Here is a 264,104-nt window from a genome sequence, read left to right on the forward strand (position 1 = left end):
AGTAAGCATTTCAAATAGCTCTTTTGAGAGGAGAGGTCTAAAATGAATGCTTTTCAAATTAAAGAATTGCTGTATATTTTATCAGTAATACACATATTACTAGACTTCAGCCACACTTTTATAGCACCAATATTCTATCTACAACAGGAAAGGTCACGATCTTCCAAAGTTAGGTGGGGAGATATTGCCATATGGCTTATCAGCAAAAGAAAAGGGAAGATGGTCCTGCAGCAATTTTTATTGGTCATGCTGTTGGAAGATGTATTCATTGCACTTAGTGATCAAGCTCAAGAAATGTTGTCTTATGATAGCAATTGGTTCAAGATACATCTTCAGCTTTTTTACAAAGAGGAGTTTTGCATTGTTACAAATGACAAGAAAATCAATTTTCCTTCTTTCCAAGCTGTAACACGCAAGGGGTTTTTGCTCTCTGTTTGGTTGCAGGTAGCAGAAGGAGGTTTTTTAGTTTCTTCATGATGTATGAAGCCAGAAAGTATTGTCTCTGGTATTGGCACAGAGATCATCACATGCATATCATCTTTGAAGTCTCTTCCTCTGATAATGCTGCCTTTAACTTCCTTTGTAGGGTAACGTTCTGAGGTTTCTAGTATGGGACTCTCATTTATATTGATTATCAAAATCCCCAAATTTGAACCTTTTAATCAATCTAGTACTTCCTTCAAATAATAATCTCTCTGCGTGGCCACATTCCCCTTCTCTAACTTACTAAAATCCTGGAATATGACACACAAAGTTACTGCATCTTTCTTTGTGTGCTTTGTAGACCCCTGTATGGCAGTCCACCTCCAGTATGAAAGCCAAACAAACAGGAGTTATACACAGGGCCTTTCCGTGGGATGCAGTCCTGCAGGAACAGGCTGCTCCATTGTGGGTCCCCCACAGGATCACAAGTCCTACCAGCAAACCTGCTCCATCGTGGGCTCCTCTCTCCATGGGGCCACAGGTCCTGCCAGGAGCCTGCTCCCCCATGGGCTTCCCATGGGGTCACGACCTCCTTTGAGCACAGCCACTTTCTCTGGCATGAAGTCCTCCAATGGCTGCTCCCTCATGGACCTCCGTGGACTGCAGTGGCACAGCTGCCTCACCATGGTCTGCACCCCAGGCTGCAGGGGAATCTCTGCTCTGGCACCTGCAGCACTTCCTTCTGCTCCTTCTGTACTGCAGAGTTGTTTCTCTCACGTATTCTCACTCCTGACTCAGGAGTGATGCATTTACTTCTGCACAATACCTTGGGGGTTTTTGGGTATTTTTTACTTCTTAAATATATTATCACAGAGGTGTTACTACCATCTCTGATTACCTTGGCCTTGGCCAGTGGTGGGTCTGTCCTGGAGCCAGCTGACATTGGCTCTGTCAGACATGGAGGAAGCTTATAGCAGCTTCTCACAGAAACCACCCCTGTATTTGCTTGCCATGCAAATACAACGCACTGGGTTATTTTGTTGCTCTTTTTCTTTTAAAATCTGCTGCTGACCTCCTGGCCTTTAAAGACCACTACTCTTTTTAGTTTCTTTGGAGTCACGTGAGCAGTATTCCTTTCACACATGTATGTCTGGTTCAGAGCTGCTGTGTTTACTCTGGTGATGTGGCCTTCCCAGATGCTAATGAGTCCAACCTGTCTGCTGAGGTGTATGGTACCAGCCGCTACTGCAAATGCTTATGCTTATCCCCAGAAAAGTGTACTGTGTACATTTGACTGATGCCAACAGTAAAAGGAAAAAGTCTAGGAAGTGCCTTTCTGTAGAGATGAAGTGTACATAAAAGAGCAAGTACAGAAGGTCAGTAACAAAGCAGATTGGGTGCTAGCCTAGAACACAATCACCTGCTGCTGCCACCAACCTTGGGCAGTTGCCACTACTGATTTGTGAGAACGTGGAAAAGGAACTCGCTACTCCCATTTCCCATAAAGGCAAATTCCTGTCTTGTGCACAGATGTGTGGTGTACCACATGCCCCATTTTTCTAAAGCCATTCTCTGTCTGGTAGTTGGATTGGATAAGTCTGATCCAAGAGTCAGCGGAAATTTGACTCTGGAAAAGTTTTCTACATCAGAACTTTCTGCTCTCAGAGTAGATGCAAATCTGTTTGCTAGTCCTTTGTACATATGCCTTTCTATGCATGAAGTGATCCACTGGTGAGCTGTGAGCCATAATCACTTAAGCTGTATGTGCTAGATTGGGAAAGAATTCAACCAACTGGGCAACCAATGAATGTCTTCTGTCCCCTCTATGTAGCCACACTACACAACTGGCCTGTAAATAAAATTACTCTGACATTGAATTCTATTTGTCACTGGGCTGACAGAAGCCTGCAGAGCCTGTTTGTTTTCTCAGGAGTTTTCTCACACAGGCTGTGGTGCATGAAATAACTCTCAGTTGCACTCAAATGGATGATGGTTGCTGTTGCTGGGGGTGCACAGTCACGGCTTGGCTGACTGAACATGTTGGTCCTTCCCCACAAATGTAAGAACATGATATCTTCCATATTCTGGCATTAATATCTACAAGGTATTAGGGAGTGGTTTTCAGCTCCGGAGCATTTCCTTCATTATGGCATTTATTCAAGCATATATCTGACACCCCCCTTGAGGGCTGGAAGTGTTATCTATCACAAAATAGCTATTCAGTGGCTTATGGGAAATCAGTGGTTAATTTCAGTAACATTAGTAGTGCTTAAATCTCGGTGTTATACTTCAGGAATTATCGCTTCTGGCATATTTTTGTGTAGAGTGTGGAAAAAGAATAATTTTGAATGTGCTGTGTTTCTTTCCCATAGCTCAGGTCTACGGCACTATTTGAGTAGCTTGCTAGAGATATCTTCTTCTTTCACCCACTCTCAAAATGAGGAAAATTCATTCTGTGAAAAATTGGACAAAATAAATTTGGGGAATTAGACCTCTGATATTCTTGATTTGTTGGAGAAGAACAAATTATGATTTTTCTGTTTAACAGTGATTAAAAAAAAATCGTAATTTAGTAATAACAACATCCTGGGAGAGATTGTCTAGGTAGAAAATGTTTCACCATGTGAAATGTTTCAAGTAGTGTTTGTGTGATATTATGAAAGGTTGCTTGGATTTAGTGCAATATAGGCTTGTCTGCATTCTTTTTTCTGAAAGTTTTGTAGTCTAGTGGTTAGTCTTTTCCATTACTTTAGGTAAAAACCTTTAATTTGATCATAGTCACAGAATCACAAAATTGATTAGGTTGGAAAAGACCTCTGAGATCATGGAGTCCAATCTGTGATCCAACATCACCTTGTCAACTAGACCATGGCACTAAGTGCCACATCCAGTCTCTTCTTAAATACCTTCAGGGATGGTGAATCCACCACCTCCCCGGGCAACCCATTCCAATGTCTGATCACTCTCTCTGTAAAGAATTTCTTCCTAATGTCTGATCTAAACCTACCTGGCACATACCCTCTTGTCCTACTGCTGGTTACCTGGGAGAAGAGACCAAATCCTGCCTCTCTACAACCTCCTTTTAGGTAGCTATAGAGAGTGATGAGGTCTCCCCTGAGTCTCCTTTTCTCCAAGGTAAACAACCTCAGCTCCCTCAGCTGCTCCTCATAGGGCTTGTGCTCTAGTCCCTTCACGAGCCTCAATATTCTCAAATGTACTCAAATGTTCTCCAACTATAATGAATGCCTCTGTGTTTATTGTGTCAATGCTACATTGGGACAATGATAGGTACGTGATATAACCATGGAAATCACCAGGGTTTATTAAAGAAAAGTCATCTGCTTGTCTTGTATAGCTATTCACATTCATTTTATTAGAGGTATTCTCATTGTATTTCCTGACCTTAGCTAATATGTTTTGAGAGACTATTCTCATTTGTTGTGAAAAGACAGGAAATTCAGTGATGCTGCTTTATTTACAGCTGGAGTACTGTGATGGTATCACTGTCTCATGGGTAATTTGAACCTTGCCTTTATTCATTTGAACCAAGAACAGAAAATTCAGAAGTCAGAAGGAAGGGTCAGTTCCTTTTCTGTCTGTGGTTTATTCTTAGTTTGAAAATTAGATGTCCCTGAGACAGGCAACAGTAAGAACTCTTATTGTAATTATTTCTAAATGAAAATATCAGGGCACTCTACTGAATAGAATAAATCCATCATTATTTATCTTTTTTTCATAAAACACATGGGTTTGCATAATTGCTTTTTAAAAAACATAGGTTTTGTGACAACTGTAACTGTGTACTTGATTTTAGTAATTTTTAAATTAATTGTTCAATTACTTGTTGCTTAGAGATTTAAGTCTGTTTGTAATTTTCACCTTTTAATACAGGTTTTTTTTCTTACTGACAAGGGTGCTTTAAACTGATACTGAATACTGGCTCTGAGTGGATAGATGTATTTAATGTTTTCCTCGTTTTTACCATCCTGCAGGATAAACTATTGGTATGCCTAAAATGCTTTGCATTTTCCAAATGTTCTTATGACTCTTATATGTCAGCCTCTTAATATTTAAACTCTGAGTATGAGATACATGAATTAGCTTCTTAAAAAGTATGTACAGAAGAGGAGAGTAGGACAGAACCCACTGACACCTAATATCCTTTTCATTTTAAAAACATAGTTACTATAGGTTGACTTTGCCTTTCTCTGTAAGTCTCCCATGGGAGTCTTCTGTGCACCAAGAAATTATACTTGTTTCTTGAACTAGAAATTCTAGGCTAATTGTCAGGCCTTATCTCTCATCATGAACTCGCATTCTTATGACAAAACCAGAAATAGAACCTAAAAATAGTTCCCAAAATTCTGTTGGTATCTTAAAATTCCTTAGACAGCTGCGTGGATAAACATATCCCTTAGTAGCTAAGTCACTCAAATGAAGGTTGCTGCCTCTGTCACTCATCTCTCCCAAGATGTAAGATTACAGAAAAAAGATGCCATTTGCAGCTCAATACAATTAACAAGGACTTGAAAAAGAATATTGATGTTATCACACATGTACCTGCAGATTGCCTCAGCCAGAGAAGTCTGTCTCACCTTTGAACAAGAGCTGGCATCATGAAAGTTGACATGGAAAAAGGGTTCATTTTAATGATTCAGGTGCCTTTGATGTTAGGAGAATTGACAGCAACAGAGCATGGGGCAAATTTTGTTTTGTGTGCTTTGAATGAACCCAAACAGGACTACAGATCAGGCCATGCCAAGAGAGGGCCACATAGCTGTGGCAGAAGAGCATGAAAAGGAAGATCCCTCTTTATGTGCTATTTTCGGTGAGGACCCTGACATCTGAAGCTGACTTCACATAGTTGCTTGTAGAACCCTTTCTTACTGACTGTAGAAAATTAGGAGAGGTCATGCAAATGAAATTGCATTAAGAGTAGAGTTTTGTGCTGAGGCTTAGATTCAGCATCTGAAAAGTAATTCATAGTAACAGCTTCAAGTTTCCTTCTGTGACTAGCCAAGACAATGATGTGCATCAATACCAACTACTGCTATCATAAACAAGGATACTGCTGTTTCTTTCTGATCATACATGATATCCTAATAACGGTTACCATGGTCTAGCTAAAAAGGGATCATCCAGCAGTCGATAACAGAAATTAGGTGGCAATACTGTTCAGGTCTCAAGACATCAACCTTTCTTCATATGACTTTATGCCTGTCCTGTGTTATTTACGCATGAACTGAACTCAACCTTTGTAATCAGACCAACACCTCCTTCAGTGTACAGGATGAATGGGATGTTTTTCAAGTGAGATTACTTTCCTTTTTATCTTTAATCTTTCATATGAGGCCCTATTTCTTTTTGATGCAGATGCTCTGGGTGCTGTGCTGAATATAGATTGGTGTTCATAACACTAGAAGAAATCAATGCAACTATAAAAAAAACAAACAGTGGCCTATGAAAAAGGCTGGTATGTTATTTCCATATAAAGATAGATTGCAAAAAATTGCAAAGGATCCACTGATGACTGGATGTTGAGCTTAAAAAACTTGGACTTGACTATTTTTCTTTCCTTTCAAGTTTAGAGCAGCTAGAATAGCACACTTATTTACAGTGGATCCTAAATATCAAACTAGGAATCCTGGTAATAGTACCAAGTTAGCACTCAAATCTGAAAAGCTTGATGTAAATGGGTTTGCTTATATATATACATGTATACCCATATATATACGGATGCAGTCAAGAGAAAATACAGATCTCCCAGTATTCAGTCTACTGTATTAATTACAAAACCATTCTGTCATCATCATTTGTTATGCATCTGTTAGTTCCCACAAAAAAATTTATGTAGGTGCCCTACAAATCTACTTTCTTTCTTTTAGGAGTCGTAGTCAGTTTTATTATAAGTTTATAATTTTTAGAGCAAAAATGTGGGGAAAAGATCTATTTTCCTACCGTGAGGATTGACTGTTTTATAAAGGCTTGTGCACAGTGGGTTACACTAGAAAGTTATATCATGTCACAGTCTCTGGCCCATATTGTCTTTTGCAATTGGAAGCACTTAAAAAGAACTATTTGCTGTACTAAAAGTAGGCTTACTTCACTTCAGCTGACAGACTGACTGAAGTGTAGTATGCCTCTGTTCTAGCCCTTAACCAATCTGTACCAGTGCTTAGTCAAATCTAAGGTTTGCATTTTTACTTTAAGGTTTGCATTCCACTGCTGCATTAATAGTATTATGCTGTTTTTAAGTTTCTTGGCATTTTGAGAGTTAATGGTGTTACTTTTTTTTTAATGTTTAAATGTTTTATTTCCTTCAGTTCTTCTGAAAATTTATATTATCACTGGTAAACTATGTCATATTTTATAAGCCTGCTTTATTGTATGTGGATTCTAAGTAGTGACTTATGCTAAGTTGTTTCATGATTCCTTTTGACAGCTAAGCTTTTTGAGAGCTTTTGCAAAGTCAGTACTGTGCATTGTATTTCAAAAACCATGTCAACTACTATGTAAAAAAATGTCATCTTGACCTGACAATTTTTAATCTAATAATTAGCATCAGCCAGCTGAAATCTTGATTTATTCAAAAAAAAAATCAATAACATGCTTTGGGGTTGATCATTCTACACTATCCTAGTTGTAAAGAAGGAGTTGAAAACAGGTAGAGAAGTTACCACTGAGTGCAAACAAGGTGTTGCTTCACATTGGTTTTGATCATATTATAATATGGAGCCTGAGATAGCTGTCACATATGTAGAATTTAAAATAAACTGCATTCTATATTTAGTCATCAGTCAACAGTTTAAATCAACAGATTTTGAGAGTTCAGAATCAGATTTTTATCATAAGTCTATTGATAGAAAATGTCTTGGGATTTAATGACCCTCCCTTTATGTCCTTCATTTAAGCCTGTTTAGGTTGTCTCGTGTTATATCAAATGCTGGTGCTTGATACAAGTTCTTCAAATCACCTGATGAATAACTTCAGTAACATATAATTGTACCAAAAATGCATACTGAAAAAAGCTGTTTAAATCCAAGTATGTGTGTGTTGATTAGAGTGATGTTGTGTAAACACTGTATCATTGATGAAAGAAACTGAAATGCATCAGAATGCATTCTGGTGTCAGCTTGTTGGCAGTCTGAAACACATTAGTTTTTTCATTGTTTATAGACTAAAAAAAAAATTTTGTTAGTGGACTGTTCCCGTGTTTTATCACAGATTTTAGGGCCAAAGCTCATGACAGACATGTTAAGAAAGAATACAATTGTTAGTGGCTAACTTCTGAGACTAAAATGAAACATTATTTTATTATAGCAACTTCAAATGGAACTAAATGTAGAAGTTCTTTTGCATTTATTTTGGAAAAAGTATGTACTGTGATGGAAATTCTTAGGCTGAGAATTTTGCCATTGAAATCACAATAGAAACCCTTCTTTCACTATCAAAAGAGGGGATTTGAACTCTGGGTTACAGAAAAGACCCTAAAACAAGATCTTATGGTAAAAACATTACAGCTAAGAGGGCAGTATACAGGTTTCAGTATTTGTGTTCCCTCTGCAGTTTCAGCAGATACTTTTTCTGATGTACACTTCTAAATGTCCAGAAGTTGTTGCTTTCTATACTAATGATGGGTGTATTTAATTTCAATAATGTTTGTATCTTATCCATCCTTTTACTAGACTTAAATAAGGAAACCATTATCTGAGGACATTTCTAAATTTCCGTGAATAAACATATTACAGCCTTAGTTGCTGTCTGTATTGTGTTTGTTCATTGTCTTTTCAATAAGGTGTCTGCTTCTTCTAATGCCCCTCATGAATTTTTACCAAATTAATACAATTTCTGTAGTTAACAAGGTGCAATTAAACTTGCAGAAACAGGAAAAAATAACATGTGATTTTTAATTTTATACACATTGTTTTATTTTAATATATATTATATATAGTTTATCAATCAGTACCAAAAGAAAACATATGGAGTTGCAAGTTTATAATAGAATTTGCATTTAAAAAAGTTACAGAATTGGTTTATGCTTTGACATAGGACATCATTTTAAAACTGCATTTTTCTCTTCAGAGCATGTCAGCTACAATATTTGGAAACTGTCAGAATTTTTGGAACTACAGTATAATGTACTCATGGCATATTGCTCTTTTGCTCATCTTTTTCCAGCAGATAAAGATATTTCCTTCTGTGACCATACCCTGTACAGGCTTCCATCTTGTATTTCCCAGACTCCTCCACGTTGAGATGTGAAGAAACCATAATTTTTTCTGTGCTGTTTTCTCAACCTTAATTCATTCCTTTGTTTCTTGATGCAGTAGACTTACTGATTATGCCAAGGCTTCTTATTTCTAATGTTACTTAAAAAAAATAAATCTCTATTGTTAATTCAATAAAACATCTTAGTCCTTTAAATTTTTTTTAATAATTTACATCTTATGTGTTGCTGATATGGTATAAAATACCTCATTAAACTTTCCATTTTCTGAAGGAGTGTTTCAGCTTGCGATGCTATCTTTTTTCCTTGACTTTTTGTTTTTATCCAGTAGTAAACAGGCCTTTGTGATCTTAAGAATTTGACTCAGTGCTGTTAAATAGTAGCAGGCAATTCTTATTACTTTCTCTCTTAAGTAGGTTTCTTAGTTTTGCAAAGTATTATTTTCAGACATCGTGTTCCCATAATAGATTGAGACCTTTTAATCCCCAAGGATGTTGAAATTAATGTTGTCACTGTTGTTCATCTCTTTCATATTATATAATTACTACTTGAACCAGCTACTCTGCATTACTTAGGACTTAACAGAGAATAATCCCTCATCTTGTGTGCTCTGGAATTAGCTGTTCAAGAGCATTTGTTTAAGAAATCACTTCTCTAAGCCTTGTTCCATTTAGCAGAACATGAGATACATTGTAAATATATCTGCAACATACTATATTTTTGTAAGTACATATTCTTATATATAAGTTGTGAAACATTAAAATGCCACTTATCTGATTTTATTTAGAGAGGTGATGTACCTGTGTCACTGTATACTAATGAAACACAACTTGCAGTGATGTATCTGACTTAATAGGAAAGATATGAACCCCACCATAGGCAGCTGAGGCAAAACAGCCAAACACCATGTTTCACTTGTAAAATACCTCACTGGAAGAACATAAAATGTCTTATTTGTGCAAAAGGTCATTTTTCCCCTGCAATAACTGTAGTATCAGAGAAGCATTCCTGACCCTCAGATTAGCTCAGTTGGTTGGAGCATGGTGTTAATAACACCAAGGTCCTGAGTTCGATCCCTGTATGGGCCATTCGTGTAAGAGTTGGACTCGATGATCTTTGTCCAAGATCAGAACTCAGAAGATTCCAACTCAGAATATTCTCTGAAATCCGTGAATTTGCCTTTCCCTGCGAACACCGCCCGGCCACGTGTGTCCTGCCTGCCGCGATCAGCACCTTGGACAGCGCCGTACCCTTCCCGGCCGTCCCGAGTTGCGGGAAGAGGGGGAGGCTCCAGAGGATATTCATGGCCTCTGAACACAGCTTGTAAAGGACTGGCCGTGTTTAGTTGGTGCATCTGCCGAGAAAAAGAATGGAGGGGGACTGGTGTCTGAGTGCCGGTGTACATACGCAGCGTATACACGGGTACCACACTGAGGGAGGGATATCGTGAGGCCCAGCGGCTCCCGAGGCGATGACCGCCCGGTCTGAGTGATGCTGCGCCGAGACATACGGGCTGGGAGAGCCAAAGGAAGGATGTGAGTCAGAGCCGAGTGGGGACGCTAGGCAGAGCAAGGATAGAGGAGGAGGTTGGGATACTGCACTGCTTCCCATTCCTGTCCAAAATAGATGCCAAGTGTGTAAACTTCTACTTGCACATTGGCCTGTTCACTTTTACTAATCAAACACTCTGTTGTTCTAATTCCTGAATTTTGAGTAAGATGACAAGACTAACGTTTTAGCTCCAATTGAAGTTAATACCACACATTAGTATTGATCTCGGGAGATCCAGAATTTCACTTTAAGTAATAACATAAGAAAAGTATGTATTTATAGAGATTAGAAGCAAGTAAAGACTATAATTATGTTTTTGTATATTCATATTTAAATATACATTATATATGCAGTAAGCAGAAAATGAATAAATTCTCAATTCGTACCACAAAAATACTCCCACTTTCAAATGAGCTTTTACAACAGCAGAAGTCAAATATATCAGATGCCTAATTCTGCTGATAATCAATCCAATTTCCAGAATGAGATTAAGCATCATTATAGACTTTTTCTGTAACTACCTTTCCCATGGGATAGCAACACAGAACAGCCATGCAAAGTTAACATCCAATTAGAAAGAATAATACATTTTGCACTTCTAACAGAAGCTAGCTGGGAATTTTCCAGTCTGTTTCCGTGGCTACTCTCCCATCTTGGGAACTCCTAAGAAACTGTGGTTTCTACCCAAGTTCCAAGGTGCTCTGGGTGTTTAGGAAGCAATTAGAAGAGTGGAAAACTGCTTATGATTTTTGGGGAAGTAACATTTGCTTTATCTGTTGGTTAATATATATGAATTTTTGGCCTGATAAGGGATAAAAGTCCTTTTCTTTCATTCAAAAATTTAATTTTTTTTTTCATGGAAGGATAAGTTTCCTTGGCTGTAAGTTTCAGGCTGCATGAATCTGTCTGCAGATTTCTGCTCCGTGCCATGTTGTTTTCAATAAATGTGTGGGACTGGAAGCTGCATCTGAGCCTGGTGTCACAAACATCCTTGTTGTAAGAGCTTGAGAAAAATATCATCACTCGGTGTTCTGCACTGTGAAAATATGTTAATACAAAGTTACTTGACTAAAATACTTAAATGCAGGGTTTTTTACAAAATAATTAATTTTCTAAAAAAATGGTACGACTAATATAGTTTACTCAAGTATTTATTATTAAGTATTTATTCAAGAAAGGTTTAAGAGGAAAAACTACTACTAATTAAAATGAAAATAAAGTAGAATGGAAAAATGTCTCCAACGTGAACTTACTAGTTAAAAGTAAATGTTCTGTGGAAGAAAAGTCAGTCTGGCTAATGGAATAGTAAAAGAGAAAAAGAAGTTAAAGGACTGAAGATTCAAAAATAAATCCTGACAAAATACGTACAACTTGGAAAGCCAAATCTGTGTCTAAAGTAATAGGAAAAGGGTTTATTTTCAACTGTCAGACCCGACAAGCTACCCAGGAGCTTTTAGAAGAGATATTCAACTTTATAGCACAAGCCTGTTTGTATAATCATGTACTGAGGATTTATTTAGCCAGGGAGATTCTCTATAGAGTGAAAAAGCTGGGAAGGAGCACGTTTTCCCGGCCAAAACTCTAGATGTGGCGGGGGGCTTTCCCCGGCACTGCTGCCTCACGGAGCACAGAGAAGTCGCTCCCACACCCGTGAGGTCGGAAAGTGGCGACTTCGCCGGGTTAAAACGCTAAGGGTGAAAAGTTGCGTATGGGGAAATTAAGATGGGGAAGTAACTTCTGTGTGGCGCACGAGTAAGGCAGTGGGCTGAAAGGGTTAAATATCCGTCATTAAAAATTACAGTTGACATTTTCTTCTCGGTTGAAGCGGAGCTGCCGCTGGGCCCAGCGAGAGCGGGGGGTGGTTTTCACTCGCGGCTGACGAGGGGCTGGGGCTCATCCAGCCCCAGCGCTGCCGAGAGCCCGGCGGCGGGGCGGCGGCGGAAAGGCGAGGAACAGGGATGTTCCCCGGCCGGGCAGTGAAAACAAAAAAACCCTAAACTTGTGTGAGGGGGACAAGACACAGCCGCGCTTAAAGAGAAAATAAAGTAAAATAAAATAAAAGGTAAATTAGAAAAAACCCCGCGTCATGGCAGGCGAAGGTGAAGCGCGTTACCTCCTGCCCAGTGCCCGCCACCACCGGCGGTCGGTCCCCGCCGCGCCCCCTCAGCCCCGCGGGCCCGCCCGGCCGCTGACGGCGCCGCCCTCGGCGCAGGCGCAGCCGGGGCGCGGGGGGGGCCCGAGCGGCGCCGCGCCCTCGCTCCGCGTCCCGGGCGGTGTCTCGGCGCAGCCATGTCTGGCGGCGCGGGGCGGCGAGGCGCTCTCGGGCGGCGGCGCCCTCTGTGAGGCGGCGGCGGACGCGCGGCGGCGGCGGGCATCCATGTCGGCGGGCAGGGATTAGCGCGGCGGACACCGAGCCGAGCGGAGGGGGCGGCCGGCCCGTCGCCCCCTTTCCGCGGGGTCTCCGGCTGGGGAGAGCCGTACCCGGCCGGCGGGGGCGGGTGGACATGGCTGACCGGAGCGCGCCGAGCTGCCACCTGCGGCTGGAGTGGGTCTACGGCTACCGGGGTCACCAGTGCCGCAACAACCTCTATTACACGGCGGCCAAGGAGATCGTCTACTTCGTGGCGGGGGTCGGCGTGGTCTACAGCCCCCGGGAGCATCGGCAGAAATTCTACCTGGGGCACCAGGACGACATCATCAGGTACCGCCGGGCCACCTCCCGCCGCGGGCCCCGACCCCCTCTGGCTGTCCCGACCCCACAGTCCGGCTGTCCCAACCCCCTCCGGCTGTCCCGACCCCACAGTCCTGCTCGTTCCCTGCCCTCTCCTCCCGGTGCCCCGGAGCGGGGCGCGGGTGTCCCCACGCCGCCTCCTGCCCCCGGTGCCGTCCTGGGCAGCGCCGGCGATCCTGCGTCCCGTCAGCGCCGCGGGGACCCGGCGAGAGGACCGGGATACATCAAGGACAGTCAGCGCTCCCTCACCGCCACCCCCGCCCGGGCATCGCCGTGGGTAAAAGCAGCCTGGGAATGGCTTTTGGCTGTCGGATTTCACGGGTCGGGTCGTGTTCCCCCCGCTGCCGCCGGTGTGCGGTGCCGAAACTTGCGCGGGCGCCTGTGCCCGGCGCGGCAGCCCGAGGGTCGCGGCTCGGTCCCGGCCGCCCCTGAATGTCAAAGGGCCGGCGGGAGGAGAGGCGGTAATCGCGTGTATGCCCCGGGCACTCGGGATGCGGAGGAGGTTAATCTGCAGCAAGGTGGACCTTTGGCTGGTGTTAAAAAGGCGACGATTACATGGGGAATTAGTGGCCTGCCTATAACTCACGCAACTTTTAGGGTGATCTTAAAAGAACAGCCTTTCTCGCGAAGTTGAGGCTTCTTCTGCAGCTCAGTAGTTCCCTAGGCAGGGAATGTTATCAGGTGCTGAGTTCATAAAAAAAATTTAAAAACTGATGTTGTGGAAGAGATGTGCTGGTGTCATTTCTTAAATGTGTTTCCACTCCAAGGATGCTTTTGTAAGCCTAGTGGTGCTGTGAGATCAATGAGAGTATTTGATGAGTATGAAGGGCAGATGTGAGGCTGAGTCATCAATCTTTTCCCTTCCAGTAGGTGTCATTGCAGATGGATTTTGAATTCTGATTTCTTTGGCTCTTCATGTTGGGGCAAGAGCTAGCAGCCGATAGTTTTGTAGGTCTTTTGGAGGTTTTACAGCACAAAATTTGTTTTTATGATGCTTGCTGCTCCAAACCATACCCTCTGTGTGTGTTACTCACATGAGTAACAGGTATTGCCTGCAGAGAGCATAATAGATGTTATGTCTTTCGTTTAAGCTTTTAGACACACTAGAAAAGTTGGTCATTATGGCCACTTTTTTCCTTTGTTTAAATCTTCTTGAAGAAATTTAAGTAGATTTGAAGTATGGCTGGGAATGAAGGGTGTGACTTGTGTAGTATATTTCTCCTTGGTGCTAAATATGTGAAGAAAAAAGTAGTCAGACAATGTACCATTATAGACCCTTGTACTAGGGGTGTCGAATCAGGAGTTTGAATCACTGTTATTTACATCATTTAATGCTTTAACATTCTCAGTTTAATCCAGGAAAAACTGTTTTCTTAGGAACTGCTAGCCATCTACGATGTCAGGTGCTGCGGGAAATCCAGATCTGCAACTTCCTATTGTGCTAAGGAAGCAGTGGCTAACTACTTGTTCTAAGGTCGCCATAGTGTAATGTTACACATTTAATACTTTGTATTCATGAGTGCTTCTGAATGACACTGTTTGTTTCAGTAGCACTTCTTATAGCATAAGAATTATATGGTTGAACTAGGACTGTGGTAACAGTTCCTTGCTCAGTGTCTCTCAGTTTTGGTACAATGTGCTACATTTGGCCAAAATGTGACAGAACTCATTATTTAGAATAGTACTTTAAAATAAAGAAAAAAATATCTACTGACAGCCAGCTAATCAGAGGGAAAGAGTGTACCTGGTTTGTGTGGGAATGTACTTTGAATTGTGTGATACCATGACCCAGCATACTGGAGTTTCTCCTGCTCTGAATTGTACCGATGTTGAGAGAATATAATTCTAAGTATGTTAAAGCATTACAGGTTTATGCAGTTAGAATTTTACATGCTTCTTAAGTGCAAAAGCTATATAGAAATACTAGTATGCCTTAAAAAGAATGCTTGATTTAAAAGCAGCATGGCTATTTCTAATAGTAAGATTAGAACTTGCAGTGATCGGTCTTTCACGTGCTACTTTTTCTAGAAGCAACATGGTACCATTTAAATGTCATCTCACACTTTTCATGACTAAACTTGGTTACCTAAACATACTAGTTCCCAAAATTTAAAGGAGTCATAGTGTTAGGTCAAGTATTAAGAAATAAAAATTAAAATACCAAAAAGCAGGTGCAAAAATGGGATTATGTAATACAGTAAACAGTGTTACTTGATTTTCTCTCTGAAGATAACAAACTCAACTGTTGATTGCAAAAGAATTCATATGTTTGGTATTTTTATAGGCTCGGCAAGTACTGTCCAAGTGCTGGGACATTTGTGATTTTTTTAGTGAAAGCAATGGGAGGATTGAGTGTCTTTTTACAAGTATGGGATCTCACTTGTGAAGCTCTGGTGTCTGAAAATCTTACATGTTTAAAGAATCAAACTTTCATGAGCCCAGCTCCATAGCTACAAGGACTAAGCAGTAAATATTGCACACTACATGGTGATATTATTAGTACTCTTCATTATGAGAACTTTTATACCATTAGCATGCTTTGGATGATATTGTAATTGTGAACATCAATCAAGAAGAGAGGAACTGCAATTTTTTCAGTCAGAGACTGTTTCTTTGTCTTTAGTAATAGCAAACAGTATTAGAGTAATGGACTGCTATAGGATATTTTCCATTGTAAAAATTCTTTCTTGCACCAGCAGTTAGTGTTCTACTGTGAAGTTTTGCCTCCTTTTATTAAACAAAAGCCTGTAAACCTCCTGTAAGATTTTTTATATGATTAGATGTTTTAACAAAATTTATTTTCAGTATAATAATCTCAATTTTAATTGCAGTGTGCGCACCACGAATCCCTCAGCCTCAGTTAACTATGTAGTGAAAGCAAGAGAGCTCTCTTTCAGTGTTTTGTCCCTCAGTTCTATCAAACACTCTTTTGAAATAGAAGAGAATAATTAGGATCACTTAGGACCTCTATCAGTCTGGTTTTGTTGTTGTTTTTGTTTGTTTTAATTGGACAATCTCAGCTATAAATCCATCTTTAAAAGGACTTCTCTTGCTTTCTGGTGAGCTTTTGCTTTTTATGTTTTGGTTTTTATCTCTTCTGGGAATTACTTTCCAGAAATCAACTCACTATTCTGGAGGATAGAGAGTATCTATCTTATTTGTCTCTTATTTCTTATGCATCTGCATATTTTTATTGTTGAGGTCCAGGTTCCATGTGAACACTTATGGAACATGCCATTTACATACAGAAATGCTTTGGAAATTTGCATCTTTTGGGAGTGCTGATATCTGAGTTTCTTGCGTTTTCAGGAGTAAATAAGGAAAAAAAATCTTGCACGTGAAACCTCAGCTGACTTGCTTTGGCAGTGCTATCTGTTGCCAGCAGCATACCCTGGACATCCACTGTGTTTGCAGAATATAAGATCCCCTGTCCAGCCTTGACTGTGTATGTGTAGGAGATACAAATTTTGAATGAACATGCAAATTATTCCTACAGAGCTACTGATTTAAACTTGTGTTCTCTAGGATTTCATGGGTCACCAAACTAGTTTGTGAGGTGTAGAATGGTTTGCTTTATGATAGACAAGGAAGAAACTGTGTGTTGGTGTGTTCAGGTTAGATCTTGCCGTTGTTCTCTCCATAATTTTATTGATTTAGAGGAGCATAGGTTATTTAATGTAGGCTGGCCATCCTGTGTCAGAGAGACCTCAGGGGGATCATATTTAATCCTGATCTGTAGGAAGATTTCAGAAGATGCCCCCTCAGAGTATTAACTTGTCATACGGGAAACTGATGCTCATGTTGAGGCTCCTTATTTGTCTGGGCTAAGTCCTGTTTATGTATTTTACTTTTTTGATGTAAGATGAGAAAATTGGAAACCCTGAACTCATCCACCTTTTTAAATGGCTGTCTATTGCCAAAAGCCTTTGATGTCACCTGGTCTATTCTCTATGTTGACGTGCTCGAAGGACACTTTTAGAATAAATTTTTTACGTTTTTATTTATTAGCTGTGACCTTAAGAGTATTGGAATTTTACTGGGACTTAACTTTTCATCTGGCATCGATGATGCCATTGAAAAGTAGAAGCTCAATCTGAGGTTAAACCAGTGCATCTTTTTGAGATCTTTAGCAGACTTGACAAAAATGCATATTTTGCTTTATGTGATGTCTGTTTTGAGCTGAAACTTTGCATTTATTTGTAATTATCCTTTTGTACCATTATCTCTTTGCTGGTGCAAAACAGCCGCACAACTGTGCTGGTCACAGAAAGAAGAGGAATTACATTTCTCTGTCAAAAGGAGACAAATGAGGAAGGGTTATTATCTCTGTCCTACTTTTTAATATCCATCATGTGACTAAGTGGGCAAATAATAGTGCTGTTGTATATTATTCCTAGAACTTTATAATCAGTAGAGTGTGACTACTTTAGTAAAATGTTTGTGGTACATTTAGGGTTTGTAGCTGGCACGTTTTATACTAGTAAAAATGCTTGAATTTCTGCTGATAATGGCACCTATAGCTCTGCTGTTGAGGAGCCATAGGCTGTGTCTAATAAGTTAATTTTCCTTCTTGTCTAAAATCTATATACTTTCCTTCTCTGGGACTAAGTTGGGGGAAAGAAATCGTGTATCTTCTGCCCTAGGACTCGTGCAGAGTTGTGTTTTTAGGGCAAACATAACTTGAGGAATTATTTGGAAAACACTGAAATTCTTTACTATTAGTAGTTATAGTACCAGAAACTACCAGGTACCCTGCTACAAAGACAGAGGAGAAAGAAATCTTTCTACTTTGAGTTCGATTAAAACATATGGTTCTTTTCCCCCTTTATACTTCTCTGTATCCAAGACTGTAGAGAAAGAAATTGCATGTTTACAGGGAGCAGAAGTATATGCAAGACTGGTGACAAGAATGGCAAAGCATTTATCTGTATTCTCACAGAGATAGTATTTGGCTGTTTCCAGAAAAATAGTTCACTTGTGTAAATCACAGCTTAAGACAATTTTTCTTATTTTTTTTGCTGTCAACTCTGTAGGAATCATGTTGAACTTTGTTTCCCAAGAAACAAAAAGAAGAAGCCCAATCTCTGGCCACTGAATTGTGGTCTTTCTAGACGCTTTATTTAAGACTGTCATTTTTTTTGTATTTCAAAATTCAGCTCAATCTACAAGAGATTGCCCTGCCTAAGATTCTATGATCTTGCTCCTTTATTCCAAGGCAAAAAATCTATATCTTTTTAGTGTCAACATTTCTTAGGCTCTAGTGAAAATCAAAATCACGTCTGCTCCCTGGTGTTAGTTCTATTCACCAACTCAGATTTATCTACTTATTGTTGCACTCTCAATGTTAGTCTAACCATCAACATCTAAGAAATTCTTGTACTCTGTCAGCTGCTTTCTAAGACTGCTCCTGGATAATGCTCTCAGGGAGGCAGGTCCAGGCTTCCTCTATGTGGCTGTCAGCTGTGGTTTGCAAACAGAAATTCTAGCAGTACAGCAATTAGTCACATCCTAGTTTTGAATGGCAACAGATCTTTTCCTCACCCTCTCTTTTTGTTAACTATGCATTGTTATGACTTTGGATGACTAGCTGCTGGACTTTTTTAATAAAGATGCTGTGTATTGCTACCACCTCATTCTATGAGAGAGGCTTTGTGCCTCTCTTTGGTCCCTTTTCATTAGATTCTAGTAAAGAAAAAAAACTTATGAAAGAAGAGATTATCTTTTCTCGGAAAAAGAACCAAACAGGTTTCACAAGAATGTAGAAGGAAATTGTTTTGTTTCCATCTTTTGTATTCTCCCAGTAGTCTGACACCCTAGTTCTCAAAAACCTCAACAAACAGTTGAAGTAATTGTAAGTTAGGGTATCTGCTGTCAGATTTATTTTCTTGTTCTTATCTAGAATAAATGCTGTGTGTCTCTGCCCTAACTCCAGATGACAGTCAAGCACAAATGTTAAACAGTAGGTTCTAAGTATAGCTACAAAATTTTATCAGATGGAATTCTATTAATTGGTTTGGCAGCAGTTCTATGAATTTTCACAAGGAATTTCATGATTAGTTGTGTATTTCGGATTTCAGGGAATGTAACTGAATGAATAGCACAGTTGCCACATAAGGAGAACTTTTTTAATTATTCATTCCATGTGCAGCCTCTTCTGTCTTTTGAATTACTTAGGTGACAGAGGAAAAACAAGCTTCAGCATGGAAGGAATTGTTTGTCTGTCCTTGAATTTTATGCAGTCTAGATCTTTCTTTCTAGAAACAAAATCTGTTGTTTATTCATTTGCAGAAAGGTAATCTCCCAAATTATTTCAATAATCATAGCCATCGATGAAGGCCGTCCCCCTTTGGATCCTTTAATAACTGTGCTGGAGGAAAACAAGAGTAAAATTAATTTTAATGTTATGCTTCAAATGTGAAATGGGTCATGCATAGAAACACATGAAAATGTTGCTTGTATAATGCTTAGGAAACCTACAGCATGGATACATTCTGGATTACTAGGGACAGTGTTAGGAAACCAGTCTTTGTTCTGAAGGCCCAAAGAAAGTCTGTGGTAGGAACAGTTCCCCTCTGTAAGTACTGGTGAGGCTGTACCGTGTCCAGTTCTGGGCTCCTCATTACATGAGAGATGTGGAGCTACAAGACAGTCCATTGAAGGGCCAGTTCGAGATCCTGTCGATGGTCAAGAAACTGGACCATCTCTCCCAAGGAAAGGCTGAGAGAACTGGGACCATTTAGCCCAGAGAAGAGAAGGCTCAGAGGTCATCTGATCAATCTATATAAACAGCTGAAGGGAAAGTGTAAAGAAGATGGAATCAGGCTCTTTTCAGTGGTGCCCAGTGACAAGTCAAGTGACTTCCCAAGCAAAAATAAAAATTGTAGGCCCAAGCTGAACAGTAAGAGCTTCCAGAATTGGAAATTCTGTTCCAAAGCTTCAGTGTTTTGACTACAAACATTAATTTATGATCTTCCCACATGCAAATTCAAATAAAAATAATTTAATGTAAGTCTAGTTAAGGAAATAATTTTTCAAATTATTTTTTCTTGACGAGAATTAGACATCGAGAAAAGATCGTGGGTTTTTGATATGCAATGGAGTGTTTACCGCAAAACCAAATACTCTTAAATAGTTCATTTTTCTGTGATGAAAAACAGGCTTTGGAGTGTTTGCTGGTGGGTTCCTGCTCAAATGTGACACCCGGGGTTCATTCTCCATTTGCACTTGATGGGGGAACTGCCTTCTTCAAAGACTGAAAGCAACATAATGTTGAAACCATGTAATGTGTACCATTCCAAGAGATTTATTACAGCAACTCAAATCACTTGAATGGGTTAATTCACCAAACTATTGTACTTCCTTAATAAGGCATTAAGGCATTTTTCTTTTCTGAATATGATATTTGGAGGGACTGATTCCTTTTTTTCCTTGGAAAGTTTAGATTTCCAACTGAAAAATCATGTCTTTCCCTTAGCTTATTCTTGGGCTTATATGGTGCAATGTTTCATTTGTTTATACTAAAGATAAATCAATTGACTCTCACTTCATCACCTCCAGATGATCTCTAAGGACATAGTTTATATTCCTCCATTGAAGAAGTCATGACTTAATAGGACCTAAATTATGTCATAATTAAGCTAAGCAGTCCTCCTATAAGCCTCTAGCTTAAGTATCTTTTGTCTGTCTATCAGTCAAAATGGCATTTTTTACAGCAGAAGCACTTGGTAGGACAAGGGGTGAGATAATTCCCCCGATGACCATTTTATGCCATGCTTCACAAGGACAAAGTCCCAGTTAAGTGCTGACCAGCTTTTCATGTTAAGTGGTCTCAAGCTGTCATATCTGTAAAAGTCTGGAGGGAAGATTCATGTTCATATCTTAAAGAGATGAGAGGGAGAGAGGAAAGAGCGTGATCTGCCTTTTCCTTGAGGAAAACCAAGTTTTCTGGGTGGTTCTAGAGCTTTACTGGAACATGTTCTACCAGGCTGAAATATGTTTTTTGAGGGATTTTTTATTGAATCTTCATTACAATTTTTTTTTTACCAAGAGCTTTGTGCATCATCTTTTAAAAAAATATTTTGCTTGGATTTGGTTTGATAAAATGAAAATATTTTAGGAATACAGAATAAGATATTTCTTTGATTCAGTTTGAAGTGGGGCTAGAGTAAACCTGTTGCTTAATACACCTGCATACCATTAAAAACGGTATTTTTCCTAATTAAAACGACATGAATAGTAATATCAAAAATATCCAACCAGAACTGAACATCTAAACCATACTAGAAGTTGATTAAAGTAGATAACAGAGCAAGAAGCTACAGGCTTAGGAGCTTGCCTTCATGCATCGTGCTTTTCATAGCCAGCAGTCACATCACCTTCTGAACTGATTCTGTCAGCACTCACAGGCAGGGTCAGGTCAGGTCAATACTTAAATGGGAAAACATCCTGGTGCTGTAGAAAATGCTTTTCTTGATCTGGTAGTTGGGTCTTTTTCTCATAACTGTTGCAAAAAAGTGAGGCTTTGGGACAATGTCTGAGGAAAAACAGGAAATGTAACCAAAGGCTTAAGAGTATTTAATTTTTAAAAATTTTGAAGTAATTTCTGCAGAAATTTTGAGGTCTGCTCTAATCTTTCATCTTTTCCAATTTACAACCAAAGCAGTTATGTTTCTGTTTACCTATGTTTTCAGTGTTTTAATTTGTTAGTCATCCTCTTGATATAGGTAGGAAAGTAGATTATGTTCCTGACTGAATTTTAACAGCATTATGAGGTTAGCTTATTGTGTTAACAATGTTATTATGATAGTGATAGGCTATCTTAGCCTAGAAACTTGGCATGTTTCAATAATATAATTCTTTTGAAGGGTTTGTATGAAGTCAAATGTTTGGGGTTTTAAATGCAAAATTTGAAGTTTCAGTTAAGACATAAATTAAACTTCAGGTTTAGAAGTTAATTATTGAGAGTTCATTTTTTTCCCTCTGTAATTGTTTTAGATTGTAAACCATAGTGTACATGTTCTGTATGACATATCAAAAAATTAGTTTAGACTTTACTGTAATTGTTAACACAAGCAATGTCGGCTTTTTAAGAGATACATACTTGAAGCAGAACCTGAAATAATTATGAAGAGATGTTTTTAGTTTTATGTCATCTACATTTTGAGGTTTTTAAAGCTTAAGCTGACACTGACATTAAGCTAAAAAAGCTGGAGAATTTAGTTTTACTTTATATAATACCTCAAGGGTTTTTTTTACTTCAAGATGTAGTTTAACCAGTTTTTCAAAATGTTATTATACCACTTACAGAGTTGTGTTTCTGATTTGGGACAGCACTTTTATCTATCATTTAATTTAAGTGAAAAGTAATTTATTATTCATAAAAATGGCAAGGCTGTCTAATCTGGACTGATAAAGATTAGTCATGTGCTCATATTAAAATTTAGATTTTTTACAAACTTAAATTATTATGCTGTTATAGTGTTATGAAGGAAATTGGTTTATTCACAATATATTTATTTTACTTGGAATGGTTTATTGATTTTGGCATGTTCACATGGTAATCAGAACTCCTGAGCACTTGAAATAGCTTTCAAAGAAAAGTTATAATTTTCCTTGAACTTAAGTGTTAGAAAGTGAAAGTTCTCATAGCCATCTTAATAATTTGGTTGAATGTTTAACCGAGATGCCACTGAATGTTCTTTTCAAAAACATGTATTCAAGATTTTCTGCCCAGGGAGATGCTGATGTGTCATCTGTAGTATGAATTTCCCCTGGTGCAATAGTGAAGCACCTTACAGAATGTTATAGATATGTATAAACTACCTGCATTAGGGCACAGATTGCTCTGATTACTCCATGGGCTACAAAAGACTTTAATTTCTACAAGAAATAACCAGTATCATTATTTGCATTGCTGTTGTAGCTACTGCAATAGTCATGGACTTTAAAAATGCAGTGCTTGATTTGCACAAAAAAGGTCAGAATCAGCCAAGATTACCTTAAGTCTTGGTAGCAAAAGATATGATTGAATTCTTAAGTCAGGCTTATGATACCTATCAATTTTATATTGTAAAAGATAGAAACCACAAAGAATTCCAGTGTGTGCACCATCTGATAACACCACTACTGTACTGCATTTAAAACAAGATGTCTCTGTGAGACCACTGCTGTTTAAAAAGCAGGTTTTTTTGTTATTTTACCTAGCTGCTAGAGGATACATATATTCTTAAAACTCCAGAGAAATACTGTATCTCTTCTTCGAAATAACTGTCCTCAGCCTAGTTGCAAAAGACTCCCCTTTAACTAGGATTCCTCATCACTGCTGAGAGGCTTCCTGGTAGACTCCTTTTCTTTTGAATAGGATCTGTAAGATGGTGCCTGATGCTTATTCTTTTATGAAAGCCCTGGGTATTCAGATATTACTTCAGAAGATACAGTGAATGATCCTTCCAACCATTTTTCATAGGGTTCTAATTTCATTTCACTGCTTGATCCTCCAAGCTTTTTCAGGGGAGTTCCTTTATAGTACCTATTGCTTTGGGCTGCAGACAGGGTGGATCTAGACCAGTATCTGTATGCCCAGGTCAGTCTGATTCTTTTGCTTTAAAAACACACATCTTCTCATGTTAGCCATGTTAGCCAAAAAAAAAACCCCAAAACCCCAATCAATCAAACAGAAAAACCCCAAATGTGCAAAAAACCCCTCAAACCAAGCCTTCCATCCTAACAGCAATGTCCAGCCTGTAATTGCTGAAATATTCATGAGATCATATTTGATAAATATTTTTGGAGACTCCTTTTTTGGAGGTCTTGGTATTGTTTGTCTGTGGATTAGCACTGTTTTGCATCAGAATGATGTTCCTATGCTGAAAAGCAGTAGATTTCTAAAATAGGAGTAATAATTCCTCTTGAGCTGTGAACTGAAATGCCTCTTTTTCTGAGCCAAGGTAAGCACATTTGTTCACAGGATTTTTTTCCTCTTTATACTGTCCAAATATAAACAGAATTACTAGGTTTTAAGACAGGTTTATGGAAATAAAAGAATGTTAAACATATGCTTTAGATTAGTTCCAAGAGATACTTCTGTGTTTGATTCAGCTGACAGACTGCTGAGATGCATATCCAGTCTCAGAACCAGGACCCTGTCTTCAGAAAATTCTCACCTATGCATCCTTCTAGAACAATCTGTGCCTAATTGGGGCATAGCTTGTAGGATTTGTGGCTGGCACAGGAAAAAACCTGAGCAGATCTTGGCATTCTGTTCAGATTTGAACTTTCCCCTTCCCAAGGACTGCTGCAACTTGGATTGGATGTTTCTCTGGGGTTTGAATTCAAGAAACAAGAGAAATGTGTCCAAAGAGTGAGTGCCATAACTTTGGAGAGAATAATGTCAGTTTGAACAAAGTGATCAGCTTTAGAGGTACCCGAAGGTGGTACTTCTACTGATGGTTTAGCCAAATCTGTGACAGATTACATTTAGGAAAATTTTTCATTTGCCTCTTACATTCTGTTGACTATAGGATCAGTTACATCTTAATTTTCCTCTGGCTTCATATAAGGTATATTGATAAGATACTTGACATAAAGTTACATGTAAATAAAATGCTTGATTAAGGTGAAGAATTTAACTAAAAAGAACAGAAACAACACTGAGGCAAAGGACCAGACCTAGTAATAAAGAAAATGTGTCCAAGCTGAAAATCCTGTTTATAAATTGGTCATAGTTATGGTAAAATCATTGTGTTCTCACATCTAGCTCACACTTTTCACTCCTGATTACTTATTGTATTTTTTACTTTACCAGAATTGGAGAGTGAAATCTGTAGATACGACATAGTTTTATAATAATGCTCTAAAAGACTGGATGAAAAAGTATTGTTTTACTGCTTTGATTCTTTCTATTTATGTGGTATATTTCTTGTGACTAAATCTAGTTGCATATAATCTAGTTGCATATAATGTTAAAAATAAAATTTTCCGAATGATAGGATAACGTATTTTATGAACAAAGCTCCTGAAAATGTCAGACTGTGTTATAGGTGCATACAAACATTATACATACATACCATTGGGGAAAAAAACCCAAAACACACTTAAGGGTAGAAATAACTTAAAAGAATCTATGCATTTTAGTATTTTGAGGTGAGTGGTAGTAAGATGTCTCCATTTTATCAAGACAGTCTACATGCAGAATGAGTGGATTAATTCTATGTTTTGGTTAACTGACAACTGTATAAACCTTCTCTTGACTTTTAGAACTGTGTTAATCCCTGTTCCCTGTTTATAATCTCTCTACAAGAGCAAGCAAGGTGAATGATGCTTTATCTTAGATCAAGACAAGGCATCAGACGGCATTTGGAAATTGCCTGAAGATTTACTGTGGCAAGTGTGACATTTTAAGTGAAATAGCCTTCCAGAGTACTTAAAGAAATAGTAGGAATATTTGAGAACTGATAAATGTTTTGGGTTTTTTTTAGATCAAGGTCACACATTAGATGATATTTGTGTTTTTAGTTACAGGTTCCTCTTCTACTAACTGTTTTTTCAATTGCTGTTTCTTCTGCCATAGAAATTAATACCATGAAAATGAATAGCCTTTGAAACATTATTCAGTAATAAATTAATTTATGAATAATTGTGGTTTTATCTTTTGCAGGTTACAGCATATGCTTATCATAATGAGTATTCCATTCCATTCCATTCCCTTACTGGGATTATTCAACTGAATCAGTATTCTGGAGATAAATATAATTTTTGAGCAGAAGAGTTGTATTTTCTTGAAAGTGTTGCACATGAATGCTCTTCATCCATCTTCTCTATTTAAGTAGGTTTTAATAATTAAGTTTGTGAGCCCACAGAGTCAACAGCTTTCATTGCCTACCAAATACACATTGACTTCTGAGTCCTTTTAGTATTGCATTTTCATATGCTTCTTTCCTGTTTTGTTTATGGGTCTGGTACATATGGGGGTTTTACTTGTTTTAGCAGATGGTCTTTTGTGTAAATACTTTTGTAGCCTCAATCCCATTTTTAGTTTTTTTTCTAAACAAGGGTTCAGATGATGTCCCAGCTTTAAGTGGTATCCTGGCTCTTCTCACCTTTCTGAGTAGGAAGTTAGATGGTGGGATGGTAAATTACAAAGTGTTATAGAGTCCTTGGCTTTCTTTTTCTGTAGGAAAACACCTCTGTCTAAGTCCTGTAGAACATCTGTAGGCCTGAACTTCTCAAGAACTTGCAAAGAAATCTAGTGCATCTGCAGTCTCCAGGGTTGGCGAGATAGTGTTCTCTTCTGCTCTAGACCTTCTTTGGTTGACAATGAAATGCAGTCCATTGAAGTACAGAATGTGCTTATCTCAGCTTTTTTCACTCACAGCTCTGCTACTGCCTTCTTCCCACTATTCCTTATTTTAAGCCAACTGCTAATTTTATCAGGATAACCTTTCTGTATAAAAGAACCTTTCAAAAATTGTCACTGATTACTCTGTGACTTCACTCTTGAATATTCAGATGATAAGTTCTTGCACAGAGAAGTTTTTCATTAATATATCCCATAGGAGAGAAGACTGAATAGCTGTTTAATATACTTGGTCAGAAATATGAAAGAAAATTTTACATTCTGTGATTTTTTTTTTTCCCCCTATATAATACTAGAAGATCTAGTATAAATTTCAAAAATAGTAGATGGAAAATTAGTAGTGAAAAACTGTTGTAAATCTCCAGTGGAGATGCAATGACTGAGTGAAGAGTTGTTTGAAGGGTTTTAGTGATAATGAAGAAATTTTGTACCTCAAGCAAATTTAATTCATTAACTTCTGAGGTCAGAAGCATCCAAAATAACCTTTTTCTCAAAAGAAATTTTTGAAATGGTCTTGGCTAAGTAATTTTAACTGTGGGAAGAATTTTTGTCATTCAGTTTCCCTTTCTAGCCTGAATTTTGTTACAAAATTTATTTGAAATTAATTCTGTTCTGATTTTATAGCCATAATTGTCTCAATTTTCCCGCAATTAAGTGGCTACAGCATGATAATCTTTACTGAAGTAGTTTCTTAGCTTGTAAACTGTTCAGAATGGGAAATCAGTGTTTCCACCTTGATTTTAGACTGCCTTGGTTTGTCAGTCTGTGATAGGTTTGTAGGTTTGTATGCTTTTCACCATATGTATTCCAGAGTGAAGGACTGCTTTCTAACTTTGTGACTGACAAATCCTAACCAAATGGTTTAATACTGCTTGCTGATTTGTTAAGGGATCTCTTTCAGGTCATCAGATCTAGTGACCCAAAGGAGCTGAATAGCTGGACTGCCTCCCTCCTAAGTTACTGACAACTTCTCTTCACAGAGAAGTTGCCTCTTCACAGATCTTGTGCTTCTGGGGTTTTTTTCCTTTTTTTTTGGCCTCCTTTTTTTTATCTTGTTGCTAGTACTAGGGGAGTTATGTTTGTCAGTTTAATTATTTAAACCTTTATAAGATATAAACTTAAGTCCATGCATTGTCTTATAAGGAAAGAAGGAAGCTGGATATTTTTTGAGATGAGATTCCATTCCTTGGTAACTTACCTTCAGGCTTTAGTATGTCACATTATTGTACCACCAGTTATTATAATCAGAATTGTTTCTTTCATATGAATAGTTAATAAAGGATAACAGGACATTATTTGTCTCCAAACCATTCTGGAGTGTATGATATTTCTAATTTTTATTTGAGAAGATTTTTTAACTAAGAACATGCAAGTAATTTTGCTGTCTTCTTTTTCAAGGGGCATATTAGAAAAGAAATTTTTTCCTCAGACTGTAAAAACCTGGTGATTAAAGTGTCAAGATCATGTAGAATTTGTAAAAAACCACCAACCCCACTCAGTTAAACCACGAGGTCTCCTGTTGGCACTGGCAAAATCATTCATATTTAAAAAGAAGAGGAATATCTTTATTTTTAATCATTTTTTTATGAATGGTTACTCTTACTAGAACACTGAAGCCAATCCCTTCCTGAGCAGTGGAGGACATGACTAAGGTAAAATGAGCATCTGTATAAAGGAGTGTACAGTTCCCATAATCTCTTTCCTCAGTTCTCATATTGGATGAGTTGGGAACTTCACATCGGTGTTGCTGTACTCACTGTTTCACTCTTTGAAGCTCATCTGGGCTTCCCTCTCTCCCTCCACCTTGGGTTTAGGAGCAGATAGGAGCCCAAAGCAATCTTTAGGATTCTCTAGATTGTTTATAAATGTTTCTCATTAACAAAAAAAATTCAGATCCAAGAGGGGAAAATATGGAATGGTAATGAGATAAACTGCAGCTGGGATGTACAATTTCAATTCACCCTCCCTGTCTCCAGTGCAGACTCTCTTACTTTGAAGTTGGATGCTTTTGCAATTTAAGGAATCTTCAGAAAGCTATATTTAACATTATTGGTGCTGTTACAATAGCTGTATGGAAGACCCAGTAGTGATGCTCTATGATGAATACTGCTTTGTTTTGTCTATGGGAAGTAAGTGTGCTCTGACTTGATCTGTTTAAACTTTGATGAGAGATGTTTACTGATTACAGCTCTTTCTGCTCTAGAAACTTAAATAGTATGACAGAAATGGTTTGTAGTTTCCCCTGTTACTCTTTCTGGGGCAATGTGAATAAATGACAGCAAACAAAAAATATTCTCAACTGAATGTAAAATTCTGTAAACATACAATGAAAATGTTTTGCTGTATTGACACATAGAAACAATTTGGCAATTGAAATTAACTAATAATTAATAGATATCTGAGATGCTGTTATTTTACTGCAGCATTCTTCTGTGCATTTTTACTGGTGCCCTACTTTTATGAAGCTCAGGAGTAGTCACATGAATGTATTCTTGGATTTTCATCCAATATTGTTGCTAAGGAAACATCATCTTTAATACTGTATCCTTGTCTGCAGCTTGTCTGTATTAATCAATGCCTGTTAACGCTCAACACAAACCAAATTTAAAAAAAAAGCTTAATTTCTTTTATTATAAAGTAGTTTATTATTGACTATTCTCCTTCAGGATCCCCTGCCACTACAGACCTCAGACAAATTGTAGGGTCTTGTCCATGGCTCTGGTCTCATCCCAAACAGACACAGCATGGACAGTTTTTATATTTTTTTTTTTCCACAGGCTGCCATTAATATTTAATATAATAATCTATCATAGGTATTGTACAGTGCACAAATCTGGTCAAAATGGTAGGAAATTCGTACATATTGCTCTAAAAGGGAGAAAGAACCTTTTCTGTATGAATTAAAAAGAGGGACTTGAATGCACCAAAGTGAGAAACATATCCCTTTTCAGTATACTGTTTAAACTCTAGCTGTATTTTCAGCCCAATTTGAATATCTATCTAGGAAAAGACCCGTCATTCAGTCATATCAGTGGAAATCTCAGTTCATTACAAGTCCAGCTATTTGGCTTTGTTGCAATAGTGACAGGCAGGTTTTTTGAATTTTCTGCTTCTGAATTCTTTCAAGAAGTACCAAATTTTATAGCCAATTTCAAAATTAATTTGACTTAGCAGTTTATTAGCCTAATACCTGCTTTGTTTCATGATAATGTTTGCTTTTTGGACATGTCATTTGGACATGTTTGGACATATCTGCCTCTTCGGAGACACTACATTAGATCTAACATCTGTTATTGAGAAGCCTAGGTCAGAAAGGCCAGAGCCAAACAAGAAGTCCTGAAGAACTTGTATCATTAGGGATATCTGTTTCCTTTTTCGGACAAGCAGCAATATCTCGTTCATCAGCTTAGTCATCCCTCAAGGAAGAGGAAAGAAATCAGGCACCAGTTTACAGTCTAGCTGTGTGGGCTAGATGCAAGCACAGTTTCAGCAGTGTAACTTGGATAGGTCACACCAGCTTTCATTACCAGGGCAGTAAAGGGAACACAAGTCCTCTCCTCCTGAGTGCATAGCTTCTCATGCCACTAAGTAATCTCCTCCTTCTCCTTAGGAGAAAAAAATGTAAGAAAATAGTCGTGAGAGAGTCAGTGTACTAAAGTCCACAGATCTCACAGTAACAGATTGGAAAGTTGCCTTAGGAGCTGAGCCGCACTGATGCTTTTCTACCTGACCTCAGGAACTGACTGGATGGATGGTAAGCAGTACTTCAGATACCATCCCAATAGTTGTATGCTGTTAACACCTCAGTAGGGGTGTGTTGAAGATCTTACGAGAGACAACTCCAACTCATTATCTAATCCTGTTAACTGCATCGTGCCCATGAGTTAGTGTAGTCTTTGTATAGCAGATGTTTATGGTTATCCATTTCTGGGCACCCATTCTAGTTATATTTTTTCTTTCAGCACTATGAAGCTATTTACAGTGCATTGTTCAGGACTGTTTTAATAATGAAAATTCCCAAATATGTGAGTTTTATTGATGCTTTTCCTCTAGAGGTTATACGAAGATGCTGTATTTTTGCATTATTTGCTATACTTATAAGGATTGCTTAATCACTCACAGTACAATGAAAGAACTGAAAAAAGTCACCACATTGCTTAGAAGTGGAGTGTAATCCTTGAGTTTTGATCAGGACCCAAAATTTTAAGTCTGCATCATGTCCCGTGGGATTAATAATAGCCAAGACTTGAGTATTAAGGAAAAGCATTGTCTTATCATTCATGACTCATATGAAAATCATATAAATAAGTGTGGCAGTTACTTTCTTACTGTTGATAATAGAAATCACAGTCCCTTGACTCTTTCCATGCTTCTCTTTTCCATCTGTTCTGATAGCCTGTGAGATAAAATACTTGCAAGTAGTACTTTAACCTATCCTTCACTCCTTGGTCTGTAGGAAATGATGAGGAAAGGTATTTTCAGGTAAGTATTTCTTCAGCCTCTGCAAACAACTCTTCTTCTCCATGTTGGCATTTTTTAAAAAAAAGCTTGCTGTTTTAAAGTATTTATTGTATATTTATTTTCTTCTACTGTCTAGAAAAGTTATTAGCAATTTATAATAGAGACTGAAGTGGTAGAGGAAGGACATTGGTAATTCTAAAGTGTTGTCTGTTAGGATTAAAATACAGGCTTTGGATCTTAATTTGTGCTGCATTATCCCATATCAAGGCAGAATTTGAGCTCAATTGTCTAAGCCTGTATTTTGCATCATGATGTAGAAAGAACTAATACTATGATATTGCTATTAGTTATTATTTTCCATTTATTACATAGAAAGAGAGGAAGCATTCTCTATATTCACTTAATATTCTTCAAATGAAATTAGTTGGCACACTTGGGCTAGGACAATGTTTTCCTGGCCCTTGGCAGTGCCTTTACTGTTGTCCCTTCCATCTCTGATTCATTGCATTTCTTGCTTCTGGTCTTTAGTTAAAAACATGATAAGCTAATTTTTGGTTGCTGTGAAGTGTTTTCTAAGGTGTGGTGTGGGGTTGCTTTTGGATGCATGTGTGCTCAAGATGGTGCCTGAGTGTTTTTCAAAGTTGCAACTGTGGAGTGCTTTTCACTTGTCTAAAAATGCACAGTGCACTAATAGCACAGCTAAGTACAGGATTGAAGAGGTCATGAATCAGACATGAGACTGCTGTGTTTTTTCTTTTTTCCTCTTAGCTTCTATCTCTCTTTCTTTTTTTCCTTTCCTTTTTTTTTCTTGCTTATTCTTTCCACTTTGTTTCTCAAATTTCTTTATTGTCCATGTGGTCTAATATCTTTCTTTCTGTGGTGCAATTGTAAAAATTAGATCATTTTGGATGAAGCATTTTGTGTCCCTCCAGATGCTTTTCCTTTTTCCCCATGAGTACACCATCTGCCTGTGCGTTCTCTGGGAGATGTGCAGGTGTTGGTCAGGACTAGGTGGCAGAACTGAAGTGAAATGTGATAAATTTTGCCTACCAACTCCTTTCTGCTTTATTTTTTAATTGCAAAGTTGCTCTGCCAAATAAAGAAGAAGGGAAAAACTAGAGAAACAACTCTGGAATTGGAGTGAAGCAAAGGGGGGAAATGTTGGTTGCTTGATCCTGGTCCTGAACATAATGTGGAGTAGCAGAGGGCAGAAATTCCCATTAAAGAATTGAAAGGTTCAGAGGCTTTTTACCTTTTTAACTTTGAAATTAAAAGTTCTTCTTAGAGTTGTGCATGTGGAATTTGTCAAGTAATATCAACCAACTGAATTGCTATATTAAAACAGAAAAAATATAGAAGTGTATATATATGGTAATATGACTTCATAAAATATTAAGCATCTTCTAATGTGGTTTTTTTCTGGCTCTTTTTATATATAGAAAATGTATGCAACTTTTGAGTTAGATATTTATTTTTCTGGTAATTTCCTGGTTAGCTTTAACCTTGCTATTTCTTCTATGCTTATAAACTCCCCTTGTCTCCACCCTTTGAACTTCCCTTATTGAAATCTGTGTTCAGGTGTAAGATCATCTTACCTTTGCAAATGGCTCAACCTTTCTCCTTTCCAAGTGATTTTGAGAAGATAAATGCATTTACTATATGTTGTTAGTGGTTCTGTCCAGCAGTCTCTGAAGATCGTTCATTACCCTGTGAGTCATTAGGCTAAGAAATTTTTTAGGCAAATTAAACAGCCAACTTAGGAAATTCTGTTTTCCTGATTTACATGTGGTATTTCTACATCATTTTGGACTGCTGCACTTAGTCTGTGTAGAATGTCATCAAGTAGCTTGTTTGGGTTTCTATTAGAATATATTCTTACCTTTCTGTATTATGAAAGCTGACTCTTCAGACCTCCTGTCCTCCCTTGCAGCTTGCTTGCACAAACAAAATGAAGAACTATCTTGCTGACTAGCGTGCTTTCTAGCTTGGTCCCAGATTTGGCAAAATAGTTCTGATGATCCTCAAGTGGACTTTGAAAATACAAAACTTCTTATAGCTTTGAAATACAAGCTGTAAGAAAATTCTCTGCAATGTTAGAAATGCGGAAAGTAACTTAGTTATTCAAAACCAACTATTCCCAATTGTTCTACATTAAAATTAAGGCATTTAGGATAATCTTCATTGCTCCTCAGTGTAGTCATCTGAAGTGTAGTTGTTGCATCCAGTCTAAGCTAGTCATGCTTTGGCCTTGCTGTACAGTCAGTGGAGAGACAGCTTCAGAAGGCTATTCAGTCCTCTAATAAAAAGGCCATCAAATACTATGTGGAATGAAATACTTTTGGAGATGCATTGATCCACACTCCATTGGTGATAGATATGTAGATAGTTAAACACTGGCTTCTGTTGCCCATTGCTTCTGTTTTTAAATGTTAAGAAAGAGAAAGAAAGGGAAAGGAAGCGTGTATGAAAATCTGACCTAATATAATAAATACTTTTGAAACAAAGGATTAATGGCTACTTTGTAATTAGTTTGAATTTAGAAGACCTGAAGGTTTAAATTGAAGAAAGGTGGTGGTATGTACTGTATTAAGGGAATTTTACAGCCGCTGTGGAATCTGTGATAATAAATGACTTGTTAATATTTACCATCAATGAGAAAATATTGTAAAATAATTTTTAAGGGAAAATATTAGTGCAACTAACTAGGTAAATATAAATGCATGTTCCATGTAAAAATGTTTTGTATCTTTTTTTGGCAGCCTTGCTTTGCACCCTGAACGTGTGTTGGTGGCAACAGGTCAAGTTGGAAAAGAACCGTACATCTGCGTGTGGGATTCATACACTGTGCAAACTGTGTCTGTTCTGAAAGACGTTCACACACACGGTATAGCTTGCTTGGCTTTTGATTTAGATGGTCAGGTATGTGATTAATATTCTTTTTTCAAACACTTGAATAAATATTTTACCTGTTAGAAATCCTGTCATGTGGCTTTTCTTAAAAAAAGAAAGTATGTTGTCTCAAGTTTTATATGCTTATTCTCAAGTTGAGGAAAATAAAATTACATTACTAATGAATGACAAATATTCACATTCGGCAAGAAAAGTATAACTTCAGAAGAGTTTTAAATGAATATAAGGTGGTAGGGAGGTTCTTGTGGTCTGTGGGCCACAGCTCAGGGTTAGACCAAATGGTTGAAGATAGTGGACCCCCTATGCAGGGGCACATCATGTGCACAGAGTGGTAGCAGTACCATTGTGTTACTCATCTTGGACTCTAAATATCTTTAGGCAGTATCCCTTTCTCTGCATGCACTGATGGCTCTCCACATTTTGGTTGGTTGTTCAGACTCATTTGTCCTGGATCTAAGAGTGAAGAAAAATGTTTTATTGGATTATAATTTTGTTACTTTAGAGCATTCTCTGAGTAGTGAATTGGTTCTCAGAGCTGCTACCTATAATGGAGATTGTTTTTACCAGACCCTTGCTCCTGTGAGTAAAGAGGCTTTCTTGATTGATGTGTTAGAAATGGAAAATACACAATAGGTAGCAGCTGAAAAGGTATTAACTGTGAAAATCCTTTCTGCGGTTGTGCTTTCCTGGTCTACGAAACATTTTCCCTCCCACTCAGCCTTGCAATGGAATACTCAGATTTAGCTGTATTCTCAGTTCCTTTTGCTTGCTAAAAAGGTCAGTATCTTTTAGCAAGTGGGGAATGTATTGTAGAGACCACTTTCTATCCTTATTAAGAGAATATCAAATGGAGCTCTATTGAACACAAACAGAAGAAAGCCTACTGATAGTTTGTTTCTGTTAAAACATGCTGTAATTGTTGTAGGGAATTTTAAAGTTTGTTGGAATGATCTACAGATTTTATCATTTAGGTTTCTCACTGTTTAGAAAGTCAGCTCCCAGAGTCAGCTTCTTCTTAGAACATCATTTCTACTTCACTGCGATATCTTTTCTCTTGTCTGTGTAAACTCGTGTCACTTCCTCACGTAAATGGCCATAATAATTTAAGGTCAAGATGTATTAAATTAGGATTGAAGTCCCCTAATTTTTTTTGAATGCAGTTAGACATCCCCTGTGTGTATTGGAGGGTTTTGAAGGTAGATCTGTGATTTGTTCTAGGAGTACCCTGTACTGATTCTTGTGTCTACAGCCATAAATGGTCAGAATTTAGGCTGTCTGCTTTTCTCAGCATTTCTATATGATCACCTTTTTTGTTGCATTTGTTATAATTTTACTGTCTTGAAGGAAAGCTGGATACAGATTTTTCAAGACCTGCATCTCCAGAATTGTCTCCCTATGTGTGCTGGTTTAAAGATAAACCAGCAGAGGAAATGAATCCAACTCAAAAGAGAGATTATAAGTCAGAATAACAATTTAATAAAATAATACAATAAATACGATTATACAGACAAACAATTGGTTTTAACCCACAAAACCCAAATGTATAACCCAGCACCCTGGGGCATGAACAGAGTGGTGTTTGTTGAGCCCCCTGAGTCCAAAGTACAAGGAGAGGGAAAAAGCCCGTTGGTGAGAGTGCTGTTGCAGTCTGGTCTGGAGTGGTGGTTGCAGTCTGGTTGAAAAGTGGTGGTTGCAGTCCAGTCGAGAGTGGTGGTCTCAGTCTGGTTGAGAGTGGTGCTCACAGTCCTTCTCTGGATCCCACAAGTGGTTAAAAAAAGTCCCAAGACTCCAAGATTATATATCCTCTGTTTCAGGCAGGAATGCCCAGTACCTTCCTCAGGGTGGGAGTTCCACAATGGGTGTGAGGATAGGAGCATCCTCCTATCTCACAGGCCTCTTAACACCCAGCTTATAGCCTGAGGAGTCAGGGGTGCTCTGGGCAGATGGTATAAATGATCTGTTGATAACAGTTTCTGGGAAATGACCTGGAAGGCTATAGAATACAAGTTTTGGGTTACACCCATACAGTGATGAACTGGTCCCAGCTGTTCTAACTAGGACACTATGAAAATACTATACACCACAAATCCAGTTCAGAAAGATCTGCAAAACACTTGTTTATATCTTGCCCATCCTTTAAAATCCAAATTTGTCAATCTTTAACCAGGTTGTTTTAGAGGTTTAATGTTTGATGTTAAATATACTTACTTGGCATTATTTGGGTAAGAGTTAGGGTTTAGGGTAAGGGGTTAGTATTAGGGTGATGCAGCAATATACTAAAGTCACAACAAAAGCGATTGCAATATGGATCACAAGAAAAATATGGTTCCTATTACTGATCTCTGTAGGATTATTGTCATGATGCTGGACATTTCCACTGGGAAGGAAGGTATGGATTGAAGTGAGGTCAAGCCTTCTTCAAAGTTTATTTTATTAGTTGTTCAGGTTTTATCTTTCATATCGGGCTGTGCCACACACATGTTCTCCTTCTCACCGACACTGGTCTGGCACAGGAGGACATTATTTATTCTTTATTGTTCTTTGTTAGTCAGGGGAACCTGATGATTCACTGGTGCAGCTGCGTTATCTAAACCCAAGGTTACCCTTCAGTCTCCCTGGTGTTGAGAGTTCATCTCACCTTATGATACTTTATTCTCCAAGCTTGCTGGTGTTTTTTTGCTCTTCTCTGAGGTCTACTTGAGAGTGGGTGTGCTCATTACAAGCAAGATTTTCTAGTTCTTAGGAGAACCAAGAACATTGTTTAATCTCCCTTTTTGAGGGGTCGGTGCCTGGAAAGGCTTCACCCACATTTTTATGATGGGTATGCAGTAATTGTAAAACTAGTCTGCATTTATACACTCATTCTGTAGTAGGACTGGAATTGAACTATTTGGAAGTGTAGCTGGAATTGAAACTGATACTCCTTCCAACAATGTTTTCAAAAATGGAATAGAAAGGTTAGGCTTTGCAGTATTAATAAATAAGAAGCATGGATAGAAGTTGTATTTAACATTTTTATTTTTCTTTTCATAATCTTGGATTTTTTCAGACAGTAAAGAAATTGGGAATAGCTTCCTGTCTTTGGGGTTTGCTTTTGCTTTTACAAACTCACTTTGATAATCTACATAGAAATTGAAAATAAATTTGTCTATAATGTGTGTAGATATTAACTGCTGAACAGTGAAAAAACTTTGTCTTAAAGATTTGCAAAGCTTTTATTTATCAACATTGAGGTATCACAATTCATGCATAAAATGAACAAAAATACTCAATTTTCTTTAAAAACCAAACTCAAAATCACTCAGCTTCTTTTTATTCAATCCTGTTAGTCTTTCTTTTGAGAATTTCTATAGGAAAAATAAAATTTTAACTGGTTAACAGATATGATAAAAGTTTTGGCTAATATAGTCAATGATTTGTATCAAGAAATCTGTTCAAGGTGTCTTCACAGTGAAGTCAAGACAGGCTGCAGAGCATAGGAAGATCTCAAACTTTTATTTTGCTATATTTTTTTGAAAAACTTTTTGTCCTTCCTGGTTTTACAGTTTAACTGGTTTCAAACTCTTTCTGAGTATTAAAGACTTCATAAAGACAAATTGTATATTTGGGGTCTTGTTGGGTTCTGTTTTGAGAAAAGATTCAGAAATAGTTAATCATACATGTCTTGAAGAATCAAGCAAAAGACTTTTAAGACTTTTAATTGTTTATAATATTTTGTTTGTTTCCAAGAAGATTGAAGAAAATATTTTTTCTTTGTATCTCTCAAAATTGTAATGTAAATCATTAAATTCTTCAAGTTGTATGCAATTAAACACACATAGTTTCATTAACTTCAGTGATTATTCATTTTTTACAAATGTCTCCTGACTGTTCCTTGCCATGTGTGCTATATATAATTATGTATATTAAACATTATAAATCATAAATACATTGTTATCTAAGAAGATTTTCATGATCATGATGTAACTGAAAAGATGCATCTATGGAAGCTTTTGCACAAGATGTAGCTTATGTTTTCTTCTATATCAAAATGTAGGTATTGCTTCTAACTTAAATATGTTAGGAAGTTTTTATCATTCATTCAAAATCATGATTCTATCTTTCATTAATATATTGAGTTATTTTTTTACTTTGGACATTTTCTAGCGTTTGGTCTCAGTTGGTTTGGATTCAAAAAACACAGTTTGTGTATGGGACTGGAGAAAAGGAAAATTGTTGTCAATGGCTCCTGGTCATACAGACAGAGTAAGTATAACTAAAGGATCTGAGTGTCAGTGTAATGTTAGTTTGTTAAACTATGTCCGTGTATAATTACTAGAGCTATGTCTGAACAAAAAACATTTTGTATTTTAGAAATTGAATTTGCATAAAGTTTGGATATGTATTAAGAGATATGAAGATATTTAAGATATATGCATTTGTTTCTAAAATAAAATGCATAACTCAGCACTTATTTGTGTCTAGTTTGTTGAGACTGTAAGCATGTAGGAGAAGTGCAGATTTAATACACTTCCTAGACCCATATGGGAAATCAAAATGCAAATAGTTGCTTAAATTTTTCTAGTCTGTAAATGAACCTTAATGTTGTTTTATCATGTGTTTTAATTATTCTAGGGAAAAAACCCCAGAACTCACATGAGCTATACATTGCAATTTCAGTATTCAATGAGAGGATGAAAAAGTAATTCCAATAGATCCATTTAAAGCATTTCAGACTCTCTGTTAATTTGCTACAAGTTTTTACTGTTTACTGTCCCATGCTAGAAAAGCCATCTTTGCTGACATCCTTGGGTTTTTTTATGCAGATATTTGATATTTCTTGGGATTTATACCAGCCAAACAAGCTCGTCAGCTGTGGCGTAAAACACATCAAGGTAATGAAATAAATGTTAATTCATAAAATATTTAAGATCCAGTAATATATACTCTATAAAATATATAAAAATAGGATCTAAAAGGAATATATGATGATAATATGGAAAGTTCTCTGTAAGAATAAGTTTACTTTTTAGGAACAGCAATCATGGATCGCACCTGACTACACTAGACATTTTATGAGATTTATATAGTTGAAAACAGACCCTCTCTGCTCAAAAGAGTTTGTGCCCTGACAGAAGGAAAGCAGTAGGAATGAAACAGTTGTTAGTAGCACTGTATGTCATGATTGTAATATAACTTAAAATTTAGATTGTCTAAAACATGCTGTTTGAAATCCCTAGTAGCGTAAGACAGGATGCACATGTTTAAGGTGAGTCCAGGTACTCAAGTTTCTGATTCTTGAACAGTGAATGAGTTGTTGCACCACAGAGGGGAAATGAGTTGAAAAACCTTTTCTTACCATTTGAGAGAGTATGGAGAGTAAGTGGAAGAGAAAGGAAAATGCTTGATCTTTCTTTTAATTCTTTTCCCAGCTGTTACTCATACCTTTATCATTTGGAGCACTCTGTACCTGTTACAGGATTCATAATTTGGACAGTTCATGTCTTTTTCAAGCGTCCTTTGTTTGATCCATGTACCAACTACTGTGCAGCAAAAGCTTCTTTTTCAACTTTAACTCTGCAAGCAGGTTTATCAATGATTCACTGCCATGAAATATGGCTCCTAAAAAATGTCCCTGCGCTCTCCCAGGCAGTGTCTTCTGTTTTACCACATAACAGCAGTAGATGGCAGCTTGAAAGTTCTGTATTGCTCTTATGTGTAGGTTCCCACGGTGGGGAAAATGTGTTGCTTTTTACACAATGAACTTTTAGATTAATATTTATTAGTGGTTTATGGGAAAAAGTCTTCAATGTGTTGGCTAAATTGCATAAGTCTGATTTGACAGAGTGTTTAGCATGCCAGTTACATATTTCCATTAGCTTGGTTAATAATGACCTTTTTTTTTACTTCATGATCTAAGAGGACTTTTATGCCAATAGTGAGCTAATATTTGCCAGCAGTGATTTAGTATATTTAAGATGGCCTGTGATGTCAAAACATATCTATTTAGATAAGCAAAAGTTTATTTGAACAACTTTTAAAGTTCTTTGAAGGCTTTTTAAATAGCAATAACATTTTAAGAATAATTGGTGTATCCTGTATCCTTTGAGAAAACATTAAGCAAAAATCTGAATTCTAGAGATTTATAGACATTTGGATCAGGCAAGAGATTTTTGTTGATGAATATTTTTCTTAAACCATGCATTCTTCTTGTTCTTTCAGATATCAATAATTACTTTCATGTTTTCAGTACTATTATATTTTTCTCACATGATATTTTATACAAATTATGATACTACTTAAATTATGTAGATAATTCCAAGTGAACTGATGCATCACCTACTTCCACATTGGAGCTAAGTGTTTGATTTATGGAGCGATTGTGTGGTTACTCCTGAAACTACAACATAATCTATGTCCTGTAGTCTCTACTTTGGTTAAAAAAATGCTGGTGTCATGGTTTAACCCCAGCCAGCAGACAAGCCCCACACAGCTGCTTGCTCACTGCCCCACCAGGGGGATCAGAGAGAGAATTGAAAGGGTAAAAGCCAGAAAACTCATGGGTTGCGATAAAGATGGTTTGGTAGGGAAAGCAAAAGCCACACACACAAGCAAAGCAAAACAAGGAATTAATTTACAGTTTCCCACAGGCAGGCAGGTGTTCAGCCATCTCCAGGAGAGTTGGGCCCCATCACATGTAACAGTTACTTGGGAAGACAAACGCCATCACTCCAAACGTCCCCCCTTCCTCCTTCTTCCTCCTGGCTTTATATACTGAGCATGATGTCATATGGTCTGGAATATCCCTTTGGTCAGTTGGGGTCACCTGTCCTGGCTGTCTCTTCTCCCTACCTCCCATGCACCCCCAGCCTCCTCACCAGCGTGGCAGTATGAAAAGCAGAAAAGGCCTTGGCTCTGTGTAAGTCCTGCTCAGCAATAACAAAAACATCTCTTTATTTTTAATCCTGTGTTCAGCACAAATCCAAAACATGTCCCCATACTAGCCACTGTGAAGAAAATTAGCCACCTCAGCCAAACCCAACACAACTAGTTAAGATGCAGAGATCTGTCTAATCCGCACATGGTTATTTCTGAATTACAATATTGCTGGTACAAAAATTTGTTCATGTATGAGCATATCAGTTCAATATTGAGCAATATCAGTTCATTGTAACTGCTTACATTATCTTGTATTAATTGAAGTCTCTGCTCAGAATTTTGAACTGATTATTAATAACGGAGTGACTTGCTGTGAAATACAATTTCATAAACATCTATACAGAAAACATGCTGAGACAACGTAAGAGTAACTTGTCAGCAGCGATGAAATAAATGCTTTCATGTACTGTACTGTATTACTTCAGCAGCTTCTTGATTTTTTTATGCGCACATTTCCATGTCTGGACAGGAGAGTTTGAAATGAATATGCAAGTGTTTCTCTTTTGCAGAGATCTCAGAAACTACAGTGTGTATCATGATATTTAGTTGGCAATTACTGTGCTCTGACAAGAGACTTTGCATGTCTTTAGTTTAGTAGTCATTAGTACATGTTGGGTCACCTAGGAGGAAATTCACCCTCGTGTGATTGCTGTAATCACATGCTAATGGTTTATTAGAAGGTTCTTAAAAATCTCCCCCTTAGATGGCTACTTTGTGTGATCAGGCGTTCTGATGAGAAATGATAAGTCAATAATTAAACCAGCTGTTTTCAAACAGAACAAATAGCAGCTTTATCAGAAATCTACATGCTTAGATGACATCTTTAAATGTCTAAAGTAACATAAAGTACAAATGCAGCATTTGCAATGCGGAAGACTTACGTCAAAGAAAGATAAGACAATTCCATTATGAAACGCTTTTAAAAAATGACTTAAAATACAACTAATTCACAAATTACTATTTGAGAGAATTTTAGTTTGATTTAGTACCCCAAAATTCCTTCCCAACTAGCCTGCTATGCTGATTTTATGGAAAGATAGAGTTGGTTAATAGCATAAAAAGTTGTTAAACAACTGGAGAACTGAAGCATGGAAAAGGCTATAAATGATGATGTCTTTTGCATGCAAGGTACTTCTCTTTCAGATGTACATATTAAATTATAGGATATTAGCAAAATACCTGTCTTTCTAAATCACTTTATGTTACAGTTCTGGAGTTTGTGTGGCAATTCATTGACACCAAAACGTGGTGTTTTTGGCAAAACCGGTGATCTCCAGACTATATTGTGCCTCGCCTGTGCAAGGGATGAAGTGACGTATTCTGGTGCATTGAATGGAGATATCTATGTATGGAAAGGAATCAACCTTGTACGGACAATACAGGGAGCACATGCTGTAAGTATATCTCTTTAAATTAATATAAAATGTTAAGTAGATTTCTGCAGAGCTGGGAAGGGCAATGCAAGGTCATCTTGTCTGTGTTCCTAAACAATTTCAACGATAGAGACTCAGTATGTCTTATTCAAACAGTTTTTAGAGCAGTATACAGCTTTGAAAAGTGGAGACATCTCAATGAAAGTTTTATAACATTTTTCAAAAGTGCTTGGTAATGTTTTAATTGAAATGTTTAGTGCAACTATAAAGTGATTATAATTTGACTATATAAGTTTTAATTATCTTTTCCATATTATTTCAAAGTATATAGTTTTGACATTAAAATAGGCAGCAAAAAAACCCCACTTGGTGCATTGCAATCTGATTTGTAGATGCCAAACTATGAGAGTCCTCATTTCCTCTCCTGGTAGTAATTTGATAATATAATGCAAAATTTGACTTAAACTTTGTCTAAGTATCACCTTAAAAAAAAGCCAACCAATTTGTTTTACCCTGTGAGGCACGAAACTGCTAAGGTCCCTTTATAAAGCTATATGATTTGCTGGTTGAATGTTAATTTTTGTTTTGGAAAGCATTGTACTTTCTAACTAATATTTGAAGTTCCCTTTTTAGCAGTCTAAAATAGTGTGAAAATACAAGCATATGAGCTCCAATATTACGGCTTCAAACTTCTAGGTAAAAATCAATAACAGTTAATTATTCTTGCTTCTAAGCATGTTTTTGTTTTAACTGGCAATGTTGGACTGGGTGGCATGATGTATGTAACTGAAGTATAAGATTCACTTTTTATGATTTAATCAGGTAGAAAGGGGGGGACTAAGGGATTAATGATATGTGTGTGTTGGAGAGATTGCAGTCAGTTGTAGTGAGGAGGCTCTTGGTTTACCAAATGTTTAGGAACATCATTCAGGATGGTTGCAGCTTTTTGAATGAGCTAATAATTTAAAAGCAACTGCACTGCTTATTCAGAAAGTTGTACAATGACAGTGTACCTGATTATGAATAAAAATAAAGTTATGAAGAACATATGTGTGCAAAACATCTCAGACTGTCTTTTGTATTTGAGACTTCTTTATATACATATGTATGTATATATATATATATATATATACACACAGATATACACACACACAAACATACTGTCCTGTATGCATCTATAGAAATATTAAATATATTCAAGAAAGCATAAATTATGAATCAGGAAGCATGAAGGGACATGTTGGTCTTCAAATATTCCTTGATTCTTACTCTATAACTTCAATTCTTGTTTCAGTTTTCATATTTACTGTTCGGTAGTGTTCTATTCTATATTTTCCTAAGATGATGTGGACATAGCATGTGCAGACCTGGATTCCCAGAGGAAAAAGTGCACTTTGTTTCTTATCCAAAACTGATGCCAAAATATTCTCTCACCCTGTTTGGTGCTGTAGGAGACAGCTGTCCTGCGTATTAACATATTTGTTATTTGGAGGACTTAGAATTGCAGCAGTTTATTTCTCAGAATAATGCAGTACTTTTCAGCTGTTTTAGTGTGAAATGGCATAACTGGTAAATGTAGGATGATGAGAGCTTGTTGCTTCACTACCTTATGTGCTTTGTCAGTTCTTTGATGACCACAAGATCAAACTTGAAGTGCTGTGCACCTTATCTTCTTTAGCGTCAGTGGATGGAGCTCAGGTGACCTTGGAGTAGGTCTCATCTAGCCTTCTATTTTTGGCTCTGTCCTGTAGGCTCAATGGAATTGTACTTTGCAGTACTGAAAATTAAGTAGGGACACCAGTCCATGTCTTTGAAATTCATTTTTACAAGAGATTGTAGTCAGTACAAATCTCACCAATTTCCACAGGGGAAAAAACCCCAAAAAACCAAGAATAAAATGTTACCTTAAAAGATAATATTGACAGATTATTATAATCACAACGTGCAACAACTTGGAATGAGAGTACCTCTTCAGCCATACTAAATTATTATCATGATATTTTATGGTTCTTTTGTACCTAATTTTATCAATTATGTCCTTCTTGTCTGTCCTTTTGAAAGAAAATGCAAGTGTAAATAACAGCATTTGTGATGCACATATATTGCTAAAGGGACAGTGTGCACATAGTAGGGAACTGATATAAATTTCTGTTCAGTATGCTAGTGTTGGAATTGTTGTCCTTGAATGCCTGTTTATCATCCTGTATCATTACTCCTCAACAGGCTTGAAGTAAACTGTAAGCTTTTTGAAGGAAGACATGTCTCAGTAATTACTTAAATACCATGCATTCCTCTCTTGCAGCATGAACAGTAAATATCTGAAATGCTGGAAAGCATTTTCTAAAGCATGTTAGTTATGTGGAGATATAGTCCATCTCCACAATTATTAAATTATTATTAAGGAAGTTGTCTGCATTAATAAAGAAAACATGTTCTTTTCATAGGTTGGCTATCTTTGTTACAATTATCCAAGCTAAAAAGACATTTTTTATTTTAAGAATAATTCCATGTGAAAAATAAAACATTCTCTCCCCGTGTAAGCAACCAAGGAAACAGATAGCAACTTTAGCACTAACAAGCAAAATAAGAATTCTTGATTGAGTTTATCTGTCTTCTGTCACAGCAATACTGAAAACTGTAGAGACAGGAAAGTAGAATTTCCTGCAGTTTCCTATCTGATTTTGAGTAGAAACAAAAAGTTGAAAGCAAATAGGTTGGCATGACTGGAGAATTAGTTGGAAAAGGATCGAAGAGTTCACTTAATATAGAAGTAGGAATGAAAAGTAGGAAAATATGGAAATGAGCAGGGCTTAGGAGTAAAGGCACACAGTTCATATGTAGGGAACAATGGATAGCAATGGGAAACTCCAACTCTAGATTTGCTGATGCCTCCTAAATAATAATACTAATAAGGAAAGTTTTAAAAGGGAGAAAGAAAACAGCAACATGAAAGCCTGTGTAAATTCACTGGTAATGGTAATACTCCAGGAGGTTATTTGTAGGCAATGCATCTGACTCTGGAAAGCTAACATATACCTTGACTAATTAAAAAAAAAAATCTTTTACTAGATGTCTCATTTTTGTACTAGTGCAAAGAACAGACTATAGAATCTTCTACTTATTTTATCATCTTACATGTTCTAAATTCAAGGTAGTCCATGCATATAGATGTTACTCGGATATTAAAACAAAATTGTATGCTTATTTAACAACGCTGTATGTTTTAAAGATTCTTGTGTGATATGACCCTGCCTTGAATAGTAAATGTACATAAGATGCTTTTTCAACAGATGAATAATTAATTTTGAGATAGTCTTTCAGAGGTACACATTAAAGTTGTGCGGATTGATGTCAGAAACTGAGGTTAAATAACAAGCTTGAGGTTAAATAACAGGCAGTCTGTTAAAACTATTGCACGCCTATGTCGGTTGGCTGGATACTAATTAAATATAGATGGAAACAATATAATGAACTTAAATGAATGGCTTTAAGCTGGTATCATGTACCAACACATGCAGTATTTTCTCCTACTGCTTAGAGTAATCGTTGGTTGAAACATAACTGTCCACTTACGTCAGCCAATGAGAGGTGTGTAGGCAACTGTTTTAAATTGTTAGAGTACTATGCGCATTTGTAGACTGTTTTATGGGTGATTTGTTAGATAGGAGGATTAAAAGGTAGTGTCTCTCCACTGTAAACTTACTGACATGTGTCTTAAATGTTTGCAATCCATTTCCTTACTATGCAGTATATACTGGGAGAGACAGTGTCTCAGAGTAAGTGCCCAACGTATGTGTTGCTGTACATGCTTTACAAACATCCAAGTCCTATATTGTATCTGGGAGTAAAAAGGAGGCATTGGAGTTCTTTTTGAATCGGTATAATGTCTCTGTTCTCCATGTTGCTCGGTAGTAGTCAGTTTTTTCTGAAGTTTCCTTATGATTTTTCAAGCTTGGTCCTAATTATAGCTGACTGCAGTCATGTGTTTTAGGAATTGTGTAGTCACAGTTAGTGTGGTGGATTTTATATAAACAATTACATTTAGATAAATTAGCACTTGATTTTTGTCCATGGGGGTCAAAATAGGTTCAGCAGCAATAGAAAACCAGAAACTATCTAAGTATCGGAAACTTCTTGGATTCAAGCGGTGGCAAAATATTCATGCAGTAGAGACCATCTTTGTCAAGTTCTTCTTTCAGCTATAATTTCTGGTAGATCTGGGCATTTATTTCTTTATTTGCTCTCAGTCCACTCATTTCTTTTTTTTTTTGAATTTGAGAGAGAACACAGATGTGATACCAGCTGGTTATGTTGGAAAAAACAGGAAATATTCAGCATTCTGAGAAAACTGCTGATCAGTTTGAGATGTTATTTCCAGAATTTCAAAGTTCATTAGGAAGTGTAATGAAAATTTATAAAAGAAAATGCAGTCTGTATATCAAGCTTCATAACTTTTCAGATGGAAGAGTTTGATCTACACCTTTTATTTTGATTCAGAAGCACACTTGGTCTTTGTGGCTCATGTTCAATTGGATTTAAAGAAGTCAGTGCAATTGTTTGCCTCTCATTACTGCTAGAAGGCTTTTGACCATCAAGAATCACATTATGTTAATAAAAATTTCAGGCTAAAGGATTAAGAGAAGCATGAAGACTCCAAAGTTGATTTGCATTATAATCTTGACAGTTTCTGAAAGCAAGGATTTAGGGGAGGAATTGACAGGCCAAGCTACCCCAGTAAGGAATCTGTCTTTTCCCCATGAAGTGTGAGCCTAACAATTACATGAAGAATAGCAAAGCTCAGCTTTTTCCATTAAATACTTACAGTCCCCATTAATAAGGGACCTTTTTTATAGTTTTCATCTAGTTCTCTTATTCCAGTGGCACAGAGACTGAAATGAGAGCGTCCTATTGCATTTCAAGAGATTGAGCAAGCACAACATCTGCCAAATCTCCTTGACAACCAGTATGTCCTTTTCAAGATAAGGATATTCTGTGAAATGGAAAACAGATTAATGCTGGATCCACTTGATCTTATCTTCAGAACACTCAGCCAGCTTCCCACATCACCAAATGTCTGATTATTTTTTTAATACTGACTAATTAAATAATGGATTTTGGAAAGAGTTAATTAGAGAAAAGAAAATAATTCTATTATCAAGGTTGCATTCCAAAAAGAGCCTTTAAAAGATTTAAACTTGGGCAGAATTCAGTATATGGTACAAAATGAGCCAAAATTTCTCTGGCCTTTTATTTGTTCCATGACACTAAAATCATAAAGGTTGGAAAAGACCTCCCAAGATCATCAAGTCCAACTGTTAACCCAGCACCACTGTGTTCACCCTATCCACAAGTGCCACATCCACATGTTTTTTGAACACTTCCAGGGATGGTCACTCCAGCACTTTCCTGGGCAGCCTGTTCCAATGCCTGGCAACCTTTTCAGTGAAGAAATTTTTACCAGTATCCAGTTGAAACCTCCCCTGGTGCAACTGGAGGCCATTTCTTCTCATGCTGTCATCCCCCACTTTGCTACAATCTCCTTTCAGGTAGTTGTAGAGAGTGATAAGGTCTCCCATGAGCCTTATTTTCTCCAGGCTAAACACCCCCATTTCTCTCAGCTTCTCCTCATAAGACTTGTTCTCACAATATTAAAGGTTGATGCAGTAAAACAGATAGACATACATGGAGAGAAACAAATACAGTTTGTATTGTATTTTTGAAAATCTCTAGACTCCTAAAGAAACAGAAAGAGGATTTTCAGGATGTTGGAGATAATAGGAGTTAACCTTCTAATCTGCTTATGACTTAAAAATTCCACTACATTTCTGTTTAGACACATACTGCTCCTGAAAATGTCGCCTGTCATAAAGTCTCTTTCCTGAGGATGGACATGACATGTTAAAAAAATTGAGTTCTGTCACCATAGTCTTTCAGTTTTGATTGTCATTTGACCTTCTAGTAATGATAGGCTTTTTTTTGTGAAGGCCAAGAGATTTCTTTTTCCTCAACTTGAAAAATTATATCCTTGTTACCTGATGTTAGAGAAGCAAACGTAGTCCATATTTTGTTACGACTAGTCCATTATGATGTTTTTCTTAGTTGTAATTTAAGAAGAAAAAACATGCTGATAGGAGAGAATAGTAACGAGTACCTTGGAATTCTCATAAGTCACAACACTGTACCTGATTTGTTCTTTGAGTGTACAGCTTTGTTTTCTCCCAAAAGCCAATCTCTCCTTTGCAAATTGCTTTCATCTTTAGGGTTAATGTGTATCATGACTGTAAAATCCAGACCCCTAACCAAACTATTGGAAATTTACATTTACTTCTTTACTAAACTGAAATTTCAGAACAATATTATAGAAGATATATGTATATTATTGGCTGTTCTACCTTCTTTTGGACAGGACTTAGAGACAGATTTTCTCTTTCACTGTTTCTAATGCTCTCTTGTTTATTTTTGTCATAGCTGAATATTAAATACTTTCAATAAATATAGAGCAATTTTTTTAACTTCTCATAGGCTTATCAGTTAAAGTTGCCCTTTCAGTAGCTTTGCTTACTGAAATGTGTGAGCTACTTCTGAATTTGAGATTAGTAATTAAAAAAACCCCAACAGTGGGTGTGTAAGGTACGTATCATGGTAAATCACATATAGTGTCTATGTGACTACAATATCTTTATTTTAATATTGCATATGTCATCCTTGCCTCTTTGTTATCCTGAAGAAAACATGGATCAAGTGAGTTGAAGAAAACGGGCTAGGTTTTGTTTCCTATTGTTCACCTTTAAAATAACAGCTTATTATGCTTTTTCCAATGGCGTAGAGTAATCACTGTTTTTCTTATGTTTTGTTCCTAAACCTAAGTTTAAAATCAGTCTTTGTTGGCTTAACATATAAAAAAATCCCAGGTGTTTTTTGTCTTGTTTTATAGAAGCTGAGTAATAGCAATAAAGGCCCTAAACCAAGCCTAGCAGAGATCACAGGATATCTTCATGCTGACATTTATTAGAGTTGGACCAGGTCCTAAGGCAAGAGGATATGAAACTGAGCTCTTTCTAGGAATAAAAAGCAGCATCACTATGATGATGATTATTAGCATGAAAGCATTATTGCAATAATTGTCTTACTGTTTGTCACTGAATATGAATTCTGCTTGTTGTGAGTTTGTTTCCGTTTCTGACTCTCTCATATTTAAACCTTTTATTAGTTGCATACTGGTTTCTCTAATCTATGTATATTGTTAAAAATAACTTTCTTCTCTCTTTAGGCAGGAATTTTCAGCATGAATGCATGTGAAGAGGGTTTTGCCACTGGTGGCAGGGATGGCTGTGTTCGCTTGTGGGACTTAAATTTTAAACCAATTACTGTGATTGATCTCAGGGAAACAGACCAGGGATATAAAGGTAAACAGAAGTTTATCACTTTCAATATACCAATAAGGTAGGAAATTTGTCAGTGTTTTGAACAAAAAAAGACTTGAAAAACCAAAAAGACTGTTTCATGTATGTTGCTGTAAACTATTTGCTAGAAATGGAATAAATCATGCCCACTAATGTGAAGGTCACATAGTCCTTCAAAGTTACTGTAAAACATATGATGAAGATTCAACTTTTTATGCACATTGTCTCTAGACCACAGCAGCTTTTAACAAGGAACAGTAATGCTTAAAGAGAACTTGGAAGAGACAGTAGGATCTACAATGTAAACCAACAGAGTCCAAAACTTGTGTTTGCTAGTTATTCAAATTTTTATTAAAACTATTTGGAAGTTATTTACAGTTTTGCGGTACTTAGAACACTGCTTACATAGAACACTGCTTACGTATGCCTACGACTTCAGTTACAGTTTGTCATGCTAAATTTTTACATAGAGTGTTCTAGATATTGTTGCTGTAATGATTTAGGAAAAGAATGCAAACATATGCTGAAGCACTAATGTCATTTACAATATTGCTTTTGTTGGCATTTGGTTTTCTTTGCCCTCAGTCACTTTGTTATTTTCTAATATCTTGCCAAGAATTTGAAAATGTGGTAGAATGTCTGATGGCAATCAGATACTCAGGGTCAATACATAACATGTTAAGTCTTTGTATGCTGTAATTGATTTGTATTCCCACCAAGACTGTGAAATACTGCAACAAGATTCAGTACATTCCATTTTAAATACACCCTGTAGTAGAGAGGCTCTGTTTTAAATTTGAATTTACTCAGCTGCTGTTTCTCAGCTCTGTTGCATGTAAATGAAAGCTGTATTTCATTCCCCATTTCTTTCTTTCAAACTTGATATCCACTCTAGATTGTCTTGTTTACTTTTGATGTAACAGGATCTTGCCATGAACTCTTTTCCCTTGTCAAATGCCCATGACAGAGCTAATAGATTTTTTTGAACACTTGTCTTTAATAAAATCTGTTTCTTGAATTTTTCCCCTTTGCTTTTTTTTCCTTCTTGTATACTTTTGAGGATTGCCATAACGACCTGTCCTTTTACTTGTTTTCTTAATTGCATTTTTTGCTGCTTCTATACCTTACCATTTGGTAATTTTTCTTGTGAACATAAACTCAAGATCTGTATCCTTGTGAATGGCTTGCAGCAATTAGTTGACTCTACACATGTTCTCCAGGTAGTCACATTGTATTTCAAAATGTCTCCCTCCACCACAGGAAGTTCCAAATTACTGAAACAAGTATCTTAATCATCCTTTATCAAAGATGTTGGTTGTTTCTTTATTTTTTAATCACTGTAGAGAGAATAGCCATATAATGTCTAAATTATAGGACTGAATGATAAGGTGGTTATATTCACCAGTACAGTCGACAGATCAAATCTGTAAAGCAAAACAGATGCTGTAGGGGGTCAGAGTAGAACAATATATATGCATTTTGAGGGGTGTTTGAGGGCTGTTAACTCTAGTCTGGTTCAGCAGACTGAAAATTGCATTGCACTCCTGGAGCACATTGTTCTGTTTCATGTGGAGGGAGTCTTATTTGTGCATTGGAAGACTATCTTGTAATGCAAAGCATGTTAAGTAGGCACCATCAGGATCTTTGCTTTGAGAGAACGTTTGCTTTGTCAGAATTAACACATCCATGCAGATGCACCACACTGGCCTACTAACCCACCATTCCCTGTTTGTGAGTCATTCAGTTTCTTTCCAATGTAAATTTAATAACATAAGGCTTTTCTTTTCCCTCTACATAGTTAGAAATATTTTTCCAAAGAACATCAATCTGGACCATTACAATATTCCTTTCTCTTATTTGATATATATAATTGTGTCTCACATATTAATCTAGAGTAGCTTTTCAAAGATATTCTTGAGTGAGTGCTTAGGCAAAGTTAATTAAGTCAGGCATTGCTACCATCTGGTTATGAGCATTTCAAATTGGCAAAATTGAGTTGCATTATCAGAAGGTAATAAATGCAGCCTGTTTTAAAAGGTGCCTATTACTAAAATCAGGCACCTAAGACTGGGTTCTCAGTGTAAACTGTCTTAACTTCCATTTTGTTATTCTTGACCTTATCTACAAACAACAACTGTGAGTGCTTACATTCACTATAAGCCTAAGTGCTAATTTAGTTGTTAGAAATGCTGTTAAATTCCATCATAAACCCTTTTAATCTCTCTATATGTTGTTTCAATTTGATTTAGTATTATTTTTTTGTTTAGTGGGCACAAATACTTTCATATACTATTAAGATGTTACAAAGAATTGGGCTCTTTGACTTTCTAACATATAATGCTTGTTCCACTGATGCTTTTGTCACTTAAATAATGTAGGTTCATCTAGCTAGTACTAAGGTCCATGGTTTGATCAGAAACTGTAATTTATAGTCTCTGCTAATTTTGTTGAAACTTAGAGACATTAAAGGCATAATTTCATCTGCAAATGTCAGTACTATATTTTTCCTTTATTGAAATAAGGCTCACATTTTATTTTAGAAATTTCTTAATACTAAACTTGAAAAGTTTATGTTCCAAGTGCAAGTATGTGTTATATGGAATAGATAAAAGGAGTAAATGGAGGAGTAAGAGAAGGTGCGTGGATACTTCTTGACATTTTCTTACTTTTATGTTTTGGTGTGTGCTACTTTACCTTTGCTTCATGATATCTGAGGATGTGTCTCTCAATAACAATCTCTTCTACAGGTCTGTCTGTAAGAAGTGTTTGCTGGAGAGGAGACCATATACTTGTCGGGACACAAGATAGTGAAATTTTTGAGATTGTGGTGCATGAGCGTAATAAGCCTTTCCTGATAATGCAGGGGCACTGTGAGGGAGAGCTGTGGGCTTTGGCTGTCCATCCTACAAAACCCCTGGCAATGACTGGAAGTGATGATCGATCAGTCAGGTTAACTCGTTTGTTTGTTTAACTGCATGCAGTTTTATGCGAACCAATAATTTTGTAGATAACCTAATTGAAATGTGTGCATTTTAAAGGTATTAAAATGTGGCATTGAAGTGCTCCTACAGTTTAGGGATGCATGAAATTAGTGCTCACCAGTAATAAAATATAGTGGAGGTATATATTTCCCCCCAAAAACCATGTACAAAATTTGAAAAAATTTCATTTAGACTAATATTAAGCACTCAGAGAAACAAGTATCCTGTAAATGTTCCCTTTCCAGGAGCTACGTTAAGCATTCATAGGTTACAATGAAAAAATTGTAATAAAAACTTATATATTTTACTCTTACCATATTCACTTCTCCACATGCTGCAAATTAACTTTTAGTTTGGGAATTTCATCAAACTTAATGCATGCATTGTAAAGAATATAAATGCTCAGAAAACCCACTAAATTAATCCCTTTTACAAGTTCATATTTTTTTTTTGTCAAAACCACCTTTACTTTCTTAAAAGTATCTTAAGTGTAACATGGTTAAGAAAATCAGTAGTTCAGTTATTAATATTGAAATAATACTCTAAAATTCCAGTTATATTTTGTAAATGATAGATGTTGTAATGTATCTTGTAGTAAAAACTTACAAATTATAATATTATTAGTTATAAGGAGTTATTAGTAATGACTTGTTAGTAGAAAAAGTTATTTATACTGATCAAAGTCTTTATAATTGTTATTTAATGTTCTTGGCTAAAATGATTAGCAAAACAGTAGAATTTTCACAGGAGTGGTCTGAAAGTATATATTGTCATGTTATCATTTTTATGTTCAAAAAATCAAACAAAATTAATCTATCCCCGCATTTTCTCATTAGATATTTTCTCACCTTTTAAAATATAAAACTATTCCTTGCTCTATACAAAATTCACACTTTTGTCCAAGATTTTTCTTGTGGAAAATTATTTTAAAATAGGACACTGCCATGTCTGACATTCTTCAGAAATTGTGGACTTCATCTTACCTATAACAAAGCTGCAAACCCCTTTTTACATTTGAAATAATTACTTTATTTTAGAATTTGGAGTTTAATAGACCATGCTCTGATTGCCCGGTGCAACATGGAGGAACCCATTCGCTGTGCCGCAGTCAGTACTGACGGAATCCATCTCGCTCTTGGGATGAAGGATGGCTCTTTCACTGTGCTGCGAGTCAGGTATGCTACCAAATTAAAAGCAGATACATTATTAACTCCTTCAAGCAGATTATCTAATTGTTTTTATAGATTGTATGTATACTGACACTGTAGTGACCATACATGTGGTCACTTAAATTTTTGTTTTAAATTTTAATGGTCGGATTTTTTAAATGTGCTACATATGTTCATGTTGTTCTATAACAACCCATTTGAAAAAGTATATTGGTCTATTTACAGAGAGTGGCAGTGTTCTAGGAAATGTTTTACTTTAGGTTTTAGCTTCATTAATTATTCTTGAATTACTAAGAAATTTTCATTCATAAATTGTTCCCCTGTGTTGGAATTTCACTGTCAGCACATCATGCATATAAAACCAGTGCTGACTTGTTGCTGAAATCCCACAGTTTTAAAAGGAAAATGAGATCTCTGTCTCATGTCAGTGAAGTTTTCTTCCCTGGGTGAATAAAAATCTGGTAACCTCCCTGATGAGGTTTTCTTGTGGACCCAGTTTGAACAGTTCCTTTTGTTTGCTCTCCCTCAGCCCAGTGTAACACCTTCTTGTGTCACTGTTCCCTTCTCTTTTTTTTGGCCATGAAGCCCTAAACAACTCTAAAAACAGCAGTTTTGTGTTTACACATGGGATAGTTAAGTTCACTTCATACTTTAACAATCTTGTCCATTTTTTAAGACTGGGAACTTGACACTGTGATAAGGCTCTTCTATGCTTATGACATGCTTTCTTTCATACTACAGAGATATGACTGAGGTTGTTCATATCAAAGACAGGAAAGAAGCTATTCATGAACTCAAATATTCTCCAGATGGGAATTTCCTAGCTGTTGGTTCCAATGACAGCTCTGTGGATATATATGGTGTTGTTCAACGATACAAGAAAGTTGGGGAATGTATTGGATCTTTAAGTTTCATTACGCATATGGATTGGTCTTCAGACAGTAAATACTTACAGACCAATGATGGCAATGGAAAGAGACTTTTTTACAGAATGCCAAGTAAGATTCTGAGTTGTCTTTATGATATTTGTTACTTACTATAGAAATAACGTATAGTAGTTTTGTAAAAAAAACCAAATGTAAATCCTAGTTCAAAGCATGTGGTTATAGTGAAAATTTTTTGTAAGTTTGTATAAATATTTTCTATATTTGAATAAGTACGGCATTTTTATGGCAAAGTTACTTAAGTATTTATATCCTTATATGTTTACTGTCCTTTATAATGCATCTTTTCATGCCAGATATGTTGGCTTATAATTTGTTTTATTTCTTAAAAGTAAATTTTTGCTCTCACTTTTTTAGAAGGAGAAAAATGCAACATTGAAATTCAATTTTGCAATAGCTTAATAGCTTTGTACTTGTGGAGCTTGGTTATTAAATGAATTACCACTTAATTGTGCTGTAGGTTTTTTTAAATATGTGAAAAAATCAGTATGTTGCAGCTCAGGAGAGTAATTTGATTTTCCTGAACTATGTTTGCAGCAGAACTGAGGAATTTCACTTAAAAGAGCTTTTACACTGAGAAACTTTTTGATAGCCCCATTATTGTAAGTGTTTTCAAGATAACACTCTTGAAATCTTGACTGAACAATCCTTTATTGTTGAAATAATTTCCATCAAGACAGTTCCCTCTGTAGAGGACATATGCACATATTACAATATCTCAAAGCTTCAAATTTAAGTAATCCTGATTAGAATATGCCAAGGGCAGTATTTATCACAAGGCTTGACTTCTTTCTTCTGTCTATTATATACACTCTTTACATAATGATATTTTCCCCACTCATCATATTTTTAGTAATTATGTATTATCATCACCACTTTTTACCTTTTCCCTTCATTGTTGTGCAATATTTATGCTTTACACTGTACATTAGTCACAGATCCATGCAGCTTTTTGTGACTCTCTTTGCTGAAGCATCTAATTAATTTTGATTCTGTGTAATGAACGTGACAGAAGATACATAAGAGAAGATAGTAAGAACTTAGACAGTAACAAATATACACACAGAAGGAGCAATTTGAAGTTATATAGGCAGCTTTCAACCTGGAGTTTTTTATATGTTAGAATGTGGAATTTTAAAACTTGGTTTATGAAAAAAGTTGAGCAAAGTCAGTGGAGATAGAGGAATGTCCTAATATTTCAAAATAGTATTCAAATTGCATAACACTTGAAATTCCACTATAAGTGAGTAAAGGAACTTTCAGTTTCCTGGTACTGAAAGATCTGTAGGACCATGTTATTGATATAACCAGTTTTAGTAGTCATTATTTATGTGGATTAGTAATTGAAAGAGATTACAAAGTAAACCTTGTCAAAGGTTGCAGTTATTTTATCAGAGCTGAAGGATCTTCAAACAGGGCACTTGAGTTCCTTTCCAGCTTTTGGAGAGGTATATAGTAGTTAAAATTTTTCTTGAGTGTGGGAGGTTTGTTGTTGGTTTTTGGTTTTGTTTTTTTGGTTGGTTGATTTGATTTTTTGTTTTGTTTTGCTGTTTTGTTTTTTTTTTTAAGTCTTCATTTCTGATTTGATTGCCATTTTGCTTTCTTTTCTCTAGGGCTGTTCTTTATTTACTCTGTTGAGTCCAGTACACTTGATTTCTCCCTTACTAGGGCGATCCTTCTGTTGAAAACTTATGTTCTTACAGTGCTTGCAGCAGCTCTCCCCTGCATCTCATCCCATCCTATTTGCTTCCACTAGGCAGAATCCTAACTACAATAAGAAAACAGGAAAAAAACACGGCCTAGTTGTCTTCAATTTTGTTACCACTAAAGACTGAGAAGTGAATTTTGTTGTGCCGCTCAGGTTTCACAGTTGTGTGTTCAGTCCAGCTCACAGCTTTCACATTTGCTTGCGTCGTTCCTGTGTTGCTCCTGCACTCTGCTTCTGGCCCTTCCAGAAGACACACTGTTTATTAAATGAGCCTTTGGTCTGACTCTGTTCTTCAGCTCTTATGTGAAACTTTGTGGGATTGGATCACTGTCATTATGAATAAGCTGGTGGGGAAATTGATGTAACAAGGATCCAAGCAGAAAATTGGTGTTTTCAGTAACTTACAATGGCCAAATCTAAATGAGTTCTTCATTTTTTTCTCAAAATAATCCAGGTTTCTAGAATCATTCAGCAACAGAATTTTTCTGAACTTTATCTTAAAATGACTACATGTGTTTTTTGGTAAACATTTAAAAAATAACACAGCCTCAAGAGATACCAAGACATTATAAGAGCTGTAAAGTACCAAAGCCATGATCTTCTGTTAGGTAGTCTTGAGAAGCCTTACTATTGATACTTTTGGTCATAATAGGGAATATTAGATCAGGACAGTGTCAGAAGTCCATTTTTATTGTGTCTCACTTGGATTTGATTTCTAAAAGATTTTTAAAATATTACATTCTTTAAAATTGCGTAAGTGAAAATTTAAAAATGACTCTATTTTTGTTCTTAGGTGGAAAAGAAGTAACAAACAAGGAGGAATTAAAAGGCATTCAGTGGGCATCATGGACCTGTGTTTCTGGCCTAGAAGTTAATGGAATCTGGCCCAAATATTCAGATATAAATGATATAAATTCCGTGGATGCAAATTTTATTGGGCAAGTTATGGTTACAGCTGATGATTATGGAATAGTAAAACTCTTTCGATACCCATGTCTAAGAAAAGGTAGTACCTTTAAGTTCAATTATAAAAGTATTTTTGAATTTTTGTTATTCAAGAAAAATTAATTAGAAGACTGGGGTTTTGAAAATTATATAAATGGCTAATATTTATTCATGGAAGTTTAGTTAGAGCTCAGAGGTAGAGAACAACAATAATTAGCTGGTGTATTGAGAACTGTAATGTTAACAGTATTTTATTTGCATTTTGAATGAGCTTTACTTTTATTTTGTAAAATAGTTCTCTTTTTTTTTGTTAGAATTCTGTGAGGTGACTCAGTATCTACCCTTTTATGAGATATATATCTTTATGTATTTCACCTTGTCATCAAGTAGTTTTCTTCCTTTCTCTGAGTGTGTGATAGAGATTTGGGCTAGGAACTACAAAAAAATAACTTTGTAAATTATTAGAGGTAATAAATAAGTGACCAGTGTATTGGTCCTGTAATCAGGGTATGCTACTGTATGTTATTTGAAATTTTAAAGCTTTTCCAGTAGTTTTCTCTAATTTTTTCTAACAAGAAAGGACAAATCTTGTTAAATTTTTTAAACTGAGGCCTAAGGTGAGAGATGTTATTTTCAAGTTTACTCTTCAGGACTGAGTGAACAGAGGAGATATGTGTATCCTTTTGGACAAGAAAGGCTGCATTGTTTCAGAACTGTGTGAAAAACTCCATTTTAGACACCATTCATTGGATTACCTCATGTACCAATAAAAACCTTTTCACTTTAAACATAATCTGGAAATGAAATGGTTTTGAATATCACCTTTTACAAAAAGAGTGGAAAAAAATATGGGGGAATATCAGTCTTTAAAAACAAACAAACAAACAAACCAACAAGCAACACCCAAACCATTTCTTTAAGTACATATTGCTTGAAGACATATCCTAAGACCCATCCGAGCAGTTGTAGCCAGCATTAAATGTGAATGGTGTCTCGAATGGAGTTCTTCAAACAACTCTGAAACAAGCCTTTCTTGTCTAAAAAGATATCTGTATAATGGAGTGCTGTTAGGAACTTCGTTTTAGTAACTGACCCAATCATTGTATTGTAATTATGTAGTAGTTGGTGAAAATGTTAACTTGATGTAGCTATACTACTACTACTACCAGTTCTACTGCTGCTAAACGTGGGAGCATAGGAATTGCTACAAGTGCTTAGCACTCAGATTGCACAGTGAGAACCAGTGCTACAAGCACATACATGGGGGTGTTTTCACAGACTTAAAAATACATGATTTAAATAACTGTATATTTTCAATGTAGAAATAATAGTTGTCAAATTCTTGTTTTGTAAAAAATAAAATAAAATTAATACGATAAAATTAAAAAAATATTTCGATCTCGTACAGGACGATCATATCTCTTTTCTTCTTGAATTTGACTTGCTTAAGATATTTTATTTTGAAACCCAAATTTAAAAATTTATCTTAAAGACAGATAAAAATTTTTGAATACTGCAAAAAGTTGCTGCTATTAATTAAAGTATTACTACTAATTAGAATATATTTATTAAGCTATTACTTGTTATAAGGGTTCCTTAATGTGATTTCCTGAGGTGCTTCTGAAACATTTATTCCACAAATATTGAAAGAGATTTTTTTATTCTTGTTCTAGGTGCAAAGTTTAAAAAATATCTCGGTCATTCTGCTCACGTGACAAATGTCAGATGGTCCCATGATCACCAGTGGGTTGTTTCCATTGGGGGAGCTGATCACTCTGTCTTTCAGTGGAAGTTTGTACCTGACCGAAAGTTGAAGGATTCTCTTCATATAGCACCCCAAGGTAAGCAACTTATTTGAAAAACCACCAACAAAAGGGTGGAAGGAGGGGAGGTTAAAAGAGAAGTAAAATTCTTTGGTGCACTATCAAAATAAATATTCAGAATTGTCAGTCTGCACAAAGTTGTTGTTCTTTAAACTTTGCCGCTGCCTGAAATACCTGATAGAGTTGCCAATACCCTATATGTTCAGGTTAGCAAGAATGTGAAAAATCCCTTCACTGCTGTATTTCCTGTGCAAAGGAAAATTTTAAAAGTTCAGATCGTAGATACAAATTTTTGAATTCTATACATCGCATACTTTACCAAATTGACAACAATTGGATGCCCAGATATCACTGGAAAAATAGACTTTTATACTCATTTGATTAAAATTTTGAAGTATTTAAATGATGATTTAAGCATTATAGCTAATTATTTAATTTTAGTATTTTTTTAAAGCAGCATATAGATATTTAATATTTGGGAAAAAATGAAGATCATGTTTCCACCAGTGACTAACACAATAATTATTCTCATGACTGAGTTTCGTAAAATCAAACAATTAACTGACTGCCTCCCCTGAAATTTCCTAAAGGAATTTAGAGAGAAGGGAAATAAGTATATAGAGTTACAATGAAATAGGCTGTTTCACCATTTAGTTGCTAAGATCAGATGAATATATAACAGTGTGGACTCAGCAAATAGGTAAATGAATACCAATTCTGTGCTGAACTTGTCAGTGACAAATGCAGAAAGAAACAATAGTTCTCTTAATCTCCTAGACAAAGCCTTCAGAAAGCCTTTAATTGCTTTTATTCTTCATGGTATGAACTCTTTTTCAACTAATTATTTCCTGTGACCTGAATTTCTCTATTAGCTGCTGCTTCTCAAGATAAAATTTCTACATTTTAGTGGATTCCCTGTTCCTGGATATATAGCCTTACTTCTGCCTATCTGACAGGATGTGCAACATACATCTGCTTTGTCACATGATTGATAATTGTCCTGTTAGTGGTTTTCCTAACTCTGTAATCTTCTACCTTTTTTGGTAGCAATATTGGTTTTCTCTAAATCACTGGTAAAAATAATAAGTATTACAGCTCCAAAGATTACTCTTTATTGCATTATTCTATAAACAGTCCTTACTGAGTGGTGATTCTCTTGGCAATTACATTTTGAGACCTGTAAAATCCATTTGTGTTCTAGACTGTCTTTATGTCTGGTTTCTTAATCAAAAATATACAACATTCAATCAAAGGTTGAAGAAAGTTCAAAATAGATTATCATTTGTCAGGCAGGACATTCTTCTCAGTTTCTGGAATGGAACTCTGCTACAAGATGTAGTCTGGCTTTCCCTACATGTAAAATTTTAAATTACTATCCTTTTTCTCAGCAGTCACCAAAAATTTTGCCACTTTCTTCCCCTATGTAATTTTCTTCCCCACTTATCTATCCAAAGAATTTCTAGTCACCTCAGTCGCTCACTTAACCATAAGTTTCTCTTTGGAGCCCCTCTCTTGATAGTTTTCTGCAAGTCTTAGGTTCTGGTTTGTACTCATTACTTCATTCTCTTCTGCTTTCCTTTTTTCCTAACATTAATGTTGATGAAATAATTTTAATGAAAACTAACTTACTCCTATACCCCCCAAAATTATCATATTTAGGAGTTGACTCATTTCTAATGTAGCAGCAGAGTTGGTCCTGTCAGTCTGCCAATTATTAGCAGTTATTGTTATAATTAATATATGCATTGATTATCAAAGCAGAAGCATTAAGGTTTGTACTTTAGGTTGCTTAATTTTCTGTTTCTGTTTTCTTGGTGGCAGAGAGTCTGGTTGACTCCAATAGTGATGAATCAGACTCAGATCAGTCTGATGTTCCAGAGCTGGACTCTGAAATTGAGCAAGAGACCCAGATCACCTATCGTCGCCAGGTAAAGGTTTGGGCTTCAGTGGCAGCTGGAATACTTCCCAGGGTTTAAGTTGGTCTTTTATGAAACCTGTTGAAATCTGAAAACTGGGAAGACTGAGAGCTGCATGGGAACTGACCAAAAGCTCTAGAATTGTTATTACCGGATGCATTCAAAATATTAATTAATGAATAAATAATATTAAGATTATAATGAAGATTAATATTAACAGAGAGAAAAATTATTATATGTATTCCTAGCATTCTCTACTGGAGTTTTGGTTGCAATTTAAAAACAAGTTACACTGTACAATCGCTGGCTACAGGTATTGGAGGGGTTTTTCCAGTGATGTCAGGATAACATTTTTGTGGGTGATAGCTGTGCCTGAAATCTCAGAAATATGCTGATTTTTAAGTATGCTCATTCTTAAAGGTTTACAAAGAAGATCTACCTCAACTTAAAGAGCAATGCAAAGAAAAAAGAAAAAGTGCAGCTTCTAAGAGACGTGAGCGAGCTCCAGGGAACAGTATAAGACTACATTTTGTTCATGGGTATGCAAACAAGGATTCTTTAAAATATACAAGCAGACTGTGTTTTGTAGATTAGTATTTATAATTTAATAATTCGATGAAAAACTTTCAGGTCAGTTGCATTGTGATTTACTATTTTTGTTTATTTCTGTAAAAATAAATTTGCACTAAATAAATAGAAAGCTTTGATGCCAACTTACTAATTCTGCACATAAATTCTGAAGAGAATTTGCACTGAAACTTTAGCTGATACTTACTATTTGAATACAGGTGACTAAATAAAGTATTCAGTAGTTTCACCCATACTTTTCAGTATCTGCAAAGTAGTAGTTCTCTTTGTTGTATTATTTTGGTAGCTACAATAGAAACTTGGTGTAGTTGAAGATGACTGGGTGCCATATTAAGTGGTGTTTCTAGCAGTATTTTATTAAAAAAGATATATAAACTGTACCTAGTCTGAAACAACTTACATATTCCTCTGTTAGTTTAGGAACTAAATTTAGTTTTAATAGGTCCTGTAATTTTGTTAAAATTCAGTTTCAGTCTTTTTGGTGCTAATTTGAGTAGCAGAACGACTTTCAGATGCATCCTTGAAATCTTATGATTTTGTCTTTAGGATTGGTAGTCTCCTGTAACTCCATAAGTGAAGAATGTTTGTCAGAACAAAGATGTGCTGTTTTAAAGCAAACTGGCGTTAGATGTTACTGCATTAGAATAATGATCAGAAATCTAAATTCACTTGATACAAAACAAAACTAAAGCCTTTATTCAATTAAGACATTGTAAATCAGGTAATACTGAGTTTTCCTTTCAAAAGATACCTCTTTGCAGGAATACAGCTTCTTTTCAGACGTAACTAAATGCATAGATAAGTTACTGATACTGTCTGTCTTTATAATGGCACTTAAAGAATTGTCAAAGGGCTCCACATGGAATGATTATTAAATTAATAGGTAATCATTCAACTCAGCAACTTAGTCTGTAGAAGACATGTAATCTGACTAATAGCTTTGGAAATAATGACAACTGGAAAGCTTGGTGCAGAGTTGGCTTGTGGGGGTTTTTTGGTTGGTTTTTTTTTTTTTTAATTTCTGTTTTTGATGCTCCAGAATTCTCAGTTGAAGATTTTTATATCCATATAGAAAATGCATTAACGTGGGTAACTGCTGCATATAGTCTTTAAAATTTGGTCTAAGAATAAAACCAAATGATCCTGAAGAAGATGTAGCACAAGCAAGGGTCCTGGATCTTTGGTATTATTGTTATTTCCTTCACAACAGAAGTGAAGCTTGACCAGAATATCCAGGAATGACCAGAAGTAGAATGTCCTGTTGAGTTCTGTCTGGTTACCCAAAGGGCATCAAGAAAACTAATGAAGAATCCATGCTGAACAACAGATTTTTCTCAATGTCCAGGCTGTTAACTTTAAAGTGACCCACATCCAAGTGAGTAATAGGCATATTCTCTGATTCAGGAAGTCTGCTTTTCTTCATCTTTCTATAGCTGCAATGGAAATGACTTGGATGTTCCTTGAAAGTGTAAGATTAGTGGTGCTTTTTTGAATTAGGGTTAATAGTAAGCTCTTTTTCCTTTCTTTGTTTTTGAGCTTGTTGGTTTTGTGTTTTGAATTTGACAACTGCCTTGAAAGATGAAATTTTAAAAATCTCTCATATCCTGTAAGAAATCTTTTAAACCTCTGGTTACTTTCTGCTTTAGAAGGGCATAAAAACAATAATACTGATCATATGCACCAGCCACTGATTACTATGGATGAGTGCATCTTTCTGTAGATGAGAGAGATCTGAGGCAGTCATGATCTTTAAGTGCATTTTTCTGTAGGAGATATGATGCAGTCATGATCAGAAACATATTATTAAATTGGTGTACTAGTTTGGCCTCTTTTTGACTATTCCTGTATTTTAATTTTGCCATGTCTTTGGCAGTGGTGGTGGTTCAGAAACATGAAAAGGATACATATTTTAAAATATTCAGAGGAACCTTTTTCTATGGCTCAATGCTTATTATGCTTTCTTTTTGCTGTCAGGAAATAAGGATGCAAATGTAATACTTATGCCCTGTATTCTTTCAAAGCTATGCTGTTGATTTCACAAGAATGATTTTTTTCTTTAGAATTTTTTTAAATATTCATAGAATCATAGAATTATTTTTTAATATTCAAAGATCTAGTTTGAGTTTCAACATATTCATTGAACTACCCTTATCTTAAGATGGTAATGGTTTCAAGATGACATGGAAATGCTTTTAAATGAGTCTTGCATGGATTCCTACAAGTACCTACAAGTATTATCTGAAGGGAATAGGCTATGAGTGGGTTTTGTTGCAAAAACACCATTGCCATGCAGAATAAGTTTATTTAAAAATAAAAATCACCACCTTTGTACTAAAGACTCTATTCTCAACCATGTTCATTTTGACATTTGGTTCTTCTAGAGATTTTTAGTGGAGGGTTGGACTACATTTGGAAATGTCTCATACATACTTTGAAGAGTAACATAAAACTTTTGAAAACTCTTACAGCATCAGACAAACTATGAACTTTGACTCTTTTCCCAGAGAGGACGTTACTTGTGAAGTTGCCCCTTAGCTGGCTTTAACTGTGGGTAGGACCCAGCTTTAGGTTACAGAATTCACAGTTGTGTGCCTAAAAGTAGAGGGTTTTATGTGTATATCTAAATTTCCATCACCATCACTGGAGATGCAGTCAGTAGTCAGTGGAGCATAGGGAGTGATTTGTAAATTACTTCAGTGGTTTGTTTTCTGTGTGTGAATACATTGATTCTTTTCATGCTTTTTCTGAGATTAGGTAATAATCTTGGTTCTAAATTGGTTTAATAATATGGAGATGTAAGTAGTTTGGAACTGTGTAAAAGATTCTTAGGGAATGATGTTCTACATTGAAATATGCTTCTTTTCATCTCTGCTTGACCTTAGCCCAATCACTTTCCTTCATAAAAAGTACCTGTGTAGTCAGGGAGTCAGTAAACTGTTGTGTGGGAAAGACCAAATATGTTTATTTGGGTTACAAAGAGTCTTTGTTGGCACTGCTTGATATCTGGCAAAATATGTTGTATTTTAATTGTAAACAACTGATTGTACATATTTTTAATAACTAGATCAAATTAGCTAAAATCAAAACTTCTGATCACAAAAAGTTATAGATATGACTAATAAGAACTATTTTCCTGCATCCTATATACATTTTGGATATTTTGAGTAGCCCTTTGACACATGGCATTAATTTACTCAGTTTCACTAGGTTTAATTTAGGGTATATAGGCAATTGTTATGATGAACTAGGAAAATTCTGAATTTCTGGGTTACACATAGGAGGATCTGAAACCCTTTTGCTGTCTCAATGCTTTTTACTTTTATGGGTGACTGATAAGCTTGTAAGAAATTGCTCAATGTCCAGGATTTCGAAAGCAATATTTCTTTCAGCATACTTATTTTCGTAGCTGCTTTTTAAAAAGTATTCTCCTTTAGGGTGCATATTTGCCTTTTTTCTTTTTTATTACTCTGTACTTGCAAAGGAAATCCAGTATGTTTAGCAGAGCACAGTGCAGAGTGAAGCACAGGAAAATTACGTCTAAGCAACAATAGGTTCAGATATCTTCTTTGGCACTGTGCCTGCCTTTATAATCCCTGCCCCTCATTGAATGTTGTCATGTCTTTAAAATGGTGATGTTACATACTGTGATAGGTTATTTTTCTTTCTTCATAGTTACTCTAGGTCATTGTATATTCTGTCCCTTTAAAAACTAGTGGCTGGACATCAAAGAAAGGTGCAGGCAGGCAGCACTTTGGGTCGGGCAGAAATCAGCTTGAAAACATCTGCACATGTTGCTGCTGGGGGATGTTGTTAGTGAAAGATGTGGGTGGAAGGAGACCAAAGCATGACTGAAGAGTATGCACCTGTATTGTGAGTCTAACTTATTGGTCACTTTGAGAAGAGCAGGGAGGAAACATATAGCTGAGCCTCAGATAAAATGGAAAGAGATTTTTCTAGAGACCTTGAAGGGACCGTAACTCAGGAGACACTGAAAAATTGCTGGACTAGGACAAAACCTGAAGTTAAGAACCTGCACATGAATACCAATCTAAACAATAAGTTGGAGAGAGACTTATTTAAAAGCTTTTATTGCTGTGCTATCACAGTTTTTGCTGGTTTAAGATGTTCACTTGTCTTGTTTGCGATCAATGAGACCCAGCTTTGGACTTCACAGTGTGGCAGACAATACAAAGCTGGGAGGAGAGGCTGGGAGGCCCAGTGTCTGTGCTGTCATCTGAAGGGACCTGGGCAGGCTAGAGAATGGGGAAGGGAGGAATTTCATGATCTTCAGAAAGCTCATGAGATGCAACATTCTGCTTCTGGGGAGGAAGGACCTGGACCCTCTGCTGGCCTCTTTAAAAACTTTTTGAGGTGTTTTTAGCAATTTTTGTCTAATCACATATGGTGACATTGTGTGTAATGTAGGTGAGCCAACAAAAATCCAGTGTATTCAAATCTGCTCCAGATATGTGCTATGTTGTTTTCCAGTAATGCATAGATCTAACATTTGTCAACATGTATCCATGTTTTTTGAAATAGTATTCATTAAACGAAAGTTGGTCAGCTGCCTTAAAGATTCATTACTTCACTGGTGCATATGACTGCACTGTGTACATAAGGAAAAATGTATATAATTTCATGAACTATCTACCTATACTGCATAATTTCTGCATCATTTAAAACTTTTAAGTCTCGTATGTAGTAATTGTCTTAATGCTATACCATAATTGTCTTAATGCTATACCATTCATTTTGTGTATGATACTTACTGGTATGTGTACAGATGCACCTCTGTCTTATGTGATAATTTAAAGACATGCACTGTTGCAAAAGGGGCCTGCTTTTGTTGAGAAGTATAACATGGACATTAGAGAATTCTGTTAATATGCAGTTGCTGAGGATGAATGTGTAGCCATTTTGTTTGCCAAGAATGACTTGCTGATCATCTTCAAAGCTTTTTTTTCAATTGGTTCAGTTAGAAGTTGGATGCAAAAATACTTAGGTAGAGCTTTTGATCCCTAAATGAAGATCCTAGCCTTTTTGAAAAATGTAACTTTTGTTTTTTATGGGATCTTGAATCTTAATCACACCTAGGAAGAAATATGTGTACTGAGATATAGTGCCTACAGACCTCGGTTGGGAATTGGCCTATTCATGCCAGTTGCTGTATTGTAGTTGCCAGTTGCAGGAAGAAGACAGGTTTTCCTTCAAAGAAAGAAATTGTTCTAGAAGAAAATTTATGCATTTGTTTTCTGTTATCAAGTGTCCAGAAACTCTCAGTTGTCTGCATTCTTGTGGAATCTTTTTCTGCCTGAGTTTTGAGCAGTAAGAGATAGCCAAAACTAATACTTTGGACATTTTCTATTTCATTTAATTGTATGTTGCATGCCCAACTTCTCCATGTGGTCTGAAAAAATTACTAGCTATTACTTTCACTTCCAAACTAGCTGTGGAGAGTAACTATTAAACGCCACTTTTAAACTAATGCTAGTAGTACTGTTGTCTGAATAGGAAATTAAATTGTTAAATTGGTATTCCTTTTGGAAAATATGTTATAATCTTGCCAAAACAGTAATTGGTAAGTAATCTGAGTTTTACATGTGCAAAATTCATTTTGAATAATTTTATCTCAGGTTCTTTATATATGTTTATGACCTTGGTGAACAAACTTTTTTCTCTAATTAGTTACAGAGGTTACGACTGTCGAAGCAATTTGTTTTACACTCAGACGGGTGAAATCGTGTACCATGTGGCGGCGGTGGGAGTGGTGTACAACCGCCAGCAGAACACACAGCGCTTTTATCTGGGTCACGATGATGACATTCTTTGCCTTGCTATTCATCCCTTAAAGGACTATGTGGCAACGGGCCAGGTAGGATGCATATTTATCTTCCATAACAATGTGAAGTTTTTACTATTGAGTTTAGAAAGGCCTGTCTTGGAAGAAGAATGTCCAGTCTATACTTACTCAGGTGAAGGACTGCTTTTCTGTTGCAGATGGAATCGTGGTAAAAAACTGACACAATAAGTGTTTTTTACAGTTCCTTATAATCTCATAAGAGTTTTACTTCATCGTTTTTTAAACTTCTTTTAAATTCAGAAGAGATTAATATTTTTTTATTCAGCATTATGTTGCCGTTTCATGATAAGGTGGAGGAAATGTGCAATTAAGAAATATTTTTTTATTATCTTGTTTTTTGTTATTACATTCATGTATTATTACCTAATATGAAGTTAGCAGTTGTTACTACAGTCTGGCATTTCATTTTCATGTTATATGTTTTGTTATCACCTATAGACAAACTATTTATTGTTTGTGCATACAACACAGGTATGTATGTTGCTAAAATTCATTTTATAATACTAATAATAGTTCATTTTATAATACTAATTGTAATTCATTTTATTTTTTGCCTGACAGTAATTTTAGGTAAATTCTTTTCACTCATGTTTTCTGACAAGTCTTCCCATAAATATTTATACACTGGGAATTTGAAGGTTTGATCTGATGTTGCAGGGGGGGTTATTTATGGTTATGATTTTTATCATTGTTGTTGTTGTTATTATTATAAAGTAAATTGTGAAATATGAACTGAGTTTTTTAGGAGAAATAAACTTTTGCTTATAATGCCCTTGATTTCTGTAAAAATGTTTGAGATTAACATAACTCTGTAGGTCAGTTAAGAAATTAAAACCTTAAATATAAGAATTGATTTTACCTAATTTTGGAGTAGTAAAGGCTATGAATAAAAATGTTCCTGGATTTACAATATTTTAAAATACTTTATGCTATGAACAGAACGATACGCTCTATTATATACTGTTTTACATAGAGATATTATATACTGTTGTGTACTATGTTACCTGAAGATATTAGCTAATGCAGTAATCAAATTTCCCATGCCACACTGGTTCAGATTTTCCTGATAGTGGATATTCTGAAAAGCTTTGCAAATATCACATACTAAGTTTGTGACAAAACCAGAAATAGATCCTAGTTTTGTTGAGCCCTGCCCCGGTCTTAAACACAAGAGACTGTTGCTCTGATTTTAGAACCCTTTTCTTGGTGCACTGAGGTGCAAAACCTTTGGAATAGTAATTATTCTTGTAAATACTGAGTAAAGATACTTTTGTACATAGTTGAAAAGAATAAGCTGAATTCAATTTCTTACTAAGTTCTAATTACCTACATTAGTGCCATTTTAGTGGCACCATTAGAATCTGACCTGTAGATACTTGTAATGACACCAGTAAGCAACAGAAGTCACCTTGATTTCTCAAACATAGAGTAGCAATAAAAATAACCTTTTATTTTTAGACAGGTAATGATTGATGAAGAATTGATGGAATAAATATGCCACAGTGCAATCAATGAAGGGGTTGTTTTTTGTTTGGTTGGTTTTTTTTTCCCAAGAAGGCTTTAGTTAGTTGTGATTAATGTTCCTAAGCCAGCTGGGAAGTGGTATTTGTGAAGCAGCAAAAGGAACAATGTACTGCTAACCAGACAGCAGGAATACTAGGAAAAGTTTATCACTAATATTTTTCAAATACTTTTTGGAGTATTTTTCATTATTGCACTTTTTAAACAATTGTGTGAAGTAACTGAGAAATGAAAAAAAAGTTTATGAATATGTATACTTTCAGGTTGGTCGAGATTCCTCAATACACATTTGGGATACAGAAACAATAAAACCACTCTCAGTATTAAAGGGCTATCACCAGTACGGTGTTTGTGCTGTTGATTTTTCAGGTAATAAGTATTTATTTATTTATTTATTTATTTACACCTTTCCTTTTCTGTGTGAAAATACAAGCTAATCAGTTCTACTAAGAAATTTGGGATTCCTTTATGCTGAAGATTATGTATTAAAAATATTCTGCAGTGTTAAATGTCAAATGAGAGAACCTGTCTTAAAATGATTATTCATTTAAAAAAACTCCTTTGGAGTCTTGCACATAGGAAATACAAGAACAGATTCTGTGCTGTTTAACAGCTGAGCTGAGCACTTTGGAATTTTATTTGGTTGTATGATGCAGGTGCAAAGGCCTTGAGTGTTGTATCTGCTTTACAACCATGTAACCAAATTTTTGAGCACATTGATCAGGTGTGCAATTCTTTTTCTTTTTTAATGAAATCCTGAAAACCATTTGGGTAGCACACTTACACATTCAGAAAGTCCAGTTATGGATTCTTCTGGTCAGAAACCCAGTCTCTCTCTCCACCTTATCCTAACATAAGAGACTATTAGTTAAACCCTTTGAGATTTTTACACCCCATACATTGAATTCCTGTACCAAAATTTAATTTCCTCTGGTCCACTGGCTTCTATTTATTCTTTAATAATTTGGATTTGCTGGATAGGATCTCTAGACTCACAGTGAAGATGTGTGATCACAAAGATGTATACTTTGTGGTCTTTGATGCTTCTTACTTTTGATTCTCCATTTTTCAAGATGTGAGTCTCGTTTCCCAAATTTTGGCATGGATGCATAGCAATTTTGAAGATGGATATATGTCAGAAAGTCATTGATCATGAGTGAACACAAATAGCTTGTTTATTGGAGGTTAATGTGGAATATGTCAGAGCTTCTCCAAGAGTTTACAGGAGTACTAAATTTAAGGGCATTTCATAAATTTCATGGTATTGCTTGAGTGCTTTCCTGTTTAGTAAATAGATGACAAGACATGCCTCTAAACACATCATGTGATTATTTACCTGTTTGTATGTTCTTACAATATTTGTGAAACTATAATATTTTTAATATGGTTTCCTATGATTGCAACATAGTTATCTATCTACTCTCTTAATAATAAATTTGTTATTCTAGCGGATGGGAAACGATTGGCTTCTGTTGGAATAGATGACAATCACACTATTGTACTCTGGGATTGGAAGAAAGGAGAAAAGCTTTCTGCAGTAAGGTACGAATTTAGCTATGTTTTAAAATTTGTACCTAGATTTATTTTCAAATGACAGTAAGCAAAATATATTGATTAAAGAACAAAAGTCCTCCAATAAATTAGCAGTTTCTATCACTTGAGTGATACAGACAATAACATTTATCAAAACCTTAAAACCTTCTTTGGAAGAAATAAATGAAACTCTGATAGCCAACAAGAATTATTGTGGTGACAGCTCCACTGGTGAAGAAAGAAGATATAGAAGACGAAGTTTATTTGCGTTTCTTTAATTTGACGTGTTCTGAAATAATTTCTTTAAAACTCACTCTATGTACTTCTGTTTGCCTTCTCAAAAATGGTGATGAACGTTCTGTTCAGATCCTTTTCATCAGAGGTCACATCTTGGGATAGTAATCTGAAGTTGTTTTGCAGTTCTTTTTTCTTCAGGGTTCTTTCCTTTTCCTTTCTGAGCAGCCTGATCTAACTTTGAAGTCAAGTCTGCTTGGAGCAGGAAAATAGACTAAATAACTTCCAAAGGTTAAACATTTTGGAAGTTTCTTTGTGTCTGCGAAGATTATTTAATATCTGTTTATTAAATAGAGTTTTAATCTACAAGATAGAATCTTATTTCTAATTTTGAGTAGTGTTTTTGAAACCTCCAACTTTGCTTTTTTTAAGGATCTATTGCTTTAAATAGAGCAGTAATGTGAGAGAGTTTTCCCGCATTCTGTCTGGATTCAGTTTGTGTACTCTAAACGTTGTTCTATGTAGATTTAAAAGAGATTTATTACTCTCTGCAGATACAATTTAAAAAGTGTCAACTTCCTTTTTATCCATTAAGGTCATTATTGCTCTTCAATGACGTTTACTATCATTTTATTTTTAAACATGCGTTGAATTTCTTACCCACTGAGGAATGAAAATCCTGAATACATGATGTAGATAAAGAAGAGTACTCCCTTCCCAATTATTTTTCAGAAGCCCAGTTAACTTGGCTTATCTGGAGACTCATTTGTCAGCCTTTCACCTGATATTTTCACTTTCAGGTTTGGGTGGTTTTGTTTTATTTTTTTAAATTTCTCCTACCCACACAAAGGAATTGATTGGAATTTTTGAGAGCAGCATCTGTACTTTGAAGATGACTGAGTTTGGAAAGAAACTGTTTCTTGCTTTCTGCACTAGTTCATTCCATGGTTTGAAACAACAGAAAATAAAATATTTTTGCCACTTTTGAATGAGGAGCAAAAATTAAGGATTGGAGGTTCTTTTGCATTTTAAAGAAAGAAAAAACCACTAGCAAGCATTTCTTTCCATAAATAACAAACATAGTTGAAAGCTGTTTTTCAAACTATAGGACTGAAGCAAGACATTCATTTTATAGAAGCTTAGTAAGAAATCTAAAACAAGAGGTTTTAATGTTTTTAGAAACAGCTGAAATTTCCATTTAAGAAATGTAATAGCACCATATGTTTTATTCTAACAAAAACATAAAACATAAACATAAAAAAATCTATTAAAAGATGTTTTCAAAAAAAAGAGACATTGAAACAAGGTTTACAACTTTACTCCTTTAAGTTTCATTATCAGCTGTCAGATCTAAATGCCATATACCTAAACTTAATGCAAATATATTTTCTTTTGCAAAGAAAATGCATCCTAGTGCATCTCTGAAGTAACATAATTGCTCACCTGCTTTGGAGACTGAAAGGTAATGAAAATAGAATGGAACTCAGTATGTTGGTTCTTTGGCTTTCTTCCTTCTCATAGTAAACGATTATTAATGATTTGAAAGTAAATGTTAACAGTATAGAACAGGCATACATTAAGACAAAAACCCACAAACCAAAGCCTTTTTAAAAATATTAATAGTTATATTTTTATTTAAATTATTTTACTTTGCATTTCAGGGGAAGCAAAGATAAGATTTTTGTTGTTAAGATTAATCCTTACATGTCTGATAAATTGATTACAGTCGGAATTAAACACATGAAATTCTGGCGTAGAGCAGGTAAGGACACTTTTCAGAATTACAGCATTTTCTGTCACTTAAAGTATAACTATTGCATCTCCTTACTGCATGTTTCATGTATTAAAGGCAACTCTTTTCTCTGTCTATGTCAGTTTGCTTTGCCCTAGCAGTAATAATGTTAATTGGCATTATGGCAGTAGTGGGAATTCGTTTTAAGATCAATTTGCAGTGGAGCTAGAGGTACATAAGTAGAAAAGACCCTGGATTTTCGACTGTCTGATTTTATATCTAGTAATAATATAGCATATCTGAAAAGGTTACAGAGCTACTCTAGAATCATAGAACAGTTTTTGGTAGAAGGACCTTTACAGCACATCCTCTATGAAGAGGCACAAGTATAAATAAATTTAAGGTTATAAAAAATTCACATACAAAATTCAGACAAAGTACTTGAAGATGATACATCTGCCAGTTGAGAGCTGTTTGTCTAGACACTTCTGTTGAACTTGACAATTAAAACCCAAGGTAAAGCAGCTGGCTATTTCTGCTTGAGAAATTTTCAACAGTGAAAAATCCATTCCCTGATATTGTTCGAACTTTATTGTTTCAAATCTCAAATTGTATCTAAAGACACATGTGCTACAGAAGACTAGCTTTTCTACTAAGCATGTTCTAATTATTCATGCAGAATTTATGCACATCAACTCACAGAAGTCCTGACAAAGATTAATCATGGAGAGAAAAGCCTCTGACAAAAAAAATTACACTGGTTTTCCCAATTCTGGCTCCAACAAAAATTAATCAAGATTGCCTGAGAGCAAGCTGTTGATGTCTATATAAATTATTGATTTTGACAATTGAGCTTGCTATCTATAGAAAGAACAAAGTGTCTCAGAATATTTCCTGAATGAGTTATTATAAATTCTTTAGAAAGAAATCATAACTATGCTAAAAGCTTGGAGATGGTGATTTTGAATAAAGAAAGGAAATTGTTGAAAATGGTAGTTTTGTCTCTGGCATTGCTCAGTCAGCAGAAATCAAATTCCCCTGATGCAGCAGCCCATCTGTGCAAAACTCCAGTGGAACACTGGCAAGGCAGTCACCGTGAAATGCACTTAGCAGTGTCAGTGTGAGGAGCAGAGTATTGGTGTACCTTAACAAATGCCAGGTTTCTGGAATCTGCAGTAGAGCAGGTGCACTTGATGTGAGAAGTGGTACTGAAATATGTGCTTTGGAATAAGTCGTCATCAGTGCTAAGGCAGAGAGGTTCTGAGAGTTTGCCTCTCAACATGAAGTGTCAGATCCTGAGGGACTTCTGTGTTACACCACAAGAAATTTCTCTGAGGATTGTAATGATATAAATCTGACTTTCTAGCCAGAAGTTCCTATGTGTTGTACTTGTCAAATTATTTTAGATATGAAAAAAATATAAAATTTATATATCTGTAACATTTCTATTATCCAGAGGACAATATAAGTAAACCTCTAAAATAAAATGAGAAATCCTCTCACTGAAAACATATAATGAAAAGGGTGGGATGTAAAGGTTTATTTTTTTTTTTTCTTTCTGGTTAATTCATTCCAAATTTCTATGAACGGTGTGTGGGAGATGTTAGGGTTTTTGTTCAGATGCAAGTTTACAAATGCACTGTGTCTCCATATGTCTGTGTGGGTATATGTGTGTAATACATTCAAATTCAGATTCAAGTAGTAAGTTAAAAGTAAGGGGTTTTTTTTATGAAAGTTGCCAAATAATATAAAAATTTTATTTTGTGAGAACTCTTCTCAGGCTCAATTTTTTGGGCAGCATGTGTGGACCAGAAGAAAAGGACCTGTTGCTCTGGGCAAGGTTGTATAGTTTCTGGAAAACAATTCTAAGCAAATATCTGATGACTTGTTTTTGGTCTTAACCAGGCGGAGGACTAATTGGGAGAAAGGGCTGCATAGGTGCTTTGGGAAGAACTGATACAATGATGTGTGCAGTGTATGGCTGGACTGAAGAGATGGCGTTCTCTGGAACTTCCACGGGGGATGTGTGTATTTGGAGAGATGTGTTTCTCATAAAAACTGTCAAAGCACATGATGGTCCTGTGTTCAGCATGCACGCATTGGAAAAAGTAAATAAACTGCTCGTTGTTTTTTTATGTCTGGACAAAGAAGTCTATGATAAAGCTAGACCTCTCCCAAACTTATCCATGTTCTTATTTCCATTACAGAAAAGCCTTGTGAGGTTCAGATTCAAAATAGTGTTTTATGCATGTCTCTTACTTCTGTTATGTAAAAGTTGTTTCTCAAATCCTTGTGGTCCAGTGACATCTTATTCAGAAATTTTCATAACCCCTTACTAAAAAAATAACAATAACTGATTTAAGATCTGTAAGTTTAATGGAATATGTGAGCTTGTGAGAAAGGAAGATCATACTTCTACTATTTTGTGCTGTAATTACTGTCTACTCATAGAAGCATTCAATCTGTAAATCATTAAGTACTTCTCCTGATTCTCAACTTCTTTTTAACTCAGCAAAACCTTTAAGCATGTGCTTAAATGTGAATGAGTGTTCCAGTTAGATTACTTGTATGTTTGAACTTATGTATATGTTTGTGTTTTGTTAGGTTAGACCAAGGCACTCCACCTCCTAATATTTGAATGTCAGTATAGTAGTGTTGAACAACACATGTGTTATTCATACTCAGAACTAAATGCTCTAAAGGAAAGTACTAATGATTTCAATATTATGTATACCTGTTGCTTCATTAAATACTTGTAAATAATTTTTAAAGACAGAATGGCACAAATATGTGTGTATTTGAAACATTTAAGCACTAATCAAATTTCTGTGAGTGGTACTAAGTTTGGTTTGGAGTAATGAGGTGAAATACCAAAGGGACATGCAGGCTAAATATCAGGAATAACACTTTATAGTATGTTGATTAAATTTATTTTCTAGAATGGTAGAAGCATACAGCCTCTGTACATTGACTGTACAGAACTGTGCTGCTTTCATCAGGAGGAGAAATCAATCATTTTGTTGCTCCTGTTCTTTTCATCTGCCCTGTGTATTACAGTGTTGTATATAGTCCATTTTCAGTATTTGCAGAAATCTCTGAAAAATTAAGGAAAGATAGTAATGGATTATAATTTTTGATTATTTATTTCTTTTTTTTCTCCCCCCCCAGGGATTTGTCACTGGAGGAAAGGATGGGGTAGTAGCTCTCTGGGATGATACTTTTGAACGTTGTCTCAAAACCTATGCCATCAAAAGGGCTGCTTTGGCCCCTGGGTCTAAAGGTAACAGACTTTTATTCTATTTAAAATACTTCCTTTAGGAAACTTTGTGGAATTGCTTTCCTCAGTAGGAAGAAATTCACATATGACATAGTGAATACTAAAATGGTTTTTTTGAGCGTTACTGATTGTAAATATGTTGTTTTTCTCTTGGGATGGAATCACGTGTTGTAGCGTCTGTTTGCACATTTGATGGGTGCAGATCATAATATTTGCCTTATTATCAGCCTAAATTAATTAAGCTTTGAGTTTCTTATTACCCAGGGAATTTTTTTTTAATTAAAGTTGCAACCAAAAAAGCCTATTGTATTTCTTATGATTCTGAGTATGAAATCTCTTATCCAATCTTTTTTGTTTCGGAGAAGGGAAGGAATTTAGAATTGTGGTTTTTTGAGGTATTGGTACTTAATTTTCTGTAAATGCAAATGTCTTTTGAAATAATTAATGAACATTTTCATTTCTATTTTTCCTATTTCTATGATTCATTCTTGATCTTAGTGCTAATTTACTGTTTCCCCTATTTGTCATTTCGGATAGCCATTTCTCTTCCATCCCCTTAATACAAATTATGTTTGCTGAGTTTAATGTATATGACTTGATTTTCAAACATCATGAATATAAATACTTATTAATGAAAACATTGTACTCCAGAGTATCTTATTCTCATAGCCATTTTACAAAAAGCTAGATTTGAGGTTACCATAAATGCTAGCAATTTAGTAGTGTAGTTGACACATGCCCATTTTTTCACTAAGATTGCCAGTCAGGCTGATTAAACTTCTTGATGTATTGCTCAATACTCCCAAAGGAGTCCAAACATGTAAGCTGTTCCATGCAGGAATATGTTTTTATTGGTTACTACTGAGTATCTTTTTCTACAGTGAGAATGTAATGTGTATATGTGTGAGAAACCCTCCTTAAGGCATACTTGAGAGTCTCAGGTCTTCCAACATTTTTATGTTCTAGGTCTCCTCTTAGAAGATAATCCTTCTATACGTGCCATATCATTAGGACATGGTCATATTTTAGTGGGCACAAAGAATGGTGAAATATTGGAGGTGGATAAAAGTGGACCAATAACTCTGCTGGTTCAGGTATATATTAAATATCAGTCAAATATTTCATACCACAAACATAATTTTATTTTTCAAGTAAAAACCTATGAAATAACAAAGACTTTAATTACTAATGAAGTTAATGAGTTACCATCACTTCTTGTTAGGCTAGACCATTATGACTTTTCAATGAGCAAAATAGAGATAGGATTTCATTTACTATTTTGTTCAATGAGTTCATCCTTTCAAACAGATAGAGATCAAATTTCTGTTTAAAAAAAAAAGAAGTGTGTGAAACAGTGGATCTTCCACTGAATTCTTTATTAACTTTTTCAGAGTCCTAATTACTGCTATTATTTTTAAAGGTTGTCTCCTTGAGGTTGTTATTAGATTTATTTGTAATTATGTAAAAAATGTTTCAGTCTTCTTTGCCCTACCAAACAGCTGCATTTCTTAATCCTGTCTACGAAGCAGGTTTTTACATTGTATCAATCTATGATTTTCTTTCCAAGTTAAAGAAACTCTGCATTATCTCCATTCTGAGTGGCCAGTGCAATAGATAAAGAACTAGTTTTGTTTAAAGAAAATATTAGAATCTAAGGTAAAGAAAAAAATCTAATTCATAGAATAATTTGTTGGAAGGGACCTTTAAAGGTCATCTTGTCCAAACCCCCTGCAGTAATCAAGGACATCTTCAAATAGATCAGATTGTTAGGAGCCCCATCCAATCTGACTTTGGATGCTTCCAGGCGTGAGGCATCTGTCACCTCTCTAGGCAACCTCTCCCAGTCTTTCACCACCGTCATCATAAAAAATTTCTTCCTTATATCTAGTCAGAATATATCCTCTTAGTTTTAAACCGTTACCCCTTGGCCTGTTGCTACAGGCCCTACAAAAAGTGACCTCATCTTTTCATAAGCCCCCTTTAAGTACTGAGAGGGTTCAATAAGATTTCCTAAGAGCCCTCTCTTCTCCAGGCTGAACAACCCCTACTCTCTCAGCCTTTCTTCATAGGAGAGGTGCTTGAGGCCTCTGACCATTTCTGTGGCCCTCCTCTGGATGCAGACCAGCAGGTCCCTGTCTTTCTCATGCTGAAGACTCCAGAGCCAGACGCAGTACTGGAGTCTCACCAGAGTGGAGTAGAGAGGCAGAATCACCTCCCCCGACCTGCTGGTCACATTTCTTTTGTTGCAGCCCAGATCACAGCCTTTCTGGGCTGCAAGTGCACATTGCTGGCTCTTGTCCAACTTCTTGTCCACCAAATACCCAAGTCCTTCTCCTCAGTCCATTCTCTGCCCAGCCTGTATTTGTGCTTGGGATTGTCTTGAGCCATGTGTAGGACCTTGCCATGGCCTTGTTGAGCTTCATTGCATGGGTCTACCTGTTACACCTGTCAAGGTCCTTCTGGATTGCATCTCTTCTCCAGCATGTTGATCACTTCACATCACACATCAACTAGCTGAGGATGCACTCAGTTCTACTGTCCATGTCATTGATATAGGTGTGTGTGAGGATTATTTCTCAGGAACAGTTTTCTGCAGTACTAATTACTATAATTTTCTCAGGTGTTGTGTATTTCTATTAAGATATTCATTATCTTCTAAAGATATGCATGTTCTCTCTCTCTCTTTTTTAAAAACTTCCTTAAATGTATTATTTCATATTTCAATTTAAAATAAAAAGTAATCTGATTGTGTTTTTTCAGGGTCACATGGAGGGGGAAGTTTGGGGTCTAGCTACTCATCCTCATTTACCTATTTGTGCCACTGTAAGTGATGACAAAACCTTAAGAATATGGGATTTATCTCCTAGCCATTGTATGTTAGCTGTTCGCAAATTGAAAAAGGGTAAGATGCTTAGTATAAAAAAATATTTAACTGATTCAGTTGACATTTACAAACTTTATGAATCTTTCAAAAGCAGGACTGAATAAATTCCTTTCTTTGCTCAAAGTATTTTATTAATGCTATCTTCAGGAGTTATGTGAAGCTAATGAATCTGTACAGGAAAAATTCTGTGTAGTACTGTTCTGGAGATTATTTGCAATTGTAACATATTTAAGTCGAGCCAATTATATAAATGCTACATTGCTTATAGTATTGCAAAGTGAAGGACTTCAAATCTAGAAATTTTTGGAATAAATCTTAGATGTAATGTTGAAATTCTCTTCTTTGTGGATGTTAGAAGAATCATGAATGTCAAGGAAGAGAACAATCATAAAATTTTTACTCATTGTTTACTATATAACTAAATTCTATTTTGACAGATGGAAAGTCTGTTGTTAGTGACTTCATATAAGGTGACTTTTTTTAGGATTAGACCAGACTGGCTTTAACAATCTTGTAATGATATATATGGTTTGCTAGACAAAGGAATACAATAGGTTTTATCTGTTTGGCATTCAGCAATGCAGTTTGATTCTAACATAGTAGGAAGCTTAGTTGAAGATTATTTAGATGATAAAGTAAATGTAAGAAGAGACATGAGCTAGCACAAGCAGAGATTAAACAAGAAAGTTTCTAGTAGGCAAACTCTGCATAAGTCTTAAAGCTCATATTTCTTAATATTTTTAAGAGTACTTTTGGCAAAAAAAGAATAAGTCTGTGATGACTTTATTTGCTGAGAAGACACATTTTGAGATGCTTTGTCAATATTAAAAAGTTCCTGTGTACTATATAGAAAGAGATGGATACTTCTGCAGACTACAGTAATGAAATAAAATTGAATTGGCTGCAGAATTGAAATAATATTTGATAATTAAAAAATGTAAGATCAATTCAAGAAAAATTTCTGCATAGCTCAGGAATAACTAAGGAGCAGAAAGCTCAGGATGTTGTAACTAATTGCAGGATGACAATTACGTGTCCCAAGACATTGGAATATTCATGTAATTTACAAGCCACAACTCAGGATATTTTTGGTATACATTTCTCATCTGTGTTCAGCTGAATGAAATTAAACTAAAAGTTGAGGATGGAGAAGAGCTACAGGATAATGAATGAGGAGCTTTGTGGTGGAGCCTTCTAAATGAAGTACTGCTATCTACAAGTTAATCAGAGAAACAAATAGTAAGGGAAAATATTTATGGTAATGGAAAATTCTGGCATGAAAACAAGTCTACGTAAGCTGACTATATATAAATTTAGACTGGAAATTAAACTGCTTTTCAAATGACACTTGACATGTTTATTGGAAGGATTTTATGACTTAGTGACTTAGCATTTGCGATAGCAAATGAGTGGATTCTGGGAGTCCAGAAGACCTTTTCCGGCTGTGCTCTCCTTACCAAAGCAAATGGTAACAACCAACCAGTGCCAGATACTAAGAAAAAGAGCAAACTAAAAATATGCAGACAGTAATGTTTAATCTGTATTACTAATGTAGAACATATGTCAAGTAATATGCAAATAAATGTAATTTAGTTTTCTGGACTGTGTACCTGTTGGTTTGCCAATAGCCTCTGTGTGCTAGTGCAGTTTGGAAATTGTCTTGGCAGCATCAGGAAAACATCCTTGGAAGTTTTGTACTATAAGAATAGTTTTCCTAATGGAAAAATAGATCTAAAAGAATAATGCACTGTAAATTGAACCTGAATGCCATTTCTGTATTCCTTGTAGGAGGCAGATGTTGCTGCTTTTCTCCTGATGGAAAAGCATTAGCCGTTGGTCTCAATGATGGAAGTTTTTTGATAGTTAATGCAGATACCCTGGAGGATCTAGTCTCTTTCCAGCACAGAAAAGATGTTATTTCAGAGATCAGATTTTCTCCGGGTAAGTGCGATTTTTTTAAAATGAAGATTTTTATATTGAGGTTGTTCAAGTGAGCTTTATCACCTTTAAAAGTAGTAGGGATTTGTAGTACCTTTTAACATGTAATAAATAGGTCAGCAAAACTAATACTATCATTTTGAAAAACACTGGTGATGAAGTCCTCTGTTGCTCATTTAAGGATGAGATTGTTGGAATAAGTTTGCTCATAGTAACCTCCTGAATGCGGCAGTCAGTTTTAAATTATGACCATCCAGCAGCCTCCCTAGGTCCCAAGGGTTCCACTTTATGAGCTGCATCAGTTCCTGTTAGCTAATGAGAATGTTGGCAACTGACATATCAGAAAGTTTCAGTGACTTCTGTTTTCTTATTTTATTCCCTACGATGCTTAGCACTCCCATTGAGTGAGGGTTTTTTTCCAACAGAATAGCTCTTATTTAAGAACTCAAATGCATGGCTTACTTCAGTTAAAATACTTATCTCTAGGAGAAATTTGTTCCAAATTACTGATACCAATTCTCATGTACCACTGTGTTCTGGTTCCCTAAGCTTTGCCACTCTCTGAATGCAATAAATGTTAAAAATTGCATCAAATGGTTTTTATTATTTGAAAATGTAATGATATAATAGTTGTATATTTCATCCTAATTTTGATTACGTGATATGAACATCAGTGTGTTGAGAAATATGTATAAATTAGCAAACCAATTTCAAAGAATTCTGGGTTGCATATAGCTAAATTTTAGAATGTACTTGTGTTTAATTTACAGAGCAATACAATTTTTGAAAATGTTTTGTGTTTATACTGATGTTGTTTTAGGGGCTGGAAAGTACTTAGCTGTGGCATCCTGTGACAACTTTGTAGATATTTACAATGTAATGAGTAGTAAACGAGTAGGAATCTGCAAGGGAGCCTCCAGCTATATCACGCACATGGACTGGGACATAAGAGGTAAGTAGCATTCATTGTAAAAATGTACTGTGAGACTGATTACATTATAGACTACATACAGTACATCTACAATATGAATTTGTGATATCACTGACAGATTTGTTTCTTCAGTTTATGAATATGTTCACAGCACCTGAGTAAATATTAAAACCGTGATTTTTACTACTACTTATATATTTAGGAGTTGCACAATTTGAAGTAAATTAGTTTGTTTCTATAGTTTAGTTTGTTTGGATTTCTTTTTAAATCTTTCCTGTTTACTGTTTGACTTCACAAGGGCATCTAGTAATAGAACAAGGAGGAATGGCCTTAAGCTGAAGGAGGATAGGTTTAGATTAGATATCAGGAAGAAATTCCTTACTGTAAGTGGTGAGACACTGGAATTGTCTGCCCAGAGACCTTGCAGATGCCCTATCTCTGAAGGTGGTCAAGGCCAGGCTGGATTGGGCTCTGAGCAACCTGGTGTAGTGGTGGGGGGGATGGAACTAGATGATCTCTAGGGTCCCTTCCAACCCAAAACATTCTATGATTCTATGGTTTTACTTCTTTAATAATATACTGCATAATATGGTTGTGTCTGTAGGTCAGGAATATATATCCTTTTTATTAAATATAGCAGAAAGACTGGTTTTCCAGTCTTCCTGGGTATTAATAGCTGATTAATTTAAATGCTAGATTTAGTCCTGTTGCATTCAAAACCAAGGCTGCGCAATTGTGAATCTATTAGTTCCTGTTCTTATTTCTCTATATAGTGACTTTTGAAACAGTCTGATTTAATTTGAAAGAGTGTTAAGAATTAACTTTCTCAGAGAATTTTGAAAGGAGGAAGAGGACATTGGTGAAAATTTCCCTCAGAAATGAAGTAGTATTAAGGCAAGCAGGAATCACCTGCTTGGAAGCAGACATTGGCCAGGCAGCATATGTGCTTTGCCATCCCAAGGGCACATGCATCATCAACCAGTTATCATAGACAAGCTTTATCATAGACATTTTGTCTACCATCTGATGGGACAACCATAAAAAGGAGAGAAAAGTGATGCATGATTACATTTTTCAAAGAGAGGAAAAAGGGTTGTGAATTTAAGGGATCAAAAGACCTAGATCTCTTCAGAAGACCATACTTCCAGATCCATTATTTATGTATGCAACTTTTTCTAAAATAATTTATGTAGTGCTGTTAGCAGCAAAGATCTCAAAATAACCATTTTTTTTTATTCTTCTGTAAAATGGAATCTTCTATTTAATGTTAACATACAATATGTAATATGTTTTATAGGGAAACTCTTGCAGGTCAACACTGGTGCTAAAGAACAGTTGTTTTTTGAAGCCCCTCGTGGGAAAAAACAGACAATTCCTACTTTGGAGGTAAGGAACTGTACTGGCTTTCTAACTTGTTTGTAAATTAGAGTTATGAAACAGCCATAAGAGAGTATGATACATACATAAGAGGGAATGATGTATCAAAATATAATTTTTAACTGATCTGTTGAAAAAGCTTCTGTTTCAGCATTTGCTCACCTTTATTCATTGTTTTAGCCTGTTCAATTAGATAATGTAACCAGACCAATAAAATACATAGGGGATATCACATTCGTCTCTTCTGTTAAGTAACAGACATTTGGCTGACTTAGTCATGAAAATCTCACTAGACTTCTGTGTGCCTTTTCTGGTACCTAAACACCTTTGAAAATTGCAGATTAGTTTGCCCTAATCTTGCTGTGGAAAACATCATGTCTCTCTTTACATAACAATGCAATATAGTACACATACTACATATAGGCAAGGGTAGTATATTGTAGCTGTAATGTTTTGTTTTCTCAGAGATAGAACCTTGTCATAGGGCAGAGAGCAAAAATGGATAATTTTCAAATAATATTTTCCATGAGATTGAAAGACAGTATTAGAATATATAATTTTTTTTCTTTAGCCTGGAAGGGGAGGTAAGGCAAAAATTTTTAAAATATTTCTTTAGGTTTTGGAACTTAAAGTTAATAGAGGTAAAATTACAGATCTCAAATAAAATGCTGAATAATAAGAAAATAAGTGATTAATATGTTAAAACATCATATCTTTCAGACATGATGTATCTTTCAGTGCAAGGACTTTTACTTGAAATCAGATATGGAAGAAAAATGCCTGGGAAGATGCATACTCTATCTGAAATGGGTTGTTTTTGCAGGTAGAAAAGATTGGCTGGGCATCATGGACAAGCGTTTTGGGCTCTTGCTGTGAAGGAATTTGGCCAATAATTGGTGAAGTCACAGACGTAACTGCTTCATGCCTCACTAGTGATAGTAAAGTATTAGCCACAGGAGATGATTTTGGGTTTGTGAAACTGTTCCGATACCCTGCTAAAGTAAGTAATTTTCAGCTGTTTATGGTGAACATTAATTAATAAATCTGCCCTTTCAAAACAGTGAAATCACTCAGAACAAAATAGTGCTTTTATATTCTTCTCCCTATGATCAAAGAAAGGCATTCAGTACTACATCGCAGTTTGCAGTGCATTAAACTTGCAGGTGGTAAGAATAACCATTCCAGGTGAGACTGTAGAGCCATCTCATGCAGTGTCTTGCTGCTGACAGTGGCAAATGCACAGGAGAAGTGTAGTAATGGGAATGCTTTGGAAAACAATGAACATCTCTTGCTCACATTTCACTCATGAATTTAAGGACCTTCATTCTGTTCAACCTCAGTAATTTTTTTCTAAGATGAAGAGCTTTAATATTATTTAACCATGCATCATAGAAAAACCGTTACGGAAGCACATTATATTTTTACTACTCTTCCAGAACCTTTCTAGTTTTCCTGTTTATTTATTAGTAAATATGTCTTCAATTTTGAAATGTTGCCATGATAAGGATGGTAACAATGCACAAATACTGACTCAAAATATTCGATGTGAATTTTGTTCTGAATCAGTTAGATTATTGTCTCTCTTAGGAAAAGTGATCCAGTATTAATTGCTGGAATCTGTTTATAAACTAATTCTTGCATGCTTGCTATGGAGATATGGTTAACAATTTCATGAAGTTGCTATAGGAGAGGGACTTGGCAAATCATATGATACAATCATATGAAATGAGAAACAGCTGAAGCATGAACTGTAAAGAAGTTAAGACATGTCATTGTGCACTGGCAACTCATTTCAGTTTTGTCGAGCAAACTGGTTAAATTTGATCCTTGCCTTTCTTTTTCCCTTCTAAGGGAAAGTTTGGAAAATTTAAGAGGTATGTTGCTCACAGTACCCACGTAACAAATGTCCGTTGGACCTACGACGACAGTTTGTTGGTCACTGTTGGAGGAGCAGACACCTCTTTAATGCTGTGGACTTATGAAATGGAAGGACATCGGGATAGCAGGCAGTGTGACAGTGAAGAGTCTGATCTAGATTCTGAAGAAGATGGAGGTGGGTAATAATTTATAGAACTAGCTGGATTATGCTATTTCAAGAAGACTTTATTTTATTAATGGAAAACTGCTAATTTGGAAATAATCATTTTATAGATTGTTTTGATTGTAAGTAGTGAAGAGTCTTCAAAAATGTTAAATAAAATTTCTTTTTGGGGAAAGGACTGTTAAACTGCTGACAAGAAAATGATCGTGAAATGTTTGACTTACTGCTACTTTGAGTTAGAGTATATAAATAGACTCTTTAAAAGAAAAAATTTGTGTCAATGTCTATAAAAATAGAATCATCACAGTTTAGACTTAAGGCACCAATTCTAAAGGAATTATATTGGAATCTGTGTAATGTAAGATCATAGTTATCTTGATGTTATAGCATCTTTTTCCATAACATGGAAGCGTAGTAGACTGAGGTGGACTCATGTTGATAAATGGAACAATCTATTGCGAGATCATAAAATCAATAGTTATAAAATATTAATTACATTTTGTAGTATCAATTTCTGCTGGTTTTGCCATACTTAGTGTTCTACCTTTCATGTTATACTTCCAAGGGTTCATGAGCCTCCAAACTTGTTTTCTCTTCTCCCAAGCGCAGTTTTTCCTCTGTGTCAATTCCTCAGTCTTCAAGCACTTTTAAACTATCACTGCTACTTTTTAAATAGTTCTATGTAATAAATTATCTTCAGTTTTCATTAAAATCTGCTAAATGACCAAAGAAACACTTTAAATATCAGAGACATAGTAAACATTAATTGGAGAAGAGTTTTTATTCACTGTCTTTCTTCTTAAAATTATTGAAGAATACGTCCACAAAGTAATTTAATTGCCTACAGGAGGACTTGTCAGCTTTAACTTTCTAAGTCAAAAATTGCAATTTTCAGAGGTTTTGTTCAGCTTCTGTCTGTGACCTGTTAGCACATCTTAGCCCTATAACCTTCCTTAGGCTCTGGTACTTTACACAGAACCCTCTTAAGCTAAGTGTTCGAAAGTACTCTAGATGAGAGAGGTCTGTGAAGCTTTACAAGAAAAGACACTGACATCTTTATCCACAAAAGTTTCTCTTGGTCATGTCCTAATAATTTCAGTTAAGAGTTAAGAACTATTCACAGTGTTGGCACTAGAAGTCTCTATCTTAAAAAAATAAATAATGGTGGGTGAGTAACAACCCTGTCACTATTTAGCTTTTTTGCCATGTTTACCATAGTAAACATCACCTTGATATGCCTGACTATCCCTAAGCATTGTGTAGGAACCCTGTGCAGACCTATAGATTCCATCGTAATGGATAGATCCTGGAACTGAGAACAACCAGGTGCCAAATCTTACAGATCTTAAGAGCAGGTGTCAGGTAGTGAGGTCCTTTGTTAGTGATCCTAGTTAAGGCCAACCAAGCAGAAATGGGATAGCTTTGAACTCTTTAATTATTTTTTCGACGAAGATATTGTAGGGAATTTTTTTCTTAGAATGCCTTTTATTAACAATGTTCATGATTCCCAGCTGCTTTCTTTCTGTTGTGTATTTATGTTACTAATAATAGATGCTATAATTGTTTTTGTAATCCAGTACATTGTTGAAATCTGCACAAATTATGATTTAATTTTTTTTTTCTGGTACCTTAGTTTGGTTTGATACTGTTCACTCTGGTTTTGTTAGGTTATGACAGTGATGTAACAAGGGAAAATGAAATTAATTACACCATCAAAGCCTTATCAACAAACATTAGACCAATGTTTGGAATTAAGCCTCATCTGCAACAAAAGGAGCCAACCTTAGATGAAAGGTAATTACTAAATTACAATTCTAGCCAAGAAATCAATCTGAAAAGATAATAATAGTAAAACAAAATTATAGTGAAGTATATAATTCTTAACTTAAAAGGATATGTATAAAAAGAGTCTGAACATTTCTTTGGAGGAAAGAAAAAGAAAATTCTTACTGAAGGACTAGGCTGTATATATTTTTCAGAGAACACAAAAGACTACAAATGGTGTATGTATATTTTTATGTTTGGGGAGTTTCTTGAGATAATTGATTTATTTGCTGGTGTTTAAGAATATGTTCTTTTTGAAACTTAAATACTAAGTGGTATCTAGTGATGGCATCATAGGCATTAGCTTGTACAATCTTTTTCATGAAACACAGCTCTCTTTCTTGGTTCGGCCAACAAAATACTCTGACAAATTCAGCTCTAATTGCTTGTTGCACTGCCTCTATCTTCACATAACTTGTACCTTCTGTCTACAGTGGTTCTGCATTTTCTGTTAATGAGTCTTGGAAAATGAAGTTGCTTGCTTTGCAGTGTCAGTTGTATTGCTTGGTTCACTATTATATGCTTTAGAAGTGAATGGGTGAGGAGCAGAGTAGAATAAGACCAGAAGGTAAAATAGATGTGAAATAGAAAAACAATTTATAACCACTAGAACATTAGCTGTTGTAGAATCTGCAACCGAGCACAGGACTCTGAAAGTTGTTGTTTGTTGTCAGTAAAATAGATGTGGACAGTATTTGTGAGGGAGAAGGAAAGAGGGATTCCTAACATGGCAATTGAGGAATGCTAATATTAAAGAGAGGGAAGTAAGGAAAACAACACAGTATAATTAGATGTAATGATATAGTGAAATAGCAGATTGGAAATTTCCTGCAGGAATGTGAGGAGTTCTGTTATGATGCTCATGCCTCTTTCCACAGTGAAGCTGGACACATCCATGATACACTTGTTGAGAAATGCAATTTGAGGTTGTGGGAGTTTTTTGTGTTTATTTTGTTTTTAAGTTGTGTTGCTGAAGGAGGGAGTGGGATGCCTGTGTATAATGCCATGGTTCCCTGTCTTGCATTTATAATGAGAAATGGTCTTTCTCTTTTTTAATTAGATTATTTGATGTGGAAATCAAAAAGAAATAATGTGCATGGTATGAAAGCTATGATTAAAGACTTTTTTTTTAAAATGAAATTGTAAACCTCTTGTGTTTCTTTCAAGAATTGTTTCTGGAAGCTGAGTGAGTTGTGGTTTTCAGTTTCAAATAAAATATTAAAAGAGAATTAATTCTGTAGTAAGGTAATTAAGTTCTGATTCAGAATGCATAAAAGTTAATGAAAGAATTCCATTGATTGCATTATTAAAAGTCTGGGACCCTAAAACTTCAGAGAAAAGTTTTTTGTAAAGAGTAAAACCAGGTTATGGTTACTGTATTTAATTTCTGTTCTGCTAAAGTAATATTGTATAAGACTGGTAAATGTTTTAGTCTACTGTCATAGATATTAATTTTTATTTTATTTTTATTACTCTTTCCTTTTGCTTCCTATGAAGGCAGGGGGTAGTAAGGTAAGTTTACTTACACAAAGTCCAGGATTAAATGCATTTTAATAACAAACTACTTAGGAAAGTAATTGCACTTTGAAATAGAAGTGAAGGATTTATCTCTTTACTATTAAATAGTATCTCATTAATGGGTAGAAAAGAGATAAGGATAAAAAAATCCATCCAGTTCTCAGTCGGAGTTGACATGAGTGAACACTATATAGAGTATTTGGGAGGAGGTGTTCAAACCTCATCCTCCTTTCCTCAGTACTTTGGAGTGACTAAGGAACAGCTTGACTTCAGTAGCCGGAATCAGAGCTTGCCTAACTGCTTGTGGACTTTTGTAAGACTGTATTACAGTGTTGTTGTAGAGGTCCAGCATGGAATAGAGAGTGCAGTGAGCATGTTGCAGAGATGCCTGAAGTGACTGTTTGAGCAGTATCACCATGGCTGCAGTGTTGTGTTGGAGTTAATAATGCTTCAGGAACGAGAGGAAGATTATTGCCTTGGCTGCAGCATTTTACCAATGCACTATACTACTTGAGGATCAGAGCTGCTGGGTGTTCATAGTGTTCATATGGGAGTCTCTAGCTTAGGTGCCTGCATTAGGTTATGAGCTTTTGCACATACTCTATTTAGAATATATGCAAACTCAAAAACATGTTCTTACATTTGTAGCACAAATCCTTAGGCTGTAGGCCACGTTTCAGGCTTGTAGACTGAAGTGTCAGGCCACTTGGACCTACACTGACTAAGAAAGGAGAAGCCCTCTAATACCTACCTGGACTCTGTTTCAATGAAGTCACATACCTGTGGTGCCAGATGATACAATTGTGTTAAATTCTGTGTATCCTTCTTAAAGACAACTTGACATAATCAGGAAAGCTGCTGCCTTCATCTAAATTTTAGAACATACCACTAGCAACCTCTATCAAATTAATTCTGGTTTTAGGCTTTTGAAAAAAAAAGTGCATCTGTAAAGTCTTTGTTTCTGTATAAGTTTTCAGAACATGTTAACTTATACAGAGTTTTGCTTTGACCTTGACTGAATGCCAGGTGCCCACAAAAGCTGCTCTATCACTTGCTTCCTCAGTTGGACTGGTGAGAGAAAATATAACCAAAGGCTTGTGGGTAGAAAAAAGGACAAGGACAGATCACTCACCGATTACTGTCACAGGCAAAACAGATTCAACTTGGGGAAATTATTTGAATTTGTTACCAGTCTAATCAGTAAAAAACCTAAACCTTAAAACACCTTACCCCCACTCCTCCCATCTTCCAGGGCTTAACTTTACTTCTGAGTTCTCTACCTCCTCCTCCCACAGCAGCACAGGGGGACAGGGAATGGGGGTTGCAGTCAGTTCACCCATTGTCACTGCTACTCCTTCCTCCTCAGGGGAAGGACTCCTCACACTCTTCCCCTGCTCCAGTGTGAGGTCCCTCCCATGGAAGATAGTCCTCCATGAACTTCTCCAATGTGCATCCTTCTCATGGGCTGCAGTGGATCCAGCATGAGTCCCTTGCATGGGATGCAGTCCTTCAGGAACTGACTGCAATAGCATGACCCCCACAGGGTCACAAGTCCTGCCAGCAAACCAGCTCCAGTGTGTGGGCTCCTCTCTCCATGGGGACACAGGTCCTGCCAGGAGCCTCCTCCAGCACAGTCTTCCTATGGGGTCACAACCTCCTTCGGGCATCCCCCTGCTCCAATGTGTTGTCCTCCATGGCTGTCCGTCCACTGTGGATCTCCATGGACTGCAGGGGGACCACCTGCCTCACTGTGGTCTTCACAGTGAGCTTCAGGGGCCTGGAACACCTGCTCCCCCCTCTTTCTTCACTGAACCTGGTGTTTGCAGCATTGTTTCTCTCTCATATTCCCACTGCTCTTCTCCAGTTGCTGTTGCTAGCAGCTTCTCATAATGTCACCCCAGCAGCCCCTCCTGCTACCCAAACCCTGCTGTGCAAACACAGTACAGCTGTTCAGAGTGTACACTGTACATCCATGGCATTCCATGTTATGTGTAAGATTGTTAATGTTGACTGTCAAACATCAGAAGAGATATGATTCTTGTAGTAACACTTTATTAGAATCCTTGTAATCTCAGGATCACAGGTGCACACTAGTGAACAATGTGCTTCTGAGAATGTCTTTCAACTAATTTAGACTTTGTGTATGGAGGAGATTTCTGTTCAGAAACTATCTGAACCTCTTTTACTAGAGTGTAGGAAGTGTTTAATTCTCTATGGGAGAAGATGGAGTTAAATACTACAAGATAATTGAGCTCCAAAGCTATGTATAAAGACTTTAAACACCAAACCAAAAATGTGGTTACTACTTAAGATTGTGCCTGACAGCTGATATGTAGTTCATAAACCCTAGCTTAATAGTGAAGTTTCCTCTATATAAAAGGAGTATGACTTTTAGTATGCAGAGTATTAAATGAGATAAAAATAGAACACTAGAAGAAGAAGTACCTTACCTGAAATCTCATATGCTTCCTAGTTCTGACTCACAAAAGCACATCTGCAAGGCCAGGAGCTGTAGTCTGACCCTGTGGCCTGTATTTAGAGTCAGGTATTGCTCAAAAATTGATTAATTAAAATTATTTTGATCATAATATTTATGAGAAAGGTTGAGTTGACCTTGGGTTTTTTTAAGCAGTAGGATGACATAGGAAATTACACTTTTATGCCATTTAGTCTATCAAAAATTCAAATACATATCAACACGTGTGTCAAAACAGCGGTTTTTTGCTAAAGTGCTGCAGAAACCAATGAAGGAATCCCTAGAGTCAGAAAGGGACAGCAGGCTGAAGAGGCTGCAAAATGCTGTAGTCTGGTGGGTAGGTAACTTCTCTGTGAAAGAGCATGCGATTCTGCTTTTACTGCAGCATAATTATTTTCTTCCAGTGACCCTTAATTCAAAATCTGAATGCAGTTCCCTGAACATGAATCTGAACTAAGGATTACTTTTGATCTTCAACAAATAAAGTTTCCTGTTCTCAGCTTTATGGTTTTGCTCATAAATTACTTTTATCTTTGAAATAGCAGAAGTTAAAAAAAAATTCTTTTTACCTTCACAACAACACAGTTTTACTAAAGGCAGTGGACATTTCTATGTCTTCATCATTTTTATGGCTAACACATTAACTGGAGATGTGAGTTGCATCAGCTTCTACTTCCATGTCGCACTGCCTTTATTTTCTGTCAGGACAAACGTGATTTTCCCGAGTTTTTCTGGGAATTTTCTTTTTCTTGTTTAAGCAATTCAATAGTCAAAAGAAAATAAGGGAGGGAGTTATTTTTTTTAAACCTAGAGATGCTAGTGCTGTAAAAGTTGATATGCTGAATAGAAATACGTTAAAGCTTTAAATTTCAGGCAACTTTTAAAAAAGACCTTATGGATTTGAATTCAAGATTTCATTCAGATTCAACTGGTTTAAGGTTCACTTGCAGTGTTGTCAAAGGCCACCTCTACTAATATATACCATTCTCTAGTAGTGAAATTACCATACTATGTCACTGAAATGGGAATACTTATTTCAACTTCAGTTGAAAACACAACATGCCACTGGCTGCGAGGCAGCACTTAGGTCTGTAATTTGAATTATTTATAATTTCTGAATAATTATGTTTATAGGTAATATTTTTTTCTGTGAAAAGATGTCTACTGTGTCTCTAGCTTGTTTGCATAATAGTGCTATGCATACTCAGCAATGCAAAATAAATTTGAAAACCATTTTGATCCTTTAGTAAGGATCTTTTTCTACGATTTTTTTTGCCAGATAAATTACTTTTTTTGCTAGATAAATTAGAAAAAAATCCATCATGATTGATTTTGAAAACAAAACACTTTTGGCTCAGCTGCTTCCTGAACTGCAAATCACTGGAGGTTGGGAGATGACTCTGGAGAATATCACTCCATTCTTATTCTGTTCTTATGTTCCCTGAAGTTTGCTATTTGTCACTTTTAAAGGAGAAATACTGTTAATAATGTCACTTACATAAGAATGGCTGTACCAAGAGATCTCAAAACTAAACAACCAGGATTCCAGTAATTTTTCGCCATAAATTTTAAAGATTTGCAGGCAGCTAAAACCATTACTCATTCCATGTGCTGAGATCTCTTGCATGAAAAGATCCCAGTGGCTTATATCTTTCAAAAATTCTTTGGATGTTTTGCATCCACTCCCAGGTAAATTCCAAACCAGGCATTGTGGCAAAACTGATTTTATTTATATATTTCCTTATTTTTTGTCTTGAGGATTTTTTTGAGTGTTTATAAGGACTTATGGACAGATGTAAAAATGGGAAGGAAACAAAACATTATTTACAAACTAGTCCTTTACAGATTCAGAAGTGAAGAATTTTTACCCAATACAGACAGCAAATAAAACTAAATTGTTTTTCCAAAGGAGTGAGAGAGGGAGGAAGCTACTGAAATGAGATTTCCTTTATCTGAACCTCATAATTATCACCTTGTAGTTGCCACTGAAGGAGAAATTCAGAGATTTTAAACAAACATTTTTCATATGTTTTAGATAAATGAACAGAATGCAATTACGTTTTTCTGTTTGCTAATCTAGTGACTTGTGATATCAATGTAAATAGCATGAATTCCAGAGCTCTTTTTTAAAAAATCATCTTCTCCTTTTACTTTGTCAACTTGTGTGATCTGGGAGAGGAATCAAAATGAAAAATTATAGCAAGAGATTTTGTGATAGCAGCTTCTTCTTTTTCTCTCTCTTCCCTGTATGCAGAATAAATTAGATTACAGGAAAGTTTAAAGTTAACTTATTTAAAAAACAACAGTTTAGAAAACAGGCCTTTTTGAAACCAACCTTTATGCCTATTGAAATGTGTGTTAGTACAGGGCATTACCCTTGAGACTGAAACCCCTGAAATTTCAGATTTCATTCTTTCCAAGCACAAATGTAATTATTGTTAGTTTCTTGTATAAAAAGCTGTAGACTGAAACATCATCATGGAAAGGAATAGTCTTCCTTTACCAGTTTGAGGTAATTATTTCTTTCTCCCAAAGATGAGCTAAAACTCATGTCTTTGAGGAAATGGAAAAGCCAATTAGCAAAGTATCAAGTTTTACCAAATAATCTCCTTTTTTGAATGCAAAGAGAAAAATCTATTAATTTTGCAACTAAAAAGGAAATGTCTAGAGGAATGATTGCATGGCCCACTGATGGAGGTTGGAAGATTTGCATTTGATTTATGATCTGTGTAGACTAGTTTTATCAACAGAACCTAAGAAGTTATCTGAACAGAATGCATTTATTGAAGAAAGGGGTAACTGGAACACAGGCATATTGCTAGATGGGTTGAATACAGCTTCACAGAAGTCTTCTGTAGTTCAGTGATGAAGACTGAACAAAAGCCTTTTATGAAATCTGCCTTGTACCAGTTAGGTATCCAGCCATATCTCCATATGCATAAACATTTACTAGCTAGGAATTTGACGTGTCGTATGTGGTCCGTATGGTAGAATTGGATATTAAAGAATTGAAACTGCCAAATCAAAGCTAAAAAGTTTCCTCTGACTATATGAAAATTTGTTTCAGTGGACTCAGGAAAATTCTAAAAGAAAACTGAACTCCGTTCTTGGAGAATTTCTCATTTCCCCTGCATAGAGCTTACTGTGAAAATTATCTGAAGGTATTTGAATTCTGTAGTCATTGAAGAATTGCATGTTATTGACTGTAAAACATGTTTAAGCTACATTTGGATTTTATTGTGAGAAAAGGCTTAGCTGTTTCCTATATGAGGAAACAGTGCATCAGTCTTGCATTGCAGGATAAAGTTAGAACTAATCAGAAGAGATTGAGTAAAACACATTAATTTCAATGGGTGAAGAAATCCATTTGTAAATTGGCGAGTTGTTAAAATTGTGTTCTTAATTTTCAGGTAAGTTTTTCCTAAATTATTCCCTAAATTATTTTTGCTTCACTTATAAGTGAAAAAACTAACTCGTGTTCTCCTTGCCGCAATGGAGTTACGTGTTTGTTCTAACCACATCAGTGGAAGTGCACCCGCTAATCAAACGAAGGGAAAGTGCCCGTGCATACTACAGACATTAGGAAATAATCTATACATGCCCATATATTCTGGTGGTTAATAATGATTTTCAGCTAGCTGAGGTATAGGAGTGTACATCATACCTAACTGAGGAAACCCATGCAGTGCAAAGTTTCTTCAGTTAACATAAGCTGGATCAAATAGTCATGAAAAAACAGTATATATTGGCAGAGCTCAATAGCCCACACATTTTGACTAGCTGAGGTAGTTGTAGTTTAGTATAACTGAATGTATTTTTATGAGTGAACTTGAATGTCTGTCTCTAATAGTGAGTTGACTGTTCTATCAGCTAATTTTGTGCATTAAATTCAAGTGTTGTGTTTGCCAACTCTTTAAACACTTGATATACCTCAGAGGTTTTTGGGTCTGCTTCTGATTTCTTTCTGTGTTTACAGTAGGAATTATTCCTAAGAATTTTATTCTCATATGAACACATGTTCATAATTCCCATTGAAGTGAATGGGAGTTTTCTATACAATTAATAGATTTACACAGTCTATGAAGTGAGTAATCCCCTTGTTGTAAAAAAAGTAAACAAACCAGGAAGTCAATAGTAATTATTTATATGAATAATTCACTGACACCTAACTTTTAGCCAAACTTGTATAAGTAATCCTTTTCTCTTTCCCATCTGCTGCTGAAAAGAGGTTCCAGGTAATGCTTTTATTTTGCTATCTAGTCCATCATATACTATCATCTCCCATTTTCCTTAAATAGCCATCTGTCATGTTGGGTGCTATACCATGCACCTATCACTTTAGAATGTTACTGTATTACAAATTATAAATTACATGTATTCATTGTAGTTGTTTCATAAAATAGGCCAGACTTTTTTAAATCTACCAATATAAAATTAATTCCATAAACTATTAAACTGCCCTATGTTTTACAAGTAGTGTTTTTCAATAATATTTATTAAAATATAGAGATTAGCACTCTTTCCCTTTCCAGTTCCCTAATGCCCAGCTGTTCTGCACTTGATGGGACAGACTCACCTGACATGTCAAGGTGTATATATTATTAAATTATATAAGTATTAGATTACCTATATCTGCATTAATAGATACAAACTGGCATTTACTACTCACAGGGCACTTGAAAATATTTGAGTAATTATTACCAAGAAGCAGTATTTATAAACTACCACATTTCATTATCTTCTAATGGAAATCAGACCTCTATAAATTTTTACAAGTGACTTTGAAGATCTTGCCAAGAGTAAATTGAAAGAAGTCATCCTTACTTTTAAAATTCATTCTATACTTCATACTTATTCTGTTAATAACTTTAGAAACTCAGTATCAATAATGAAAATAGGGAGTGAAATACAACATCATACAAGACAACATGGGTAGCAGTATCAGTAATGCTGCAGGTATGTCTAAAAGTGTGAAAAAGGGGTTTCTTTGTTTCACACACTACTTAGAAATGATTGTATGCAATTGTTATGGTTTCATAACAAGAAATATTAAAATATATATACCAACTCTATTTTCATTTTGAAAATAAAGCACTAATATTTCCCTTATGATAGATGGCTGGAACTCTCCTTCCACATGCTCAAACTGAACCCATCTATATGTGCATTTACCCCAAAATCTTATTCATGCTCTCCTTCCCATCTTTTGCACACAGTTTTTGAGCATGCAACCAGTTATGCATACAGGCATATGACCACTGTGTGTTGTATATGCCATCAGTCACTTTCCTGCACATTAAATAGCAAGTGAAAAATATCTTCAGCTTTCACACCTTCAAAAATGCACTTGGAAAATGTATTCTTCTGTCCTTCAACATTCTTGCTTTTAAATGCACAAGTTGTCACCTAGAAACTTAACTGGGAAAAAACTTATGTGCTTGTAATTTGCATTCTGGTTCCACTGCTCTGGATCAGTATAGAGTTAGCCTTGCATGGATAGGTACTTCAATAAATTGTTTAGGTGACCTGTTAGATAATAAAGCTGAGTAAAAGTTGCCAAGTTTTATTGACCAGTGTACATTCCCTTTATTCTGTTGTGTGGTAATGTACAGATGTTTAATGTACTCTAATGATTGGCTAAGGTTTATATCAACCTATATTTGTATCCATGCAGCCTTTGAGTATAGACAGTCTTCTCAAGCAGTTGTTTAATGTGAGACTGTTTTACCTCTTCTCCCATTCTATCATGAGGGATTAGCAGACAGCAAGTGTTATAAAAATGCCATATTCTAGAACGAAGCAACAGAGAAATGTTGAGTTCCAGTAACATGTTGATGCTTCACAGCTGAGTAAGGTGGCACTGTGATTTTCTTTTTACTCCTTAATATGTCTTTGATAACTGGATTTCTTTTCCTCCAGAAGTCTTTTTGGGTTCTGCAACATGCCAATAGAAGCAGCATGCACAACAAACAGCATGGACAGTCTCACATTTCTGCAGTACCCCGTACTATACCTGCTGTTTGATTTTATTGCTGCTACATGGGATGAGAGAAGAGGTAATCTGACAGTGGAAAGCTGAGTCTTGGGAAAACTAATGGTTAGAACAACAGAATCACTGGTATACAATCTTCCAATTTTTGGCACTTCAGCATTGTTCCCAATTCCCATGTTTAAAAAGAGAAAGCTACATGTTGCGTTTACTTAATTTAAAAAAAAAAAAGGTTTCAAAGTCAACATTATGTAAATGGTTTTTAAGAAAACATTTTTGTATAAGTGCTTTTTAGTGAACTTGCATTTTTAAGTGGGATCCTAGTTACCTAATAAACGAGCAGCAATTACAGAGGTGCCAAAGGAATTCAGAAATTTTAATTAGAATTCGAAGTAAACTTGTAGGTAGGAAAAAAATTTGGTTAGCATCTGTTAATATCATTAACTTTTTACACAAATCAGGTATTAGATATATTTCAATAACTATAATTCTTAGCCATAAAATAACAGGTTATGTAGAGTCATGGGTATTTGCAATTCATTTAACTTGTTAATCCTGCTCATTCTTCAGAGACTTTTGATTTCATAGGCAGAGAACTGGTTATTGTTTTGTCATTTAACTTCACAGATTGTAAGTACTAAAAAACTTAAAAGTTCCCTTTTAAGCAGTATTTATATTCATATGCAAAAAAACCCCAAACCACTTAAAAATCCAAACAAAACTTTATTTGTAATATTTTGGGATATCAGTGTGACCATTTAAAAAAAATATTGGGGAAAAAAATTCTTTTTAGGAGAGAAGAGGGAATCTTAATGCAAATTTACCTCAGGTGTTTAATGAAGCTGTCTGATTTATTCCTCCCTCTCCTTGCCCCACCCCAGCAAATTTTAAGAGGAACTGCACTGTGTGTTTCTCTTTGTCTCTTCATTTAATTGAATGAATATGGGCAGGTTTTTATTCTCTGTGTCACCGAAATGCTTTCAGAAAGCCCATTCCATGTACTGAATCTGTGCCTTTCAATTTCTGTTCATGCATTTCAGTAGTTTTACTTGATTGGATTTGATTCAGTTTGGGCAGCACACAGCGATGACAAGACTTCTACAGCACTGGGAGATACCTGTTGCCTCCTGATGAGTGTATTTGTAACTGAAATTTCTCATCTGCTGTGAAAGTGGGGAACAAACACAGCCAAACATGTTTTCCTCTTTTAGATAACCTCTCTCCATATATATTTAATATGGTAAACGCTGGGGAGTTTTTTAGAAATTTAGAAAATTCTAAATAAAAGTGTATTTTCTTTATGTTTTAAAATGAAAAATTGAGAATTTTACCTAGCAGAGCTATTCTTGTAGTATGACAAACTAGATGAGAGGATCCTAGGAGTCAATGATGGGATAGGACAGAAGAGAAGACATGGAAAATAGCTTGGCAGGCTAGGAATTTCACATCAAGTATAAAAGCTGTTTGAGAGACAGTTGTGATTCAAGAGTGGTCATGAAATCAGATGTTGAGATTGGTGACAGAAATGAGATAGATTCCATGGTTTCTATGCTGGTCAATGTGCTTGTATAGACAATGAAGACACCCAAGACTGTGATTGGTTTGCTTTTCCTCCTCTTTTCCAAAAGTTAGGAGATTACTTTTTCACCTTCACATACTGAAAGTCTGTGAGCTAGGTCCAGACTATAATTGAAAAAGAAATTCAAATGTCTTACTTTTCTGTCGCAAGGTAAATGTGAATCCCTTCTATTTGGAAACCTTGGAGAGGAAAAAAAGAACTGAAGACCTTTGAGAATGAAGTCTGAGGGTACATTCCCACCACACAAATTTCAAGCAGGACTGAAAGACTGTATTTAAATGCTGCTTTCTTTTAACTTGTCTCTGAACAAGTAGACCTTTAGTGCATGTCCATATTGGACTCCTTTTCTGACCTGTCTTGCTATATATGGTGAAGGTCCCCAGATTTTGCCTTTACTGCCAGTTTATTAGAAGCCTGTTTTTAATAAAAAGAATTTTGGGAGTAGCAAAAACCAAGTGTTAGACTACCATTCTTCGTGAAGTTGTAGAAGTCCTTCTCCATACTTAAGTTAGTGATCTCTGTTCTAACTTGCACTTATTTATGAAGAAATAGGAAATATGATCTTTCTTCTTCTTTCACGCCTTGAATTTTCTTTTTACCTTTAAATTATTATTTCATACTTTACTCTGATAAGAATTTAATGCAGCCCACATTCCCTCCCTGTGAAAAGACTCAGTGTTAACTAACTATGCAGTGTAAAGTAGCAATATTTCTTGGTATATCTGGACTTGATTTTCTATTGTAAAGGTTTCACATTTCATAAAATCTAGACGTATGATGCTGAATTTGAGTGATCCAGGCATATGACAGACTGCTTTACCAGAGAGAAATTTTTCATCATCTGTTTTTCTTTTGTCATTTTTTTTCCCATAAGTACTTTACAGGTTTCTAAGAGTAAAGGGAGTAACTGGAACATCTCAGAACACAGTTTGTCGTTGCAGTATAATTTGCATTATAATGTGTACAAATATTTTGTTACGTGATGTGACATCAATCTATAAATATACTGAAATTAGACAGGATGAAGAAATAAAGCTAAGAAAATGTTATTTTATTTGAATAACTAGTTCAAAATATACAGTGTAAAAACAAATCATATTTTATTGTTCTTAGAAAACACAGTCATTATTTTGAATCAAATTCATCACTCAAGAGCAGGAGCAGAGGTGAAATTAAAAGTGCTTTGTACTAAGAAGGAATATGAAAAACAAGCTAACCTGTTGCTTTATGTATGATGTTAGTTTGTTACACTGCCTACTGGATTAAATAATCTGGATGTCATTGAATCTATACATAGAATTTATTTTTAAATTAATTGTTCCTCTTAACAATCAAGCTTACAGGTTTCTTATCACTGCCACAAATGCTGTATCTACAGAATCAATAACCAATACTCCTGCAAATTACTAGGAATAGTTGCATAATTAATAAATAAAGCTCATTTGTTTGTATGTTTCTTTGTATATGAACAGTTGAACATAATGTGAAAGATATGTTGCAGATACTTGTTAAATATAACCAGCTGAGATTTCCTTATTAAATCTGGACTATTCAGAACAGTGGAACATAAATTATGGCTCTTACTCCTGCATTTGCATGGTCATGGTTTACTGCCAAGTAAGCATTGATCGATATCTCATATCTGCTGATATAAGAGTGAATGGGCAGGTGCACCTGGAGTTTTTTGCAAATTATTACAAAAATAGGAAAAGTTAGGGTCTACTGAAGACATGTGGGAACAGGAATGAGTATCCCAAGTATTTAGATTAATCGGGTAATTAATCATTTTTACTTTATTCAGTAAAAATTACTGCAGAGAAGATGGAAGTACCTTAAGAACATAGCTTGAAAAAGCTAAGAATATTTTATAAGTGTTCAATCATTTTAAAACAAGCCTTTGCATTAACCCCATGGACTGTTGAAGAATTGTTAGAGAACCTGGCATGTTAAAGGATTTTGGGTTTTGTTTTTCTTCTTTGAAAGAGATATTCCTTTTAAAGATGAATACAAATATGAGTTAAGTAGGATAGGGTATAAGTTTTCCCTATGCATTAGCAGGTTGGAAGGTACTGTGTTAGTATGGAATGGGTGACGGACAGCCTTCTCTTATTCACAGTTCTTTATTTCAGACCACCAGTTAGTAGGGCATTGCCACAGCCGGAGAAACTTCAGACAAATAACGTGGGGAAAAAAAAGAGACCTATAGAGGTAAGAAAAACATTGATCTCCTCTTTCTCTCCTTTTAGGATTTTGTTTGCCAGAACATCTGTCTGTGGATACATTAAATGATTGTTTTATGTTAAATACATCAAAGATGGGAATAGTAACTAGTGGGTAAATAGCAGAAAAAGTGGGAGAGCTTGTATTTCTTTTTCTTGCAAATTAAATGGAGTGCAACTTAATTCTTAGTAATCATAAAATCTTTGAAATGTCTGTAGAAATCAATATGTCCTGTGTAGATGACTGGATTGTTAAAAGGTGTATTATCACTAATAAAACTAAACATTTTTTAATCCAAACTTTTTAAAATTTACTCTAAAACTTCATTTAAAATTCATCATTGATAAAAGTTTTAAAAATAATTCTAAAAATTCTATTAATGATACCTTTAGCTTGGGAACCTGTTTTTTCATTACATGGCAATTGCAAATAAATATACTCACTTTTGATTACTCTGAAGTGGAAATTTCATCTAACCTTGGAAAATGCAGTTCTTTATACCTTGGAAAATGCAGTTCTTTATACCAACTCAAATATTGTCAATGTTATAAAATGTTTGGTGTAGCATAATAAGCAGCCTTTTGACATCAGTGTTCTAGAAGTTTTAGGCTGTAATTCAACTTTCTCAATTGCCAGCTGGAATTACATTGTGGACCAGTGTTTGTCATTCCTTGTTTCTTAGTGTCTTCCGCATTAAAAGAGTTATGCTCTTCACTGCTATTTGTTTATTTATGAGCATGTGTATGAGTATGTCTTTCTGTGTACATATACATATGTGTGCATATACACACATAAATAGTCTGCAGCATCCACCAGACAGATATGAAAGGGTGAGATGACTGTGTATGGCAGGAATGAGCAGCAATGTAAACGGACAGGGAAGGCACAATCTCAATTTCTGTTGGTTTGAGACATCGTTAAACTCCTTTTCATTTACTACATAAGGACATAATTAAAAATTAAATCTTACAAAAGATCGTAAAGTTCATAATTGCTTTAAGGTTTTGAGTATCTAATAGATATGGATATCTTTTTTAGGACCTAATTTTGGAGCTGGTGTTTGGGTATCGAGGCAAGGACTGCAGAAACAATGTGCACTATTTGAATGATGGTGCTGATGTGATATATCATACTGCATCTATTGGCATCTTGTACAATGTGGCAACAGGTAGGAGAAAATTCTGAGGGAAAATATTTCTTCACATACATGAAGTTACAATTTATGAAGTAACTAATATGCTTTAAATAACTATGTGGAAGAATTATTATTTGTTGCTGAAAAATTCAGTCTGTAGAGATGATTCATAATATCTGCATAAGCAAATTAAATATATTGAAATGTTCCTGGTGACTAAACTTTGAAGGAAGTAAAGATTTTATTATTTTGATGTTCGTTTTTTGACATTTGCATGTTAAAATGACTACAGAAACTAAAAGAGCTTAACAACAGGGTCCCTGTAGTTTAATTTTTTTGTCTAAAATAAGTATTTTTATTTGCTTTACTTTTCAGTCAGCTGTATCACATACGTTCATTCCCAATAACCAATTTAGTTTAGATAACAGTCCTTTTTTAAGTAACAAAATGCCATTTGTTTCTGTGATATTTGAGCAACTTGATGTAGAAAACTTGAAGGAGTAGTTTGGAATTATTGAGTGCTGTCTGTTAAAGTAGAGATAAAAAATTAGGAGTTTCTGTTTTCTGGTTTTAAGCTCCAGAATGCAACATCACCATAATCCTCTTTTCTAAGAAATATTATAAAATTTTCAAATAGTGACCGTGTCTATGTGTGTGAAAGTGTTTTAATTAAAGTTGACCTCTTTTTTTTTTTCTTTTTAGGCTCTCAGTCTTTTTACCAGGAACACAATGATGATATTTTGTGCCTCACTGTTAATCAGCACCCCAAGTTTACCAACATAGTGGCAACTGGCCAAGTAGGTATGTTTGTATTTTTGTAAAAAGAATGAACATAAGAGCATGCAATTAGGGCTTTGTAAGTTCATGATAAATCACAAAAATATTTGATTATGCTATCTCCGTTTGTATGAGTGTTACTCAGTTACCTGTCCTCTTTACATGTTTTTTTTTGAATGTAATTTAATAAAGCTGACAAAAAATATTGAGGCATGAAAGAAGATTAAATTTATCTTTTGTCTGGAGTATTATCAAAGCTATTTTTTCTAAAATCTTAAGCCCCATGAAATTAGTGTGTTTTTATTGAATGATCAACTTGTGTTAGGCCTTCCAAGGTGTCATAGCCCGTCCAAGGAAGCTGAATCAAGCTAAACTTTATTTCTACATGGATTAAAGCCAGAATTCTTCAATTACATCACACTATGTAGGTTTTATCTCATCAAGCAGATTTATAATACATATTTGGTGGTTTAATACTACATATTTTTAATATTCCTGGCAGAACCAAAACCCTAATGGTGTTTCCCTACAGATAAATTTAAACATAGAGGGAAAATGTATATATGTTTAATAGTGCCATTAAAACTGACCAGGTTAAAAAAAAAGAAAAGAAAAAGCAAAAACCACGTTGTACATCTGCATAGCTGATAGAAACTGCTATTTCTAAATTTTGCAGAATAGGGAGCTTTGTAGTCCTACAATCTGGTTGCAGTTGTTTGTCAGCAGATTCAAATCCGCATTGTTTTCTTCAGTGCATAGAATACAGAAAACCCTCTTATTGCATCTTAATCAAAATAGCTTATTTTTTATGTAGGTGTATTTTAGATGTTTCATCTAAATACAGTCAGTTTTTCACAGTTTATTACCTGCTTTCCTGTGTCTTTTGGATTTTTCATTAAAATTGACTCATTGATAATAGTAACTGCTTAGCTAAAATAGCATCATGTCTTGGTGAGTTTCTTGCCTTACATAATTTTAAACAAATTGTTAATAGACATTATTTTAATGGAAAAAATTATCAGCAGATTTTTGCCTATGGTTTGATTGCAAAGAACATTTGCAGGAATTACAGGCCTTTTATTGTCCTTAGGAATTTGATTTTTCAGCATATTTCTTAATCTGGCTCTGCTTGCCGTTCCATACCGGAAGAATATGAAATTTCTTTTTCTTCAGTGTTCATCTTACCCAAGAAAAACACAGGATTTAATGCCTTTTTTTGATTTCATAATCATTGCTACATCAACTAGCAGTAGAACAGTTTTAACTGTTTTGTAATATGGATTAAGGCATACAAATCAGGGGGAGATGACACTTAAAAATTAGACTACAAAATATATAGTTTTAAGAAGGGAATTAAATCAGAAAAATGAGCAGGAAGCAAAATATCTTCAAACAACACTTAGCAATATTAAGGAGTACATACTCCTTAAAGAACATGCTTAACTGCTGCCACTTTTCCTACTGATACGATTGGCACAAACATAGCAATCTTCAAAAGATTTACTGAAACATTATCTCAAGTATTTTTAAACTGTAATGCTAGGCAGAGTCTTGGTAATACTTCGCAGTACCTGAACCTTTAAAATCTTGATTTCTTAATGCTCTGTAGATTATTGGGTGTATTTGCAATTTATCAAGGTCAGACCCAAACTCTACTTCTTAGCAGAAAAGCAATCAGCATTTTTTTCCACTTAATTTGTTAAAATATCGATAACATGTTAAAAACCTTTTTCATTTACTTTGACAGAGACCTAACATACACCAAAAGTAGATTTTTGTGTTGTAACTCAAAATGGAAATCAAAATATATTCATTCTATCATTTGTTTCTGATGTGGCTTCCTTTTATCAGTGATTATTCATCTTTAACACTGAAAGCAGTATTGGTGCTGCTGCAATGCAAAGAGATAACATCAAGGTGTGTGTTAAGAAATTACACGAAATGTGGTGTATATTTTCTTTAGCACTTACCTTATTTCTGATCTAATTATCTTTCTGCTGCTTTTCCATTACAGGAGACTCAGCAGATATGTCAGGTAAGGGAAATAAAATTTTAACATCTTCAGGTCTAGTTAGCCTATCTAGTAGTACCCATCTGCAGCTTTATAGAATCATAAGTGATGTGAATTCATTTTTAGTTTATTAAAACCTGTATCAGTCATATTACTGTCAGCACTGAATATTAACCACAACAACTCAGCAAACTGTAAATTTAGAAACAATAAAAAATGTTAGAACACACTTAAAAACTACTTTTGTAGTTGCATATTCCCTTCTTGCTGCTTAGTGATTAGTGAGTTCTGATACATACTGCTACTGTAGCATTCCTGTGTATGCTTGCAGATTTTGCAGACATGTTGGGGCTGACAATTAATGTTTGCTTTAGACATTCAATTAAGTATAATTTTAATATGCATTTTTAAAGTAAATTCCATTGAGGAGGCCTAGGTGACTGAGTGAAAAAACCAATCACCTTTCACATTTGTGTACAATTGTCATGCAGTTACTACCACTGATCCAAAATGTTGTTATGATGCCAGCTTAATTTTTTCCTGTATCATTTTGGGTCTTTGACAGTTTGACAGTCTTGACTGAGCTATTTTTTATTAACATGTTGTTTTTTCAACTGCAATCTTAAAAATTCATCACCATCGTGTGTGAATGAGTTCATTGTTGAGCAACCATAATCATCTTGTGAAGAATCTTCAGAGATGCATAAATGTGTGTTCACGTGTGCTAGAAACTATAATAATCTTCATGTGGACCTAAAGCTTGTTCTGTGAAGAACATATGTACAATGACATCTTTAATGTGTGTTGACTTCTTTTAAATATGCCAAATTGTGCTTGCTCTAAGGATGGGAGGAAGAATATAGGTACCTTTTCCCACACTTTTAAACTGTATAAAAAAAAATCAGTGATTATATGGCTATTTATATGAAAGAACATCTTTAGTCCTGCATATACTGCCTGGACACTTTCTCTCTTTCACTTACCTTCTTTCTACTGCAACTTCAGTTTGAGCTTGTATATATAACTAAATTCTGTTGTCATTGCTTGAAACAAGCACTCTTACTTTTTTCTTCTTTGTGGAACCATTAGTCTGGAATCCAAGCTGCTGCCTGCCTTCATTTAAAAGTTGAATAGTTTCACTTAAAATTTATCCATGGCTATTGGGCAACTTTCTTACCAAAAACTTTTGCTTTTCTAGTTCCAATTTTCAGTTGTCTATAGTGACGCAGGGGTTCTTGAAGCAGTAATGTTTGTAATAGGAAACTCAATTTGCCATTCCAGCCTGATAACTTGGTGTAGATTTGCTCCACCTTACTGAAGATATTTTTTGTCCTTCCAGCCCATGGTAACTTTATCGAACTGCTCCCAGAAGTAGCTGACATCTTAGAAAATCTCTCCTATGAGAGTGTTGAGTACTCCAAAGCAGGATGCAGTGTCAGGACAGAGACATTCAGAAGAAGTCCATCAAGTAGGAGGACCCCAGAGTCCATGTCCACTCTCCTGCAAATCTTGCTCTGAAAGATTTTGTCAGTTCTTATTCAGGAAATCTAGGTGAAATTTTCTGCCTGCCACCCAAAAGGAAAATTTTGGCCAAGGTTATAGGGTATGTGCAGAGGTCAGGGACAATACAGAGTTTTACCAAGGGGAGTGCTGAAAAGAAAAAAACCGTTCAGAGCCATAATAAAGCTTTCTCTTCCCTCAGCTTCCCATAAGGACAGCAAGGAGTTTGCTGAAAATTTTGGGACATACCAGTTGTTGTCAACCCCTGCCCTTTCTGTTTTAATGGCATGTCCATACTATGCTGTAGTACCTTTCAAGAGGTAAAGGTAAAATATTGCTGCCATGAGGGGAAATTCCAATGAGAAAGAAAAGAAATTAGGAAGATTTTTCTAAAGACTGGTTTGGAAGAGGCATGGGATTATGTTCAAGAACTGAGTTTCATGGGGCTACAATTTTGCCTAGGTCCCTGTGCTTACTGTTTCCCATCATGTGCGTGCCTTCCAGGGCCTACATTTAGCTCATTAAAAAAACAAAGGTTGAAGCTGAAATAGAACATAGTTTATGTGAATCTGTGTTTATGACAGGAACCTATGACCTCCAGACCCTGCAGTCAAATTTACTAGAGATCAGAAGTAAAGAATTTTGATAATCTTACTGTCCTGGAAATGCCCTAGATACTGTTCAGAGTTTGCAAATTATGTGTGGATTGCAAGGTCTTTTGAGAAGGCATTACATTTGGGAAAAAACTAGCTGTCATTATGGTAGAAATAGTCACATACATTAGTTGCATGGAAAGACAGTTTTTACTGCAAAGAGCTTACAGTCCAAACAATGCAAACTAAATACCCTAATTCTTGTACATCAGTAAGCAGGATGATGATTCAGCTGACACTCTCCTTTGAGGGCATGCATTTCAGACAGATGGCCATTTTGTAGAAAGAAGATTTTGGCCTTGCACTAATTCCTCTGTAGCTATCAGTTGTCCAAAAGACCCACATAGAAATTACGTTCTTGATAAGTTGCTTGATATTTATGAAGTTTTTTGAGTTAGCATGCTGATCTAAGTTTTACTAGGAGAAAAACAGAAGACAACTGGCTGTCAGAGCTTCTTCTGTGCTTCGCAAGTCCCATAACAGGTTAAGCAAAGTTTTCATCTCTGGTAATATAATGAGGCCAACTTGTTTGTTCTATCTAGTGATCCTGTTTACCGTAAATTGGTTTCCAAAGGAGGCCAAAATCTCCTTTCTTTTCTTTCTTTTTTTTCCTTGCCTGATCACAACAATCGTATTTGTCTTACTAAAAAATATTAACTGTTTAACTTATAAGCAAGTTATAAGACATTTCCAAAATGTATACCAATGATATGTATTTGTATTTGTGTAGCCACAGCTCCTTCTATCCATGTGTGGGATGCAATGAACAAACAGACCCTGTCAGTGCTGCGGTGCTACCATTCAAAGGGCGTTTGCTCAGTCAGTTTCAGTGCCACTGGCAAACTGCTACTGTCCGTAGGGCTGGATCCTGAACATACCATTACCATTTGGAAGTGGCAGGAAGGTAGGAAAACGATTTTTTTTTAGAGTATGTTTATTTTGTCAGAGGTATGTTGGCTTGAGTCAAGAGTAATTGTAACATTAAAATATCAGAAGATCAAAAATTATTACATATAAATGCTGTGCACTATGCTCTGTTCAACAAGAGCTAAATAAATGTATTTACCTATTCTAGTAACTGCTAAATGTATATCCTTTGAAATTACTGTGTAAAGGTCAAGATAGTTCACTGATTTCCAGCCCAAATAATTAAAGAAAAATGTAGTTTTCATTCTTTTTTATTATCATTATTATTTCACTCTTCTCTGTTCTTATTCTTCTCTAAAGTCTGATTCCTGACTAGGTTGTTATAAAATTATTCCCCAAAATTGCAAATTGCAGAAATGTGGTGCCAGTGCAGCTCCTCTATGCAGCTCCTCTACTCCTCTGTAGTTGGTGTCTTAAGCTATACTACATGTTTTCAGATCGGCTTTGATCTGTGTTCAGGATTCAGGCTAAAGCGATTTGGTGAGCTGCTTTCTCATCTTCTTTCTGTCTGACAAAGCCATGCCCAGATTATGAATTTGATTCTCTGGTCTTAGGGGTTTACTTCTTCTCTCTTTGAGGATTTCTGTTGATCGACTAGTAACTCTCAGAAGTTTAAAGATCAGCTATCAAGTTAATAGAAAATGATCTTTCACAACTTGTCTAGTGACATCTAATGATGCTTTAGAGATGGACACAATGTCAGGTGTATGTTTATACAATCTTAGGTAAGATGAAGCATTCACTGCCTTTTCAGTCAGAACATGCCTGTGCTCATTCTTAAGAGTTGATACAGATTTAAAATGGCAGCTAAGGATCCTGGTTGAGGAATCTTCATATGGGTTAAAATGATTTTACCATTTTTTAATTGGAAATGTGTATTTTTCTCAGCTAGTTCAAAATGTTCATTTTCTTTCTGTCAGGTGCCAAAATTGCCAGCCGAGCTGGACATAACCAGCGTATATTTGTAGCAGAATTCAGACCAGATTCAGATACCCAGTTTGTTTCTGTGGGAGTGAAACATGTGAGGTTCTGGACACTGGCTGGAAGAGCTCTTCTCAGTAAAAAAGGGCTGCTGAGCTCCATAGAAGATGCCCGCATGCAGACGATGCTATCTGTAGCTTTTGGAGCGGTATGTACTTCAACAAACTACTTGAAAATGCATACAAACAAAAATGTTTTTATCCTTCTGCCTTTATTCAGTTTAGTGAGACTTTTCTAACCTGCTAATGAGTATGTCAGTTGTTTTATTAAACTCAGTTTAGCATTTCTAATACTTGCCTGCTAATTAGGACTAATACCAGCTTTCTTTAGAACAGAAAAGAAAAGAAGATTATGGATTTGTATTTTTTCAAGAGAAACAAATATAGGTATAGGTGCTTTGGACTGGTAATACACTGCTTGGTATTTAATCCAGGTAAAACAAAACTGAGTCTAGACTGCAGGAACCAAACAGTAGTAATGAGGCTAATTTTATGCCCACCCGGAGGTGATTCTGTTATAATCTGTATGTGTTGCTGCTCATGGGTGATCAGAGAGCTGTGTTGCCCTGGGGCATTCGTTAACGTCTGTGACTGTTAGACACTGTTAGACAACCACAGTAGGGTTTTGTTTTGCTTTGGGCTGTTCTTGACATGTGCAGGCCTTGTTGCTAAGTTCCATGGCACTGCTGTTTCAGGAGTTGCTCTGTATGAGCAGCACTCATCTCTTCAGCTGGGTAGAAAGCCACAGATTTCTTTTGGGAAGTGGTGCTTCACATTCCTTGCGTGCATTACTGTCCTGTTTGGTGATCTGCCTGTTTGGTCCAGACTGAATTTACGCCATCAGTTGTGCTTTTTGAAACTGTAACTGGCCTGTGGTTTCATTTTTTCATAATGCTGTCTCTTTTCCAGAGGGGTGTCTGTCTGATTTAAAAGAGAGTCTTACAAAGAAACAAGATATTTTTCAAATAATAACTGTTACTGGTGCACAGCTCAGGCTGTAAAGGGTTTGGAAAACCTCTGTAAACTTTCTTATCAAGAGGCAGATTCTCAGGGTGAGAATCAGGCTGTATGCTAAATGGCCTGGGGTTTGGTATGATGTTGTTTGAGGATGCAGAATTTGCAGGGGTTTTGTGAAATGCTGTGCAAACTGAATAAAGCCAAACCCAGTGTGTTCTCTGTATTTCATGTAGGGAGCAGTTCTGGGAGTGCTCTTGGTTGGGTCTCAGAAGGAGCTAGTTCACATGTCCCTAAGTAGAAGCTGGAAATGACCTAAAAGATATGCTGTGAGGACAGAGTATCTGCTCTCAAGTTCATTTCCAATCCTCTTTTACTTTATTAGATACACACACACACACACTCTCCTTTAAAAAAAGGATGTAAAACATCAACCCACTTCAGTTAAGGAAAGTGCTCATGCCACATCTGTACATGCATAATGATACTCTGTAATACTACATATGATGCTAAATTTGAGGATTGTTCATGTAAGTTACTAAAACAGTTTTGCTCAATAACGGGTTCCTCTTGGTTTTAAGTGTATCCTAATAAATTGCAATTCAAATTATTTTTGTTACCTTTCAAGAACAGGAAGCAGAAGTAAAGAAGAACAGGCAGATTTTAGTTTTAACTTAAACTCTTCTTCTTAAACTAATGGATACTGTAATCCAGTGAGTATGTTCACCTAACCACAAAAATTACTGCAAGTGTAATGTACATAGCAAGGGGATGAAAATTACCTGTTTGTGTGAAATGTCAATACTTACTGTGATTTTCTACTGTTTTACTATACGTTGCACACTTGATAGGCTGAAAGTACAGATAACCACACAGCTGAAGCTCTAAGTCATTGCATTTCTTCTTGCAGTGCAGAGCCTGTTAGCTACAAGAAAGCATGTTTCAGACTTCAAGAAGGAATGTAGTACCTCACTGTTTTGTCTCTAGAGGTTCTTATTGCTCCTTCTACAGCAGCAAATAAAAGCAATTTAGCCTAAATGCAAATGGTGATGATCTTTATTTCTGAATGTTTTTCTTCCTGCCTTACTCAGAATCAGATGATGAGTTTATTTTTCCCCTTTTCAGAATAACTTGACATTTACAGGTACTATCAGTGGAGATGTTTGTGTTTGGAAAGATCATGTGTTGATACGAATTGTGGCCAAAGCTCACAACGGACCTGTTTTCACAATGTACACCACATTAAGAGATGGTTTGATTGTTACAGGAGGCAAAGAAAGGCCGTGAGTCTTCCTTCCTCTTTTTTTTTCTGCATGCACATGTCCTCTTTGAAAATGGTTTGGATTCATCCCATCTAACAGTAGGCAGCTGAGACATCAGAGCTAGAAGAGTAGTCTCTTTCGGATCCCTGACCAGGTATTAGGAAAAAGAGTAACCACCACGTCCAAAGTGCAGGTAACCCCACATGAGCTCCAGCTACCTATTTTTTCCCACTGATTATAAGAGAAAGCTTAGGGTTGCTAGGATCCTGTAAAACTCCAGCCCCTGACAAGGGTGCCATGCTTAATTACCTAAAGCCAAGGGGCATGAATCAGAATCTAAATGCTGTACAAGAAGTTCTTCATCATTTTAACTGCTAGATAACAGTCATTTTTCTGAAGCATATGTGAAGCTTCTTCAGGCCTTTATGCTGCCTTTACACTATTTTGTTTAAAAATAATAGGCAAGTGTAAAATAAATTATGTGAATGGATTACTAGTAATATTGCATTATCAATTATACTGCATTGCATCAGTCAGGTGATGTTTTTCCTAGTACAAATACACAATTATCAAAGAGATAATACAGTTCTACTTCCTTAAGCTGAAAAAGACTGAACTATTATAAGCAAAAGCAGCCTTGAAATCACCTTATATTACTAAATGGTTCAACAGTATTTATCAGAGGATTATTTATGAGAGAAGGCAAAACATTTAGTTTGAAATTTAGAACCATCAAATGGTTAGAATTGAAAGGGACCTTAAATATTCTCTAACTCCAACCCCCATTTAATTTTAAGCACTAAGAAGTTAACTAGTCCTTGAAGGTCACTTTTTTTTCTGAAGAGGTACTGAGGTTGTTAACTCCAATAATTTACACAATTCTGATTAAATAAATGAGTGATAAATTTTATAGCATGAACAACTTCTTTCAAAGGAAAGACATGCTTAGTTATGATGGCAGAGGCAAACTGTCTTCTCTCAAATCTAAGATACAACAAGATCATTTTTTTTCTGGGACTGTAAACAAATTATCTCCTCAAGCATTTTAATTCTTTTTAGTGCCTTGCTAATGATAAAAGAAAAAAATGCTTCAGCTATAATATGGTCCATCTGCTGAAATGATAGTGCCCCACTTTGCAGGATACAGGCCACTTACTTTCTTTTCAGACACAGGTGAAATCTTAATTATTCCTTTGTTTTAAATACTTTCTTCTAGTATTTGTAAATATTGCTGTAAATTTATTTAGAGGATGATCTCTCTACTACTTAGCTTCAGAGACTCCTAATTTTTAGTATTTGACCTGAAAGAAATAGTAATGAAAACCAGTAAGAATCAACAGTTCATCTCTTGTGGGAAAATGAAGTATTGACAGAATGCAAGAAGATTCTCATTTAGGAAGATTGCATACTCACTTCTGCCTAGGCTTTCTTAGTTGCAGTTTACCCGCCTGTTTTGGTAAAATCCTTTTGCTGAGTATGATGACCAATCATATGTCAGAACAGTGCTAGTGAGAAGCAAAGAATATTCTATTGTAAGGAATATGAATTTATAATTCATTAGAGTTCTTTTAATAATAGTAGTACAAACTCAGTATTTCTAATTAAACTTTCTGAAATTCTTTTTCAAGGTTCATTCAGTAATCAAAGTTGTAACACAGGCAGCCAATATTGTAGAACATTGTATTTTGTGTCTGTTAGGGGAGATTTTTTTCTCTGTGAAGACACATAAGACATGTTCCAGCTCAACTGGAAATGTCAGATTTATAACTGATTCAGTAAACATTATCTCCTTTTCAGAAACTTTTTTATTTGAATGTGTTCTTTACTGAAATACCAGGTTTTTTGCAAGTGGGTGGGAAATACTTGGTGTTTTCATAATTAATACTTATTAGTTGGGTGTCTTGTGCAATTAATGTGTGTTTTTTCTGCTGTATCTTTGTCTTTTATTTCACAGCAGTGAAAATAGTGAAATTTTCACAAAAGTAAAACTGTTTTGTCATTTATTTCATGGAAGTAAAATACATATCTTTCCTGCTTTCCTCAATTATATATTGATAATGTCTGCCTGTCTTATTATTGGGATGGCAGTTTGTTCACACACTTAACTGTTCTTATAACTACACAAATTCCCTCAGGGCTGCTCATTCAGACTAAGCTTAGCAGCACCCATCTTTCAACTTGTTCTGCAAAGTAGTACAGTAAGAACATGGAATCAGTATGTCTTGCTTAGCTAGGAGGCTCAACATATTAACATCAGCAGTTCAGTAAAAAACAAATTAAAAATGCCTCATTTGCAATATATTACATTAAATAACGTAGTTCTTTCATATATTAATTGGTTTTTTTGTGCCATCCATTATACTTATGATTGTTCCTGATGTCTTCACAGTTCAAAGGAAGGCGGAGCAGTTAAGCTATGGGATCAAGAGCTAAAAAGATGTCGTGCCTTCAGACTAGAGACAGGACAAATGACAGACTGTGTTCGCTCTGTTTGTAGGGGCAAGGTAAAGAAAACCTCCTGTCTGTAAAATAAAGCTTATAATTTGTAGGTTGTTCTGTAAATATCAGATAAATGACTTCTGCTTTCTTTTATAATTAATATTTGAAATTAAAGGTTAAGTTAGAAGGTGTCTACAATGGATATTGCAGCAGAAGAACTTCATGAGATCTCAGTCTTACTTAGGATAATATTCATATATATTTTTTTAAAGACTAATTAATTATTTCTTTTCTATTTTCACACTTCGGATGTCAAATATCAAGTATCATTACAAGCAATAACTCAACTAGCATTATGATTTCTATACAGCTTTGTACTTCAATAGATCAGAGGAGTTTAAAAAATAAAATAACTTTGATTATTTAACAACTCAATTTAAGCAAACTTTCTTGACAGAACTATAGCTCTAGATTATATCTTTATTACTGTTCATCACGAGTGGTTAATATATTACATCGGAGATAATTCCTTCACTATTGTTCAAGGGGAAAATTCTCGTTGGGACAAGAAATGCTGAAATAATTGAAGTTGGAGAGAAAAATGCTGCATGTAACATTCTAATTAATGGTCATATGGATGGACCAATCTGGGGCCTAGCCACGCATCCATCCAGAGATTTTTTCCTTTCTGCTGCAGAAGATGGCACAGTAAGACTCTGGGATATTGTTGAAAAGGTAGGTAGTTGTTTAGTAGTGTTGCAGACTTGAAACTTGGTTTTTAATGTATTCTGAGAATAATCCATCTGATACTGTTATCATGTTAACAAACTATTAGTGTACGGTGCTTTTAAAATATGGACAAATCATAACAGTTACTATTTTGGGATTTGTATTTCTTCACAGAAGATGCTAAACAAAGTCAGCTTAGGGCATGCAGCTCGTACTGTTTGTTACAGCCCAGAAGGTGATATGGTAGCTATCGGCATGAAGAATGGAGAATTTATTATCTTGCTTGTGACCTCTCTAAAAATTTGGGGGAAAAAAAGAGACAGAAGATCAGCAATTCAAGATATCAGGTCAGAAAATATAATCCCTTTGCCTGTTGCAGTATGCTAGAAATCTCTAATATTTTGAGTTTTAAAAGTACTGTTTTGTGTTCTGAGGAGCATTGCAATGATATTTCAGAGAGCTGGAATCAATGAGAGAATTGTGGAGTTTTTGTGATTACTCTGATACCAGGAATAAAAAGGAAGGAGGAGGTACATGAAGATAAGAGAGAGCTATCGGTCAAAAAGACTGATGGAATGGGCACCAGTGATGGGTGGTGTTCCTCAGTGGCTGGCATTGGGGCTGTTGTTGTTTTACATCTCTGTTGGCAGTGTGGACAGTAGTGTTGAGTGCACCCTCAGCAGTTTTGCCAATGACGCCGAGCTGGCACGCTCGAGGTAAGAGATGATGTGCAGGAGGTAAAATGAGATCAGAAATTTAGAGATGAAGACTGGATTGTGAGAGATAATGCCTGTCTGTCAGTTTGCTCTTCGTTGTGTCTGTTAGAAAAGATTTAGAAGTCAAATTTGCCTATTTCTTGAGTGGAGGACAAGAAGTTTCTTCTCTGGGATAAACTGGTCACGATCAGCTGAGGAAAGCTTTTGGAGAGCTAAGTGAGATGACAGAGAAATATGAGCAAACAGGGACCTTGCAGGAGTTAGGGGGTGGTTGGAATCAGAAAGCTGTCCGATGGTACGTTTCAGAGAGAACAGAAATAAACTGCCCTAGTAACACAGAAGGGGCTGTGAGGAATTTTTTCAGCTCAGGAAGCTACTGAAGACTAGAAAGGAAAACCGGAGGAAAAAACCCACTGTGTGAAGACAGAAGGTCTGATTTCACATCTTTTCAGTACATTTCATTTAGAAGCTCTGGCTTTTCTTCATTTACACCATTTAATTTTTCTAGCTTGTAACCTTGTAAGTTTAGTATCTGAGAGTCAAAGTCATCAGGGGCATGTCACAAGTTGTTGGACCATTGAGATGGTCATGACATCAGGTAATGAACAGAAGTATTCAAGAGATGTTCCCAGTTCACTTATATGTGTCATCTGTACCAAAATTATTGCCACTTTTGACTGGATATGTGTTCCCTGAAAATTTCATTTAAAAAGTTATTGTGCTTAACAGACTAAATACTCTGCCTCTCTCTAGTTCTGGATAGCAGATGCTTGAAATGCAAATGTGTGCTCCTCAAATGTTAGAATCTGCTGTAAGTGCCAACCTGTGTTTATCTCTTCAGGTTTAGCCCAGATTCTCGATACTTAGCAGTCGGTTCCAGTGAGAATGCAGTGGATTTTTATGATCTGACTTTGGGTCCCACACTAAATCGAATCAGCTATTGCAAAGATATCCCAAGTTTTGTGATCCAGATGGACTTCTCTGCCGATAGCTCTTATCTCCAGGTATCAATCATTAATTGTTCAAGATACTGAATTAAAAACATGCAACAGATGTTCTGCAGGTGTTCTCCTTTGACTACTTCTAAATTTTGTAACTAAATGTTGGTAATATGTTGCTGTCACTAGACTGTTACTTTGTTGTAGTGATAAGTGGATGCCTTAAATTTTGAACAGTATTCCTGGAGATTAAATATAAGAAGTAAGCATAGAAATGAGAAACAGGATTCAAAATCACTGTGCCTCCCTGCTTTATTATCTCTGATGCTGATGGACCATCTTAAAAGAGGAAAGAGTACAGTCTGTCATTATGCAGGCCCAAGCAGGGCCCTGGACTCTGACCATTACACTCTGCCCAGGGTAATGCCAACAATGGCATTACAAATCATTTTAGTGGTAATCTTTGTGGAGCGTCACCAAAATCATGGTGTTGCAACTCCCAACCATAGGAGGGCTCAAGAAAGTTCTTAAAATCAAAATAAATTCTGTATAGTTTGCTTTCTATATTTTACTCACATCTGAGAGGAAAAGTAAGCTTCTCTCATCATCAAATCAACATTTACAGGCTGAGAGGAATGCTTTTGCATCAGTTTTAAAGATAGGAATTTATTTTGCCTTATTTGAGTGTACACACACACTAGCACACAATATATAGAGAGAATTAATATGTGCAGAATGTGAGATGTTTCAATTGTTTTTTATTAATTAGAGATTTAAATGTTAAGATATCTTATGCTTTCTCACTGTTGCTTTTTGCGTGTATGGATTTTTGAGAATTTTCAATTCATTGACCAAGTTTCCTTAATAGCTAAGTTACTTTATGGAGTAAGAGATAACTGTCAAGAAAATGCTTTTCAAAGCCCTTTAGATTTATACTTTCATCTTTTGAAACAAGTTAATCTATTCTAAATTCTCTGTGATCATCTCAAAGGTCTCTACGGGGTCTTACAAAAGGCAAGTGTATGAAGTGCCTTCAGGAAAACAGCTTGTGGACCAAGCTGTGATTGACAGAATAACATGGGCTACTTGGACAAGGTAAATGATTCACGTATTTACACCTGTTAAAACACTTGTAACTCCCAGGAGAAACACCTACTGTTTAAAAGCGTATTTCATCCCTTCATTCAGTCACATATTTTCTTTTAACACACCCATCTGCTCTGGCAACAGATCAGCAGTACAGCAAAAGGCAGTGCACAGCAGATTCCCTCATCAGACATGAGCTGTGTGACAGTGAGGACGTCCGATAAACACTGATCTCTGACAAAGTGCCTTTCTACTCTCTGGCTATCTCTAGCTCCTTTGGTGCAACTCTTGCAACCTCAGGAGTTTTTTCATTGCACTGTGCAAATTATCTGGAATACTGCACTATTTGCTTCAAAATAGTGATGAGAGTACATTTCAAAACCAGAGACAGTACATATCAAAATCAGAGACAATACACAGCTGAGGTAATTCAAGTTTATTTATAGTATGAGACTAATTGTAACTGTATAACAAAGTTGCTATTAACATTTGCAAATAAAAAAGCATGCAAAAGTACTTTTAAATGCATTAAAATTATTATATTTCTTTCAAGATATTACATGAAGAATGATACCATGTTTTTTTTTTAATTAAAATTTAAATAATTTGTTTTCTATTTATGCAAATCTGATTTTTTTGTGCCTCATTTCAGTCTCCTTTGCCTGCTTTCAGTAATTATCCTCTAATTATCACCCTCAGACAAAAATTGAGAATAAATACCTGAAAGTTTTCCACATATGAACCACTTTAAACAATAATAATCCTGACTTTGCTGCAAGACATAACTAAAACTGTAAGCATTTAAAGGGCTCTGAAAGACTCATTTTCTAGATTTCTGTTTTTTCTTCGGGTAATAAGTTTTTGTCACCTCTTTGATATGAAAACAAGAAACTGGTATTTTCTGACCCAATTCAGTGTGTCTGATGTAAATCATGCCTTTTTGAATGCTCTGAATTGAGGGGAAAGAATCACAGAAAAATTCCCAAATCATTCACCTATTAACAAATGCTTGTTTCTGTGCTTTCTTGGAAGTATGCATATACATGGTAAGCAGAGCTGAATAAAAGCCTTTTTATAAGGCTTTGCAAAGGCAATTTTCTGGAATCTTAAAATAATTAAATCTTCAGTGGACTCAGAGAAAATTTCAATTGATATAAAAGAGTTACAGAATCAACAGAGCATAAGCTGAAACTTATTCTATTTCTATTGTCCTTTCTTTATTCCTTTGTTCTTTTTTTTTTTTTGTAAATGCCTCACTGGACAATATTAGTACTATTGATTTCACTTCTGCTTCTTAGTGTTGCCATGGGCTACAACATTTTGGGAATTATATCACTGAATCAGTTTCAGAAGCAATTATAGAATGATACAAAAATTAATTACAGAATAAAACTTATAGAAGTCATGTATGTGTGAGAATAAAATGTCAAAATTTCATTTTTATGGAACTGGTTACAATATGCGAGCAGCTTTCTATTTTGTTACTCTATTGTTTTTGCTGTGGTTTTCAAGAGAATCTCTTTGCTGTTCTATTTCAGTGTTCTAGGGGATGAAGTAATTGGAATCTGGTCCAGGCATGCTGAAAAAGCTGATGTAAACTGTGCTTGTGTCTCTCACTCGGGAATCAATCTTGTAACAGGCGATGATTTTGGCATGGTCAAACTGTTTGACTTTCCATGTCCCGAAAAATTTGTAAGAATTTTTTTTTTTGCACGTTTACAGCAATAAGTACTGTTGATATTATGGTCTTGTCTTGTTTCTGTAGAAGACATATGATTGAAATATTTTCTTCTCTAAATTTGTAGCTTTTTAATATAACTTTAGCTCCATAGTCTTGTAAGCATGTTTCACCTCAGAGTTTTCCTACCATTTTGAGCAAGAGCTCTTGCTATAACCTCTTCTATATGCTGATATTGTCTGCTAGCCTGCATTAGCATAGTGCCTTCATACTGAAAATCTCAAAGCCTTTAGTAGTTTCCTCATCTTTGATCCTTTTCACAGGTGAGGAAGACAGCTGGTGATTTTAGTCCCATCTGTGTATCTCCATGGATGAAGGGTTTACGTATTTTTTACTAACACTGTCAGTTTGTTTCACTGTTTTTATAATTTTAATTTTTAGTGTTCTTTTAATTTGCTTTCACTGTTAATTTTCAGGGTTTGAGACTGCACAGTGTAAACTGCTCACACAATTACAATTAATTTTTTTTTTTCAGTGTTAGGAATTTTACACAAAATGTACAAGTTAATCATGTGACAAGATATATTTCATGGTATTGTGTCAACTTGATCATTGTTCCCAGTTTGCAAGCGCTCTCTCATTTGGTGACATCTCACTCTGCACTGCAGCTCAGTGGTAGTTCTCCTTCAGGAGATCTTTCACATTCGATAACCTATATAACTTCTGAATGATATAAATATGTGATTCAATAGAGAGGTAGATTTAAAACATGCATGCCTTGTTTGATTCAAGAGGGCACAGAATATTTAGACTGTCTCATTCTGTTGTTGTTTGGGGTTTTTTTCAGGCAAAACACAAACGATTTTTAGGTCACTCAGCCCACTTAACTAATATTCGATTTACAAGTGGAGATAGATACGTGGTCAGTGCCGGAGGGGACGACTGCAGGTATGTATCCTTTCCATTGCTGTCCAAAAGTACACAGCAGTAGAGATGGACAGTCCATAACAATGTAAAGTTCGAGTTCAGCCTTCAACTTTTTATCCATGTGCTTGCTTTCCTGTTGGTGCATGAAGAGAAGGATATATAAATAACCCAAATGTTAATGAGAACAGTTAAGATTTAATAAGTTAAAACATTAACATCTGTATTCAGAGCATCATACTTTTAACTGAAATTTTTCTTTTGGCTGTGTTAGCTGTTTCTTTTAACAACATTGTAGTCTGCTGTATTTCATATTTAATATCTGCTTGAAAACACAGCTTATTTGTTTGGAAATGTGTGCATATGCCTCATTGAGAGAGACATGGAGACCTGCAAGAGGACACTGCATGAAGTACCAGGCATGAAATACCCAGGATTGCGATGTGACGTTCTACTGTGCCCTGCATGTGTAAGAAATGGTGCTGCCCCAAGACACAGAGCACTCTGTCTCTGAAAGACAGGTACCTAGAGTCTGCCAGAAGGATGGACTGTCACAGATATGCTGAGGCTGCTAGATTTGCTTCAGTATCAGATAATCTGGGTTGGTATTCCACTCACTGCCAGATGTTGAAAATGGAATATGTGGATAAACGGAAAAAGTGAATTGTTAATCAATGTACAGTATCACAGCAAGTTCCTGGGGTTTTAATCAAGCGATGCTATTTCTGACCTAGTGCTGTACATTGATCTATTTTCAGCATGAATGTTTTTCATTTAAGTTTTGAGGTCTAAATAGCATAGATAAAAAGAGTATTCCGTATTTTATTACTGAAAGAGACAGTATATTAACTCTCAAATGAATAGTATTTTAATAAATGTTTAATTATTATAATGGAAATTATATTTCTATGGCTGGTCAAAAGGAAACATCATCTGGTGAAGCAGAAAATAACAGAGCTGATTCCTTAGGACTGAAATATTTCTGTATTTAGAGGCCTGGGTCACAGTCATGTCTGGTGAAAGCCATTGGATATGCATGATCTTCATGGCTAATTTAGTGTTTTTGTTGCACTTAAACATTAAATTAGTTCTGTGAGCAAAAATAGATTTGCTCACTTTGCGAGTGCCTTTCCCACTACCCAAAAGTCTAACTCCAATTTTTGCCTTGTGAATAAAAGTATTCTCAGTGGAAGAGAGATTATTGCTGTATTACTTGACTGGGCTGTTAGCCTCCATGCTGGAAATGAGGACTAGGGTGAGGATTTTGTAGTCTTCTTAATCAATAAAGCTTTGGATGTCACCAGTGGCAAAAATAGAATTTCATAGCAATATGAATTCATTTTATTTTCTCAGCATCATAAGGGAGATTCAGAGAGAATATAAACTTTCCAAGCATTATATTTTGTACATTTGATCTTTTTAACAGAGTTAGGACTATCTGGGAGAGGTCTCTACTCAGATTTCTCTTTTGATTGTAAAAAATGTCCAATCATATGCTTCTTTAAATGGACCTGCTGTCATCTCTAGCATTTATTCTATCCTGTAACATAACTGAGACTCTGAGTTGGAAAAACATTTCAGTGATAAAAAAAAACCTGAACAAAGCTATGTTTTGGGTACAAGTGAGGAAGATTTCATCAGCTGTTTGTCTAAATCATGTCACAAAGATGCATTACAGACAGTTAATTTTCATGCAACATAGCAGGGAACAAAGTCACTAATTATCAGCACTGCTCTCATCATGGCATTCTGCTGTGAACATAAAGCTCTCTTTCTCTGTGTAAGCCAGCATTGCTTTGGCAGTGGCACTTGTTTAGGTCTGTCAGTAGGCTTTGGTATTATTCATCTCTTGCATTTTTTTGTGCCAGATACAAGTAAAAAAGAAACAAACCTCATCTCTTCTTCTGAGTATCTTGTGTGCATGGTGGTTACAGAGGGAATGGGAGGGCTTGCAGGTAGAAAAGGAGAAAAGTTACTGAGCCAAACCTCTGTGCTCTCCTACGTTCAAAAAGACTTGTTATGTTCTATACAAAGTTAGTTACCCAACTGTCTTAGGTAATATATTTTATATATCAAACTATAACAAATATTTATTTTAAAGAAGTTTATGAACTAAACAGTTATCAGGTTTCTCAGCATGATGGTTCTTAGCAAAGTCTTGCCAGTCATGCAGCTGCTATTCTACAGGAGCAAACACTGTGTGGATTTGGTCATGAGTGTACAGGGAGATCTTGCTGGTAACATTTTTTACTTTAGGGGAATTACATATGAGAATTGAGATTAGACCTAATCTATCTCATAACCTTGTTTCCTACCTGCCTGTTTTATATGAAAATTAGTCTCTGGCATTTAAATCTTATCTATACCAGAGAAATAGGTTGCAGTGTGCTATTCTATGGCTGTGATTCTATCCCTTATTAAACCTGTCTCTGCAGGAGTTCTTGACTTGAAGTAAGATTTATCCTGCCTCTATTTTAAAGTTGCCTTGGATCATGATGGATGACTGTTAAGAGCTCCCTCATAGTCTGTCCTACTCAGACTGCCAGATCGAAGTCCGTATTTTTCTGTCTCTGAGTTTTCCCCTCAAAATCCTACACTTAATGAGCTCTTCCACAGGCCTTCACCCAAAAAAGGAGGTATGTGGATCAAGAAGGTTTGTTTCTCAGATCCCTGTCACTGGTCCTCTTCTCCTCCCTCCCCCTACCCTCTTCATTAATGCCGTGCCTCTCCACTGACAATTTGTCCATTGGTGCTTTTGCCCTGAAGAATCCCCAAGGCCGCACCAGAGGTGAAAGACAAGCAAGAACTGGGCGGGCGAATTGCAGCAGGGCTGCCCCGGGAGCTGCAAGGCTGATGGGCTGAGCCTCCAGATCTTGTGCTTCTCCACTCTCTTCCAAACCTCATTGCTACTGTAAAGGGCTGGGATGGGAGCTGGAAGCTGAGGAGCTCTTAAAAAACTAAACTACCAGCATTGTTCCTCCTATTGCAGCCCATATTGGTAGCTAGTATTTTCCCTGGCAAAACCGCTCAGTGGTTTGCCAGGTAAAATGGGATCAGCCAGCTGGGAACGATCACAAATAGTGAGGAGAGGAGTGAGCAGAGCCTCAGTTGCAGTTTTCTTCCTGAGGACAATTTGGAGCATATTCTGTAGGTGCTGAAGAGAAGAGCTGGCTGTAAGCATGATCAAAGTTGGCAGCTTTGTGGGGTTTTTTTTGGTCTTCTTGTCTGTGATGGTGCTTTGCTACTGTGCCTCATTTGCTGTTTACATTAAATGCTACTGTAGTAACTTGCTCGTTGTTGCCACCTATGCTTGAAGCGTGTGTATGTGGGAACAGACTGTGTTCCAACAGGCAGTGGGAGCTCAAGGCTGACTGCTCCACATAAAAGGCAGAGGATGACAGAACCCTGAAGGATAGGTTAGGGAAGAAGCTGGAATGTGGAGGGAGTAGTGACAAACTTTAATTTGGAAGCATCAGAGAGAACTGTGGGCAGGAGGGCTCTGCCTGAAGCTGAAGAAAACCTCTTCTGTGGTTATACAACATCAGGCAAGGGGAGGTGAAAGTTCTTTTATAATTTAATCACTCATAGTGGATAATTTTGTCCTGTAGCTTGTTTTTTTGGTTAGTGGCAAACATACATCTTTGGGATCTTTAGTCATCAATATTGTTAGTAATAAAAGAAATTAACTAGAAAACTGATTCAATAAAAATAAAATGGCGTTTCACTTAAAAAAATAAATGTGCCCTTGAAAGCTGTAAGTGTGCTTAAAAAAAAAGAGAAAGAGGAAAATCCAGCTCCTACGAGCAAGCAAAATTAAACACGTTTAGAACTGAAAGTTGCCACAGTGCAGGAACTGAGGAATGTAGTTGAAAATTAGGTCAGAGAGAGCAAATTAGCCAAATATGTCAAATCATTTAGACTTGAAATCCTAATTTATTTTTTTTTATTCTCAAGGAGGCAGTTGTCATATATGACTTTCTGATTTTGCTAGGGAAAGCAAGAGATGGTGTAAAACTAAAATAAGGAAAGGATTTCAGAAAATTAAGCCTATTTTATCACTTGTTGACAGCTGAAGGAAAGCACATATTCAGAGGAACGTCTGACTTTGCTCTATATCAGTGTTTCAGTGTTAGCAAGATTCATTGCAGCATAACTGAACTTCATGCAAGTCCAGGTTAGTGCTGACCTACCATCAGGAAGCAGGCACATTGCAGATGGGTTGTCTCCTCAGTCTAGAAACTAGACTGAAATAAAGGACTTCAATACCAAGAGCAGGACTTTGAGAGCATTCAGGAGTGGCTTAGTTTAAAACCATGACCCACTTTCAGCTGCTGCCTAAACCACTCCAACCCCACTGTTTGCCAAGACACACAGTGCCCTTCAATAAGCCCTGAGCTCCTGCCTGTGCAGCATCTCACCTGCTCTCTGGGTTGCACCAACAGTGCTCGAGTCTCCACATGCACATGGGGGTGACTCCAAAGCCGGGCACTGGAGTCCCATGTTGGACTTGCTGTGCCTGGTGCAGTGGTGTGACAAGCAAAGGATCTCGGATTCAAATGCAGTGCTTTAAATGGAGTGCAAGGTGACATGTTCCCTATCTCATTGTCATGTGACAAGCCTTAATCCTTTAAGATTTTTCTGTTTTAAATTCTGTTAGCATAAGCTATAGACAGATGTTGTCTTGTCAGTGTTTTGGACACAGTGGAGCATCCTGTAGACTCTACAGAAAGGGAAGTAAGATTGCAAGTCACAAAGTAAATTGCCACATCAGTGATGTAAATATCCCCTCGTATTGCATTTGTATGGGTTTTTGTTCTCACTGGTTTTTTATGCTTCCTTGCAATCTGCTCTGTTGTCCTAAATTTTTAGCACCATTTGATTTTTGCTCATGTGGATAGATCCATGTGCTTGCCAAAGCCTGCTGTCATTCTTTATACCAATCACTGTGGTGTGGTTAGACCAAGCCCATTTCTTTCACTATCCTCAACTTCGCTCTTTAATTAACTTTGACTTCAGATTTGAACTCTGCATATCTCATTTTAGGGAAAAAAAATAGTTTTAGGTGTATAATATAAATAAAAGCCACAACAGGTTTCCTTGCCAAAATTATTTGTAACTAAGAAGTACTAGGTGGGTTTTGTCCAGTCTACTTGACGCTAGAACAGGTAAATGCTTGCCATCCCTTTCTCAGTTTACTAACAGCAAACCAGTCATAACCTTGATACCTTCACCTATTTTGTTTTGGGTTTGTTTTTTTTTTGTTTGTTTGTTTTTGTTTGTTTGTTTGTTTGTTATTGACTGTGAAACCAGCAATCCAACCCATTCAGTACTTCTTTGGAAAGAAAGAGGAAAAAAAGGAAATCATGGAACATATGTTCTCTTCCCCATCCCCAGTGGGTGTGCTTAAAAGTATAAGCACAGTCACAATAGGCAATTCTTATAATTTCCATGATACTTATAATTTCTACTTCTTTTTGGAATTATGGAACATAAGGTGGAGGAAACAGTAACAGGAAACCAGAAATTGTTTGAGATGGAGAAAAGGCAAATGAAAGGAAAGCAGAGGAAGGAGCACTCATAAACAGGGAAAGGCAAGACCAAAGAATTGATATGGCTGGTGGTGGGTGGCAAACATCTTGTTTCAAATGGAAAGTATTCAGTGGCTCCTTGGAAGAGCAAGGACTGGAGAGCAGCAGACAGCTCAGGAAAGGCTGCAGGCAACTTTGGTTGCTCTGTTTTTGGGATGATGCAGCCACTCGCATTCATTGCTCTCTCCACTCCCATTCCTGTGGGACACCTGTTGAGTGCTGAGGTTCAGCAGCTAATGCAGATCACCCACAGTGGCAGTGGATGCATGTTGGAACAAAGAAAGTACTTATAAAGATAAAAGTGCTCTGTATTGAGAGCTCAGGCAAAAGAGTTTAAGGATGTATTTTAAAATGCTACTCATCTTTCCACCTAAACCAAACACTGATTGTTTTAATAGGCCTCTTCTGAAATATGTTCTTTAAACAAAAATTATTAAACCAAAGAAATATTATACAGAAAACTCTTCATAATCAAGCTGTATCGATTACTGCTTCTCTTATTTCTTTCCCACTGAAACTTTATTCACCAGTTCTTGGTTCTGTTCCCAGGCATTCACAACATTTAAGAGGACAGACATCAAAGTCATGGGCTCTATTATATTTAACTCAGGATGTGACAGAGAGAGGTAACTGCAGAGGGCAATTCAGATCATATATGAGCTCAATTTTCCTTTGGTGATTCCTTGCCATGGGCCTCCATATACAAAGTCAGGTGAATGTAATGTAGTCCTACAAATATATCTGAGCAGAAATAAGTCAGTAGAGTTCTTCTGGACCTTTACCCGTAGCAACTCTTTGTAAGAAGCACAAAAGCTGTGCGTGAATAGCTGGACTGAGTTTGGGATGTGAGAGGCAGAATATTCTATACTTGGTATTTTTGGATTTCTCTTCCATAAGCCAAAATATGAGTTTCCTGAGTTTCTGTTGCTGTTCATGAGATAACTCCAAGACCCTACAAAGTGATTTTGCCCTTAGGAACACATATCTATCTTGCTCAGTTTGGGCACAGATGTCATGTTAGAGCTTATTGAAAAACAACAAACAAAAAACCCCACAAAAACAAAAACAAACAAAACAAACAAAAAAACCACAAAAAAACCTCAAACAAAACAAAACCAACAAACTTCAAATGTCTTTTGTGTTTAAAGATGTCCCCCCAGTTATTGTCATGGTTGTTCCAGTGATGTAAAGATGTGTGTGATTCACATCATTCTACATTTGTAAAAGAATGGGGGAAAAGACGAGGGCTTAAGGAAAAAAAAGTAGATTATTGAAACAGGCATTGCATTGGCGGGTTCTGAAGAAGGGCTATAGTAGGGGGGTATTTTAGTTTCAGTCTTCTGCAGGATTATAAGCCTTTAAAGAAAACAAAAAAAACCCTTTTCATGTAAAATTCTCCAATTATTCATCCATTAGCTTTGGCTATTACTACTCTTCTTTCTTCTCACAGAAGCCCTTATCCCAACCCCCCCCAGCTGCCAAATAGATATTTTTCCCAATGGAGTGGCTGAGAGAGGTCGGCTTTTACCACAGCTTTGCTTTTACTCGGGTGCTTTGCAATACAAAGCCAATACCAAGCATTATGTTGCTGAAAATTAATTCTCTATTAACTTAGTTGCAAATTCTTGCAACTGGGGAGGAGGGGGGGAATCTTTCCATGCAGTGGAGCTGGAAGTGGTACTGCTGTAATGCCACGATTTTTTCAACCACCAGTTGCACCCAGGACATGCTCTCCAGTGTATTCTTTGGGAATCCAGTGAATACCCTTTCTAAGGAAACACCAAGCATGAACACAGGCACAAATTGCATGAAATAAAAATGGTTTCCTGTACTTTTGTGAAATGTTGGTGCTGTTGGGTAGTACTTTACACATTTCTGGTCTGTTTTTCCTTTACTTGCTACTGCGTACCATGGTGTTGTGGTTTCGGGTGCGAAATAGCTCGTTTGTTTGTTTGTTTTAAGATGTATCCAGTAATTATAAGCTTTGTTTCTCCTTTTTAGTTCAGTTACGGGTATACAGCATAGTATATTAAGCAATGGAAAAGCTGCATTACTGATTTGTGAAGAAAGTAAAGGCATTTTTAATGTAAAATTTCACATTAGAATATGCTCAAGACCACAATGGTAACTTGAAATAATGTAAAAAACTAAATGCATTAGAGCAGTTCCCTTAAAAAAAAAACCAAGAACAAAAACCAACATAACACTTTCAGCTTTGTGGCTTGATTTTCATTCACTATTTTTTAGCAGAGAAAAAGCAGCAGCTCCTTTTCTCACACTGAACACTGTGCAGTAGGTTATAACCCAGCACAGATGAAGTGCAGCCATGGAGGTGGTTCTGGTCTTCTGCTGCCCTTACAAATTATTGTCTCCTCATCTCACACAGAAAACAGCTTCATGGTGGCAGCTATTTCTGCAAGGGACAGCTAATGAAGGCATTGGGAAATGCTGTAAAAAAATGATGTTCTTTGCAGTCTTTCATCTGGAAATCCATTCCAGTGCTCCCTGCAACACCAGACCACATCCTCTCCTCCTCCACTCCCCTGTCAGGTCACCCTAAGAAAGTATTTTACTGTAGGTCTTTAAGCTTAAAATCCAGTTGTCTGTTCAGATTTGTTGTTTCATTATGGAGTGTGTCAGATAATCCCTCTTGCTTTAACAAAAAAAAAAAAAAAAAAAAAAAGTATTTTAAACTAGTCCAAAGGTCTGGTCATGTATTACTGTGATAAGGATCATGGGTTTAACTGTACTCCATTTTGGTTTCCACCATGAACATCTAATTCCTGTAACAATGTTGTATGTTTATTTAAAGTATATATATATATACACATATATATAAATTAAATGTCAGATTTTTGCATTAATTAAGATTTTTTTAAATTTGAATATGAACTTTGAGTACTTTATTTAAAAAAAAATATTTAAAAAATACTTTCCTGGAGTGTTAAGTTTCAGAATTCAAGACTATATTTGTCAAATTTAAGTTTAAAATATGTAGCTAACATTGTTTTCTGATACTGAATGTAAATATTTGTAAAAAGAAATTCTTTTGTATATTTTTGTGCAAATGTAGTTCCCCAAAAGATAAAAAAGATTTAATAAAAAAGTGCATTTATGTTACTGCTCAACATTTTTCATCATTTTAATACCACTTAAACATATATGGGCATGTGTGTGGATTATTTTTTTGCCATAAGGCACAGGAACTTTCTTGAAGGAGAGAATTACAGAATGTGCCCGGTAGGAATAAAGGATTCTTCAGAAGGAGGTTCAGAGAGGTATCTTATTTCTTCCTGGTATAAATGGAGACATCTGAGAGCATTTATTTTCAAGTGAAGTGGCATTTCAGAGGCTTTTTAAATGGAGCACAGCATCAATAATTCTCTAACTGTTCTGACTTATGAAGTGTTTTGTTTCCCTTGTTTTAGTTTTCTCCCTGTTTTAGAGAGTGGAAGGGCTATGATGTCTGTTGTGCTGAAAAACACCTAAAAGCCAAAGCATTTGCTCTTTTTCCCTGTGCTGGGGTGGAGAGCTCAGTGCTGGTGCTGGAACAGCAGAGCAGTTGTGTGCACTGTACCAAACACTTGCTGGACAAAAAGTAGTTCTGGTGTGATCTGAATTCAGGAACAAGCTTTCTGAGCCCTTCTGCTGACATACTTTCTTCTTCAACACACCTGATCTTAAACAAGGAACATTACCCAAACAGAACACAAAATGTGCTTTGAAGGTTTTTAATGGAATTTAAAGTAAACTTTTCTTACACAGATGTTTTCTTGTTACAGTAAAAAAAATGTAAAATTGCTCAAACTTACAAACTTGGAAAATTAGAGACATTTCAAGTATGCAATCAACCTTGTTTTATGAAAACAATGTATATTCAAAGTCCAAAATGCATTAATCTTTTCTAGCATCCTGTACCCTGGTGGTTAATCTTCCTTTCCATTACTGTCCAGAGGAGGCAAAGGTCAGTCCCAGGTTGTATCATATTCATTCACTGAGGGAGAAGACAAAAACAATTCCCATAAGTAACAATTCTACCACCCTGTAAAGATGATTTGAGAACTGACCTATGCCCTACTCCTGGAGTGGTTAAAACCTTTGCAGATGAGTAGTTGGAGTGAAAGGCTCATGTGACTTGAAGATCTTTAAGACAGGCCCATAGCTGCAGCTTTGGGAAGTTTGCTACTAATTTATGAAATCATGGACAGATGACAGGAAGGAGCAGCTCTGCCAGAAACACTCAAAGAAACAGCTGAACTTAGTGTGGAAAAGACAGCTTGGACACAAGATAAAACAATGGTAAATGAAGAGCTGATATTGGATTTTCAGCTTTATTCAAATAAAACTCAGGAAACAAACCATGTCCAGGTCAGGATTCCAGTGACTCTGCCCTATTTTAGCTGCAGGGCACTTGTTTAGTGCACTTTAGGATTGCAACACATTAGTTAATGTTTGTATTACTAAAACCAAACAGTACAGAGATGTCTTATAAAGAAAGATGCCTATTCTTCATACAGTTCATCACACACACATTACTTCTGTAAGTAAAACTACATTAGAGACGTCAAAACATACTTTTTATTTTTCATGTTAGGTTTAAAGTGTCTCTCACCTGGTTTGAGTTCGAGTCCATTTCAAGGCATGGCGTGGAGGTACAGCAACAGTGGGATGGTAGAAAGTGCAGTCTGGTCTTGTACACTGGGTATTAAACCTACAATGCTAAAAAGGAAAGCATTTCAGAAGGGGCTACTCGAGGCTGGCTGCCTGAACTCCTGAGCCAGCTGAGCTACCCTGGCTACAGGTGAGTTTGTATCGCTGTGTGACACATCTGACCAACACCTGAACCCACAGCTACAGCCACCAGAGCAATCAGCTCAACCCAAGCACAAGAAAACCCATTCTAAAAAGTATCAGTTATTAACTGGATGCTCCAAAACTGCCACTGCACTGACAGGTGGAGGTTCCTTTGCTTTCAAGGGTTTACAGAGTTCAGTTTGAATTGATCTGTGTGTTCAAGTTGGGAGCATGACATAGCATTATGTGAGGAGCAGGAAAAAACAGAAGATCTGGCTGATAATAACTGGGCACAGAGTCCTGGGGACCCCAGGCATGTTAGCATTGCTAGGGCTTGAAAAAGCACTAAACTTCCGAGTGTAAGAAAATGCAGGGACATAATTCTATAAAAGTACCAGAGTAATAGACTCTTGTACTGTATCAATCACACTGATACACTTCAGGGTACTGGGCAATCTTTAAAGTTGTTGTATATTGCAGCACATCTGAAGGAAGAGTCAAAAGTCTTGACTGTCCTTCCACACAGGCTAAAGGATGTCCCCCTCCTCAGCCTCCAGCATCCTGGCTGGGCACATTTTGACAAGAGCTATGGCCTGTTTGAAGCTCCCCAGCAGCATCTGTTAGAAAGGTTACTTAAAAATATAATTTTCCAAAGTCACTGTTTTTGCATATTCTGCTTCTGAGCTAAAGTTAAAATGTCAAAAGTAAAAGCAAAAAGTGTGAAATCCTAATGACATTTCTTGTCCCAAAGTAGCACATTTCAAGTCTTTTTCTAGAAAGAAAAGGAAGAGACAGGACATAAATCTTACTTTTGGGTGGTAAAATGGACATTCCATTTTCTTACAAGCAGGAAAAAACTTGCACAGTGGACTACTGGAGGATATGGGCAGTGCGGGCAGGGGTGCTAATAGTAGAAACAAAAAGAACAGGAAGTGAGCCTGGATCAGAATAAATTGCCTTTTAAAGACAGCTCCACACAACCTTAAATATATCAATATTTCTGCGAGAAATTATGTTCTATAATACACCAAAGTTCTGCAAGAAATATGGACGGTGTATCACGGTGCAGGGAGTGGATCTCACCCTGGAGCAAACAAGACTATCAAGTAATCATTTAACTCAGTTCTTCCCCATTTCAGGACAGAAGGTACCATGGTCAAGGCAAAACTTCCAACAAATTCTGGTAGGCAGAGAATCTCAGATGTTAAATTTAGACAGCAGCAAGCCTGTTAGAGGTTCAGCTGACTGGACTGAAAAGCACAGGCACTGCACTTCCCAGGAATACAGAGGAGCTGCTGGAAATGATACAGGAGACAAGCACATTGTACTTGGCAAAGTAACAAAACTGCATTGTACCGTGACTATGGGCTAAATTATTTCCAAAAGATCATGTGGTAAAGGCCCTGCACCTTGGCACTGTTCAAAGGCTCAGCAATACCAACCCATAATCCAAACACAGCTATTGCCTTCACCGGGTAACCTCACCCCTGAAAGTCACCTCATTATTACACCAACTTAACTCCTACACTGGCATTCAAGAAAAAAATGTTCAAAGACAGAAGCCTCTGTTTTCAGCTTGTCACAAGCCTGTGGCACAACATGTGTCCAATTTAAGAAACAAATTTGGGTAAAACTGCAGTGCTGGCTAATCCCTTCAGAGAAATGGACAACTTGTGCAAGTCACCACTTTGGCCTTGCACAGACTTCATATGGACTCTTCCATAAGAGTGTTGAGGGATTTTCTGAAAACAAGTTTGGCAGTAACACTGGATTATTATTCTTCATCTAGCACTAAGAGGTGAAAGAAAATTAGGTCAAATTAAGCAAAAAATTATTTTTTCACCCATGTCAGTTTCTGATACCAAAAATACTGTTTTGCCTTCAGCATTTTCATTTGAAGCTCAGAAAACAAGACATGCTCACCTGGTTTAGGAGATGGATGGGGGGTTCGTCGACTGGCGTGAGTGTAAGGACAGTCTGGCTTAGTGCACTTTGCATCGTATTTACAGTTTGGATGGATGAACAAGCATTTATCAGCAAATTTGCAGTTAGGAAAAACTCTGGAGAGAAAAGAAATTGAGTCAAAAGCTCATATTTGGAGCAAAATCCCCAAACATCTGTTGCACATGAAAGCCAGAACACCAGAGAAAGGCAGAACTCCAACAGGGCTCGGGCACATGTTAGTCCTTTGCTTTGTCCTCCCAAAGCAGGGCATGAGGGTGTCGTGTATGAGCTGTACAACAACAGATCTGAACTGTTTCCCTGTGGACACTCTTTACATGCAATAAACAACTGAACTACCTCAGTCTCATTAGAGTTTGGTCCCAAGCTACTTGTTACAAGCTAAGACGCATTATTAGTGTGCAGCACAGAGCAGCACTGTGAAATCAGACTTCCCAGGGAGGGTGGCAAAATTTCCTGAGTAATATGGTTCATTCCCTGAAGAGAAAGTGTTATTTTGAATTTAGTTACACCAGATTTTCAAAAGAAAATTCAAATGTCTGCATAAATGAAGTTACCCAACCAGGTAACAGTTATCCCAAAAGAGACATTGTTTTTCTAGACTGTTGCTGCTTGTGGAAGGGAAGTCAAAGGCACAGGGCACATTCATGAGTTCACCTTTGCTTTCAAATTTAAAGAAACCAATCACAGCATTACTATGTAATGGTACCTCAGCATTCAAAAGCACTGTGACAGCTGGCAGAGCCTGTTATTTTACAACACTAATTCCTGCATCTTGAAGCAGCCTCTACACTAAACTAAAGCTTTCTTCTGCAGGAGCACAGCTGCCATCCCTGTGTTCTGGCACGTGGGAGATGGGTGGAAAACAGAAGCAATTACAGTGTGACAATCGAGTTCTGATCCCACGGGGACAGACTTGCACTGCCTTGGAATATTTACTAACACAGAACAGAAATTTGCAGCACCAGAATAAAAATCAAAATAGCAAGTCAAGTGGATGACCTTTGTACTACTCACTTGCAAGGTAGTGTGGGGTGATGGTACACACATTCATCTCCATTTTTACAGGCAGGCCAGTACTTGCAGCGCTCGAGCACCTTCTCCTGTTTCTGTAGCATATTTAACTCTTCCATGTCCACTGGGATGGCAAGGAAAAAAAAAAAGAAACAAGCTGGGACCTTTATGATTCTATATGCAATTTGGTGTAAGCAATAATCGAAATTCATGGTACTTCCTATTCTCTCTCTCTTAATCAAAAAAGTCATGACAGTAAAAGTTTATGTACACTCATCTGAAGAAAATTTCTAAAACCTTGAAGTGAAAGGAGTCATAATATTGGACTGACAGCTGCCTTTTGGTGATAAAAGATCAAATTTGCACTGTTTACAAGCAAAATATTCTTCACAAATCCAAATTGACTCAGACAAGACAAAGACTCTTCAACTGAACCTGAGTTATGACTGTTCTGCTGAGCCACGAGTTCATTATAGTTACGCTTCCCTTCTCCAAGATAATTTTGCTCTAGAAAATTATTTCAAGAGATAAAAGTTAAAAATCAATTTTTACACGAATCGGATTTATTAGTATGGGGGCACATTGTGAAAATAGAACCACTTTCATTTGTTCAGAAACTTCAGTTACACCCAGACTCCAATCCAAAAAGTATGTTAAGAAATTCCAAGCTGAAACATTTCTTACCTTCACTACTCTTACTGGAACCTGAGATTTTGACTTTCTCCTATTTAACACTACTTGTAAAACCTCATTCTGCAAATTCAGGCAATTGTGTGTAGAATGTTGCTTTTGTCTTATTTTCCCAAATCTGCCTTAATCTTTGGCTTTTCAAAGCTTTCCAGGACTGCTGGACTTCCCTATCTTTTTATTGACAGAAATTGCTCCAGCTTCATTCTATCCTCAGCCTCATTTATGCTTTCTCCTTGCCAAGCAATGCCATCCTGTTGTACAACCACACTGGGTTCTACAGATCACTTCCACGTGGATCTGGTTCCAGGTGAACTTCAGTCACCTCCGTGCTACTGACATAGGAATCCTTAACAGAGATAGGACTGTATCAGCAACAGTCTCCTCTACCAAACAGCTTCAGTCAGGAGTAGGAAAGAGAGTACATGTGTAAAAGCATCAATCTGCAAGGAAATACTCCAATGTCCATTTCGTTGTACAGTAAAAATGGGCCAATGGATATGCAGCATTCCTTTCTTCTTTAAGACTGCCTGATATGTGTAGTACTTCTGCAGCCAGGGGGGGACTGAAGGGACATGGACTTAAAAGATCTTTTGCTGCAATTGCATTACACATTTACAGCTGGATCCATGAAATTTAAGGGTTCTCAGTACAACATCAAACACTATTCTTTATTTAGTTCAGAAAATTTGGACACATTGCTACTCTGGAAAATAAAAATCTTCATTTTCGTAAGAAAGCCAAGTAAAAAACATGAATCCAAGCATGGCCTTTAGGCAAGTATTCAACAGGCCTATGACAAAACAGTAGCCTCTGTGATTTTCATCACCATGTCAGCATTCCAAACAATTCAAAGGTATGGTTCAGCAAGCAATTTCCCATGTTATTCAAAAGAAATGCATAAAGAGAATATAGAAGCCTTCAAGTAAAGTCATGCACTGTAAGTTCTACTTTTAAAGATTATTTTAAAGATTATATCCACTGGACTTTACCAATACCTTCCACTTAACAGGCTCCTTTTGATGTCACAAATCTAGAGAGAAACCTTAATACCATCTGACATATTGCTGAAAGTTCAAGGCATGTCAAAACGTTCACTGTTACATCTCCTGTCCATCAGCATGGAGACAAACCATGAGTCAGCCAGAAGTGCAGATGTCTGGCAATGAAGACCAACTCTTATTTGCAAAAGAAATAAGCCAAATTTTACCAATACTGAGATGTGTGTATATGTACAACCCACGTGTTGTATTGCTCTCATGTACCAAGATAAAGGCTTCTAAGGAGATGCTCCCACTGAACCGCCACATTTCATTTGCATAAAGAATGTTCTAATTTGAAGAATAAACACCATTGCTTTGGTTTCTTAAGAATGATGTATCAGAAAGTTGTAGCCATGATCAAAGCACCACATCAGTGTCAGATCCTGTCGGTAAAGATAATTACCATCAGAGTCCTCCAGCTGCCTGGTTACAGTTTGTGTTTGCTGTGCTCGAAGGCCTTTTAATCCTTTGCCAGCACATATGTCTTGGGTAACTGGCTTTAATCCTTCCATTAGACACATATCTTCCTCTTCCTGATCAGAAAGGTATCCTGGTGGACTGGGCACACCATCCAGTGTCACAATGAACTTGGGACTAGCAGGCTTCTCTGGCTGCACAAGCTGGTCTCTATCAAACAAAGAAATGTAGTAAATTTAGATTTTCTGACTCAAGAGGTTTGAGTCAATGTGAGCTGTACTAGTAACTAACAGTAGTACGAACTTATCTATGGGGAGTCAAGCAGTAACAGACCTTCTTTTAATACTACTGATAATGCACTCCAGTTAGCATTTTGCCTTCTGATCTCCCTGAGGCTCTAATAAGAACTACAGCTCTCAGGTACACTTCAGTTTGTTGCATTCTGCTCAACAGATGGATCCAAAAGCTCATTTACAAGCACAGTTAAATAAAGGAGATTAATCTTGTGGAATTTACAATTTTGAGACAAAAAAAAAAGTGAGAGTAAGTATAAGTACCATTCTTGGAATCACAAACCCTTTAACACAGAAAACAGGTATCTCCTCAAAATTACTGACCAATACATTAGGAAACAGTGGGTGTAAAAGTTTTTAAAACTAGGAGGAGAGAATGAAATACTGACACTATGAATTTTGACACTCAATCTGACTGAAAGGTGAGTCTAGCCTACTGTCCTGGATCTGACAGCAGTCAGTGTAGATAGGAGGGAGTATAAAAACAGGGGACACACACATTTTCTCCAGCCTTTCACTATGCCATCCATTTCACCTGAGGGATTTCTTCAATAACATGTGATTCTAACTATTTGGAGAACTGTGGAGTTCTCATCTTTGACAAACAGTGATGGGATAAACTTTGCTTCTCTATGAAATGAGGCTAAAAGCAACTACAGTGTAGAATGTCCTTAAGAAGACAGAAAACCAACACATTAAAAACATCATTAGCTAGAATTCTGAAATTCAAGCAGTTAGAAACTGACCTATTCACATGCAAAAATTTACCACTCTCCTCTAGCACCAAGTTTTCAACTGTGACATTATCAGGTTTTTTGGGTTTGCTGGCTCACTGTTGGTTTTATTTTTAATTAACACATGCTGTTTAAAGCCACTCATGGAAAGGAAACAGCAACAGTTTCTCAAACACAGCAGCCCACTTTGATGAAGTACATCATGTTGTTCTGAGTGATTTTAACTCTTAACAGGTAAGACTATTTGTAATCAGGAACTTCGTTTGAAGCTGACATGAACTTTAAACTTCTCTTGGTCAAACTCACCAGTAAGGAGCTTTAAAGCATCATCCAGGATTCACCAAAATCAATACTGTGTTAAAAGATGTTTCCTTAAGAAATGTTATCGCAGGGTCAAACTAAAGACAATTTAAGCAAAATAATTACTTGACTAAGATTTCAGTAATCAGAACAGCTATGACAAAAGAGCAGGACTTTTCAGTTCCTTCCTCTTTTTTCTTGAAAACCAAGGACATGCTCAAGCTACAGTTGACCTTGGGATTATTTTCAATTTAGAAGGACTTCTGGGAGGTTTTTTGCCCCTGCTTTTTTATCTCTGCTATTCAATGTCAGTCCATTTTCCATGATTTCATGGCTCCTGACTGGACTGGCAAAGCACAAGTACAGCAAATGACTCCATCTAAACCATGAACAAGCACTTTGACTATTAACAGTCCTAAATGAAGTAACTTTTTACCGTGTCTGTATTAGACGTCCTGAGTGAGCTCGTACTGCCTCTGGGCCCTTCTTTCCCAATTGCTGGTTCTGTGTCACTATTTCCTCAGATAACTTGGGCTTCTTCAGGATAAATGACCTGGTATCTGTGTGGACCATAGATTCTGCATCACAGTAATCTGAATTGGGAGAAAAATTACATAGAAGAGAAAAAAGTAAGGTTGTAGTTTTACTCTTACCTTATAGCATATTTTTAATATCAATTTACACAGCCAATAAACTAATTTTGGGGTTTTTTTACATTTCTTCATAGTAGTTTCCAGAAAACATTTTCACTTCCTTGCTAATTCCATAGAGGAGGATCAACAAAAGCCATAGGTGGTATTAGGCCAGCCTAGGAAATTCTATTAAAGAATGGTTGTGCTGAAACAGCATTGAAGGGGGTCCACCCCCCCCATATCTCTCATGCTTTGAACACCGACTGATATAATGCTTTCACTCCTTAGATATGTAGAAACTAAAAAATGCTAGAAATCAGTATAATTAAATGAAAAGGAAGTTATATCTTAACATTCGCTGGCCAACAGTATTAAATTTGAAAATAAAGGATCACAAGACTTAACCTTGAGTCACTTGCAAGGTATCTTCAATCATGGGTTCAATCTGAAGCCGAGAAGAGAGCTCCTTTTGTTCAAGTCCTAAAAAAACCAGCAATAAGAAGCATATTTTACTGCATGTCAACATGAAACTATATTTTAGAGAACTTGAGGCACACTCTAATTCTTTTGATTTAAAAGCCCTCAAAACTTCAACAACAAAAATCTCCACACTTATAACAAAAAAAAAGGCAAGCCATTCTCATTATGATGAACTCCTTTCTCATTGTTTCAGAAACAGCAACATGGCAAAATCTAAATACTGAAAGATGCTACTCTTTACCATAGCCACTGTTCAGTACAAACTAGGTCTGTGGGCATGGCAACTTATGAAGGCCAAGTTCTTCCTCCTCATTTGTAGAGGAGTTGACCATTCAGAGAACACACATGGGAGAGCAACTAACAAGAAGAGACCACTCTGTGGTCTTAAAAGAAGTGACACAAATCAGAGCAGCACTGTTCTACATTTGAGCTGTGGTTTGAAGAAATTCCTTTTGCTTTCTGTAGATTTCCTAAGCAAGCTGTCATTTCCATTTCACCAGCAAAAGGGTGAAAATATTTAGCGTGTACATTAACTCAAAGGCTAATAAATCATCTTCTTACATACTTTAGAGATGCAATTTCAACTATTTTACATTGGCAGAAAGATTCCAAATTTGTCTATATGAGAAATAAGAGACTGAAAAAATATATATTTTTTTAAGTAATGTTTACCATTCCTTAAGAATGACATGAGATAATAAAAATCTTACTCAACCCAAATTTTACTCAACAATCTAAATATCTAAGCACATAGAAAGTATAAACTACCTTCTACATTATTTTTCCACTGCCTTACATCTGTGATTCCTTGTGACTAACAGACAAACACCCCTTCCTTTCTTTGTAACAAAATCATGCTGAAAAGACACTAAGACTGCCTTTAAATGTTATGCCATTTTTCTTCTGGAGTAACAAAACAGAAGTAAAAAACAAAGCTGACACAATTAGCCTGGTATCAGCTGTCCTGTAAGAGCAAATACAGTATTCCTATATTTAAACTAAAAAATAAAACATTAGAACTATTTGTGTGGAAACCATGTGTTGGAAAGAATCTTTCAACACTTCATATGCTGTAAAATTGTTCCAAATACTGTAGAGTATCTTAAGTCTCACATAAACTTTGTGAGAGAATTATTTCTACAAGATACTAGGGAAAATATGCAAAGGATGGGGAAAAGAGAAGTTATCCCAATATAAATAGTTATGCAAAACTATTCTTCAGTGATATGCCAGAGTGCTGTAACATCCTTTGCTTACAGATTAACTCCTCTGAGCTTCTGTGTGTCTGTGTGTGTATATAGAGAGATATAGATATGTATCTATCTGACAGCCATGCTTTAGAAAGCTGCTTGGTTTTCAAGGCAGTTCTGCATGCAACTTTTGACGTGGACTTAAAAATTAAAAGCATTTCTTTTCTCTGCTTAGCCTTTGTAAAATGACATTCCCTGGTATAAATTTTTAAAGAATATTATCAGATGACCTTGAATTCCTTCAAGTGTCTGCTCCTTTGGCTCTTCTACTTGAAGCTGAGAACTCAGAATAGGCAATCTGTTTTGCACATGAATTACTTCTAACTGAGATTCTTCTGGGTTAATTCGAGTTCTTGGTGCAACTGGAACAGTCTGTTTCTGTGGAACTTTAAATAAACAAACAATGGCAAATCATTTACATACTATCCAATCACACAACAGTACTGTTTTTACATATGGTGCTAAAATAACTAATAAATTCCTACACACATGCACACACACACATATGCAAAATCCCAAGCATCTGTATCCATAAAAAGCATCTTTAGCTACCTGAAAAATCCTTAGTGTGCAAGCACATTGGTGCATGTGCACAGAGCACCCTGTGAGTAGCACCTCAGAACACCTACCTACTTCTAAAAAACAACATGAGAAGGATTAAAGTGACATCAGCAAAGTACTTGTTCATCCACTTCTACATATAATTAATGTGGTATTTTTAATAGTTTTGAAATCACTTTTCATCCTACTTTTCATATAAACAATCATGGATTATCAATGTGCCTCTTCATATGATGCCAGCTACCCTATGCTAAGAAGTTTGCAAATAGAACATAAAACTTAAAGACAGCAGAATCATAGAATCATTTAGGTTGGAAAAGACCCTTAAGATCACCAAGTACAACCATAAACCTAGTCCTCCACTGCCAAGTGCACCACTGAACCATGTCCCTAAGCAGGACCTCTGTTAAATACCTCCAGGGGTGGTGACTCCATCACTTCCCCAGGCAGTCATTTCCACTGCTTTTCAACTCCTTCCGTGAAAAAAATTTTCCTAATATCCAATCTAAACCTTCCCTGGCACAACTTGAGGCCATTTCCCCTTGTCCTATCACTTGTTACTTGGGAAAAGAGATTGACCCCCACCTCACTACAACCTCCTTTCAGGTAAATCTAAGCCTCCTTTCAGGTAGTTGTAGCATGGAATTCGAGGGTAGAAGGGCGACAGGTTGACTTCTTTACTGGCTGTGAAAAGCTAAGCATACTCTTCCCTTGGCTGAATATCAGATCAGCTCAATTTCTGACAGAAAGATACTGCTAAAAGGTACTGCTCAGTACTAGATGCATTATTTATGAACTTACTGTTTTGTTTTAACTATGTGTTTTAAATTAGCTAACTTCCATATTCCATTCAAAACACTTAGAAAAACAGGTGAAATATTACCTCTGAAGTGGAAGAACCTGCATACTTCAGATAAAATTCACAGATCACCTCAGTATTAAATGACAAAGTGGTGCTTTTTGGTCTCTCCACTAAAATATTCTCACGTTGGCAAGTCAAACTACAAGATCACCACTATTAAAAAAATCAATAGTTTTAATGAATTTAAAATCTTCTGGCTATGTCCCATTTGCTGCTGCATTGCTGTGTACACAGGAAAGAGCTTCCTGCATCACCTCAAAATACCATTTCTTACAGTTAGTTGGCAGAATTTTAAAAAGAGCAGGCAAGAGATTGTGGAAAGCTCTCAGTCTTGCTTCAGATAGTATAAAAGTCATGGTTTAGGTAGTTAGTGAATGCTCCTTCCCTGGCAAGATGCAATGCTTCCTGCTGGCAATGCTAGGTGTATTAACACCCAATGAAAGGAAAGCACACGAGACAACAGCTGGATTTGCCCTTCTTCAGAAGAAGATTTGCCATTCAGCCAGGAGAGCTGAATGCCTACACACAGACAACTGCTCACTTGCTGTGTCAACTGCAACTCAATGCCTAAAATCACTGAACTATAATTGCTGCCTCACTGTTAAAGGACAATATACCCTGATAAACATCAGTCACATGTTCCTCACTAGTTTGCACTTCTATTACATATATCCAGTACACTTTCATTTTTTTGCTATTTGGCTTTTTCATCCTCCCATCTCAGAAGAAAGGAGGAGAGTGCAGAAAGGGACAAAAGATAAAGTAAATAGCTCAAAGCACCTGCCTAATTCTCATGACTTTCCTCTTGGCAACTGCTCTGGCACTTCCATTTTGTAACTGTTCACTTTACAGAGTTACTATCTTGATTAATACATTTTAAATAACTCTTTCCTCCCTTGTTTATGCTTTCATAATTCATCACTGAAGATCAATGTAATGTTCACAGGACATGGTAAACCCCTCACATGTATCACTGATGTGCTATTTAGCACTCTGTCATCTCTAAGCACTATCTTTAGCTTGGATTTATACAGCAGAGCCTGGAAATATTATAGCTTAGCACAAAAAAAAAAAAGGTAATTACCAGTGGAATAATTGGTTGTTTTTGTAACTGATTCCTGCGCTTCAGAGATTGCTTTCAGTATTAAATTCTTATTGGCCTGTTTTGAAGGTGGCAATGAAGGTCTAAAGGAAATAAAAAAATAATTAATTGTACACGAATCGCACAGTAACAAAATCCATGTTAAAGACAGGTATTTCAACAGGTTAACACAGGCATAATACTGATAGAAACGATAATTTAAAAATACTTCATCCAAATCTGTTTTCAGTTTGTTAATCTATTCTCTGAGTGGATGGGTTTCCACAAAATGCTCTCAAGAATGGAAGTCCAGATGTGTGATTTCATGTCACAGCTTAAGCTGCTGTAAAATCATGCTGCATCTGAAAGGTACACACTCTGCCCTTCATTTCCTCCCACCTCTGCCCATCACACATCTGTTGCTATGTTTGTGAAGGCACCAATAATTACGTCCTGAGAAGTAAGATCCAGCTGAAAACTGACTCTATCAAAAACATATTAGTTGTAAAAAAAGGCTTTCTGCTTGACTTTAACATTAACAATGAGGAAGCTTAAATCAGATAAATGTGCTGTGGCACTGAAGCTCAATTCAATACAGTGTATTAGCTTAAAACAAACCTTACACAGGCTATCACTGTAGGTCAGTAGAACCATCTCTTCTCTAGTTTAAGTGTTCTTTCTCTATTGTTGAAAATCAGATACAAACAATTGAGGTACTTGGACTGACAGCTGACACTAAGAATTAGGGAGCAGAAAAAAAGGAAAAATCTCTCAAGTCTGTTTGAAAAGTCATAATCACCTTAAAGAACAAGAGATAACCAGTTTGAAAACTATTCCTGAAATAAAATCAAAGCAAGCAAAACTCCTGAAAAATTATTTTACCACAATAAATACCTAGTCTGAAACGTGCCAACGTTAATGTTCTTTTGCCAGTAAACTTTACAAAATAAAGTAAAAATTCACACTCCATTGCAGCTCATGTGCAATGAAAAAAACAGGTTACAAAATCAGAGGCAAAAGGGTGGTAGAAACAAGCATCTTGCCCACAGAGTTGTGAGATAGTACAAAAAAATATTAAAATGGCTTACTGAATTTTGTCTGTCAATTTTCAAAAGTGCAAACAGGTTTTCCCCACTTCCACTTTCTAAGTTTTGTTCATTAAATTCATTCTTGAAACCTCACAAAACCACTGAGATCTGAAATACCTTCTTTCTGGCTTTGCAGGCACAGACACACTGCTGGAGATGCCTCCTGTTCGCAATCCGTATTCTTCCTCTTCCTCCTCATCTTCCCCTTCATTACAGAACTTTTTCACTTTCACTACTGAGCTTACAACAGGCAACCGTCTCTTCCTGGAGCTTTCTTCCTACAACAAACAGAGCAGCCACAACAGTTCATTCAGCATAAACCATGCGTCAATAAACCAGCAAAGAAAACATTGCAATTCTACCCACAGCCAGGAGATGGAGACCTTCCATCCCAGTTGCCCGAGCACAGGACTAGGTGCTGTCTGCAATCAGACACATTTATGCAAACATCTCATTTAAAATGTAACTGTAAATACCATTTAGACTCTTTTAAGTACAGACAAATTATCCAACACCTACAGAAAATCAGGGTTTTCCAAAGAAATTCATACTACCCTTCAAGATGAACCTGTTCGAAGCCTGAGAGAGAGAAGTGAAATCAGTATAAATTACTTTCTCCTCTGTATCAAGTCTAATTTCAGAGAAGTGTAAGGATTCATTTCTAGCAAGCTGACATATTCCAAAGGATGCTAACCACCATACACAGTCAGGATGGTCCCGTTTCCGCACTGCAAGGTCCTTATTCTGTCTTTTCTGGACATTATCCATAGAAAGGTAATAGAAGAAAAACATCACAAGACCTTTTTCTAACATTTCCAAGGAGAGATGTGACTGTCATTTAAACAAACCACTATTTTCTGATTTTCACTTCCCCATTCTTAAAAACAAAGACAGCCTCTATCCCTCTATTTTTGTAGAGCATTCTAAATTTCCAAATAAAATTCATTGCCCTTTATACATAACCAAGTAAGATAGAGCTAAGACACAGAACTGTATAAGCAGCAATAAACACAGAGGCACTTGCAATACAAGGTATGTAAAATACGTGCTTCATTACAACACTAACAGCCATAACAATCTTCATTCTCCTCAAAAGAGGCTCTTAATTTAATCATATGGATAGTCTTAAAACTATCAGCTAGGACTATCACCCTGCCAGGCTTAGCCTGGCCTCCAAAGCATGTAGGGCAGCAATCATTTTTTAGTTTATCCTTGTGCAACATCCATCCCAAAGAATTCTTAACTGACATGGTTCTAAATAGTATAATAACCCTAAAAACCAACCTATCTGGGGTTTAGAGGTTAATAAATAGTATCCCAAAAGTCCTGATTTTCAGAATTCTGTAAAGCTGGGGGTATACATAGCACTGAGAGAAGATCATGCTGTTTCAATGATCTAAATATCAGAATTATTATTTCTGATTCATCACAAGCAACTTAACAACGTGCTAACCCATTAGTCCAACTAAGTATGACATGCAGATGTACATGGTAGTTAACTCTGAGATGCAGCAAGCTATCAGGTGATGATGTCAAACTATGAAATCTGGTTTTACAAGTGGACCTAAAGGATGAAATCTCAAACCTACTGGTACCAGTGACAGAAGTCTTTTGATTTCTTTGAGGTGAAGATTTTCCTGGAAGTGTATATGGTAATTTAGGTTCCTGGCAGGAATAAACTTGTTATAGTTTAGATCATACTAACCTCACTGCCTACTTTATCTGCAATGAGTTTGGAGGTGGGTCTGTGCCCTTCCGCTAAGCTCCCAAATGCTTCAGGATTGCACAGCTGGCCTGTTTCCAAAGACCTGCAGCTTTGTGTGTCCAACTGCCTGCTCCCCTGCAAGCTGCCTTGTTGTGACAGTCTGGGCACGTGTGCATTGCCATCTGCACTCCTGATGGCTGGTGGTCGGTAGATCTCCGCGGAGGGACGAGAAGAACCGTAAGTCACAGTTACAAGAGGCTTCTTCCGCGACAAAGGATTCTCCTGCACGAAGTTTAGGTCTTCATCAATTAGATCATCTGGTTCAGGTTTAATGTCAATTACAGCTTCAGAAGGTGACAGTTCCCTCAAAGGCTTGACTGTAGATGTTAAGTGGGATGCAGAGCCATCTTCACAAGACTGCCTGATAAAATAAGAAATTGCCAGCTATTATCTGCAAGTCAAGTCCAGGAAAATGAGAACCATCTTTTAATTAAAGCCAGCAGGGAAGAATCATTAAGGTATAATTGTTTATACAAATCTAACACACTAATCAATATTTTTAGTTTGGTTACTTAATTTAAGCCCATCTGTTGCTTAAAGAACTCAATTCTCATTTAATGTTTTTCATCCAACAAATTGCAGTGATGCTTTACTCTTCAAAACTGCTTTGATCTTTCCAGGTGTCTGTACTCTTCAAAATGGCTACTACACTCACACAACTACTGATGTCTGAGTGTTAGTAAGTGACCAGTAGCCTTACCTTGAAGAAGCATTTCTCTGCTCCTGAGAGCTCGTTGTAACTCTTGAGTCATTTCTTTCAGTCCGAGTGCTGGAAACTGCAAGAGGTGGCAAGATATCCTCACGCCTCCTGTCGTCACTCACACAGGAAGTGCTTTTGCTGGAAGGCAGGTTGCTTTCAAAGATACTGGATTCTGAAGATTTTACACTAGTTGGTTCTGTGGAGACAGGTACCTTTCACTTTTATATTAAAATACAGCAATACAGATTTTGCAATAAATGTAGCTAAGAAACTGCAAACAAGGCATTGCACAGACCTGAAAATATAACAAGTTGAAAACATCAGAAAGAAATACAGAGAAATAAATTCTGGACTCACAAAGAAATTCTTTACCTCAAAATACAAAGCAATTTTCTAAAAAGTCTGGACCCAAAAGACCATACAAATAAAAAATTAACAAAAGAGCCAAGATCTTTTTGAAACTCATTAAATATGCAACACTACACAGAAAAGATAAAACCACCTTCACTCAACGTTAATTTTCTTACTTACCAGTAGTCACAGATCGAAGTTTATCCAAAACACCGTGGAGCCTGAAATAGACAGAGGACAGGGAAGGAAGCAAAAGAGAAAAAGGAGAAATACAGAATTTTAATTTACATTCAGAATAATCATCTTTCAAAAAACAACTGCCTTTCCCCCCCATAACAAGCACACCATTTATGTAAGACTACACTTTGCATCAACCTTAAAAGGGAGGACTTAAGTATCTTGCCTCCAGTGTGTCTTAGACATGCAAGTAGAGTGTTCATCACATCATCTACTGTTGGCATTTGGTTTACATAATCAAAGCCAGTACTTTCCACCTTCACTAAAATCAATGGACTTAAGTGTCAAAAGGAGTGATGCAAAAAGCTTAAGTTAGAAGCCTAAAGCATGGCCTAAAATTATACTTTGTATTCAAAACTTTATTTACACAGCAGAGTTAAATGTAGTTCTAAGTATAAACCCAAACAATATACAACTCATACCACTTAACATTCTCAGGATTCTTCCAGCATGCTTTGTATATACCAACAACATTCTCTGAGCATTTCAATGAGGTGTCAAATTTGCCCTTTGCCTGCGAAAAAGGCACCAAGCTGAAGTAATAAAAAAAATCAGAAGGCTATGAAATAATAAGCCTGCTTAAAAATCAAAACATATTACAGCAAGAAGAAAGGGAAAAATTCCCAACACTTAAATGTGTATCTTACTTGGAGTTCAAACCTCATCATGGGTACGTCTATAATTTAGACTGAGTATTAGAAAGCAGCTAAAGAACAAAAACATATTGAAAACCGGGAGAAGTAAGACAACATGTGAATATAATGAAGGCTTACACTCATCCTCCTTGTGAGTTTTCACTAGAACACTCATCAGCTGACCTCTGGTGACGAGTATCAGTTTTCACACTGACCTCAGGACAACTGTGAGCCGACTCTTGGTGCAGAGTAAGAAGTTGTGGCCAACCAATAGGATTGCCAGGTCTGTCATACAACTGCTGTGAGACTTTTGCCAGATGACCCCAAATTACCAACTACAGAGACAAACCAAGGAAGGCAGACCTTGCTGTGTACTGTATTTAGCCACTGTTTAAGAAAGTAAACATTCTGGATTGCCCTTAGGAAAAATAAAGGCATATGAAGCTCCCAACTACAATGCTATTTAATACTTTGTCACCAGTTCCCTCACAGTTTATTGCATAGGTTTCATCTTGTCTTCTTTTCCATTCTTCTCTTAACCATTACCTACTTTGGTACTGGATAGAGCACTCTGACACTGAATTTGTATTTATATATATTATGTGGATACTGAATTAGGATTAAAACAGTCATTACATTTGGAATTTAAGCAGGAGTCAAAACCAGCTGGTGGTATAATATCTACAAAGTCAATATGCAGTTTGAAATACACATATATAAAATAATCTTGATTTCTCTGCTGAAATTTGCTTTCTCTACATATTTATTATTTTTTCAATAAAGTTTTAGCTTCATTTACAAAGCCATAAAAGTATTTTCTTCTATACATTATTCTGTTATTTTTTACTGTATATCAGGATTCAGTCAAAACCCCAGTACTGGAGTTACCCTCATCCACTTGTAAACTTCACTGATTTGTCTGATTCCCAAAACTGCTAAAAGAAAGACAACTGCATGACTTCCTAATACAGTGAAACCCAAAAGCCTTGCCTAGGCAGGCCACAAAAGGGAGCAAAGAACATAAATGCCTGTGTACTTTTTTAAAAGGGGTGCATGCTTTATTGTACTTCTTAATTATATTTTTGACAAATGTCAGGAAAAAATTGAAAACTGTGTAAGTAAACTCAGATTATATCCACTCAAATAACACTATCACATGGAAATCCATCAGTTTAGATAGTTAATACAGTGAATTGTAATAGCTGACACTAATTTTCATTTTTTGCTACTGTTTATGGTTTCATAACACTCAACTTCTAAAATGTTTCCCTCTGCTGTTTTATAACAAAAGCTCATAGGAACTAATCACATAGAAGAAATACTGAAAGTGATTGTAACCTGTCAGTATGAAAATTTCAAAGGGAATAAACTGAAAAAGCAGGAAAAAAGGTAGTATTTCTCTCACCTACACAAAAGAAAATAAAGTTCCTTAAAGCTGTATTAGGTAGAAGACTCAAATGATTAACTTGAAAAAATACACAACTCTGAAAGCAACAAAAATCTCTAGAGTCAAATGTCTGTTTGGATCCTCTGAAACATGGAGTTCATGACAGGTTTATACTGTAAACCAAATCCAGTATTAGAAAATCCATGAGGAATATAATGGCTAAGGTCATGCAACAAAGAATAATTAACCTACACTGTAAGGAGTTGAGAGTAAGTTGAACTGTTGCTAACTTGTCCTGCTCACAGTAATTCTGCAGTTCTACTTTTGGTTTGCAGAGTTGGGTGGTGGTAATAAACAAATAGCCTGAGAGGTGGGAATACCTAAGCATTTGGTGCTAAGCCTTGTCAAAGACAGTACACAGAATTAGATCCAAAGCTCATCTGTCCTGATATAGTAATTCCCATGCACAACAGCAATCTGGAGCACTATTAACATAAAAGCAAACAAGTTTGTCTTTTACATCCAACTACAGTGAATAACACTCTCATGCTTTGAGAGTGGGCTTTGCAGGAATAAATTTTTTCAAGTCAACACACAGCCCTCACTTACCTGAGCACTTAATTCACAAATCTATCTGGATTATAAGCAAACAAAAAATGTAAATCCTCCAGTTCCTTGCCATTTCATTATCACCTCAATAGCCTAACTGTTGATGGACTAACTTACTTATTAGACCTGCAAAGTGTAAATTTTGATCAATGCAAAGTACATCATGAGAAGATAAGTAACTATTTTAGTGGTCAGGTTTCACTTCTAGAAAGCATTCCTGACTACTGAAGAAGTGTAACAAGTAGCTTGCAAACATACCAGACAGTAAACCTGACAGTGTTGTTCCCAAGGAAAAGGGAAAGGTCTTCTGTCATCTGCTCTTGACTCTTCTTATTGGCCACCATAACCATAATATAATCAGGGAGCTCTTCATCTAATAAAAAGAGAAATATGTTGTTTTGAAGTATAATAAATCACAGAAGAAATAGTAAACACTTTTAAACACGTGACCAGATTTTTTTTCCAGTTTTACTACAAAGAAAACACTCTGCAGGTAGAGGATTAGGTAAGCAAATTAACAAGACTTCCATTTCCTCTGAGGGTCAATACAAGTTTCATCTACAAGTGAGGAATAAAAGATCATGAACTTCACAAGTGCATAAGCTGAAGATAAAAGTATTTAAAAAGTGAGTAAACAGAATAGAAAAAAGGACAAGATAAAAAAGAGTCACTCTGCTGCCTATATCCTTATACTTGAATACTAAAAACATCTACAATTTTCATCACTTCAAACGTCACCAAATATAGCACATTATCCTTGTCAAATTTCCTTTAGTTACAAAACCCAACCAAATAAATATCCATTTCTGATATGTGCATTAAACAAATCAAAACAGTATTAACTTACAGATTCTCTACCTACAAAAACAGAACAAACCCAAATCCCAGCAACCTTGAGAGTGAATCTCCAATCCCCTAACATATGCAATTTCACACACAGTGAGAAATCCATTCCCTTGCTGGACTGCTCATTCAGGGTACACCTACCCAACACAATGGATGGGAGAGTGCTTAGAATCCAACACTAACACATGAAGGGCTTGGGGAATTTGCTATTTGGCTTTTTCCTTTGGCCCAGTTCTGGTCTCTGTTTGAGGCCTGTCTGGTGCAACTGCTGCTCAAAGGCATTAGGTGTGCATCCTGAGCACAGACATCAATTTAGTTTATCAAACACCTCAATACCCTATACCACATCCTTGACATGAACATAACAATAGTGAGTGAAGACAGTTGGGAAATACACTTCAAACTGTGAATTTGAACTAAGACACCAATACAGCTCATTTCATCAAGTTAAGCCAGTATGTAAGACTAAAAACATCTAAAAAATGAAAAATAGAAATCAAAACCCAAATGAAAGAACTGCCTTTCTTCTATGTCTATGTAAATAATTTATGTTTACCCTAGACTATAGAAATAACATTCATACATTGCACCTGCATGCCACTTCTGCTACTTGTCCCAAGAGAACACATTCCTAGCTTAAACCATATCTTCTTTTTGGTGTTTTTTTGGGGGGGGTTGTTTTTGTTGTTGTTGCTGCTTTGGGTTTGGTGTTTTTCTAAATGCAAACTACAAGTTCCCCAAGATGAATTAATATTCATACCTAGGAACTCAGAACAAATTTTATTTATTGGCTAAGCTAATTTTAAACTTGATAAGTTCTTCAGGTGGTTCAACATATGATAAAGTTTCAACATGTCTTGTTGTAGAAGACTTTTCAAAAGAAAAGAACTAGCAGTTACAGAAAGAAACAAAAGCATGGTTCTTGTGCAGAGGCTAGAATGAGGGAGAACCAATTTTTACCAGTTAACTAAAAGAAGAAATGGAGAGTTTTTGAAAAACATTACTTGAAAAGCTGTCCAAAATACTCTAGTCAAGAAAAAAAAAAGTGAAAAATTACATAAATTTGGAAACAGTGGTTTAAAAACAAAAAAGAGGCCAAGGCAAGTTAGACATGGCAATAAAGAATACAAAGTTATTTAAAGAAGTCCATAAGCTAACTGAGAAGAAACTGCAGACACTGAATGCTGACCCTGGGAATACAGGAAACCCGCCCTCTGAATACCGGAAACAGAAGGAAAACAAAGAAAGAATAATCAGTCACAGCTGAAACCTAAGATTGCTAGTATTCTAAGAGCATCTTACTATTACAGATAAGAAAGATCTTTTTTCAGAGATGCAGGAAAAAGTAGACAAAGAATCCAGGACTGAGAAACTGAAACCCGGAATGATGGTAAAAAAAGAGAAAAAAACAACCACCAAAAATGAGTTTCTGAAAACGAGAAGCTTTGAAACAGCGAAAAAAAAGATGACTTTACAATGAAAAAATTCTAAACACAGTTCCTTATCATCAGCTGAGCCCTGAATGTCAGCTTGCAGGTAACTTCCTTCTATAGAGTCGCTACATTTTTCCATAAATACAGTGCCTCCCTTGAAATAGGAAGGAAGATGAATTCTGGATCTAACTACAAACTTTGAACTTGGCCCTGCAACTCACAAGATCTCTAAACTATGCTCTCAATTTCTTTCCTTCACTTGAAATCCAAGAAGTATGAGAGACAACAACAAGGCAGTTGCAGGACTACGGTATTCTGTTTCCAACAGAACACTGTTAAGTTACCAACTTTTACTGTTGCAGTAAAAGTTACTGAACTGCTACTGAAGTGCAATATCCATCTAATCCTGGATTCAGGAAAAACAAACGCACAAGAAAACCACAGACATTCACACAGCTCACCTCTCTCCTCACAAGCCAAAATAAAATGTCCCCCTGTCTCTAAGACCCAGATACATGTATTTCATCCCCATTAGTTCAACATAGCTCTCAGTCGTCCCCTTAACAGTCAACTTTTACATTTTGAAGATTTGTCCCACATGACGAGGCCTTTTCATTTCCTAAAACAGTCAATCTGTCTTTGTCCCCTCTCCTAATTTTGACAAATATTTCACCCCAAATTCAAGAGACTGTTAAAAAGGTGCCTCAGAAAGACTGACTCTATCTCAGAGTGCTCAAAGCTAACTGCTGCTATATTTGCAAGTCTTGCTTTATATAATGTTTCACCTAGTGCTTCAAAGAAATTTCCTTAAATATTCACATCATAGTTTGTTTTTCTTTCAAATCCCTTGCCACCATTTTTCCTTTAAAGGGGAGACTGTTGGACTGACTTCTTAGTTAATTTCCTTTTAGTTCTTCATATATTGATATCCATGTATTGCTTCTCTTATGCTTAGACTGTACATGTTTGTTTGTCTGTTTGTTTCATACTATTCCAGCACTTTAGATAACTCTTTTCATGCTTAAGGCTTCTGTATGCAGTAACACAAGTAATAATAAGTTTCCATTAACTATCTGGTTTTTTGCTATGTAACTACAATGGCCTGGAGAAGATTGCTAAACACGTGACAAAACTTACCAACATAAGCCCCAAGCTCCTGCAACTTTCCTTTTATAGCACCCTAAAAAATAATGAAATAGCATTTAAGGGATGGATCAACAAAGTATTTCTAACTGCAATGAGGTAGGAGGCTAAGCAAAGTTTTTCTTATTAAGTGTTTGAACACATTGGTTTAACATGTTAACTTTTCCTGTTCTCCCCTGCTCATGGCAGAGACGTTATAACTGTGAGGGACTGACAGCAGAATAATCGGAACTGCCAAGAATCTCACACTCTCTACCATATTTCCTACACACCAGTTCCTGGTGCTTCCAGACAACCTCCAAATCCCTGCTATCCTTTTTCAAGCAGAGACCATCCGGACTCGTAAGGTGCAAAGAAAGCGGATCCCGGATGGTTTGACAAAAGGTCACTCCGGGCTCAGCAAGGAAACGGAAACCTGACGGTCTTTCCAAACTGCGACTGCCGAGCGGGAGCAGCTCCAGGCCCCGCGGTGCCGGGGCTCGCACCGGCCGGGCTGTGCCTCTGCCGGGCTGTGCCTCTGCCGGGCTGTGCCTCTGCCGGGCAGCGCCGGGCCTGGGCCGGGTGGGCTCTGCGGGGCGAGACCCGCAGCTCCGGGGCACAGACGGCACACGGCAGCTGCCCGCCGGGGTACGGGCAGGCCCGACTCTGCTTCCCAGAAAAACGACTGTCCTGCTCCCGCCCCTCCCCGGGAGCCCCCAGGGCCGCTCTGAGGGGAGCCCGGCGCCTCAGCCCCCGGCCGGGCCTGCCCCACAAGCGGGGCCGGGCTGCTGCCGCGGGCGGAGGGAGCGGCCCGGCTGCCTCTGCCTCACCCGGATCTTGCGGCTGATCTCGGTGCCGATCTCCATGGTGGCTCCGAGCGCCCCCGGCCCGCTCCCGCTCCCGCTCCCGCTCCCCGGCTCCGCTCCCGCCGCCCCCCGCGCGGGTTCCGAGCGCCGCTCGAGCACCGCTCGGCCTCCGCCGGCAGCGCCCCCTGGCGGGCGGAGGCGGCACCGCCCCGGGGCTGCGGGACGGGCTGGACCGGCCTGGAGTAACGGGAATAAAGGCGCTTGTCTCTCTGCTGGGCTTCCGAACAGCTGCGGGCCGCAGGATCTGCTCGGCATTACCCGACGGACACACTCGGCTTTTTTAAAGTTGCCTCTTTTTCTTCATTCCAGGTTTTTATAAAGCCCTGTCACGTGGCTTAGGGTAAGCGAATGCCTTAACACCAACTACAAGGTTATTTTAATGTTAATGCTCTCTATTAAGGACCACACAAATTGAAGATTTCAGTAGTTATTTGCTAAAAACCAAATAAATTATGGTATAACAATACACACAGTATCCAAGTAACTGCTAATGCCACACTACAGCTATATAATAAAAGGATTTTAGCACTGAATTTTAATTTTGTGATCCCACAGTACCTTAAAACAATATGCCTTTTTTTTTTTTCCTAAGAAAAGGGTTGCCAGGTGCCCATCAAAGCTGGTGTATCACCCCCCCTTTGTTGGCTTGGCAAGACAGAGAAAATATAACAAAAGGCTCGTTGGTCAAGGACAGGAGAGATCACTCAACAATTACTGTCATGGACAAAATAGACTGGAGAAATTAGTTTAATTTATTAACAATCAAACCAGAGTTGGATAATAGGAAATAAAATCAAATCTTAAAACACCTTCTCCACACTCCTTCCTTCTTCCGGGGCTTAACCTTACTCCCAATTCTCTACTTCCTTCCCCTAGCAATACAGGGGAACAAGAATGGGCGTTACGATCAGTTTGTCACCTGTTGTCTCGGACACTCTTTCCTCCTTAGGGGTAAGAATACTTCCCCTGCTCCCAGGAGAAACAGCTTTCCACAGATTGTTCCCCCAGGCTGCAGTTCAAAACATGTCCCAGCATGGATCCCTTTCATGGGATGCAGTTCTTCAGGAACAGGCTGCTCCAGCGTGGGACCCTCATGGGGTCACAAGTCCTGGCAGAAAACTCCTCCAGCATGGCCTCTTCTCTCCATGAGACCACAGGTCCTACCAGGAGCTTGCTTCACCATGGGCTTCCCACAGTTTCACAGCCTCCAGGCATCCATGTGCTCCAGCGTAGGCTGCAGATGGATCTCTGCTCCAGTACAGACCTCCATGGACTGCAGGGGCACGGCTGCCTCATCACAGTCTTCACCCCGGGCTGCAGGAGAATCTCTGCTCCAGCATCTGGAGAACATTCTCCCCCTCCTTCTTCACTGACCTTTGTGTCTGCAGAGCTGTCCTCTCACATATTCTCACTCCTCTGGCTGCAATTTGCTTCTGCCCAATAACTTTTCTTCCCTTCTAAACATGTCACCCCCGAGGTGCTACCACTGTGGGTGATGGGCTCAGCCTTGGCCAGCGGTGGGTCTATCTTGGAGCCATCTGGCATTTGCTCGGTCAGACACAGGGGAAGCTTCTGATAACTTCTCACACAAGTTACCCCTGTAGCTCCTCCCCTACCAAAACCTGGCCACACAAACCCAACACAAATATCAACTGGTCTTACTGCTACAAGGGATCAGTTGCAGAGGGAGAAAAGCCTACAGGGTAAGGATAGTAGTAAGCAAAAAAGAAGTAATGTTTGAGGCAAACCATTTATCTCTTGCACCAATGTCCCAGCTTCACTTCAGCTGATCTAGTGAGCAGTAACATTTTCGAAAGCCCAGCCTACAGATAAAGAATCTTTTACAAGTAATGCCACTGGTTAAAATAAACTCCAGGCATTGTAGTTAACAGCTGTGTTAATCTCTTTCTGCATCACTGCTCCTGATATAAACCAAATATCATACAGAGATAGCCTAGACTAATTATTGCTAATGATCTGAGCTGTTTGCCTGACTCTAGTTATAACATATTGGTGTTACAGTGAGATGGAACTAGTAACAGATTAGTTTAATTACACCATTTTAACCTTTAAGAGATACATTTTACTTTCTAAAGAAAGTATTATTGGAGCAAGAAAAATAATTATTGCAGTGCGAAAAAAGGAACTGAGTTTATTTCATTATTAAGGGATTTACTTTAGAAAGAAATACTGTGTTTAAAAAAAGTTTCCTTTGAAAATAAAAAAGGAGCTTATTGCTTCAAGTTCAACACTACATTCTGTGTAGGAAAACTGCCTGTTTTCTTCTAATAGGAAAATTCTATAGCCTTAGTTAGTTACTTAGTAGAACATGTTCAACACTTTACAGCACCTTGTAAGTAAAAATGAATCTTGCACACATGAAATTGCAGGCTTCAAGCATGTTTATTGTTTACTCATTTTTCTGGCACTCCATTCTCTGTATTACCATAAAGAATATATAAGGATGCATAAAGTCCCAGCTATCTCTTGTTTTTCACAACTAAGAAATGACTGATGAAAAAGCAAGGAGGCTTCAGACACAGAGCAAACATGGAAGTGATGAATACAGTAAATTTGTTCAGAGAACAACTTTGCATCACATGTAGAATCAGAGGTGTTCTGACTGCAGTTCATGAAGTCACAATTTTGCATGGTGTAAATCAAGATATTTTTCCACATGACTTCATTGTTTCAGCATTGTGGGAAAGCCCCTTTAACTAACAGTTTCCGGATTATCCTGCCTGTGTTTTTATCAGGAACAGTAACTCTCCACTAGGCTGAGGAGTGTATACATGCATACCACTTTTCTGCCTGGAGGGTGGCCGATTCTGCTTCCTCTTCAGCTCACTTCCAACTTTCTGTTTACGTTTAGTCAACGCAAAGACCTGATGCTGGACAGACCTTGCAGAACCAAAATAAGCTGAATATTTGCATCAACCTTTACCCTGTTGGTTGATACACTCAACTGTAATCACATATTTGGACCAAGATCAGAAAAAAAAAAAAAAGCCAACAAAAATCTGCTCCAGAAGGGACAATGTCAATAAGAACAAAATAGATTTATCCTTGTTCCATAATGGGTAGGCCTTATCCAACCCAAGGGGCAGCAACTTTTCCTTGTACTCATAGAACAAGGGCTGCAGCATTCAGCTGTAGGATATTAGTCATTTCCTCACAAATTTCAACAAGAGAGTAAAGAGTACAGCAAAAGATGTATTCAACATCCATGCATGTCGTGAGTGTTAACCAGGGCTTAAAGGAGGAATCAGAAGCACAGTATTGTGGCCTGAGGCAATCACTCTACATCTTACTGATGTGTCTTTATCAATCATCCCATGTTTATGGATGTCTTTGTCTCTTTGCACCTTTTATTAGAATTGATAGTTGGAGCAAAGCAAGTAACATAGAGCTGATGAGGAAAAAAAAATGAGACATGGCAAAATGGAGAAGGTGCAGAAAAATACAGAGTTGGGATACAATCTGGGGTTACAAAACTAAAAAAGTATCAGAAGAAAAAATTTATTTAGGTATAAAAATGTGAGGAGCTTCAAAAGAAGATGCAGGCTGTAGAGGAGCATATTGACAACATCCTAGCTGTCTCTTTTAAGATGAGGTGTTGTCTTTAACATAAATGCAAAGAAAGAACATGCAGCAAGAACTAACTATGGAAAACAAGGGAAGTCTAATAAATGCGACTTCTAGGCAGGGACTCAGGCAGGAAATGGGTGTGATGAAGAATTAGAATAGGAAATGTGACAGATAAGAGAATTGAGACCTTGTTTCCAGTATGAATTGTTTAAAAATAGGAGGGGTTGCCTTCATAACTCTGAATTTTCATGGCTTGAATTTGTCATATGCTGTATTAGAGAGTTTTTTCCAGCAAGTAACCATAGTTCTGTCCTGTAGCATACACCATTAGGAAAGGGTATCCATTTTGATTAGTTCAAAGCTAGTTTATTTTTCTCAATATAAGATTCCCCCAAATTACTTTTTTATATTTTGCTTATGGACTGCTCATCATAACTGTGACTGATGTATGGAGAAAAAAAAAAAGAGAGATTTCTCTAATCTGAGGAAAGACAATTGTGTCTAGGAGAAATAACTCAGAAGAATTCATTATAGTACAAAATTACCTACATATTTCAGCTGAGATTAGTGTCCTCCTGAGTAACATGCTATTTGCATAGTTGACCTGCAGGTTAGACCTGCTCAGACAGTAGCATGTTTGTGCACTTTACATTACCAAAACACTTTCTAAGTTTTACAGTTATGAATCAGCATTCACATACTTTACTTTTTCCTCATCCCTGACCCATTTCAAGTTTGTATATACTTTTGCCTGGCTCATACAATGGGGAGAGCCATAATATTCCAAATGGCATGCAACAATTTCAGATTTCACAGGCACACAAACACACAGAGGTCTCCATATACTTGTGAGACTGGAATGCAGCCCTTGGTACGGTGTTTGCATTAGTTAAACACTGTAAATATTCCTGAATTGATATTCATTTAAAGCTTGCTAAGACAGTTGTTATCAAGGGTGTAATTTCTATTGACACCTTTGGGAGTTTTAAGTCCAGACAAGGGCTGAAAGATCAGCCTCTAGTCTGCATTTTCTTGCTGTGTATCTTACCAACAGCTGAAACTTTGCAAGGACTTTTGTTTTCAGCTGCAGATATAAATGTATGTGCATAGGTCATTTGATAAGGCACAGACTGATTAAACCTTAAAAATATATCCAAGCTACTTGAAAATAAGACCAGCAGAATTTTGGTAAGAGATTTGCCTTAATTGGAAAGGCTTAAAATAAATGATCATATGATTAAAAAAAGCAAGGATTGCCTGCTATTTGTTGTAACCCCTATTTCTGTAGTGCCCCTGTAGCCAGAGAAGCAGCTGTTCATTGCTGACATTCTCCCTGCCAGGCATTCCAACTCTCTGAGGTAATGGGCTACAAGCATACGGGCCTTCGCTTTAATTCTTTCAGCGTATCCTTCCGCATGGATAGAGCGAGGGGAACGCCTCCAGGAAAAGAAATTAAATGCACACACACAGAGGCACACAGGGACGGGCGATTTGAAAATATTCCTGAGAACGCAATTTGCGCTCATGCGGCACAGCGTCACATGAAAGAGGCCGCCTGAAGAGCTGGCTGGCACAGGTTTATTTTGTTGTAATATTTTCTTCCACCCCCCAGCTCTTTACCCAGTGGAATGATATCCAGAGCAAGTTTTTTGAGACAGGAAGTGAGGAATGTTTTCACTATGAGTGATCTGAGAAGAAGGTGGGTTAGCCGAGATAGCAGCTGTTTCGGACAAGAGGAACACAGTAAGTCAGTTCCCGAGGAATACAGATGAGATGGCTCCGGGAGAAAAAGTCTTGGAGCACTGAGGGCTTTTTTCAGCTACACGTATGTGAAAGGAGACTCGGTGTCTTTGGATCGCTCTGCAAGGTAAGGGGAAAACAGCAGGCAGAGTGAAAACATAGCGGCTGAACTTCTCTGCTGTGTAGTGTAAGGGTGAGGAGTTTCAAGCGTTTACTTTTTGAAAATTAAAGGCGGTGGGACTGTGCTTCTGGAGGTAGGGGAGGTTTGAGATACGCACTTATTGCTGCTCTCTCAGTCCAAGAGTCATGTCAAAGATTAACTGGTAAAACAGGGGGAGAGTGGAGTATTCTGATTATTTTTTCTGGCTCCCCAAATATTTCTGAAATAAATATATGTACTTCAAGCCTTTGAAATAATAGGAACCCTTTTTCACCATCATATATTGCAGTTTTATTTTGATTACTGTCATTCATGCAGGCTGTTAAGAAAATCTTTGTAAAGTAAAATACTAATAATTGAGGGAGTGGGGAGTGTAGGCAAAAGAGAAAGTGTTCAGTAATCACACATCCGTCATGGCCATGTTGCTGAAATTCTAATACAGCATTTTTGAAACTACGGGATTCTGTTAAAATATACAAACTTTGGTTACTAACAACATTTTTAGCTGTTGCATGAAAATTCCAGGCTTGGTAAATAAAGACCTGTTACTGTAAAGGTCATTAGTTGGATTTGTAACTCCTGGCAGCATGTAGTTCATTTTTGCTAAAGGAGCTTTAAAACAATGCAGATGTGTCTGAATTTAAAGTAATGCAGAAGGCAAATATGATACCACCTAGCACTGCAGAATGTTCAGCTGCTGAATAAAACCAGCACAGCTGCGTTTGCAGGAACTACACATGGCTAGCAGTAGAAGATACTGAATGATAGCTCAGTGTTATTCATCAAATTTGCCTTTATTCTACAGTGTTTATTATATGTCAGGAGTTTTTTCTTTTGGTTGGTCCTTTGTGATGTGGTCTGGAAGTTAATTACTTAAGTTTTCCTTGTTATAAATGTATTTCAGAAGTCATGAAGATTATGTCAGACATATACTGAGTTAAAATGAAATCATTTAGGGAAAATGCTCAGTGGACCAATAAATGCAAACAAGGGATCTTAACGTGAAGAATGCTCCTGGCTGGCATGTTCTGAAAATTCTGCTCTAAACTTCTTCCTATGCTGGCATTGTTATCTGTCTGCATAGAGAAATAACTGAAAGTCTGAGAGTTCCTCATGTCAGCATTAGATGGTTTGAAAATTTCACCTGTCTGGTTGGCCTTTGTTTAATGATTTTTTTTTGTTTGTTTGTTTGTTTCCATGCCCTTAGAATACTTTCTTAAGGGCCTGATATGGGCACAAAAGTTTGAAAGTCTTTCGTATTCAGTGGTACTACATAAAACCTGAGATTAAACAGCACTGCATTTCTAACTGCAGCTTTCAAAGAGAGGAGTAAGTTGGTTTTCCTCACTGCTGTAGCACTAAAAGAAAGTGCGTAACTGTGCAAAGAATGTATTGGAAAATGAGGGGTGGAAGCTTGGGGACATGGGCTGAGGTCAATCAACCAAAAGTTACTCTAACAGGAATAAACCCAGTGAGAGATTCTGCTGGCAGTGGGCAGGGGACTAAAAGCTTCTGTCTGTAGAGCATTCCCTGCATGCTGCTCAAGCAGGCTGGATTTGGAAGATCAAAGTGCAGAGCAAGTAATAAAGTTAGGATTCCCTGTATATCCCTGTATTTTTCAGGGAAACCTGTTATCCGTTGTTATTTACTCTACAGCTACACCCAAAAATAAATTAGTTGGCATTTGGGTCAGGGTTTTTTTCTTATTCAGGTAAGATTTTAAGTGGTATCTGTTGAGGATAGGGATTGTGTAGGATGGTAGAGCTGCTTCCAGATTATAAGAAACGTGGTCATGAAATATGCTTCTGGTCATTCTTTGGAGTAGAGTTGCAAAGATGTCATTAGGGAAAAATGCCACGCTGCCTCCTCTTTCTCCCCATTTAAGGTCTTTAGTGTCTTTCTGCCTCTCTTTCTTCTTTGCTGTGCTGCTTGCAAGGGAATAGGGAGGCTGATACAAGGTTTTCAGCCTAAAGAGTTTGAGGTTGTGTTGGATAACATTAAGTTTCTAGGTAGGCGTATAAAGGTCCAAGCAGTATGTGGTATCTGTTTGTTTATAGCTGTACCTTTGAGTTTAAAAACAGGTGTGATAGGAAGACTGCTTCTTCCGGTTCGCCCGTTCCAAAGAAATGGGTATCCTCACGTTGCTCCTGTCTGGTCATCCTAAGAGTCCCGGGAAATTGAATTACACCTTTTAATAGGTGCTACTAATAAATACCAGCCTGAAAAAAAAAAAAAAAAAGTAGGCTGCTGTTTTCTTTCCGTTTTCAGGCGGGGCGACGCTGCCACTAGAGGTCCACGGGCAGAGACGAGAGAAAGCAGCCTGGCTTTATCCCAGGCGGCAATGCCTGGCATGCGGGCATGGCCCACGTTGCTCCTGCAGTCCTGCTCTGCCTCACACAGCCCCAGGTTGGAGCAGCCTGGTCCAGTGAATGGAATCCCTGCCCGTGACAGGGGGGTTGGAACTAGATGATCTTTAAGGTCCCTTCAAACCCAAACCTTTCCATGATTCTATGACAAATTTCTTAGATCAGGGTGCATGCAGTAAGAAATCACTTGAAAAAGGAGAAAGGCAAAGCTTGGGATGGAGTTGACAGGAGAAGAGGCGTGAAGGTGTTTGGAAAAGGTGGGGAAATGGGTGACTACCTTTAGCCTGGGAATGAGTATGTTTTTCAAGGAAAAATTAGAAAATAAATGGTTCTCAGAATTCATGTACTCTTTTGGTGAAGCAAAGCATAACCTGAAGCATCATACAGAAGTTCAGCATGAGGAATAATGGCACAGCTAGCTGTAATTCAAGGAAAATTAGAGGAATTACATTTTAATTGTCTGGTAGGAAATGGCTAAGGTGTGAGCTTTAATGCGTCCCTGCCTTTCTTTTTTTCCCCCTTAATCTTTTATGGGGATTTGTTTTGCATTTAATCCACCAACAGACAGTGGCTGAGCTGTATGATGCTCTGAAAAACAAGCCAGAGTGCTGGATTTGCTTGTAGAGAAAGTGGCTTTGTTCAGTATTAGAAATACCTTGGGCAACTTGGACTTCGTAGAAGTCCTTCATTTAAATACCGATTCAGTTTATACATACTTATTTTAAGATATTGCAGCCACATTTGACTAAGACTCATTATTCACTTGTGAGTTTAAAAAAAAAAGAAATCAACTTGCCAAAAACCAGTGTCATCTGTGGAAAAACCAGTAACTCCGGTACTTATTTCATTATTTGAATACATTTTGGAAAAGTAGACTGGTTATTTAGATTTAGAAAAAATATACATGTTATTTTTCCCATGTTACCATTCCCCTTTCAGTCAAAGTATTTCTGATCCTTGTATTTATTCTCTTTCTCTTTTGCTCCGTACTAGGATTCCAGTGGATGTCTCTTCTGCTTGTTTCTTGGTGGAAAACTTGCTTGTCTTTAATGGATACTGCTGCTGCTGGTTGATCTCTGGAGACTTTACAGCTTCTTACCTGTTGAGAGGAGACAACTTCCCGTCCCCTCTCAAGGTCCCGGTGGTAGTAGCTCTTTAACAGTAGCCATCCGTGGGGGAAAAAGAAGATGCCTCTACCTTTTGGGTTAAAATTGAAACGAACTCGACGTTACACAGTATCCAGCAAGAGCTGCTTGGTGGCTCGTATCCAGCTGCTCAACAATGAATTTGTGGAGTTCACGCTGTCAGTGGAAAGCACGGGCCAGGAAAGTCTGGAAGCAGTGGCTCAGAGGCTTGAATTGCGGGAGGTAAGTGAACTCTCGAACAAAAGTGTAATATTTATCTCTTGTGAGAGATATCCTATGTGGTAAATCCTTACCATGTAGGGCAATCAGCTTATTTACTAGGGCAGCTATCCTGTGTTCCCATGGTTTATTCATCTTCTGTTCTTTGTGGGGACTTGGATTGCTCCAAAACAGTTGCAAACCGATGTTAAAGCTTCGGGAATGTCCAAGGGGAGAACACGTGAGAAGTGTCAGTGGATAAAGCTTAACGGTGATAAACAAAGCAACTGGTTTTTAAACCTGACAATGCTGAGAATTCTGTTTAAAAAACCCCCAAAAAGCAAGAAAAAATTCTACCTAAACCACATGGTTAAGAATTACTGCAAGACTTGAGTCAACTTTTAGCTAGGGATATGAAGGAGTGTTATTTGTGTGCATGTATTTTTTTTCTGATGGATTAGTGCTGTGAAAAGAACCTAAAGCACAAAATGTGATTTGTACCAGTGACCAATTATTTGTCTTGCTTGTTGAAATACCACAAACGTGTTTGCAGACACTGTCTTGGAGCATGCATGTAGACATACAGATTGAGTACTGGCTTCATGAGGAAACCTGTTTTGCACTAGATAAATCTGTATATATCTGTTCCATCTGACTTTTTCCCCAAAAATTCCTTACCTGATAATTTGAAGGATCCTTTTGCAACTGAAATTTGCTCTTCCTCACGTTTAGTGATTATTCATATATCTCCTGTATTGAGTGATTCCCTTCTGAAATACAGAGCTGCAAGATGTTTATAGAAATCTGCACAGATTACCAACATATGAACCAATGCTTTATAGTGTTGAACACCGGTTGTTTCATTGCAGTATTTGAAGACTCTCAGTCCTGGATGAATTGACATTTCCCCCTAGAGTCTCAAAAGGTTTAGTTCATTTTGTAGTCATTGAATTGTGACAGCATGTGCAATTCTGGGGAATTAGGAGAGAGAAAACTAATAATAAAAGTTTAGTGTTGCTAACATTGTTCTGAAAAATATGCTTCTGTCCTGTTATGTGGTCCGCCATAGAACTGTGTTTTGATTATGGGTTTCAAATACAGGATGAAAACCATGGACTTAGGTAATGAAAATATGAGTAATTGTGAAAATAATTGAGTAATAATAAATGTTTGCATTTGTAACTATGATCTTTTAAAATGCTGTCTTTTTATTGTCAAGCAATGGCAACTGTTTGTAACTTTGCTCAAATCCTGACCAAATATATTTAGGACTCAATCTTGCAAACATTTATTATTTTACACCGCATGCATTACTGTAGGATCCTCAGTAGGAAATGCATACATATAGTAGTCATTTGTTTTCAGAAATACTTTTCCTTTTTTCTGTCTGGAGAATCGTATATGAATGAAATAGATGTGAATCCATTAATCTCTAAGTGCTTGCTTTATGTGCACTTGTTTTCAGTTGCATTCTTGTAGTCTCCAAATACTTTTTTCATGTACAGTTATTTTGGAAAATTCAGTTCTCTGCAACAGTATGACTTTTTTTAAAAAATCTTTCTCCTTCTGGCAAAGGGAGAATCTAACTACTCTTGTTTACTTAGAACACATCAGATACCATATATTTAGAATTCAGTTACCATTGTGTGAATAGAGTCTGTTGATTTTATTGATCAACTTTCAGATGTAATTTCTAAGTCAACAGAAAATGTAGAATTTTTACTGTATTTAGGTTGCAAAACGCAAGTGCTTTGTCTTCCTGAACGATGACTGCCAGCTTTTATTGAACTAGTCACAGATCATTGGAGAGGCATGTTTTCTTCAGCTATTCTTCATTATCTCTTTCTTTGAAGTCACTCCTAAAAATCTGTTTTAAAAAAAAAAAAAAAAGAGAGAGCAAAAGATGCAATTCCCTCAGTTAAGAGCCATATATCAGACTAAGGGAGTTGACAGTACACTATTGAACTCTGAGCAGATTCCTTCAGCCAGGCATTCTTCCATGGATTATTTTGGCGGGAAAATGTGTTGCAATTAAAGGGAATGGAAAATAGGGATATAAATTTCTTTCCACAGCTTGCATTCAAAAAATGTTGTTCTGCCTTTAAAGAGTCAGATTTGCCAAGCAGATACTGAATCATTCCTGACTACTTGTTTAGTAGAAAGTTTTCAGAAAGAAAAATTGGTTCAGCACTTTTCTTATAACTGCAAGGACAATTTTAGTCCTTGATACTGTAAAATACAAAGGATTTTCCATAAGATGTTGCACATTTTTAATGTACAGAGCACCCTTGAAGCACGAGTGTGAATTCTAAGTGTTAAACATGAAAGTATGAGTGTTTATTTGAATGCTGAGACTCGGTGTCATTCTGAAATACAAGGTCAGTCTTGGATTACTGTATATGGCCTACACAGTTAGGACAGGCGGTTCCCATGCATCTTCAAAACAGTTTATTGCATGAGGCATGAGGAGAACCTCTACCTTTTTTTACACATTCAGCGGTAACATTTGTAAATGCCTCTTTCTTTCTGGTGGAGTCTGAAATTACTGAATTTGGACAGTGAACCGAACAGCTTATTTTTAATGGTGTGCTGTCTTTTAAGATATTTGTTTTAACAGATCTTTATGTAAATTAATAGTCTTGAAATTATTCTTTGTGTGGCTAAACACTATTTTTCTTTCAATTTTCCAGTTGGTACTGCTCAATTTTCAAGTTGTATACTAGTAAGGACACATAGAGTTTAGGCAGTTTTATGTATGTTGACAATTTAATTTTTTTACTGGATGGTAAACTTCATAGAAAAGTGAAATGAATGCATTAAACTAAAAAGACTATTTTCTGGTATTCCCAGAATGTGACTCATCAGCAATGGGTATGTAATCCAACTCTCTTAAACTGAGGAACTGGGGAAAGAAGCCAAAGGGAACAGTGAACATAAGTTACTTACCCTTTGTAGCACAGTCTGTCTTTCATCCTATGAGGGTACTACAACCAAACTTGATTTATGCAAAAAGCTGTCACAGAAAACCATTCTGAAACTACAAGTTTTTAGAAACTGCTGAGAGCTCTGATTGTTAACCACCTCACAAAGCATGTGCAACACTGCTCATCTTACATCTAGGGCAAGAGTATACAAATAAAATCCTTGAAAATATAGAGATTTTTAAAAAAATTATAATATAGCTAGATATCTCTGAAGTGTTTGGCAGGAGGTGCTATAACTGGTTTCTCTCTCTTGTTGAATTTTCTTTTTTTTCTGTTTACTAATAACACTTCTAAACAAGCAAGAAGGGGCAAATTCTTCTCCTGTGTACAAGCAGAGTCTGACTTAACTGCAGATATGTGGTAGAGTACAAGAACCAATGGTAGAGAACTTCTGGGAAGAGTTTGTGCTGTGCATATGCAAGTTCCTGTGTTTGTTTTGGACATGAATAGGAAAAGGAACCAAGGTTATCCGGATCCTGAATGACTTCGAAGTTCTGGAATAGTGCTTCAGAAATGCTTGAACTATGCTGTAAAATTTTGTTCTGAATTCTTTTTTGGAGAAAATACACACACAAAAAAGTTTTTAATTCATTTGGTGATTGCTTTAATGTGTTTTTCATATGAAAAGAGTGTATTTAAAATAAGACCAAGTGCAACCATAAATATTCTTACATCTAAATGTATCATTAACCATATTGACTGGCAAATAAAAGTTGGGCCAAGTATGACAGAGGGATTACTGACATAATTATGTTTATGCCTTGTGTCAGAGTCTGACAAATTTGTAGCTGATGCTTGGAGAAATACGAGGAGAAGCAGTGCTCATAGTTGAACTGCTGTGGTTGCCTCTCTGAACCAAATTTTCTTTAAAATTAGGAAAGGAGAAATTGTCATGGAGGAATGTATATAAAAATGCAGACCTTCAGTGTGTAATCTGATTAGTTTAAAAATGCTACTTCATTGAAAAGCAAACTTGACTCCATCTAAAACATATATTAAGTGTGCTATAATTATAATGTGGGAACCAAGGTAAACTGAAGTACAGAGTTACTTGAAATCACTGTTTCAGTTCTTTCTTTTTCTGAACAAAAAAAGATATACATTCAGATAAAGGATTTGCAGATAAAGTCTTATTATACTGAGCAGCACAAAATTAAGGTTTTTCCATGAAAACAATAGTGGCAATTAGAAAGCCTTGTCCTTGGTTTCTTTAGCTTTTTTATAAAGTTAGGGCAGAATTTGAATATACCACTTAATTGTATTTTTTTCATTGGGAATTGCTGTACAGTTTTATACTAACTTTGACAGAATAGGTTTTCTTTACTTCTGAAGGAAAGGCACTAGTTTATTGTTTAGTATTATTAGACTGCTTTAGAATTTGGATTTTGCCTTTTGTAAAGCAATCAAAATTTAAGCATCTTAGGATGGTGATTCCTCAGGTCACTGTACCCTCGAGGCAGGTAGGTGAATGCATTAATTAAAAGGCACTGTATTAACCATTAGCAAATGATTCTCTTTTCCAGTCTATTTGTATCCTACAAGATATTTTGTGGCATTTATAATATAGGATATGAAATTAACTGGGAAATATTTTATTAAATACATAAGTTCAAAGTAAACTCTGAACACTGTTATGCCTCAGGGGACCTCTGAGGGTTGCTAGTCCCACCCTCTGCTCAGGAGGGCTGGCTTGGATCAGATGGTTCAGGGGTTGCCTGGGTGAATTTATGTGCCTCCAAGGATAGAGATTTGACACCTCTTTGGGCTATCTGTTCCGGTGTTTGGCTAGTCTTGTTGTGAAATTTTTTTCCTGATCTAATTGGAATTTTCCACGTTGCAGCTTGTCCCCAGTGCTTCTCATACTTGCAGTGATTCCTTACAAGAAGACTCTGACTCTATTTTCTCTTAGGCAATTGAAGTCCACAGTAAGATGTTACTTTAGTCTCCTCCTAAGACTGATCAGCCCTGCTTCACTGAGTCTCATTGTACATCATGCCGAAAGATTTAACAGAATCACCTACAGTAATGTAGTTTTATGGCACTCATACCTGATGAAACTCCTCTGCTTAGCTTAGGAAGTCTGGTGGACTTCAATCATAAAGTCACTCCACTGCCACCAACTTGTGAGATCACAGAATCAGCTGGGTTGGAAGGGACCTTCGAGATTATCAAGTCCAACCCTTGATCCACTACCGCTGCGGTTACTAGACCATGGCACTGAGTGCCACATCCAGTCTCTTTTTAAAAATCTCCAGGGATGGAGAATCCACTACTTCTCTGGGCAGCCCATTCCAATGTCTGACCACCCTCTCTGTAAAGAAATTCTTTCTAATGTCTAACCTAAACCTCCCCTGGCACAACTTGAGACCATGCCCTCTTGTCTTGCTGATAGTTGCCTGGGAGAAGAGACCAACCCCCAGCTGGCTACAACCTCCTTTCAGGGAGTTGTAGAGAGTGGTGAGGTCTCCCCTGAGCCTCCTCTTCTCCAGCCCCAGCTCCCTCAACCTCTCCTCATAGGACTTGTGCTTGAGTCCCTTCCCCAGCCTCATTGCTCTCCTCTGGACCTGCTCCAGCACCTCAATGTCCTTCCTGAACTGAGGGGCCCAGAACTGGACACAGCACTCCAGGTGTGGCCTCACCAGCGCTGAGTCCAGGGGAAGAATCACTTCCCTGGACCTGCTGGCCGCACTGTCCCTGATGCAATACTGTGTTGGGCTTTTGATACTTTTGTGTTCTTCATAACTCCTGAACTTTTATGCAAAAATATTTACTATTCCTGTTGCTAGTGTCAGAAAGCAAATAGGTAGAAAATAACTGTGCAGAAATTATATGTTCTTTTTATTTCTATTTGATTTTCTTTAGAGGGGTTGGGTCATGAATAAGTCACTAAAATAAACAAACCTCAAAGTAGTCTTAATCTTAACAGCTTAACATATTTTAAGAATTATGTCATGCCATTCTTTTTAGTACTGGATGTTGTCCTGAGCTGCTAATAATAAAATGTTTTAGCAATGAATAAAAGTGGATTCTATTTTAATCAGTGCGAATATTCCAGGGTGCATAAGCTCCTCTGAAAACTCACAGGATCAAATTCTGCCCTTGAAGTAAAGTGAAAGGTTTGCATAGAAGTCAGAAGACCAACTTTCATCCATAGTATTTTGGTTGGCTTGTTTTGGTTGGCTTGTTTACAGATATGCTGGATTCCAGAGAGTATTTTAAAATGTGGAAACATTTTTGGTAGTCTGTTGCGCCAGTTACTACTCTGTTCTACATGTAGGCCAGAAAAAGCAGTCAGTGTTTCAAAGATACAGACGTGTTTAAGTGATCATCATGCCTTAAAAATTGTCTATACCTTCAGTTTAGATTCAGGGTGTAGAACCAGGAGTATCTTACATCAGAGAGTTTCAAACAGCGGTGATGTTAATAGAAGTTTGTGTTCTTTTTCTCCTCACCTTTGTTATACATCTGTGCTTCTGTGAACTTTAAGTACACCAAGGCTGCAAATGAGTTATTCAAACAATTGTTACACATTTTTTTTGCATATTTTTAGTTGGTTTCCAAATGTGCTTGTGTGATATCCTTTATAGAAGTCTTTCAACTGTAGCTGTTACCCTTTGCTTTTGGTCTCTGCCATGGCCACTGCCCTCACACAGAATGTTGTGGTTCCACATTTTAGATTGTGCTCAGCCTGAGGCTGATGTGGTTGACCTGTCAGATGAGTGGACTGGGCCAGCACAGAAGACTTTCTTTTTTTGAGCTCTTCTTAGCAAGTGAGATCAAGTAGCTCCTAGTTCAACTTCAGCTGTTGTTTTATTTTTTGGTCCACTAATTTACTTACATTCATTGCATTGATAACCCTCAGAAGTTACAGAATGTCAGCATCACAGTCTGACTTTGGCTCCTGTGACTGAGTGCATGGTGTCAACAGTCTTGTAATGAAAAAGAAATACAACCTTTTACATGTGTTCCTTTCCTTACTCAGTCCACAGGAAGGATTGGGGCGTACTCAGTCATTTGGTACATTTTATTATTTTCTGCATGTGATGTTGCAGTGAACATAATATTTCTTTCATAATGGAGTTTCTGTGGTACTGCTGTTTGGGTTTTTTTTCCTAACATCTTACAGAATCTTAAGATACTGTCTTCACAATATCATTGTGGGATGGTGGAGGTTACCCCACACACTATGCCTAATGGTTAGTGGATTGAAGAATAGAAATAAATGCAAATGTTCCTTAAGGTATCAGTAAACTTTGTATACCTGGACTGAGAAATTTAGAAATCAGCATTTATAGGATTTGTATTCAGAGCCATATTCCTTGGAATATTCCTGGAAACTCAGAGTATTTATGACTTCCTAAATTTGACCCTTGGCTTTCAGAATTCAGAATTGATGAGCACACAGCATCCACCTGTGAAAAATTTGGTTTGTAGGGTTTGCTTTACAAGAGAACTCTGTTTCTGATGTGGGAGTAGTCTGGTTCTCCATGGTGATTTTTAAACTTTCCCAACCTTGAAACTATTTTGTCTATATCAACATGCTGCACTTTCTCCAAATATCTTACTCTATACTGAAAAAGCTGCTTTTTTCTTATATGAACAGTGGTAATTCAATTTATTTTCTGTATTAAAGCATGTCTTTTTATCAGAGAGTACCAGAGTTGTTTTAGAGTTTATAGAAGGAATCTTAAGGCTAAATGGGCAGACTTCATCCTAACATATTTATTTTTTATCTTGTGAATACTAATTTTGCAATTACATGGTAGCATTAATTTTAACTTAGAGGATTTTTTTTTAAACATTGGGGGAAAAAAAACCCAGAACACCAAAACCCACTAACAATCACACAGAACTGTGTTGATGCTAATTTAGAGAGAAGCAAAGAAGTATATTTTGTCAGTATGCAATGTCAAAGGAACATTAGAGTCTTAGAGTTGGCTCTAATTTCCTACTTCTGCTATTATCCCAGAGATATTATGGAATAGAGGGTTTTATTAATTTAATGCTACACCTTGAGTTTTGTGCTCCAAATGACTTAATGATCTGTGCTGATAGGGAACATTGACTCCATTGCTGTCCGTGAAGTTTGGGATGGGACATACCTGCCTGTGCTGTGGTTGTTGCACACATAGCCTGTCAGAGCTGTAAGGAGTAGCTGGAGTCCCATGAGGGTAGACTCTTCATCCTGTTTAGACTATAAACTAAGAAAATTTATGTATATGAATTTTCAGATGTGTGTATGGGCGAGTTTTTGCAGGAATGTACTAAAGTGGCCTTTGTCTACTACCATCTGTTTGTTGCTCCCCAATGAGTTTCAGATCTGTGCTCCAAATTATCAAAGTGCTAGACCTTCTGAGAAGATAACAGTAAATAGTTTTTTTGCTAGGTAGACAGTCTTTCCATGTCTAATTCACAGAAATTACCGATGAAAAGAAATCATTATGATGAATATTCCTCTGTTTTATAAAACTTCATCCTTAGTAGCTTTTTTTTGTATGTTAAAAACATCTGAATATACGTAAAAAAGTGTCAGATTAAAGGTGTTGGTGTTTCTACCATTTCTACATATAATAAAGTATATGTAGCAAGGACTTGGAGAATTTCCATGTAAATGCCTACAGACATAGATGGGAATTCGTAATATTCACTTATCTTCCTCCCTCAGTTAAAACACTTCTAATTATGATATCTAGTTTTACGTGATAATAATATGAATAGTTTCCAGTTCATGTCTGTTTGCTGGTCCAGAACTGAATGAAATAAGTACTGTGGGAGCAGATTTTAATCAGTTTAAACATAGTGGAGAAATTTAAATTTGAATGAGTGACTCTGGAGTGTGGATTTAGAACCATGTTGTGGAGCAATGGAAAAATATTCTGATCCAGACTCCTTCTCAGAGGGATCTAATCCAAGTTACATTGTGTTGCTCAAGATGCTGTCCAGTGGCATTTTGACTTTCCAGAGGTGACACCCCTCAGCCTCTAGGGGTTGTCTGTTCCAGTGCAAACTGTGTTTTGTGTTTGGGCTTGGCAGGAGTTGCCCACTCAAGCTGCTCCTCTGTATCTGCTCATTTTCTTGCTCGTGGGGTGAACCATGCATATGCTTTAATGTGCTTGCCTTTGACTGACCAGCTGTCCTGGGCACTTTTGTCCTTCAGCATCCCATGTGAGCCTGCCTACCTTTCCCCAGAGAAGCCATGCTTTGCTCTCCTGCTGTCCAGTGTCAGTTTGTATTTGCCTTCCTCACTTCCCTTAGCTTTCCTGTCACACAGGAATGCCTACTGCTAACATCTGTGAGTTGCCACAAAAGAGTTATGAACTGTTTGCAAGTAAAAAGTAAGTTTAGTATTGTTTTAGGTGGAGAACCTTATGTATGTGGGTTGGTTATCTGGAATTAGTGTCTGCTTTTGATGTTAAATGTCTCTGCAGTTCTCTGAAGTTTTCAATAACCCATAACCTTAGTGTTTTAAACCATTTATTTCTAGGTAGTGAGACTTTCATACAATACATTTTATCTAATATCACAATATTAACTTTTTTCATCTCTGAAATGCCTCTTTCAGATTACGTATTTCAGCCTGTGGTATTATAATAAGCAGAATCAACGCAGATGGGTAGATTTGGACAAGCCTCTGAAAAAGCAGCTGGACAAATATGCCTTGGAACCAACTGTGTATTTTGGAGTAGTGTTCTATGTGCCTACTGTTTCTCAGCTTCAGCAGGAGATTACCAGGTAAACTTCTTACATGTGTCTAAAAATTTGCTTCCAGCATTCTTAAATGTATGGTTTATTTAAAAGTTGTCTGCTTTCCACTCCCTCACCTTTATAGAAATGAAAATTACTTTAGGCAGAATTTATGTTCAAACTGTGTATTTATTTACCTTTGGAATATTTGGAATATGTGATAAATTAAGCAAACAACTATCTTTTTTGTGATCTTAGGAATCTGTTCAAACCTGTTTTAAGTAACAGGCATACTTGCATGGTCAGACTTTTAATTGTTTTACTCTCTTTATGTTTGTCTCTTTTTTTTTTTTTTGTTTGCTTTGAAGAGCCATATGTTGCTTTTGTGGACATCCATCCTGCACAAAGCAGGTGCAGATTTTATTGAGCTATGCTTTCTTTTGTTTTGCTTTCAGTACTTTCTGTACTTTCAGTACAATCCACTGGCAAGCTACAGGCTAAGCTTCAGCTTGGGACTTTTTTTTGTGTTTCACTGAGCCATAAATATGGATGCTATTTCTGATATCATGTACACATTTCTACTGTGAAACTGGGGAACATCATGTTATTGATGCTGACTACAGGGGGAAGAGAAAATTGAGCATGTATACTGGCTAGTTATTCTTATGAGCCTATACATTGGCTTCTAGTGGCTTAAAGTGTATAGTTGTTCTGATTTAATGATTATTTTTAATAGGCAAATGAGTACAAAACCAGTAACTGGATTACAAACATGTATTTGTTATTTAAGAAATATGTGCTTGCATTAATTAACCCATTTAAGCTGATAACTTCAAGTGGGCCTTGCTTTGAGCGGGGAGTTGAACCAGATGATCGCTCAGAGGTCCTTTCCAGTTTAATTTATTCTGTGGTTACATGAAACTGTGTTTATATACTGTGTTGCTAAAATACCCTGCCAGACACCTTTCCTGCTAAATGTGGTGTGAAAGCTTTTCAGGGAGATAAGCCTCTTGGTGCAGACACTGCTGCTGTTATTTGTTGCTCAATGCTTGGCAGTTTTAGTGTTCGATGTGTAATTTCTGAAAGATTATCTTTTCCTGAAAACTCCAGTTTTGTGCTATTTCTCAGCAATTTTACTGGCTTAAAAATCTTTGAATCAGATTCTGTGTTTGTTGGTGTACTAGGATGCGTTAGAGTAAGATAAATGTCATGGTGTTGCATTGAATAGCTAAATTGCCTGAAAAACCTTGAATAGTCTTCTCTGGCATTTGTTTAAAGAATATGGTGTTTATGCTGGAGCTTTAGCAACAATTTTGCAGTGTACTGCCAGGTAGAAAGCAGACATCTATGTGTCAGCCTTATACTCAAGTCCTATAGGATGGTGCTTGCTTCAATATATGACAGTAAGAATCTGAATTAATTTCAGAAATCTGTGGATTTTTTCATGCCTTTTCAATACAAATGAGATTGAGCATGTTTAAGCAACTTATATGTTCAGTACACCAGGAAATGGAAATGTCATAAATAAAAAGAGATGGTATTTGTGCTTTTTCGAGGTAGTGTTAAGATTCTTCATCTGTATGTTTACTTTTAATAGTGTTTCTGTGGAAAGGATTTACATTCCACTTCTTGACTGGGAGACTTGTTTCCCCAAATGCCTTGATATGTGGTGGCTTTTTCCTCTCTTTGTTTTTAAGGCCTGGGTTTAGTCCCAGCTGTTCTTCTGTGTATTGTGTAAGGATGTTATGTACTATTATATGGTGTACTGTTTTTTTATAGTAGGATCTCGAAGAGTCTAAACAATATTTATAAATTGTCACTGTATTTAACAGGCCAGTAATTAGTGAGGGAAGAGAGCTATCAATTAATATAAATAAAATTTATGTGGCATTTACCTGAGCATTTCTAATCACTGAATGATTTATAGCACATACTTCTTCCATGTTCTTAGTATTAAAGCCTTGCTTCACAAAAGTTGACATACAATATGAGGAAGTCAAGAAGTTTTTAAAACTAGAATTATAGAAGACAAATGTACCTCTTGGCCAAGTCTGTGTAGCTGTAATGGCAGTTTTGAGGTGTTTTGGGCTCAAGATAGGGAATTCTTTGGAAAGCTGAAAGGGGGAGAAGAATTCAGGAAAACAGTGGCTCAGACTGTGAACAAATGGTACAGCTAGCAGCAAGTTGCATGTACAAGAGGCAACACAGGGAAAGGTTAGATTAAAGGACAAAATGGTGCCTTGAAAGTGAGAACAAAATGCACTCAGAAGTTGTAATGCAGAAATGAAAGTCACTATCAGGATTGAGAGGATGTGCAGTGCTAGATCTATTGGAAGAGAAGGCAGTAATACAGCAGCAGTTTACTGAACATTGTTTAGAGACAATAATAGCAACATTAAGGGCGGAAGAGGTAAAAATAAAAAAAATATGAGAGTATTGTGGAGATTATTTAAGATCACTGATTCTGGAATAACATGTGAAAGTTAAGGGAGGCAGGAGTTAACAAAGACCTTGAAATAGTGGATCTGAATGATGAGGGTGACTACCCTCCACTCAAACTGGGAATGCAGAGAGGAATAAGAAATGCAGGCATGTTAATCTGCTCTCTCTTTAAATTAAGAAGCCCATGTTAGCTTTTTCTTTTTTTTTTTTTTTCCCATGTAGGTATCAGTATTATCTGCAATTAAAGAAAGATATCTTGGAGGGCAACATTCCTTGCACACTGGAACAAGCAATACATCTGGCTGGTTTGGCTGTTCAGGGTAAGTAAGGAATTGTGCCAACTAGCTAATGTTGCATCAGAAACTTTGATGATATATTTTCTATTGCATATTTTCTGTTTATCACTCAAAGACCCAAGTCGGTAAACTATGAAAGGCTTGTTCCTTAGAATGTCATCATATGGGCTGAGGAGAGGGAACACTTGCACCAGTGGCCCCGAACTTGGTATTTCTGTGCAGTCCTCAAAGCTGTACCTGGATATCTAATATGTACTTTCAGGAGCTGGATTTGAATTAGGCATTGGAGTTCCTTTGCGGGCAAAGGCTTTAGATGTCTGCTTACATCAACACACCCTTCTTCTGTTTCTGTTAATGAAGACTCTATGTTCTGACATAGTAACAAGAGAAGAGACATGTGTTCATAAATAAGTAAATTTGAATGTACAATTGTACTTGTATCTCCACTTTATCTCCCAAATATCCTAACACATAAGAATATTTCAAGCTAGTATGCAAGACTGTTAGCAATTCCTGTGTTGAAATCATTCCCGAAAACACATTTCTGTGATATCTACATGAAAGTGGCAGCTTTATTTTTCCTAACTAGGGTCAGATGGGACAGAGTATACATGAGGACTAAGTCTGTCTGCACTGACCATGTCTGGTATTCCCTGCTAATATGCTTGTTTGATATTAAATATCTCCAAAGTTTTCAACAGCAACAGCTTTGTTTAGTGTGTTTGTGTATTATTATTTGTGTGCCATTCACAGTGAATGCCACTTCAGTATATCTAACAGCAGTTGTAAATCTGCCAAAATTGAAAGAAACTTAAAATCACTGGCAGAATATACAACCAAAGTTTTTTTTTTTGTATTTTTTTAGTTATATATATGTATTGGTTGTATCACAGTAAAGACGATGATTAAGTTTCTTGAAAATGTAGTTTCCACTGGAGTAGGATGAATTATATTAGTGCCTTGTTTGTATAATAGTGAATCTGTTAATTCCAAGCCAGGTTTTAATGGTCTTCAACTGAAAAATCTTGCTTTGTTATTTTCATATCTTTGGATGTAAATGTCCCTCTGCTCAGTGGGTTGTTTATAGAAATCTTTCAATATGATCCTCATCCAGATGGAAAGTATTTATCCTTTTAGCTTTCACCTTCCTTTTTCAGTCTTGTGTAAGAGATAAACTGTACATGTTGATAACACAGTGAAAAAACAACTCAGAAAAATTGTAGGTCATAAATTAATGTGCTCTGATGAGTGAAGTAGCTTATACCAGGTAGGTTAGTTAATTTTAGCTGGTGAGTGAACAGAAGCAGTATTTGCAGTTCCAAGTGAACTGTTTACAAGAATGATCTGTATTTGAAATGATTACAATAGGCTACTTCTAAACACTGCTTTACCTCAAGAGCTGTGTTGGTATAGGATGTCTCAAGTGCTGCCCTTTCATCATAAATAACTTGCATATTAACTGTTAATGTTTAATACAAAGTTGGTTCCTAAATGTCTCTAAAGTGATATAGATGAGAATTTGTGTTATTGTAAATAACTAATATAGATGAGAATTTGTGTTATTGTAAATAGGATCTGTATACTCAGGGATTGTATTTATACTTTTGGGAGCAGCCTTTCCATGCAGATTGCTGTTCCACAGTTTCTCCTCTGAGTCTGGTACAGAACTTTTCCAATTTAGACTGTTTTCTTTGAAATGTTAGCTAGTTTTTTTCCTGGAAACAGAAAAAGGGGGAGATTTCTTGGGATACTCTTTGTCATGACATAACCTGTTAAGTGCTTTCTGAGCATACCCCTGAGTCTGGGAAGGCTTCTAACTCCCAATTTCTTCATGTCTGGGTGCAAGGAGCTGTAGAAGTCCTGTAAGCCGAAGGATGCTCCAGCTGCTCTGTGCAGTGTTTGAGTAAAGCTGCAAGTTAGAGCTGTCATTGGTGCTGTACCACAAGTGTCTGACAGGAGGGAGTAAAGAAGATAGAGCCAGAATATTAAAAACTTGCCTGGAGAAAGCTCTGAGACAATCTGCTGTAGCTGACCCTGCTTAGAGCTGGATCTCTGGAGGCCCCTTCTAACCTAAACCGTTCTGTGATTAAGAATCAAACTATTTAAACCTCGAAGTACTATGGAACTTGGATTCTGATGGTTTTATAATTTCTTCTTCTTCTCTAGCCACAAGGAGTTTTATCAATTTTTATGAACAATGTAAAAAGATGGGATGTGTTTTTACCTTTCCTCTTCTTAAACTCTACTGGTTAGTTTATTCCACTGTTTTACTTCCAGATCACAGTTCAATAGGATGGAGAGATTCCCTTCTTGGAGATCCTGCTGCAACTAACTGGGTATTAAATAATTTTGTTAAAAATGTTTGACTCCAAAATTTTTTTTATTTTTTTAGCTGATTTTGGAGACTATGATCAGTATGAATCCCAGGAGTTTCTACAAAGATTTGCTTTGTTTCCAGTGGTAAGTACTCACTTTAAATTGATACATTTAAATTCTTAAATTGAAAAATTTAAATTTAAACCTTTCTTAAAATCGGTAAAAGCAAATCGTTATTATTAAGACTCCCTGATCCATCCAGCTTACTGCTCCCTAGGTCATCAAATTCAGTAAAGGTTTTCTTTGAGATTGGAGTGAGATATCACACCTTATATTACACAGAAGTAAAGATGTTGCAGGACCTTTTTAATTTTATTGTGTATTACACTGAAAAGAAGGTCGGGGTGTAGATGGAAAAGTGAGTAAAACCACTTCAGAACAATGTTTGTGCTTTCTGGGTTTATTTGTGTGCATATTGCAGCACCTAATCTTCAACACTAGAGTGGAGAGTTGATTCACCTGTGTAAGGAAACTATAACCATTTAATTTTGTAGAATTTTTTTTTGTATTTCATTGCATAAGTGCTCTCTTACCTTAAGGGTTGGCTACAAGAAGAAAAAATATTGGAAGAAGCAACACAGAAAGTTGCCTTGCTACATCAGAAGTACAGGTAACATGTCTAAAACTCTTTATTGCCAAATTTTGATCTTCAGTAGCTCAAAATGTTGTGAATCTCAGAAGACAGTGGGACTAATTTCACCTCTTATGTAAATGAGTTTTTCTCTAATACATCTGCATCAAAGTTACAAGATTTCCTGCTGAATGGAAGTGAAAAGAGAACAGACTATCTAGGAAAATAAATAAGAGGATTTGGCTTGAAAATTAAGAATGCAGGACGATATTAAATAGTGTGACTTCACCTTTATGTTTCTGAAACTCTCTTATATGAAGTTGTGACTGCAGTAAGGATGTTTCTTGATAAACAACTTTGGCAGGTAATGAGGGCAGCGGAAATGTAGAGACAGTAACTGTGTCAGATGTCTTATGATCTTAGGTAAAAGGTAGCTAAGGAGCAGTAGACCAGGACAAAGGAAAGTTAAGTTCTCTGTTGTCAGTTCATCAGCAAAAAATGTTTGTGATTATGTGGGTAATACTGAAAATTTTTCACTGTATAATTTTAAAACAGCAGTTGGAAATTTCAATTCCATTTATCTTTGAAATGCATTTGTAAAAAGATTGCATGGTTAAGGTTCACCAAAGAAAACTTAATCTGCATAACATTAGGAAAAAGTGAAGAAACAGAGAGATTGATGATTGAAAAAGTATTAAGAGACATAGCAATGACAGGATTTTGCAAGTAAAAATAATGACTTCTAAGAGATAACTGAGGTATGTTGGTGGGTAGGTAAACACAAGCTTTTTATCCCTGTGACACTACTGCAAGTCTGTGAGAAAACTGTCTTTGTCAGCTGGTGTAAGTACAAAAAATGCTATCTTTACCTATAGGTCCTCATATTCTCACACCATTACAGTTAAAACTCTGTCAGCATTTAGAAAATTAATCTATCTTTCCTGAAATGTGGAACATCAAACTTCATTGTGAATACTGCTGTAGGGGAAATTCAGGTCTTGAACACCTGTGCTGTGTATAATCATTCTGATAAGATGAGGAAATATGGAGACAATGGTGGATTCGAAAAAGAATGTGATAATTGTCTACCATTAGAAGAGATGATAATTTTGACTGGTCTTTGTTGCCATTTACCCCTAAAGATGCCTGAGAGAAAGAAGTTATTAGAATCAAAGTGTAAAGGCTGAGAAAAATATCAGCCACTGGAACAGATAGAAAGAGCATGATTTGATGATTTCCTGGATGTCTTGGGAATACTTTTCAAGCTTTGATGGTGTCATTCAGAGCAAAGTAAAGATGATTTTTTTTTCTTATTGGCAGTACTAGCTGATTGTTGTTTTTATTTGTAGAGGCCTTACTCCTCCTGATGCGGAAATGTTATATATGCAAGAAGTAGAAAGAATGGAGGGCTATGGTGAAGAGACCTATCCTGCAAAGGTAAACAGGGCTTTGATCTTTGTCTCAGTTGCCTTTTTTTCACTGTTTAGAAGGGTTGCTTCCTGCCAAAAAATAAATAAAACCCCAAATCCACACCACTCAGAATTTTCTCCTCCAGAATTATAAAAGCAGTTGTTTTTCTTGTAACCCTGCTTTCCAAGACTTTTTTTCTGTATTTACATAACTTTTTGCAACTTCTTACAGGACAGCCAAGGAAGTGACATATTCATTGGAGCATGTCTTGATGGTATCTTTGTAAAACACAAAAATGGTCGTCCTCCTGTTGTATTTAGGTCAGTATTGTTCTTTCTTAAAATATCTTTGTGCACTTCACATTTTATATATGTTACTCACAAGCATGAATGACTCTTAGATATGATGTGTATTTATTAATTTGATAAATCTGAACATAGTCTTGTAGTAATCACACTACAGTGAATACTGAATTCCATGGGAATTTTTCGATGTAGTGACTGCAGAATGAATCTCTTTAAGCCAGATTAATTGTAAGAGATGAACATTTAATATACAGTTCCATTGCAAAGCATTTATTGGATCAAAAAAGAGCAATTCTGTGCATATACAGTATCTCAAATCCTGCCATGGTCACGTCAATTTATGTTGAAATATCCAGTTGTAAAATTATCCAGAAGTTTCTTTCATATATTATAAATAAAATAAATTGTGGAGAGTCACACGATAACATTTGTTTCATTATTTTGGATTCATACATTTTTTAGTTTATTATTTAATGGTCTGATAACTTGTAAACAGAGGTGTGACTTACTTAAAATTCAGTCTTCATGTGAAATGGCTTGATCCTCATTTACTTCAAGAGGAGTTGCTTAGGCATCTTTGGGCAGAATTTTGAATAAATTTTAAAAAATACATTTTTAGATTTTTATAAGATGAGTCTCATCAATTTGTAATAATTACTAGAGCAAGAAAGGCTTTATTCTTAGTGAACTTTAACTTTCTAGAATTTAATCTTTGAATCTGATGGAAATCTTGAAATCCCATGGTCCAACAGTTACTGAAACTTCACTACCAGTTAATTTCTGGGGTTAGAGAAAGTAGCAACAGTGCTTCTTTCTCTTAGTAGTTTTGTTTAACAGAATTTATAAATTCAGTACTGTTAAATGTCCTTCTGTCTCTGCTGTTGATAGGAGAGCTTATGCCAAGCTCTTTTTAATTGTCTGGAGCTGTTGAAGTGCTCTACTCTGCTTCCTTGCAGTGTTAGACAACAGCTGTACTTTTCAAACACAGGAGAGAGGAATAAAGCATTGTCCATGCATGTTGCATAATTTCCTAAAGAATTGTGCAACAAAAAAGAATGTAGTGTCTGTAAACATAGAAAAAAAAAAGCACATTGGGAAGCATCAGGAAAATATCCATATTCCAGTTTCAGCATCCAGTTTTCTGCTCTTTTACTTGTTCGTTGTATGGCTGTTGGTAATTCCACCATGGATAGATATATCATGCACAGATGAATGACCCATTAGTATAATTTACAAAGGCTGGGTAATGGTTCAAATTGTTCAGGTAATTTCATAATTGTGTCCGCAAATGCCTATGAACCAAGGCTTTAAATTTAAGGGATTTTTATTCTACATCAAAATGGGGACATTAGTTTTCTTTACCTCATGCATATGAGTGGGAGTAGCTACAGAAAATGCTGTCAGACTCATCTATGTAATGAAAATGTGAGTCATATAAATACTTTTAGAGAGAGTCCTATATGTACATCATTCTTTTTCCATGTGTTTATGCACTGCAGAATCTTCTAATGAATCAATTATATGAGCTTTATTTATACTAACATAATTCTAGTGGATCAAGCTACATTTATATTTAACAAGAACATGAATAAATATATCATATTATATTTTATGTAATCTAACTTCTTCTCATCTGTCAATGTGCAACAGTTCTAGAAAATATGTCTAATAATGCCTTAAAGGCTTTGTTAAGTGTAGATTTAATTTCTTTTTTCCTGGAATGTCTGATTTCCTTTCAAGGAGTCAGGATGTTATAATTTACTGATAACTAAATTTGTCTAAATTTTATTTGTTTTTTTAAAGAACACTTGAAAGAATTTCAAGTGGAAGATAAGTAATAAACTTAATACTGTACATGCTGTTAGTTTTCACAAGTTAGTCACATACGTGTTTTCCTTTCAGTAGCCATGTGATGGATATGGAAGTGATGGTCTGCAACTTGTTCAGATAGATTAATGAACTTTTTCACAGAATCATAGAATATTCTGAGTTAGAAGGGGCCCATCAGGATCATTGAATCTAACTCTTAGCCCTGCACAGGACCATCCCCAAGAGTCACACCATGTGCCTGAAAACCTTGTCCAAACACTTCTTGAACTCTGTCAGGCTTGGTGCTGTGACCACTTCCCTGGGGAGCCTGTTCCAGTGCCCAAACACCCTCTGGGTGAAAAACATGTTCCTGATATCCAGCCTCAACCTCCCCTGGCTCAGCTTCATGCTGTTTCCTTGAGTCCTGTCACTGGTCACCAGAGTGAAAGGACCAGTACTTGCCCCTCCACTTCTCCTCATGAGTATGTCCTCTGTTCTTTCTCCATATTCTGGGTGATGGTTCTGTTCTTCCTTTGCATTTTCTGTGGTTTGAAAATCAGAGCTTTCCATTAATGTTTTATCCCTTTTGTCTGCAGGTGGCATGATATTGCCAACATGTCCCACAATAAATCCTTTTTCGCATTAGAGCTGGCCAACAAAGAAGAGACAATTCAATTCCAAACTGTGAGTACATTTTTTTTTTTTTTTTGCTAAGACATCAGTAAATATAAACACAAATTAAGACTGATAATTTAACTGAAAGATTAAAACCTACTTTATATATATTTGGCACCTTTGAATTGTATGAGTGAGTCAAAAGTAATTATACAGTCTTTGGCTAGCTTTCTACAGGAAGGCATTAAAAATCAGACATTTTATGTTGAATACATTGACACATAGAACTAATTTTATGCAGCATCTGCCCTTTGATTTGTCAAAAGGCAGCTGACGACAGTCTTATGGAAATCTTTATTAACTATAAGTTGTGTTAGTACTACAGCTGATAAGTGTGTCTTCAACAAAAGGCTTCTACTCTAAAATTTCATAAATCTAATAGTAGCGTTAGGTTGGAGTGCAAAATAGAGTTTTAGGGAAAACCTAAAACTAAATAGGTCAATGCTAGTTTCATCTTAAAAATTTCAGTGGCTTGTCTGAAAGCAAGTAAAGGGTATGCATATTTGGCTTAATGCAAATTTTGCTTTTTTTTTTTGGCAGGAAGATATGGAAACAGCAAAATATGTGTGGAGGATGTGTGTGGCTAGACACAAATTTTACAGACTAAATAAATGCAGCCTGTAAGTGGAATACTTTAGCACAACTCGTGTTGCCTTGAAGCTTCCATTGGGAAGTGAAATCTTCCACTACTGTCCTATTTACATGGTAGCAATTAATGATGTGGGTTAATTTTCTTAATCATTTTTTGAGAAAATAGTTATCAACAGTTTTTGAAACAATTTCTGCTTTATAACAGAGGAAAATATTAAATACTGAAAGCTTACCAATCGTGAGTGTTTGGCCTTTGCATCTGGATCTCAGGGCTGTGACAGACTTCAGTTGCTCTGGGATCTAATATTGCTAGTGTTTGTGAGCTACTGGAATCACTAGAGTTTTGGCCTAGGTTTGGGTGAACTGCTCTGAAAGGACACTAGAGGCTTTAAAAGGGCGGGAAGTGTATGTGAAGCACTCCTGAAATGTGCTGGATTGACAGCTGAGAGGTGTGTGGTTCTTCAGATATCCATGGAATCTGTGTAGCTCAAGTAGCACCAGTGCAAGGTAAATTTAATCAATTCGTCAAATTAAATTTAATTGGGCTGGTCTCCAACTTGTAAACCAATGTCTGGAATCTGAGCTACTTTACTGATACAGCTTTCCTTCAGTTAAGTTTCTTCAGTCAAAAAATAGGGAATTAGACAGAGTGAACATTCTGTCATAAAAGAAGCACGCTCCCCATATGTTTCATTCCTCTTTGTATGTGGGAGATAGCTGTGGAGGGGTGGCTCTGAAATCTGCTGAGGCCAGTGGAAAGATAATGAAATATTTGTGCCACAGGTGACTCAATAGTGTGTTTAATGCTAATTTATTTGAGAAGTAAGATTACTGTGAAATAGAGTAAACCTCATACCTCAAAGCTTGTAAACCTCTGACTGCCTTTTGAGAGTGATAAGAAGTATTGGTAGAAGTAGTGCATTTGTGGGACTTGTATATTGCTGTCTGAATAATGTCAGTTCTATAGTTCTATATTGAATGCCAGTCTCTAGGATTACTTATTGTAATGGTTTCACCAGAATATGGTTTTGCATGAAGTTAAGTCCTTAAAAAAAATTTTCTCATTATCTCTACTCTTAAAATTTCCTGTCATCTGGTCCTGCTGCTGAAAACTGTCTTATGCATGCCTGTATTAACTTCAGGGTTTTATTTCTTAATCTGTACGTACTTTATCTTTAGAGATTCCCTGGACTCTCCACCTGAGGAGGGCTCTCAGAAATCTTCCCTCATTCTTTCCCTTCCACGCTTTCCAATCCTTTCTCGTCCTTCATTTCCTAAAGGGTGAGCTAAACATCATGTTTCTTCCTGAAAAGTAACGTTAATATTATGCTGCTGTCTTTTGACCTCTGTCTTGCTGCAAGACACAGAGAACAGGTGCAGTGTAGGGTGGGGGGAAAAGGACCTTAAGACTTACATCCTGGAGGCAATCCAACAAATTATGAAAATTCATTACTGTTAGTTTGAATGTTAGAACATATAAATCCTCATGCAGTATGGTCGTGCTTTCCAGTTCCTGTAACATTTGTAATGTTACAATCCCTAAACAATTTTATGTCTGACTTGTAGAACAGGTAACTTACAGTATGAGATTTTATATGGGGTTCAAATTTGGAACTAGCCCCCAGTTATTCCACTGCTTTTTCTGCCCTACTGCAGTGCTTCAGGGACGTCTCCTTTTTATGCTTCATAGAGAAGAGGCAAAGAAATAACTGAGGTATTTTGATCCTGGCTTTGTGATTTTTGCTTTGTGATGGTGGTTTATGCACAGAGCTCTTTCCTTTTGAGACTGTTGGGGAGGACTATTTAACACAGGCCTGGCTCCAAGAAATGTAGAGTGATTTTGATTGAACTTGGGAGTGCTTTCCAGTGTTTGATATATGTCTTGCTGTTGTTAAGAATCATTTCTTACCATAAAATTTCTTCTGCAGACAAACTCAGCCTGTTACAGTGAATCCTGTTAGAAGACGGTCTTCGTCCAGAATGTCTATGGTAAGGAGAGCAAATAGCTTTATGTTTGCAGTGTTATGGATTTCAATTGCCTTTGAATCAAATATTAGTTTCCTTCAGTGAAACGAAATGAGCAGTGAAAAAGATGAGTCTAGTATGTAAGGAACTGTTTCTGACTTGTAGAAAAAGCTGCTATGTGATATCTAAATAATGGAATTAAAATAATTGTAATGAAAAATATTTTAAACACTTCTATTTTTAGTTTGAGCACTGTGTCTCTAGGAGACTGTCCTAGATGTCCAATGTCAAGTCTTGGGTTGGTGGTGTGTGCTTGGAGGGCTTTTTTCCCAGCATTTTATTTATTCTTTTTATGACCTCACAGGAGAAATTTCCATTGCAGATTTAGAGAAATGGTTTAAGACTAAGGCTTTGTATGTGTGTGTGTTTATTCTATATTATAATGTGTATAATATTGCATATAATATGTATAATATTATACATACATAATAGTATACATTATATATATAAAAAATTTCAAGAATTATTTTTAAAATAAATAATCAGTTTTTAAGTAACAGTAAGATGTTTGCTTTCCTAGCCTAAGCCTCAGCCTTATATGATGCCTCCACCACCTCAGCTGCATTACAATGGTCATTATACTGAACCATATGCATCTTCCCAAGGTAAGTTCATTAAATCCACCACCACACTACACATCTTTGAAAGGTAAAAACTATAATTTGCATTTGTAGCTACTTTATTTAGAGCTGAAGAAATCAATAACGTGAACATGGGGTAGGTTTGTACTAGAACACTCATTGAAGTGCTTGCTGCTGCTATAGACATACAGGCTAATGTGAAATACCATCACAGAATCCTAGAATCCTTTAGGTTGGAAAAGACCTTTAAGTTCATCAAGTCCAATCATCGTTGCAGCACTGCCAAGTCCACCCTAACCCGTGCCCATAAGTGCCACATCTACATGTCTGTAATATATCGCCAGGGATGGTAACTCCACCACTTCCCTGGGCAGCCTGTTCCAATGCCTTACCACCCTTTCTGTGAAGAAATTTCCTAATATCCAATCTAAACCTCCCCTCGTGCAGTTTGAGGCTGTTTTCTCTTGTCCTGTCACTTGTTACCTATGAGAAGACACAGACACACACCTCACTGCAACCTTCTTTCACACAGGTGTAGAGAGTGATAAGGTCCTCCCTGAGGCTCCCTTTCTTCAGGCTAAACAATCCCAGTTCCCTTTACTGCTCCTCCTCCACTTCCTCTCCTATGAGAGATGAGTAAATCTAGTTAACGTAGCATACACACCAACAAAACACTGTGGTGTCTTGTGTGAGTTTAAGCTGACCTTCACGTTTTTTGGTTCTTGTACCAATGTTATGGCATTTTGAGATCCTTGTCAATATCGATCTCAATAGCTGCAAAGACTAACTGAACCCCCAGACAATTTACAAAATTAAAAAAATTAAAAAAAATAAATTGAACCTAAGATGCAGGAAGAGAGGAGGTTCTCTCAGAGTTTGCTAGGCTACAAGGTGGTGGTCAATTCAAAGGCTAAGAAAGTTTGCAAGTTAGGGAACTGGTATATGTTTGATTGAAACAAAAAAGAAAAAACCCCAATCAACCCTTAACTAATATTCTCAAGGAATGTAGACACCTAATCTAAGTGGTTTACAGCAGAGTCATGGCTGCTTTCTCATGTGTTTTTGATTGTTACACATTGTGTCTTTAATTAAAAAACTTGCTGCCCTCGAGGATTGAGTCTAATTGTTTGCCAAGTTGCCTCAGTTTTGATAGGGTTCTTTCAGTCCTACAAGTGTGCTGGATAAATAATACTCTAACAACTCAGCGGGAAGGGAGTAAGCACATTTTCTATCTGAACAGAGTTACACAAGTCTTCACGAAATACAGGTACTCAGCTACATTCAGAATGTAGCTGAATTCTTTCCAGTTTAGTGTTGGAATTATTGCTGGATATTTGCTACTACACACTATTTTTGGATGATTTTTTTGCACAGAAGGATTTTTGATTGTCAGCAAATTCATTAGCATAAATGCAGCAATTATTTTGGTGAACCCAAAGAGTTAAATTATGGAAGGCATCTTAAGCAATGACTGAATTGTTTTCTTCTGGAGACTAGCAAATTGTACATCCAATGAAATAATAATTAAATGATTAAATGTGTCTTGGATGTATAAACTGTTAGATCATTTTCTTTACCCATAAGAGCAGGTATATGGTAATTTGTGAGCAATAGATGGTGGTAGTTTAAACTGTCTCCAAAATTTCTGGAGAAAAGTTAATTTGATTTTTTTTTTAAGATCTTGTGGTACTATATCTACTTATGTCATGAGGGGGTAGAAGAGAGAAGAAGCGCAAGGATTTTTTGTTTGGTTTTTGTGGGGCTGTTTTTAGTGTTTTTTCCTTTCTTTACTGTTTAAACTGATATTACTACATTAGTGCAAATCCATGTAAACATTCTTTTTTTCAAATGATGTGGTGTAACACTGTCAGGGACTTTGTTTAACTTGGACTGAACCTTAGCAAACCTATCCTAAACAGAAGAAAGCCATTCTTAAACAGAGAGTGTTTTCCCATAGGAATCTGAATAATTGAAATAAATATAATAGGTTATTCTGGTCTACATATCTTGGGTATCAACAACAAAAGCTGGGGTTTGGGTTTGGTTTTTTCTCCTTCCTATTTTAATACATAGCTAAGATTAATAGAGGTTCTGAAAACCTCAAACATTGCTTAGCTATGCCTTAATAGAAGATAACTTTGTTTGGTGTCTTGGACATAAAGATTGTTCTTAAACTTTGCTTTCAGATAACCTCTTTGTGAGCAATCAGAATGGATACTACTATCACTCTCAGACTAGCTTGGATAGAGCCCCTCATGACTACAGTGGTCGGATCCGCAATGGTAGTGTCTATAGTGCACACAGCACAAACTCCTTGAACAACCCACAGCATTACTTGCAGCCATCCCCCATGTCCTCTAACCCAAGCATTACTGGAAGTGATGTCCTCAGAACTGATTATGTCCCATCACACAGACATAGTGCACTAATACCACCTTCTTATCGTCCCACGCCAGACTATGAGACTGTGATGAGACAGCTCAACAGAGGAATGGTGCACACAGATAGGCAGAGTCATTCAATGAGAAATCTTAACATCAGCAATTCCTATGCTTACAGCAGACCTGATGCCTTAGTTTACAGTCAGCCTGAAATACGAGAACATGCTCACTTTGCTGCCCCACAGTCTAACCATTATCCATTTAACCTGAACTACAGCTTTCATAGCCAATCCCCCTACCCATATCCTGCTGAAAAGCGCCCAGTTGTTGGGGCAGTCAGTGTGCCTGAGTTGACAAATGTGCAGCTCCAGGCTCAGGATTATCCAGCACCAAATATAATGAAGACCCAAGTCTATCGACCACCTCCCCCATACCCGTACCCAAGGCCTGCAAACAGTACTCCAGACCTTTCCCGGCATATCTACATCAGCAACAGCAATCCAGATCTGATCACAAGGCGAGTGCACCATTCTGTCCAGACATTTCAAGAAGACAGCCTGCCTGTGGCACATTCTCTTCAGGAAGTCAGTGAGCCTCTAACATCGGCACGCCATGCGCAGCTGCAGAAAAGGAACAGTATTGAAATAGCAGGCTTGACTCCCAGCTTTGAAGGAATAAGGATTAAAGAGAGGACCATGTCAGCTTCTGCAGCAGATGTGGCTCTTCCAAGAGTTATCTCAGAAGGGTCACAGCCCAACATTCTGATGGAGAGAGCAAAGCAAAAAGAAGGTGAGCAAGAAGAATGTGTGAACTGTGATCATAAGAAAACCCTTTCAGATGCCACTATGCTGATTCACAGTAGTGAGGAAGAAGAAGAATTTGAAGAAGAAAACAAGGCTAATACAAGTCTTTCTCCTCTGCCCGAAGATCAAACCCAGCTTTCATCTGTTATGGGAGGTTATTCTCATGATACAGTACTGAAGTACCCTTGTAGCTCTGTTGCTTCATCTGCTGGCCCTTTGCATATTCTTGAGCCTAAATTACATATTACAGAGGCAGAGAAGAGAATGAAAGATATGAGCCCTGTTCATTTACTAGTAGAAAGCCAGGTCCAGAGAAGAGGGGAAGGACTGCTTACTCCATCCATGTCAGAATCTGATCTAACAACATCAGGGAGATACAGAGTAAGGAAAGATTCAGTAAAGAAGAGACCTGTGTCCGATCTTTTGTCTGGGAAGAAGAATATTGTGGAAGGCCTTCCCCCGCTAGGTGTAAGTGGATACCATTCATCTTGTTTTGGGTTGGATGTAGCAGAAGTTGTCTGGGGTTTTTTTGGAGGTTTGGGGTTCTTTTAATCAACCTGAGATGCTTTTAAAACATGTGAATTGAAAGCTACCTTAAGCTTGACCTTTATTTTTCTGTGTTTCCCTGATTAACTTTGCTTAGCTGTCTTTTATCCCCTTCTCTGCCGTGTCTGAGTTCTGTTTGTATAGTCCTCCCACACAAATCCAGCTGTGCAACCTCCATCTCTCTGATACACCTAACCTGGCCAGAAACTTTAGAATGAGTTATTTTAAAGTCAGCTCTAGATCCCAATTCTGTCCTATCTGTCCTTATCTGGAACAGAAGCAACTCTTTCCATTCAACTACCAGCTTTCTAATCTTCCTCTCATGGAAAAGTCATACATAGCTGAATGTTTACTTTAAAAAAAAATTTGCTTTCTTCTTCTGACCTAAGAGGGGACCTGACACATTAAACAATAAATTCATTCCTTGCATTCTCTTCTTTACTCCATGCTTTCCCCTTTCCAAATCCTTTCCCTTTTGCCTTCTCTTCAAGATGTTTTATCCCAGTAAAGGTATTTCTTGCTTGCCGTGCCTCTTTCTCCTACTCCGATCTTATGAAGCCATGAATAGTAAAAACCTACAAGTTTCACCTTTCCTGTAATTCCTACATCACAGAAGTGTCAAGGTCTCTGTGGACTGTACAATTTCACTGATACTCCTTACCACCCATTTTGTTTTCACCTTTTGTCCAGTTTTATGTAGTCTGTGGCAGATTTCAGGTACTAATAGAGGAATATAATTTTTATTATTATTTTGGCCTTTAAAATTGATTGACATTTTGCATGTCTGATTTAGTGTCAAATTGTTTTCTGCACAAATTGGACTGCAGGGGAACTGCTAGATTTAACTTCTATTGCTGTGGTAACTTACAGCTAATGCTGCAAAAACTAGCATATGCAAAAGCTATGCATTGAAATAGTTACTGCTGTCACAATGTTTTGTCTGTCAGACATGCTATACATGGAGCTGAACACTATGAAATGAACCTTCGTCAGCTTCAATTCATTTTATAATTATGTATGTTTTTCTACATCTCCTTCCTCCTGAGTTTTTATGTGGATATAGGAAAAAAAAGTGATACCTTTCTCCTTGTGTTCACATTTAGATAGTCACTTAGTATATTCTCCAGAAGATACATTTTCAGACAGTAATGTGTCTACCAAAATCATACCCTGCTTTTCCTTCAGACAGTTATGTAAATGTTCCAGTCAACCTTTGAAATTAAATTGATATTAAAACTTTTTCATTGGAAGTGTTCACTAATATAGTTTCTAGTGCAGTAACATTTAAGAGTGCCACTGTGTAATACAGAATATTACCTTTTTATATTCATAACTGAGATGAATATCCTAGTTACAGAGCTGGCCCCTACCAATGTTTGCATGTTTTGCTTTTCAATGAACTTTTGCTGTTGTGTTTCTGTTCCTTTTTAATGTGGTCTCGTCCTCTTAGCTTTGTCTTCCTATTTCTTACCACCCTTTAGCTTTTGAAAGCATTGATTGTCATTCAAGCAGCATATGCACTCCTATTTTTACTGTATTTTTGTTAACAAGTAAACTTTGCAATTGCAGGAATGATGACATTTTCTCTTACACTTTTTAAAAGAATAATTTGAATTTATTCTTTCATAGAAATCCCCCTTGGATATTTTTCTCAAATAATGAATGGTTACTTCCATAATTTAGATTCATGGCCTGGCCCAGAACTCAAATCTGTCTGCAGTTCTGTGTTCATATTTTGTATGTACAGTTTGTTGCAAATGTAATAAAGCATTTAACTATATCCAAATATCTGCAATGTATATGCTCATTTTTATGCCTGCTTGTGGGGAAGAAAAGTGCCTGCAAACTGAATAGTCTAGTAAGGAATAATTTTTATGCATTTTTGGGGTTGGGAAGTGATTTCAGTTCTGTCCAAGAATGTTAATTATTCAGAGTTGTCACCTCACACCCTCAGTTGTGAGCTTTGTAGGGAACAATATTTGTCATTCTCGTGCAGTTTCGTTAGCCTGTCTGGAATGAAGACAGACTTGTGTTGTGTCCTTGGAGGAATGTAGTCCCACCCCCCTAATCTCTCACTGCAGTGCTTATCAAAAAAAAAGGTCAGATATGTTTGCAGAAGGGGTCAAAGATGTATCCTTTGCTTAGTTGAACGCAGCTGTTTTCTGTTTATAACTTCGTCAGGTATTTAAGAATATTTACAAGTTTATATTTTCTTTTGCAGGGTATGAAAAAGAATAAAAATGATGCAAAAAAAATGGGCCCTCTAAAGCTAGCTGCCCTAAATGGACTGGCATTGACTAGAATGCCTCTGCCAGATGAGGGGAAGGAAGAATCAACAAGAGCAACAAATGACGAAAGGGTACGTTGAAGTTTTTTAGAGCTTGATTTAAGTAGTAATTTTTCAAAATGAAGCGCATATGAATGGTGCTTTTTGTTGACTTTAAAATGCTTCAGATTCAAATCAAATGCTGAGAATAAAACAACAAAAAATGAGATTTCTGATTGACAAATTATTGGTAGAAATATTGGGTGTAGCTCAGATTTTTAAGACAGCGATTCAATTATAATTTACCCTTTGAACATATAGGAAGAAATTATTAGTACTTACTGATATATTTTTATGCAACTCTTTCTATTTTATTTCTTAATTTTGAGTTTTCCAGACCGAAACTTAAGTGTGAGATTGAACTTAGTTGTAATTATTAGTAATTCTTACAGTTTAGAATAAGTTTTGCAGCTAAATTGCATCCCCAGAGTACAGTTTGCACAGATTGTATTTATCTGTTTTCCTCAGGTGAATCCCATAAAAGATAGAGGGAACTTGTTCTATTTGCAGAAATTTTAAATAAGTAAAAGATCTCAGATCAATGAGAGGACATCAGGTTCTAGAATTTGAGGATCTTTGAGAAATACAAGACTCCATCTGCTTGTGTCAGGATAAAAAACCTCAGTAAATATGCTTCAGCCTGTCTCATATATCATTAAACAAGTGCAGGAAAGTGAAATACAGTCAATATTCAGCCTTTGATGGGCTATGTGGAACCCAGCTGTCATCACACATCTGACCAGGGAGAAACTAGATACACCAAGGTCTATGGTGATTATTGTCCCTTCTGTGACCAGTGATCTGTTTAGAATCCAGTTCTGAGCATGGCTGGGGATCCTCAGCTGCAGATCCCCTCTAGCTGAGTTTGTTCTCAGTCACTGGACAGGGATTAGAACCTGAAGGAATAATCGTGCTCTCACCAGCTGCAGTTTTAAGAAACAGGCCAAGAAAATTTATTGCAAATCATTCAGAGTTTGAAGGCTTGGAGTGAGATCCATAGGAGGGACATCCGACTGTTCCGTTTCAACACAGTTTATGTTCCTTTGAACTACATATATTTTGCCTAAAGATGCTAAGGCACAAAAATTAACATTGTCTTATTGAGATACAGTTCTACATTTATTACCTGCGTTGGTTCTTTCCTCTTACTTACAGCCATCATTTCTTTCTAGATTGATCTTTACTAAATTCAACCATATTATTATTCAGCTAGCTCTGCCCAAAAGTGTTGAAGTAAAGAAGAAGCCATGAAGTCAAGTTATGAAAGAGACATGTCACTACACTTTCTCTTCAGACAGTCATGTAGAGGCAGAATAGATATCATGAAATGGGATTAGTGCCTAAAACAGTTGAGAAGAGGCAATGCGAAGTAGACACGTGACATGAAGTCCAGAGTACAGATATTTTGGAAGATGAATTTAGTATGGATTCAGTGCCTGTTTCATTGGTCAGCTTCATGTTATTATCAGTTTAAATAAGGGAATTTAGCCTAAAGGTAATAAAGGAGTTCATACAGTTGCTGTATTGGTGTGCAAATTGCATATGATTGAGGTTTTACACCTTCCTCTGCAACATTTGGCGTACTTAGTTGATACAAGATACTTTTATGACCTGATACCACAGAGCAGTTGCTGTGAGAATCTGGGGGCATGTGACATAGATGAAATTTTCTGGCTGAAATCTTACATATTATTCCTCTAATTATTGTTGGCAAAGAGATGCTGAAATTCCAGAAGTGTCTTATGATTTAGAAAGAACTTGGTTTCAAAAGAATAAAGGGGGAGTGGGAAGGGGAGCAGCTTATTAAATAAAACAGATCGAATTATACTATTAGAAAAAATTCTGAATTTATAACTCAGCTGGAGCAAGAGATTCTAAGAAGGCTTTGCCGCTGTATGAAAAGTTTAGTTTTTTCTCCATCCAAACAATAAAGTTTGGATGGTTTGTTTATTATTTTTGTTTTTTTGTTTGTTTGTTTTATTACAAGGTTAAAGGAGACCTTTCAAATGATGGCATCTAACATGCTAAATTGAGCAGGTGGGTTAATAAGTATTCCTTGTTCAAAGGTATTTGAGGCAGTATACAGTATAGCATAGCTATCTGGTTGGCCAGTTTCCCCCCCACCCCAACCAACTGGGCTGTCTTTATAGAAACTATGAAGTAATTTTTCCTTCACAAGCAGTATTCACATAGGTCTTTGTGACCTAATGAAGTATAACAGGCTTCTTAGTTTTCACTTGAACAAAATTCCTGCTGGTTAGGGTTGCTTCTAATTTATTCTGGTATATTTGTGAAAACTTTAATAGCTGGAAAAGCATTGAAGAAGTGTATAGGAGACAAAAATACATACATTTTATCCTTCATGAATTCTCTGTTAAAACTGACTCACCTTAGAATGACTTTGTATCATTATCCATGTTCTGTCTTTCAGTGTAAAATTCTGGAACAACGGTTAGAGCAGGGGATGGTGTTCACTGAATACGAGCGCATTCAGAAAAAAAGGCTTATGGATGGTGAGTGCTCAATAGCTCGGCTTCCTGAAAATGCTGAAAGGAACCGGTTCCAGGACGTCCTTCCTTATGATGATACCAGAGTAGAGCTAGTCCCAACCAAAGAAAATAACACGGGTTACATCAATGCATCTCATATCAAGGTGAGAGGAATATTGTTGGAGAAATATTTTCCGGTTCATGTGGTATCTAAAAATGCATTTGGCTATCAGTTTTGGTTTGGTAAGATGAGTGAGAATCTCTCCATCTCTCTCTTCCACTTCTTCTCCAGAGGTTTCTTTGGGGAAAGGAGGAACCTGTTTTCCTCATTACTTAGGAGGGTTAATTATTGGAGGGATCTTTTGCATTTCACTTCTGTATTGATCTACTGTCTCCTTTCTATCTCTGTCTCATCTCTCTGGAGATTGGTGCTAGCAGAAGGCATGTGTATTCTTCCCAGAGTTAAAAAGGCAAAAAGCTTTAAAACAAACTTGGATCCTCTGGAATGGTTATGGTGTTTTTGAACTGCAGTGATAATCAGTTTTTCTTCTTTTTCTGTACTCTCAGACTGTATGTACAACAGGGAGTAAGCTAGCTCCCACCTTAAGCTTTTTTGGGTGATTAGAGGAATTGATGGAGCCAGAGGGAAATATGCTTTTTTAAAATCTTCAGTTGTCCCCTTCCCCATCCTTAATTCTTTAAACTGTTTAAAAAATTGAAGAATGTGCAGGGTGACCTCAAGGACCTTCAAGGCAGCTCATTCATTTTTCAATACATTTACCTGCTTAAAGTGCAACCACACTTGGCTTCATGCTTTCTCTGAAAAGAGTTGAGATCATCAAAGCAGCAGTTGTATCTGTGTTGCTGTCTTTTTTTAATCAATCCATTTGTACACTGACACAGTACCATTGTTTCTCTGCTTCATTCACAAATGTTGAGTGAATCTTCTGACTCTTTTCAAGCAAGATAATATTTTTCGAGGAAACAGAAATTTCTGAATTTTTATTACTCGTGATAGCATTTACAGCACCAGGGTATGCAAGCTTCTCTAAGCCTGAATTTTCTACAATACCTTCAATTCACAAAAGAAAAATAGAGTTTTATTTTCTCAGTTTTTCATTATGCTTATGATGTAAAGTACATTTATTTAGTCATGTGCCTATACAATTCTGTCTCTTCTGCATCTAATGTGACAAGACATAGCCAAAAATTGGGGCATATATAACTCACAAGGGGCTCCTCCTTCTGCAGTGTTGCTGTCTTTTTTCATTTTGTGCATCTTCAGAATTGGGGAAAGGGTTTTGCGTAATTACTAATACAATGTCTTTCTTTTTACAGATCTCTGTTGGGGGCATAGAGTGGGATTACATTGCTACGCAGGGCCCTTTGCAGAATACATGTCAGGATTTCTGGCAGATGATCTGGGAACAAGGGATTGCCATCATAGCTATGGTGACAGCAGAGGAAGTGAGTATAAATTAAATCTGGTTTCTCCCAAATATTCCACAATGTTTTTTTAATAATCTGTTAAGGGAAGGACATCTTTGCTCTAACAAGACCAATCAAAGACAAATTTCTAGTGACTCCTTTGCTATTCTGTCTTCCTTTCTTTGGTAGAAAGATGAATTTGCAAACTCTTTCTGCTGGAAGGTTGGTTTACTCCGTAAGAAACAATAACACTCTAGTAATATGTAATAGAGGAGAGATACAGTTGTTACTACAGTAGAATTAGTTGTATGAATGTTCTTGTGTTTTTTGTTAAGCAAATGTTTTACTTTTAAGGAAAGTGGGCGAGAAAAAAGCTTCAGATACTGGCCACGTCTTGGTTCACGACACAACACTGTAACCTATGGAAGATTTAAGATTACCACGCGATTCCGTACTGACTCAGGCTGCTATGCAACTACAGGTTTGAAGATTAAGCATCTTCTCACAGGACAGGAGAGAACGGTTTGGCATTTGCAGTACACTGACTGGCCAGAGCATGGCTGTCCAGAAGATTTAAAGGGATTTTTATGTAAGTTATATTTAATAACTTTGTTTTGGTGTGTGGTTTGTGTTGTTTTTTTTTAATACCTTCTAGAATGGCTGCTATATGGGAATTAGCTTTTGATAAGTATGTCAAACATTCTGCTGTAAAAGGTTTCTTCACACGAGCAAGATACACTGAATTATACTTTTTGCAGGAATATACCTGACAGTTTATTAAAGGGACTGTTTATGTCTAAAGCCAAAATTTACTAAAAGTTCATATAGATTAAAACATAAATGCATCACATACTACACATTTGAGTATGTTGCAGCAGTAGCAAGATGGCCATGAGCCACCTTTAGGGGGAAGTAGAGGAACAAGACGTGAAAATCCTTAAAAAGTGAGATGACCTTTGTAGATCTATGTTGCTCTGGTGGCGGTATGACTTGTGATTTATATAATCTGTTTTTCTGTGGGATGTCACTTGTTAAACTACTACTTTTCTGGTGGTCGTACAGCATAACAGCATGGCTTACAGGGCTTCATCTCCTAAATGAATTATTCTCTTCTTGTTGAACTTAACAGCGTACTTGGAAGAGATACAGTCTGTGCGGCGCCACACGAACAGCACTGCGGATCCTAAAAGCTCTAATCCCCCTGTACTGGTGCACTGCAGTGCAGGTGTGGGGCGAACAGGGGTGGTCATACTGTCAGAGATCATGATCGCTTGCTTGGAACACAATGAGGTGATCTCTTTTTCTTTCTCATGCTCTAAGTAATGTTAGGTAATAGAACAGAAAATAGCCTGCCTAAAATGGCTGTGCGTCTGAGCAGTCTTTGGAAGAGCCCTTACAACTGTGCTTGAAAGAGCTCTTGGAAATTCAGCAGAAGTTAATAATCTTCTAGAGTTGCCCACATATACACCAAGTACTGGAATGCTCATTTCGATTCTTGACTCTGTAAGATGTTGAGTCACTGAGTGGAACAAGATATGCCCTAGGCTACTGAGCATATTTCAGGATTTCATCCTGACTTTACCACTTCTTGCCTTAATTAGAATGGATAATATTCAAGAACATGCTTTGTAGGCAACCTCTGTGCTTGTTATTATCTTGTTCTTAAGTGTGGTGTACTTGCAGTATCAGTCTCAGCAGAGGACAAAGTGCTAGTTTAATAGAATAAAATCCAGTTCTATCAACTTTTAGCCAGAAATGAACAGCTGCAAAGTGTTTCTTAATAATATAATATGCCAGCTGAGACTTAGTGTTTCATTGTGCATCCCTGTCCTAACACTGAGACAGACTTCTGCAGCCATTATATTTGTGAAGACCAATACCCCATGAGATAGGTATCTTTACCATTATGCATATTTCACAGATGGTCAGTGGTGTAGTGTAGTCTATACTGCAGACATGGGCAGCGAATTGTGAGATTAAATTAGAACAGCTGCCCTTAGATCACTTGGTACTGCTCTGAACCTCCAGCTGAGAAAGTGCAACCCAGTTTCCTTGCTCACCAGTCACTTGTAATGGTTTGTTCTCTTCTTTCAGATGCTGGACATCCCACGAGTGCTGGACATGTTGAGGCAGCAGAGAATGATGATGGTGCAGACTCTTTCGCAGTACACTTTTGTCTATGGAGTTCTCATTCAGTTTCTCAAAAGTTCTAGACTTATCTAATCCCTGTCACTTCCTAAGGGACACTGCAAGAGTTTACAGAAAGGAAATCACAGTTGTCCAGACAGACCTGGTGTTTTAAATGATGAATCACACAGTTACCTTTTAGGGCTGCTGTGTGCCTGTTAAACGTAAGTCGGTGTAACAGTCCCTACAAAGTAGGATCTTTGCTGGAGTAAATTCTTCCTATGTTCAGCTGCAGTTATGTTAAGGAAGAATTTCACTTGTACTGGTCTGTAGTACTTACACATATTCTCTAGAGTGGTGTTACTCTGGGCAAAATAAGTATCATAGAATGGAAGTACACAGCACAATTTTACTAACATTATGTTTTGAAACATAATTTTTGACTGTGTGAAAGCTAAAATCTGTAGGAGCTCCTTGGGAATGTGAAGGTCTTATGCAGTTTCACTCTGCTTTCAATTTTATATTTAGAACAATACATCTATATTTTTAAAAATGAACTTTTGGTTTCCTCTGGTTTACTTAGAAAAATTAGCAGCTCTTAGATATTTCAAGCTGTTGCTTTAATGACAGTTATTTTTATATTCATATTTTTTAAATTAAAAAACCCAAAACACCACAACACAAAACTTTTTAAACAGAACAATGTTTTCAGAGAAGAAGACTGACAACGTTTGAACAAACTTCAAAAATCATGCAGAAAGTCCCAGGGGAAGCTATTGGTAATTGTAGTGCCATGTAATGGAATTGACAAGTGAAAGATAATGGCAACTGTTGAAAACTTCCATTTGAGTGGAGGCATTTTTACCTGAAACAAGCAGGGGAAAAATATTTTAAGTATCTATGAGGTTATTGGAAACAAATGGATGAGAGAAAGTACATATTCAGTATTATTCATATGTTTAGAGGACAGTTTGATTTTACTGGCTGAAATCAAAGTGGATGCAAATGTTTTAAGCACTTTTTTTTTCTCTGTTATTTATGTAGTTAAATATAGATAATATAATCATGCATTGTTTCATGTGGTAATATACCATTACTAACCTGATATTTTAGGAAGAGCCTTTTAAGTTGATTAAATGAGAGAACCAAAATGGGAGTAAGAAGGTGCACAGTGGTGAAGCAGAGATGGTCATATGAAGCATAACGGAGGAGGTGTGGCAGCTGTGATTGCTGGTTTACCCAGTGCAAAGATGACTATTAAAAATGTAAGTGTTCCCAGCCAAGAAAGCCGTTAAAGCATGAGATCCTCTGGATTATTTTGTCAGTACTAGAACAGATTTTGCTAATGCTGTGCAGCATTGCAATGAAGAGTATTTGAGAACACTTGTAGAATGCAGGAGCTGTTAGAGGTAACACTGGAGATGTGGGTATTTTAGTAGCTGTGTACGTGGCTGAGTCAATGGCTGTGGCATGGACCTGAAGATGAGTCATACCTTTGGTAGTTTCTGTTTTGTCCCATGGGGGCTGATCTAATGACAGTATCCCTAAATAATCCTTTGTCTGTGGTTTTCAGATGGGGACAGTGTGGTTTTAGCTGCCTTTCTGTATTTTGAGATGCTGAGATGAAAACCTATTCAAAATGAGCTATAGCTTTTAGATATCTGGTTTAATTTCAAAAAAACCCTATAGTAGATCAGTCTGCTGGAATGCTTAAGTGTCCATTTCCCTTGATACCTGCTTAGTGAAATGAAATGAAACTAAAATTAATTTTGATCAGTGCTGAAATTATTTTATTTTTCTGAGGTCTAACAAGGGTTTGGAAACTGTTAAAACCCTTTCAAAATAATAATTGTGTCCCAAAACATTAATTAAGAATGATAGATAGGTTGCCTTAATTTCCTCTATAATAAGCTACTTCCACAAAGAAAAACACACAGTCCAAATGACATTGTGCTAATATGTCATTCTGTACAAAATCTTTTACTTTAAGGCACACTGTATTGATCTGGTGCTTTCAGGTCTGCTTGGAGGCAGTCTGAATTTTTGTACTCTCAGTATAAATTAGATTGAATATTTCAGACTAGGGAAAAGAAATGTTGTTCTTACATAAATTTCCTAGGAATTATTAGTTGCCAAATGTAAAGCTGGAAGTCCAGAGGAAACCAGTACTGAAGACTGATTCTTTACATATAAATCTTGCAAAGAAACCAATCTGACATTTCTGTGTTGAAAGAAGTATTGAAAGAAACAAACATTCTTAGCTATTTGTATCATGCTGTGTTTTACAAACACGTTTAATTTTTGCCACAATTCACTTCTATCTGCAGAAATCTTTTTGAATGGAAGGGCAGGCTCTAAAATGTAGTTTGTACCTTTTCCATGTCTAAACTTTGCACTGTGATCTTCATAACCTCATAAATGCAGTTTTAGTGACATGATGGACAACCAGAACTTCAAGCAACAGCTTTTAGCTAATCAGCAGTTACTGGGGCAGAACATCAGCTGCTAAGCATTAGAAGGAGCAGTTATAAGAAACAATTTAATCCAATACTTACGGGATTATCTGACATGGGTGAGGAAACGTGTGTTTTCTGGCTTATTTTTCTGTTTCTGTTTCGCTGAAAGAATTTGTGTTCACTTTTTTAGAGGCAGTTGCTCTCCAATCTGATAGGCACAGTTGTAATTTTTGTTTTTAAGCATAACACTGCTACCTCCTCCCCTTCAGCTTGCAGTTCTGTCCATCAGCAGTCTGTTTTTGCCTTAATAGACTTGACCTTAATAGACTTGACTTCATGTGAACTTTTCTACTGAAGATTGCAGGACTGTGTTTGTATGTAAGCATATGGCTCTGAGTGAGCATTGAAAACAAGCAGTTTCTCTTCTAAAGATACCAAGTGAAATTAAACTTCACAATCCTCCGTAACAAAATGATTTTTAAAACCATTGTTTAGATTTTCAGTTAACTTATAAAAGACAATTCAGTTTTTAGCACTTTGTTCTGAGCTTTGGAAGGGGATGCATTTTTACTTGTAGTTGTGCTGGGTGCTTCATGAAGTGTTGGACGTTAGAAGAACATCCACTGTCCAAATCCAGTCACAGTGAGTCAGAGGTGAATTTATTTGTCAAAGGCTTAAAATTTCACTATAAGCCTGTCCATTTTGCCAAATGTGTTTCTGTTTCTACGGGGATGAAACCAGATTATTACGCAAGATTTGAATGGATTTTGTTTAGTAAGAAAAATTGTATGAAGACATTCTTGCAGTAAATGGCAAAAATGATGCTGATCTCTAGGGATGTCAGAGCTCTCAGGGAAAAATAAAGGTGCTATATACTGTCAAGAGACAGATTTGACTGTCTTTTGTTGGGTAGGTGGAAGATGCTTTTTAGGATCAAATTCAATGAAGAGTCAGGAGAAGAACCCGCAAATTATAGCAAGGACTTCTGCACATTTCATTTCTTTCTTGGTTGCTCTGATTGGAGATTTTTGGCCAGTGAATCTATGTAGTTGTGAGCTAGAAGCTCTTCTCTAAGAAGCTATGTCAGAGCCCTGTCCATTGCAAAGATGTCACTGACTTAGCTGGATTATCTGTAGGCTGCAGCTCCCTTCTGGCCCTGTTGGGTGAGGGAGAAGCTCTGTGCCACACAGGGGGGTTTTGCACAGCCTCTGCAGCCTGCACAGCAGTGCTCTCCTTCTCTGCTGTACCCTGGGAAGAGCAGGAAAAGTTTTATGCCTTAGTATTGCACTCATTGCAATACCTTTTGCACAAGTGAACAATAAACACTACAAGTGCAGGGTGCTACGGTTTATATGTAGTAATATATTTCATTCAAAGCAGGTGAGCAAGGCAGAGTCCCCGTATTTCTGTGGATGAAGAGCTGCTCTAAGTTATCATTAACGTTTAGGAGAAAAAAGTAAAATAAAGTAATAACAAATAGAAGTAAAATAAATTTGTACTAAAATGGAAAAGATTCTTGACATTTTGAGAAATTTTTTTCTGGTTTCTCATATAATGCTGTGTGTATCTGTTTGAAGTGGACAACACTTGGAGCAATTTTCTCCAAAATAGCTCCTTTAATTTTAATAAGTAAGACTACCTGAGGCTGCTGCTACATATTTTCTGTTGGAGCAGCTGTTAAAGTTGAGTGGCTCATAGATTTCAATGGCCTCCGGACCAAACCTGGGAGCTGCAGGGTTGTTTATCATACAAGCTAGCTGTGTAAGGAGACCTCAGTTTTAATATCAGTAGCATTACTAAATCCCTGGACTTAAAAATAGTGAACCCATTATTATATTTCAATAGCTAGTTCAAATTATTAATTTAAAAAAATCAGTGCTTCAATTGCTAAGAACTCAGTGCTTTAGAATTTAGGGGTTTTTTTTTTGTGTTTTTTTTTTTTTTTTTTTTTTTTTTTAATACTGCAAAGTCATGCAAAACCAGAGTCCAGTACTGCAAGATGCAAAATTCCTGCAGTTCTTCTGTGGGAATTAAAATGGGCTTATTGCCAATGAAAGCTTGAGCCCTTAAGGCATGAATACTCACATGTCTGCTTTAAATTTAAATACAGATTACAAGAATTAACCAAAAGAATGCAACAGGAATGTGCATATAAGAAGGTACAGCATTCAAAGGAAAAGCAGCTGAGAATTCAGAAGAAATTCTCTTGTTTTGGACAAGAGAATTCGAAGTTTTGGACATAGACAGTGAGGATTTAAGGAGTGGCAGAAGGCATTTGGAGGAGGATTTGGAATGTTTTGTATCCACAGTAGAGCTGCTAGAAGGGTTTGAGTCATATGGTATGTTTTTCATGGCATGGTAGGGTAAGTGAATATGTAGTCATAGGTGTTATTTTTACTGGCTTTTTAAAATGTGATTTTTTAAACTCCAAATATTTTTTCAGAGGCTCTGTTATTTTTATGTCTCTTTCTTTCCAATTGTATTGAATAAAATCTGTCAGCTCAATTTCTGTTTAATTATTAAAGGTCAGATTTTTCAAACCACAGTCTCTGGTTTTACAGATGCAACATGCAGGGGACATAGGCATTTTTTGTGATTTGGCAGTGATGACTTCTAATGGATGCAGGTGAGATGATTTGGAAGTCTGAATATGTTATGAATGAAGCCAGGTGTTTACAGTTGGTGTGAGTTGCACCAAGTTAAGGCTGGGCTGACAAAGAGACTCTTGAAATATGGAATTAAACATGTGCTTAGAAGTTCTGTTGCAGTCCAGCATTTGCAATGCAGGGACATTAAAATAACGTAATACTGTGCTAAGGTAAGGGAAAAAATCTTAATTAACTGCTGTAGCAAATATGTCTGTAAAAACAAGTTAAAGAATAACATTTCTTAATAAGATCCTGCTGGGGACCAGCTAACTTGGTGCATTCTGTTGGAATCACATATGTTACTTTAAGGTCTAACTGGGCTGAAAAAACAGGATTTGTTAACTTCGATGAGCATTTCAAAAAACTTTTGCTAAATAGCCTTTGGTTCTATTCTTTGCTGTTTTCCACATGATGCTGCATTCAGTGGTGAAGAATAACATCCAGGGTATTTGCTTTGTAGAAGTCTATTCTTCAGCTCTACTTAGAGGATGAAGATAGAAATCAAATTTAAAGAATCGGATGAATAGAGTTTACAACAGATCCAGCCTGTGGCAAGTCAGAGAGCAAGTCAGTAGATATTGTAACATTCTTTTGGTTCAGATATGCAGCAATCAGAACTACCAAATTATTAGTTTTATGAGTACAGTTTCAGAAGGTGCCTAACTTTCATAAAGGGAATTTAAATGCTGTTTTTCCATTTGGAAATATTTAGGTAAAATTAAGAGACTTTAATACTTTAAAGACATTGCAAATGCCATTAATTTTTAGAATGGTAGGAAACTTGATGGGGATAACCCCTGAAAAATCCTCCAGTATGTCACCTTGCTAATCCTGGATAATTCTGACAGACAAGGTGTGTATGCTCTTTACAAAGATACTTGCTTAAATTGCTTTGAAATACCCAACTTGTCTGTCCTCTTTATGGCTGATCTGAGAGGACTTGGATGGAAATTTTAGAGGCTTTACTTGGTGAATCAGTAAGCATGTGTGCTCCACACTGCTGAAATCTCTCCATTCAGTTAAAGCAAATGGGTGTTTGAAGTCCCATCAGCACTTTTGTAGGATTGAATTCTTAATGTCAGAGGAACATGGGATCTGGCTCCATTTTCTTCGATTTTCATTTGAGCCAGTATGCAAGGATTTAAATGAGATGTTGTTCAAATAGTAGCAAACATGAAGTATTATTTTCTAGTACCAAGCTAGTGGTTTATGTCTATTTTTGCTGTCTTGTCACCAATATTGTAAAAATGTATAATCAAACCAGCTTTAATTCTTGTAAAACTGAAATTGGTTTGTAAAACAATGTATAAATTGTGTTTCATAGACAGAAAAGCTTGTATTACTGAATGTAATATATGTGAAATGAATATATTATAGTCTATTTTTGCCATGGAAATAAATATTTGAAACAGCTATGAGTTTTTATTGTTCCATTATAAAAAGAAAAATCTGAGAATTTAGTGTTCATGTGTAGTCCTAAGCTGGGACTTTGCCTTCAGTACACAAAGGTGCGATCCCTCTTCCAAAGTGCTGCAAGTACTGGATATAAAATTTAGGCTATCAAATACTAAGAGCTGTCATCTTTGTGGCAGGAAAGTCTTGTGCCTGCTGCCCTGTCATTATTGTTCACAATGTTCTGCATTTTCTAAAGTCATTTTTGGTACTGAGCTTTCAATTCTCCTGTAACCTTTAAGTGTAGGAGGGATTAAAAAGTTTTGAAAAGTGCAGAACCCTTTCCAAAAGGATGTGAGAGGAAACAGTTGATTGTATGCTTACTATTATTGGACCTGCTACCAACAACTAACACTGAAGTTTTTCTTCATTTTATAATTGGCATTTAGTTAAAAAGGTTGTGGTACAAAGGCTTGCTCTACACACCTGGTGCACCCTGAGACTTTATAATGCCATGATATGTGAACTGAATACTGGACATTACAGTTTTCCATTGGACAGTTGCATTTCTTTGTGTTTGCTAAATGCCTAGTGCATTGTCCACCTAACTATATCTGAAATAATCAGGCTTGCTTTTAACTGAAATTTTGTCTTCTAGGTGCACTCAATTTGATGGCATTAATTAGCTGAAGGTAAGACAGTAACATACCAGCTGTCTCTGTACTTGTCTGATCAGTTCCCAAGTCCTGGGGAATGTGTTGCATGAGCAGTGTGAGCAAAGCTCTCTTATTTGACATAGTTTCAAAATCAGAAGAGGGAAATGGGACTTCCTGGGTTCCTAGGCTCCTGATAAAAACACCCAGCAGTTCTGATCACTTATACTGGTTTTAGACCTGAGGCAAAGGTCCCTTCAGAAATCTAAATTTCCTCTAAATTCAAATTGTTTTAAACTGTAGCTGGAGACACTGTAAAATCCCCATTAGAGCCTCCTGTTGGCCAGAGCTGGCTGACAGGGAAGCGACTTGATCCCTGGATTTGGCACAGCCAGCCAGCAGCTTTCTTAGGCAAGAGCTCCTGGATATGGTATACGAGAAACTTAGGAGAGCTGATGAGAGAGGTTTCTAGCCTGGGGCTTTGACTAGCCCCTAAAGTAGCTCCTGCTCAGCTGTTAGGGCTGTTTAAATCGTGAATGGCCGTGGATACATGAAGGTTACATGAAACTCAGCAATACCTAGTACCTAGCCGGAAGTTTTGCATGTACACATTGCTCTGTTTAGGATATGATGAGAGATTTCCTTACACCCACTCCTTTTCCCTGAGCGGTCAATGACAGCATATAAATGTCCCTCTCCACTATTTTTATGAGCATCCCCTGGATGCTGTACTCTGTATGAAGACAAGCTGTTCAGTGCCACACAAACATTGCCAGTTTGCTTCCTGCAGCCTGAGAACTGCTTGTGGAGGATCACAATTTGTGAGTACAACAGGAATGTCACTCACGCAGGTACTGACGGGAGAATGGTGCTGCAGGAGAACTGGAGTTGAGTGAGGACTGGGGGACAGGTGGGTGCTCATGAGTTCTGAACTAAGGAGGTTATCTTGTATCACTGCATGACCCCTTGGCTCAATCTGGCTCTTTCAAGGTGAAACTTCTGCCACCAGATCTTGTTTGAGGGATGGCAGTTCTGTGGCTCCAGTGGAACATAATGCTTAGGGAAGCGGTTGTTCTGATACTTAAATGCCAGTGCTGTTGTTATTACAATTTAAATTAGCCTAATTAATTAAAACCAAGTGTAAGTGGAATACAGATGAGTTTGGGACTATTTTGTCACAAAACTTCTTAAGAGTTGCACAGGGTTGAAGACATGTTGCAACATTTGACCTCATGGCATTCTTTGGGAGCTTTTTTAAAGCATGGACTTTGGGGCACATGTGTGTTCTTGGGCTCTCCACTTTTAAAACAGCACAACGTAGATGTGGGAGCTAGAAGGGGCAGAGCTTACAAAAATGCTGCCCCTTTTCGGATCAGTCACATCTCCCAAACTGATCTGCATGACAGTCTTTCACATTTAAATTTAAATTTAAATTTAAACCAAACATCTGCCATTCCTGACATACTAGATTGTTTTCTGCCCTGCTTATTTTATGGATCTAAAATATCGGCTGTAATAAACAAAACAACCAGAAAAGACTTGGAGGGCTTGCAGATGAGTTTCAGGTAGTTATTATTAGCCATTTCTAAAATGACAATCATGTGCCTCACATAAGTTAAGAAGAACATCAAATTCTTCCAAGAACAGTCTCTGAATTATCTATCATACCCAGAGGTGAATGAATAATTTTCACTGGTGTTAAGTACCTATGAAGAAAGGCTATGTCAAGCCTGGCTAATAGTGATAGTCAGTGATTGAAAGAACTACATACTTTGTGTGTGTGTATGTAGATCTGATTTCTTCTGTCTGCATGCTGTGCTCTTTGCAACTGATTGATGCTGCAGATGTCTTTCCATTGACAAAATCTTTAGCAAAAGACTTGATGCAATCAGAAGGTAGTTTGTTTTTAGTTCAATAATGTGAAAGATACTATTTTAGCAGGTTTATCAGGGTTGAATTTCCTGTATCATAGCAGTACAGAAATAAATTCATTGGTTCTGAAGTGACTGTCTCTGAGCCTCCAGAGTGAGCAAGTGCTCACTCCGTATTTGAAAAATTTGTCTCCTGAAGACCAGAAGGTGTAGGTCTCCATCACTTTAAATTCCATTGTTTGCCGAATGTTTACTTCGTTCCCAAAATTAAGAAAAGCAATTTAAGTTGAAACTATAATCTTAGAAATTGTTCTGCTTCAATTTTTAAACCTATGCTATCTGTGTCATCTCTGGTCTCACTTGTGTCAAACGCTGGGAAAAAGCAGGGTGCCAAATGCCTCTGAGCTGAATTTCTGGTTGGAGAGGCTACACCTCTTAGTTCCTACAAGGAATTCTCAGGCTGACAGGAGAGCTGATGGCCTTTGATATGTTGCTTCACTTTTTTGGCATGTGAGCATGCTTACGAGCGAGAGAAACAGATACTGGGAAGAGCTGGGGTCATCTCATAGTTCTGTTACTCATCTGGACTCTGGCTCTGGCTGCTAAGAGATGTAAGGTATGCTGCAGTCCTCACGCAGATACTGTAAGGGGAGTCCTACGGGCTTGCTGAATTCTTGGGATAACTGCAGAGAGCTCTGCACCTCGTGCTACAGATCACGCTGCCTGTCCTCTGAGAATGGGACAGCATAGCTCTGTGGCCTGCCAGGCTGAGGCTGTGTTCGAGTTTCTCGAGTTTCATAGGCCTCCCTACTCCATTTATGTAGCCTTTCCTTGCCCTTCTCAAGGTCTAATTTCATTCTCCCGATGTGGTAGGGCTGGGAGGATTGCAGGGGAGACTCTGTGTGCTGAAGCCTGGGAACAAGAGCAGCAAGGGCACAGCAGCAGCAGCCTTTGCCTGTGCCCTGTGGGGATGGGTTTTTGGCACCTTGGGCATTCCTCCAGCCCAAAACGTGGTGCTGGGTTGAGAGTCTACCTTTTACAGGCCAGTGTCACGTTTTAAAAGAATGAAAGTGATGTTTTGTGTGTTGTCACCTGGGTGTGAGGCACACCTCCTTCCCTTTGCTGTCTGCTGGAATTAGCTAAGTGGTGAGCTAAATGGATTGGTCCCATTAGGAGCCCAACTGCTCTGGAGGCTTTCTACAGAGAACAGAAAGTCTCATGCACAAGCAGACACTTCATCCTTAATTTTGGTTCCCTTCACTTGAATTAACACTTCTTGTTGCTATTCATCAACTGCCTGACATCCTGCAGTCCTCCTGGGCTTTCTTTAAGGTGGCTGAAATGGAGATGATGTATGGGTGCTCTATGGGTCAGCTGATGACTTGTCATGCCAGTGATAACTGCTGATTCTTTTCCCTTCCCAGTGATGCTTTACCCCTGTGACATGCTCAGCTTCCGCTGGCTCACAACCTGCTACAGGTGTTGAAACTGGATCTCTTGACTGGCTGTGACCCATGCTGGGGCAATGGCTGGTGCAGCACATCAATCTTCTGCTCACCTGTTTGTGTATCACTCGCTTTGCTATCTGGAATAGAAACTGAAGGTGGTTGTTTCTGAATGAAGCAGATTTCACTATTAATAAAGAAAACAGGAAGATTGGACTGCTTGTATCTGGTTTGGTGGTTTTGGAGAGTGAGAAATGATTTATTTTTTTTTAAATCACTGGTTGCTGTTCTGTTCCTTGTAATCTGTGTACATACCAGCTGTCAGCTCCTGAAAAAAGAAGGTTAAGTGCCTGGAAAGTGCCAGAAAGAAAAGGTTGATTGCTCTAGAGACATCATGCAGCTGCAGTGCCCTGTACTTGCTTAGCAGTGTATGCTCCTGCCTTGAGTGGTCAAAAACTAAAGTGGAATGCTGGAGTTTTCCATAGTTTTCTGAAGTACAGCCTAAGTCCCAGTTTTGTGGGTTTTTCCTTTTCACAGATTTTTAAGTCTCAAACACTCAAATACAAATGCTGTGATACACAGGTAGAAAAACTAAGGGAGCTCTAAAACATGTTTGAAGACCAGTGTTAACCAGTCTCTACTCTGCACCTGTGTTCTACCCAATAATAGGTCTCACCATTTTTTTAAAAGATGGAATAAGTAACAATTTCCCTTTTCCCAGTCCCTTTTCCCTATAATCTCTTTAACACTCATTTTCCATTACTACTTCTCCTTCCCCCAGGCTATGGCCTGGGGCTGCTGCCTTTCCTTGGTGTTTGGGCACACAGGAACAGTAGCCGTGCACTGAAGGGCATTACTGGGATATCTTGGTTAGAAGCTGTGCCTTCACTGCAGTGGAACAGCCCGCATTAGGAGCTACAAATGAACCCCTGGGCTTAATTTTTATTTATGCTGATGTTCCATTTGTCTTGCTCATAATCCTTGCACAAATCATTGCTGAGAAAAAAAGTAGCCCTTTTTTCCCACTGTCTGATGGAGCCACTTGTACTTGAATTATGAAACATTATCAGTTGAGCTGCATCATTCTTATAACTATTGATGCATTGCTATAAATGATGTAAAAGTGTACAGAAATGCAGAGAAACAGGACTCTGAAGTCATTCTGCAGCTAAGCCTAAATGAAAACTGTGTAGGAGCCTTACACATGGGCTGCATCAGGGATTAAATGATAGTTTGGAGTTTGCTTGAAGGTTTTTGTTTTCTGGTCAGCCCTAGGACATCTAAGCATCTTTTTCTTTGATCCCATTAATCTTTACTTCAGATGACCAAAAGCCCCACTTTGCTTTGTATATAAACAGAATCGTACCTTTTAAAAAGAACAGTGATGACAAAACTGTAGCTTTAAAGATAAGAGGCTGTTTTGCTACAGAGCAAAGTAATATCAGCAGCTTTTGTCCATTTGAAGAAAACATTGATGTTGTGATACATGTGCTCATTGCCCACATGAATATGGGCAGACTTAGGTCTTTATGTTGCAGATCACAGCTGCCAACTGCTCCTGAGTTTGTTACTTCTGAAGGATTCAGATTGGTTGTGGTGTCATGACTGCCTTGTTCTGCTACTGCTTGTGCCAAGACCTGAGTATATCACCAAGTAAAAAGTGATGAAATAAAAAAACCCACAACCAACCAACCAACCAAAAACCCTTGGAAAAAAAATCCAAAGCTTGTGCTGTTGATTAATCTTATGTGATGAGAGTCAGGCTTGCACATCAAGCTCCTTAAACAACTTGTAGTTTAAGCACTGCCTTAAACGTGAATAGAAGGGAAAAAGTCTTAAGTGCAGGGCAGCCTGGATTTACTTTTGATCTGTAGATAAACTGATCTTATATAGATAACATTTATCTAGAACATGTTTTCCCCACTGTCTGATGAGAATGGCTGTACAATGAGAAACCAGTTCTGCAGACTGTGCTGACTGCTCCAGCTACTGCATACTGGGGTGTGTGATTTTCTGGTTCTTTACCAGAAACTTCACTATGGATCCAATAAATGTTCACAGTTACAGTTCAGGCAGACAGATACTTTCTTTGTGAAAGGCCTGCTTTAATGAATTTATTTCCTTATTTAAGTTCCATCTACCCAGAAAAAAATGTCATTGATGTTCATACAGCTCATCAACAGGAAATATGGTCAAGGAACTGTTTTTATTTGGCTTTGTGTTACTCATACAACAGGAAATGAGTATGTCACTATTTGTGCCTTTCTGTGAGGTTCACTGCTGTGGTGTTTTGTTTGTTTTTTCATTTATAGAATTTAAATGTGAAATTCTTATTAATCTTTAATCAGACTCCTGTTGACAACAAGCCAAAGTTTGCTGAGTGATGTTTTTTTATGATGTGCAAGTCACAGTGTATTAATAGGTAGGAAAGAAACCCCCTAAATTTCATTACTGACCAAGAATGGAGAACTCAGAATGGAGGGCCCCAAGAGTGGGTGAAGTCCTGTCTGAGGAGCAAGGAGGCTTTATACTTACATACATCTAACCAGACTCTTTAGTTTTCTAGATAGTCCTTTGTATCAGAATTCTTCATACAATAGAAGCAATAGTTTCCTAGGGGCATCCTGCCCTTCAGCTCTCTGGGGTAAGAAATAGGGAGTTTCTTTGTGAATGGGAGAAGGGCTGTGATCATTTGTGATTGAGGAAAAACCCATCCCTGCACTGTACTGACTCAGCCCTGTGGCCACATCTTTTCAACAAGACAGGCTCTGATAGAGGGATGCCAAAATCCTCACTTTATCTTACCTGCTTTTCAGTGAGCGAGAGCACTCATGCTGCAGGCCAGATTAAGACGACAGCCAGCTGAGTGCCCATCTGCCCAGCCACGTGTACAAGGCTAAAATAAACCCTGGTCTGCTGTCATTGTCAACAAGTGCAATTTATTACCGTGGACAAGGCATCCAGGAAAGCGGCTTTTGCATTTTTGGGGAATTATGTTCTGCACTGCAGTGCTGATGATTGTGCCAGAAATGTTTTTGTCTTGCTGGCTTTTCCTAGACTTTTTTTGAGATTGCTTTTTTTTGCCCAAAGTTTATGCTTCACAAGTAAAGCAGTGGTCTGTGTCTATCAGAGTTACTTCCAGCTGTAATTGGTCATCTCACTTACAGAATCAAGTCTGTAGTAGATGCTCACGAGGCACAGGGGAGGCAGGTGGTGCCTGTTGTGTATGAACTGGTACAACTTGGGCTTGTCCTTGGAGGAGGAAGGTTAAAACCAATCCTAAAAGATACTAGGGAACAGGCTTTATCCAGTTCCTAAGGCTTCTTATAGTTCCTCACCTAGAGCAAGATAACATAACTTGCCAGCTTCTCCTCAGAACCTGTTAACCTCATTCTGCAGTAACATGAATGCCAGGAAATAGCTGTACTCTCTTTAATCAAACGATGAAATTTGGGCTGATTTTGTGCAATGCATGTTATAACTTCACTTTAACCATAAAGTACACCACCTTTTCTCCACTTGCTGTACAAAGTGCCTGACGTATCTTCTACTAGACTAGTAGTCATCAAGTAGTACCCAACTCAATCTTTTTCCAAAACCAAAGCTTGATGCAGAATGCTATGCTGCAGTTGTCATCAATGCAAGAAATTGAACTGTCTTAGTGGTCCCCTTCAGCTAAGAAATGAAAATAAAAAACTACGGTCAGTTATTTATTTAGCTCTGTTAAAGTTGGTTTTCTTCCTGTGAAATAATTTGATTTCTCATTTGTAGTGTTCTGTGAGTGCCAACATAGTGTACTACATACTGGAATTGTTTGTCCATTCGGGAAGAGGGCATTGTTGGATGTTAAATTGATGTTAAGTTGCTAAATTCTTGCAGACTACAGAATCTTGGATCTTTATAGCAGGAGCACAACTGCACTAGCAATTAATTTATTTAAAACAATAAATATTTCATAACTTACTATTACAGCTTTTAAAAATATAAATATAATTTTAGTATTCTCAAAGTTTGTTCCGAGTTATACAATTTTAGGCAAAATATACAAAATTCTTTTGATAACTGACCCTTTAGAGTCTACATTGACACAGAGATTAATTAATGCCCAATTAATAGTATCCTGCTAGAGAGATCTTAGCAATATTTAAACAGAAATAAATTGAAAATAAATAATTTACTACTATTTGACAAATGGCAGTTCACCACAGAAGTAGCTTTATTCCTGTTTAAGTTTTGGCTACTATTACGAATAATCACGTGAGATCTGAAGGGCCTCTGCAAAGCTTTCCTCAAGATCATCAAGTTCCTTACTGACTTCTAAATCACTGTCACAAGCAATCAAGTTTAAAGTTGCCTCACATGTGGGTGAAGTGTCTGTGTGTTCTTCAGATTTCACACAAAAATCAGACTCTGTCCCAGCATCCATAATTTCTGCCACGTCTTCTGAAAAGTCCTCCATGCTCTGTGTCTCCTTTGACATTTCCCTGCACAATGGTGATTCACATTTGTTTGGTTCCTTTAATGATAAATCCATGGTCTCAAAGAACTCTTCACTTTTTGTGGCTTTTCTTACCCTGTGACCTTTACTGGTAAACTCGGGCTCTTCCACAGTATCAAACTCTTGCAGATCCAGTGAGTCAAAGCTTTCAGAGCCTTCACAGATTTGCTCTGCCTCGCTGTCTGGGCCGTATCCGAGGTCTGCTTTCAGCACATCCAACATGTGGCGCATTTTGGCCTGGGGGTAAGGAAAGAATAGTGACATTTCTCCAGCCCCACAGCACCTGAGCACTGCTCAAACTCAGGGCTTAATTCTGACAGAAGGAAACAGAGGCTGCTCGCAATCAAGTGACTAAATTACAAGAGTGAGTGTGACCAAACTGAGTTTTTTGTCACTGTCCCTGTGACTCCTGATCTGCCATGATCCATGAATCTGAAAATCTCATTTATGGAGAGAGAGGCTTCCCACTGAGAATTCTGGTTACCTTTATCCTCAAAACAACCACTACACTTTTTGGAAATGTCACCTAAGTCATATGCAGAGAGAGAGACTATTAGAGGGTCAACACCTACCTCATCCAAACGGTGCTTATTTTCTTCTATATGGCACTCAAACAGTTGTTCCAGAACCCTACAAATGAAAAATCAAATTACTGCACAGCAATAAAACCATCTTTCAACAGATCTACATAAATTATTGACTATAGTTTTTTTATTTTCATTTCTTACCTGAATGGGACCACTAAGACTCTTTCAACTATGCTCTGTCAGAAACCTGTGGTTGGTAACCCACTGGACACGTGCTCAGCAGGCAGACCCAGCTTTGGGCAGCAGGTGGTAACCACAGGGTGATTTGTAGCACAATTCTGTGTGTATTTGGTCTATTGGGTCAATATGATGGGAGACGCTAACAATCCAGTGGTGGTTCTACTGGCATGCTAAAGTATCCAAAATCTCTAAATTCCACCACAGTGGCTGACATACACAAGAGTAAATAGAAGGAAAAAGTAAAATCCAGCTTTGGTAAAAAAAATCCAGGGAAAAGTCCTCAGTCATAAGAGTTCTGTTCCATTGCTTAAGTAGAATGAGAAAAAAAATTCTGCAGACAAAGTGTTCTGTGACAACTGAGGTGCACAGTCACTGGAACACATTTTCAGAAAGTCAAGTGAATTTAATCTAGCTTACATGAGAAATTAGTTTTTAAAAAAATAGTGCAAGAAGGGTATTAAGGGAAGACAACATTACTGTAAAAAAGGACCAGACAAAGACTGCTTTCCAAATTTGCTAAATTTTTTACTTACTATACTTAACATTCTCATTGTTAGCCTTGACATGAGAAATAAAAAACAAGAGAGGAACTAGAGAAACAGCTGGGGAAACTATCAACCCAGAGGAAGATCAGAATATTATGAAATTAGACTGCTTTGAATGTGCAATTACAAAAGTGGGTTAAAATTCTGTACCAGAAATACTGTAGGGTTTTTCACATAAACTGAGAGTTCTTTATCAGAAAGAACTGGTATGGAAAAGAATTTAGGAGAGTACTACTCAAACACATTTATTGTTTAATTATTGAAAAAATTCTGATTTAGCAACTGGTGAATCTTTATCTAAAACAGAATGTAATCCTGGCAACCCATGCTGAAGACTGAATTTGTACTGGAACAGGAATAAAGAGAGAAGGGAGATTGAGGATTTGTTGTGTGAAAGATTAGTAACTCAGTTAATTTAGCAAAAGAGATGCCGCAGAGTGAAATGATTTTTTCTTAGCATTATTCCACCTATGGTTCCAGGCCAGTTTCTAACAGAAGCTTTGATCTCATGGTACATAGCAGCAGATCAAATTAGACGACCCAAAGGTATTTCACAGTTCCTCTTTCTTACACAGAGCAAAACAGAAAAGGAAACAAAACAAAAGCAAGTGGCAACTGTGTATATATATTCTTAAAGGCAAAGAAATGATTACTAATCACCACTTCCCTTTCTTACTGAGTCCATGTGTTTCTAACACAGCATTACAAAACTGAAAATAGCAGTAACCTACCTGTTAGAAAATAGGCCAAGGCTAAGAATTTCATTTGTTACATCTTCAATGAAAGTTAAATACAAAAGCTCCTCTTCCCTGCAGGGAGAATAGAAAACCAAATGTCAAATGTTTTAAAAAAGAGACACATATGACACAATGTAGTAGGTCTAATCATCTTCATGAGAAAGGCCATTAAAAAGATTGTAGCAGCTGCTATTTTTCATAAAAGATAAGTCTATCAGGACAAACTAAACCTTTCATTCAATCTGCAAAATATGAGACTGTTAGAAAGGTTGTTATGGTGTTTTGTGTTTATGCTAACTTTCTGTTGTGGTATAATTTAGCACAGAGATCCTGAGTGAGGGAATCAGCAAATCCTGGAAAGCACTCAGAACCTGCTTTGCACTCAAGAAGAAAGTGTACAAATGCAGTTTGATGCTCTGGGTAAAGGCTTCCAAAGGAGTTTCTAGAGAACCTGACTGTGGCTGAAAATTGCTAGTCCTAAATGGAAGCTCCGAAAAATTTAAGTGCTTATTTGACAACCTCCACTCCTTTCAAACACATCTCTTTGATGTACAAAATCTTTTTAGTGTGAGATGTGACTTTCACCTCTTGGAACAAATTTATCTCTATTTGATATCTCTTAAAGCCTTGTTGATGCCAATTGCTCTAAATGGGAGACTCTGGAGTTCTGCTTGAAAAACAAAAAAAAAGAAAACCTCAAAAGGAAATATTTCAGTGCTGTTTCTCTTTCACAGTATCTTTTGAAATCTCCCAAAGTATCCATCCAAACTCTACTGAATCATCCTTCAGTCTTAACAAAGAGAAAAAAATGGAATACATCTTGCATGACTTCCGTTACATAAAATTTGTCATCCAGACTAAAGATTATAATTTTACTTCCCTCGAGAAAGATACCTACAGCTGATCTTTGATATTGTATGCTCAAAGTTAGGCAGGAACAAGCTTGTCCTAAAGCACAAAGAATTAACTGACTTTTCCAAGGCCATTTGATAAAGCATTGGCTGTGTTTCTGAATATAACTCAAACCTCTTCTAATTCTCATCAAATTTCAGTGCAGAAATGTGGTAAGAATGCCCTTCAACTTGGTATTTTATTTGCCAATATTTGCTTCAGAGATTACAGACCAAAACAGAAATGTAAAGTTAAACCACAGTCACTGTACAAGAAGAGAAGTCTATCCTTCTTCTGAAAATATAATGAATTGTCTTAATTTTTAGAATCACATAAAAATTTTTAATTATTTAATAAAAATTCATAGTCATATCAATTCTGCAAATTGTGAAGTTTATTCGGAGTCCTTATTTACTCAGTTTTGAGGAAAGCTTTCTAGTTTGATGTAAATGAGCAGAAAAATGGTTTAAGCATACTTACTGAGCCTCGACAGTCTTCCTTGGTGAAGACTTCTGAGAATTCAGTGATGTCTCTCTAATCAGAAGATCAGAGGGCAAAAAAGAGAACAACATTCTAAACTCCCTTTGTACTACCTTGCATTTAATTTTCTTCTAGAGCCATGCTGTGCCACTTCCCCTCGGAAAAAAACCCACCGGAACACCCGCAAACCCTGCTCCAGGAGCAAAATCCATTGCTTACACTGAAGCCTGAAAGACTATAGTTCAAAACTATTACAAAACCTCACTAGATGCAGTGCTCAAAAGACCTCAGTGCTGCTTCAGATGCGATTTGACCTCCACTATTCATAAGAGTGCTTTTTTAACTCAGAGTACATTTTTTCTTCAGAAAAAAATGCCTTTGTATGACAAGGGCAGAGACCAAATCAGCAAGTCAGGCCAACATTTAGGTCAGCAATGAGGAGAATAAGCTCAGAGCCCTTGAGTTCTGGCCTGATTTCCAACACTGCTTTTGCATTGTAGCAATATTCTAAATCTCAGTGTTATGTTTTCAGAAAAAGATGTGGGAAATACTTCTGGTCTACAATTCTCACATATTGTAGATTCAAAAGGCTGGATGCCTGGAGACACTTTTTCCTAAAGGGAAATACCAATTGGAATACCAATCCAGTATTTAGTTACAGTGTGAGCTCAGATGTACAGAATTAACAGCTGTATTAACGTGTCATCACTCTCACTTCTGACAAAAATACTCATGTATTTTAGAGCTCTCTTTCTTAATTGGCTTCCCAGTGGAACTTTGTTGTAAGAAAATAATGAATTTTGAAGTTGGGCCATTTATGTAAAAAACAACCAAACAGAAGTCCTGTGAGAAGAAACTTATACAGAGAAATGGTAGGGAAGGATTATGGCCTAAGGACCAGCTGTATAGAAAGCAAGGAGGAACACTCAAATATTCCTTCCTGCTGTAAATCAGGCACCTTAGGATGGCGCACGGACAAGCATCTATTCCTCTGTCAGGCTCATCCACAGTATATCTTCTATCTTCAGCCTACAACACAGAGATAAAAATCTTTATTATCGGTGCAAATACATGGAAAATTTAACCATTAAAATGAATCTAATAACTATGATTAAGCAGCCCTACAGATTTTATGTCTTTTCTGAAAAACTGGGTAAACAGAAAAAAAGGCACACATTCTTCTGCTGAAAAGTCATGCACCAGTTATCTATGACCTTAACAGATATTTGATAGTGCACTTATAGAAACAACTGAAAAATAAATCAAGATATCTCTTCATGTGCCTCTATATTTTTCCTTATTGTTTCCACTCATTCTTCTGAAACTCTCTCTCCTCTACAGAACTAATTCATCTCATGGCAATACAGAAAACAAAACCTAAATCAGTTGTATACTGCTGAGGCAGCAATGAAGTACATACCCCACAATGATGGTGAGGGGTGTGGTTAAGAGAACCCAGATGACTGATAGATGTATTATTACCTTCAATGTTATCTTCTGCTGTTCAGTCATAACTTTTCTCCCAGACACTTTGTCTGCACATGAAAACCTACAAAATTTAGAAAGGTATTAGATTTCCAAGTAGGCTACTTTCAAAATATGCAGGATTAGAATATCAGTGCCACTGTGCAAATTTCTTGTCCCTCTGAACGGAACCTAGTACCAGACAGTTTAGAACATTTCTGCCAGACTTTCATTCACATAATAAAGCTAAGTTATAGTTCTTTTTGAAGGATAACAATAGTCATTCACAGGTGGTCCAAATCTGTAATTTCACTGCATATTGACAGGGGATAGCTAAATTATCCAAAATAATTGTTCAGAATTTAGAATGGAATGATCCTAAAATTAAAAGTGCACCAAGAATATAGATGACCCCCAGCCAGAAAATCAACAGTTGCAACATGGAGCTGAAGTTATCATAATTCCAATCTTAGGAAATTCCTACTATGAGGTAGTATCAGTAAAACTAGAACTTAATCAAAACCATTCAATTTGCTAAGAAGCTCAATGCAAGAGAAGGACACTAATTTTGTTTAAAATATTTCATATAAGGTATATATGAAGGTATTTAAATTCAAGTCATAAAAAGACAACGAAGAACCGCATTCAAGAATTTAAAAAAAGGATCTTTGCATGATGTATTAATTGACAAACTGGAAAGTATGAGACTACAGGGGCAACAGTGGAGAACTACTTGCATGCTTACACTCATTAATTCTTAACAAGACAGAAAGCACAACCACACACCAGAGAGAGCCTAGGGAACAGAGAGGGAATGACTATCACCAGCAAAATCCCACAGTTTGAATTTAGCAGCACTTTATATCCAATTTGTATAGATAAAACCAGTTCCTCCTTAGCTTTTGCTAAGGCATATCTAGAATAACTTCAGAACAATTATTCTGGTTTAATACAAATGTAAATGAAAGAAAAACATGCTGCTTCTATGAAGATACTGTTATGATAACATCTAAATTCTAGAGTTTCAAAATAAAGTTTCAATCTCTGTACCTGATCACATCGGTCTGTGTCTGAACTTCCACACGCTGCTTGCGGGGATTCTTCTTTTTCCTTCGAGCAGGAGTGTAATATCTGTACTGTAACAGGAAAGATTTAGCATCTGATATTAAGGTGCGTGGAGTAAAAGGTTTGCGGCTCTTAGTGAAGTATTCAGAGTGCCTCTCTAGAAGATCCCCGCTGCATTCTTTGGGGCTGCTTCTTTGACATCTCTGGGAATGACTAGTGCTCACTGTGGAGCGACTACATGAAAGTCCAGAGCAGTTTCTTGGTGGCCTTGATGTAGCTGAGGTTGAGTAAGATGCCCTAGATGTATTCCGAGAGCACTTTGTGGCATATTTTACTCTATTAGTGTGAACCAAGCCATGCTTGCCATAAGGAGACAGTGCTCTACATAGGTCCTCTGCCTGGCCAGCACAGAGGAAGAGACCATCTTTGTCTTCCTCTTCCAAGAAACTCTAGAAAAAAATAAAACAACATTTGATTGCTTTGCAAGTTACCAACTTGGCTCACGATGGTACTCTCACCAATTATTGTTACCAACTTGGAGGTATTTTCTGTGTAAGAACATCCAATTTTTGTAATATCAAACTGGTTTCAGAGCAGCCCCAGTACTAACAGATTTACAAACCTAATCACAGGAAATAAAGAGAGTAATAAGCAAACAGTTTGCTTCAGTAGCAAAACATTGGTGCTCTGTTACAGAATACTGATGCCTACATCAAACCAAGAGTTTAATCATTTTGTATCGAGTCCAAAGGCTCAATACATTTTTAGAAGTCAAGGATTCATTGCACTGTAGCAAATTATTTTATCTGAGTATGCTCTGTTCATACCACCCAGGGAAGGTAGACATTACTCATAATTATCCCATGCTTAAAAATTCAACATTATTCCTGAATTGTATTATGACACTGTGGTAAAGACAAGACAGAAACACAACTAACTCTAAGTGGCATCTTAAGATTTATTTATTTTTTTTTTGTTAAATGAGAAAGAACAATTAAATAGAAATTTTATTTCTGTCATAGAGAAAATTTTGAAAAATTTGCAACTTCAAAGCATAAATACCTGGACAGGGCATGCACACTCATAAATGTGCTTTACAATGTTTCTGATAAGTTAGAAAGCACCTTACCAAAACAGCTGTTGTATATTCCTTTCCTACCTAGGATAGAGCCATGCACTGAATATTCTGTCAGTCAGGGAAAATTATGTATGATATTTTACAATCTCCAAGGGCAGGCATTCTGCAGAACTAGAAGATTAAGCCAGAAGCCTATCAGCAAACAAAATTTTGTATAAACTAATTTATTTCAACCACATGTATAACTATGAAATTCTGTTACACACAACCGTGTGATGGAGAAGAGATGACTCACATTGCGTGCACTCAAACTACCTGGCACCATAAGTCCCAGAGACAGTGCTTACAGTGCAGCAGTGAGGGACATAAGTTGAGGATAGTGTTATTCTGGAAAATCTCATTGCCGTACCATGCAATCAGTAAAACGCAAGGTAAAATAACTAAAATAAAACAACAACTGACAAAATCCAATTCGAAACCGACAGCTGACTTTTTGAAATTATTATCATACTTTCCTTACACTTAGGCAGTTCATATAGGTCCACATCAGCAGCAACAAAGTGCTGTAAGATTTAAAAGCATGTATACAAGAAGAGGTGTTTCCTAAGAAGAAAATTCAATTTCTAAGACCAACTCAAGTTTTTAACAAACACTTAATATTTTAAATTGAAGCTCAAATATGATGACTATACATCTTGTGGCATATAGTAAACATTATTTAGAGGAATATTAAAAATGCAGATATTTTACCATGAAAATTAAGTCAGAGATCACACTGCTGTCATACAATATATTTCCTTCACAACTATTTTCTCTCACATCAGTAAGACCTATCTACAGTATTCCAGTACCCCAATGTCCACAGTTGCAAAGAGCTATTTTTTTAGTTAGTTGAAGCAAAATGAGCTCTTCTTGATGGTGTAAGCTGACTTTATTTTACTACTACAGCATAATTAAATGCTGAACTGATAACATGCAGTTACAATGCCAAACAAATGCCTTAGCAAGCAGTATAACGAGGCTTACCAGTGTGATTGTTTGCATACAAAGTACTTGCAATGGTAGCTCAGCACTACAGAAAACAGACAAGACTGGAAAGTTTCAGAATCCACCTATATAGATGTTTTGAAAAGCTAATTCCATATTCTTCACTGTATATTATAAGTAGCTTATTTTTTTTTGTAAATTTTTTACTCTGAGTGGCTAAATTAGTTCATGGAGCTGCACTATAAATCAGATTGTAGAAGCATTTGTGAGCATATGATAACTGGTTCCCTGCCCCATGCAAAATAGTAACTAAGAAAAGGTATGAAGTGATACTGGCCAATTACTCAACTACACCTCATGAAAGTAACATGTTCTATTCCTCTGAAGCAGCTGAACTGATCCTAAAACAAGACAAAGTTACAGGACTGATGTAGCAATATCCTGAATTTAAGCATTCCTTACATATGAAGAAGCTTAGGGTAGTTCTTTTCTTTTCCTCCTCAAATGTTTCATAAGTAGAAGAGACCAAGTGACTAGAGAGAACTGGAACCCTGCACTGTATTTGTGTCAGTTGTGAGATGTCCTCACTCAGGTACTGAGAAAGAAGAAAAGTCTTTCAAAGTCCTTATCCTGCTATAAAACTTTACTGCCTAAACTAGGAAGTTTTGCCTTCAAATACAAAAAGAAACAATATCAGGAACAAGGAACTATGTTGGTGACTTCAAAAAGATTTAAGGAGTGTCAGAAATGCTGTTTGCCTGCAATTTGTCTCCAAACCTTCAGAAGGTTATTTGTACACCTGTGTTGCTACAGGCAAGTAAACTGTAAGCAAGTATGTTCAATTTCTTCTCTAGTCTGTTATCTATAAAAACATCAGATGTTTAGGTAGGAAACAAAAAAATAAAGAAGACAAAAACATGCCTACAAATATGTAGTAGCACAGTGATTAAAATATATTTCATTTTATTGTTCAGATACAATTAAAAAACTATTCCATGGTAATATCATAACTTTAGATATTAGAACTATCAAGAACTATAACTACTGTAATTTGGAGTCAAAAATCTTGACTCGTATCTTGCTTACCAATATATGTTCCTATTCTATTGATTCAAACAATTGTAATTTGTTTTCAAAGATACAAATTTACTCGATGACACACTTCAGCAACCCCTTTAAAAGGTTTCAAAAAGTACATATTTATGCTTCAATTTTATTAGTCACAAAACTTGGGTAAATTGAATAGTGCTTGCACCATGCTTGTATAGAGAGGACATCTGAATCTTCATGGACTCTGTGGAAGAGAAAATTCAGTAAAAACAGATCAAAGCATACTGCTGTCATCTGATGGGCAAAAGTAGTAACACAAAGAAAGAATCCAGATTTCTCTGGAAGTTACTTTTACTTTCTAAAAGAAAAGAAGTTTAGTTTCTCAACTCAAAAGCCACTGAAGTATCAGCTGCCCTATAAAAACCAAACTGTGAAGAGAAATCTTGCCAAATCCTTTTTCATATAAAAGGTCCAAGGCAGCTTTCACTGGGGTCACTGAAGTTACACCAAGATGAATTTAAATCTTGAAATTAACTTGTCCTTGTATGAAAAGGTCTTCCAACAGAATAGTTCATGTACCATCATAAAATGAGATCGAAGAGATGCTTTATGAACTGCACTGCCAAGATACAGAAGCTGCAATTTTGAAATAAACGTGTGATTCTTTTAACTCGAGACAGTTCCATTTATAAGCCATTTCCATATTGCTGTAAGCAGGCTGAGTGCCCGCTCTCCAATGCCTGGACAGAGAAAAGGTCTCTTTAAAGCTGCCTTTAGAGATGCTGCTGTCATAAAACCCTTGCATGTCATCTGTTACAAACTGAGAAAGTCAAGAGAGAAAACTCAACACAAATATGTGAACAAATTGGACCCTCTACGAATACAATCAGTTTGCATACTGGCATCAATAAAAACTATTCTTCTCTTTCAAAACTATGTTCCTGTTACACTCTTTCCTTTTATGCATGTGTGTGCATATGTGTGCATACTATGGTAGGTTCCTACTTTGATCAAACACTGTGATATTATTAATAAGGGGTATTACTGAATGTGCATATGGAAATGTATTAATTCAAGCAACCAGCATGAGAGGTGATTGTCACTACGAAGCCTGAAAGGAAATCTGTACTGAACATTCCTGATGAAAACAACTTTCTTTGATGCTCAGAAGGTTTTTCTGCTTTGTTTAGTCTCATCTCTCACTCTGACAGAACTATTCCAAGCACAATACATCTTCAGACTGTTAATAACATAACAGTATAATAAATCTTCAAATATAAGGCATTTGAGTAGGCATTTCACATAGCCACACATGTACGTTGCATACAAAATTAACAAGAGAGACTAGAAACAGTTAATGGGTGTTTTGCAATCTGTATTTCATATGCACAAGCAGATGGTCCTAACTAGTTCTTCAGAAAACAAAAAAGTCTCAAAAAACAGACTGAAAGGGATCTTGAAATGTCAAAGCAATGGCAACCATACTTCAAACAGTTAAAAGAGAAAATATAACCTCCTGCGAAGTAGCCTTCCTTCAACTGACTTTTGGCATGGATTAACTTCTTTTAAAACATCATTAGCAGCCAGAAATGCCTATTAATAGGATTACTTGAACATGAGATATGAAATGCCAAGTTGTTCAAATCATAGATTTTACTTGTGGCCAGCTCAATTCAGGTTTTCTTGCTTCAGAGATAAGTCACATTGAGCTTCATCCAACTTGACCTGCTGAATAACTCAGATGAATATTTAAAAACCCACATCAGTTTGTATAGAAAAATAAAATTAAAAATCTAAGGATTTCAGCATGTATCACAATATTTTCTGTCTAATTAAGTATCTAAATACTTGCTTAAAAATTACATATTCACAAAGATACACAACCACAAAGTTAGCAGCCCTTTCAGCATCTGTATCTGTAATTTAACATCCTATTTTAATTAACTTTCACACATGGTGTCACCATCATTATTACGCTACATGGAAAGAGAGGAGTAGAAGAGAAGTACAGCTGTCCCCACGGCATCTTATACCTCCTTGTCCTTCTACTGTGCTGTGAGAGATACACTACTGTCTTCAAAGTAATTTAGGTTCTAGCAGTCCCACAGATCTGAAGGCTACTCTATTGTGACATTTGAGAACGAGCCTCTTCCTTTGCTTCTCACTTAGTAGAGAAATTCATGCTGCACCATAAACTTCTATCACATCTTAACCCACAGTTCTGGATGCAGTTTTCTTATCTCTGACCAAAAGACTCTTTTGATGACAATCAGTAATTATTCCAAAAAGTCAGTAATGAAGTCTAGTAAGCACTTTCTCTGTTCACTACATATCATAGTAGATTCTCACATCACAGTAACATTACATTTACAACTACATATAAAGGTAAAGAATTCACTGTTCTGAATTCACTGAGCACTTAAACCCTTGTACAAAACTAAGAGCAGGCCAGTCGTGCTCAAGACACATTACAACTATTCAGTTTCATAGTTAGTTCAGTGTATAACAAAATACACTAACTAAATCACACAGATTTTAAGATATGTATAACATTTATTATATAATTTAGAGAAATTATTTTTATTTCTTTTTGGTTTTACCAGGCACAAAGCAGAGTCTCAACTCAAAACTGATCCTGTGCTCTGTTGTAGCATTAAATAGTAATAAATGCAGGTACATGAATAATGAAAATGATGAAATAAAGGCACCAAACTTGACAGAATACATAAAAAGTGAATGTTAATGAATGAAGCCTTTTGAAAATAGGAATTCAGGTGCATACATCAAAGTTGGTTAGCACATATTTAGCCTACAATCTAGTCAGCCATTAACACTGTCAGAATGACAAGGGTGATATCTTTATATATATATATATATGTATGTTATTCTTAAATTGATATACATTTTACAAGAGCGACATTTTATTAAGCAAGAAGTTACGCATTATGAAAGGAATTTCTAACTATTGTGTTCTTACATTTAAATGTAACAGTGGCAAATCGAGGAGAATTCTGCTTGTCTCCTTTTCTTACATGCTTCTGTTATCTTGTAAGATGTTCATTAAGCACAGGACCACATTCTTCTCTTGCCATTACTTTCTTGGAAACCCAGAGTATTCCAAGGTTGACTGCTTCAAATTTGTGCTGACCCTCACCCCAACCCAGAAATGTCCTAATTCAACAAAACAATTTTTGGAGCAGTTCCACAAGCAGAGGATGTATATTCAGCTTTTTCCTAATGGCATCAGCAATAATATGATTACTGGAAAAATCCTCTATATCATATGCTTTATCAGGCATTAGGAATTTGTTTTCCAGCTGTCACTTATCAATAATATATGCTGATGGCTACAGAAATACAATTAGCATGTCTAATTCATCCTCACGATGCATTAAAGGACATCTAACGATTTAAACAGAGGAACTGTCCCTTGGTCTATGAACAAGGAAATCAATGTATACTTTGGCAAATGAAATAAAGTTTAAATAGGGTTTCATTTCTAGCATGAACGTATGACAGCCCAATTACTTCCACTGCCTACCCTTCTACCAGAAGGCTCAGTTACAGTTTGCACTTAGTGACTCACTGGTGTCAGTGACACAAAATGGTGTGCCAAAACTTGAGAAAAGGAGCACTCAATCTACTTCACAAGGTATTGGCTACAATGTACCACACCTGAAATGTTTCTACACCAAAGCCCATAGCAAAAGGAACAAACAAGAGGAGCTCGAAGCTTTGGCGCAGTCCCAGAGATTTGACATCACTGGCATAAGTGAAAGCTGGTGGGATGAGACCTGTAACTGGAGTGCCCCGTTGGGCAGTTACAGGCTCTTCAGGAGAGACAACAAGGGCAGAAGAGGCAGGGGGGTGGCACTGTATGTAATAGGAGGGTTAGAATGTATGGAGCTCACAGCTGTCTATTTTCTTCTGCGTGAAGTATTCCAGCCCTCGCTCTAGAGCTGCTGCAGAGCAGTGATCAGCTGTTGTTATGGAAGGCAAGTATATGATAGCATCTATTTAGCAAACTTAAAATATCTACCTTTCCGAAAGAGGATGGCAGACTTCCACTGTCTCTTGAGCTGGATCGGGAGACAGTTTCACACATACTCATTTTCTCTTCACACCTGGCTATCTTCTTTTTCAGTTTCTCTCTTCTTTGCTGGTCAGCAACTTAGGGAAGAGACAAATTGTTAGATCCAAACTGAAATATCCTTTTTTTTCCTAAGTGATTTGAAAAAACATCATAGTGGTTTCCAATTGCTCAGTACAGTCAGACTATTGAGATACATTCCACTTCCAACACAAAGCAATAATAAAATTTACATCTATTCTTAGAATAAAAATAATGAAGACTATGCTGGTAGCTGAAGCTGTGCCTTAGCTTTCCTGAAGTATTCTTATCTCACAATGAACACCAGTATATAGGAATTCCAAGATCAGAATTGCTAGCAGAGCACTCTGCTCAAAAACTTACAAGCTTGTTATCATTTTTTTACAGCTAAAACTCTTTTGACTGTACTCTCATCCAGGATTTCAGAATAAAACCCATTTACTGTTAGCAAATTTGACATGCTAAAAATCCATGTTAACAGCATGGAGTAGTCTCCCAAATACAGAAACCCACAGCCAAACAAGCAAGTTCATGTTAAGAACATAAAAACTGAAGGAAAAGTCTCAAAGAGCCACTGTCAGATCAGGAGGGGGGAATTTTTATCAGTCTACACCGGTCTGCAGTCCAAGACCCCATCTGCAGCGTCAGAAGATAAGTCAGATGCCATCAGATAAAGAAGTCCAAAAGACAGATAAATTTTCTGTGTACAAGTCAGCTAAACCAGTCACCTACATCTGCTATCTTGCAGTCCAAAGATTTTTATATTGTGAGCAACCAGGTGTCACATATGTATCATAGAATCATTCAGGTTGGAAAAAACCTCCAAGATCATCGAGTCCAACCTTTGACCAACCATCAGTTTGTCAACTAAACCACAGCATTAAAGTGCCACATCCAATTGCTTCTTGAACACTTCCAGGGACGGTGACTCCACCACCTCCATGGGCAGCCCATTCCAATGCTTGCCAAGCCTTTCCATGAAGAAATTCTTCCTGATGTCCATCCTGGACCTCCTCTGGTCCTGTTTAAGACTATTTCCTCTCTTCATGTCACTAGTTCCTGGCAGAAGAGAGTGACCCCCATCTGGCTACACCCTCAGGTAGTTGTAGAGAGTAATAAGGTCCCCTCACAAGCTCCTTTTTACCAGGCTAAACAACCCCAGCTCCTTCAGCTGCTCCTCACAGGACTTGTGCTCCAAACCCTTCACCAGCTCTGTTGCCCTTCCATGGACATGCTCCAGCATCTCCATGTCTTTCTTGAAGTGAGGGGCCCAGAACTGTACACAGTATTCAGAGTTCACAAAGTGGAAAAATCCAAATGAGGCTGATAAAAAACATTAATAATTTCATTTCCAATCAGGAAAAAAGAGGGTTTATATAAGCAAGCACACTTTTTAAGTCTGTCTGCTCAATGAAACCTGTTTTAACTCCTGATCACATTTCTCAGTCGTTTAACACAGTTCCACAGTGATCAGACACATAGAAAGGCCTTTCAGAATTTCTTCTTTGGTTTCATAATGTAATTATATCATACTCTGCTAGACCCCAACCTTCACATGCACTACTTTACTTAATGCATGGAAATGTAAATAACTTCATGGATTGCTGTGGTACATTCTTCTAGACAGCTGAGACCTACAGCAATCTGAGGACATTTAATCAACCTTTAAAATGCATTCAATGTGTACACGTATCCTACACACATTTTAATCTCCAGGAAATATTTAAATATGTGTATTCATTTTATTAAAGACTTTAGTCCCCTCTTAAGCTAGAAATTTCAGATGTAAAATCCTTGCTCTCATTTCTCAGGGAAATACCTATTTCTCTTTCAATTCTTACAATGGATATGGAAAATACAAAGTAATTTCTTTTATGGTGGCTGATTAATCCAGCATATGCTATTAGAGTATGTACAATATGAAGTTGCTTTTATTACTGGAAAAATATTAGCTGAAGTTAAATATGCTACATATACAACTCTGAATTAGAAATACACCTTGTAAAAGATGGACAAAATATACTGTACTATTAAATAATTAAAATAGAATATTTTTCTTCCTACACTGAATTATTATTATGTGTCTATTCTAAATTACTATTATTTCTAATTGCATTTGTCTTAAAAGTTACAGACAAGCCCTCAAAAATTAGCTACAGGTTAGAAGTTTTATATGCTTGAGTTAAATAATGACTTATCCTGGGCCAATACAGTTTGTCCGTGTATGCACATGCATGGAAGCTGTAAAAACTCACGTTTTGCCTAGTGCCCAGGTAAAATGGTGATGGCTGGTGTGTATTGAATGTGTATCTAGGGAAAAATGCATGAATGAGAGCTCTACAAAGAAAAATGCAAATCACACAGAAGTATGGTAAGTGCAAGCAGGTGCCTGAAACAGCAAGCTCCTTACATTCAAGTGCTCAGGTGAAAAGCGGGTTTGCCTAAGACAAGACAAGCTTTATCATTTTCCTGCATGTTCCACCTGCATACACCTGCTTAACAGGAGTGTCTAGGCAAAGTGCAAAGCAGCGTGAATATTACTGCAAAACAGAATCTTGTGTTGTCCTTATTCTGCTCTTTACAGGATGAAGACTGAAATTTGATGTACATGCACAGATTCTGCCTTTACTACTGGCATTCAAAGCTACAAAAAAACCTCCTCCAGGACTGTATGTTGGGACTCTTTTTACCCAAAGCATGGCTGATGTCCAAGACTAAGGAATGAAAGAACAGTAAGTATGCCAGCTAAGGCCATCTTTGGATGCCAGAATGATCCACTGGGACTACTGTCATCTGCATGGAAAATGTAATGTCTTTTCCTCACACCCGCAATTTAGTGAGCTTAGCTCAGCTAATGCATTAAGAAGTTTGTTCCAAAAGCCATAAAGTCACTCATGCATACTGAAAGGCAGCACACACATATGCAAAAGAGAATGTCAGAAAATCCCAGAAGTATACCCATCTTACTGCCAAAGTACAAATTTTCAGGCTAGATCAGACGTAAAAGCTAGGAATTGTGAATCCAGCAAAGCAGGATAGAGAAATACTTCTTGAAAAGAGTTAATGTAGATGTAAACAGGCAGCTGGAGGTAAGTTAGGACAGCCTGGGGGCAGTCAGCAAGTGACACAGACAAGTGTGAAAACATGAACACGGCCTACCTCCCCTTATTTCACATGTTCTTTACCCAAGCAGGGACTAGAGAATCCAGTCTTCACATTTGATTTTAGCCAGAGAGAAAATTTGCCTGGACCTCTGAGGCACTAATTACAATATTAAAATTGACTGGCGCTGAAGATACTTAAGGCTGTCACACATAACCACTTGTTCTGCAATGTGACTATATTAAACCCAGAAAGAACGAGACCAGCATTCAAGAAGAAATATGCAGTTTTAAAAGGGAGATTTGTCTGTTAATTGGAAATGTTGCTCACTGTTTAAGGTATCTTTACTTCAAATCAATTACAGATACAACTTCTTTAGCTTTCAGAGAGGTTAATAAACTAAATTTGACAAGTGGTATCCTGTGAAAGACTAGTGGGAAGTAAACATCAACTGCACTTGTTAACTTAATAATTTCACTGCAAGTAGCTTTTACTGAACATTGGCTCCAGAAATATAACACACATGTAGAGTTAAATATGGGAAAGGTACATCATAATAAGCACCTTGTGACAAATAAATGAAAAAAAGAAAACCATTTGGTTATTTTTCATCTCTTTAAAAACGGAAAACTAAATGTTGAGGAATAAAGAAATACAGTCTATAGATCCAAATAATGAGTCCCTTTAAAAGCCTTATTAGAGACTTTGAGATTAATTATATCTCATTAACTACTGTGCTCAAAACCACTACAAAGACGTAGAGTAAGAGAAAATGTATTAAAATATAAAAAGTATTAATTTTTGAGTATCAGATAAATTCAGTCTGCGAAACTAGATTCTGTAACTTACTGCATCCACCCCATGAATCTGTTCTCTTAATTTTGTTGCCAGTGAGAGGAAGCCCCAGGAAGACCATGAATTTTAGATGTTAAACTGTAGCATTCCCCATAAAGAGATACTTATAAAATACTGATCAATCTGTTATAGAAGGAACACTTCAGCCTAGGCAAATACTCTTTTTGCAGAGTACACTGCACTTCAAAGCGGTGATCCCAAAGCTTTATTTCCCTATTAGAACACTCCCCCTAAAGGCTTGATTCTTTTTTCTTAGGTCTAGGCTGCAGCATTATTTCTGGACATGCACAGGGTTATAAAACAAATGCCATAAATGTGGAAGAAACAAACTAATCATGCATATTGCAGTCCTAGTCAGCTTGAAAGCTCTGCACTTAGAAGAACAGTACAATTTGGAATGCCAGTGGTTGTCCTTTGCTCTGAATTTCCAGTCCCTAAATTTATCCTATGTCATATCACAGTACAACTGGCAGTTAACCTTCAAGTTATTTCATTTTTGATGTAAATAACCCAGGGCAGACCATGAAATATTAAGTTAGATTTAAAATGAGTTCAGCTTGCAGAACAATGTATCCCAAAAGAATTATTCAATACTGAGCATTTATCCATTGTGTTTTTATATGTTATTTTTACAGTAACACACTTCTGGTTATTTTTCCCTTTTGAATTCTTTTCAGATAAACCATACAAACATCATTTCTGCTGAGCTTGAAGTGCCTGCAGCAACTATAATTGCAGTGTTCAGCATATCAAGTCCTTAAGAATTTTTACTATCAGTTTCCTAGCTCTACACAACCCCCCAATACACCAGGATTTAAGCACACAGTGTGAGATCTCATCAAATGCAAACTGAATTTTGTCATTGGCTATGAAGTTCAGGTTTCTTGTAAGTCTCAATCGAAATTTCTTAACATCGAAGTTTTAATTTTCATAACTCTAAGAGATAACTCTGCAGTCCTTCTTCACATCCACTATCAGTAGCACTGTTTCATCAAATAAGGGAGGAATCACCACAAAAAAGGGTGACAAAGTATTTATTAAAGGTTTGGTACTAAAGACTTGCTTGTATCAAACAGAAAGTAATGTCTGCATGAGGGTATGTACTTCAGAAATGTGACACTGCTTGGCAAAGATACTAATGGCAAAATCTGGTAATTGCGAATGCTTGGATATAAAGCCTAACAGTGAGACATAAATCTTTCACAGGCATTTCAGGAGAGGCTAGAACCACAGGATTATCTCAAATCCATTCACCTCTGACCTCATATGAGGTCCTCATCCACCAGACATCCCCTATATACATCTGCCAGCTGCATGAAGAACACAGCAGTCTGTCAACAGTCTACTACACAGAAACTGTGGAACCCTGCACCAACCCTGTAGAAAACTTCTAGGCCTGCCCCGGTAAACCTCTATTTGTGCACCCTAGAGAGAGGTCCATCTGGCTTAGGTGGGCTTGGACAGTGATTTTTGTCTCAAGGTACTCCTAGGGCAGCCTTCAAGGACAATTTATACATACTGTACTGAAATAAAGCTGAGAATAAATGGAGTGCATAATTTTATTCTTGTTCTCTGGTATGCTATAGCTATTTTGTGATCCTCAGTAATGGAAAATTGTATAAAAGCAACAACTCTCCCCATCCACAGACAGATGGTAAAGCTGGGAAAATTCAATTAAAAATCAGGGACACATTTTCAATGATGATGATGATGAACTGCTGCAACATCTAGAAAAGGAAATTATGTTTTCTCTACTTCTTGACCTTTACAAGTCAAGACTTCAGGCTCTTATTGTTTATGTGTTTTATTTACCACAGTAAATAAATTTACCTGTTGAGCACAACTGGATGGAATTTTTGGTCTGCTCAACTCATGATGTCAGATTAGATGATCTTTTTACAACTGCAAACTCTTTGAAAAATGTATTTTTGATCAACATATCTAAAATTACCTCTCATTAAAAAAAATAAAACTTTTCTATAGAAGAAACTTTAAAGTAAACAATTTCTGAAAGAAAGAAAAAGTACAATCGCTCCAGAAAAGTACAGTTTCATAAACATTTTTTTGTCCAATGGGTTTTCCTGCTCTCCAAAAAATTGAACTGGATAAATATACTAGAACATTTTGCCAAAGACAAACTTGAACTCTGAAAACACAAACATCAGAATTATCTGAGTGTTTGACTTGAAAGAGCTTATATTAATTGCTCATAACTTTTATTTTAAGAAATACATACACAAGGACAAGACCCAACAGAAAAAAAGATAGGGAGATTTTATGAAAGTGTCCTGTAAAACAGCGGCAACAACTAAACACGTAAGACAGCTTTTCACAGATCTCTGCTTTTCATAGTGTAAAGGGTAGACAGCTACATATTGTGTTCACATGGAAAATTAAGATTTAAATACAGAATTACATAATAGTATGCACTTCCTGATATTTCCACTTGAATCTAACCCCTCAAAGAGCAGAAAAACAACATTACCGGTCAGTTTGAACTGTTGTCTCTCCCTATCTCTCACCACCCTCCCTCCAAGTATTCAAGTTCCATCAGGCTAAAATAGATTTACGATGGGTAACTTCTCAGAATACTTTTTTCCCTTCTTCTTCTCCCCCCCCCCCAGTACCAAAGAGACCTGCATTCCCAAGCTCACTAATCACTGGGTTCAGTCCGTACTATCAATATGCCCTGTGGAAAAATCTCTAAACAGATGGGTTGAAAAGTTAGTACTGTTAGAAACCAGGCATGTGTAGCAGCAGCTGTCTTACTTGGCATAGCTTTTGTCAAGTTTTCTGGCTCAAATTCCACAACCACAGACTTCTAATGGCCACTGGTATCAATCAGCATGCTTGGACTAATTCTGAACATAGAAGTTTCACATTTCAAGAAGTTTCACATTCTAACAACTATTTTAAGTCAATAAGGCTGATCTAATACACAGGAACATGCTCACTGCTAGCCCAGGGGCATGGCACCTTGCCTACTTTGCTGCCAGCTATGATACCAGGAAAAGAACAGTGGAAACTAAATCCACTTTAAGGACAGAACACATTCAGATGGCCAGGAAGAATGCCAACTACAGTATCATGTTTAATTCTTAAACACTAATGATTGATTCATGGCAACAACCCCAAAGGGAAATACTCACCTGCTATTTTAGCAGTACATGAAGTATATTTTCAGAGGATGTTTTTTAACACTATCTGTGGGAATTCTGTTTTGTAACTCTATCCTATTAATAAATCTTATAATTTCAAATTGAAAATTTACCTCCCTGCCCAAATCTCTTTTGAAATAGAGGGGGAACAGCAAACTTATTTGGGATGCAATAAGTAATAAGACAAGGAATACAAAAATAAAAGAAAAAAGTTAATCCTATGCTTCAGTTGAAGCAATGACAGGCACAGAACTACTGGGGGAATAGAGCTGTAAACCCCTCATTCTCAGTGACTTTACAGAGACATGGCTGATATTCAATCACACTGAAGTTGCAACTGAGCCTGGATAAATTATGTGTCCCATCTCCAGCAAGAAAACAGCAATTGTTTTGAAAATATTCTAAAAATCCTGTTCCATTACTTTTCTTCCTCAGCACATTTTTAAAAACTCGTACTGTCTGAGTTATTGGCAATCATCGCCACATTAATCTGTTTCACAAAAGGCAGAGGAAGAAAAATTATTCTCCAGTGGATTTCCAGAGACTCTACAAATGGTATGTTGCACTGAGCTTAACACCTGAACATGGACCACTTGGTTGTGCTATTATTACAGTACAGAAATCTGTAGGTCTTGATGAACAGTGCACAGAATGGTAGGAAAAAACGCAACTACTCTAATTTTAGGTATGAAATAAAATCGAAATGATTTTCAATTTCATTCTAAACATCTAGAATTTATGAGAATACTGCAGATACTGAACAAGGTATGCCTGTGTAGTCTTAACCTTAAATACCTTGAAGACAGTGAGACCAATAATGATGAATTTGAAAGTAGATGTGTCCCATGGAATTATCCCTTTGATAACTCTGCACAAATTTCACCCTGCGTGGTGGAGTTCCTTATCTGTAAAGTCATCTCAGTCAGATGGAACATGTGAAGGAAGTAGGTCAGAAAAAAAAAAACCAGTTACATGCACACATTGAGTAGCAATAGAAATCCTCAAAGGCTCTTATTAAGAAAGGATGATCTTCAGTATCTAATACAAATGCACACATGAAAATCCTGGACCTACCTGTTGCAGTTGAGACACTTTTGCCACTGACCATCATGGAACAACAATTTTAGCTATGGCATCTATAACCCTTACAATCCACCATCCAAAATATGTCCTTCAAAACTGGAATTGCCAAGATAAATGCTTTCAAGCAAGTTTAGTTCTAGTCCCGACACTGTTTGAATTGGATACATGGAAAAAACCTTTTAGACCCACACATATTGCGACAGTGAAAGAGGTTTCTCAGGGTTCAGAATCTCCATCCCTGGAAGTTTCCAAGACTTTTCTGACTGATCTAGTGTTGGCAGAAGTCCTATCTTGATTAGGAAGCTCAAGGAGGACAAATAAACTCTGATGGTGCCCACTACGCAAAGTAAAAACACTACACTGAGGAATATTCTAATAGAAATTCTATTGTTTACATAAGCTTGCTTTATTATTTAGATTTTTATCTTTAACTTGGCACTCTAATTTTTATTAGGGAACATAAAGCACCTAAAAAAATGAAACCTATAAAGTGAGGCAGAGACATAATACTGTCTTGAGAAGCCACTTTTAAGGGAAAAAAAATACATTATTTATTGCTTTGTTAAACAGATTTTAAAAACTAGTAAATTCATTTTCACTTGATTATTGTGCAATTCTGCTCAGTGCAGAACATCAAGGAAACAAACTGTATGTTAGAACTGAGCTAAATCTAAGGATAAAAAGAAGATCCATTTAACCATGATGTATACTCATTTCTGTGAGACCAAGAAGTAAATCTAACATTACTTCCAAATGAATCCTGTGCTACTGACTAGGATCCAAAGCCTTAACTATGATGTTCAGTTTCACTTTAGGAGCCAGCTTTATTTTGGGAATATAATAAATTCCAACTGAGTAAGAATTAGCACTCCCAAGTCTTAAGCTAGAATAACTGTAGGTAAATCAAGGAATTTTTTTGTAATAAAAGGCTTTATTTCCCCCCCATCTTCCAGGTTTTTTTCTCTCATGAATAAGAAATATCTTCTAGGGCTGTGCTGGTTGTATGCATGTTCTAATAAGATAAAATACAGTAGCAGCACCTTGTTCTTTAGCAAGAATTTAGTGTACCAGTTTTACCAAATAGATGGGTAAAAACAAAAGCAGCAACAACGGTGAAATGTTTCCAACACACTGTACAGCAGATTAATGTTCTGTCTGTGACTAGGACAGAGGTACATAGTCAGACAGCAGTCTGAGTAGGATGAACTGGAAGAGAAATGTATTGCACAAAGCCTTGCCATCTGAAATGGAAATTTCCTCACTCAGAGCACACCTGCAAGTGTCAGGACAGTTATCTGTTAAGGTTAAGGCACTGTCGCTGTCTCCCAAAATGAACTCATTATTTGAGGAAGCTCATTCCAGTGTGAATCACACAAGCTATCAGCTCAGAAGCATTTTATCTGTAAAGACAGCAGACTCTAAAACAAACAGGCATTTGTTGGTGTTGAGAAAAACCCAAGACATGAAAAGGTATGGAAGACTAATTGTTAATTAGGGAACCTAAGAAAGATTCTAGCAGATGCAGAAAGAAAAGCTACATGAGTTTTTCATTATAGAAACACACAGCTGTAAATATTCCTCTTACACCAACCCTCTATTTTCATGCTTGTTTCAAAGAAAAGCTCAGTAGAGGTGGAGCATGAGAAGTAAGACATTTTTCAGGTGACTCTACAAAATAGGTGATCTGAAATTCCTACTGCAATTAGAGGCTTTAAATATCCCTGCAATACTGTTACTACTTGTGCTGTACCGTTTGAAAGCAGAAGGCAAGCCCGCATAGCATCTCTGATCCTGGTGCAGCTCATTGCTTAATTCAGTCTCAACTCTTTATGCCAAAGTACTGAAAAAAGTGCTAATGAAATTGAGTCTGCCAAAAGGATGATTGATATCTTAGTTACTCTTGATACTTTTAAAAGGTAGTATCACTTTGGCTTGATTGAATTTGATACTAACCACAAAGTATTCAGTCATTAGAAGATTTAACTTTCCATCCTTAAAGAAGACTTCTGTTTTCTCCAGTACCTCAGCAGTCGTAACTGAATATGAAATTGGAGAATGAAGAACTTTTTCTAACTGCATTAAAGACAGATACATAACAGAAATATATCTTTGATATTTTAACAAACAGCTGCTATTTATCCACTTTAACTTATATACTCATTTAGTTATTCATAAATCAATTATTTGACAGTACTGCACTTTGGCTAACGCTATGAAGTAAGGCTACAATAATGGTATCTTTAAACAGTGTTAAGAAATTAGACAACTTGCAGAAAAATTAACTGCAGTTTAATCCAGGCTGTGGGGCTGTGTGGTTGTGATTGGCTCTGTTTTCTGCACAACAGAACAAGAAGTTTCAGCCTCAGTTCCCAGGTGCCCACATTCCCAAAATTTCTCTTTACCTGGCACTACCAAGCTCTCTTCTTGAGTGTTTAAGCTTACATCATATCACACAACAGGAGAAAATGTTGAAATTCTCCTTATGTGCTCCATTTTTGTCTGCCTGTGTGGATGAAAAGGATACTAAGCAAAATTAACTGTCATGCTAAGCACAAGTCATCACTGACAGATCCATCTCACTGATCTCACATTTGCTGCAGATTCTTACAGCTAGCTGGAAAATGATGTGAAAGCAGAATAAACAAGCAGATACATGAATGCTTTATTATATTCTGTTGTTACTCTTCTATTTCTCTGTCTCTTGTTGTGTTAAGTAAGTTTTACAGAAGCTTTTCCAGAATATATATATATCAAGTACTTACATTTGATGCTGGTCAGCCTACTTTTGGGCACTGAGCAGTCTACAGCTGCTAAAAATAAGAAAAACACCAAATGGGAATGATTCAGTATTTATTTCATATATGTGAGAGGTAGGAAAAAATAGCAATAAACCAATACAGAACAAAGACTAATTTAATTCTTCTCTATTTTAAAACATGATAGTTACCATGTACTTAAAGTATTAGGTTGATATTAATACATTCAGAGAATTTGCAAGAGAAAGCTGTTTGGGTAAAACATATATTTAAAGTAAGAATCATCACTTAAATGAAGATTCTTTACACAAGGTTTCTGTACATTTTGTTCTGATGGCATTTAGCTGCATACCCAAGGATACTGAATATGTTACATAAGAGATAACACTATATTTGTGAGCAGGGACTCTACCAGTAACTTGATTTTCTCATTTGGAAATACATGGTCCTTAAAACTTGCTACTATATTTACTGCAGTAAAAACAAAAGATAATGAAATTTTTTAAATTAAAGAATTATAAAATATATAATTATTAAATTATAAAATATAAATTATAAAAAAAGACATAGTGGTCTGAGTTTAACTGAAAATTTTCTACCTTCATTCCTGAAATAAATTCTGTATCTTTGCTATTGTGACTGTCACTATGATTTTCAGTTCAGCACGTTATTTCATTATTTATTAATTATTAGAGTTAATTGAATTAATTATAAATTCATTATTTCATCATATATCAGAATCACAGAATAACTTCAAGAAAAGTCGAAGGAGACCATTAAAGCACTAAATACTGTAAAATTAGGGTAATATATTTGGTAACACTTAAGGAAAAGGTTTTAATACAAAAATTCCAATCTCAATAATATAAAAGTATTATTAAATAGCAGTTATATCTCCTTGCTGATGCCGGTTTTAGTAAGAAACAGGAACTGTACACTTACTACAATCCAGTTCATTCCTTCTTGATATGAGCCTCTTCTGAAGGAATGAGCTAAATCTAGGGGTAGAAACTTAATTCATACATGCAGGTTTTTACCTTTGGCTGAAAGCATCCTGTTATAATGAAACATCATGTGATCTCTGATGAGGTATTGGTTAGTCAGACTTTGAGATGAGTCTACGCAGAAAGCTGTAAGATTAAAATACATTTGAACACTACAAAGGCGAGAACAAGAATACTAAAATTTTAAACTGTTATTAACTTCAATTCAAAGTCATAAAGCTTAAATTACAGTGTGCTTAACTTCTTTGCTCAATGGCAGCCATTTTTCTTTGCCAGTTACTATCACATGAAACCATTGTGTCTCCTTTGTTTTTTCCCACTGAGTCCACTAACTCAATAAACAGCTACACAAGTGGCTGAAATTGGACTACGAAAATGTCAGCATGGAAACTTCCTGTTTCTTCCCTCTATGCTTGTTTGAAAAAAAAGTGTCTGAGGTGCAAGGATGGCACAGAAACATACACTAGCCCATGTAAACTACTGACTGTAAAGGAATATTTTTAACCTCAAGGATTCTTTAAGTGGTAACCATATATATATTCCAGCTAACACAGATGTGACATCTTTATATATTTGCTTGTCTTGCTACCTATTTATAGCCAGCAGTACAGTCAAGGCAAAACTTACTCCTTGAGAGCATTTTCAGTAATGCATACTAAATCTAAGTGCTATAAACTTCACCAAATAGCTTGATGAAAAGGTTTTAATTATAATAACATTTTAATCATAAAATAAATTAATTGACATAAGAAGAACCATGTCAATCTTCTGATGAAAGTACATGTTACTTACCATTACTCTTAGTACTTAAGTGCCCTTTAAATGGACTTGTTGGACCACATCTGGGAATGACAGCAGGTGGGTGTTCACTCACTTCAACAAAATGTCAAACAAAAACTGAAAGTTAGAAAAAAAAAATCCCAAAGTGTATTTTTACAAAGTTAGAATCTTTCTCCAAGGAATTCATGAATGGTTCTAGTGGACCTTTCCCACTGAGGGAAAAAATCTTATTTAATTGTTCTATTATTACTGAAATACAACAGTGTATTTAAGTAACTTAATCTAAACACCAAGATACAGGGAAAATGTGATTTAAAAACTGGCACATGAATTAGGAATCTGCAACACTTTTAGAACACTGTTGTGAAATGACACTAAATCTGTATGAACAGATTCAATCTCCTCTCTTACAAAGCACAACAAGTACCAGGGCAATCTTGAATTCCTATAAGGATTTCATACTTTCAAAAGTCAGCCTTTATAGAGTGCAGGCTTCTGTGGCTTTCCAGTATTAGAGGTGGTGTTTGCAATAATAGTGCTCCCACTCCCTTTGCTGGGAAGTTGCCAGACTCGCAGTAAAAAAGGGACAAGAGAAAAAAAAAAGAAATGCTAACTGTCCTGCAATTGTTTTATCTTTATACTGTTTTCTCTAAAGCCAAAGGACAACAATCCTGCTCACCCATATCAATTTCAAATGGCTCATTTTAAATTCCCCTTGTGATACAATTCTTCCTAATTTGTGATTTAAGCATACATAGGGACAAACAATGCTAAATAATTTTAAAAATATTAAAATTCCAAACATATAGTAAAAATTCATTAGATTTAGAATTACTGTCTCCATAATGACTGTAAACCTCTGTCAATAAAGGATTTCTTTCCTGTTTATGTATTATATTTCTCCACCATACACTATTACATATGTGTGGTATTCACAGTATAGCTGGATCCACCCTGAAACCCGCCACTTCCTGAAGTTACAATGTACACATTTAAAGAATGCAAGTCTTCTAGAGGACTTGAATGTTAGATGATAACATTTCAGTTGATAAAATTTTCACTTAATGATAAAAAACCCCACCCATATATCAGAAATCTAGATTATAGCAGACACCTGAGAATAAGAAGTGTTCTAGTCACAATTCCCCAAAATAACCTAAATATTCCATTATTTTCTGTAGTTCAGAGCTAGGTTATGATTCCAGAGGGAGGCAGACGTGGTATTGTCAGATCAATGCTTACAACAGCACCTCTAACTCATTCTTATGTGACAGAAGAGACATTGTTATAATTACAGTAGATTCTCTTCGAGTAAATAAATGACTTTGTCCTGAGTTAAAGATGATAAGAGACACTCAGAAACCTGTTGCTTTTACTGTCTTCAGCTGGAGACGTAACTGTTCAGCACTACAGAGAATCCAGACGATTTTGAAATGTTCACTTGCTTCACATCACCAGCAGATGGCACAGAATAAATTCTATGGAAAACACTACTGGCTGTTGGTTTTGTCCTTTACAACTAATCTATATCTGAGGGAAGAGGGTAGGAGGAAAAAAAAGTCAGGACCAGTATTTCATTGGCAAGAAAAACTGTCAGAAAATGTCAAGAAGAAGAACTTAAAAACATTTCTGTGTCCTTTATTTCGGCTGTGGACATGTGGACAGCACCGGAGTCACTCCCAATCCACACCACAACCCCTGATTTACAGAAGCCCAAAACGCACTGAAAACACAACATCTCTTGTTAAGACGTCACAGCCTTTGTTCAGGCACTACGTTCCCAAATCTCAGTTCCCCCTGCATGTTCTAATTTCTATGCCACCAAAGAAATTTTTCAAGTCCCTGATCCAACCAGAGGGATTTGCAACCCTGCTCCTGCTAATTGCAGGATAACGTGTACTCAGCACTTTCACAAGTATCCTTGAACTTCCTTAGAAAATACCTAGGCCATTACAATTTTGATGCCTTTTTCAGGAAGTGAAAAAACCTTAAATAAAAGCATTCACAACTACTCTTATTTTAGGATACCCATGAAATGGCAGGATTGCAGCCCCTCTAGTACTGGACTCATTGAAAACTTGCACACCATTAACAAACAACATCTTCTTGCTGTTTAGAATATTTCCTTGCTGGGTAAAAGTTAATGCTGAACAGTGTTTTGTTTTTTTTTAATATATGGTTGGATTCTAGGGGCCCTCTATTCTGGCAAACTACATTTTCTTGTATTTCCACAAACAGCAGAACTTGTGATGAAGGCTTCCTATGGTCCACCCATGGTATCCTATGGTGTTTGCTCCTAGATTCTCTAACTCCCAGGCCAAATAACGTACCTCAGCTGTTCCTGTAAGCTGTGTGTCAGTGAGGGCGTTTGAGGCTCTCTCTGTGAACCACCTGTTTTCACAAAACATGTAGAAAATTTATCACAGAAAAAGGGTCAAAGAAACTAATTTGGCTAAAATAATGTTCAGTTCTACTGAAACAGAAAAGGCAAATAAGCAAATTTTTGGTTCCTTAGGATTCCAGGCTGTTTCACATACACGTTCCTTCAAACGTACATTTTCTACACTGAAGTCAACTTACAATGCTCTCCCAATATCTCCAGTCTGAAACTCAAAACTGCTTTTTAAAGTGTCAAATATTTACAATGAAGGTGCATGTTGCTAATGTCAGAGAAATATTTCTACCTGCTGAAGTAAGGTAGGAAGTGTTAATGGTCAAATGTTTCACAACTATAATTTCACGTTGTCTTCTGACTTGCACAGGTATTTGGTTAGCTTCAGGTTGTGTTTTCAAAGTTATTTGCACAACAGCAGAAGCAACTTAAGTTGAAGGCTTAAATATGTAAAGATCCTTTTAAAGGTGTAGGTTGGATTTTCAGTAAATTACAAGTATCGAGGCCGTGTTACTGAGAACACAGCTGCACTGGGCAGGGCACGTCTCCAGGATGAAGGACCACCGCCTCCCTAAGATCCTGTTTTATGGTGAACTTGCCACCGGCTGCCGCATGAGAGGAGCCCCGAAGAGGAGATACAAGGACTCCCTGAAACAACATCTCAGCCTCGGCCATGTTGACCACCATAACTGGTCTACTCTGGCCTCCAGTCGGGAGGTCTGGAGACACACCATCTACAACGCTGCTGATGCTTTTGAGAAAGCAGGCGGGATCACCCTCAAGGAGAAAAGACAACGCAGAAAGATTCGTGCCTTGCAGAATATACCACCTAAGGAGTCTTTCTGCTGTGCCTTCTGCAACCGGACGTGCTTATCTTGTATTGGCCTTTTCAGCCACCAGTGTGCTTGCAACAAACGTGGGTAGAGCCCTTCCCAAATCTTCGTTCGCGAAGCCCAGCCATGTGTGTACACAGTTAATCAAATACAAACCAAACAAAGGGAAGATAACTACAAAACTATCTTTGATACATGATACGTGTGATCTAAACATAAATTTCCTCACAGATATAAGTGGACTGTCCACACTGAATATAAAATTAGGATTCCCATAATGAGTGTTCTGCTGAAGTACAGAGAGCAAACATATTAAGAACTTTTAGAAATTCATTTGATCTTTTAATTCCTTGTGTGATATGCAACAAAGAAGAGAAAAAAATTTAAAAAAACTTTCCCTATAATTTTTTCCAGCTGGTATCTAAGTTAAGTAATAATTATATTATTTCAAAGAGATTTTTAAGATATTTTGTTTAAATTATATTTTAATTTTAAATGCATCCTATCTTTAATTCTATTTTTACAGTCTTAAAAATGATGAAAATTGGTGGTTTCTATTTGTTACTTTGCTTCCTGGTTGTTAGTGGATATGGAGAATTTATGGAAATCATTTTTCTACAAAGCCATTTCAGATTTGGAAAGTGAATATGTACTGGAGAGAAGCCCAGTCTTTCATTACAATGTTCTCCCAGGAAAGATTTTAAACACAAGTATTAGACTTGCTATTTTTATAACAAGTGTGTACTTCAGCCACAGCAAATAAAATATACCGAAAAAAATCAATCAGGCTATCCTTACCCACCAAGAGTTGCTACTTAAAAGATAATCCATAAAAAATACAGAGACTGGAGGTGGGATATTGGATATAGGCATCTAAATCCAGCACTACAAGACATAAAGCCTTTATTTAACTGTGCAGAGATGTGTGAACACTATAATTTCCAAAGGGCAGTTCCTAGACCTTAGCTTAGGTTCAAACAACCTTCAGACCAAGATGGATTTAGACCTCAGGTCTCCCAGCTGTTCCAGAGGAGTATTTTTATCACTCTGTCAGGATATTTTAACCCTTTTGTGCATTGGGGGTTTTTTTGTGGCTCCAAGACTCTTGCCTCCTCTCAGCTGGCAATGTAGAAAGTACCCCTATCTCTAACAGACTAGAACTGCATCGTTTGCATGGTATTTGGGGATTTGATCCCTCTCAGGCTGATAAGGGCCCAAACTGACAAATGCTCTGCACAAACGCTCTAGCCACTACACTAAAGGTTTGGTATTCTCACTTCTTCCGCTGACAGCTCTTTTTCCTCTTCTCTTTTCCCCCAAAATCTCAATGCTCTAAACCTGAAATAGTTGAGACACCTTTGTTCAAGTGGGTAATTCAGGCAACTACATGCAGAAGGTTTGTGCTGTGAATTTCATGCAAGTCAAGGATGCTCTATCACTACCACCTTTGTTCCACCAACTAGTTTAGTGATCTTTTCAGTGGTCTTTCTTCCTGCTATGAATTCACTCTTCTAACTCCATACAACTAACAGTACACTACAGCACTAATGCTGTACACATGCTGAGGAAGGAACAAAAATGGTTTAAATAATCTCTGTGAAATCCAAAATGAGTTCAAGCAGTGATAGAAACTCCTTTAAGCATTTAATGTAATATATCTGACAAGGTCATAGTTAAAGGAATGAAACTATGCCCCAAAATACACATTACTCTCCTTTTGGTACTATGTGAATTTTTAAACTAAAGTATCCATTACCTCTTTATGCTACAGAAATTGTTGTGCATATGAATGCAACACAGAAATATATAGAGTAAAAACTGATATCTGAAAGTACATTAAAAGATTAACCTGATTAAGAAGATCCGCACTGGATTTAAACTTAATTTATTTAAATAAGAAACTAATTTTTCTATTTCTAACTATTTGTCTGTTATATTAGCATGATGATATAACTAAAAAAAAAAAAGTATACTCTACTAATATTACTACTAACGAGGCCTGCTCTCCTGTCCATGTAGCTCCCATCTTTCATACCATATCCCCTAAACCCCTTTCATGTCCCCAGTTTGCCACCTTTTCCTTACCTGTGGTCATTCCTCCCCTCAACCATCCCCTACTTGCTCAGCTGTGGCTGACGAGGTGCTATGAATACTACAATTGGTCATCTAGTTTAAGCTTCTCTGGTTGCTTATCCTTGGCTGACTAGTACTTACCCTTTAGTTACATATCTGGGAAAGAACACAGAACAGAATTACTTTCTCTAAAAAATGTGTATTAATTTGTTGGGTTTTCTCCTATGCAGTCACTGACAATACTCCTAGTTCTTACTCTAATGGTTGAAGTTGGCCAGTAGATGCAGAACTAGATAGAACGAAGGGCCAGCAGAGAGCAGTGACCCATCCACAGACTCCTCCTTTAGGAGAAGGGGTTAAAACACTTGTTTTTCACAACACCAATGCAATCATGAGAGATCTTCAAACGTGGCTTTAGATTTATCCACTTACGGAATGCAGATAGTATTCAATTTTATTTGAAAGTTATGGTGAGTACTTAATAATCACACCTGTATTTTCTTCCCTATTCCTGCAAGGAAAACAGAAGCCTCTTGGACTCTTTTCTGATTTCAGTGATAACAAAACTCCTACCAATTCTGAGAGTATAAAGTTGTGGATGTGAAGCCAGCTTTAACAGAATCACATTTAAGATTCATTAAGAAATGGCAGAATTCAGTTAAAAATAGTCATTATTACCTAAATTTTCTGTTGCAGAACTTGATAAAGCCCCAAGAAAACACAATGCCCTGATTTCATAAAAGTCCAAATATTCCATCTGAATTTTGCATGGGATCATTTGTGTCACAGACAAAATACGATGAAAGTGATACACACCTTGACACGCACTACACATAACCTTCTAAGCTGTTAATTAGATGGGTGCTATTTATACACTTAACATGCTGGATTACACAAAAGCTCTTCTTTACATGTACTCCCAGTGCCTTAGAGTTAGGTCCCTCAGTCCTTTACAACTAATAATCCAATAATAGTCTGCATAAATTAAAACCATGCAACCAAAATTATGTTTCAGTTTCAAGAGTCAAACCCTTCCCTGAAAAATTTAAGAAATCTAATGAAATAGCACAGTAGCCTGAAAAGATACTGAGTCATATTTGATGAAATAATTATCGAAAAATATTTGTTAAAATTTTTCTAGCTACAGGTGTGGCCTTTAAGGGAAGTTTTGGATGCAAGTTATTGCTCTATTCATACTCCAAAAGCAGAAACAAAGAGCTGTGTGTCAGTAGCACATTTGGCAATACAAGATGCAGTCACAGAAGCAAATGAACTTTAGTCAGTTCTGTACAACTACCTGAAAGGAGGTTGTAGTGAAGTGGGTGTTGGTCTCTTCTCCCAGGTAATCAATGACATGATGAAAGGAAATGGCCTCAACTTGTGCCAGGTGAGGTTTAGATTAGGTATTAGGAAATTTTTTTTCATGGAAAGGGTTGTAAAACGTTGGCTTAGAAAGCATCAACTGCCTAGGGAAACGGTGGAGTCACAATGCCTGGAAGTGTTCAAAAAACATGTGGATATGGCACTTGAGAACATGGTTCAATGGTGAACACGAGGGTGGTCCTGGCTGATGGTTGGATTTGATAACCTTAAAGGTCTTTTCCCACCTTAAACAATTCTATGATTCTATGATCATTTGCTTGGGCAGCATCTCTGGAATTAGCAGCGGCACCTGCAGTTTCTGATTTTTTGGAAGGGTGTGTGAGGGATGGTGTTCCAGCAGTGACTATATGCTGCTACTAAGTGAAAGGTGAACAACTATCAATACTCGTACCACAGTTCAGACACCGCTGTCTTACAAGGTTACTAACCTGAGTTCCCTGGATAGTTGTGCCTGTGCAAGAAGGCACATGGTAATCCAGGAGCATATGCCACTATGTGCCATAACAACTCCCCTGGGGGAATGGTGCTACTATTCAAGGGTGCTAGATCACAACCTCATGAGTACATCCTACACAACCAGTGTGTGCTCTGACTTCTACTGCTATGTGGAACTCAACATGTCATCCTACGAACATGTGGTTTGAAAGTGTTTCAATATCTACTGTCACACAGACCAAGAGATAAAATATATGTATATATATGTATAATATGTCTAAACATATAGACACACGATATGTAGATTCTTCTACATGTATGGAAAAAAATCTCCCTTGTTAGTATAATCTGTGCCTACAAGAATGCCCCCTCCCTCGTCCCCTTAGTGCTATTAACTTCCACCCTCTCCTATTTCTACCTGGAAATAGATTAGCTGAAGTCTAATGCACAGATAGCCTTGCCCAGAATGCAGAGCAGAGAAACCTTGACCCGCTGTGCTATAGAGAAAGTTGCAGGGTATAATATGAAGAAAAGAAGCTAGCAGGGTTAATGGTTTGAATACTGTTTACTTTAACAGGTATTTCACTTGAAGCATGTAAGAAATCTTCAATGAAATTGGACCAATTTGGCACTTAAGTCCTTATACAAACTTATTTGCTGAATGGAGATGGGATTAATCACATTAAGTGATTAAAACTCACTTAATAGACTATTTGACTAATGGTTAAACTCAACTTCTGAAAAACTGAACTGATACTACCAAATAATGCTTGAGTTTAACAAGCTGTTTGTTCAAGTGGCAAACGAAGAAATACAAAGAAAAAAAGCAGTTCAGAAGTCACAGATCTGTGTTAACACCCTTTCAGTTCCAGTCAAATTAATGCAAGGATTTACTGCAATGCAGTAAAAATCTAAGTAAAATAGCGTTGTCTGAAAATGTGTGAAGTATTTTAATTTAATTTTAGAATCTTTGAAGCCTGTGCAAACTGCCTAAACCTAACAGCATCCTCCATGCAGAAGTAATGATGACTTTCCCACTATTATAAAAGTGGCATAAATGTGTGTCATTGACTAACAGTAAGCGTATGATTTCATTGCTGTTCAGGTATGTGCAAATCGCTGGCTGTGGGAATTAAACAGCCCAGTGCAGAAGACTGGATTTAAGCAACAAAACTGGTTTAAAATTACAGTATTCAGATTATTTGAGGTCATACTACAAATCTGTGAGTATATTAACTGACTCCTGAAATTACTACCATAAATAACTTCGAGGTTTATACCTGGAATTAGGGAAAAACATAACGGATTAATTCTTCAATATTTCTATGGGGGGAAAAACCCCTCAGCCTTATTTGAACTTCAAAAAGACCTACATGCAAATCCTATATAGTTCAATATATTAAAAAAAAAAAGAATTCTATTTGCTCAGTATTCTCACTAGACAAACCAAACCCTGATACAAAACAAATAAAATCTTTTGGTTCTTTCTTTACAATAATGAGGCAAAGTCGGAACAATAAACTTTGCACAGAACACACAAGGGCATGGAATAGGGTATCTCACCTCTTCTGCATTAATGTTTTGGATGGACAGTGTGTAGATACAACTGTCTTACAGAGAAACCATAAATATGATGTGTTATTCTCTCTCTTTCTTAAACTGTCTGCAAGCAATCCAATGGCTGTTCTAAGTTTACTCAGGCACAAAAATTTTTAGGGTAGTTCAGTGTAAGGAATTATTATCTCTGCCTATGCTAATCCTTGTTCTCTGTAAGAATTCATCCTGTGTGTCTGTGAATCCAGACACTGGGCTAGCCAGTCACACACTATGGACTCCATCATAACTTTCTATGCAGAGAAGCAGTAGCCTCCCCTGTTAACACACACACGGTAGGTTCTTTCCTACTTCTGAAGCTTTTTTTTTGTTAAACAGAAGTCATTCAAACAAAGCTTGCTGCAACCTGAATGAAATTTAGATTGTACATCCTACATATTCCCATTTTATAGTCAACAATTAGCATGCTTTCTGATTGTCTATAAAAGTATTCTGACAACCAAAACCAAGAAGACTCAGAAAAAGAATAAATCTGTAATAAAATTGCCTTCATGCTATATGAGACCATAAAAATTGGATGCACAAGATACTAGTTTTTGCCTGAATTTCCTATTCCCATGTAGTATTAGAATTCATGTTCAAGCTCTACTTTGCTATCAGACTTCTGAAGTGACATTTGTCACTGTCTCCAAAGACTGGAACTGACACTGAGATGCAACATGAAAGCATAACGTTATCTCAAAGGCTCTGACCTTATGCAGCTATGTATAATTTTGACATTACAGTGCAGGACAGACTAATTCCTACCATAGTTTTATATTATGCATGTAATCCAGTTCATATCTAAAAATATCTTATTCCAGAGTTGGTTCATGCAAACATTTTTGCGTGTTTATGCCTGTTTTTATCATGAATGACCAACACCCATAAGACTATAGGAACAGAGCACCAGAGCAGCCCACAGATGGTTAAACGTGTGTAAGGAACCATTTATAAGACCTTCAAAGCTTTTGAGGCTTCTATTTTTCAACTACACTTGCATTAAAGTCCCAAGCCAAAATACTTGGATCTGCAGCCAAATGCCATATGATGTTGAACACACAGGCTACCATCCACTATAACAAACCGTGAATACCAGCTTTGAAGAAGACAAAAGTTGACTCAAAAAAAAGTTGGCACAGAAATTTGGGCCTCGCAAAGGCAGCGGCGGATCCTGGCCGCCTGACAAGCTGCCCACAGCGGCTCTCGATGCCGGTACAACACAGGAGCACAGCGCGATGACGGCTGCGGGCCGGCCAGTTCCAGGGCCCGTCGCTGGGAGGATTACAACCCTTAGGGAGTTTCTAGACACTAGGCTGTCAGTCTCTTTCGCAGCCCCGGCACCTGGCTCTTCTCCCCGCCGCCCCGCCCGGGCCCCGCTGCCCACAGCTCGGGGGGCCGGGTGCGAGAGGGACGAGTCTCGAGCCCCCTCAGTGCCCGCCGCAGCACCCCGAGCGGCCCCCGCTGCCCCGCAGGCTCCGTGCCCGACCCATCGCCGTGCCCACCCCCACACCGCAGCGGGGAAGGGGGAGGCGCTGCCTGCCCTCAGCCCCAGGCGAGACGGGCCGCGCCCCGCACCCCCTCGGCCGGCACGGTCGGGGCAGGCTGGGCGGTAGTGCGTCCCGCCGCCAGGCAGCCCCCCGCCCGCCAGGCAGCCCCCGCCCGCAGGCAGCCCCCGCCCGCCACCGAGCCCCCGCACCTTGGCTCCGCCTGCCGCCGCTCTCCATCCTCAGCCCTCCATGCCCCGGGCCGGGCCCGAAGGGGCGGCGCCGGCCGGCGCTCGGCCCGGCGGCAGTGGCGGTTCGTCCCCCGCTGCGGGTGGGGCGGAGCGGGACACGGGCCGGGCCCGGCGGGTCCCGCCTCAGCCGCCTCGCCGTTGCCATGGCGGCGGGAGCGCGGTGAGGCCTCGCCCCCGAAGCCCCGGCCCGGGGGGCAGAGCCGAGAGGCCGCAGGGCCCTGCGGGTCCCCCCAGCGGGCGGGCTCGAAACGTCCGTTCCAGCGGTGCATTGCAGCCAGGAGAAAGTTTCTGCCCCGTTTTGTCCTTCATTATCTAAGCCTATTTCTTGTAACTTGACAGGAAGTCGAAGAATAATGAATGCCAGGGAGAAACTTACGGCAAATCGCTCATATTTCAGAGAAGCAAGTGACAAATCAAGAGCTTAGAGCGTTCCCAGTGCATTACACTGAAGAATTTAAGAAGCACCTTAGAAATGAACTACAAATTAAACTTTTGATAAGCAGGATTTATCCCATTGATTAATATATGTATGCTGATGTGCTAGACTTGAACTTTCTGAAGAAGTGATAGGCTTATATTTACATTTTGTTGGGCAAGTTGCTGTTTTCCTTAATGCGAAATCTCTGAGATTTTTTTGTATATTTTGTGTGAAGATTTTTCTCACTGACCTGCCAGGGGCACTGCAGTCCCCTCCATAGCCAGACACCTCACAAAAGGGTACATGTAGCCCCAGCTGGAAAGGCATTCACTTTCACTATCTAGATATTAGTATAAATTACAGGCTAAATACATGTTTTTTAATGTAGTTTGCTGCATCTTCTTACATGCTAGGAAAAATAATTTGAATGTAGTTTAAATCACAACAAAATCAAGGGGATGGTATTTGAAAACAACATTTCTTCCTTACTTCTGCCACATTTAAAGCTCCCATTTAAAGTTTTTGTAGACTCTACCAAAAGCTTTTCAGTAGTTGACTATTGAATGTTGTGATATCTCTTATAATTTTAGATATTCCCATTAGCAATATTAAGTACTCCTTTGATATGGCCTTAGTTCTTATGCTTCATGTTGTAGTGTTCATTTTGGCAGTCTAAACTGCCAAATTATTTTCTGTAAAATAATCTCAAAATGTAGTTTGTGTTAAATTTGTCTGGGATGGGTGAGAGAGGAAATGTATGCCTTGGAAACTCATCTGTCCTCCATCCTCTGGTGGTCCTCTGTCTTTCCGACTGCTTTTTTTGTAAAAACATCTATTGCTGGGGCATTTCAACTACCGTCAACCATGATGTCACAAATCCCTTACTTTTTTCTCAAAACAAAGTAATTTGATAGCATTTTGTAATTTTCTCATATTACTCTTGGATGTGAGATCAATGTCATAGAGAGTATCTGCCAGGCAAGACCTGCAAATCCAGAAAAAACTAATCCAACTGTTTTGGGATTTTCTGTTTTGTGTTTTGTTTGGGTTTTTTTTTCTCTGAAGCAGATTTTTGATTGTGTGTGAAATTGGATATTTGGGGAAAAGGCTTCAGGAAATGAGTTACCATAGTTCTTGTGTTTCAGGGTCTCTGGTTTATACTGCGATATAAATAAAATAATTAAATCTGTAGATTTTAGAGTTAGAGATAGTCTTTAAACAGTTTCCATTTCAGATACCTGAAGATACTGGAGAGAATATAAGTGTATGAGATTCTCAACTCTACATGGTTGAGATACTCTCTATTGCCTGCACAGATCATGCTACAGAAAACACTTGTCTCTTTTTGCCTTTTTGTTCGTTTGTTTTGTTTTAAATTACCTGCTTATAGTAATGTTTAAATACTTTTTTGGGGTTTTTATCTGAATTCTGAATTTCAGGTTCCCAAATTCTGTTTGTGGTACTTAACATGTGGTAAGTAGGCTGTTCTGTCCAAGCTGAATGACTGATTTTTCAAAATCTTCTCCCTAATGTTCCTATACTTTTTTCCACCATGTAGATAATTAAAACAGACAAATTTAAGCGAGAATTTTTAGAAACATATCACAACTATTCCCCTGGTTTCTAGGCAACGCTGAGGGTGTGTAGAGATTTCCACTAATTCTTTCTCAGTCAGCCATCACAGCATCTTAGAGATGTCCTGGCTCTGAAATTTTTGACCTCAAATGGTAACACATACCAAAGCTCTATGTATTTCTGCTTAGTCTCACTTATGAGCCTTAGGCCTTTGGCCCCCTTTGGTCTGTGAGAGTATGTATATTTTAAGTGTAATTAAAAAGTAACCCAGATGTATAAAAATGTGCTAACACATTAAGTCCTACAACATGCACTAAACAAAACAAAACAAAAAAACCAACACAAAACCTTAACAAAAATTGAATCAGTCCTGGACTTTGATCAACTCGAACAAGTACAGAAACAAGTACCATAAATTGCTGCAGTGAGCCTACCATTGTTGAAGAAGCAATAACATGGCAAAACCTGGAAGATTTGTCCTTTCCTAATTTGAAAAGAGGAAACACAGAAATCAACGTTGCTGTCTGTCCTTTTCATCAGGCATTTTCATTTTCCCCTTTTCCTTGGAATGCATTACAACAGAACATGGTTTTAAAATGCACCTAGACTGGGAGGAATGAAAGCAGCAGGAATATGAGAGTCACATTTGCAAGTGTAGGTGGGCATCTGTCCCTACCCTGACACAAACTTAGGGAACTATCACCTTGTCTACTACGTCTGCCCTGCATATCGTCCAATGTAGACACCTAACTGATGTGAAAATGTTCATAGTATTCTGCAATAGATGAACACAGAGAAAAATACTTTAAAAAAAAAGAAATTTCTGCTTTCTTCTGCATACTTAGCCCAGACAGGACAAGTTTCCTTTGAAAAAGACTATGTGTCTTGCTAGGACCTCAAACAGTTATCTGCTCACTTGGGACAGAGATCTGTTCATAATGTCAGAACTCTGCATTTGTAGGATTTGACTTTCTTGGAAAAATAGTTTGCATGTACACTGAAAAATTAAAATCTGCAAGTTTTTTGGAGAGTCTTTGCTTTTTCAAGCCATTGGTTTTCTTTTATGCTTGTTTTTCCTTACAGCTGTCTATCAAAGTGAGCCTACATATTCAGGCAGAAAACAGATCTGCACACCATATTCACAAAGTATTCTAGAAAAGCCCTAAATTTATCACAGCATGTACTTCATAATGGAAATAAATCTCCTGGATCTATTTGAGTTTTTATTTGGCATAAGTACAGGTTTGTCACCTGCCCATGGTCTGGTTGTGTGAGTGTTCCAAATCCCTTGTTGCAGCTCACAGAGGGCTGTCACTGAGTTGCAGCAATCCCCAGCTGGTGTATAAGACAATTAACCTTACAGTCTGTTCCCCTACAACTACCTGGAAATAAAAACATTTCCCTGAAAGATCAATGGAGGCAGTGCTTTCTAAATGCATTTAAACAGGCTGCCTGAGCAGGTTTCTTTGCTACCTACTTAGGAAATTCTTGTGTTGAATAATTGAAGTAGCTCACACACAGATGGTGTGAGGGAAAAAAACCCCCAAAAGACTTAATAGCTACTGAAATATGTTGTTTGATTGCTTTGTTTTTTGTTTTGTTTTATTTTGCTTTTTTAAAGGATTCCTTTTCTAGGAGGAATGGTAGGTTGATTTCTGCCTTGTGTTTGCTGCATGGTCTTTGGTCATGTGATTCTTCAAGTTATTTAAAATCATGTGCAATCTTGAAATATCATTGCAGCTTTCTGAATGATGGAAAGTTATGTGTTCTAGCAGGGCTGGAGACTGTCTCTTTCTTCATGGCAATGCATTTAGTTATTTTATTATTGTCTGCATGGAAGCAGTAGTAATAGATTTTTGTGAAGCTAGGGCTCCAGTGGGGAAGATAATGCAGAAACAATTCAGAGGAGATGATCCATGTCTTAAAAACTGCAGTTTTTAAAACCCTGTAATTTAGAATGCAATAAGGGAGCTAACCTAAAATAAGAGGGAATGTGATGAGGAAGATGAGGGCAACTGTAGGAATATATAATGATCTAAAGTTTCTTTGAACATAGTGTTAAACTTCCATACTATTTATCAGCTTAGAAGAAGTCTCCCCAGCAGTATGAATAACTACTACCAAAACCTCTTCAGGAAGCTGCTGTGCAGTTGTACTCTATATTCTTTCTCTTCAGATCTACACAGAGTTTTATAATACACCTATCCTGTGTTACAAGACTATTTTTAAATGTGGCAAGGAAGAAACCTCTATAAATTGTAGAAGATGTTATTCTCAGCTGTAATGTAAAACTTACTAGCTGGGCTGACGCAAGATCTGCTTATATTTATTCTTACATTGTGTCATTTTCTGTTTATCTACTCTTCTTGTAAAAGTTTGCAAACAGAATGTGTGTAAGTGAAAAACTGTCCTTTAATAGGGCTAACTGCTGAGGACTGTTCTTTTCTCATTACTTTAGTCGAATTATTAGGTATTAAAGAATGTAGACTTCAATAACTAATGGAATAATTGGAATGTTAAAGGGAAAACATATGTAAATGTCATAAGTTTGTTATCTAGACCATAAGAAATACTTCACTTTCTATCTTATTTACCTATTGTGCCAGATAGAAATGCTTTGTCATAGTAATTAATGAGAAGCAGGATGGAAACTTTTTTTTAATATTTCAGTCAAGATGAGAAAAGGACTCAGATTAGTCATATATATACGATACAACTCAGTGAAGCTATTCTTGCTTAGCTGAGATGGATCATCTATGGCTACCGAGCCCACGTCAGGCAGACAGAAGAATGTCAGTGTGGCATTTTGTGTGGCCCATCCATTTTCTACACAGCTACTACAGCATGCTCAGGCTTGCCTCGTGCTGTATTAACCCATCCACATGCTTAAACAAATGGGATCCTCTGTGCTGAAGAGAGTTCTTTCAGCTTTGTGAAGGTCAAGAAGAGAAATTCTCGAGGGCAGCTTTAGAATTGCTGACAAAAGAAGACACAGATATACTATGATTTTCCAAAGCCCTTTCATACATTTTCAATATCTGCATGAATGTGAAATACAGTTTTACTAGAAATGGCCTGAAATTCCCAACTGGAAGAGTTTGGGGGGATTATTTCTCTTCAAAAAGGTACCACAATATTTATACATTAACTTTATCAAAGCCTTTGTGTTTACACATACTGGAAGGTGAAGAAAACAGACTGAGAAAATATCTGGCATGGCATGTTTCATTAGCCACTTCTAAATGAAAGAAAGCAATGGGCAAGAAAATGGTAGGAATCCAAATGGAGTGTGTGAAGTTTAACTGTTGCAATTAAATCCTCCAAGAGTAATTTTTCTGCAGAATAATTTCATTAATACTTAGAAAAAAAATATTAGGAAGAATTACTCTAAGTCCTAACTGTTTTATTTTTTAGGACTTCCTTTCATGTAAATGTTATGTTCCAAGGAAAGCATCTACTACATGCTAAACTTGTATGTTGTTACTGACATCATAAGACTTCAGGAATAGCCAACATTCAGATTTAGACAGAACCTGAAATTTACTGTTTTAAAATTTGATATAAAACCTTTTTCTCCCCTCCTCCATTAACATGTTACATGTATCAGAAAAGAAAGGACCTTCAGTTTGATGGATATTTCACAGGCCCAAGGGTCAGGATGCTCAGGATGTGTTTATAGCTTTGTCAGTGCCATGCGTGACCTTGAGTACAGCAATTTTGGTGCCTCAGTAGGCTGCAGTTTGAATCACCTTAATTCATAGCTGCTAGTAAAAATGGAGACATTTAAAGTTAGTGCATATGTCTGCATTTTTGGGATGAATCTTTTTGCACTATGCTTATCATCAATAGAAGGAGAAATAACATAATAAATATCAGAACTGCAGATTACATTATATGGATGAGACCTAAACTTAGAATATTTATCCCTAATGTAATGTCATACAAGCCAATAGGGCCTGTGATTTTTAATATTAAACATGAATATCTGTAACAGAGTATAGCAATTCCACACAAGACTAGAAGGAATTGAATTTACTCTGAGTAAGCAAATCAGTTTGTTATACAATGCAGAAAGAAAGAAAAATATGACTAGAGTAGGAAGTCTTATGTGTTCTAATGGTTTATTTAATGAAAGACAACATCATTTTATAAATCTCTTCCATAAGCTGTTAAATCTCTGTCTTAAAAGTTGCATGCAGCCCTCTTAAAAAGTTTGCTCAAAAATTCAATTCCTAGGAGGAATACAAACCCTTATATTCATGATCATTGTATATACTCAGTTAATGTTGTGCCAGTATTAGTCTCATGCTATTCTATTAACTTTTCAGAAGTTAGGATTCCCATTCCCCCAGTTCATGGTTTTTTTCATATGTTCTAGTAAGATCTGTGCCAGAAACATTTACCTGGTTCATATGAATTTTATTTTCCAAGACATTCCATGTTCATTTAATATTCCCATGTCTCATTCTTCCTGTGTCATCTGCTTTTCATAACAACAATTCTTTGTCCTCCAAGGAATGCCTTTGCACTTGGTACTGCTAATACCAATTGTGTTCTAATTTGCAGTATTAATAAATACTTTTCAAATTATAATACGTATTGGCAATACCTTTCAATTTCTGTCATTCCCACATCCCATCAGTTGTAAATATGCACAATTAGCTATTTTACAAAATGTACTGTGAAAGTATCAAAAGTTTTTCAATATTGGTCTTCCAGCATCATCACCAATAACTTCAATCCTTGTAGTTTATCTATCAAGAAAACCTTTTTTATCTGCCTTTTAGCTAAGTGCATCTCAAAACCCCTCAGGTTCTTTTTGGTTAATAAACCTATTAGGTTTTTTTGCATTTATTGATTACTTCCATAAGTCCTTTGTTTCTGCTTTTTAAAAACATATCCTTGAAGAGTGTTGAGGTCAAACCAGCAGGCCTGTCACTACCTGGATAATTTTCTTCCTTTCTAGATTATACTATATTCACAGTTTTCCAGTTATTTAGTATCACCTTGAGCTTGGTAGCTTGGTTAGGGCTAATCATGTCCCTCTCTCTCATACAGTTTTCTTTTCCTTTTTTCAGTTTTCTCAGAACTATGGAAGGATTTCTGGAGAAACTTCATAATCTTGCTGTGTCTGATAGATAAGAATCAGTGTCCTCACCTTCATTTTTGAAGGGCTAAGACACCTACAACCATAAGGCAATACACTCTTCAGTATGTACCCAGTGAACTGTACATTGATACTGTGGGTTAGAAAATATTAGGAGGTTCTTTCCATCTCAACAGAAGTAATGGGAAAAGAATTTCTATTCATTTTACTGGAACTGTAGTAATTTGATTCTTAATTGGTGTATGTTAACCATATCTCGTAAGTCTAGGGATTGAGGAGATAGCAATTTAAGATACAAGTTGCTTAACTGAATAAAGCTTAATGTAATTTTTAAGCAGCCTTAGTTGTTCTTGGTCTTAGTGATATTAGCAATTTTTTAGGTGGAATAAAAAATCCGAGAAGGAAGATGACATGAAAAACAAAACACTCATGATCAAAACAAAAAGGAGGTGAATGTAAGACTCCCTGTAACTCTTTAGATTTGCATTTATAGAGATATATTTTCCTTGTTGCTTTGGAAATGACTGAAGAAAAAACTGATTCTTTTAGTAAAGATCAAGACAGTAGCAAAAATGTTTGGTATATGATGTGCAAATGGAGATGGTGGCAGTTCAGCCACATCAATTCTGCTGCTTTTTCACTGTGTGTAAAAAAATCTCATTTAATTTGCTGAAAGTAGAGTGAGACTGCCTCTTTTGGGCTGATAATTTTCATTTGAAGATCTCACTGGCCATTTGTTTTGAATCTCAGTAACTAACTCATGTTTGCTGTGTTGTGACTGCTGCAATGTTGCTGATTGTAAAACTCGTTTCTCCAAAACGAAATGTATGGCTATATTGGTTGACTGTTGTCAGTTCCCATGGCAGCTCTAAAGATGGTATTGGCTGCCAGACTGTCATGTATCCAATGTTTGCAACAGCTGGATTTCCTCCTACCACTATGTGTGAATCAAACACAACTACAAACAAAAGGAAATTGCCTTTTATTGCTAACCCTGATCAATGAATAGTGAATGTCATGGCAGAGGATAAAGTAGGCTAAAAATGTATGTTTGTCTTAATGACATCATTCCTAAAACCAAAACTGAAATATTTTTCATTTTGGAAAACTTCATGACAAACAGCTATAAACTTATTTAAATATCCATCCCAAGTCAGAGTGAAACAGAACCAAAACGAGTCCTGTCTGCCATGGACATTCCACAACTCTGAAGCAGAAAGCATATGTTGAAAATACTAAATATCACCTCATTTTTTTTGAGTTTGTCACTGCTTAAGTGAGTATTGCTTTCAATGTTTCCATGAATTTCCTAAAAGAAATGGGCAAACAATAGGATCCCAGCTCATCTGTAGTGTACTTTGACTGAATGTCTTTACCCAGTTATGAGAGAAACAAAATGAATAATGATGTTTAAAAGCACTGAAAATAATGCAAAAAAAAAATTTGCTTTCTAATTAAATAAAGTAGCAATAGGTCTTTAATGAACAGACCTGTGTTTAATTCAATTTTGACCACTGCTTCTCAAGACAGTGGAAAGAAGATAAAAAAGACAAAGAGCATTATGGGAAAAAGGATGTTGACATACAAGGATAAATTGACAGGTATAAATTTCTGTGATTACACAAAATGAAAAATTAAAGAGGCTTTGTGATTTATTCTTTTTGGACTGTTACAAAATCAAGAATGAGATATTTATTATAATTAAAAAATGATGCTATACTGCCAAAAGTAATATGAAACGGCCAGTATGTATAATTTATAGACGTTTGTGGTAGTTGAGGGGAGGGTGGTTTTATGCAAAGATTTTGTATAGAATAAACTGATGGAATAAGAGGTATGCTATTATGAAGCAAAAGGATAGTTAGAGTTATGTGTATGTCTTGATTCTTATATTATTTCTTTAATAACAATATTTTTCAGTATAGCATGCATTTGCAAAAGCAAATTATCGATCTATCTAGCAAGGACCTGTAATAGCAAACTTTCATGCTTGTTTATATGTTTAGCAGCATCTAATGTTAGTTGAGTCAAATTCCTGTCAATATTTTTATAGTCATAGCTACTCTGAATTCCAACCTGGCATTCAGAAAATATGTACCATAAATGTACACTTTTACACTACTTCTGAACTCTACGATGGAGTCCACTATAAAAACTTTTTGCAGAAGCTAATTATGATGGTGGCAGAGTCTTCATTCTTTCCATCACTTTTCTTTACTCAAAATGCTGGCCAATGTAGTTCTGTGCTAAATTCTTTCCTTCTTTAATTCCATTAGCGTGGTTACAATACTGATGGATAGATTTGGTGGTGTGTGCTTAAGAGAACCACAAGATACTTAGGTGGCTGTTATTGACTCAGAGTTGCTTGCCCGAATATCTTTGGGAACTTGTGAAACAACTTCTTTGAGACAATGAAAAAAGAAAAAAAAATATCCAGAGTGCTTTCAGACTGCTAATCTGAGTTGTACATGCCTTTTGTAATACAAGTACTTTTGATCTGACTGTTCCACAATAAATCTCTGGGATCTAGAGATTACCTGCATCACATTATTTAGTATAGTAAGAAAGCAGATCAGAATTACTAAATGGAATTTTTATAGACACACACAATGTAAAGATGTAAAAATACAGTGGTTTCTATTGTTCCTTTTAAATAGAAGATCTCAAGGCTTTCCTATGCATTACATACAGAAGTAAGTACAGCTGTTTTACAGCTGTAGGGATGCATTCCTGAATTACTCCATAAAAGGCTTAAAGCAAGTGTGTATTCAAAATGTAAATGTATAAAGGGGGCTGCCTGCAGACAACCTACAACTGTTAGCTTAGGAGGTTAATGTACATGACATTTTTCCATTCTCCAACATGAAGAGATCTTATCTTAGTATAATTCCCAACTCACATAACCTCTTTATTGCCTTTGTATTACCAGAGTATAAATAGTCTAGAACCTTATTATAATTATATATGGTGACATGTTTCTTTTAATGGGTAGCTGAATGACTTGTTGGTCTATAGGCTGTAGCAGATCTGCTGAGTATGAGAAGTCACTGCCTATGGGTTGATTCACAGTGAGCTTCTCACTTTGCTGAGAAAATGCCATGTGTGAATAACACTGCATTCTCTTGCAATGTTGCATCAGAACTGTTGTAATTCCACTTCATCTTCTCCCACAAAATACTATAAAACAGTTAATGAAATCGAGAATGGTACTTCTTGTAGATGGTGATGTTATATATTAGGGTGAATCTTGTCTTTTCAGTGCTTTCTTTCTACCAAATCCATTAGATTCCACCTGTGGGTTTGTATTGTTATTTCTTTTCTGTGACTCTATATGGATGTACGTGTACAGTTTGCGTAGAAACTCAAACTGGGCTGCACCTACTCTTAGGCTGCATATCTTCAGAAATGCAGCAATAGCTTTTTCCTTGCTAGTATATTAAGACAATCAGTCATGAGCTGTTTTCCTGATTGTTATACTGCCTGTCACACTGTTCCTACAATTAATATTAATGATTTTTAATTTACACTCAGAACACAGCCCCCACTCTTCCTACAACAGAATAATAATTTATTGATTCTATTTTGCTTGAAATATCATCCTATTTCAAAGTAATTTTCTCCTGAGAGTTCCAGCACTGAAGATGCCAGTGGTATGCAAATACAGAGACACAGGCAATTCAGTGTTAGCCTTCCAAACAATGGCTGAACTAGTGATTGAAAACTTTCTACATCTTTGTGGCTGAGAAGATGCATGTCCTGGGCTACAAGGCTGAGGGAAAGTGCAGGACAGCGCTGGGAGTTAAAATCAATAGGAAGCCCCATTGTTCCTTATTCCACAGCTCCAATTCCATTGCTTTCACATTTTTGGAACAGCTTCTTACACACGAGCCATGTGAGAAATGTGTTACCTAATTTAGAAAGTAGTAAAGCTCTTCTGAGTACTGTAAAAGTGATGATGATTAATGCAAGAGTTGTAGTCAGCCCTTCAGATGCTCAGTATAGCTTCTTTCTTCCCTTGCTGTTCAGAGTAGAAAAGAAATAGGCACAAATATAATAGGACTGGTCACCGTGAATGGTGTTTGTGCAGGCTGTTCCTCTCTACTTTAACTGTTCTTGAGTTGCATTAATCCTCACATTTCATAGGCTGCTTATACAATATACTGCATTGGAAAACACTGAAATGAACAGCTGCAGTTAGTGGCATAGTTCATTCTAAGAAATATGAAAGTTTTCAGTAAAATTGGGTGGTAAGACAATGCTTCTGAGACCAGCATTAACGTCTTTGGTGTGTATGACCCCTGACCCTGCCCCACTGGCTGATAAGGCTGCTGTCATGTTTGTGGGAGGTAAGGTCAGAGCACAGGATAAGCATTTTTCCATGTAGCTGTATTAGTTCTACTAGTCCTGCTAATTAAGAAGAAAACATGCAGGCTATGCAGCAACACAGAAAATAACCTGAACTCTTGCCCAAGATCCCTGTGTGTTCTAAGTACAAAGCTTCTTAAGTTTATTTCTTACGTCTGGAGGCTTTAAACAAAAGAACATTAGAAGAACAAGCATATACATAAAACTGTGTTCTTTGGCTCTGTTTTCCTCAATCTACTCAAGCAGTGCAATTTTATACTATTCCTTAAATGACTCCTGCATTTGCAAGTGTGGTTTAATATATTTCTGTAGTGCATTAAACCCATTCACTCATTTATCCCTCATTCTGCCTTCAAAATAAGGAGTCTGTCCCACCCATTTATCCTTACCCTTCTCATGTCTAAGCCATCTATTCTCCAATCTTTCATTTGTATCACGGGCATTGTGGTTTCCCTGTTCCCTTTTGACCTTGCCACTAGCATCGTTGCCCATACTTCTGTCACTATGCTTCTGATACTGATGGCCCTTCATCCACTGCCTCTTACTTTTCGGATATTTTGTGTGCTATTCTTCCCCCGTGCCTTCTGCTACTTTCTTTTACAAAGTCTGAATTGCCATTGCACTTGGCAGGCCAGATTCTCACACGGGGCCAGGACGCTCATGCCCCAGCGGGGCTCACACCCCTGTTTCCCCCACCCGGCCCCCGGTGTGGTGGGACCGGTGGGTGACAGACAGCCGGGAAGCGGAGGACGTCCCTGTCCAGGGTCCTGAAAGGTGTCAGCAAACTGGGCTGGGTCCTGCCTGTATCCTTCCGTTCGTGGCTCTGCTGCTGGTGTGAATGGCAAAGAAATGTTGGGATCTCCGAAAGCTAACTCCCAAATTTCCTGTTTAATATAGAAGAAAGTTATCAGCTGGCTAAAATAGACCGTCATGTATCTATCAAGTAAGAAATCTTAGGAAAATTACATGAGGGAATTCTATAAAAATGAATTTGGTGGCTTGTTTTTATTAATCAGGCTTGCTATTTTTGTCAGATATCAGCCTTTGATCTTATGATGATTATTCAGGGACATCATGGAAAAACTGGAAGCCAAATTGTAATTCTCTCATGACTACGATTCAGGAGTAATTGTACTGAAGTCAAATTAAACTAATGTGAAAGAAATGTGAGTGGGTTCAGACAGACAGTACTGTGCAGCTTTTGGGTATACGTTTTTACATGGCATTATCTTTTACTGGAAAAAATTCTACAACATACTAATACACTAATAATGTGCATGTACTTTTTCAGATAGAATAAAAAAGTGAGGTAACTACTCCACTTTTGTCCTTGTTGGCTATACAAAGGGACTTATATAACAGGTGGCTGAAAGCTGGAGTCTGGCTAATGAGGAATGGGTACCAGAAAAGAACGAAGAATGATGAAGATCATTACAAACTGTGAAGCAGGTATTCCCTCATCTGTTCTGGCATTTAGATGATTGATATGTTAGGATATGAGAGGCAGAATCCATAGTGTATTCTGTTTAGTGTCACTGGCCAAAGGAACCTGTAGACAGGCTGTGGTACCATCCTGGCAAAGGTTATACGGAGGTGTAGTTTCCTTAGGTAGACTCACTGTTTTCACTGAAACCATTTCTGCCAATCAGTAAATTTTCTGTTCTGTGGATTAATCCATAAAATAATAAAACCACAGCACTGTATGCTATGGCTTAAAAAGTTTTAAGAAACTGAATGCAATAGAAGACAATAAAAATAGTAGGTTGCTTTTCCTTGCACAGTCCTTATTCTTAGTTAACTTCCTGATTCCTAACGACACTAAACCTTCTGAAAACTATTTGAATAAAGGGTCTCCAGGTTATCCTGTAGAGAAAGCTTTGAATTTTCTCCTTGACAGAAAGCTTCCTAAAGAAGTTAGGAAAGGATTCCGCACTGTATTGTGCCCAAATTAATACTACTGCAGAATGGATCAATAGAATATAAAGAACAGGATGCACTTCGTTTGGGTTATTCTCTGGCTCTCTTGGTCTCTGTAAATAACAGAACTCCTGTGGCAATAAACAGAATTATCTTCACAATTAGAAATAGCAGATTTCAAACAACTATGTAGTTAACCATAAACTAAATAGTTACATATACAAATGAGTACATTGTAAAGTAATGACACAAAGACTGTCTAGACTTCTATCTAACCATGTTTCATTTCTTCAGTGCAACCAAGAAGTGGAACATACAACTTACAGATGATTTCTACCTACTATCAAGGATCAAGGCATGTTTCCACTCCCGCTCACTGGATTTAGGTAAGTATAAGAACTATTTATTAATTTGTTTTTCTATGGCTTTCTTTGAGTTGCATCAGAATAGCTTCTAAATCATTCATACCATATTACTAATGAACTGCAAAAGGGCACTTAGCATTTTATTTTTCTTTCAATGAGAATGCTTGTAATAGAGAGCCTATTTTCTATTGTGTTGTGATTGTCACAGGCCCTGTTCTGTAAGGCACTGATTCTCAACTAACACCAACTCTGATGACATTTAAGGCTGAACAATAAGCCCTAAATGAGAAGGAAGAATTTAGGAAGACCAGTGTGATAAACTACTGATATAAAGTCAAGTCCTGAAAATTCTTATGCAGGTACTAAAACAGATTGATCATGATACATTTATTTTTTTTTCTCAGTGAGCTTTCATTTAAATATTAAACATTACTGAATCCACTTAGCTTATAAAAGTTGACAGAGTAACAGCTTGAAACACTATAGCTTCAAGGCAGCAGTTCTCCCTATCATAAGAATTTGACACCACTGAGGGGTGAAAGGCCTTTAATTTGCATAAGATAATAGTTACGTTTCTATGCAACAGCTGTGCTGTGAGTGAAAGATGCACTCATTGTGCCAAATCTATCTCTGGAGTAACCCCATTGATTTTAAATGAATTACTTTGGGAATAAATTGGCCCACTGGATAAAACTGCAGGTCTGAGGCACTGAAATAATTGAGCAAGTTTTTCATGCTCATAACATACTAAAAAAAATTGCAAAACAATTACATGATGTACCTGACATTTATGTACCATTACATTTATGTACCTGACAGATCAATCACAATTGATTTGCCACAAGGTTTTTAAGTTATATAGCGAGGGCAAACATTTATGTAGAACTTACAGACACTTTGTGCGAATATGTGAACATTAAGGGGATACAAGAAACATGACTATGTCATTGTGTCATTATTATCTATTTAGTGTTACAGTAAGTCAAACAAATATGAGATGTCTCTATTTTGTCATTTTAATAATAAAGGATTCATATGTCCACATGAAAATTCCTCTTCTTTAGACTGTAAAAATCAGGATGATTTTCTGGTAATGAACTACCTGAAGAATTCATCTCTAGACTATAGACTTCCTGCATATCTTAGCAGGAATTTAATGCCATTGGCCTTTCAGGGGACTGTTTCGTTTTGATTATCTTAGGTGAGTTCTCAGAGGACAGGTGTCTGTGGCACAATACAGGTCATCAGTTAACTGCTGATAGTTACAGCACAAAGTCAAGGTAGTGCTTGAGTTAGGGTGACACAACTGAGTAGTATATATCTATATTGTAGTTTTTCCCAGTAATGTACAAAGGAGATGCCAATGAACTGGAAACTTTTGAATGCTAAGGAAAAATTATTTACATGGATATGTATTATACATGTGTGTGTATAAATACATGAATAGCTCTTTATTGATACATATTTGATATGTATCGTGTGATACATATCAAAGTGATCTCGTTAGGCATTCAGAAGGCTTCTTTGAAATCTTTTAGGTTACTGTAAACATGATTCAAGCGATTACACAGCACAATTAGCAAAGCCTACCCTCACTTTTGTTTCCATTCAGTTTGCAGAAGTAATGTCAACAGAAATCCCGAAGCCTGTTCAGAATGCATCGTGGTTTGCTTGAAAAGGAAATACCTTGTGCTCCTGATGTCATCATTGCAATCATCTCAAATTCAGGTCTGACTGAGCAGGCTCATTATCATTCTCACCATGTCCTCCCTTAGAGCAGCCTCTCCCGCCTCCTCCCATACAGCACAAAACAAGAGCCACAGGGTGCTTGGATTAGGGAAAGAAGAGACACCCAGCACCTCCCCCCAGGAAAACTTGCTGCATTACTTCCATGTAGTTTCTTTGAACTACATACTGCTTTACAGGACCTTGTACACCACCACCAAATGGAAATGTGGATTCACAAATATTGATTTCCTCTTCCTGCTTAGGATTGAATAAAGACTGGGAACAAGCACAGATTTAGCTTCAGAATGTGGATTTGAAAAGAGTGTGCCAATCGCCACAGTACGAGTTTCCTGAGGAGAGCCACACATTACAAGCTGCTTTGGTTCGAGGGATTTTTTTTCTTCTCACCAGGGCAGATTTCTCTCTTTGGTCTTACAAGGTTAGCTAACATCTGAGCAACAGATAGGAAAGCAAGACAGAAAAAGGGCAGTTGAGCAAAAAGAAGTACAGGGCAAAAAGCAGGGAACAAATGATCTCAGCCACCAGGTTTAAATCACAACCATGTTTCCTGAAAATTCAGATCATCTATGGACCTCTGGATTGATTCTGGTATGTGTGTCTGACCATGACCCACAGAAATTTGTAGATCTCTCCACTAAACCATCCCCTGGGAACGCTCTCCTTCACACAAGGAGTTGATTTCCCCTGTGGAAGAGAATAGGCAGGACAGGGTTAATCTCTTACAGTTTTTCTTCAGGCCCCCAGAGGGGCTGGGGTTTTGTTTTCCTGGGTAAGGGAGGGGAGCTGGGGCATGTATTGTAACTGGAACTGGAGACCTTTCTGGTGTTACCAGCCTGGTTTAGGTTTGAGGGAAAGCCTGGAGAGGACGGAGAGGAGGGAAGAATGCAGACTTGGAAAGCAGCAAGTGCTTGGTAATTGCACACGTGTCCTCCATTTCCCCGAAGCCTCCTGAGACCTTAGGGGGGCTCCAAGAGGCTTTCAGCCTCCTGCCCCCTCCCCGCAGCTTGGCCACAACTTACAGCCCTGCTGTACCAGGCTTTGCCTTGACGCGAAGTGTCTAACGCTGCCCACCGTGCGGATTGGGGACAGAATGGGGAGCAGGGGTTCCCTGGCTTTCGAGGTATCCGGTTCTGGTCCCCAAAGCCCGCGGGGGCTCGGAGGATCCCTGCCCTTCCCCTCCCCCTGTGCTGCAGAGGCTCTGGATGCTGCCGTACTCCTGCCATGTGCTCCCGCCGCCGCTACTGCTGCTCGTAGCTTAGTCGAGCGTGTCTCTGGCTGCAAACTCTGCCAAACAAGCCTGCATACCCCTCTCGGGAAAGATACCCATTGAGTACTAGCCGGAGCCTGCCCCCTCCCTAGGAACCCCGCCACCGCCGCTTACAAAGGGACTCACAGCCTCTCTCCACCCTCTTTTTAAGCCAGTGCAGAGAGGGG

General features: G+C 37.0%; 4 protein-coding genes across 17 annotated transcripts; 2 read left to right on the forward strand and 2 right to left on the reverse strand.

Annotated features, from left to right (window-relative positions):
• Positions 1-12,648: 12,648 nt before the first annotated feature.
• EML5 (EMAP like 5) lies at positions 12,649-127,784 on the forward strand. 5 transcript variants are annotated; one of them, XM_051806583.1, is made up of 42 exons: positions 12,649-12,902; positions 33,507-33,666; positions 37,804-37,902; positions 38,463-38,531; positions 41,784-41,969; positions 49,219-49,354; positions 52,099-52,300; positions 53,370-53,507; positions 54,243-54,499; positions 56,947-57,159; positions 58,772-58,939; positions 60,743-60,849; positions 61,258-61,376; positions 67,111-67,297; positions 69,070-69,175; positions 70,255-70,348; positions 72,235-72,335; positions 74,211-74,413; positions 75,474-75,585; positions 76,549-76,676; positions 78,343-78,484; positions 80,255-80,407; positions 81,225-81,356; positions 82,633-82,721; positions 83,536-83,712; positions 84,564-84,765; positions 86,421-86,547; positions 100,269-100,347; positions 101,398-101,527; positions 102,197-102,295; positions 104,286-104,306; positions 107,166-107,339; positions 108,283-108,491; positions 110,422-110,579; positions 112,948-113,062; positions 113,544-113,732; positions 113,901-114,073; positions 115,284-115,446; positions 116,372-116,475; positions 118,005-118,158; positions 118,992-119,092; positions 119,407-127,784. In XM_051806583.1, exons 1-42 carry the CDS (start codon positions 12,706-12,708, stop codon positions 119,441-119,443), a joined length of 5,910 nt encoding a protein of 1,969 aa, XP_051662543.1. In that variant the 5' UTR covers positions 12,649-12,705; the 3' UTR covers positions 119,444-127,784. The 5 variants fall into 5 exon arrangements, 4 of the variants coding, with proteins under 4 accessions (XP_051662543.1, XP_051662545.1, XP_051662544.1 ...); XM_051806585.1 differs by having other exon boundaries at positions 74,211-74,329; XM_051806584.1 differs by lacking the exon at positions 104,286-104,306.
• A 588-nt stretch (positions 127,785-128,372) lies between these two features.
• ZC3H14 (zinc finger CCCH-type containing 14) lies at positions 128,373-151,886 on the reverse strand. Of its 2 annotated transcripts, none has more exons than XM_051806625.1 (17): positions 151,770-151,886; positions 150,955-150,997; positions 147,797-147,911; positions 144,851-144,891; positions 144,320-144,515; positions 143,560-143,980; positions 141,972-142,132; positions 140,770-140,870; positions 138,493-138,648; positions 136,938-137,012; positions 136,337-136,493; positions 134,560-134,783; positions 132,430-132,550; positions 131,374-131,510; positions 130,260-130,354; positions 129,269-129,375; positions 128,373-128,650 (listed from the first exon to the last, which is right to left on the reverse strand). In XM_051806625.1, exons 1-17 carry the CDS (start codon positions 151,803-151,805, stop codon positions 128,644-128,646), a joined length of 2,193 nt encoding a protein of 730 aa, XP_051662585.1. In that variant the 5' UTR covers positions 151,806-151,886; the 3' UTR covers positions 128,373-128,643. The 2 variants fall into 2 exon arrangements, with proteins under 2 accessions (XP_051662585.1, XP_051662586.1); XM_051806626.1 differs by lacking the exon at positions 151,770-151,886 and adding an exon at positions 151,233-151,614.
• A 4,930-nt stretch (positions 151,887-156,816) lies between these two features.
• On the forward strand, positions 156,817-202,368 carry PTPN21 (protein tyrosine phosphatase non-receptor type 21). Of its 2 annotated transcripts, XM_051806589.1 has the most exons (20): positions 156,817-157,260; positions 160,653-161,026; positions 170,549-170,718; positions 173,335-173,432; positions 175,801-175,868; positions 176,324-176,394; positions 177,705-177,792; positions 177,997-178,085; positions 180,476-180,563; positions 181,095-181,174; positions 182,325-182,426; positions 183,074-183,134; positions 183,691-183,775; positions 185,938-187,403; positions 189,703-189,840; positions 192,239-192,460; positions 193,635-193,763; positions 194,079-194,313; positions 194,854-195,014; positions 195,819-202,368. In XM_051806589.1, the coding sequence occupies exons 2-20, from the start codon at positions 160,847-160,849 to the stop codon at positions 195,945-195,947; spliced, it is 3,660 nt and encodes a 1,219-aa protein (XP_051662549.1). In that variant the 5' UTR covers positions 156,817-157,260; positions 160,653-160,846; the 3' UTR covers positions 195,948-202,368. The 2 variants fall into 2 exon arrangements, with proteins under 2 accessions (XP_051662549.1, XP_051662550.1); XM_051806590.1 differs by lacking the exon at positions 182,325-182,426.
• An 8,142-nt stretch (positions 202,369-210,510) lies between these two features.
• On the reverse strand, positions 210,511-247,252 carry SPATA7 (spermatogenesis associated 7). 8 transcript variants are annotated; one of them, XM_051806649.1, is made up of 13 exons: positions 247,136-247,249; positions 236,740-236,820; positions 235,981-236,073; positions 234,950-234,997; positions 223,918-224,048; positions 216,749-217,212; positions 215,717-215,783; positions 215,193-215,263; positions 214,235-214,288; positions 212,858-212,935; positions 211,387-211,444; positions 210,890-211,051; positions 210,511-210,800 (listed from the first exon to the last, which is right to left on the reverse strand). In XM_051806649.1, the coding sequence occupies exons 1-13, from the start codon at positions 247,161-247,163 to the stop codon at positions 210,720-210,722; spliced, it is 1,416 nt and encodes a 471-aa protein (XP_051662609.1). In that variant the 5' UTR covers positions 247,164-247,249; the 3' UTR covers positions 210,511-210,719. The 8 variants fall into 8 exon arrangements, with proteins under 8 accessions (XP_051662609.1, XP_051662606.1, XP_051662605.1 ...); XM_051806646.1 differs by adding an exon at positions 239,058-239,118 and having other exon boundaries at positions 210,511-211,051; positions 247,136-247,233; XM_051806645.1 differs by having other exon boundaries at positions 210,511-211,051; positions 236,740-236,844; positions 247,136-247,252.
• Positions 247,253-264,104: the final 16,852 nt, after the last annotated feature.

Source organism: Manacus candei, unplaced genomic scaffold, assembly GCF_025592945.1.
Source record: "Manacus candei isolate 608988 ecotype Guabito, Panama unplaced genomic scaffold, ASM2559294v1 h1tg000067l, whole genome shotgun sequence".
Taxonomy (NCBI): Eukaryota; Metazoa; Chordata; class Aves; order Passeriformes; family Pipridae; genus Manacus; species Manacus candei.

Bases quoted from the DNA above. Each gene is read 5' to 3' on its own strand.
- EML5 (XM_051806583.1), top strand. From the start codon at position 12,706: ATGGCTGACCGGAGCGCGCCGAGCTGCCACCTGCGGCTGGAGTGGGTC. The intron at 67,298-69,069 runs GTAGGATGCATA...GTATACTTTCAG, and splicing joins ACTATGTGGCAACGGGCCAG to GTTGGTCGAGATTCCTCAAT. The intron at 108,492-110,421 runs GTATGTACTTCA...TCCCCTTTTCAG, and splicing joins TATCTGTAGCTTTTGGAGCG to AATAACTTGACATTTACAGG.
- ZC3H14 (XM_051806625.1), bottom strand. From the start codon at position 151,805: ATGGAGATCGGCACCGAGATCAGCCGCAAGATCCGG. The intron at 137,013-138,492 runs GTCATCTGATAA...TGGTTTTTTTAG, and splicing joins GACACTTGAAGGAATTCAAG to GACTTGAACAAAAGGAGCTC. The intron at 134,784-136,336 runs GTAAAAAGTTAC...TTTGTTTGATAG, and splicing joins GGACGTCTAATACAGACACG to AGACCAGCTTGTGCAGCCAG.
- PTPN21 (XM_051806589.1), top strand. From the start codon at position 160,847: ATGCCTCTACCTTTTGGGTTAAAATTGAAACGAACTCGACGTTACACA. The intron at 180,564-181,094 runs GTGAGTACATTT...TTTTTTTGGCAG, and splicing joins AGACAATTCAATTCCAAACT to GAAGATATGGAAACAGCAAA. The intron at 195,015-195,818 runs GTGATCTCTTTT...CTCTTCTTTCAG, and splicing joins CTTGCTTGGAACACAATGAG to ATGCTGGACATCCCACGAGT.
- SPATA7 (XM_051806644.1), bottom strand. From the start codon at position 247,163: ATGGAGAGCGGCGGCAGGCGGAGCCAAG. The intron at 236,074-236,739 runs GTAAGTAACATG...TTAATCTTACAG, and splicing joins CTTAAGTACTAAGAGTAATG to CTTTCTGCGTAGACTCATCT. The intron at 224,049-234,949 runs GTAAGTACTTGA...CTCTTCCCTAAG, and splicing joins TAGGCTGACCAGCATCAAAT to TTGCTGACCAGCAAAGAAGA.